Source organism: Zootoca vivipara, chromosome 8, assembly GCF_963506605.1.
Source record: "Zootoca vivipara chromosome 8, rZooViv1.1, whole genome shotgun sequence".
In the NCBI taxonomy this organism is placed as follows: domain Eukaryota; kingdom Metazoa; phylum Chordata; class Lepidosauria; order Squamata; family Lacertidae; genus Zootoca; species Zootoca vivipara.
In genome coordinates this window covers 27,173,792-27,384,582 of record NC_083283.1, presented here as the reverse complement: position 1 = coordinate 27,384,582, position 210,791 = coordinate 27,173,792, and the positions used below count along the sequence as shown (strand labels likewise).

Here is a 210,791-nt window from a genome sequence, read left to right as displayed (position 1 = left end):
ATGTTACAGAATAGCTTGTCTTGCTGAAATAAAATCTATTTCTGGCCTATGCATGTATAACGATTCAAGTTTGCTTTGCTTTACAGGAAGGACGGAAGAAGGGGAGCAAGGTGTCTGCTTTTAACATCTTCCATCGTGTTTTGCTAAGCAAACGTAAAGGATTTTCTTTAATAACATTCTTCTCATAAAGAGTAAATGAATGGGTTTGAGAAAAGCAACAAACAAAATTACCTGTATGAAAAACTCAAATCCATATTATCTGAATAAACCAGTGTTGCGCCTGCAAACATTTTGTAGCAGGGAACCTTAGGCCCTCTAAAATCTGTAGATATTATTAGACTCCAACTTTTGTATGCCCTAGCGAGCATTACCTATGGCAGGATGATGAGTGGTGTAGTCAATGACACAAAGAAGGCCACATGTTATGGTGTTTAGGTAGTGCCATCGGTGTACATATATCAAAATTATGAGCAGGATAGAACTCTTAGGAAAGCAAATGAGTCATTTTGGATGTTTGTAGGAGATCCGTAAGAATGACCTTGCCAGAACTGACCAATGTCTGTTCGCTCATCATTCTTTTTTGCTCATAGCAGCCAATCAGATGCTGCTTCTACAAGCTCACAAGCCATTCATGAAGATGATGAGCCTTTCTTGTGTTTGCCTTCAGAATCCGGCATTCAAAGGTATATTGTCTTTGTATCTGGCAACAGCTTTCCCCATCCCAATGGAAATGGCAATTAATTATCTGTAGCAGTTTACTGGTGAGCTGAAAAAGAACTTCACAGAGATCTTCAAGCACACACATGCACATAAACGGTAACTGCCTCCTTGCGACATTGTCTCACGCAGCTGTGATCTATGAATATTGCAGTCATATGAGTGGAGATTATTACTTGGCTGTTCTTTCACCCAGTTGACACGCTGCCAGGAAGAAACAAAGAAGGAAGTAATGTTGCTCACCACAAAAACAAGAGAGAAAACAACAGATTTTCTCAAATTTTGTTGGTGCATGACATGTTTTGGAAAGAAGATTCCCTCCCCTTAAGTTCTCAAGCAGACTTTTAGGGCAAATCCCCTATCCACATTTGAATGGCAAACATGTATTCCACTCATTAGGAATGAGAATAAAATGGCTGTTATACCTTTGTCACTGGACCGACTTACTGAAGACTCATTGGGCTCCACAACACAAGGTGAATTTAACAAAAACTTTATAAGGTAAAAACGAAACACTCCCAAATCTTGATAATGCTAGTCCTCAATAGACTTCTTCACTCAGGGTCGAAATGCAAATGTATTCCCAAGCCATCCCTGAAAACAAAAGATCAAGAAGGAAAGACCCATGAAATCAAGCCTGAAATATTGTCGCACACACATCACAGCCACGTGGAATTGTTCCACATAGGGCTGGTCCAAATGTTTCATGGTCTTAGGTCAGTGGTGTCCAAACTTTTTTTTCCTAAGAGGGCCAGATTTGATGAAGTGAAAGGCAGTGGGGAGGCGACCAAAGGTCCAACCAAAGTTGTTGACCTTTTTTAAGTTGTTGAGGATTTTTAAAAGATTTTACCCCAGGAAATGAACTACCACAGGGGCCGGGTTGAACCGGCCGGCGGGCCGGATTGGGGCCCCGATACAGACTTTGGACATGCCTGCCTTAGGTGAAGGACAAGGTGGTGCTTCCTCCCATTCCATGTACAAAGTTGACCAAACTGGCAGCTGAAACCAACTGCAATGCTAACAGTGGGGCAGCATCTTCCATTATGCCTTAAGCCAGGAAGCTAACTTGAGGAAGAACAGACCCCGTGGCACACACACAGCTCTGTCCTCCAACACCTTGACGCTCCTCCCTGCCCTTAACAACTGCTACCTGAGGCAGCTGCCTCCCTCACACACCCTAATATTAGGGCTGGCTCTGATACCACACAGAAGTAACTGCCATGCGCTTCAGTATGCATAAATACCTCCCCCCTGTGGTTAGATAGGGCTGATTTGGGTTTTGACTACATGAGCAATGGCACTCACAGCCCAAACATCGGAAATAGAAGGGAATGATGTTACCATATGCCACTGACAGAGGGGGATGTTTTCCTAAACTCAGCTCAGCACATGACTCATTATATGGGCAGGTGTGCCAGGCAGATCACTCTGTCTAGCATACCAGCATGTCATGAAGCTTTGAGCAGCTGGCCAGGGAGCATAGTGGGTTTTGTGTGTGTGTGTGTGTGTGTGTGTGTGTGTGTGTGTGTGTGTGTGTGTATTGGAGGCTGGTGCTATCAAGTTCTTCTCATGCAGCCTTCAAGTGCACTTATGGTGAGAAGTATCTGTAACTAGGCAAAAGCTGCTGGTGTTATGCAAGACTTTAAGTCTTGAAGGTTGAACTTTATTGAGGAAAGCTGCTTGACGATCCCTGACAATCACCACAAAATTCTTTTGCTATTTTTCTGGTGCTCTTCGCTCCAAGTAAGTTCTCAATGTGATCACTTCGGTTAAGTAAATGCAATTTCAAAGAATCCCCTGCTGCAAAGAGAAGGAATCCAAACAATGTTAAGGCTCTGTACTTTGTGGATTTCTCTTACCACATAAATACAGAGAAATGACTAAACCAAGTTAGAGACAACTTTCCTTCCAGGCCTTTTTCTAAAACTGTAACACACTCCAGTTGCTGCAAATGGATAATACCCATTTTTCTGTCTAGTAAAGTAGGTTAACCTTTGCACCTACTTGTTGGAGAACTCTGAAATGCTCTTGATTATTTGTATAGTAGCTAAAAGATTATATGGCCCTTCTCAGATAATTTGTTTAAGCACAACAGCAGTGGGCCAATTGCTCCGTTGTGCCACAGACAGGATCCAGATGTCCCCCCCCCCCGCCAGCCGGGTACAGTTCTGTTGCAGGAATATTTTGTACAACCTTTGCCATTGTGATTGCAGCATAGAATGTGGTTGCATGAGTCCCAAAAACAAACACCTATGGAATATTGTAGACACAGGGACTCTTTGACCTTCCTAATGATGTTGGACTCTAACCCCCATGAGCCCAAGCCAGTATGACCAAAAGTAAGGGATGATGGGACTTGTAGTCCAATGTCAATCACAAGTGATGGAGCTCGCTTCATTCAGCGAAGGCTGATCCAACCGCAGTCCATCTGCCTTCTTGCTTACAACCAGTCCTGGCTGCCTGCTTCATTCTCCTTAATCTCACTATCGCCATTGTAGAACTCAGTAGGGAGGAAGAGGATGGGAGATAATACTAGGATTGATTGGCTCTGTCTGTCAGCGGCTCTGGCTACTGTTGACATCCTGGCTTTCTGTCCTACCTTGACCCAATGGGCACCAGCCACCACTATCTCCACCCCATCATGTGCTCATAGTTTCCCCCCTTTGATTATTATTCTATATTCTCGAGATACTTAATGCCTCAATGCAGCCTCTAGTCAGGGTCTCTTCTCAAACTTGTCACTTGCTGATTCTTCACACACACAGCTGCCCTCTCCCCAGTTGGAGGGAGGCTTCTTTCCCCCCCACTGCTGGCTATTTCATTCAAAAGCAGAGCAACCATTTGCAACAGGTTCCTAATCATTACCTCCCATCAGCCAACTGTTTTGGGGCTGTTAACCAGCAATCTGCCTAACAAATGAATGGTCAGCCAGAAGCTGTTTTAACCAGCAACTTGCATGGCATTAAAAGGGAGTTGAGACACATTGACCCCATTTGCTGTGTCAAGTACTTGGTTTGGGGGTGGTAACGGCACGAAACGAGGGGTTCGTGGCACAAAACAAGCATTAAACTTTGGCACCAGTCTGGGGAGGGATCCGCTGGGTAAAAGGGGTTATCAGTGTCTACTAAGCATGATGGTGCTCTACCTTCCCTGTTTGGGACAGTGTTTCTGCTTGCTGCTGACCACTCTGAAAACAAGAGGCTGGACTAGATGGGCCTTTGGCCTGATCCAGCAGGGCTCCTCTTATGCTCTTACTTTTTTTTATAAGCCATAACAATACAATACGATTGTTTTACAAAGCCACCTTCCAAGGTCCAAAGTGTTAGAACAATTATGTTATAACATTTGGCACTTACAAGGCATTTAGCAGAGCTCACGCCCTTGACTTTAATAGCTTAATGTTTATAATTTTAACTCTGCACACTTCTACCATTATTTGCATAGCTGATCTATTGATTTCAGCATCTAACACAGCAATGAGCAATTAGTTCCCCATCACCGTGTATTCCTTTTAGTGCAAAACGCTAACTCCACCACCCCGGCTTTATAGCCATGCTTGATAAACACACACGTGTATGTTTTGAACCCTAAAAGGAGGCATGGCAGGAAATTCATATTTGCTAGAGTCAGCCAGGCAAGAGGCTATTTTCAAGCCAGTGATGCAGTAAATACAGGCTATTTTCTGCATCAGTAGAAACTGCTGTACCCCCCCAATGAAGTGTATCATTTCCAAAGAGATCTCAATCTCAAACACATCTAGAAGCCAGTGCTGCCCCCTAATCCTAAACAAGCAAGGATGGGGTTAGTTTACTTAATAGTGAGAAAGACACTGGGTGGTATTAGACTAGATCTGAAATCAATGGACTCAAGTTAGTTGTGCTCTGGCAAATACAACCCACTCTGCACATGTTCAGAGACCCTTAAATATTTAGAGACAGCCACTCTAGATATTTTGGGAATCTGCTGAAGCACTGAAAATAGATTATTGGTCTAAACCTGGCACAAATTAAGCTCTTCCCAAGCAAGAATTAAAAGTTTGCAGTTTGCACAACTACCAGCGTGTGGGAGTGGGGAGAAAATTATTCCTCACACTGATGATTCTCTGCAGAATACTAATCCATTTCTATATCTTCCTCAGACTATTAAGGGGGTGTAGTCTCATGTATTATTCAAACTGTGTTTTTCAGGAGACCAAAACATTGGAAAGATCAGACTACTGTGCAAGCGCCTTTCTTGCAAAGTTGAAGAACATTTTGAGGGGAAGCAATGACAAGATCACAATATCCTTGCAAGTGGATCCTTCCACCTGCCGCAAACAAATCTGCCTGATTGGAATCCAAATCGAATACACAAAGCAAATATGTGGTAACAGTCTGAATTGATAGCAACTCCATCAGTTTGCTTGCAATGCTCCAGGCTTTTTAAAAATAATAATTTGGCAATGTATAAAATACATCTTCTTGACACTTGCTTTACCATTACATAACACTGTAATGTAGATGGACCCATAGTCAGCATCAGAGCACTATTAGGAGCCTTCTGAGGCCCATACACCTGCAGGGCCTGGTGAAAGTGTGAAAAGCAGTGATAAAAGGGAGGTGATGGCAGGGATGTAGCAATGGGGGAGGGGCCCTGCCAGGGCATTCACCCCGGGCACATTTTTCAGGGGCGTGGGCTGCTCATGCGGCCCCCCTGTGCTAGCCCTTTGCCGCTTTGGAGGGAAACCAGTTGGATATAACCCAATAGAAGTGTGTGTGTGTGTGTGTGGGGGGGTGTATGATGAGAAGAGAGGTATTTGCAGCTCAGAGCACTAGCTTCACGCTTTTCTTATTTCTTATGTTGCTTTTGCCACAGTCTCCCTGGCTAGTTTATTTCTTCTGTGCATGCTTAATTAAAGCCAATTGTTGAACTGTATGTGTACACATGCACACGCACACACATACACCATAACCAGTACTCTATTGTCTGCAGAGATGAACAGCTCTAGTGCACCCCTCGCCTCCTCACATGATGAAAAATGATTCACCGTATCTGCAGCATCTGTTAGGTTCTGGCGGAGCGCTGAGAAGTTAGCTGGAAGTGATGTTAGGAAGGGGCATCTTAGGTGTTACTCCACTCTTGTCTTTCAGTTGTTGTTGTCTCCAATGCAGTTTATATATAGAAATATTTATATACCAATCCATACAATATAACGTGCCAGTGTGCAACAGTATATACAATAAAATATAAAACACCATAAACACCATAAAAACATTAAAAAGGAAGAAAAGTTATATAGGCATGTCTACATACAAAAGGTCTGGAAGTCAAAAGTGAGACTGCCTGTTAGAATCATAGAGTTGGAAGAGACCACAAGGGCCATCCAGTCCAACCCCCTGCCAAGCAGGAAACACCATCAAAGCATTCTTGACATATGCCTGTCAAGCCTCTGCTTAAAGACCTCCAAAGAAGGAGACTCCACCACACTCCTTGGTAGCAAATTCCACTGCCGAACAGCTCTTACTGTTGGATAAGTGTTCCACAGAATAGGATTGGTGACACTACATGCCCGATTTCTAGAGAACACCAGTCAGTTCTTTGTAACCCTGCGGAAAACTAGTAATATTTCTCCGAGTGACCTCATGCTGGACCTCATCATTGTCCTTCCAGATAGCAATCTTACAGTTCCAATTCTGCTTAGTTTCATGATTCACACTTGGAAAGAACTCTAAGTCACCACAGTTACCTAAACTGCACCAGCTCAGAGTTCCAGTACTTCTTTTTCTAAGCTCATCACATCCAATTGATGCAAAGGTCAAGTGAGGGTCAAGTAGTTGGCTAATACTGATAGGTAGGCCTACCTACAGCCTTCTATGGAACCAGAGATGGGTTTGATGGCCAAAAATATAAAGGGAACTGTCTTAATGTGGAATGCTGGTGGTTTAACCTTTAACCTTTGACTCTGTGGCTTTCACCAATATAGAGGGACAAAGAACCAGCTAGCAGTGGATATGTTTGCATACTGGGTTAATAAATCACACTGTATACAAGTTGCAAGCTAGAGCATGCAGCCTGATCAATCCTGCTTCCCTTCTCCCCCAGAATGAGTAGGCAAAAGATAGCTTAGCTTTATGCCATAGCACAGTCCAATGTCATAACTCATTGGCAATCTAGCAACAAACATGGTTTCGGGCTGGGTAGTGATTGTTGCCTGTGAGGGCAGAACAAACCATGATCCTCAGTGTGGATGTAAAACTAATGCAATTTGTTGTTATATAGCCACTGCCGCACCAGTGGTACATGCTCTAGTTATCTCCTGCTTGGACTACTGCAATGCGCTCTACACGGGGCTACCTTTGGAGGAGACTTGGAATCCAGAAAGTGGCTGCTAGACTGGTGACTGGGAGCCACCACCAGAACCATGTAAAACCAGTTCTAAAAGACCCACATTGGCTACCAGTACGTTTCCAAGCACAATTCAAAGTGTTGGCTTTGCCATTTAAAGCCCTAAATGGCTTCAGCCCTGTATACCTGAAGGAGCAGCTCCACCCTCGTTCTTCAGACCAGACATTGAGATCTAGCTCCGGGGGCCTTCTGGCAGTTCCCTCATTGCGAGAAGTGAAGTTACAGGCAGAGGACCTTCTCACCCACCCTGTGGAACGCCCTCCTGTCAGATGTCAAATAAATAATTATATGACCTTCTGTAGACATCTGAAGGCAGCCTTAAATCTGGACGCTTTTAATGTGTGATGTTCTGTTGTGTTGTTGTTTCCGTAAATTATGTTGGGAAGCCGCCCAGAGTGGCTGGGGCAACCCAGTCAGATGGGCAGGGTAAAAAATAAATAATTATTAGCCCAAAGCATCCAAAATGTACCAGATTGGTGAAGGCTACCGTAACACACACTGCATATCATGCTCTTTTAAATTTGGGAGTTGCCTTTAGGTTAATCTGTTTAGGACCCTGCTATAGTGCAAATGCACTACAGGAAGAATTGTCTTAATGCAACATTGTGATACTGCATGGGCAGAAACTGGTTCCCCCCCCCACCGCAAAAAAGAATTGTACACAGTTTTGTATACACAGCTGCACACAGTACACTTTGTACACAGCATTGTTGAAGCAGATGACCTTTCTCTTTTGGCACTGAAAGCCAAATCCATCAGTCCAGCCAGGTGCAGTCAGGGAGGGAAGAACCTGCTCATCATCAATAGATGCTGGCAACTGTTTTCCAGTTCCCCAAGCCTTGGGGGCAAAGTTTTGTTTTGGTATCATGAAATTAGATCTCTAAGCGATACCCACATTTAGCACATTCTTCAGGTGAGGCTGTCACTTAATCTCCACTACAGAAAAGCAGGCCTGCTTTTTTTTTTTTTACCAACTATCAGCTATTTTTAGGCAAAGGAACCCACTTAAAATGTGCATGAATTTAAATGAATTTAGATGGGTAAATGAAAAAGTGCTGTTTGCTTATTAAATTTGTTCCCAGTTAGGCAGCTTAAATGACTTGGCACATCAGTGGATGTGAAATTTTTGAAACAAGGTGCACCATGCAGAAAAGAGTAAAAGTACAGCATAAAGTAGGCTAAAAAGAAAATAATTTGCATGTAACTGAAATCTGGTGGGTCATGAAGGTGCACTAGGCATGTGACCCCCCAGGTTGAGTCATGAAGGGTACTGATTCTAGCATACTTAATAGTGAATTGTGTGTCAAATCCCAATAGCATATTTCCAAAAAAACTAGGCATGATCCTGACAAAAGAACAAAAGTATGTGCTTAGCTCCCCCATATTAAAATCAAGATGGCTTAAAAGGTACTTTTATGTTTCATGAATGTTTAAATTTTAATGTATTAATGGGATTGTTTTATTGTGTTTATTTTGGAAGTTTATCATTTGTGATGAAACTTTTTAGTGTTTTGTAAGCTGCTTATAAGCATATTTTTGCATTAATAATAATACTGTAATAATAATATTTGGCATATACCTGTATAAAAATTATTGTTGTTGCTATGGTTTTGCTGTTGTTGGTTATTGCTTACCTTTATCTTGATCATGTCCCAAATGCTTTATCAGCAGAGCGCCATCAGTTGTAACTCTCTCTGTCCCCCCTTTTCTCCATTTCCTCCTCCTTACCCCTAAAGTTTGTACTGTAGTAATATTCCAAAGGCATCTTTGGGAAAACTCTAAAACTTTATTTGGTGAAAAGGATTCATAGTTGTGAGCACATGCTCGGTTGAATGAAAGTGAGTCCAAGACACTGGGCCATTTTGTAACCTTTTGACCTTCCAGGTTTCTACCTTCCAAGCACATGTCTATAGATAAGACTGTAATGTTTCCCATATGAAAATTCTGGGGGTTGCAGAAAACAGGAAATGATTAGTCATTTTAGTATTCCACACTTCAGCATTTTCCTTCTCCTGTTTTTTGTTGATCTGTAGGCTCGGCACACTTCCTCTTTGGGTGTACTGTACTTTTTCGGTGTAATAAAACAAATGTAATCATCAGTGAAGACACCCTTCTTCGAAAAACATAACATGAAACCTAGCTTGTGGCAGTCCTCTTCTTCCCTAATTGTCTTCCATTTCAAATAACTACTGAAGTGAGTGGATTTTGCCAAAAAATCAAAAAGAAAAAAGATGCTGATGAAAGGCATTGATCTTGAGAAACATAATTTGAATCAATGTATTTTTGATGCCATAGAAGAGGTAAAACCAGATCTTGACAACCTGTACAGTTACTGACAGCACACGCCTATGCATGTCTACTTAGAAATGAGCCCCACTGAGGTCAACAAGACCTATTCCCAGGTAAGTGTGTATGGGACTGTAGTCTACAAAGCAAAAACTTAAGCCTCCTAACATTTTATCAACTGCATTTATGTAAGATTTATTCTTTCAAATAAAGCAGATGTCAAGGAATACTTGGGGATGTTAAAGCACATATCAGAATTTCACTTAGCTCCTGCCTGCAGGCTTCCCACAGGCATGTGGTAGGTCACTATGAGAAGTAGATGGGCCTTTGATCCAAGGAGCCTCTTTTTATGTCCTTAACATAAATTTCAATGCGGTTTGGGGTTTTCTTAGGTACGAGAGATTTATACCACTGTGACAATATTCCAGATATCTGTGAGTCTGTGTATTCATTTCTTCTCCTTCTGCTGGCAGCACTTATCATTAGAAAGCTGAGAGGGAGAGGGTACTAGACTCTGCTTGAGCAACCTGTGATTCTTCTACCTGGAAGAAAATCGTAAGACCATGACATCCTACTTTCTAGAAGCAGTAAGGAAAAGCCTCTCTCAGTGTGCCGTTAAAGGCTACTGTGACATCAGCAGGCAACAAATCCCCTTTAGTTTATTCTGCTCTCTATTTTGTATGCTTGAAAATTAGAAGTTCTGAGTGGCAAGCTGCGCCATGCAGCAGATTTTAAAACATTTGATTAGCACAGCTACTGCCTTGGACAATTTTGGTACAAGCTATATTTTGTGGATGCAAGTTTACACTTCTCCCCTCCTGTGCATATTAAGAAAAGTCCTACAGTATCTACCCCAATTCAATTTTAAATGTCTGTCCGTCCTACCACTTAATTGGCATCTTGCTAGCCCTTAAAAAGACTACTGTACAGAGAAACAAGTACTTGAATGAAAACAAGGATTTTTGAGCAGGAACTCCTGGGCTACATCCACACTAAACATTTAAAGCACCTGACTTCTCCCAAGGAATCCTGGGAGCTGTAGTTTGTTAAGGGTGCTGGAAATTATTGCTCTGTGAGGGTGCCCAGGGTTCTTTGGGGAAGGAAAGCCGTGTGCTTTAAATGTATGGTGCAGATGTGACTGTGCTGGTTCCTTTATTCCAGGCATCCCCAAACTGCGGCCCTCCAGATGTTTTGGCCTACAACTCCCATGATCCCTAGCTAACTGGACCAGTGGTCAGGGATGGTGAGAATTGTAGTCCAAAACATCTGGAGGGCCGAAGTTTGGGGATGCCTGCTTTATTCCCTCTCCATATAGGTCTTTCATCATAACAGCAGCAAAAGAGAGGGCAAACAAAAGGGACATTTTATCACCTGGACCAAAGGAACATTTGACCTGCGGCATCAGATTAATCTGTGGTTAGAAATTGCCAACTGCAATTTGGCTACTGCTCATTGAAACTGTAGGTTAGAGAGCATAAGGTTCCTGACCCAAGCCTCCCAATCTTCACACAAACAGACATACAGTGACACAGATTCAAGCAGAGACAAGGAGTCCTGCTGCGGAAGAGCATATTAGAGAACTGACACTCTTAGAACGAGCAACTGAAAGATGCAGTTATAACGACAGCCTCAACAAATTGAGATGTACAGTTTCAAACTGTCCCTATTTATACACTTACAGAGAGCTGCTGCTCTATACAGCAGAACTCAGGGGTGTCTTCTGAAGGATAGATAATGATGTCTCCACCCTGCCAAGGGGTCCATGTTAGGAAACTAGAACTGCATGTGCAAACCATGATAATCTGAAGGAGGGGTTGTGTGTGTGGCTATGTGAGCCAGCCTCTGCTGGAAAGTTTCATCTTTTAAAGCCAACACACACAGTTGTGCTCCCCAACCCACCCATTGGCCAGCACGTTTACTGAATCATTCATTGGGATCCAGTTTGCTCTGGCCCAGGGGTGGGGAACCTCTGTGATGCTGGTAGTGGAGTTCATTTGGGCTGGCCCTCTAAGGGTCACATGCCAGCTAGCCCTAGAAACACCATTGATTCTATGACACTGCCTGCCACAAGTAATTTAATCTATGGGTCATGACAAAATGGCATAACTAAGGCTGAAATGTGATTTGTCAGTTCGCTCTGAAGGTAAGGAAAGAGAGGGAGAGAAGGAAATGGGAGGTGCTAGGAAAGTGGGACTAGCTGAGACCTGATAAAAGAATCCCGGTAAGAGGGGTGGGGAAAAGAAAGGAGAAATGCAGAGTAGGAGTAGAGACAAGATTCATCTACTACATATCAGAGTTGTCGCAATACTATAGAACAGATGTATGAAGACAGTAGCTTGCTATATGGAAACACTCATGGATAGAAATGCCTTGTAATAATAATAGCTTGATCAGGCCAACGTATGTCTTGAAGTTGGACAATGGCAAGTCAAAATCTGCAGCAGAGATGAAATTTTACAAAAGGTTAAAACTGAAAAGAAAATGTTGAAAAGTAGCCTCAGAGGCCTACCAAAGTTTGTGGAACAATTACATTGGGATCAGAACATGTCTATGGCACTGCTTCAAACCTTTTCTTTTGCTATTAATTTACTATGTATATTTTACCGTACATGTTTGTATGAAAATTTAAACTATGAAACTTTTTAAAGCATTCTATATGATAGCTAGATCACTCAAGTCTATGAGTGATACTGCTGATCATAATGTTCTATAAAAGAACATTACCACTGTAGCTACATTTGTCTATGATTTATTGCTTATTGTAGGCGGGGTAATATGGCTGAATGCCCAGGGAGGCACTTGGCCATAAATCTAACCTTTTAAAAATCTTAAGACTGGGCTAAAAATCTGAACATCCTCAGTAACATGATAGACCATTCAGAAATCAGTGCTCAGCTCATGGTGTAGCCAAAATTGAGCACTTTTGCATTTCACTGATTTCCACTGGGATAGTTAAGGATATGCACAACTGTTTTCTATTGAAATCAATGGACCTAAAAGTAATTAACTTTGTCATGTTGTACATGCATAACACTTGAGTTGCACAAGACATTTTGCAATCTTCTAAACGGCACTTTCTCCATAATAGGTATTTCTAACATACAGTAAAGAGGAACTGATTTTGAGTTTTACTAGGCTCTGATCAGATGTTGGGAGTAGAACATGCTGACTGGACTTCCACTGTTTCTCTAAAGAGCTGCTAATTGCATTCATTTTGTTTCAACCATAAGTCGGACTAGACTTTTAAAACCACCATTGATCTATTTAGTATGGATTCTCCTTTCCCAGTTCCCAGTTTGTAATGTTAGAGCAAAGATGAATCTTTGTTTGATGTAATAAAAAATTGTAAATCATAGAAATAATAGAATTGTAGAGTTGGAAGGGACCCTGTGGATCATCTAGTCCAATGTGACGAAAGTTACATATTCCAAACAATCAAGCAGCGGCTCTATGACCACAAAAGACAGTGCTTGTTACCTCATACTCCAAGATCCTGTTCTCTGGAGGCCTTAGGTATTACAACACCCTACGGAACCTGTGCCAAATATCTAAAGGATCTACTACTCCCTTCCCATTGAAGAGCCTTTATGCTCGCAATATTAAATGCCTTCCCCTCTGCAGTGACCAAAGGTAGATTCTCACATACTCCATAGCAAGCCCATCTGTGTGCCTGCAACCAAGTAGTACCTGATTCAATAGGACCACATTCTCTTAGATTGCTCTTTACACAGTAGACCATGCCAACTGATGCTGAGCAAAATGTTGGACCTCCAGCTACAACTCCGAGAAAGTCAAATGAGGTTTCTGCTGGCAGATTGGGACAGAGATATCACTGTTTTAGTAGCTTCCTTTTTAGCCACAATTTTACCTGAAAGGGTTCACAACGAACCATCCTTTGGCATAGCTGCCAAGTTTTCCCTTTTCTCGCGAGGAAGCCTATTCAGCATAAGGGAAAATCCCTGTAAAAAAGGGATAACTTGGCAGCTATGCCTTTGGGGGGACAGGGTGAAGCATAATATCTAAGTGCACACAATCACAGTGTGACCTGATGACCCCCAACAGCTTCACCCTTGTCCTTTTAATTATCCCAGAGACCTGAAATGTTTTATACTGTGATGCCAATAAAGGTATTTGATTTGCAATGCAGCTGTCCCATACGGGGATCAAACATGCAACCTCAGCATTATCAGCACGATGCTCTAATCAACTGAGCTACCCAGGCTTTTTGTGATGCTGCCAGTTGCCCCATGCTGGAATTTGTGCCATTAGAGTACATTATCAAATAAGAGTTACTTGAGGGCTTGCAAATGTTGGGATACTAGATAATAGCCTTGGAGGACTGACATTTACAGGAGCATATTCAGAGGCACATAGTTTCCCTTTTGTAAGGGGTAGTTTGCTGAAAGCATATTTCACCTGTGTTCCATTATTTGCCCTGACTCTGAATTAGTCCCAGGTTCAAGTCTTCTATGTACATCTGAGAGACAGTGAATAGCTCAAAGTAACTTGGTATGTTTCATGGCTAAATAGTTGAATACTCGTACCAAAACCCCACAATGGCATAACACACAATTGTGCCAGAATCGGTGTTATACGATCTTCCGGTTATGTACCCTCTGAACAGCATTATTAATCATTATTGTTTGCATTTATGCCTCACCATATGGGCAAAGCAGTTCACAAGGCAAAATTCTGTATACAAAACAACTTCGTGCTGGAGCTGTGTGGAAAGGGAGAGGCTAAATATTTGATTCAGGATAACTGAGCTCTCATTCTGTTCTGCTGTTCTGTTGTAGTATAAGCAAACAATGGCCAATTCAGGGTAGAGCGATGAGATAACTTTACTATGGGCAATAGAATCAAAAACATCTCTAAGAGGCATTTATTAAGGCATTTATTTTCTAGAAAATACTTTTGGACAAAACAGGATCTTATTTCTATGTAAATCTGATGCCGGGAAGAGAAAGACTGACAATGTAAAGAGAACTGACAACAGTAATTTTGTAGCAGGAGAGGACTGGAAATACCAGGGCTGATCTACCTCTCTGTCATGTGAGAATCTTAAGTTTTTTTATCCACTGATCTTTCTTCTTGTTCACCTTACAAAGCTAGAAGTTGAAGGTAACTAGGTTGGTTTATGGGGGCAGGCGTGGGGATCCAAAGGCAACACTAGCATAGCATGAGGACTAATTAGAAAACACCATAAAGAAGCAGGGGGACTGTACAGAAGACTGGCCTCTACGAAGGACTGTCTGGTATAAGCCTGGTTTAAAAAATAAGAACCAAGGGAAGCAGGGGCTTTGAAGTTGCCCCTTAGCAGTCGGCAACAGGACAGCAGACTGAGCAGTCCCAGGCATCACTAGGTCAGTTTTTCCCATGATGGTGAGATGCATTTAAATTATAGAGATTCTTTCAAATTTTATATCTATACATTAGCATAGGCACATTTTGTGCAAATCTGCTTCCTCTTTTTTTGGTGTTGTGTAGGTGCCCATGATATAATGTAGCGAGAAAGCTGTTGAGCTCACCAGAATTCTCTTCTCCAGGCTGGGTCTTCTGCCAAAAGAAAAAAGAAAAGAAAAGAAAAGAAGTGGTGGTGGTTGGTTGTGGCAGAAACAGAAAGAATATTTGTGGGCATGATGGAAAAGGCAAATCTGCAAATTGCAACAGTGTCAAGCCATAGCTATGGGTAGACATGTTGATCTAGTTGCTTACAAAGCAGGTAAGTATTTATTGCTGTTTCCTAAACAAGAGACAGTAAACAGAAACTAGATCAGCATGGAAGAGCTGAGTTGCTAAAAGAAACCACAGCTCTTTGCATGTTAATTAAGGTAAACTTGGGAATATGACAGTAATTTACTTTTATTTAGGCATGTTAGGGCTGTATGTGCAGCTGATACAGATGTGCATCAGTATGGTCATCTAGTTCTACTGAACTACACAGATGTGCCTGAGTATGCTCATCCCATAGGAGCATAATCACACATGCATCAAAATATTATTAGATATGGATCAGGACCACAATGTGCAAGGAAAACAGAACACTAATCTGAATACTGTTTAGCCTTTGGGACAGTGTATATGATCAATTTATAACCATAAATGCATGCCGCTTTATTCTGCTGTTATTCTGCTTGTTTTCTTTCTCTTTTTAAAAAATACCTGCTTGCTTTAATTATTTGCAATTTATCTTGATGCTGTTTTAATATTTGTTCTTATGCTATTTGGAGATTAATTGGTCAAAAGGCTGAGCATGTGTATGACATGACTAGGTGCTTTCCCATCATTTCTGTTTTCACATTAATTGGAAAAATGTAGTCTAAACAGATGCATTTGTTAACATGCCTGACATAGTTTTGGTTGGTTTGCTTTAAGCATGGATCAGGTGATCCACGAGTCTAAGAAAGGGAAAGGACCTTAATCTGCCTTATCAGATGACATGAACTGCAATTATGCCATAATAAATGTCTTATAACTTATTTTAAGTGCCACAAATCTCTTTGTTGTTTTTGCTGCAACAAAATAGCAGGCTGCCTCTCTGGAAATCTAGTTCAAGAAATATTTTAATCAGAGGCACCTTTTTAACTGATTCATCCAACTGATATAGCTTGCAGCCCTACTCTAGTGTAAACAGTGGGGTCAAAAGATCATGAAATGAAAAGAGTAGTATTGGCTTATCTGAAACTTGTAGGGCATTACCACTACTACTAACTTTTCTTCTTTTCTTTTGGGTGCATGCATATACACATATTGTTTGTGCCTTATGTAAAGGTAAAGGTAAAGGTAAAGGTAAAGGCCATTAGGTCCAGTTGCAGACAACTCTGGTGTTGCGGCGCTCATCTCGCTTTACTGGCCGAGGGAGCCGGCGTACAGCTTCCGGGTCATGTGGCCAGCATGACTAAGCCGCTTCTGGGGAACCAGAGCAGCACACAGAAACACTATTTACTTTCCCGCTGGAGCAGTACCTATTTATCTACTTGCACTTTGACATTCTTTCGAACTGCTAGGTTGGCAGGAGCAGGAACTGAGCAACGGGAGCTCACTCCGTTTCTCTTAACTTAAAAAAAGTTGGGCTAAGGTTAAGCTTCTCCATGCCATTTTCTTATGCTTCATGTAAAAAATAAAAATCTGTTGAAAACTACTTTTCAGAGAACTTAATATGCTATATTTTATCCTGTGTGTTGTTCAGAATTCTGAAATACACATAGGCCCTGCTATCCAAATGCTTGTTATACAAAAAAATCACTTATCCAAACACAAGGAATTAGTACCTCAACCTTGCTATACACACTGCAGATTCATATATCCAAACAGCCAGAGCTGCATGCAGTACTGTAAAATCAAATAAGTGCTGGTGGTGCCATACTGGAGAGCTGTATGAGTCTAGGGTTGCCATACGTCCGGAATTTTCTGGACATAGCCAGGAAATGTATCTGGATTTTAACCTTTTGAAATATGACAACCCTCTATGAGTCATACACTATGCCCACTAAGCCAGACTGCTACTCTCAGGTGTGATGGAAGTCACTGTCCCTTTGCCAGTGCTGAAGTAAAATCCAGCTGCCCTTCCAGCCAACTCCTGCCTCGGGCAGCAAATTGTCTCGGGGCAGGCCTTGTGCACCCCCCCCCCCAAGTTGGATGATGCCTTAGTATGTTTAACATTGCAGACTTGATATGCTATACAATTAAAATTGGTTTTGCCTTGCCTCAGCAGCAAACAAGGAAACAAACCGGAGGCCTCCCTTTTCCCTCCTGCATGCCCGCCAGCTGTGCCCCGTCAACCATATGGCTGGCGGGCATGCAGCTTGCCTCCCAAGCCTCCGCAGCAGGAGAGCGATCCCCACAGAGTCTTAGGATGGAAGCTGCGCCCCGCCAACTATATGGCTGACAGATGTACAGCTTCCTTCCCAAGCCCCCACGGGAGGAGAGCAATCCTCGCAGAGGATTGGGAAAAGGTCGAAAACTCTGGGGAATGGGGTGCCGGAGGGATCTTTGCACCACGGCGCCGGATATGCTTAAGATGGGCCTGCTCTCAGGTAAGTGAACATGGGCATGAACAAGGCCGGCCCACCCATGAGGGAAGGTGTGACAACTGCCTCAGGCGGCAAGACCCACAATCCTCAGGCGGCAAGACCCACAATCCTCAGGCGGCAGGACCCACAATCCTGCTGTATATTTTTACAACCCCCTTGTTTCTGATGCAGATCTTCACTTCTACCCGTTTTGCCTCATTGGCTGATAAGCCACAAACTTGCTCAGGTTACTCCATTCACGGCACAGAGAGGCTTGTTGAACAGGCGAGCCCTAGAAGCTTATATATATATATATGCACAAAACTGCACACATATATATATATATATATATATTATTTTTCTATTTTTCTATCTAAAAACTTAGTCGTGTCCTCTTGAGCAACTCTAAAAAAAACCCACTCGCCCAGCTTTTCCAGTTAATTCGGTATAATACTCCCCCTCCCACCCGTCTTGTTTTCTCTCCCACTTGGTTCAGCCCGGGCTAACGGCGCGCCTCTATGAAGACATTCGTCCTCAGTTCCCACCCCCTTACTTTTCTCAGCCAGTGGTTCAGCCCGGGACCTCCGCTCGCCGGCGGAGACCGGTACTACCGTAAATCAAACTGCTGCTCTTTGCTCCGACAAGTTCCATCTCCTCAGCTCCTTTGCGTAGTAGGGCTTGAAGCGCGATGTGCGCGCGTGCGCAGGGCGCCCCGCCCCGCCCCCTTCTCCTCACGCCGCTTCAGTCGCGTTTGGGTTGCCTCGCGCCGGATCCTCCTCCTCCCTCCCTCCCTCCCTCCCTCCCTCTCCACCTCGACGGTTGGGGCGCGCGCCGCCAGTGGCAGGCGGGAGACGGCGCGCGCGCGCGATCTCTCTGTCTGTTTTCTGTGAGCAGGAGGAGGAGAGCCTCCAATGCCGCTGCTGTGAGATGGCATCGTTTTGTTGCGCTGTGGCGGCAGCGGCGTTAGTGGCAGCGGCGTTTGGGAGCGGTGCCGAGGGCTGAGGCGGCGGCTGGCGTGGACGGGGAAGGACCACCCTCGGCCACAGCGAGGCGGCGGCGGCGGCACCACAACGCAGCTGGGCTCAGAGCCACGGTAAGGCAGGCACCGAAAAGCAGCCAGCTTGACTGGACTGACAAATACTGTAAACAGGCTGCGCAGCCAACGCCAGCTCTTCTCGGTCGGTTCCTGGCGGTGGTGGCCTGACGGAGACTCTAAGCGTCGTGGGGCCCCTGCGAGTTGGGGGGGTGCATTTCTCGCCCCCTTTGGGGGAGGGGGGGCTCGCTTTAGTGGGTGGGAGGAAAGGGTGCGAAACAGAGTCTCTTCCCCCCCCCCGTCGCACGCACCCACCCACCCCTTCTCTCTCTCTCTGCCGGGCCCTCCTGCTGGTTCGGGGGGTGGGGGCAACGTGGAAGGCGAAGGGTGCCCCGTGTCTTCTTGCTTTGCCTGCCTCCCCCTTCCAACCCTTTTGCTACTCTTGCCCTGGTGTCACCTTGTTTATTCATTTCATGGATCTTTAACTGCCTGGCAGGGGCGGGGTAAGGCAGGCCGTGGGAGATGGGCCAGCTTGAGCCTTGAACCCTGTTAGCAGCGCTGAGTGGATTGGCAGAGCCGTCAGCGCCCTGGGAAGCAGTCCCGGCAGGGCGGCCCCCTGTCTCTCGATCCAAAGGGGGAGGAGAATATTAGTTACATTTTGATTGCTGTTTACCTTCGTTCTTGGAAAGGGGGTAGAGGAAGAAGGAAGAGGCACTCTCACTTTGGGATGACCTACTGTGACTCTGCAGCCTGTCATTTTTTCTCTCTCCCCCCCCCAAACCAGCTTCGTCCTATCACCCTCCCCCTTCTTGCCCAAAATACTGCACAACATTGCTTTTCTCTAATGCTGCAAAGGGGATGGAAGGCCTGCGACGGTTGATCATACCTTCCTACCAGAATACTGCATATTCCACCACGTATCTGAAATAATATTGTTTGCAGCTGGATTCTGTGCTTGCTTGGTTGAAAGTTAAGTTGCACTGAATCTGATGTGACTTGCTTCCAAGTAAGTGAGTATATGATGTAGCCTTAAAGAATGCTAATAATAAAAAGATAGTGTTATGCAATAGGACGGTAATGGGACTCTTCAGAAACTCGATCAGAACAAGGAAGGTCCTGCATAATAGAGGCTTACAATACTTCAGTGTTGAGGTGATGTGACAGTGTCTACTCTAAGTGTTATGCAACTGAACGCTCCCAAAATGTTAACAACTCTACTAGTTGTTGCAACTGCGGGAGGCAGTGCAAGACAGGAGTGCCTGGCGTGCTCTGGTCCATGGGGTCACGAAGAGTCGGACACGACTAAACGACTAAACAACAACAGTTGTTACAATTAGTGCTCAAGTACTGTGTGTTTGTAAATCTACATGGCTGAATGCGCACTGTTGAGTATTTTATTTTTAAGTTTCTAGTATGAATCAAAGATATCCTGTTTTTCTATTACGAACTCAAGGGTTTCTAGGGTATTCATGAGACACCAGCCATACTCAGACATGTTTTTAGTACAGTTGCTGCACTACCGGTATGTGCCTTAGCAGGGCTGTCTCAAGCAGGTCGGGCGCGGTGGTGCAGAGATCGCTCCGGCGCCCCCGCCCTGGTGGACAGGTGCAGTGCGCAGCATGGCTTCCGTGCGGCTTTGCCGCGCAGCACCCGCCTGCCAGCCCAGCCCCCTGGCGCCTCATGCCACCGAGACTACCCCTGGAGCCGGGCCTGTGCCTTAGATCATGGCTTGAGACCCAAATACATGTTCAGATGTTGCTTTTTTGACATGCTGGTGTTCTACAGCAGTAGCTTTCTTCAGATTCAGCACCCATCTTTAACCCCAACATGCAATATGGAATCATTTTTTATTTGGACTTTCTAGGACATATTCACACACCACACTAAACAAAGGTTTTGCACAACACATGAGCCACAGTGAACCTCAGATTTGAGTGCTCCCCTATTTTCTTCCCACATGGCCAGGAGAATTTGGGAAGCTTTTCCTTTTGGTTTCCTTTAACTATTACTTTACATTTTGTCTAAATGGTTGTCGTTTAGTAGTGTCCGACTCTTCGTGACCCCATGGACCAGAGCACGCCTGTTTTCCACTGCCTCCCGCAGTTTGGTCAAACTCATGTTGGTAGCTTCAAAAACACTGTCCATCTCTAAATGGTAGATCATAGTTTGACACTAACAGTGGTCAGTTTAAATAAGAATAATTATTTCCAGTTCTGGCAAAATAAGAAGTCACATTTGTAGGAAACAGGAAATAAGTTTCCCTAGTCTTTCTATTCCATCTGTGTGGGAGGAGGAAATGGAAGAAGGGGAGTGGGAGCCCAAGGTTTGCTTCTTTTTGTGCATGTCATTCTAAACCATGGTTTAGCACAGGATGGGAAGCCTTTTTATTTCCTGCCACATTCCTTTGGAAATGCTAGAGACAAAAGTGTTCAAGATTGAGTGATCCAGAAAAAAGACTGCCCTGCTTCATTTTTCAGGCCTCTTCAGGTCTACTCAGAAGTAAGCCTCATTGGATTTGATTGGTTGATCTCAAGTATACTGTATAGAGGTTTTTTAAACATACAACAAACTAATAAAGCACTGTTCTGGATACTAATTTCTCTCCAATTTTAGTATGCCCCCCACCCATTCACAAGTTTGGCAGAAGCTTACTATTTTTTCCTCAAACAGCTGGGGAAAAAAAACTTAATTTCTCCAAACCATATAATCAGAAAGAAGAGGTGAGGGAGAACATCAATCATTTTTTCTCAAGTAAAATACTCCCCTTCCACTTGCTCAGGAGCTACATGGAAAGATCAGGAAAATGCTTCTTTAAACACCCAGGAAAATTAAGGAGTAGATAAGAAGGAAGCAACTCTTTGGGGATGGAAGAATAGAGTATTTGGGTCAGGGATTACATGTCTGGGTCCAGGACAGAAAATGCCTCTGTGAATGACTTGTGCTGGAGAATGGGCATGGGGGGAGCACAATCTCCTTAGTTCTGGACCTCTCAGTGGCTTTTTATATGATTGACCATAGTATCCTTTTGAGCTGTCTATCTCAGATGTCACTTGAGGACACTGTTCCTGTGTGGGGGTTACATTTCAGAAGATGGTGCTGGAGGACTTCTGTTCCACTTATTGTCCTTTATTCCTCATGGTCCTTTTTTATTTCCCATACTTTTTAACGTACATGAAACTACTAGTGAGGTCATGTAGCTCCATCTCTCTTTTCCACATTCTTATCCTAAGGAAACCCTGAACACATATCTGGGGGCAGTGTTTGGGTAGATGAGGTTAAACGACAAGACAAAAGCGCTGTGAGTTGGGGAAAATTACACATCCAGTTGGCGTTCTATTTCCCCTAAGGGGCCAAGTGAACATTTTGGGAGTGCTCCTGGACTTGGTGCTATCTGTGGAGGCACATGTAACATTGGTGGCCCATGTGTTTTAACTAGTTTGAGCTGTTTTGTCTTATCCAGAGGAGGCAGATCTTGCCTCAGTGACATTTGTGTTGGTTACATTCAGGTTGGATTACTTGAATGCACTCTGCATGGAGCTTCTCTTAAAGATGATACAGTAGTTTCAATTACTGCAGCACTATGTGGTAGCAAGAACACTTCTAGGAGTCAAGCGTTCTTATCTTATTACAGCGATAGTTACACTACCTGCCTGTTCACTTCTGGGCCCAATTTAAGGTGATGGTGTTTAAAATAGTAAAGACTTTGGGTTTAGGCTGTCAGAAGGACTGCCTACATTAATACGTACCTGCTAGAAACCTGAGATTGACATCCGAGGCCCTTCTCTGTGGTCCACTGATAAAAATGGTCAGGTTGTTGAGTACAAACCCCATATTTCTGAAATGCCGTTTCTGAGGGAATTCATATGGCTCCATCTCTGCTGATCTTCAGGGAAACCCTTGGTTGTTTTTGTTTTAATTTGGTCAGTATTTGGATGATTTTAGGGTTTTATCCAATGCTGTTACCGTATTTTTGTGTTAATTGGTTTTACTGCTACTTTAAATGTTGGATTTTTAATGAATAGCATTGATTTGTTGGGAAAGTATACACACTAAAAGATGAAGTAGAAACATGCTGTAGCAGTCACAATGCCTTCTTCCACATGACTAATAGAGTTCCTTTACATTTGGTCTCTTCATATCTGCTTTTTCTGTTAAAGCTAACCCCTAAAAATAAATGGTGGTGGCATGATTACTTTTGGATTACAACACTTTGGGTTATAACACAAGGAACTGAAGACCAATGTTCTGCAATAGGGAACTGGATCTGAATCCTTATGTCTTCTAACCGTGCCCCCCAGCCAAATGCAACAGGTGGATGGGGCTGTCCTCTGCCAATCACCTGACTTCACAATGACATTGGGTGACAATGACAATGGCTTTGAAAAGGCAGGTATGCTTCAGATGCCAGGTGTGCAGATGATTGATGGGGCTTAAAAACTCATTTTGGCCCATCTACCTTTTTATCAGCTCACACCTGACATCATATAGGACATCATGTGATTGGCAGGTGAGCATGGCTTAGCCAAAGTGGCCCAGAGGTTTCTTTAGCCATGTTCTACAATGTGTGTAACATGCAATATTCCTTTTAGGCACGGTCTAGCCAAAGTTAAGCACCTAAGATTGCAGTATTATGCATACTTTGGAGTTTTAAGCATAATTTGATTTACTTCCATAGCATGCATAGGAGCAGATTGTAAGTCACATTGATTTAAACAAAAGAGATTTAAGTATGCTCAGACCCGTGGGATTTGTAGCCCCTGTCTTCACTTGAGTAACAGCATAAACTTGGTGCTTAAGATGATCCTCTAAATAAAGTGGTTAAAGTGTTAATCTTTCAGTTTCTGCTTAAAAAATGAGAAAGAGCTGAGTGTGTACACAGGTAGGGGACAGTTAGAACAGGGCTACCGGTAGGCAACCTCAGGCTCAGGCCAAACATTGCCTTCCAGACTTGTTGCAGGCCACACCCCATCTCCCCACACCACACCTTTTGCTTTACCATATTGCTTTATATTTGAGTGTTTTACCATATTGCTTTATATTTGAGTGTTTTTGCCTTGCTGAAATGTGTCCTTTGCCTCTGATAATGACTCTTGCTTGCCTGGATAGAGAATAGAGAGGGGTATGTAAATGTGCATGGAAATAATCCTATCATACAAAGGTGAAATGTTCACTGCTTTTGCATGCCCAGAAGGGAGTGAGGTCCTCTGCCTGAAAAAGGTACCATCCATCCCTGAGTTAGTGGTTAAGTGAGTTCTCATGTTATTGCTGTTTAGGTGTAATGGAGAAGTGGAAACTGTGAGTAAGGTAATGCGATGTGTCCTGTGGGTTCATCTTATAGCATGGTGGATAAAAATCAATGTTTGATATACTTGGGTTTTAAAAGTCATTTATTAAGAATTTCTGTTAAAATAAATTGGTTAAAATGAAACCTTCCAAGTTAAACTCCACTATTCTTAACTAGTAGCAGCTGGTGGAGTGGGACAGTTTAGCTTGCTTACCTGGAGGTTGCTTCTGAGCACCAACAGGAGGGATGAGGCAGTGGGCACAGTGAAGGTGAGGCAAATTAACTCTGCTGCTGCATCCACATCATACCCACCTTCCTGCTCCTTACTTTGTGTTAGGAAGTCAGGTAAGCAATGCCACTCTATTCCACTGCTGCTGCTGCTTCTCAAATTTGAATTGGTTAGCTGCCTGGTTCATTCACATGTAATAATGGTTTAGTGCTCTGTGGATGAGTCTCCAAAAGATCGCGTGAAGTATAGGACTCATGCTCCACATTCCTTCTCCTGTGGTACGGCTAGGAGGAAGACTTCTGCTCTGTTCAGTTATGCTTTCAATGGCTAAGTGTTGCATATAAAACAGGGTTCGTGGCTTAAAACAAAGGACAGTTAAAACAAGTCAATTTCATAACTCATAATTAGCTGAATTTAACTAATGAATTTATTTGATTATGTTTGGTTATTTAAAAATTCTGGAGAGCAATCTTGGTTTTTAAAAAATCGCAGGATAACAGATCATTGTGATCCAAAGAAAATATTACTAGCTTATTTAAAGTAATATGTTGAGAAAGATGATTTAGATATACTGCTGAGGAGGGTCCTATTTGGAACTGATCCTCCATCCTGGGATGGAGCTGAGAAAGCTGATGAAAATTTAAGTGGACAAGACATAGCATTAGTGGGACATGGTTATCTCTGGCTGAATATAAACTGTATAAAAGGGACAGGGAATGACATACTGGAGGTGGTGTCACTCTGGACATCAAAGAGGACATTCAGTCCAGCAAGCTAGAAATCCCTGAAGGGGCAGACCCTTCCACAGAACTCTTGTGGTTGGTGATACTGGGCCACTTAGTAATTTAGTACAAAACATACTACTGTATTACTCCCCTGATCAAAATGCTTCAGGATATATTGAGATGAAGAATAAAATCAAGGAAGCATCCTAAGGATTCAGATGTTGTAGTGATGAGTGACATATATTACCCATAGACTGGCTCTGTATGTGTTCCAGTCATGACTAAGAGGTAAAATTTCTATATAGAGGCAGCCCCCTGTTTATGCAAATTCTAAACGTGCATGACTGCATATTGCGCCAAATCCAGAAATACTTTAGTAACTGAAGTATAGGGGAACTGTTGGGCCCTTGGATGAATAGGGAGTCAAAGGTATACTAAAGAAGGATAAGGAGATTCTAGAGAAGCTGAATTACTTCTTTGCATCTGTCAGTGGAAGATAAAGGGTAGATCCTAGTGCAGGGGTCTTCAAACTAAGGCCTGCAGGCCAGATCCTGTCCACCAGCCTCCTAAACTCGGCCCGCCCAAGATGCATGAGTACTGGCAAGGAGAATGTCCAGATATTACTGACGAAAAAAAGAGGAGGCAACACGTCGACCAATTCCACGGGTGAAATATATCTGTTTTTATCTTTGCAAAATATAACAACATGCGAGACAGTGATCCAAGGTAATCATACTGTTTCGGTTTTGGTCTTCTTCAGTTTTTTAACTTAGCGTTTGTATGCAATCTGCGGAACAGCGGTCATACACATATGTAACCCCTGCTCTTCATTAGCACAGATATTACTGACGGCACGGCTGTGCTGATACTAAGCTTTGGCAGCGCTTTAGTGCCCTTGCGCATGCAGAAAGCGAGGAAAAGCCGCGAGACAAAACAAGCACAGTGGGCAAAAGTAGAGCTGAGCCTTTGTGGTGGGAGGAGGATAATATGGTGGCCTGGTTGGTCCTTTCGGCATTTGCGCACTGTAGTGTTTGTGTATTCTGGCTGTGCGGTGGCGTCAGCGGCTCCGGGGGAGGAGGGGAAGATGGTGTCCTCCTCGTTGGAGCAGAAACTGTCCTGCTTGGAGGCCAAGCTGAAGCAGAAGAACAAGGAAGCCTGGATGTGCATCGACCTCAACTTGGAGATCAGTCTGACCCGGGCTTGGCCTAGTAAGGGAGGCTTGAGGGGAGAAACGGTGGGGTAGTGGCAGCGGCGGTGGCAGCAGCAGCACAGGAGGCTCTGTGGAAGGGCGCCCCCTGCTTGGGTGACAGACATGGGCTTGCCTGGCACGAGATGTGCCTGCCAGGTCCCCCTGCCCGGAGGGAGGTGCGCATGTGCTTGGAGAGGTGGAGGCGAAGGCAGGGCTCCAGCTCCACTCTGCCCAGCCGGGCTGCTCCTGCTTTTCCTGGGGACCACCACCACTGCCTGGCCGCCACCGCCGTGTCTTCCCCTCTGAAGCACCTAAAGTTTCTTCTCCCCAGCGGAACCGCCAGGGGACTCGGCCATGGTGGGAAGCCTTGCCACACGTGGCAAGGCACCCTCGCCGTCCTCTGCCGGGCTGTGTGGCCAGCGGTGCCCTCTCCTCTCCAGAGCCCACATGCCTTCATCCAGCATGGTGGCTCATCCATGGCTCCGGACACTGCTGCCTAGGGCTGGCCGTTCCTCTGGCTGCTTCTAGTCACAGCTGCCGCCTTATCGTTGGCCAAGCCCCGCTCGCGAAGTTGCTCTGAAGTCAAGAAGCTCAGTGTGGCCAAATGTTTCAGACAGAGCGAGACTCCCAGTCACGAAATCAACGGTGAGGGGCGGCAGGGAGTTAGGGGGTGGAGTAGCTATGGGGTACCACCTTTGGGTCACTTTCTGCGGGGTGGGGGGGAAGTAGAAGCCTTCTTTGTCGTCAGTTCTGGAGAGCTCAGGGTTTAATTTTATTATATTTCACGACTCTCACTCTACCAAGACTTTTTCGGGGGGGGGGGGAAGCTGTTGCTTTTCTCTCTCTTCTCTCTGAGGTTTTGCTAAGAGCTTTTAGCTGGCAACTGGTGTCCTTGGACACCCCAGGGGCTTTACTTGCCTCCTTCTCTCTCTCGGACCTCAAACTCGCATGGCAGCCTCCTGGAGCTCAGGAGGTGCTTGTATCACCAACGATAGAATTGGGGAATGGTGATTTGTGTACAGGAGAAAGATTTGTCCCCAGTTCTCTCTCATTCTTTCTCAAGTTGTTGCTTGTGTGAGGCGGGTGGTGTGTGGCAATGGCCATGGGGGGAGAGCTGGGGGGAAATCTCCTGTGAACAAATTGGCAAAAAGCTGTAGCCTTTTATTGCAACCCCCAACACACACACACACACACACACACACACACACACACACACACACACACACTTTAATTGTAGTTGATTTGCAGGGAACCTGGGTTCCTGAGTTTTCCAAACACACTTTTCAAAAGAGTCCTGGATTCCAGACATCTCATTCTTTCTTTAAACAACTTTAGTTTCGGCACAGTTGAAAAGTTTATGTTGATTAAAATCGTTCTTCATTTTTAACATTGTATTGTTTTTCCTGTTTTTTGTGCACTACAAATAAAATCTATGCAGTGTGCATAGGAATTTGTTCATATTTTTTTCAAACTATAGTCCGGCCCCCCAACAGTGTCTGAGGGACAGTGAACTGGCCCCCTGTTTTAAAAGTTTGAGGACCTCTGTCCTAGTGCCTGAACTAACACTTACAGGAAGGGAGTATGAGGAACTGAGGCTGATAGTGGTGATGAGAGATGACGTTCTGCACAAAATAAAAAGTCGTGTAAATCATTTAAAGATGCATTTAAATGCATTTAAATGTAAATCATGCAATGCAGGAATCTTTCACCCAACATGGAGCTCGAGCCCACAACCCAGAGATTAAGAGGCTTATGCTCTACTGACTGAGCTATCCCAGGGTTTCATCTGACAACCAAGAATATAAGAGCTTGCTGGTCCATCTATTACAGCATCCTGTTCTCTTTCAGAAACATTACTACTTCCAACTGTGGAGTCATAGTATCGCCATCATGGCTAGTAACCATTGATAGTCCTTTCCTCCATGAACTTGTCTTTTAAAACCATCACTGCCTCCTGTGGGAGTGAGTTCCATAGTTTAACTGTGCTCTACATTAATAAGTAATTCCCTTTATCTGTTCTGTATCTTCCAACAGTGAGCTTCATTGGATGTTCACAAATTCTAGTGAGAATTCACAAATTATGAGAGAGGGAGAAAAAACTAATTTATTTTCAATTTCTCCATGCCATGCATAACTTAATGAACTTCTATCACCCCAAAAATAAAATGTCCCAAATGCTGCAACCTTTCTTCATAGGGGAGTTGTTCCACTCTCTTGATCATTTTGGTTGGTACTTTTCTTAACTTTCCCCATATCTATAATATTCTTTTTAGGTGTGGAAACCAAAACTGTATACACTATTACAGATGCAGTTGCACCATAGATTTGTATAACTGCATTATGATATCATCAGTTTTATTTTCCTAATGAATCCCTAGCATGGAATTTGACCTTTTCACTGCTTCTGCACACTGGGTCTACCTCTTCATCAAACTGTCTACTGGGACCATAAGGTCTTGTTTCTGGTCCGTCATGACCTGTCACAGACCCCATGAGTATGTATGTGAAATTAAGATTTTTTGCTCCAACATGCATGTGTTACATAAAGCATTAAACTTGCAATTCAGTCAGTTTGGAGAGGTATTTTTGGAGCTCTTTGCAATCTCTTCTTTGCTTTAATAACCCTGAACAATTTAGTTCATTAGAAAACTTGTCCACCTTCCCACTCAGTCCTAACTCTACATCATCATCACCATCACCATCACCATCACCATCACCACTTTTGATACCTTTTTCATGATCAAACTGAACATCTTCCCCTTTTGCATTTATGAGTGCCAACTGTTTATCTTTCCTTGATTCACTGTTGCTCTATTATTTAGGTACCCATACATTTTAGGCAATCTTTAAATCATTAACTTACCATACCATTTACCTTAGTTTCTGTGTTTTGTAATTACATTTAGTTTTGTATTTATTTAAAACATTCCTTGCCCACTCTTCATTGCCAAAGCCTTTCTGTATAATTCTAGTAACTAGACATAAGTGCCCAAAACATTGCTATTTGTCTGCTTTTAATTTTATTTAGATGCATGTGGTTATAGAAAGATGGTAAATTCTCACTGTTTTTAATTGGGATAGATTGTCAAGCATAGATTTAGCATAGTCTTTTTTTAGAATATGGCCCAGCAACTGGAGAAGGTCAAGGGCAGAGAGCAGGGTAGTGAACAGTCTTGGGAAGCCACCAGGTGAATTTTGGAAAATATTGGGAGGGTGAAGTTGAAATAGGTCTGTTAAGCAACTGTGGTTAATTGCTCAGATATTGTAGTAAAAAAAACAACCCTAAGGCTTATATAGATGGAGGGGTGGGGTGATTTCTGAAGTGGTTGGTTATAATTAGATAAACCAACTGCAATTGCAAATGGTTGGGATGGGGTAACTGCAGTTTCTTGTCTGGCCTGGCTCCACAGGTTTTGTTTTGTTTTAAAATTTCTTTGGTGGTAGACAGTGTAGAACTTTAAAGGGCTCTCTAAAACCCATCATTCTTGATACTCAGTTATTAGAAAGACTTGCTCTCATGGTTATCACCAAAAATTAGATGTCTGGGAAAGCTAGTTTCACAAAATCCTGTTTGTGTCTGTGGTGATATATTTATAAATGATCTGCACCAAATTTTCTTTCAGAAATGGGGAAGACTTTGTGCAGAATGTATACATGTTACAATGTAGATGTATATATTTATACTTGGCCATATTTTGAGGATCTCTTCTGATAAGCATGTGTACTGGCCATTTGTTTAATCCTATCAGTTACTGTATATCACTGCTGTGTTTATACAGCATTGTGCTGCTTAGCACATTCTTTTACTTTTTTTGGGGGGGGGTGTACAGTTGTCCCTTATTCTTCTCATATCCTGTTATGTGTGTTTTCTGCAGTCCTCAACCTACCAAAATTACCTGAATTGAACATAGTATCTGGAATCAAAAGTACTGTATGTGTAGAACCTAAGGGGCACTACAGGCCTCAGTACTGCTTCTACCTGCTGAAAATCTGTTCCTGAAAGTTTTATGTAGTGTGGGGTTGTGCAAGTGTTTGGCTCTTGTGTTTGTTTTTAATATTAGACTGTCAGATGCTCCTGGAAAGTTCAGAAGCAGGGCATGGGGGATATAGGAGGAACTCTTGAAAATGTGGTAAGATTTACTGTAAAACAAGGGTATATATTTGTATTAATAATTTGTGACATGGATATATGTGGGCAGGTGAGTTGATACACTTTTTGACAATTTGCAATTTTTTGGACAGATTTGAAAGACTGACTAAATTTAAAGTAAAATTTTGCCTTTTTATTTTAAAAGAGTTTAGTATATATTAAAGTGGCCAATGCCATTGAAACTGGTGGCTGGTGCATGTAGTCAAGATTTCTTTCTTACTTTTTTAATAGGCTGAAGTTGTACCCTCTGACATGGCAGCAGCCTCTCCAAGATCTGGAAGCAGTAATAACTATCATGGAAGACTACAAATGCAAGTAACTAGTAAGTAAAAAAATTGCAAATCATAAACCTGATCCTTTAAATGCCCTCTTGTTAGCATAGACGTGTAATTTGCCATTATTCACCTTAGGTGAGCAGAAATTGCTTCAAGGTGACCAGTCAGTGCTGATCCAGTCCTTCTAGTTTTCTCTGTCTCTTTAAATGGAAGGTATAATTTGCACAGTGAAGTGTATTGCCATAGTTTTTCTTTGTGTCTCTGTTCCTCTCCCACTGGGAAGGGTGGGTCAAAAAATTGTATAGCTTCCCATAGTTGTTCTGTTGTGTACATACAGATTTTCAGTCTTGTACCCTGTTTCTCATATTTTAAGACATACCCATAAAATAAGCCATAGCAGGATTTTTAAGCATTCAAGGAATATAAGCCATACCCCTTGAAAATAAGCCATAGTGTGTTTTTTTTTTTTTGAGGAAAAAATAAATATAAGAGAAACACGGTAATACTAAACAAGGATGTTGGTATTTTCCATTAATGGTCTTCTGGGTTCTAAGAACAGACTTCCTTGTTACACTTATGGATATTAGTAGTAACTAACAGTACAGTGGAGTGCTCCCGTTCAGATTTCTTGCCATTCCATTTCTCTATCCTTTCTGGTTTTCTGTCTCATCCCAAGCCCCAAACGATTACATGTTCACTGAGCTTGCTCAGTCCTGTGTTTGTGGGCCACTCCCTTTATTTTTTGCACTTCTGCAAGGCTTCAGGTTCTTCCAAGTCTGCTGATGCCTCCCTCTTGTTTGTGGATGGTGTCATTTTGACTACGTAAGAAGTGGCAAACATAGAATAGGGTTACCCATTAGTATACATTTGATTGTTTAGCCACTGATTACAACAAACATATAGAACTATAAATCACAAATTTATTATACATTTGGAAAACCTAACAGAAGCATGCAAAGTCATTTTATATTAATTACCTGTGTGGTCTAAAATAATTTAAAATTATCTTCCTTAGAAAGGACAGACTTGATTCCGTAAAAAGCTTGATGAGTGTGCATTGCAGAAATGGCAGATGGAGCAATCTTTGTTTTTTCCCAGTCCATTTATGTTGTGGCTTACGTACAATGCAATTTTTCACTGAGTACGCTAGTTTTGAATTTTCAGTAAAATGGATCCCAACTGTTTCCCTCTTGCAGTACTATATAGAGAGCTTGTCTGTAAATTGTGGGGTGGATTGCCACTGTCATAAACACAAACATCTTGTGTATAGGAGTGAAGCAATTTTTCATCCAGCACTGTTGTCTGTTTATATTGAAATAATAAAATTACAGCAATAATACAATGTTTTGGTTACAGGTAGGTAGCCGTGTTGGTCTGGATCGAAGTAAAATAAAAAAATTCCTTCAGTAGCACCTTAAAGACCAACTAAGTTTTTATTTTGGTATGAGCTTTCGTGTGCATGCACACTTCTTCAGATACAGTGAAATGGAAGTTTCCAGGCACTTATGTAGAGAAGGGGTGGGGAGGGGTGGGGATGGGGAGGGGGGATCACTCAGAAGGGTGGTGGAAATGGGTGATAGCTGTCTATGTTTAATAGCTGTCTATTGGCTATACCTGTTACTGCTGAAGAAACTGCAGATCTCTCATGAGTCTTACAATTTTCATGAGAAACCAGGAAAGTATAGCTTATTTAGATGGTTCAGTGGTCAGCCTTTAAACCTGAGGTTACTGGAAGATAGATCTCTTAATTAATGTAAGTGTAATAAGTGAACTTGGTATTACTTTTGTATATTTCTTTGAGAGCTTATTTAGCTGAAAAATGGCAAATATTTGTATAGCATTTTAGAATCATCCGAGAACTTCATATATATTATCTCAATAGACGCAAATGCTTTAAGTTATATTTCTGAGCTTCAAATCCAATAAGTAATTCTGCAAAGCCTCAATAGTTATTTAAAACTCTGAAACAGTAACAGTCTGAGGTGTCATTTTACCTGGCAGTGTCAGCCTACATTTATTTAGCTCTTTGGTCTCCTGAGAAGCCAAGAACAAAGCAACTTCTGAAAGGCCCAATTGGCTTGGGGCCAAATACCTTTAACTCCTTTGAGCCTTTGACTGGTAACTAACTCGATGTCATTGAAGTTCACAAATGATGTAACAAGGTATGCATGGATGGGCAGAAAATCTGGTTACATTTCCCCCCTAGTTTTAGAGATGTCCAATAATCCTTCTGCCTTCTTCCTCCCTGCCAATTTCTGCTGAATGACCCTGCATTTGAAATTTTCCATTTAAAAAAAAGCAATCTAAATTGATACAGAACAGTGGCTGAGATTATAGTTGCTTTCAGGGTTCACCAGTAGTGTAATCCTGCTGTATTTAACTCCAGCGCTGTGGGTTAAACCACAGAGTCTTGGGCTTGCCGATCAGAAGGTCGGCGGTTCGAATCCCTGCAATGGGGTGAACTCTCGTTGCTCGGTCCCAGCTCTTGCATGTTATTGGTTGCTGCGTCAATGGCTGGTGTTGATTGGCTGACGCTGTGGCAATTGGGCGGGTGATTGGCAGTTTGTTCTGGTGATGGGACAGACGAGAGGCGGATTTTTGGACGTGTGTGGATTTTCGGCAATCCCCCCTAAACAAAGCTCAACAACTCTGGGCAATCCTCCGCAAAAAACCTCAACAACTCTGTGCCATCTCCCACATTTTCTTAAATTTGAGTCCCCCCAAATAGGGGGCATTTTACACATGAGGGTGGTACGTTACTGAAGTACCGGGGTGAACATAAATACACTGTAGATACAGCATGCACATGCCCCTTAATCTATGCTAAATCAATACAGTACTAATGTTATGAATGCAGCCTTTTTTTTTTAAAAAAAAAAGGAGCCTGCAACACCTATTAGCTTGCTTCTCTAGATAGCATCCATGGTATATTTTATTATTGTATGTAGATTGGTTCTTCACAAACAGTGCTGTTATGTTTCTGTACTGCACTTAACTGTTTCAGTCAAGACTGAAGAAGGCAAAGCAATTTAAGCACACTTTAGAGGGAATATTGTTTGCTTAAGGCTTTATGTGAATAACAATGGTCTTCACATTTTCTGGTGTGGAAGACTGCCAAACTCTGTTGCCAATTCATTGCCATTTCTTCCGTTTATCTTTTCCGTCACCTGAATAATAAATTATGTGAAATATAGGGTAGTTTGTGTTTCTTTTTTCATCTGTACTTTCACTTATTCCATATTCTGCTCACCTTGGGCAAAGGATGAAGTACAGTATTGAGTGGATAGGAGATAGTGAATTAGATCACAGAAATTCATCTAGGAAAAGAATAAAAAGAAACTTTTCAAAAAAGAATTTTTAAATGGCATATATGATTTCAAAACTCAGGTTTTTATTCAGTTTTCTTATTTTCCTAATATAACAAAAATAGCTCAGTACGTAGTGTACAATTCAACATGATTTGGCACTATGAGAACAAGCCTAGAAGGAGCCTTGGATGTGTATATTCCTTCCTTCCCTTATGTGCTCAAAATACTTAGTCACTTCCTGATTTTTGGCAAACCAAAGTTTGTTTATATCAAAACTGGCAAACTGTAATTTGTGCTTGCTCTGCAAACCAGGATCACAGTCTGTGTTTTAATCCTGGTTTGCATGGCAAGTACAAATAATAGTTTGTCAGTCACTCCCTAGTAACAAACTTCAGATAAAGAGTGGTGACAGAAAAGAAGCAATACAAGGCCACTGAGAAACAAGAGGGAGATGAACTTTATTTCCTTAAGAACATGAGCAACTCATGTATAACTTAATTAGATCTTAGCTGGAGTTTACTTTGAAACTGAACAGCTATTGTTTAGACTAGAAGTGTATTTAAGTTTATTATCAGTTTTGACACAGTGATGCCCAGTTGATGGTGTCATGCTCAAAAATAGGTCTGGGGGAATCAAATACTACATGTTAATCCCTGTTATGTTAGTACTGAAATGGTCCATATGGGTATTGGATTCATAATAGTTTACTGAATCATTATTTTTAAAATGTCGAGTTATATAGTGCCTCTGAAGGATACAGTGGCCCTTTCCTGTTGGTTTGTTTGTATACATATCATCAGTGCTCCCCCCCCTGGGGGCACACAGGGGTACGCATCCCTAAACATTTTGTGAATCTTTGTACTTTTGTCCATTTACTGTATTTATTTCCCCCAATTTAACTATAAAATGGTGATTTTCTTGAGTCAAAATGAGAGTACTCCTAAGCATTTTTTAAAGAAAAACACACTGCATATCATAGGTATATATACCGACATTTTAAATGGGTTATGCTGAATATTAAGCCAAAGCTCTTGAGGGCCAGAAGTAGTATTCCCTGGCCTATAGCCATAAGCTAACACTTAAAATATATGCACTTTTTGCTATTCCACACCATCCCCTCTTGCCCCTGGCAGTGTTTTTGCCCTAAGATGAAAGATGAAATGTGTTCTGCTTGATTTTTTTTAACTGCCAGAAATAGGGTACTTTAACATTAGATACTTCATCTGAGGCCCTTCTCTCTATGTGTCCCCTCCAAGGAGCGGTGTGGGGGCGCCGGAGCGATCTCCGCACCACGGCGCCCGACGTGCTTGAGATGGCCCTGATTGGGGGTTGAGCTGTATGGCTATGACTCTTCACTTGTCATTGAGTACAGATTGAGTTGAACTGCTACATTTTTCAGCAGAAGCTGAGAAAGCAAACATTGTTTTTTCAATTTATTATTGAATAGATATGTTTGTCATTTTACAATATGGAATGTTTTCCAGTGGTTATAAGCAATGTTTTTGTTAGTTTCTAGTGCCAAACTGAAAAGAAAAAAGAACTGGTTTGGTGGAACTGCCATCTATACAGAACTAGTAGCGGATAGTGAAGTTAAGAAAACGTCTAAATCTAACAGTTCCTCAAATCCAAAATGGGATGAACAGTTGACTGTGTAAGTAGATCTTTTTTTCTAACTTTTATTGTGAACAACTTCCTTGCTGTGGAATAATGATTCGCTGAGATGCATTTATTATTTTACAAGATGTATATGGAGGTAACTTGCATCTTACACTTATTTCGCTTGGCACACTTGGCGAGGAAATAATTAATTAAATAGAAAGTGGGTGGGACAGGCCAAAAGAACTCCTCTGTTGTGGGCAGCAACAACTCCTCTTTGCCCCCATTCTCTTCCTTTCCATGGAGCAGCTAGAAAAAGATTGAGGAAGGTCGAAGTGAGGATGGGATGTGAAGCTGCAGGGGGAGTGCATGAGTACAAGCTGCCATATCATAGCTTTTCCTTGATTTTGCTTTTGTACATGATGGCCAGAAATGTAATCTCCATGTAAGATGTAAGTTACCTGTACCTCTTTTTAAAAACATATATTAAGTGCTTTACTTTAAGTGCTATAATATGAAATACTGTTAAATAATATAAAATACTACGGTATATTATTCAGCACCAGCAGGTGTAGTGTTTAGGACTGCTCCAAGTCTCTTGCTCTTCTTGAAAGATCTGTTTACACACAAAAATATGAGAGCCTTCACTCTGGTAAGTATTTTAGATGTTCGTATCAGAAATGAAACATTAACAGGGGAAAGAACTTACGGATAAGCAGGGCTTCCATTTTTTGACACCCCTGCCTACCCAGTATGGAATAACTAGTTATGCAAGGAATGATGTGGTCAGAGAACATTGGGTATATTCCTCCAGTTCACAGTGGCTACATAGAGATCCAAGAATAATCTATAGGTAACAAAATGTGTGGTTCCAAGAAAGATTAGGTGAGGCTATGTAGCCCAAATCAGTATGAAATTGATGATTTATGACATCAATGCCTAAGTATAAAAATCTACAGCTTGTTAAAGAACAACTTTATCTTCCTTCCCATTATGTTTCTTATTTCTTTTCTGTTTGTTTTATTATTTTTATTTGAGTTTCAAATGTTTTTGTAATTACTTTTATGTACTGTAAATGTATTTTAACACACTTAACAACAACAACAACAACAACAACTATATATAAATAACAACAACAAATTTATTATTTATACTACTACAGTGTTACTATGTATACCCTGCCTATCTGGCTGGGTTACCCAGGCACAATAAATGTAGGCTCATTCAGGTTTTTTTCTGTCCTTTCCTTTCCATAAATACAGGACTCAGTAGGCTTCTATCCATTTGCTTGTAAAAAAGTAGGCTTGCTTTCAGGATTCTGGTCTGGGAAATAAGTAGTTTGACTGTTTCACAAGCACTTGGCCCTTCTAAATATTCTTTTCACAGTGGCAATTTTCTTCACATGAATCGCTCTAGGTGCAAACTAAGCATAACTTGAAGCTGGGATATTGCATGTCTCTTCCACCTGTGTTTTCTACTATGGGATTCCAACCTGATGCAAACTGTGCCAAAACAAAATTTGTAGCTGCTGTACTGTGTAATATCCTGACTCTTGCATTTATCTGGAACTTAATTAGACTTGGGTGCCTAGGCTGGTGAGAGGTCTTCAGAGCAGTGTACAGTACTTGAATTTTTCAGTGGACGACAGTGGGGGATGGGGGGAAGAGATTCAACATTGACAAATTTGACTGTTATTAAACACAGCTGTTTAACTTCATAATGCAGATTTATGTCAAAACTCTATTTAGGCCTAGCTGTTGTTTCTATGTTGAATATGATGAAACTGATAGACTGCAATGTGCCATGATGAAAAAGGAAATGAAACTTGTTTGTTGTTTATAGGAATGTGACTCCGCAGACCACTTTGGAATTTAAAGTTTGGAGCCATCATACTTTAAAAGCTGATGCTTTGTTAGGAAAAGCCACTGTAGATCTTAGACAAGCTTTGGAAATGCATGATAGAAGATGTAAGTTTCCAATTTATTTAAATTTCATTAGTTACCCAAATCTTTATACGAAAATGTGTCTTGGTTTTTGTAATATATATGTTTAACTGCAGATGATGTTCCAATTGTTACATATATTGTAGCTATATATAAAGGCTTAAGGTTTACTTGATCTTGCATAATTTCTCCCACCCCACATAAACTGACCTTGCTGGTGACTATAGGAATGTTATGATTGATAAAACATAACCCACAAAGCAAATAGGAATGTGTATGAGCAAATCTGTGAAGGTTCATTTTAGTAGGCTGATGCGTCTTGCATGAGCAGGAACCCCATGCTAACAAGCTGTCCCCAACCACATTTTCAGAGATTTCCCATTTATAGTACAACCAGTGCTTTTTCTGGGGGGATGCAGGGGGACCCATACCCATAAACACTTTGTAAATGTTTGGCCTCATTAAGGGGCAGTATTTCAATATGAGTAGGAAAATGAGAGTGGCCCAAAATATTTTTTAAGGAAAAAAAGCACTGAGTACAACCCCACATGAAGCATCCAATATTTTACAAAAAGGTTCTGCAACTCCAAGGAGAGACTTTGCCTTCTGTTTGTAGAACTTTTGAATCCAGCCTATAACTGATTAGGCAGGTGTATATGTTTGTTTGTTGTAAGTGTACACACACACACACACACACACACACACACACCCCTTTCGGTGGGTGGGTGCTTATATCTACATATTGATGATGTGTAGGCACAAATAGATCCACAACTGTTAAGGAATCTGTGTGGCATAGTTTAGGATGAACTGTTCAAGGCACAGTTGTATAGTCCCTGGAAATACGTCCCAGGTGATGTAGAATGGAAAGTCTGACTTTGTGCGCTCTTCATGCCTATGGAAACCTCAGGAGTGACTCCTGCCATTTCTCCTTGGCTGGCGCACCATGAGCAAGGGAGAAATAAGGGCATGCTGGGCTGGATTGAGGGGGGTATTTGATCTATAGGGTCCAAGGATGCCCCCTATAGCTCTAGCACACCCCTACAACAGGAAGAAAACTATGTTAGCCTTGGAGTTGATGAAATGAGTTTATCTCCTATAGCAACTAATGAGAGAGAAATTGAAAAAGGTAACCCCCCCACCACCCCAAATAACTTTAGAATTATTTAGATAAATTGCTCCTGCCACTGTCCAACTCCTGCTGTGGCTGGCAAGGCTTAGATATGACAGTACCCTGCCATAGATTCTTCCTTATGCTCTACAGTAGCATTCTTTGTTAAGCATTTATATAATGTGGAAAACCATGCTGTAGCAGTGTAATCTTAATATTTGAATCAATCATTCCAAAGAATTAAAATGAAAAGTTAAGTATTAATGCAAGCCTACTTAAAATATATATATATAGCAATTATTTTTCTATTGACTGGTTCATTGAAATATATTTTTTTTCTTATAGTAGAAAGAGTCAAAGAACAGTTGAAACTCTCACTGGAGAACAAGAGTGGCTTGGTGCAAACAGGAGAACTAATAATTGTGCTTGATGGTTTGGTGCTTGAACCAGAATCTCTCACAAACCACAGTTCACTAGTAACCAGTAAGTTAAACTGGGGAAAAGAAGATTAACCTTAATATCCCATGGTATAAGAAAGAAAATATCTAATTTTGTTTCTTATTGTTTAGTAGAAGTCCAGCAAAATGGTGATGCTTTACATGAAAACAGAGAAACATCCGCAAGAACCACTTCCAGGTCAGAGTTTTCTTTAAAGAAAACTATTTATGGTAACAGTATAATCACCTTACTAAAATGTCATAAAACTGAATTTGTATTGCAGAATATCAGGTTGCATTTCAGAGTTCAGCTGGGATGTTTTGCAGTAAGTGTAAGAGAGGAAGTGCATTATTGAGAAATAAATCTGCTTTAGAATATGCATTTTCTTTGGGGATGGGCATTTACTTTGACTCATTCTACTACGAGAAAGAGATTTTATTTATTCATTCATTTGCTTATTTTGAATGCATCCGATAATATGCTCTGTAGAGAAGGGATCTCCAACCTTTTTGGACCCATGGGCACATTTGGAGTTGGTTCGTTGTTGAACAGCTCTTACTGTCAGAAGGTTTTTCCTGATGTCGGAATCTCTTTTCTTGTAACTTGAATCCATTGGTTTGGGTTTTAGCCTCAGGAGCAAGAGAAAACAAGCTTGTTTCATCCTCCACGTGACAGCCCTTTAGATATTTAAAGATGGCTATCACATCTTCTTTCAGTCTCCTCTTATCTAGGCTAAACATACCCAACTTGCTCAACTATTTCCTACAAGGCTTGGTTTCTGACCCCTGATCATTGCCCTCCTTTGCACACTTTCCAGCTTGTCAATATCCTTCTTAAATTGTGGTGCCCAGAGATGAACACAGTATTTCAGGTGTGGTCTAACCATGGTAGAATAGAGTGGTACTATTACTTCCCTTGATCAGGACACTAGACTTCTGTTGATGCAGCCTAGAATAGCATAAACTTTTTTTGCTGCAGCATCACACTGTTGACTCTACTAAGATCCCTAGATCCTTTTCACATGTACTGCTAGTAAGCCAGATGTCCCCTATCATATATTTGTGCACCTGTGTCTTCCTATAAAGTGTATTTGCCCTTGGCTAGTATTAAATCAGAACACAATGATTAAAGTGTCCATCTGTAACGCATATCTCATTATTATTTCAACTTCCCTTATTTCTGTCCATAATTTTTTAATTTGGGGCATGCCCAAAAGGTATGCTGCATCCCAGCACTGGTTGCCTTGCATCTCCAACATGAATTAATTCATTGTGCTATAAATACATTTAGACAAAGTGGCCTCAGGTACCATAGAAAGATAAACTTATAAAAGTTTTTATTAAGATTCTTGCTAATTGCCTGGGGAACATTTGCCATATCCCTTTTCACCAATTTAAGAGGATTTCTTATCCCAATCTTTCTGTCAATTACTTTGATAAGAATAGGTTGTGAAATCCATATTTCAGGATTCATATAACTAACTTAGTTTTGTGGAGTTCCATCTTAGCCATAATATCTCAACTTCCATCAGCTCCGAGATGTCCACATCCGCTCCGAGATGTCCAAGTTTTGTAACTAAAGTCTAAGCAGTGTTTCTAAACTGTAAATATTGAAAAAAAACTACAGTCAGTTTTGTTACATTTCATTAATTGTCTCAAACCACTCATCTTGGCATTGTGGTGTGTATATATGAAAAATAAAAAGTAATATCACAGAAGGCAAACATTTCTTTCTCTGCTAGCCAACCCACTCCTGCTTTCTCTGCATGATTTACTGTGGGATGTATGTTTATGCACACCCAGCAGGAAAGTAATCAAGTATCAGATTCTTGCAGCCACCTGTTCTGGCTGCAGATCAGTGATTCTGCTGTGGTGTGAGCTACTTGAACATAAACACTTTTGCTGGCTAGAAATACTATGTTCTTTTTCTGTGCTGGAGCTGTGGGAAGGAACATCACCCCCTGTGCATCCAGCTCAGAAATGCCGTGGGCTGGTAATAGACAGATTGGTTTCTGTGCTGACAAGGAAGTAAGAGGTTTGTCTTTCCTCTGCCAAACTATTCACTCACCAAGATGGAATTCCATGCAATCATTTGTATGGAATCCCCAGTCTCCGATGGCAACCAGGTGAGTAGTTAAATACAAGCCTGAATTTGCCACTAAAATGACAAATATTGGAACTTTCTCAATTCAGTCTAATCAGCTACTATCCAACATTGTTATTGATAATGTTAGCTGTTAAATTGAAGTTAATTACAGACAAAGCCACTTTGAATGCCCAGTTGGTTAGAAACTTTATTTTCAAATAGCATTTGATAGTTTTATCAGTCAGTGATCTACATTAGGAAAACTAAATTATAATGTCACTGTGAGTGGATGAAAAAGAGATGGAATCCATTTAATGACTTTCCAAATATCACTTGCAATCAATGCAACAGAATTGATTGGTATCATATTGCACAATACTTTTATTTATAAAGTGTATCTATGAACATGGTGTTTTGCAAAGAATAGATATGAGAGGCTCTTATGTAAAGAGCTTGCGATCTGAAATAGAGATTGTGAAACAGCCCTTTTAAGGGTTGAAGACAGGGTACTCATGGAATAATATGTGACTATGTCCATTTCTTTTGCTTTGGCTTAATTACAAAAAGAAATTGGGACTGGGATAGTTTTCAAATGCTTCCTGCCTGGAAAAGGTGAGTTTTGTGGGGGAACTTGAAGGGAGGTGGTCAAATGAAGACCACCTGAGAGGCATGTGTGATGTTGTCTAGAATTATAAAATGAATACTGTTCTCATCCTAACTAAATTGATGCAAGTTTTATTCAGGTCCATTAATATTTTTTGTAGGTTTGGAACAAATATGTGTAACAAATATAAAAATACTTATTTTGACAATATTTCTCTGCTGTTTCCAACAGAATAGACAATCAAACACCATCAAGCTCTGTAGTACAGAACTCATTCCCTACCCATGCAGTTAATGGAGACAGTGGAGACAGCACACCATCTTCTCCTCATATTGCAAGCAGACCCAAAAATACACCAGCACCAAAACCACTTACAAGCCAGTCTGATGACGTTGGTAAGAATACAGCCTATTCGACTACTTTATTGTTATCTTTTTTCAGGGAACTCCGTATTAATTATAGGAAGTAGTGTGCTAGCTAGTCTGGACTATGGCAGCGTTGTCATGTATGAAGTCAGATGTAGTGCGGGTAAAAACTTCACTAAAATAATAATTAGTCTTATAGTGTGCTCCCAACTGTTCTTTGGCATGCCAGGACTTGCATTCGGTACCTTTCAAATTCTGCATCAAATGCTTGCACTTGTGATTGGTTCCACTCATGAGCTCCCAGCCAGAGTAAATCTGTGCTGAAAGTGGGGTTTGTACTCTCTGCAGATCAGTGGATTTGCACTGACTACGAGCGTCTTTCAGCAGGGAACTTCATTTTCAGTTTTCAGCAGAAAATAATAATTAAACAATCAGCACACTTTAGAGTGCACTCCTGAGTCTTTCCTTTGAATTTGGGTCACCTAACATCATAACATCAGTGGACTATGGTGGTTAGGGGAGCTAAGGATCTGTACTGCTACCTCTGACTTACATGTATGTGGTGTTCCAGTTCCCCCCTTCGTGCTGCTTCAGATACTGTTCTGAAGAATCTCTTGGCCATTTGAAGCAGCTTTTGGGGAGGAAGAGCTGTTGTGGAATGTGTGCTGAAAGTGAAAGTATGATGTTTGATTTATTTCTTTACCTACTTTAAATTATTAATCATAAGCAATCCGTTTCTAAGAGAGAGTAAATTATAAAACAAGGCTGTGATCTCCAGTGTTGCCTATCAGTTGACAGAGGGAAATTGGTCAGTGGAATGTGCAGGGAGGCAATTTTGACTGCCCCCCTGTATCACCCACCCAAAAAAACCCCTAAACTGCTTTGGAGGGTCCCTCAAGCTTATGAAACAGATGTAGAGGATGCACAGTATGTACAGGGAGGAAAAAGATTTACATTTGAAAGATTCCCTTCTGTCAGTGAACAGACACTCCTGGATACTACCCTGTTTATTTAAATTGTGACTTAACCAAGAAAGGCAAACTTAAACTGCTTGCTTAATACAAACATTCAGATCAAAACAATAATATTTGAAACACCATACATATGTTATCTTTTTTTTAATGAATAGAAAGAAACAGTTTTACCTTTCTAAATTCAGAGAAAGCATTCAACAGTGTAGACTTCATATTGCTTTGAAGTCTTTTGAAGGGTTGAACCCAGAAAAAGCCCACAGAAGGGGGCTGGCCGAAACTGGATTGCCACCCGTCGTTTCCTGGCAGGCCCCTGAGCTGTTGCTTGGGTGGCTAAAGAGAAAGTAGGTTGTTATCTCCAAGAAAACAAGATTCATTATTAGAAATAGTCATCTTTTGCATTGGATAATTAAACAACTTCTTGGCAAACCGATAGCAGTGAAAAGGACATTAATGCCAATGCTAAATTACTTGTTTAAACCTTCACCTAACAAGTGGTTTCTAAAAAAAAAGCTCAACAACGTTGAGGGGGTGGATTTCAGGAATTTTACTTTTTGAAATATGAGAGCCCTAGTACAAGCTGAAAATAAAATAAAAGGTCTTTCCATCTCAATTTTAAAAATGTATGGCCATGATTAATTGTACACTGAGGTCCAGCGCCGAGGGCCTTCTGGCGGTTCCCTCGCTACGAGAAGCCAAGTTACAGGGAACCAGGCAGAGGGCCTTCTCGGTAGTGGCACCCACCCTGTGGAATGCACGCCTACCAGAGGTCAAAGAGAATAACAATTACCAGACCTTTAGAAGCAGCTTTGTCATGCTGGCCACATGACCCGGAAGCTGTCCGCGGACAAACGCCGGCTCCCTCGGCCTATAGAGCGAGATGAGCGCCGCAACCCCAGAGTCGGACACGACTGGACCTGATGGTCAGGGGCCGCGTTACCTTTACCTTTTAGAAGGCATCTTAAGGCAGCCCTGTTTAGGGAAGCTTTTAATGTTTGATGGATTTCTGTATTTTAATATTTTGTTGGAAGCCGCCCAGAGTGGCTGGGGGAACCCGACCAGATGGGCAGGGTATAAATAAATTATTATTATTATTATTATTATTATTATTATTATTATTATTAACTGGATTAAAAATCAGTAATTACCAGTGATTTCATTTAAAGAAGTGCCTATTGGCAATTATTATTATTATTATTATTATTATTATTATTATTATTATTACTTCAGTACTATGGGACACAGGTGGCGCTGTGGTTTAAACCACTGAGCCTCTTGAGCTTGCAGATCATAAGGTCAGCAGTTAAAATCCTCATGATGGGGTGAGCTCCCATTGCTTTGTCCCAGCTCCTGCCAACCTAGCAGTTCAAAAGTGTAGCAGTGTGAGTAGATACCGTGTTTCCCCTTTTTTAATACGTAGTCAGAGAGTAAGCCATGGCAGCATTTTTTAGCATTAGTGAAACATAAGACACCCCCCGAAAATAAGGCATACCTCCATGCCGTGTAGAACGAGACCGTCGAGCGCCCCAGCCAGCCAGCGGGACCCAGCCAGCCAGAGGGGCCTGGAACCGGCTGCTGCTGCAGCAGCGAACACCTGGAGCGCCCGCGCCAGCAGCCTGGCCTCTCTTTTTTTTGCCTGCCCGAGGCAGCCTGCCGCCCCGCCACCGGAACCGGCGGCTGCAGAGCAGAGCGCTCAGCAGCGCCGGGCAGAGCGCAGCGGCCTGGCCTCTTTATTATTATTTATTTGCCGGCCGCCCCGCCACCGGAACCGGCGGCTGCAGAGCGGAGCGCGGCCAGCGGGGAGGGCTGCGCGTTCCCGTGCGGTGATGGCAGTGCGTGGACGCGCGGCGGTGGTAGCAGCAGCAGCAATGGCTGCTGTGGATCGGCGGCTGCCGAATCTCGATGACTTCGCGGGGCAGAGCTGGAGCGCCTGGGTGGAGAGGGCCGGGCCGACCGCAGCCGAGACAGGTGAGCGCGCCCGCCCTGCCCGCGGGCCCGGAGGTGGCGGCAGGCGGCGGCGGGAAGCAGGGGACCCTCCGTCGCCGTTTCTGCTGCCGCCGCCGCCGCCATCGAGCTTCCTCCCTCCCTCCCTCGCCTCCCCTCCTCCTCCCTCGCCCCCTCCCTCACCCCACCCGCCCCAAACAAAGGAGCCGCCGGGTCCTAGCGCCGCCTCACTTCCCGCCCGATGGATCCTGCCTTCCTTTTCCTGCCGCTTCGATCGGGTTCCCTAGGATCTCTCGATCCTCCTGATGGGATCCCCTCTCCCCCAGCCTGATTTCACCGGGGGGATGCTGTGATCAAGTCAGGATCTTTGTCCCACGCGTTTTCCAGCTCCTTATGTGCTTCTCGTTCCTACTTTGATCCCTTATTACAGGAGCATGGGTTTTTTTTTACAGGAGCACAGCGGCCTGGCCTCTTTAATTTTTTTTTTTTGCCGGCCGCCCCGCCACCGGAACCGGCGGCTGCAGAGCGGAGCGCTCCGCAGCGCCGAGCGCTCGAAACGCCCAGCAGCACCAGGCGGAGCACTGAGCCAGCAGCCTGCTGCCTTGGTGCTTGGAACCGGCTGCTGCAGCAGCACCGCACAGAGCGCCCAGCAGCACCCCGAGCCAGCTGCCTGGCCCCTCTGAGGAGGCCTTAAGGTACAAGACACCCCCTGAAAATAAGACACCGTGGGTTTTTTTGAGTAAAAAAAAGAATAAGACGGTGTCTTAAAAAGGGGGAAACACGGTAGATAGGTACCGCTGCTGCGGGAAGGTAAACAGCATTTCCATGCGCCAGAGCGGTTTAGTCATGCTGGCCACATGACCTGGAAAGCTGTCCACAGACAAACACCGGCTCCCTCCGCCTGAAAATGGAGATGAGTGCCACATCCCATAGTTAAATTTGACTGGACTTAACCATCCAGGGGCCCTTTACCTTTACCTACTACTGGTACTGCAATCTTGTGTATGCTAGGTGCAATTCCCTTGCCCCTCCCTTTCTCATAATACTAGAACTTGGAACTATAAATGGAGCAGAATGTTGGAAGAATCAGGACAAAGGAAAGTACTTATTCGCACAGCACATAGTTAAACTGTAGAATTTGCTCTCATGAGAGGTAGTGAAGGTCAGCAGTTTGGATAGCTTTAAAAGAGGATTAAACAAATTCATGGTGGTTATGTTCTGCCTCTACCATTGAAGGCACTATGCCTCTGACTCAGTTGCTGGGAACTGCAGGTGGGAAGCATGTGGTTGTGCTCAGGTTCTGCTTGCACGCTTCCCATGGGTTGGCTATCTGGTTGGCTACTTGAGACCAGGATGCAGCAGACTCTTCTTAAGTTTGTATGTAAAGAATAGCAGTGGCTGCCAATTTGCTCCCACACTAAGTGCATGTTGAAACTGATGCATAAAGCCATATACAGTGGTCGAATACTCCCATCTCATCCCTTATACCACACTAACCACTATGCTTTGCAGGAGAAGGCATCCTGCAGATACTATCTTGTCAGGAAGTCCATTTGGAACTTCCCATTGTATATCAGACAAGTGCTGTCTATAGTGGGTTTTTTGTCCCCTGTTAAAGTCTTTTCTCTTTTAACAAGCCATTTAAGTAGAAACGTTTATCCCAGTTGGGGGTCTGTATTGGATGGGAAATAGTTTTAGCATATGTAATTATTTTATATATGTTTTTATTGTATTGTGGAAATGCTTTGAGATACAGTTGTACCTTGGTTCTCAAACAGAATCCATTTGGAAGTCCGTTCGACTTTCGAAAACCAAGGCGTGGCTTCTGATTGGCTGCAGAAGCTTCTTCCACTCAATTGGAAGCTGCAGAAATCACGTCACATGTTCGGCTTCCCAATTTTTTTTTTTGCAAATCAGAACACTCACTTCTGGGGTTGCGGTGTTCAGGAGCCAAAATGTTCAAGGCATTAGAAAACCAAGGTACAACTGTAGTTAATAGGAAGCAATTCATAAATGAATGAACTAAATAATAAACTTCTACTACTTGGTTTTGAGTGAAGTAAAAACACTGTTTGTGGAGCCTGAGGAGGAAAGAAGAATCTGACTAATACATTTATGGGTCTCATCTTTTTTGCACCGGGCATCTAAATGTTGCCTTTTTATTTTTTAAATATTTTTATTGTTTTATTATGACATCAATTTTCCTTTAATTATCTTTTAAAATTCAGGATATAACTTTATGTACAATATGTTCTCTTTTTCTGCATCCCAGTTATTTGTGAGTCAACTATGATGGAGACTGATAATCATTCTGCCTCTGAAACTCTTATGGATTCTGGCGAGGCCTCTTCTACATCTGTAGACTGTACTCCAGCTACTGTAGAACCTTCTTTAGCAACAGAAGTTACTAGCAACTCTGAAAGCAACACATCTACAACTGCTCCCAGTGTATCTGTTGGGCTTGATGCTGTTGCTCCCACAGATATTGTATCTTCTAGTACAAGAAGTAATGTAACTACAGAAGCAGCAAAACCAAGAGACTCTTCAACTGTGTCTGGGGAACCTGTAAGGCAACAGCCTGGTAGCAACAGCATAGAACCTTTGCCCCCAGGGTATGTGGGTTTTGATTTCATTAATAATATAATAATGCTTAGAGCAGAAAAGTTATGCTTAGATATAGAAATGTTACTAATTTCCTTAGTAGTCTATTGGACAGGTTCAGGTAACTAAAGAGTCTGGTGAACCATTAAAGACTAACCAATTTATTATGGCATAAACCTTAATGGATTGCTGTCCGTTTCATCATATAGATCATGAACACTGAAGTCAGAGGAAAATGAAATTTAGAAAGTACAGATAGTGTATTAGTTATGTAACCAAGAGCAGTAATTCACAAAACAATTGTTGATAATACAGACATCCTGGTATTCATAAGCCACTTGAAACATATAGTGTTATTAAAATCCATCATCCAAGTTCAATCCACAAATGACTGCATTGATCCTCTTGATGTATTGTAAGTCAGTGGTTTTATGTTTAAGTTCCTTTGTTCAAATATTGCCACTTTAAGGTTAATTACCAGGATGGTTAAAGAGTTGTCTCACTAGTTTTAACTAGTTTTTAAGATTCATGCCCATTTATTGTTTTGCATAGGGTCTAGCATGCTTTTCCTTTGTAGAATGCAGAAGAGCATTGCTGACAAATGATGACACATATCAGGTTGCAATGAATGTTCTAGATAACATTATTCAGTCTTGAAGTAATGTTGCAGAGCAGACATATGGACAGAGTTGGCATCTGAGTCTGATACATAGTGGTCCTTATTTTCCTGTTTCTTATTGAATTAGATTTAGTTAGTTTAATTCCCATTAAAATCAATGTGATTTAAGTCATGTCTAACGTGACCTAAGTTCAGCCAATTTTGTCTGGATCTAACCTATTGTATATAAAAAGCATGACCAGAAGACGGTCAGTGCTTGCAGATGAGTAGAGCAGTGATTGGGAACTGATTTTCGCCATTGGGCTGCATCCTTAAATCCCCTGCCACTTGTGGGCTGACTTTGATAATTGTGCACAACCACCCACCTGCTAGCCACCTAACGTCATAATGACACTAGGTGATTGACAGCTGTCAAAGCTCAAAAGAGGCCACTAACCTCCAGTCAGCTGACTAGTGATTACAGCAACCTCCTTTGAAGGTGGACTGTTTGGCAGTGGAAAACACACTTTCAAAGAGGCCTACTGAAACTGATTCATGGTTACAGCAAGCCCATTTGAAAGCCACTTGAACAAAGTAGTTTGGATCCAATCCTCCAAATTGACTTCAAAAGGGCTCGATGCAGAGGGGAAATGCTCTATTTGGAGGAAATGATTTGAATGGAAGCTGCTTCCTGAAAATGAAGAAAGTGAGCCCCCTTAACTGCATTGGAGCATTCCTGAAAGGAAAGATTCATTAAGTGAATCTTTCAGAAAGTGACAACACTATTTTCTGTTGATGGTGTTTTACCTCTTTTGTATTTTTATAGATGGGAACAGAGAAAGGATCCTCATGGTAGAACCTATTACGTTGATCACAACACAAGAACAACAACCTGGGAAAGACCGCAGCCTTTGCCACCAGGGTAATAGATAAGTTGTATGTTGACTTGCTGTGTGTCATTGCAGACTTTTACAATAGTTTTACTTACTAAATACACAAATTGAAATATATATTTTAGAGGATTGTGTTAGTTATGGAATTCCTTAATAAAATTAATGCTTGTATATAATAGTTTTCCTTAGAATTAGAGATGCAAAAAAATTGGTCACCCATGTATCTTTATTTTTTTAAGACCCATAAACGTAGCTCCTAAGGTACACTAACTTAAAGACATTCACAGAAGGCAAGTTCCCCTTTCTTGTTCTTTCTCCCTCGGTCATCCATGCACTCTGAAGGGTGAGGGACCCTCCTAAACAATTGGATGTGATACAGGATACAGGGGTGGGGAAGTCACCCAAAATTAGATGGAGGTCTACAGAAGGGAGAGGTGACGGGAGTTGTTTGAACATTATTAATTTAATACTTTAGGATCCAAACTATAGTAAATGAATTTTTCTGTAGTTTTCTTTGCATGTAATACTGGGATGTGGGTGACGCTGTGGGTTAAACCACAGAGCCTAGGGCTTGCCGATCTGAAGGTCGGCGGTTTGAATCCTCGTGACGGGATGAGCTCCTATTGTTTGGCCCCTGCTCCTGCCAACCTAGCAGTTCGAAAGCACGTCAAAGTGCAAGTAGATAAATAGGTACCGCTCCGGCGGGAAGGTAAACAGCATTTCCATGCCCTGTTCTGGTTCGCCAGAAGCAGCTTAGTCATGCTGGCCACATGACCCGGAAGCTGTACACAGTCTCCCTTGGCCAGTAAAGCAAGATGAGCGCCGCAACCCCAGAGTCATGCACGACTGGACCTAACGGTCAGGGGTCCCTTTACCTTTACTGTAACACTACTGTCCTCTAAAAGCTTTGGTATGCAAGTAACTGAGTTTTGTCATCTGCTGGTAGTGATATCGGGAAGCTGGAGAAAAATGCTGAAATTGCTTTTTATCTATTTGTTCTGTTCATTTTTTATAGAAAAATTCAGATTGCTCTGAATTAGGCCATACTGCCAGATCTCTGTATTCAAATTAGTTAGTTTTTTGTTTTGGGGGGATGACTTTCAGTGAGTCTCACCAGCAGCTTTCTCCTAAGTGGAGGGATGAGTAGCCCGTGTATCCAAAGCTTCAAATGGCTCTCATTTAGAACCCATGTAACTATTGATAGTATAGCTCTAACAGCGGGTTTCATGCTTTACAAAATAGAGGAAGATAAATCCATGCCCCAAGGAGCATACAATCTACAATTTGCTAAGGAGGTGGGGATGAATGTGAAGAATATGCATTTCAATTACATGTTTTTAAGCTTACAATGGAATGTCTTGACTTAGTTTTCAAATGCTTTGATTACAAGATTGAGAACTGACGGGTTCCGGTGAAGGTGCGCCAGAAGCAGGCTGCGTTTAAGACGCTCCGCTCAACTTGGAGCGTTAAATTCGATAGCGTTTGTCTTCGAGGGGGGGGAGTGGCGCTAAACACCCCCCCGAAAAAAGCGGGAGTACGGGTCTCCCGCTAATATAGTGAAAAAGCGGCGCGAAACGGCGGAACTGCGTAGCGGCACCGCTTTGAATGGTGGAGCTACGGAGAGGAGCCAGCGCAAAATAAAGAACAGACGACGCTGCAGCGGCGCCCTAGACCCTGCCTGGCGAGCACCAGAGCTCTTCGGCTTGGAGATTAAACAAGAGCTACCGACCCGTGAGTGTTGAGATTGCTTTTATTGGACTTTTAAAACAGACTCCGGGCGGGCGGTTAAGCCGAAGGAACGCCTAATATACCGCTGATAGACTTGCTTTGAAAGCCCTGCGTGTGGGGAGAAATTTTGAGAAGGGAGGCAATCACCAAGACAGCGTGGTGGAATATTAGTGAGAGAAAATTAAAATAGACGCTGCAAGGACAGATAAGAATTGTCATTAAAGATGGAGACTTGCCAGTAGCTGACTCATGTCGGTGTGTTCCTTTCCGGCGTCATTGCGGAAGTGAAGATAAAGGAACAGCAGCAATAGAAGCGGTGAGAGGAGAGACCAGCAGAGTTAATCTCTGAAAGATACACAGCGACACCCAGTGGATTGAAGTGGTAACTGAGGCTCTTTCTTTCTTCTTTGCTGCTCTCATTTAAAGACATTTTGCAAACTGTGTATGAGACAGCTATAAGACAAATACCCACTCAAATTTTATTTCCTTTATTTTAAAAAAAAAAAGAGAGAGAGAGAGATGAGACCCATTTAAGGAAGAACATAAGGGAACTCCCAATTAAAAGGGGAAACAAGGTATCCGGATTGAAGAAATTAAAGAGAATTAAAGAGAATTGAAACACAAAGAGAACATATAAAGTGAAAATGGCAGGCAGACGACAGAATACAACAAACTCAACAGTGACAGCAGGTAACCAACCAAGAAGACAATCAATGAATAATGAAAATGATGCTCTGGCTGACTTAAAAGAGCTGATAACTGAAATGAACAAAGCATTAAATGAGAAGTTGGATACAGTGGACTCAAAAATTGAAAAATTGGACTCAAAGATTGAAGGAAATTCTAAAATGATTGCTGATTTGACAGGACAAATAAAAGATCTACATTGTAAAAACAAAGAACTTGAGAAATCGGTTAAAGATCTAAATGCCAAAGTAATTAAGCAAGAAGAAGTAATTAAGAAAATGACAGTGGAAAATAGAGAATTAAGGAGGACAAAGGAGAAAGAAGAGGAGGAAAATAAAAAAATAAAGAAAGCACAAGAAGACCTAGCAGACCAACTTTCATTACTTGAGATGAAACAGAAGTCCACGATTCTACGGATGAGGGGCATTCCTGAGTCAGCAAATGAGCAAATAGAAGAAAAAATAATTAAGGAATTGTCAAAATGGTTGAGCGTCAATGAGGAGGAGTTATTGATGGATGTGGATAAGATCTACCGAATCAGATTAGACCGGTCAAAGAACATCAGAGGCCCCGGGGATTGCATGGTTTTTTTTAACTCAATGTTACTCAGAGACAAAATACTGCAAAAGAAAAAACAAGAAAGTCTGATAATAGACGGGAAAATCATCTCTATATATAAAGAAATTCCCAAGAGGATTCGGCAGAAAAGACAGAATTATAAAGTATTGACGGATGCCCTATCGAAGCAGAACATGTGGTATGTCTGGGAGTTCCCAGAAGGGCTCACGTTTACATTCAAAGGTAAAAGGAAAACGATCAGATCGGCGGAAGAAGCGGAAAGATTCTATAACAGACAAAAGAAAGAACTGTTTGGGGAAGAAGAAGAGAATTAAGACGAACTGACTCTAATTTACAAAGGCGGATAATTTAGTTACCAACTTTTGATTTATTTCTCGTGTACATGATGGAATTGTAAACAATAGTTGCCCACCCTTATTGCTTCCCCCCCACACATAATTTCTCCCCTTCCCCTTTTTATCTTTAATCCCTCCCTTCCCCCTTTCCCTTCCCCCCTCTTCTCTTCACCCTCCCTTTCCCTCCCCCCTCCCCCCTTTTTCTTCTTCTTCTTCTTCCTTCCTCCCCCCTTTTGGTTGCTCCTATCCCTCTCTCCCCCCTTCCCCCCTTTCTTTCTTTTTTTTCTTCTCCTTTTCTTATCCTTAAGAGTTTTTTTTAAAATCAAGCCGGCATTGATAGCCTACAACTGGAGTGACATAATAAAGTTATGAATTTAAAAATTATTTCATGGAATATTAATGGACTAAATGATAAAATTAAAAGAAATAAGACGGAGCATATATTGAAAAAAGATTCCTGGGACATTATATGTCTTCAGGAAACGCATGTATCCAAAGATCATGAAAGGGTATTAATTAATAAGAGGTTAGGTACAGAATTTATATCATCCGACGTGAAAAAGAAAAGGGGGGTGGTTACGTATGTGAAATCTAGTATAAAGGCCGAAAAGATATTCCAGGATAAGGAGGGAAGGATGTTGGGAGTGCGCTTGACGTTGCCGACAGGGAATGTGACAATAATTAATATTTATGTACCAAATGGATGTAAATTGGATTTTTTCAAGAAATTAGGGAAGAAGATGGAAGAATATATAGATGAGGAAGAGGTAATCTTACTAGGGGATTTTAATGGAGTTGTATTACCGCAACTGGATAGAACAAAAGGAAAAGGGAAAAATAGAGGTAAATTACCGGACGTTTTTTTCAATATAATAAGTAATTATGAATTAAAGGATGGATGGAGAGTAAGAAATCCCGAAGAAGAGAAATTTACATATTATTCTGGGGCTAAGAAGTCGGCGTCAAGGATTGACATGATCTGGGTGTCATCTAAATTAATGTCTAAGGTAATAAAATGTGAAATACTAGCAAAATCTATAACGGACCACAACCCGGTTATGGTGAGAATAAGAGAATATAACAGATTGATTAGAAGATGGCGATTGGATGAGAGAATTTTAAATGATGAAGTATTTGTTGAAAAGGTTAAAGGTTTGTTGAAAGAATTCTTTAAAAATAATATTTCAGAAGAAATAGATTTGACAACAACATGGGATGCAAGCAAAGCCTTTATTCGGGGCATATATCTTCAACAAAAAAATAGGGTTAAAAGAGAGAGAGAGAAAAATATGGAAGATGTTAGGAGAGAAATGGAGGAGAAGGAAAAGGAGTTAGCTAAAAAACCAGACGATAGGAATTTGGTAATGCAGATTAGACTCCTACAAAATAAATTATCCACATTGACGAGCCACGAAATTGAGAACAAAATAAAATGGATGAAACAGAAGACATTCGAACATGGGGGGAAAGCAGGAAGGCTTCTAGCATGGCAGATACGTAAGAGGCAGAGTGAAAGAATGATTACAAGTATAGTAGATAAAGGGAAAAGGTTGAATAATAGAGAGGATATACAGAAATGTTTTGTCAAATTCTATAAAAATCTGTATAAAAAAGAGAATATTGATGGAGAAAAATTGGGAAACTATTTTACCAAATGTGATATAGGTCAAATTAATGAAGAAGAAAAGGAGTTACTTAACAAACCGATATCAAGACAAGAAATGTATGAGGCTGTTAATAGATTGAAATTGGGTAAGTCACCCGGAACAGATGGTCTATCAAGCCGGCATTATAAATTGTTTTGGGAGGAGATAGGTGGTGTGTACCAATTGTTAGTGAACGAAATTTTAGAAAAGGGAGTGTTTCCAAAATCATGGCGAGAAACATTTATAACATTAATACCAAAGAAGGAGGGAGAGAACGACCAGGTGGGATCCTTCAGGCCGATCTCTCTACTTAATGTCGACTATAAAATCTTCAGTGATATCCTAGCCGGAAGATTAAAAAAGATACTAAACAGGATCATTGGGCATGACCAACAAGGCTTTTTACCAGGGAGAAAAATGTCAAATAATATGAGAATTTTCCTAGATTTAATTGAATATCTAGATTGGATGCCTAGCAAAAAAGCAGCTTTTATCTTCTTGGATGCCGAAAAAGCCTTCGATAACTTGACATGGGAATTTATGAAAAAATCATTGGGGAAAATTGGAATAGGGGGCAAATTTATAGAGGGGATAAACGCAATTTACAGCGAACAGAAGGCAAGATTGATATTAAATGGAGAAATAATGGAAGAATTTGAAATCCAAAAGGGTACCCGTCAGGGATGCCCTTTATCTCCTTTGTTATTCATTTTGTCAATTGAATTTCTGTTAAAAGACATCCAAGGAGACAAAAACATCAAGGGGATAACATTGGGGAAGAATATTTATAAAATTAAAGCCTTTGCTGACGACGTGATCTTAATGTTGGAAGAACCATTGGATTCGATAATTAATTTAAAGGAGAAATTGCAAAAATATGGGGAAGTGTCAGGCTTTAGAGTTAATATGGGAAAGACCAAGATGATAGTCAAAAATATAGGGAAGAAAGAAATAATGGATTTGGAGAAGATTACAAATTGGGAAATAGTTAATAAAATTAGATATTTAGGAATTGTTGTTACCCCCAATAATATAAATTTGTATGAGAACAATTATCTTAGAGTATGGAGGGAGATTAAAAAAGATTTGGACCGTTGGAAAGAATTAAACTTGTCCCTATCAGGAAGGATAGCAGTGATCAAAATGTCAGTGTTGCCGAAGATCCTGTTTTTGTTTCAAATGTTACCTATCATAGGAAAGAAAGAAATTTTTGATTCGTGGAGAAAAGACCTAAGCAAGTTCATCTGGCTAGGGAAAAAAGCGAGAATACAATATAAATTATTAACAGACAGCAAGGAGAGAGGTGGCTGGGGGGTCCCGGATCTCAGACTATATTATGCCTCCGCATGTTTTTGCTGGATGAGGGAATGGATAGTACTAGAAAATTGTGAACTCTTGGAATTGGAAGGGTTTAGGAATAATAAAGGATGGCACGCGTACCTATTGCAAGAAAACAAAGGAAAAGATAAAAGTTTTATAGATCATATAATTAAAAAATCGGTATTTAAAATCTGGGAGGAATATAAAAACCTATTAGAAGCAAAGACGCCCTGGTGGGCGTCACCATTAGAAATGACAACGATGAGTGGCCGAGGTAAAAATAGAAAATGGCCAACCTACCAGGAATTAACAGTAAAAGAAGGGGATCAACTTATATTAAAGCCATATGAAGAAATTAAACATCATTGTACAAGTTGGCTACATTATTTACAAATACAAAGCTTATTTAAAAAACATAAAGAAATAGGATTCAATGAGGGCAAATCTAAATTACAGGAAATTTTGATTGATAATACGGCTAAACCACTGTCTAAGATGTATAAATTTTTATTAGAGTGGGAATTAAAAGATGAGGAGATAAAATCTGTAATGATAAAATGGGCTCAGGATGTAGGAAGACCAATCTATAAAGTGCAATGGGATAAATTGTGGAGATCGACAATGAGATTTACAGCGTGTTCAGGAATTAAAGAAAATATGATGAAGCTCGTATATAGATGGCACCTGACGCCAGAAAGGCTAGCTAAAATCTATAAGACAGAAACAAAAGAATGCTGGAAGTGCCAGGAAAAAACTGGTACGTATTTTCACTGTTGGTGGGAATGTAAGAAAATATATAAATTCTGGAGTGAGATATATGAAAAAATGAAGAAAATGATAAAAATTACGTTTGAAAAGAAACCTGAATATTTTCTATTAAGTTTAATCCCAGAAAGTATACCTAAAGATAGAATTAATATTTTCTTATATGCGTGTGCCGCGGCGAGATTAGTACTAGCTCAGAAATGGAAAGGAACAGAAACGCCAACAATCCAAGAGTGGCAAATTAAAGTAGTAGAGTTTATGAACTTAGCAAGAATGACGGCGGCAATTAGGAATATACCAAAACAGAGAATAATAACAGAATGGAGATACGTAGAAGAGTTTTTCAAAAAAGAAAATATCAAAACAGAGCTAGTGATTTGTCTGGAATAGAGAAAACATGTAGGAAAAACTTAGTTGGATTTAACAAGAGGGAAAGCAAACTAAAAAGGGAAATAATAGCAAGAGAAGCGATATGTTGGCGATTGGAAGCCAATTTTAATTTAAAATGAATGGATTTGATGGAGATAGGCCCATGTGTTAAGATCTAAGCTGGGGCTAATTTTCCTTCTTTTTTTTTTTCTTCTTTCTTTTTTCTTTTTTCCTTTTCCTTTTTTTTTCTTTCCCTTTTCGTTATGTTATGTTATGTTATATTATTATGTTATGTTATGTTATGTTATGTTATGTTATGTTATGTTATGCTATGTTATGTTATGTTATATTATGATAGGTTTGCCTAAGTTGATTTTGTATATTATTTGTAGTCTGATGGATTTAATTTATTTAGACCAACCTTGATTTGTTTACTTATGTTGATTAAGTTACGTTGGGTGGCTTAAATATGTAGTTATGTTATTTATATTACTTGATATACTATAGTATTTAAGTTGCCAAGTTATTTTATGTTATTAAGTTACTTTAAATTTTTTTTTTTTTTTTTGGTGTCTGTACATCTTTTAAAATTTTCTAATAAAGTCTATTTTAAAATTTAAAAAAAAAAAAAAAAAAAAAAAAAAAGATTGAGAACTGACTTTGCAGCAGATTTCTCACTTTAGAATTCTGTCATAGACCTTTATTTTGCGGTTTTTTTTCTTTGCTTGTTAACCAATTTTGTTCGTGCTTATTTTGCATTCTAATGCCTTCCTTTCTTGAGAGAAGAAAATTGCATATTTTTCCTGCGTGCATGTTTCAGAACTTGCACTGATACCAAAAGAAGCAAAATTCAGCTGTGTTGCTACTGCAGGAGTCAGTACAACTAAGATTTGGCATTCACTATTCTGTCACTTAAACTTTTCAAAAAATGACTGAGCTGTTTAACACTGGCAGAAACTCTAAGGCAGGTATTTAGGTCTGTGTTTGTTTTCTGATCCCACACTTTATTTTATAATAATGTAATTTAGAAAGAAGAACATTTGAAAGGCTTAGATTTATAAGGCAAAATTACGAAGAAAATGTAGTAAATTATTTTTGCATTTTGACTGGAAAGAAAATAGCTTCCAATGTTTCTTAGGTGGGAAAGAAGGGTGGATGATCGTGGCAGAGTTTATTATGTGGACCATAATACAAGAACAACCACATGGCAACGACCTACGATGGAATCTGTCAGAAACTTTGAACAATGGCAGTCCCAGCGAAATCAACTACAGGGAGCTATGCAACAGTTTAACCAACGATACCTCTATTCGGTAAATTTACAAAGTTATGAAACGTTCTGAGTTCTTGTTTTTCTCTTTGCCTTCCCTTAGATTTTTTGATGCATGCTACATACTGAGACCATGTTATATATCATGGTTGGGTTCAGATGTATTACAAAGCTATGGTTTCTTGATTGGCTTGTTTGGACATTTGTCCATAGCTTCATAAACCACCGAGTTCCGACTTATTATCTCCATTTGTTAATAATTGTTATTCCAGATTCCTCTGGTTTAGGTGTAATGAAAAACTCTGGCTTAATGCTGGGGAACTTTGCACCGAAGCTGGTGTTCAAGGGGAAGGGGAAGATGAAGAAGCAGTGCACATTCATGACTCTTATCATAAACCATGCAGCCGTTGTCTTTCACTGAGTGGCCATGGACCAAAGTTTGTTCGGGGCTAGAGCTTTGAAACTTGTGTTGTTTTTTCATTTGTGTCTTCAGAAGTAGCAAGCTGGTTCTAGTCATAAGTTAGTTTCACATAGATTGTACTGACATTAATGTGAAAAGTCAGCTTCATTTATTTGAACGTGAACAAAGTGCAATTAAACTTAGTCTTGTCCCATTCCTTTTGCAAGTTGATTATGTTATGAATCTATCCGAAGAAGATTAATAACCAATAACAGAACTGTAGCCAATGTGCCAACTTTTCACTGAAATTCACAGTGAAGAATCTCTGTGGAGATCACTGTGCTTTATGGACAATTCTGAACTGTTTTTATTTAAATCTGAATTTTTTGAGACAACTCTGTTACTGAGATGGTATTGAGATTCCAAATTCTTTAAACTAGGTGTATACCTGTCTGAGATGCATTCCTTCCCCGTGTGCAGTTAACCATGTGGGTTTAGAAGAGTAGAGGGTGATTGATCATACAAACTTGAGTATAAATATTGTTCTATGGTGGGTACCCACAACACTTTACAAAAAGTGGAAAAGCCAGCTGATCACCTTCTTGTTGAAATGCAGTCTTAGTCTACTTGTGTTGACCTCAAATATGGGGAGTGTTCTACCTAGTTAGAAGCAAAGTTATCAACAGGGCAGCTGGAATAAAAAAAAAGAGAGATGAATTACAATAGGCAAGGAGATGACCCCTTCTTTCTATATCACCTCTGTGAAGAAAGCTTGCAAAGCTTATATAAGATGGAATGACAAAAGTATGAAAAGGGTATATTGGCGAATGTGAAAATGCTTGAATAATACTGGACCTATGATCTAATATATAAAGAATGTTAAATTGCGTAGTGTAAAGTATGACTTTAAAAATAAGCAGAAGAAGGTAGAGTGGAAGTCAATTTTTTTGTCTTATGGGTTTTCCTTTTTTCCTTTTTTCTTTATTTGGATGGAAATTTATGTATATACAAAGTCAAGACAAATGTTAAGTGTATGAGTAACAAATATGGATATGGAAAAACTTAATAAAAATTATTGGGGGGGGGGGGAGAAGAAAGCTTCCAAAGTGAATAGTGCTACCTGTCATACAGCACATGTTCAGCCTGTCTGTTGTGGAGGAAAAAAGAAAGAAAACCACCTGGAAATCTGAAGCTGGAAATGGTAGGAAAGAAAGGATGTCAGAAAAATAAAATAAATCATTTAAATTTAGTTGTGAAGAGAAGCTTGTTAAATATAGAACTAGTGCTTTTTATATTTATTTATTTTTTAAATTGTATATTTATTTTGTCTTATGTCTTCACTAGGCTTCAATGCTGACTGCAGAAAATGATCCACTTGGTCCTTTACCACCAGGCTGGGGTAAGAAATGTAGATACCTTTGTGAAATAGACACCTATTTATAGTTAACTTTGCTTTAAATGGTGCATTTCTATTGCAGAAAGGAGAGTTGATTCAAATGATAGAGTGTATTTTGTAAATCACAACACAAAGACAACACAGTGGGAAGATCCACGGACTCAAGGGTATGTTTATGTGTGTTTTCTATTCATAAAATGAGGCTAAAGTAGGTGTAAAGTGATTGGGGTTTTAAAAATATATATTACGTTTATATTTTCAGCTTACAAAATGAAGACCCCCTCCCTGAGGGCTGGGAAATCAGATACACGAGAGAAGGTGTAAGATACTTTGTTGATCATAATACACGAACAACTACCTTCAGTGATCCTCGTACTGGTAAATCCTCTGTGTAAGTGAGATGTTAATGGAGATTTTAAAATATTTGCATTCATAGTACATAGGAGTAATAGTTTTACTGCTTAGGTAGTAGGCAGTGGATCTCTTATAGATTTTGGTGGTGGCTAATTGATTCAATATGTACATGGTTTGTTTAAGGTGTACATGCGTTACACCTTATGAGATGTGAATTTTTAAGCATATTTTAAAACTGACCTTGAAGCATGAAGCATGCATGCTGCAACCTTTTCACTATATCTAAAGAAAATCTACAAAAGTGCTGAGGATTTGAAAGTGTTGTAAAATCTTGATTTTCTGCTTAGTAAATTTAGCTATATTTCCTTACAGAAATAAAGGTCCACAAATTGCTTACGAACGCAGCTTTAGGTGGAAGCTAGCTCATTTCCGCTACTTGTGTCAGGTAATGCTGATCAAATGGTAATGTAAACTTTAATTTGCATTTTGTATTTTTTTAATTTGCATTTTGTATTTCATGATTTTCTGTCTGTTTGTAGTCAAATGCTCTTCCAAGCCACGTGAAGATCAATGTATCCAGACAAACATTGTTTGAAGATTCCTTCCAACAGGTAAAACAATGTTTACATTATCAAACCTGGAAACTAAAGTAAAACACTGTATAGTGAATTTGCTTCATCTTAATATGGTTATATGACAAAGGAAATTTCGTATTTTAAAACTCTCATTAAAGCTGTAAAATGTTAGAAAGCTTTTAACTTTTGATAATTTGAATAGCTAGATTCTTTCCTAACAAATCTTCACTTACCTAGTGTCTAACAGGAAATAATTTGTGTAATTAGTCTGTATAGGACTGAGTCAACATGTGGGAGGGCTTTTCATTTCAAGGAAAGGATGTTCTGGTGCAGGCATCCCCAAACTGCGGCCCTCCAAATGTTTTGGCCTACAACTCCCATGATCCCTAGCTAAGAGGACCGGTGGTCAGGGATGATGGGAATTGTAGTCCAAAACATCTGGAGGGCCGAAGTTTGGGGATGCCTGTGTGACGGGTATAGGACTCCTTTGAGTTGTTTATGACTCAATTAGGAGCCACTGATTACCGCCCGGCACGCTTTCTCTAGCGCCTCTGCTCCGTAGACCCGGGCTGGAAGTAAAACACACAGCAGAGTTCTTCTTCTTCTCACACACAGCGGAAACTTGTATAGCCGTTGGATAAAAAGCCTCTTAAGAACACACAGAGTCCAAGGTGTTCTAATAACTACTGGAGTTTATTTTAAAGAGAAAATAACAAACAACCTGGTGAGAGCGCAGACATCTTGCGACCGTCTCCCAGGCAAAAACGAAACCAACTGATACACACAGAAACACTTCTAGCACATTCTGTAACATGATATCTTCCTCAGTGGTCAGGTGCTACACAGTACACAGTTAACCCCTTCGGTTACTTGTTACTCCTCACACCCCCTCTCACCTGAACACTGGGGATAGCGGGTATCCAAACTTACCCCAAAACCAACCCTTCACAGAATTCCCCATGCCGTTGGAAACTCAAGGGTTTTGTGAACCCATCTGCTAGGTTCTCTTGGCTTGGACAATACCTCAACTTTACCAAGCCTACCTGTATGCTCTGACATACGTTTCGGAAGCGGATGTCTAAGTGTTTGGTTCTGGTCTTGAACTGTCCAGACTCCGCCAGTCTCAAAGATGGTTGATTGTCGCCCCAAACAGTGATGGGCTGGCTACAATCACCCCAGATTTCCTGGACCAAACATCTGTAGTACTCCAACTCAGTGCATGTCGCAGACAACGCACAGAATTCGGCTTCCGTGGAAGACATTGCTATTAGGCTTTGCCTGCGAGACCGCCAACCAATCAGGGCATTTCCAAACTTGACTACCAAACCAGTCACTGACTTCCTGTCCTCCTGATTGGCCCAATCAGCATCTGCAAAACTTTGTGACTCTTTCACAAAGTTTGTCTCCATGGGTGTTCTGACCCCTTTACAGTCAGACATTCTGAACTTCTCAAGCAAATGTTCAATCTTGCCTTTCTGACTGAGCAAAAAACTTCCATCCTCAGTTCTGTCTATCTGCACACCTAGATAAACATTCACTGCACCTAGATTCTTGAGTTTGAACCTCTTGCCTAGCTCCTTTGCAAACTTCTGCACTTGCATCTGGCTCTTTGCTAAGTAGATCAGGTCATCAACATAGACAAGCAACAGTTCCTGCTGTTCTCCTTCACCTCTGAGATACAGACAACTGTCAGCTAGACTCTTCCTGAAATCTAGGCTCTTCAAAACAGAATCAAGACATGAATTCCAATTTTTAGCGGATTGCTTCAGACCGTAGATCGACTTGTGCAGCTTCCACACCTGACCTGGCACGTCACTCTCAAACCCTGGAGGAGGCAACATGTACAACTCCTCCTGGAGGTCAGAGTTCAAATAAGCGGTGTCCACATCAAAATGGTTGACCACTAGGCCTCTCTGCGCTGCAGTCGCTAAAAGCATCCTGAAAGATTCCGATCTCGAAGTCGGGCTAAATACATCTGTGTAGTGGATTCCTTTCTTCTGAGTAAAACCTCTAGCCACTAACCTAGCCTTGTACTGAGGCTCTCCAGTCACTGTGGGTTTCAGCCTGTAGACCCACCTACAACTGACTGCTTTCTTGCCTTCTGGCAACTGTGTTAGGCTATACACACCAAGAGATTGCATGGAGTTCAACTCTTTCTCCATTGCAACTTTCCACTTCCTAGCTTCCTCCACTGACAACTGTTGCACCTCTTTAAAGCTTTCAGGCTCACACACTGCTAGGTTCGCCCATACACTGACAGCTGAAAACCTTTCAGGTGGTTTACCTTTCGTGGTGCGTTTTGAACGCCTTGGTCCCACATCTTCCCCCTCTAAATCCGAACTGCTTGTCTCTGACTGTGGCTCTCTCGGACTAGCAGCACTGTCAAGAGACCTACTACGCTTTGCAGCCCCCTCTGGGCTTGCTCTGGGTGAAGTGGGTGACCTACCACGTTTGCTGTACTTCCCAGGCTTGACCTGGGGTGAAGTCGGTGCGCTTCTGACTACTTGCTTCACTTCCCTAGGAGCTACACCACTTGGACCAGCTGCCTGACCTGGATCTGGTCCTGCAGCACCTGGAACTCCAGCATCAGCTACCTGAGTTTCCTCTTCCTGGTCAAAACCTGAAGACCAGTCAAGAAGAACTTCGGGGTTAGCATGAATGCGTCTCCAGCCCTCTTGTTCACAGAACGTAGCACTCCTGCTAATGTGAACGCGTGTTTGGTCCCCCTCTGCTGGTACAAACCTCCAAGCCTTTGAGTTTGGTTCGTAACCACAGAAGATCATTTTCCTGGATCTTGATCCTCCCTTTCTGCGCTTCTGCTTTGGAATTAGAACCCAAGCCTCACACCCAAAAGTTCTGAAATAGTGCACCTTCGGAACTTTGCCATACAACATGTAGTAGGGTGTGTTTTCCACAACTGAATTAAAAGCGCGGTTTGAACAATAATTCACAAATTTATAACATTCCCCCCAAAACTTCTGGGGTAGTCCTGCATCAAACAACATTGCCTCTACCAGTTCAGACAGCGTCCTAAATTTTCTTTCAGCTAAACCATTTTCCTGTGGACTAAAAGGGGCGGTTTTCCTGTGCCTAATTCCCTTGCTGCGGAAAAACCCTTGTAGTTCTGCACTCAAAAACTCTCCCGCCCTGTCACTCTGAAAACACTGGACAGTGACGGAGAACTGTAGTTCTACCTCGGCTACCCACTCTTTTATCACTCTGGCAGCCTCCCCCTTCTCTTTCAGTGTTATGACCCAGGAAAAATGACTGAAATCATCCAAAAGACACAAAACATATTTTGAACCACCTAAACTTGACGTTGACATAGGCCCAGAAATATCCAAGTGCACTAACTGAAATGGCTTTGTGCTCCTCCTCTCAGATCTAGGATAAGAGCATCTCTTCGTCTTCGCTTTCGCACATGCGCGGCATTGCAGGTGTTTTTGACATGGCTTGAACCTGCAACCTTTGACAAAATCAGGGGCTTTTTTCACATAAGGAAAAGACATGTGACAAAATTTACGGTGCCAAGCATGAATACAATCCTTATGGATGGCACCCTCTGTGCCCTTTGGGGTATTGGCACTTTTAGCCTGAGCATCACCAGTGTTACTTCCACCTGCTTGCCCCCTCCCATCTAGGACAAACAGACCATCAGACCCAACAGTAACACTTACCAGCTCAGCCCCATCTCTGGCAATTTTGCAAACACCATTGGCAAAACTTATTTCAAAACCCTCACGCAATAAGCAAGACACACTTAAAAGACCATTTTCCATGCCTGGTACAACATAAACATCAAGGTTAGTGTCTAAGCATTGCATATAAAAAACACCCTTGCTTTTAATTGTTCCAGAAGAACCATCAGCAAGATGCAGGCTTTTTTCTTCTTCAAGTGGCCTGCAGTTCAGGATCTGTCCTGAAGGCGGTACAAGATGATGGGTGCTGCCTGAGTCGATAATAAAAGTGAAACTGTCCTGTCCTCTGTTTCTAACCGTTGCTAAGGCAGCAGAAAGATGGCTGACAGGCTTATCTGTAGTTTTCCCATGTCCTCTGCCTCGGCGCTGCTGGCTGGTCCCACGACTACGTCCGCTGGGTTGCCTGGCACCTGGCTGAGTGACCTTGGCTGCTTCCGGAGCTGGGCAGAATCTCGCTACGTGCCCCGGCTCCTGGCACCGAAAACAAAGCCTTGTTGCGCACGCACTCACAGTGGATTCCTCAGTGCTTTTTACTGCACCCCCACTGGCTTCTCTGCGCCCACGGCCCCCCTTCTCAGCCGATTCTTTCTGGCGTCTCTGTTCCTCATCCGCCAAACGCCCAGAAACGTAAGCAATCGTGAGTTCAGCTTCAGGCATGGCCTCAAACGTTAAACACAAATGCTCATAGGCGTTTCCCAGACTAGACAGCAAAATATAAACTTTTTCCTTCTCTTTGAACACAAGCTCATGCCGCTGCAGCTTATGGAATGCATCAATCACATTGGCAATGTGCTCCTTAATGGGTTGCCCTGGTCTCAGTCTCAACTCAAAGAGATGCCTCATAGCATGCAGCTTAGCTCCAGCTGTTTTTCTCTGATGGACCCTTTCCAAGCTGTCCCAGGCTTGCTTGGCATTTTCAGCATTTTGCACATAGGGCAGTTGCGTAGCATCACAGGTCATGGCAATGGCACATAGAGCCTTATTGTCTTTCCTGGTTTCTGCTGCAAACCTCTGTGCTTCAGCTGCTGAATTATCAGCTTCAGGGCTTGGAGGATTTAACACACAAGTCCATAAATCCTTTCCTAGCAACCACATTCTGGCCCTTTCTCTCCACTCTGCATAGTTGTCGCCATTCAACCTCTGGAACGGCACGACAAATGACTCCTGTAGCTGCTCCACCATCTTGTCCACCCCCGGGCTCCGTGTCCAGCACTGTACTCACTCAGAATAGCTGACGTTGCTCCTCCGGGTAGACTGCGGATCCCAGCCTCTAGTCCAGGGTCTTTCTGCTAGCGAGTGCATCTATTAATTGCCGACTGCAAAAAAAACAGGTTTCTCCCAGCTAGCTCTTTACACCGGCTTTCTCCAAGGCTTTTACAGCTGCAATCACCTTTTATTGCTTTGGTGATTGATTAGGTTCAGGACCTCTTATCTCCCAGAGCCTGTCACCCAGAACTTGTGACAGGTGGCCCATGACCTGTGATCCATAACCTGTGACGGGTATAGGACTCCTTTGAGTTGTTTATGACTCAATTAGGAGCCACTGATTACCGCCCGGCACGCTTTCTCTAGCGCCTCTGCTCCGTAGACCCGGGCTGGAAGTAAAACACACAGCAGAGTTCTTCTTCTTCTCACACACAGCGGAAACTTGTATAGCCGTTGGATAAAAAGCCTCTTAAGAACACACAGAGTCCAAGGTGTTCTAATAACTACTGGAGTTTATTTTAAAGAGAAAATAACAAACAACCTGGTGAGAGCGCAGACATCTTGCGACTGTCTCCCAGGCAAAAACGAAACCAACTGATACACACAGAAACACTTCTAGCACATTCTGTAACATGATATCTTCCTCAGTGGTCAGGTGCTACACAGTACACAGTTAACCCCTTCGGTTACTTGTTACTCCTCACAGCCTGTTCTGGGGCTACATAAACTGAGGGAAAATATTTGCCTGTCTGTCATGTGGAGGTAGAAGGAAGGAACAATTTCCACATTGTCTAAAGGTAAAGGGACCCCTGCCCGTTAGGTCCAGTTGCGAACGGCTTTGGGGTTGTGGCGTTCATCTCGCTTTACTGGCCGAGGGAGCTGGCGTACAGCTTCCGGGTCATGTGGCCAGTATGACTAAGCCGCTTCTGGCAAACCAGAGCAGCACACGGAAACGCCATTTACCTTCCCGCCAGAGTGGTACCTATTTATCTACTTGCACTATGATGTGCTTTCGAACTGCTAGGTGGGCAGGAGCTGGGACCGAGCAACGGGAGCTCACCCCGTCGCGGGGATTCAAACCGCTGACCTTCTGATTGGCAAGCCCTAGGCTCTGTGGTTTAACCCACAGCGCCACCCGCGTCCTTCCACATTGTCTAGGCAGTACTGTATTTTGAGGAAATGTGGAGCATTACTCAGTTACCTGAAAGTGATACAAACAAACCCATCTTCATAACCAAGTGTGTGGAGCATTACCCAGTTATCTTGGGAATATAGATGTTTCCTCCCACTTCACGAATGCAGTGCTGCCCCATTTTCCTTCAGAGATGATGCTATATAGCCATCATTGACAAATATATCATTTCATGGACTGCATGATCCATAACTGTCTGGGACCATGTAGTAAGGGAGAAGAAACTGACATCTGAAAAACTGTAGAGAGGGAACAAAGGATCTGCAAATTAGAAGAAGCAGAAAAAAGTTATGTTGGGGGAGTTAAACACCCCTTACATTTTTAATAGATACCCTGTTTCTCATATTTTAAGACATACCCATAAAATAAGCCATAGCAGGATTTTTAAGCATTCAAGGAATATAAGCCATACCCCGAAAATAAGACATAGTGATAGGCACAGCAGCAATGCCGGCTGCGGCAGGAGGAGGAGGAAAAAAATAAGACATCCCTTGAAAATAAGCCATAGTATGTTTTTTTTAGGAAAAAATAAATATAAGACATGTCTTATAATATGAGAAACACGGTAATTTTGTTTAATTCTATATAAAACCACACCAAATTGTATAAAAAATCATGTGTAATACATTCTACAAAGTTGTTTACTATTTTGCCTTGTATTGTTCAACATTACTTTCATTTGCATTCACCAATTTGTATGCAGATCATGGCTTTAAAACCCTATGACTTGAGAAGACGATTGTACGTTATATTCAGAGGAGAAGAAGGATTGGATTATGGTGGCTTAGCTAGGTAAATTATTAAGAATTTCTCTTGAAATATTTATTGTATGTATTTATTGACTAGAAACCTACCTTTCTCCATAACTTTATGGAGTATCTGGAGAAAAAAAAAGAGGTGGGTTATTGAAGTTGCCTGCATGATAAACAACTAAACTAGAGACTGTGTTGGTAAGAGACTACTTTAACAGTTTCCTTATGAGAATATACTTGCTTATAGAGGTTTTAAGTGTGGTCCGAAAAAAAATAATCATAGGGGAAAGTGGAGAGGCTTGACAGTTAAAATGTAATGAACATGCTGGGAGAAAAGGATTGGGGAAATTGAGATGGTTCAGCATTCCTTTTTCTGTGATCAAAACAACTTGGAGCTTTCCCCAAGCGAGTCTCTCCTCTCATAATCTTTGGCAGCAAAGGGGCTTTCTAGGTTTAGGATGCGGTGGCTGAGAGGAAATACACTGAGTTCAAGTCTCCTTTTTGAAATCTTCTCAGTGGCAAATATTTTCTCGAAGCCCAGTCCTCAGCATACTAGGTTTATTCAGAGCAGTTTTATGGAATAGCAAGGGGCTCTTCCTCTGCAAGGGTAGGAGGTATATACCATGGGGAGAGACTCTTAACTGAGCAGTTGGGCAGCTTCCGAGACTTTCAGCATCTACACATCACACACACACACACACACACACACACACACACACACACACACACACACAAACTTTGGTAAATAAGATTAATAAATTATGGCTTGAAGTTGGGTTGTTTCAATTAACTGTGACTGCTATTAGAGTGAAGCAGCATCAGTCACTTCCATGCTTCTCCCAGCTGTGCTGATAGGAAGAGTGTGAGAGTCCAAGGTTCATTTTGGCCCGTTCCCATAACAATAAGCCATGCTTTATTGTTGTGTCCAAATGAGGCCTGTGCATTTTCTGTGCGTAAAGGCGAATCTCTCCTGTGAGCATGCAGCACACACTTGAAGTGGGGAAATGGCTTTTAATTGAATCAGAATTGGGAAATTCTGGCAACAGCCAATGGATGATAACTCCAGATTATAAATACTTCCTAGAAAAAAGTATAAAAAACTGTTATTGGGCGATTTGCCATTTTCCATATGTTAGTAACTTGGGGGATCAGATTAAGGTTGCAAATATTGAAACGTTGGGCCACATGACTTCAGGGCTTTTTGCTTGTGTGTATTATATAATACTGCCAAATCAAATATTCATGTAGTACTAGACAGTTGAATGCCAGGATGGGAAAGAAACATAAGAAGTACTTTGAAAGCTCTTCCTGCAGGCTTTCACCCAACAGTGGGAAACTACTTTTTTCAGTTTAAACCCATATTGTCTGTTCAGCTGGGTGATTGCCTGCAGTAATTTTTTTTCAAAGCATTCTTTATTACCTTTGACATAAGGCTTTATCTTCTATATTTAATGTCAATTTTTATGAATGCTTGGAGACACCAGTGTTAGATTTTTGTGTTTTATTTATTGTAAATTTCTGTAGAGAATGGTTCTTCTTGCTTTCCCATGAAGTGCTGAACCCTATGTACTGTCTATTTGAATATGCTGGAAAAAGCAACTACTGCCTACAGATAAATCCAGCATCAACAATAAATCCAGATCATCTTTCATATTTCTGTTTCATTGGACGGTTTATTGCCATGGTGAGTTTGATCATTTTTTGTTTCAAGCTGTATGTTTTTCTTTCTGGAGTGTTTCGTATTTGAGTACACATGGCTGTCTGTCATACTTGGATTTCATTCACCAGCAATTCAATCAAGTATTCCTCTGAATGGTTATAACAAGCATGTGAAGAAGAGATTGGTACATTTTCTATAATTGTCCTAGACTCTAGGACCCAGAGGTTGAGTTGGTTTGGTTTTTTTTTAATATGTTTTGCTTATTTCAAAAAACGTATACACCTCTTGATTGTAAAAAAAAATCTCAAAGTGGTTTACAAAAATAAAATAAAAATAATACTACCACTAAAAATAATTAACAACAGTTTACAACATTCAGAAAATTAAAATCAGCAATAAACTAAAAGCATAATTAAAACACACATCAACATTCTAGGGATAAGGATAGACTTTTCTAAACAAAAATGTCTTTAGCATCGAAAAAAAGCACAGTGAAGGTGCCTGCCTGATATCAACAGGCAGGGAGCTACAAAGTGTTGGTGCTACCACACTAAAATATTGATTTCTTACAAATGTGGAATGGGTATTATGTGGCATGTGTAACAGTAGTTCCGCAGGTTGAAGCAGTCAAGTAAGCGTTTATGGGGTAAGGAGATCTCACAGTAAACTGGTTCCAGACCTTTGGAACAAAGGCTTTTTAGAGAAGTTAAAGAACCACATACCTTGCTCTGGGCATGATTCATTATAATTTAATATTGATAAAGACCCAGCATTATACTAGATGCAGTGGTGCATTTGAATTTAAACGGTACTCCCCAAAGTGAGTGAAGGGATAATGGAATGACAAAGGAGATTCAATGAAAGTGAAAAGCAGTGCATATTGTATTTTTTGGCAGAAGAGATCAAATATATTTACTGAGGCTTCTAAATTAAATTCTAAATTAATTGTAATTACCTAGCAATGAAATATTGGGGTCAGAATTGAAAACTTGCTGAAAATATCAGCCCAGTATGCCACATCAGCAAAACAGGAATCCATAGTGCATTCCTATTCCTGTCTCCTCAGATAAGTGTATGTAGGATTGCAGCTTCAGTGTAAGGAGGTACAGTCGTACCTTGGTTGACAAATGCCTTGCGATTTGAACGTTTTGGCTCCTGAACACCGCAAACTTGGAAGTGAGTGTTCCAGTTTGCGAACGTTCTTTGGAACCCAAATGCCCAATGCTGCTTCTGATTGGCTGCAGGAGCTTCCTGCAGCCAATTGGAAGCTGCGCCTTGGTTTCCAAACGTTATGGATTCCGTTCGACTTCCGGGGTACCACTGTATAAGGAAAAGGCTGAAAATAAAAGAGCAAATATGTTACAGTTACGCAGCTCTTTAGTGCACCCATATTAACAAAACTACTCTTGAGTATCTGATGTCAGAGTCACTCAAAATTAACATGTGTTTAAGGTAACTTAAGCAATTTCAACTTTATGCAGTTGGAAGGCTGGCCAGTTGATATCACACAAATTAAATGCATGGAAGGCGGAGAGCTTAAAAGCTCTTTTTGTGCAGGGTTTTCCTGTCGTGGAAAGAACTCTTTTAAGCTCTCTGCCTTGCTTACCAGGCTCTGGGAGGCTCTCATGAGATCTCAGATGGGCCCAGCAGAGCCTAGTAAGCAAGTCTGAAAGCTTAAAAGCTCTCTGCCTTCTTGTTCCAAGAAGTTGTTTTGACTATACATGATTTCAGCTTTACTTGCTATCCCCAGAACGTAACTCCCACATAAGATGCAAGTGATCTGTACAGAAAATGGAAATAAAGGAACCAGAGGGATTAAGGAAGTGGACATTTAGCTTAGGAACATGGAAGCATGGGGCAAATCCCATAGAGCAGGGGCGAATAACCTGTGGCTTTACAAAAGTTGTTTACCATCTATTGCCTTTGGCCATGTGAGGGCTTTTGGGAATTATGAGTCCAACAATATCCAGAAGGCCAGTGTTTCCCTGCTCCTACTACATTTTTACATACTTAGGAATAATATGCAAATTGAAAAAAGCAAATTCATAATTGTACTATGGAAACAAGAAATCACACAATACTGTATAGAAAATGTGTTTTGTAGCATTCCTTTGTTCTAATCTACTTAAAAGATTTGACTAGGAAAGAATCTTTGATAATTTCTCCTTAGCTTTTTAGGACAATCTGAAAGCCCCCTGGTGGCAACATGTTGAATTTGCATTATGTAATCTTTCTCTCTACATTTGGCAGCTATTTGGCAGCTAATCACATTTATGTTCCTATGCACATTTTTATAACAGAACTCTTTCATTTTAAAAGTTATCACTGTATTTATTTTTCATCTCATTCATTCTCTTCAGGTTAGACACCTCAATGTATTGTATATCCTTAATTGGCTAAATTTTATACTGACCAGTAGACCCATCTAAATAATTCATGTCTCTCTCTTTGGCGATCACTCGTAGCCAAGTGAGATTGTCTTCCATAAACAGTTTTAACAATGAGTCCGTAAGTGACTGTGGAGGCCAATTCTGAATCCACGCGTCCTTTCACAGTGGGGACATTGGTTTCCAGGCGGGAGTTGATCACGGTGTGGATTTTCCAAGCATGTCTGCCTCTTAGCACGTTTCTCCCTTGCGTCCTGAGTTCATGTAATGAGAATCTGGCTGCAAGACTTTGATATGCTCTGCTAGTTTAGTCTGCATTTGAAGGGATATTACTCTGATAATGAGAATCATGTTATCTTCTGGTTTATTGATTTAGAGTGTTTATTTCATTGGTATTAGTTTCCCCTAAGATTACTATTTTCTATTAACAGTCACCACTTTTCAGAGTAATGCACCTGAAGTTTAAATACTGAATTGTTGTTGTTGTTACTTAAATCCTCAACAGGCATTGTTTCATGGCAAATTCATTGATACTGGGTTTTCCCTGCCATTCTACAAGCGCATGTTAAATAAGAAACTCACAATAAAGGATTTGGAATCTATTGATACTGAATTTTATAATTCCTTAATTTGGATAAGGTTTGTAAATCTTTTTGGAAGTTCACTATTTTTTCTGTCATATTAGTAAAGTGATTATATTTCATTTATCTTTGGTTAATTTTCCTCTTTAGGGACAACAACATTGAAGAGTGCAACTTAGAAATGTACTTCTGTGTTGACATGGAGCTTCTAGGAAAAGTTACCTCGCATGAGCTGAAATTAGGAGGCTCAAACTTACTTGTAACCGAAGAGAACAAAGAAGAATACATTGGGTATGGTGCACATATATATATTTATTTAAAAATACTGCCAAACATTTTTCTTGTAACTTTTTCATCACTATCAATGCAGAAATTCACATTCTGTCAGCAGGGAGAAGCTTTCCCCCTCCATAACCTTCTGTGCACGGGTTGGGGGGGGTACTTCTGTAGGGTTGGAATACTCCGTCAAGCAGAATGGGATGGGCTGTGGGGCCCAGAAGAAATTGCCCAAAGTTTGACAGCAGTATATCTGAGCAGAGCAAGTATTGCTATTTAATAGGTGTGTGGAAGATACAACATCAGCTAGTGTTAGTCTTTAATTAGTATTAGTACTTTCTTGATTTTCAAAGTGAAAGAAATGTGGGTGAATAAACAAATACATGCTACTATAAAAGTACACTAAATGTTTTCACAGAGTTTTTCATAACTTTGTGCCAAGCATATACATACATACATACATACATACATACATACATACATACATATGTGTCTGCATAAACACATAACTGCATGTATACATAAATAAATTTGTGGGGTTTTTTTTGTGTGTGTGTGTATGTGTGTGGAGAGAGAGGGAGAGGAGAGGGGATATCTTGTATTAGATAAGCCTGCTTTTGAGATGCCTTAATGTGCATTTTCTCACAGCTTTCATAGTGAGAGTCCAGCCCATAAACTTCCAATACATACAATAAATTTGGATAGATGTCCATCTAGGATTAAAGTATTGGTAAGAGGATACATGGAGGGATGTGGGTGGTGCTGTGGGTTAATCAGAAGGTCGGCGGTTCATATCCCCACGATGGGGTGAGCTCCCGTTGCTCAGTTCCAGCTCCTGCCAACCTAGCAGTTTGAAAGCACGTCAAAGTGCAAGTAAATAAATCGGTACCGCTCCGGCAGGAAGGTAAACGGCATTTCTGTGCACTGCTTTGGTTCGCCAGAAGTGGCTTAGTCATGCTGGCCACATGACCTGGAAGCTGTATGCTGGCTCCCTTGGCCAATAAAGCGAGATGAGCACCGCAACCCCAGAGTCGGTCACAACTGGACCTATTGGTCAGGGGTCCCTTTACCTTTATCTTTAAGAGGATATATGAGACTGCTCTAGTTGCAATGCTAAAATAAATAAATCTGGAGTTTCTGGAGCTTATACAAATGTGGAATTAGTGTAGCAGAGTATAATGTCTGCAGCTTGTTTTTAAATAAAGGATTCCACTTTTAGAACTCTAAACTTTTTGACTGTTTCAGCCTGATGGCAGAGTGGCGGTTTTCACGAGGAGTACAAGAACAAACCAAAGCTTTCCTTGATGGGTTTAATGAAGTTGTTCCCCTTCAGTGGCTGCAGTATTTTGATGAAAAAGAGTTGGAGGTAATTTTGATTCAAATTTATTTATTTTTTAACAAAAAATTTGTGGTGCAGCGGTTTAGCTGGGCAGGAATCATTGATACTAACATAATAAGAGGGAAAATAGTACAGTGGTGCCTCGCAAGACGAATTTAATTCGTTCCACCGGTCAATTCGTTTTACAAAAAAATAGTCTTGCGAAGCACCGTTTCCCATAGGAACGCATTGAAACTTAATTAATGCATTCCTATGGGCTCCGGGGGACTGGTGGTGGTGGCGCTTGCTCACTTGGCTCGGGGAAGCCAGGTGGCGGCAGCGCTGAGGCGGCCAATCTCGGCCCGAGGGTGAGTGCAGCGCGCGGGGCGAGCAGGAGAAAGTGTGCGGCGGCTGCAGTGCTAAGAGGGCCGATCCGGGGCGGCGTGAGGGCGAGCGCCGCACGCTTTCTCCCGCTCGGGAGCAGGAGAAAGCGTGTGGCACTCGCCCTCCAGCCGGCCCGGATCGGCCCCCTCAGCGCCACCACCGCAGGCTTCCTCCTGCTCGCCCCCCGCGCGCTGCGCTCGGCCTTGGGCCGGCCCGGGATTGGCTGCTTGAGCGCCGCCGTGAGCGGGAGAAAGCGGGGCTGCCGCCTCCTGTCTTCCCCTTGGCTTGTGGAAGACAGGTGGGGGCAGCCCCTGCACCGCCGCGTTTCGGCTCCGTACCCCCCCTGGCAAGCACCGGGAAACCAGCTGTAGCACGGGAAGAAGGCAAAGGAAGATCAGCTGCCAGCTTCCCGTACTGACAGCTGATCTTCCTTTGCCGCCTTCCCGCGCTACAAGACGAAGCGGCAGCCATAGAAAACCTCATCATCTTGTGAGTTCCTCGCGCAACGCAAAACTCTTTCGTCTTGCGAGTTTTTCGTTGCGCGAGGCATTCGTCTTGCGAGGTATCACTGTACAAGCAAATTGTTATGTCCGTGTTTGACTAAGGCACAAATAAACAGGCATGCCTCAAAGTGCTGTGAACATTAGAAAACTTTTAGCTTTCATATTCAGTATGTTCACATAATTAAAGAAGAATCATAATTAAAACAAAATAATAAAAAATAACCTCAGATGAGGAAAATGTAGAGAAATATATAGAGTTAATTACAGGTATCTCAGGTATTGCTCTTTGAAATGTACCTACAGTGTATGGTTGTACATTCTCTTCCATTTTGTGACACCAGTACATCTCAAAGCTGCTACACTTTTCAGTAAGCAGGTTATACAGTTTCTACCTACCTTCACTCATATAACATCCCTTAGCTTGACCATAAGGGATTCTTGCTGTGGGAGTAGCACACACACACACACAGAGAAAGAGCATATTGCTAAGCAGCTAGCTCTTAACCAGTTCCTTAACAACTAATAAGACCAGTCTTTTAATATATCCTAAAAATATATAATGACTGTATTTGTTAGCGAATCATATTTTGTTGAAAGCTTCATCTCACTTTTCCAGAATCTTTATTTGGGGCAAGACAAGAAAAGATCAAGCATGTCAGTATCTGCTGTTATGCTTCAGGATCTTATGCTACTAAAGTGCTAAATCATGTGGTCTTTTTATAGGTCATGCTTTGTGGCATGCAAGAAGTTGATTTGGCAGATTGGCAAAGGAACACTGTTTATCGTCATTATACAAGAAACAGCAAGCAAATAATGTGGTTCTGGCAGGTATAATATATTCTTGTTGAAAAAGCAGGTGTGAAATTATTACACATTGGTAAGGTTTTTATTTTAGAAATAAAGCCAGTTTCTTCTTGGGCTTCCGTGTAGCTTCCTCCTGGAAATTAGTACAGTACAGTGGTAGCTTGGTTTGCAACTGCTTTGGATTACAACCGTTTTGGATTAAAATCACGTCAAACCCAGAATTGCGTGTCCCTTTTTTAAGATTACAACCCATTTTTTTTATTACAACCCATTTTGGGGGGGAGGCTCTATTGGCGAAAGCACACCTTGGGTTACAACCTGTTTTGGTTTACAACCAGACCTCCGGAACGGATTATGGTTGTAAACAAAGGTACCACTGTATATGGGTTTAGCATTACAGCCTGGCTTAATTAGCTCTTAGCATTTTCTGGATCCAGGCAGTAGAAGTGTCTGGCACACAGTTTAACTCCCCAAGCCTTGATTAAACTCTAACACTTATTGGATCCAGGAATTTAGAGAGGTCCAGCACTCCTGAACTCATAACACTAATTATATAAACACATATTTGATGTATTTATTCTTATGTGCTTTGGGATGTTTCATGGGAAGCAATTCAGAAATGAAATGAAATGAAATGAGGAAACCAGTTTTAAAATGTAATGCAAAGCTCTAAAACTATGGGAGTTTGCTTGGTTTAGGAAAGTTGGGATCATTCATATGTGTAAGTGAAATGTAATTTTTAATAGAATTACTTCTGATAGTGGTAGACAAGCACAAAATTAGCTCTTAACCAATTGACATTTCAAAGTAATAAAATAAACTTTAAATTTCTGTTAGTTTATAAAAGAAGCTGACAATGAAGTTCGCATGCGACTGATGCAGTTTGTCACTGGTACTTGCCGATTACCACTGGGTGGATTTGCTGAGCTCATGGGTAAGAAAACGTTGTAATACATTGCAAAGTATGTGTAATATATGGTAACATTCCCTGGTCCTTTTAACCTGCATTTTCTCCCAATTATTGGAATATGGTATCATTAATATCTACCCTACTGTTAACAAAAATGCCCTTTTAACCTTTAATTTTATTTTTTATTACTCAGGAAGTAACGGTCCTCAGAAATTCTGCATTGAAAAAGTTGGCAAGGAAACCTGGTTACCAAGAAGTCACACATGGTGAGTTGTTGTAACAGAGAGTGAGTTCCTTGTTATCTTACATTTTGCTCTATAGCAGGCATCCCCAAACTGCGGCCCTCCAGATGTTTTGGCCTAGCGAAGGCCCTAGCTAAGAGAACCAGTGGTCAGGGATGATGGGAATTGTAGTCCAAAACATCTGGAGGGCCGAAGTTTGGGGATGCCTGCTCTATAGTATGCTTCTTTAACACCAGCCATTCTTCGCAGGGGTTTCTTACCTTTTGGGACTCAGGTACATATTGGGAATTTCAAAGTGCTGTGGGCCCCATTTCTCAGGTTACTTCTTTCCCCTCTTCTACAGATCACACTCCTTACCCCAGGCATCCCCAAACTTCAGCCCTCCAGATGTTTTGGACTACAATTCTCATCATCCCTGACCACTGGTCCAGTTAGCTAGGGATCATGGGAGTTGTAGGCCAAAACATCTGGAGGGCCACAGTTTGGGGATGCCTGCCTTACCCCAACAGTAAGCAAGTGTGCACACACACATTCTCTACTTTTCTATAGGGTCTCAGTGAGAATTGGACCCAGTAGAGTTAAAAAGAGTTACCTTTCATTTGCATGATTTTTACATGCAAAAAACCTACCATCAGATTGAAATTTACATTGGGTAGATTGCATAATAAAAATCACAGATGATGATGATGATTATTTAGCTTTTTATACCGCACTTCATCAAAAGTTCTCAGGGCAGTTCACAAGATAAAAGCACAAATAAATAAATAGATCCAATGGTTATCAACACAAACACACAGATAGCAAAGATAATAACAAACCCGCCAACATATGACAACAAATATGTAAATATTTGGGCATATTTGTATCCTCTCTTATGTTTCCCTCTTCGGCCAAGGACAGTTGACCAGATGTTTCCCTCTTGTTCATTTCTTACACTGCAAAACTCAAGGGCAATATCAGCCTATGGACAATCAATCTGAATCTGCAAATTTGACTATTTTAATCTAAGTAGCCATATTAAAAATGGTCTGCAAACTGCCTATTTATTTTCAGCTTAACATGGGTATTTACCTCCTCCCCGCCCTTTCCCTACATAAGCGTCTGGGGACTTCTGCTTCAGTGTATCTGAAGAAGTGTGCATGCACACGAAAGCTCATACCAAAATAAAAACTTAGTTGGTCTTTAAGGTGCTGCTGGAAGGAAATTTTTTATTTTGTTTTGACTACGTCAGACCAACACGGCTACCTACCTGTAACTAGAAGTATGGGTATTTATGAATCTTCATGAGTTACTTAGTACTGAAGAGGTAAAAATTTCTTGCTTATACTGTAATCAAACAGCTGTGATTGATGTGGTCCTGTGAAAGATATTTTAAATGGGATGTAGAGTCTCTGATTCCCCCCCTCTTCTCTCCTAGTTTTAATCGTTTGGATTTACCGCCTTATAAAAGCTATGAACAGCTAAAAGAGAAGCTGCTTTTTGCAATTGAAGAGACAGAAGGATTTGGACAAGAATAAAAAACAAGTTCAAGGCAAAGTGAAGTTTTGTTTTAGCAGGCTGGAGCAACAAAATTTCACAGTTAGTGGTATATAAGCTGTTTCTTCTGTACAGTGATTTTTCTGGAACTCTAAAAAATGTTCTCCGTTCTTCCACAAAGATATGCAAAACAGTTTTACCTTCTCTACTTTATTTATTTTCCCCTCAAAGACTGGCCAGAATAAAATTGAACATGAAAGACTTTATTTAAAAAAATGTGTATATAAATACACAGTAATGAGCTCTAGTTTTATAGAGCTGTAAACTTATTAAACATCACAGCCATTCAGAAGAGTCAGGAGTATCTTTCTTGGTTTTGTTCAGAAAATGTGCAGACTGCTCTGTATTCTTCTCACTTATGCAACATCTCTAAGGGTTATTTCTATTGCATGGCTGTTTTAAAGGTGTTAAAAGGCTTAGGCCCAACACATCCTTGCTATGTAGAAAAATGCTGCTGGCTTTTCGAAATGATAGAATGTAATATTCTGTCAGCTGAATTAAAAAATAATAATTGTAATAGCTGATAACCCAACTTCTGTGTAGCTGAGGTCATGAGTAAATCCTTTATTACTTGCACAAGAGTAATGTACAATAAGATGAATGTGATTGTTAAGACATTGGTGCCACTGTTCTGACTTTTACTGTAGGAGCTGAACAGACTATTATAACTCATTGAGCAGCATTGAAAATTGTTTACATATTACCTTGGGTTATTTCCAAGAGAACAGTAGGTAATCTTCAAGGAAAAAATAAAAAGATTCCTACATATTCTGTCCCAGTCTGGTATCTTACAGGCTTTAAAAAAAGGATATTAGTGATATGTTTCAATTTCATTTGATAAACTAATTAATTTAGGAGGATATGAAAAAGTAATGTGAATTGTTCTCATTTTTTTGATCATGAATCTAGAAAATCCAAATGGAAGTAGTTACATATGCTTTGCACAACTGAACTAATTTTCTATTAGTCTTCAATACTCTCATCCCTTCAAGAAAAAAAATCCAGATGTTCCTAATTAAGCAACTCTAAATTTTGTTTTTATATAGGCCAAGGCTTATTTGTCATAAGTGCACAATGTATATAAAAAATTAAATTGTGTTTGCAGTATTGAGGGGCATTTGCTAAACTGCAAATATGTGTAATAAATTCTACAACTTACTGATGTGAATTATTAAATGCTACTTTTAGCAAATTGTGCTTCCTTATTAGAGTAACATTTTAAATTGCCATTTGTATCATGCTTTCAATATTCACTGTAAATTCCATTAAATTTAACTTATACAGTTTTGTACACACATGAAACAGATTTCCTAGAATTAACATTTCTGTAACATATCAAACTGCAAAAAACCTGTAAATGCAGTGACTCTGCTATATTTGCTCTCATTTTCTCAATATAGCAGTTTAATTCTGCCAAAATCTTATTTTTCTACATATTGTTACACTTTATTATTCATGACTATTAACCTGTGAATGCTTGATAAAAGCACTGCATTGATTAACAGACCTCCTGTCTATCTTGTGTTAGTTACCCTACACACACATATGTATGATTACACCAAAATATCATCTTGATTTTTCTACCCTGATTGGAACCTTAGTCTTTTAGGTTGCCCTGCCCCTACCACCATTCACATGAGCAACGTAAAAAAAAAAAAAAGTTCCTAAGATAATGCAGAAAATGAATTAATGAAGTTTGACTTCTCCAGTGGGCATTCCCTCCCCAAGTGGGAACTGATCTTCCTATTGCTACCTAGTAGAAATAAAATTCAAACCGGGGTTTTTTTTTTGCTTACCTGCACCAGCTCCTAACTACGCTAGCAATGTATTCTCTGAAAGTCATATAGGAAATATACTGGACATGGATCTTCATTTATGCCCACATCTAGCTAGTGCTGCTATATGGCTGGAAAATAAACACTACATCTGTAGCTGGATGAGGAAAGGTGAGCAAAAATGAGTACGGCACTGCACATTCCTCTCTCTCTGCTGCTTAATCTCAGGATTCAGTGCTTACACTTCTTAAACTGCTGGTCCGTTTTGATTTGCCTTATTTGAAGAAACACATTCACACAGGCCCAGCTACAACCCATATAAGGATGGGTCATAGCATTAGTTGTTTGCTTGTTTCAGAAAAATGTAGTGAGGTCTAATTCCTGTTTGAAGCAGTGGAATTTCAATTTAATCTTAACTCTCCTGCTTTAGATACGACTCACATAGCATTGATTAAAAAAATTCCTTCAGTAGCACCTTAAAGACCAACTAAGTTTTTATTTTGGTATGAGCTTTCGTGTGCATGCACACTTCTTCAGATACACTTGAAAGAGAACACCTTCTGTTTCAAGTGTATCTGAAGAAGTGTGCATGCACATGAAAGCTCATACCAAAATAAAAACTTAGTTGGTCTTTAAGGTGCTGAAGGATTTTTTTTATTTTGCTTCGACTCAGACTAACACGGCTACCTACCTGTAAATAGCATTGATTAGTCATATTTCAGTAGAACAGGGCAGGCATGCTTATCCTCAAGCTTTAAGGAAAAATCTTTCAACAGCCATCAGTGTGACGATTCACGCATAGGAAAGTAGTAATTTTCTTCTCGAGTCTCAGATGACAGATAACAATCTAGATTTGCCAGTTTTAAGATGACTGAACTTCATTTTCCTGTACCCATAGTGGGTCATGTATGTGTGAACAGACTTCTCTAATGTGTTGCAATGAGAGAATCAACGTTGGAGGAGGTCTGTACATAATTTTGCCTAACCTGCTATTTGACAACAGAAACCTAGGGGTAGATCGTGTAGGACACGAGCTCCCTCCAGTGCTTAAAGGTGGGATTGCAGCTGATTTGATCACATCCAATCAGCCCCTACTCCTGCCTTCATGCTGCTCAGCTTTGTGCTTTTGTGTTATTCATTTGTCTTGGTTCTTGATATGTTCTTTATCAGCATATGGGGGATTTTTGCTACTGTTTGCATGATTTTTGTGTATGTTGGGCAACTTGCTTTGTGTTCTAGTTAGGCTCCTTTCAGTGCTCTTTTTCTTTTTCTAGACTGTTTCACCCCTTCACTTTTGTTTTTAATATCCTAAAGCCCATTTTTCCTTTAGATTTTTTTTTGCATTACCAATCGTCCAACCTCTGCTTTGAAGACCTCCAGTGAGTGACAGCCCACCACTTGTAGAGATCCTTTGTTCCGTTGTCCAACTGCTTGTACCTCCAAGAGGTTTCTCCTAATCTAGTCCGCTATAACTTAAATGATTATTAGCCAAGCCTAGGCAAACTCGGCCCTCCAGATGTTTTGAGACTACAATTCCCATCATCCCTGACCACTGGTCCTGTTAGCTAGGGATGATGGGAGTTGTAGTCCCAAAACATCTGAAGGCCAAGTTTGCCTATGCCTGTTATTAGCTCTACACTTGTGGTTAGCTAGTAGAGCACAAGTTTTTGCCATCTTCCACATGAGATGGCTTCAGGTATTTCAAGAGTACTATTATGTGCTATACCACCCTCTCCAGGCTATACATTCCCTTCAACTTCAAAGGACTTTTCCTCCATACTTGTTGTCCTTGCTGAAACTTGTTCCTATTTGTCTATACAGTGGTACCTCGGGCTGCAGACGCTTGAGGTTACAAACTCCGCTAACCCAGAAATAGTATCTCAGGTTAAGAACTTTGCTTCAGGATGAGAACAGAAATTGTGCGGCGGCAGTAGGAGGCCCCATTAGCTCAGTGTTTCTCAACCTTTTTTGGACCAAGGCACACTTGTTCCATGAAAAAAATCACGAGGCACACCACCATTAAAAAAGTTAAAAAAATTAACTCTATGCCGCCCTATATTGACTATATAATTATGACTGTAAGAAATACTTGCCAATTGCTGTGTTGGTTGCAATCTCCTGTAATAAGGCTTCACAAGCCGCTGATTTATCTGCCAGCACAATCCTTTGCTCAGCAAGTTTCAGGTTGAGCTCATCCAGCCAGCTTCTTTAAGTTTGTCTAAAACCACCCTCCCGTGGTGGTGGCTGTTGAGAGCTGCGCTCGCCCCGCGTCGTGACCCGGCCGGCTTCCTTTCCGGCGGGTCAGTGTAGTTTATTGGCGGCCGCCAGGCACGTGACAATGCAAATCGCCCTTCTCGTCGCCGCACGTCGCGGCACACCAGCCAGTGTCTCGCGGCACACTAGTGTGCCGCGGAACAGTGGTTGAGAAACGCTGCATTAGCTGAAGTGGTACCTCAGGTTAAGAACAGTTTCAGGTTAAGAACAGACCTCCAGAACAAATTAAGTTCTTAACCCGAGGTACCACTGTATCCTTCTTAAAATGTGCCCAGAACTGAACACACAAGACGTTAGACTATTTTACTTCCTTGTTCAAATACATCCGGGAAGGGGAAACTGGCCTCTAGATGGCTTGATTCCAAATTTTGTCAGCCTTAGTGAGTAAAGCCACAGGTCAGGGAGATGTTGTAGCTCCTTACTTCAGGCACAGCACTACTTGGGAAGATTTAGGGGGTGGGGGTGGGGAATTGTGATCAGGCCAGGTTTCCCTGTTACACATACAGCACCGATTTCTATGGTAGCAATCCTTAGTGTTTCCCTGCAACAATTAAAATAGGTAGAGCTGGCTTGACAGGTTTACAGAAAGGGTGAGCAGTTTACACTATCTCAGGTGTCTGTTTTTGTAGAGGAACGTGTTTCGATAACCTTAACACTGCAGGCAATGGAAGATCATACAATTGTAGAAAGGAAATTTGGGTTAAAAGCATAGCCAGCAGCAAGGGGGGGGCATGACCTGACAAGGGACCACAGTGCCCTGGGATAGATAATGTGTTGGCACCAGCCCACCACCAGTAACCATAGCTGCCAAGTTATCCCTTTTTTTAAGGGATTTTCCATTATGCTGAATAGGCTTCCTCGCGAGAAAAGGGAAAACTTGGCAGCTATGCCAGTAACTGGTAACCCTCCTCCCCACACAGACATGAGCAGCAAGACGACGAAGGGAGGGGTGATGGAGCAGCAGGGTGGGGCAAGAGAAGAGAGACAGGCCCCTACCTGCAGGTCTTGTCAGCCAGCTGCCCGCTGCTGGCAATGACTTGCTTCACCCTGTAAAGGGCCTTTCCCGCTTGTCAGTGAAGGAAGAAGTTACAGTACTCCAGTCTTTGTTGTTTCCCACAAGACACATGGGTTTCTCCCAATTGTTGGGCAGGTGCGGTGGGGAGTTTAGTAATCAGCTGCTATTGCTACAAACGTCGGTCACATCCTCCCCGTTTGCTTGCAACCATTGGGTTAGCCAGTTGCAGGATTTTCAAGGTCCAAAAGTTACAGTAAGGAGGGAGCTATGTTACTGTTTCACTGGACCCTGTTTGCAGCCAGTACCTTGCTCTGGGCATCTGAAGTTTCATGCTTTCACGTCTGCAAGAGGAATCTGTATATCCCAGGCAGATTTCAGCATTTAATCTGGATGCTTTTAACTGTCAGCCACCAGACAATTTAGTAAATAGGGATCAGCTGTACAACAGGCTGGCTTGATTTACCTGTGACATTTCTACACCACCCCACTACCAGAGTTCTCTAGAAAGCTAACTGTCTTCAAGGGAGAGAAACAGACACCCCACAAAACTGAAAAGAGGCAGGACAATAAGGTGCTCCATATTGTGTTTAATGGCAAATGTTCCTTAAGTGTTTGCTGCATCTTTAGAGCCTGTTGAAAGGCTCTGAAAGAGGTCTTTATTATATAAGAAGCCACAGTAGGAAAACACAGTTCACACTTTTAGGGAACCAGTTTATTTACTGCATTGATACAATGCCTTCCTGCCAAGGCACCCATGGTGTTTTACAATTTAATACTAAAATAACTGATAAAAAAATGAAGTTGGTGAAGGGGAAGGGAGAAATCCACTGGAGCGGGATCTGATGTTATCTCTGCCTGCTTCCCTCATTCTCTTGATTAAGGTACCTCCTCTCTGACAACAAGGAAGCAGTAGCTCATTCTGCCAAACCCCAAAAGGTTCAACAAGTGTTACGGAGTCTATCAAAATTAACCCCAAAGAGCGTATACTTGCTCCCCAAGGGTAAAGAATACCCTTAGAAATTGCCATGGGCATGTATTTCTCAACATACATCACTCCAGGAGTTCCTAGTGTTGCACCCATGGGTACAGTTTCACCCTTGAGGTCTTCCCCAGCGCTCATGAAGCCTCTGTCCATCTCACACCCTCAGTGATGAGGGTAGTTTCCTTTTTTCCCATTTGAAAAGTAGAAAGAGCAGCAGGAGGAAGGTAGAAGCATGACATTCTTATGCACTTTCTCCTTACGTTCTATTAAAGGCTCACATTAATTTTACTGGATCTGATACCCATATCCCTTCGAAAACATGCTTTCTGTCTCTTTCCAGGGTAGTGAGTGATAGAAGTGATCCATGGTACTTACTCAAAAGCCACAATATGTCCATGGGTCTTAAAAAATTGACAGGCCCAACATTATTCTTTATATTAGGATTTTTAAAGGTGGTGTTGGGGCTCTGAAGAAGATAATGATAATTAGGCTGTTCTTTTCCCAAGATACTAGCTACCGAGAGTTCAGCTCCAGCAAGTGAAAAACGGATTTAGAAGCAAAGTATAAACAATTCTTCTAAGAAAATTTTATAACTGTTTTTGATTGGAACAGTATATTTTATACATATCCCTTCCATCTCCTGCAATATATATTTCACACAATAGTCAATACATTATAGAATGTCCTCCAGTTAAAGATGTGGCCATTTCCATAGCACCAGGCCTGTTTTATGTGTTTGATTAGTAAATAATAATAATAATTTGTACCCCACCCATCTGACAGGGTTGCCCCAGCCCAGTAAGTAGATCATAGCAACACACAATATTTCAATGATCTTGTCACAGAGAATTTAGCAATTCCACAGCTTCTTTATGTACCTGAAATGAAAAAGAGATGAAAAGTTCAATAGTGTCTTCCCACCAAGACGCAGCCATGCCCACAATAGTGTCTCGGTTAGGGATGGATTTCATCTGCCCTCTGGGAAGCAGCAAAGCAGGAAAAGAGAGTTGTGGGGCAAGTGTGTGATTGAATTGCCTTTCTCAGTAAGGACATCAAAAGAGAGGGGGAAAGGTCTCAGCAGAGAGGTATTGAAAATATGCCAATAGTTGTCAATGCATTTTCCAACTGTACTCATGCAATTCATGGGGTACTGTTGCATTTTGAAGCTGGAGGCTCTGAAGGGGCACTTTGCCATTCAGTTGTGCACAGGCATTATTGCATTCTTCTTTTAAAACAGGGATCTTTCTACCTTCTGCACAGATAAAAGGTGTGGGAGAATTCCCCCACCCCCACCCTGCTGGAGACATTTCCCCCCACAAAGTCTCTGGAGAAAATGGAAGGTGAAACCTAAGAGGAGTTGCTAAGAATTAAATATATACTCCTCTCTCCATGGCAAGTAATTCTTACATATCTTTGATTGTGTGCGATTGTGAAATCTGACTGCCCAGACAGCTTTCCACTGGTGTAATGCTTGGCTCAAAAAAGGAACCCCATCCCTTCCTTTAGACTAGAGCCTAACGTTTGACATTAGTTGGAATTCTGCAACTATATTTTTATAATTGAGCAAATGAATGCCAAATACATCTTGCTGAAGCCCTACAAGTGAAGATCTGCATTTTGTGTGTATGTGGAAATTGAGTGCAAAAATACTAACAGCTACAATAGTGATTAGTGAGAGCTCCAGATGACAGAGTTGCCTTCCCTTAGCCTGTGAATCTGTTCCCTCTGCAATGCTGTTCTTTTCTTTTTTGGGGTGCTACCCATTTCAGCTTAGTAAGCTTATGCAAAATACATTAGATCTGCCCACTTTCCTCCAATCACTATTGCTCATCAAGGGCACTGGATTGAAGAGCCAGAGTAGCTGAGCAACCATTTGTCATCTTTATTTCTATGAACAGAAGATCCTGCCTTAATTTGTAAGGGAACCACTGAGGTAAAGTAGACTGCACTGGCTGATGAAGACCTGGGTTTAAATCTCCGCTTCTCTATGAAACAGAGCAACCTAGGTCAGTAAACATTTCTTAGTGTAACCTCACAGAATTGGAAGAAATCTTAATCTGTTCTCTCCTGAGCTCCGGGGAGGAATGACTATACAGTATACCACTGTGATGAGAATAATAACTAAACTGTAAGATTTATGGCTTTCTAATCAATTCAAGCTCCCTCCCGTGAAAAAAGAAATTTCATCCTCGTAGTTTTAAATTCAGCTTCTTGGCAGGAACACTTGAAAATTTACTTAAAACTATACGAACATTGGGACCCAGGTGGCGATGTGGTTAAACCACTGAGCCTAGGGCTTGCTGATCAGAAGGTCGGCGGTTTGAATCCCTGTGATGGGGTGAGCTCCCGTTGCTTGGTCCCAGCTCCTGCCAACCTAGCAGTTCGAAAGCACGTCAAAATGCAAGTAGATAAATAGGAACCGCTACAGCGGGAAGGTAAACGGCGTTTCCATGTGCTGCTCTGGTTTGCCAGAAGCGGCTTTGTCATGCTGGCCACATGACCTGGAAGCTATACGCCGGCTCCCTCGGCCAATAATGCGAGATGAGCGCGCAACCCCAGAGTCGGACACGACTGGACCTAATGGTCAGGGGTTCCTTTACCTTTACCTTATACGAACATTAGGTCAGTTTAAAAACACTGCTAATACTCCCCTAATATACTTTGATGAATTGTTAGCACACCAAAGGCAAACAATTTGATGACATGTTTATATAGCTTTTTCATTTGGAACACTTTATTTCTAAGCACATTCTGAATATTCTGCCCTTTGAGCATAATGGGAGTAGGTTCAGAGTATGCTGTGACTCACTCTGCAAAAATAGGAGTTTCTTTAGCCAACAGTGACAATGGCCACAATGCTTACCTGCTTATCCTCCTCTGTGTGTGACAGCCGTTCTTTGGCCTTTGTTAACCACAAAAGGGCCATTTTCCTGTTGTTCAACTTCATGTATGTCTTTCCCAAGAAGAGTAAGTTCTTACTATAGAAATTTGGCTCAACTGCACAAAACAGAAAGATTTTTATATAATATAATATATAATATTTTAGTCAACAACATATTTGAGAACACCGCAGTGATTTCTGCATATGCACTTCAGGCAATACTAACATGGCCAATAAGGTTTTTGCTTGGCTGGCTATTGCATATAAGCTGCATCAGTTAACCAAAATGTGCTAAGAAATTTTGCAGGTGGTTGGAATAGATGATCCCCGGGGTCCCTTCCGACTCTAAAATTATATGATTCTATTATTCTGGGAAAGGAAACAACTTTCCTCCTGCTTTAAGCTAGAAACAGTCAATTTCTACTTTCTTTCAAAACTAAAAATTGACTCGGATTCAATACAGCACTAAGCAACTGTCCTGTGGGCACAAGGATTTAAACTTGATCAATGGTACTTCTCCCAAATCTGTTCCGGAGGGTTGGTTTAATGTCTCAAATATTTCTGAGGTTCATTATGAATAGTAAAGCCTTTCACACTTGTTCCTGACAAGGTTCTACTTTGGTTTTTAATTTTAACGGTCCATGCACAAAGGATACCATGTACTCTACAGTGCTACGTAACTTACCATCTTCAGCCTTCTGGAAGTAACGTAAGGCCTGCAAAATATTGGTATTAAAGTTAAGAGTATGGCTGAAAAATAACCTGAAATAATCAAAATCCCTCTAGCAGTGGGCTAAAATATTTTAGGGAATAACCCACTGTACAAGGTAATTGCTATGTTTACGAATCCATTCTGTGAAATGGGTGTGCGCTTCAAGTCCTGCCCCCCATTATACATTTTTAGAAGAACATAATTATTTACAAAATGCAGTTTTAACCAGATGTAGGGAACCTGTGGCCTCCACATGATGCTGGACTCTGGCTCCCACTGGCCCCAGAGTCAGCAAGCTCTCAGGGATTAAGAGAACTGTAGTTCAACAACACATGGAGGACAGCAGATGTCCTATCCCATGATTTAAACCCAATTTGTTTTGTTAAACAGCTGTCATGAATATAGCTACGTTTATTTTTCAAAATCTCAGGTTCTGTGATACTGAGATCAGTATGTTCATGTTTACTGCACGACAACCTTACAGTTTAAGATGAGTGTCACCTTCCTCGTTCAGTGCTTTAATTATAATACAGTAACCAAGAAAAACCCATTCATAGGCTGTTGGGGTACCATACCTCTTCATAGGTGGAGCTGGGTGGCGTAGAAAATAAAGCTGCAGCTATTTTGCTCTGATACCATGGCATGTCAGCAAACGTATAACACCTGCAAGAAATGCAAAAGGATGTTGTGTACTTTACACTTTGACATTCTGTATGCATGTTTGGAGAGGAGTATATATTAATCTCCAAAGCCCACATTATTATTACACACACACACACACACACACAATATCTCTCTCTCTCTCTCTCTCTCTCTCTCTCTCTCTCTCTCTCTCTCTCTCTCTCTTCTCTCTCTCTCTTTCTCTCTCTCTCTCTCTGTTTTCATTCACTTTTAGGTCAACAGAACTATACAACCAACAAAGAACATCACAACACATTGGTTGACTCAACCTCCTACAAGAATAAAAGTTATAAATTATCTCAAATGTCCGTATTGGTTCACTTCAGTAGATCATTCCACGAGTTCAAATGACCAATAGTTCAAAATTTGACTACAACTCTGCCACATATGAAAATAAGACCCTTGAATAAGACATTATTAGTCATGCAGGACAATCTTAAAGGTGTGAGATACCATCTATGAGGAAGCTTTAATGAGGTTCCCCTCATTTTAGACAACACCGTTTTTAAAGGTAGTTTTCCATAGAACAATCCATTGCTCTTTAGCACACACAAGATGTTCAGTTTCTATCGGATTTATACATTACCGAAACTATACTTTTAGATGACAGGGGAACACAAACAATAGTATTTTTTAAAACGGTGGGAGTTCTACATGTCTGAGCAATCACCTCTGGCTTCAACGCAAAGCCCATATTATTGTCTACCTGAAATCACATGAGGCCAAACACTCTACTAGGCTAACCCTCCAAGGTTGCATCCCAAACAGATTAATTCAGTGTAGCACAGTGTGTCACAAAAACAGAAAGAACGTAGCGGGCAGCTGCAACCAACTCAAACAAATAAAGGCTACCCCACCTATTTTCTACAAGGGAAGTTTCAAAGTCCAGTGTCAGTAATCAGCCTGACCTAAGCAAAAATTATTTCTCAAACCCCCAAAATAAAAAGAACACAGGCATCTCCCCCTCATAAGGCTAGCAACTGGCTCAGGGGGATATTTAGAGCAGGAAAACGGGGCAGGAAAACACCTCCAGATTAAACAACAACTCGTATGCCTACTTTTCAATTAAAGGCAAAGAAGTCCAGGAGAGTCAGGCAGATATCTCCATCATGTGCAGGCATCCTTTCCAGGCTACAAGGAGGGTCTCCTCACAAGTTGGAGGCACAGAGGGAATTTGTTGAGGCTCTTCAGGTCTCTCACCCCCCTCCCACTCATATGTGCGGTCGCAAGTGATCTGAACGCACCTAAGTTTGGGGGGGGGGGAGTGCCTGTAATTCTCGGTCAGGCTGCTTCAAAATGTTTCTGGACATCCATGCCTTCTCAGCAAGCATCAGAAGAAAAAAGAATAAAGACAAAAGCTCCCAATCTTGCCCCCCTTTCAAGGATTTGATCAAAATTGCCACATGGCCATATTAATGTCTTTCAGGGCAACAATTTGCAGGGCTTGTTGAGGGCCAAACAGGGAAGTGAATGCTAATGAGTTTTCAATTTCTTACGCTAATGAACAGAAATATTGAGCCACTTATAACCATTAAGCAGACCAGGAAGGAGGTAATTCTCCTAAGAGGATGACCAGAAACATGGGAAATCGCTAAAAGCAATTTAGGTCTCTCAACAGGATTAGGCAGCGTGTGGCAAAAAAATGTGAGGGGAAAAAAAAAGAGTTTTGTATGCAGTCTGACCAAAAAAAGCAATCCACGAAAGAAGCAGAACACAGCACGTTTCCTGACACTCCAGAATGGGAATGTTGCTCTTTTGAAAGTGGAAACTGAGCTGTGTTTGAAATGGTGCCCAAAACGTTTTGAAAAATGTTTTGGTTGCTGTTACTGTAATTTTCCCATAGTATTTATCTGTGTATTATTTTGAATACACTATTAAGTTTTCTATTTTCATTCTATTTTCATTCTAAACTATCTAGCTACAGAATTCCACAGGGGCCCAAATGGTAATGATGGGTGGAAATAAGACTTTTGTTTCCATCTAGAATAGTAATACAGCCATACCTTGGGTTACAGACGATTCAGGTTGTGTGTTTTCGGGTTGCACACTACGCTGAACCTGGAAGTACCGGAACGGGTTACTTCCGGGTTTTGGCAGTTGCGCTTTGTGCATGCGCAGAAGCGCCAAATCGCAACCTGCGTGTGCGCAGACACTGTGCTGTGGGTTGCAAACGTGCCTCCCACATGGATCACTTTCGCAACCAGAGTGTCCACTGTAATGCTTTGCAATGCCTTCTTGCAAATTTGTCTATATCGGCACGGTTGCTAATACAAACTTGTTTAATGGTAAGAGGGTGTTTTATAATGCTGTTAATAAGCCAGTGCCAAGAGAATCAGGTGGAATTTGCAAAGTTTATGTCCAAACATTTTGTATTTCATTAACAGCGGTGGCACAAGTATGATTTTGCTTAAAAATCTTACCAAATGCCCATAAGATGAAGTGATGTAGCATCCTTTGGATTCAGTTCTATCGCTTTCTGTCAAGGAAAGGCAACAAATGAAAGCCTATCAGGTATTTTTTTAAAACACTAACCCCATAGCCTCTATTGCTCCCACAATCACCCTTCCAACCTGTAGCAATGCCTAGATGATATTCCTGTACCTTTTGCCTGCCTGAAGAAAACACTGCATTTTACATTTAGGTTTCTGGTGAAATGAAATACTGTATCCTATTTGTTCAATAGGAACAGGTTTAAGGATTTGGATTTGGTGGACAGAGTGCCTGAAGAACTATGGATGGAGGCTCGTAATATTATACAGGAAGCAGCAACGAAAACCATCCCAAGGAAAAGGAAATGCAAGAAAGCAAAATGGCTGTCCAACGAGGCCTTACAAATAGTGGGGGAGAGGAGGCAAGCAAAATGCGAGGGAGATAGTGGAAGATACAGGAAACTGAATGAAGATTTTCAAAAAATAGCAAGGAGAGACAAGAGGGCCTTCTTAAACAAGCAATGCAAAGAAATAGAGGAAAACAATAGAATGGGGAAAACCAGAGATCTGTTCAAGAAAATTGGAGATATGAAAGGAACATTTCGTGTGGTTGATGGCCAGACATCTTGGAGAGTGAAATCAAATGCGCCTTAAAAAGCACTGCTAATAACAAGGCCAGTGGAAGTAATGATATTCCAGCTGAACTATTAAAAATTTTAAACGACGGTGCTTTTAAGGTGCTACACTCAATATGCCAGCAAGTTTCGAAAACTCAGCAATGGCCAGAGGATTGGAGAAGATCAGTCTGCATCCCAATCCCAAAGAAGGGAAGCGCCAAAGAATGCTTCAGCTACTGCACAATTGCACTCATTTCACACGCTAGCAAGGTTACACTCAAAATTCTACAAGGCAGGCTTCAGCAGTATGTGGACCGAGAACTCCCAGAAGCACAAGCTGGATTTTGAAGGGGCAGAGGAACCAAAGACCAAATAGCAAACATGCGCTGGATTATGGAGAAAGCTAGAGAGTTCCAGAAAGACATCTACTTCTGCTTCATTGACTATGCAAAAGCATTTGACTGTGTTGACCACAGCAAACTATGGCAAGTTCTTAAAAAATGGGAGTGCTTGATCACCTCATCTCTATGTGGGACAAGAAGCTACACTTAGAACTGGATATGGAACAACGGACTGGTTCAAAATTGGGAAAGGAGTACGACAAGGTTGTATATTGTCTCCCTGCTTATTTAACTTATATGCAGAATTCATCATGCGAAAGGCTGGACTAGATGAATCCCAAGCCGGAATTAAGATTGCCGGAAGAAATATCAACAACCTCAGGTATGCAGATGACACAACCTTGATGGCAGAAAGTGAGGAGGAATTAAAGAACCTTTTAATGAGGGTGAAAGAGGAGAGTGCAAAATATGGTCTGAAGCTCAACATCAAAAAAACCAAGATCATGGCCACTGGTTCCATCACCTCCTGGCAAATAGAAGGGGAAGAAATGGAGGCAGTGAGAGATTTTACTTTCCTGGGCTCCTTGATCACTGCAGATGGTGACAGCAGTCACGAAATTAAAAGACGCCTGCTTCTTGGGATAAAAGCAATGACAAACCTAGACAACATCTTAAAAAGCAGAGACATCACCTTGCCAACAAAGGTCCGTATAGTTAAAGCTATGGTTTTCCCAGTAGTGATGTATGGAAGTGAGAGCTGGACCATAAAGAAGGCTGATTGCCGAAGAATTTAGAATCGTTTTTGAATTATGGTGCTGGAGGAGACTCTTGAGAGTCCCATGGACTGCAAGAAGATCAAACCTATCCATTCTGAAGGAAATCAGCCCTGAGTGCTCCCTGGAAGGACAGATCCTGAAGCTGAGGCTCCAATACTTTGGCCACTTCATGAAAAGAGAAGACTCCCTGGAAAAGACCCTGATGTTGGGAAAGATGGAGGGCACAAGGAGAAGGGGACGACAGAGGACGAGATGGTTGGACAGTGTTCTTGAAGCTACAAACATGAGTTTGACCAAACTGCGGGAGGCAGTGGAAGACAGGAGTGCCTGGCGTGCTATGGTCCATGGGGTCACAAAGAGTCGGACACAACTAAACGACTAAACAACAACAATTTGTTCAATAATATTTAGCCTATTACACCTTTGCGGTAGATCAATTATTAAATTAAGACTGCTTTGAGTTAGGCTTATTATTATTCCTCCACCAAACACTGCTCGTTAAAGGGGCACTGTTCACATTATGGTTTAAAGGTTAAATTTAAGTCCATTTGCTGTAGTAATCCTGAGGAATATATGGCCTCAAACACATTCACATCCTTTTCAAAAGAGCATTCCAGATGCTCAGTCTCTTTCTCGCACATTTACTTAAGTTTAAAGGTCTTTGTTTATACTGAGACCACCTGAAAGTTTAAAATGGCTTGTATGCCTGGTCCTTAAATTCACTTTTGTAAAATGTGTCGAACTAGTTCCCTGTGTTAGAGCAAATAACAATTTCTCCTTTGTGCTGTGTTTAAGTCCGGAAACATTTCTGTGATATGCAAAACACTGAGCAAACAGACACAAGACAGGAAATTTAATTTTACATACCTGGAAGTGTTCCTTGATAACAAAAGCATTGGCAATTTTTTTCTTTATTCCTTCATAATCTCCCACATCACTGAGGCAGATTGCATACCACTAAATATAAAGGAGAGGTACATAACTGAACTGCTATTATTCTGCATGTTAGGAAATACAAACTCTGTATCTGTTTTTAAAATAATATATGAAAATATTTAGTTCAGTAATTCTGCTACGATTTAAATCACCAGTCACAGTTATTTTCAAGAGGATGAGTTTTCCCACTGTTACTGCTGTTGGGTTTCTAGAAATTTAATCCTAACGAAGTTCAAATTAACTGAAATAGGCCCATTACCATTACTTATAATTTTATTTATTTTGAAAAATCTACAGAAATTGTAGCCATCCCCTTTCTATTACTATATGGCTGGGAGTAAATACTTATTAAATTGTTCTGTCTAGTTTACTATCAAGGAACAATTGGGAGGGATCTCATCTGGGGAGGACTGGGAACTTGGAGAAAACCTCAATATACCCGAAGAGCCGTTAAGCAGCCAATTCACCCCACCACATTACTCTAGATCAGGCACCCCCAAACTCGGCCCTCCAGCTGTTTTGGGACTACAATTCCCATCATCCCTGACCACTGGTCCTGTTAGCTAGGGATGATGGGAGATGTAGTCCAACAACAGCTGGAGGGCCGAGTTTGGGGATGCCTGCTCTAGATCCACTTACACACACACACACACAGAGAGAGAGAGAGAGAGAGAGAGAGAGAGAGAGAGAGAGAGAGAGAGAGAGAGAGAGAGAGAGAGAGACCCTATGGGAGATACTGAACTGGCAAAGGAGCACTCGTCTGGCTGAAAACAAACTTAAGAACCAGAGGACCATTCAGAAAGAGGGGTCTACCGTGTTTCTCATATTTTAAGGCATCCCTACAAAATAAGGCATGGCAGGATTTTCCTGAGGTGGAAAAATATAAGGCATACCTCGAAAATAAGCCGTACCGGGTGGTGGAAGAAGGTCTGTGGCAAAGAAGGGTTGCTGCTGCCGCGTTAACCCCCGAGACCTGGCTGCAGCCTCAGCGCGCAGAGCGTGCAGCCCCAGAACCCGGCTGTAGCCTTTGCGCACCGCGCACGGACACCCGGGACCTGGCTGTAGCCTCAGCGCGCAGCCCCAGGACCCGGCTGCAGCCTTTGCGCGCGGACACCCGGGACCCGGCTGCAGCCTCAGCGCGCAGCCCCAAGACCCGGCTACAGCCTTTGCGCACCGCGCGCGGACACCCGGGACCCGGCTGCAGCCTCAGCGCGTAGCGCGCGCAGCCCCAGGACCCAGCTGCAGCCTCTGCCTGCCACGCGCGCAGCCCCAGGACCCGGCTGCAGCCTTTGCCTGCCGCGCGCGCAGCCCCAGGACCCGGCTGCAGCCTTTGCCTGCCGCGCGCGAAGACCCGGTGGGAGCAGGTCTGTGGTCTGTACAGATACCGGTACCGGTACTTAATTAAAAAATAAGACATCCCTTGAAAATAAGCCATGCTGTGTTTTTTTCAGGAAAAAATTAATATAAGACGTGTCTTATAATATGAGAAACACGGTACTAAAGAGGAAGAGCCACCAGATGTATCCTGTAGCTGTAGATGTATCCTCTAGTAACAATCAAATTGGCTGTTTTAGCAAAAACAACAAGAAAAAACACACAACCCTCTCAGTCTCTGCCAGGCCTTTGTGAGAAAAACAACTGCCTCACCAGAGCTGCCCTATTTCCAGTTCTTATCTATGTTTTCTTGGACTCTGCTATAATAGCTATTGCATTTGATCCTGAGTGGATCCACCTCCGGTCAGGGGTTGCTTTTGCAGGATCTACACCCTCGCTTTAGTCTTGCAGCCCAGTAAATGGAGTGGAGCCACACTTACCTTGTGCACATTGAAACACGATTTCTCTTTCTCGAGTGCTTTTGTGGCGTAACCAAGGGCCTCATAGATCAGCTGCTTCTTTTTCTCTGCCGAAGTTTGACTAAGCTGAGCCACGTCCCGCGATGCTCGTGCCAAGCGCCACAACAGTTGTGCATTCTCACTAGTTATAAGGAAACACAATAGGATGCTTTGATAATTACCAGGCGAGAGTTAATAACCAGCGAAGAAACATATCTATAGTTAGATCAGGGATGCTGTGGGCTCATAAGCTATTTCCCCTCCTGTGTGAATATGTGGTAGGTAATTGTAAATTAAAGTTTTTCAAGTTGTATAGCAACACCTTCCTTTTCCTCTCTTTATTTTCTGACGCAAAGACTGGAGGCCAAGGACAAGAATGAACTTTACACAAGTAATTTATGACACAACTTGGTGAGCATTTCTAAAAGCTATTAAAACAAGCAGCTTCGTTGTCAGGGGGCCTGATATGGCTACTCTAGAGTAACGACTCCAGCATGGTCTTTTTAGGCTTTTATTAAGTGCTGATTATTTACAGTGTTCAGAGCGGTAAATATGCATCCTTAAGGTGAGGTGTCAGAACCTCCGAATGGCGATTGGCTCGTTTTCTTCCAGCACAGAAGCTTTGGGAGACCCAACCTCTTCCCCCTACGTTTGCGTCGCAATTCGGGAGTTGGGGGGATTGGCCTTCCCCCCGGGCCCCCCACTTCCTGTCCCACCTGGTGCATGGGCTCCGCAACCTTGCCTGAGCCTCGGACCCCACTTCCTGACTCTCCGCTAGAGGCAGAGCTCTCCCTACTCTCTCCAGCGCTTGGGGATGGGCTGGAACTTAAGATGGGAGGGACTTCCCTGTATCCCTTGTCCCTCACATCCGTAATAGCAAATTTCTCCCTGAAAAGAACTGCAATAATTCCTCAAATGCTTTCATCTGCTGCGAAAGAGGCTTTGATCTCTCTGCTTCTTTCTCACAGCACTTTAGAGTTTTGCTGGGGAATTTTTACCTTATTGTTACGAGGTTGTGTTCAGTGGGTTTTTCCTCTCCCATGAAACATTTCTCAACTGATCTTCGACCTCTACAACTGCCTACACTTCCTGATATGAAAAAGCCCTGAGCTAAAATCAAAGCATGGGAAATTAGGGAGGCTGGCTACCAAACACATAAAAACACTGTGAATTGCTGATTTTGTCTTTAAGTGAAATTCTACCTTAAATAAAAAATAAACACCCCATACAGATTCTTTTAACAGTAAGAAAAGTCTTCAAAGTAAGCACAAAAGGCAACAATAAGCACCCCCTCTATGTTTACAGGAAAGTTCAAATGAAGATGTGTGGGTTTTTTCCAGGAAATGTGGATACCCAGGAAGACTGCAGAGAGCAGACAACTGAAAGATGATTTGAGAAATGAAAGAAAGGACTACCTTGGCCACATTGAAAGTAAGATAAATACAGCAAAAACCTTGCACCCCACAATATTATTTTTTCTAAAATTTTCTCTTTTTTCGCAATTTTAATGCAATATATTTTCTCATTAATTGATAAAAGAATGGTTGAGACAGCACTACTTTTCTCAGCCCAGTCCTAAATACCATCTGCAACGAGGATGTTCTTGCCCTCTATTAAAGAGTTGTTGGAAGAATAACTAAGAATTTGTGCAGCATTTTGAATACCTTTGACATGCTGACTGTTAAGTCTTACATCACAATGGCTTGGTATTCTTGTCTTTGTATAGGAGATGAGACTGCATGTGTTGGGGAGTGGAAATTTCATGTCACAGAGGGGAAGTGGGAGAATTGAATTTCTCCCCGCCAGATGCAGTGATGGTCAACATTTTGGATGGCTTAATGAGATTATTAAGACACGTTCACAGAAGACAAGGTGATCAATGGCTACTAGCCATGATTGCTGTTTTCTACTTCCACTGCCAGAGGCAATATGCCTCTGAATACCAGTTGTTAGGAATTACAAATGGAGAAAGTGCTGCTTCCATACACATCTGACTAGCTATTGTGAGAACAGGATGTTGGAGTATGATTAGATTCTTAAAGAAAATGATATCGATGGCTGCCCTAAATTCGACCAGTCAAGTATATCCTTTAGGAATTATCTCCCCTGTCCCATCATGTTCTGCCCCGCAGAGATGGCTGTCCTCATAACAAGTGGCAGGTGCCCTGCTTCTATGCTCTGACCCTTCTTGCGACCAGAGTACAGAGGGAGTCTGCTACAATAACGTACCTGTTTTTGTATTCTTCCAGCAACTGATAGAGCTTTTCGGTTTCCCCACTCCCATATAGGTAGTCTGCTTGATCTAGGACTTCATTAACTTAAGGTTGGTTAAAAAAGGGAAAAAAAGTGTGAATATGCTATTCTATCTTGCGTGTATAAATAGCTCTAAGAGGAGAACAATTCAGCTAAAGTTAAATAGCACTATGTCTATTTCTTGCACAGTGAAGAACTATTACTAAGTGCCACATTAACTATGTTATCATAGCTGCCAAGTTTTCCCTTTTCTCGCGAGGAAGCCTATTCAGCATAAGGGAAAATCCCTTAAAAAAAGGGATAACTTGGCAGCTATGTGTTATGCAAATAATATTGGTTTATTTCCAGTAACAAACTGACAGGAACAAGATTTGCATATCAACAGGGAGTTGCCTGTTTTATTTACTTGTTTTTGTAAAGGTGAGAGGGCATCTTGTCTATCTCTTTTTTGAATGGGTTTTCTTTTGGAATGCTACCTAGTTTTTTGTATTGCTTGTTTTGTATTATTTGTGTGGGTTTTTATCAGTATGTGTGCGCAAAGCACGCCTACTTGTGTTACTAGAGTTTTGTTTGTTTGTTTTGGGTGTGTCTGTGGATGTTTTTATCTGTTGGGGGGTTATTTCTGAGCAACACCAGTTTTTCTTCTTTGAAATTGTCATTTTAGGGTGCTTACAATAGTATAGGACTTCTGCATACTGCTAAACATTATTTGCTGGCACAAAAGCCAGGGGAGTTGGCAAGGACAAAAGCAACTGAGATATTGTTATTATTTAGTCCATTTGTTTGTCACTTTTTATGAAAATAATACAACAAATACATACAAATACACTTCATGACAAATATGTCCATTATACCGAAAAGATCCAGTAAAAGTACGGATTCAAAATAATCATCATAGAGAGTGTATGAAAGATCAAGAGTGAGCAAAGTGTACCAGAGAAGAAGTATGACAGATGTCTAAATAGCAAGGTATTTAATGAATTAAACTGTATTCATAAATGTACAATAATATGGAACAAACTGTATGTAAAGACAAATGCAATATACACTGAGTTAGATCCGGAGAACATGAAGAAAGGGGGCGGGTAAAAGTTGACTTTCCTACCTCTTCCCTCCTCATGGAAAGTGCCTCTGCCCTTCCCCCTCAATGCCCCCCAACATAGCCCAACCCATTCAGAAGAGGTCCCTAAGCTTTTTCAGGGGCTGCCAGGAGGAGGAGGTGGGGTGAAAAGTCAATTGCTGCCAGCAGCCTTCTGCAGGTCTCTCTCTGGATAATATTCATAGGTTTTCCATTTTTTAAAAAAATAAAGCATTGCAAGTTATATCACTGTTATTACAGAACACCCTGTTATCTAAATATACAAAAAAGCAATGCCTGCAGCAATGGAGATAATTCTGCTAAACAAGACCTTCTGGCTGAGCTTACAGATCATCATCATCATCTTGCTATCTAAAGCTCCTTTTGCTAACTTCATTTAAGTCTGTAATTACCTGACTTCTTTGGACTGTTAAGTTTTTGAGAGCTTTCAGAGGGTTAGAAAGCACACTGCAACCATAATGGCATAAATACCTGCTAGCTTAATTTCCATTTTGCTAAAGCAACTGATCAGTCTTCATTATATTTCACTTATAGCTTTCGAAAAAACAAATAAGAGTCATACCTCATGTTGCGTCCGCTGCGGGTTGCGTTTTTCCGTGATATGAATGCGGAGGACTTGGAAGTGTTTACTTCCGGGTTGGGCCACGCGCACATGCGCAGTGTTCTATGCGCTTTCGCGCATGCGCAAAAGTGCTCTATTGCGATGCGCGAAAGCGCCGTTCGGGTTGCGAACGGCACCCTGGAACGGATCGGGTCCGCAACCTGAGGCATAGCTGCCAAGTTTTCCCTTTTCTCGCAAGGAAGCCTATTCAGCATAAGGGAATTTCCCTTAAAAAAAGGGAGAACTTGGCAGCTATGACCTGAGGTACCACTGTACAAGACAGGAGTTTAGGAAAAGGATCCTCTGGTAACTAGTTTTACAACTGCACAGCACGATGCACATGCAACACTAAGCCAAACTATGGCTAAGCATGAGCATGCAAGGATGTGTATACCCACAGTAAAAAATGGTACTTCACTCCACTGCAGGTCAGGCTGCTGCTGCACTACCCAGAGCTAAGCCATGGTCTGGTATAGCATCATGTTTGAAGCCGTGTCATTTTTCTTGCTCCATGAGCTGTAGGCATGGTTTGTTCTTGGCTTACCACTTGCAATCTGGTGGGGGAGGGGACACAAATCAGAAGCTCAGGCTCAGACATAACATTAAGCCAAACAGGTCTTAGCTCTGGGTAGCATAGCAAATGCAGGACTTGGGAAGGAAGATCTTCATATTTAGCAATGACTTGCTTTAGTGTTTTGTAAAATCCAGGCCTCTGAATTCCTCCGCTTACCTTTGACATCAGCATGAACCACACTAGAGTGAGAGATTAGTATGTATGCTTCGTAACCCAGGTAGGACAGTGCTGAGAATGCAACTCCTCTTCTGAAAAATCTGGACTGTTCAGCCAACTAACAAGAGACAAAGCGTACAATCCTAACCATATTTAGTTGCAACTTGAAAAGAAACATTGCATCTACTCGAGTAAACACAAGTTAGACTGGGCTGTATGCATACAAATGAAGTCCTGCAAGTTCAGAAGGCACTCTCTTTTTACAAAGCTTTCAATTATGCTTATTACCCAGTACAGTACTAAAAGATGGCTGTGAAGCTACTTCTGTGAGTCCAAGGATATATGTGCAGTGTAATCTTAGGCATGCTTACTCAGAAGTACCACTGTGCTCATTCCCAGGGAAGTGTGAACACGTTTAGGCTTAATCTTGATATAACAAAAAAACTATGATTTTTTTGTACATCTGAATCTAACCATGCATTAATCATAATCAGAAACATTATTTGAAGTTGAATTTTGTATTTTGTATTGTGCTACTACTTGATGTCCAAACTTGGTGTCCTTGTTTACTCGTACTTGTTGCGTCCCCACTATCACAGCCTACCTGGTTACAGAGACACGAGGGATGATGCTCCCAAAATTTAACCACTTGGGTGTCTAAGACACTCTTGTTGGCCCTTTCTCATACCTCTCCCAATTTTCTGTCTACCTGGCAACAGGCTCCTTTACCTGCCCACCTGTTGGCTAACAAGCCCTCCCTCTCTAGTTCAGCCAACTACATCCACAACAGTATTGCAAGGAGGGAAAATTAAAAGCAGCATGGATAAGATAACTCAACATATGAGTATGTTTAAAGCAAACCTGTGATCAGCTAAGTGCAATAGGTTTAACAGATTTAACTGGGGAATCTGCCATGCTGCGACCGGCCTGTTTCCTTTTCATATTCAAAAGAACTGTTTTAAGGTGCTGTTCTTCAGCTTCTTCACCATTAAAGTGAACATTACGAACTCCACACGTCTCTAGTGCTCTTACCCGGAAGAAACCAAACTCAGCTTGCGCAGCCGCTGGAATCGGAGAATTGTAGCTGTGGAAGGGACCCAGAGGGTCAAGCTAATCCAACCCCCCCCCCCTTTGCAGGAATCTCAACTAAAGCATCCAGACTTCCCTAGCCGAGGAGAGCTCAACTCTAGTTGTCACAGCCTGGGGGGGGGGAGTAAAAAGGGAGGAAATAAGGCGCGGGGGAGGGGGGTCTTCACTCTAAAGCCGAGATTTCCACCGACAAGTTTGGTTTTTTTTGCAAGGTCGCCGTCCCAGAACACACTTTAAAGCTGACATGGGGGGGGAGCAGGGAGAGAAAGCTAAGGATGAGCGCACGTCGGAGCGCAACCGCACCTCGCTTCCCCCGCCTCTTCGCCCCGAAGCGACTTGGCGCCGCCAGCCGAGTCTCGCCTTCGGAGCCCCGCAGAGGAGCCGCGTCCTCACCGGGCAGCCTCCTCGGCGCAAAAGCCGCGCTGCAGACGCCATAGCGGAAGCCTCTTCCCGTACTCCCCCCCCCTCCGACTTCCACCCGCCCCTCCGCGCCGGAAACGCTCTCTTTCCCGGCCCCCCGACACGCCGGAAGTAGCGCGTGGCCGCCTCCTAGAGCAGCCGGGTTTGGGCAGAAAACTGAGGTTTCCTTGGCCCCATCCCCCCGTTCCGCCCCTCGTGGCGGACCTTCAGCGATTCGTCTACGGTTTTGGATTTCCCGCGCACGAGGACCCTCCGCTCTCCGCGCCGACGTCACGAGGTCTTCTCACGTGACTCTCGTGGTGCTGGGAGAGGGGCGGGGGTTAGAAGGATTGGCTTTATTTACTTTTTTCCCCCTTGGGTCCTCTGAGGTGGTCGACGCATGCGCACGGCCCGCTTCGCCCGCAGCTCCTTGAGTTACACAAGTTCTGAGGTGAGGCTGGCCGTTGGAGCCACCACCCCAGATTCACGTATCTGGGCAGGGCTTCGTCGGTCCTATTATTATTATTATTATTATTATTATTATTATTATTATTATTATTATTATTATTATTATTATTATTATTACGGTCCTTCCAAGGCCCTGCAGGGAAGAGGCGCCGCTGCTCAGGGCGGGGCTGCTGCACCTTTTCGGACGTTTGTGGAGCGCCTGGGAAGAGGAAGCCTGAGGTGTGTAAAGGAGCGAGCGAGGGAGCAACCTGTCTGGGTCGCTTGTGGGAATTGCGGCCCGATGAGGCGCCTCGGAGAGGAATGGTGGAAATGGGAACCGAGGGGGGACGGGACTTGGGGTCATGCCATTCATTTAAGATGTTTTCTAGCATTTGGAGCCTGCCTGTTTGTTCCCCATCCCACCCTTTTTCTCGGGCTCAAAAGGAGAGGGAGGGAGGCGGGCGAAGTTAACTGAAGCACAAGTTCTTAAACCGAACAGGTAACAGTGAAGCCTGGAAAGTTTCCAGAATATATAATGAACGTCGGATCTCATCTATGTTCGCATTGCTCAGGGATACTACACACACACACACGTGTTACTGTAGCCGAGACGATTTTCCAGTTTAAATTAGCAGCGATCCCTAGGTTGATGTTTGTTTTGACCAGTGTTTATTTTCTTGGAGGTTACTCAAGGGTATGCAGTACTGGCACCTTTTAACCCCCCCCCCAAAAAAAATGTTAAATGTGTGGCACTCACAGTAACAACTTAATGGTGAGTACCTACACACACACACACACACACACACACACACACACACACACACACATATATATATATATATAGCACTGGCTTTGTCTCTTCTTAAGAAGACTGAGGAATATCCTTGACTTGCTTTCACACACACACACACACACACACACACACACACAGTTGGGTTGAAGTGTGAGGGTTTGTTTGAAGATGGTATACCTGCTTTGAGCTCCGTATCTAGAATGAAAGTCCAAATTGAGGTGTAGCCTGTTGGGTAAATGTTGACCGATGAATGCAGGTTCTGCACTGGGTGTGGCTCCTATGCTAGGATGGCAGTGGTGAACTGAAGGCTATGAGGTCTGTTTTATGTTTTCTTTGCAGAGATCACCAAGTCTCTTTAGGTATTGTCACAGAAAATCTCTTTGCGTGGCGCAATATACTGGTTCTGCACTAGTCTTTCCTGCTGTATCGTGTATATTTAAAAAAGAATAATATGAGTTATTACCCATCCTGCACCTCTAGGTCCTAGAGTGGGCAATGTTTAAAATACAGTATTAAAAACTTTTTAAAAAAATTAGAATCAAATATGCAAATTGTGAAGGACAGATAAGTGTCAGACACATTAAGCTGTGGCCAAATATCCTGTATTTTGATCCTGTGAATGACCCTGAGAGATTCAGATGAAGGATGGTATTTACATTTGATTAATAATAATAATAATAATAATAACAACAACAACTATAACTCCCCAAGTCTTTGGTAATATGTTCCTTCCCTTAATATGTTTTACATTTCTGCTATGAGAAACACTACATTTCTGCTATGAGAAACAATTGCCACACAAAGTAGTTACTTTATAGGATTATCATGTGTAATTCCCTACACATTTGGGGAGCATATTCCGAGGGAAGCCTGAGGATCAGTATAGCAAATCATTCACATCTTGAGCATATGCTTGAGTTGAAATGGATGGGCGTGTAGTTATTGTGTGACAACTAGCATATAGATGAAAAATGTAAGAGGTCTGCTGAATTAAACAGAAGCATCAGCATCCTGTGACCCAGACAAAAGCTTCTAGGAGGTCCACAAGTAGAGACTGTAGAAGGCAAAATCTTCCAAGTAACCACTGGCTGTGTTCAGATTTAATGCAAAATTGTATTATGTGCTAGAATCATAGAATCATAGAGTTGGAAGAGACCACAAGGGCCATCCAGTCCAACCTCCTGCCGAGCAGGAAACACCATCAAAGCATTCTTGACATATGCCTGTCAAGCCTCTGCTTAAAGACCTCCAAAGAAGGAGACTCCACCACACTCCTTGGTAGCAAATTCCACTGCCGAACAGCTCTTACTGTCAGGAAGTTCTTCCTAATGTTTAGGTGGAATCTTCTTTCCTGTAGTTTGAATCCATTGCTCCGTGTCCGCTTCTCTGGAGCAGCAGAAAACAACCTTTCTCCCTCCTCTATATGACATCCTTTTATATATTTGAACATGGCTATCATATCACCCCTTAACCTTCTCTTCTCCAGGCTAAACATACCCAGCTCCCTAAGCCATTCCTCATAAGGCATCGTTTACAGGCCTTTGACCATTTTGGTTGCCCTCTTCTGGACACGTTCCAGCTTGTCAGTATCCTTCTTGAACTGTGGTGCCCAGAACTGGACACAGTACTCCAGGTCTGACCAGAGCAGAATACAGTGGTACTATTACTTCCCTTGATCTAGATGCTATACTCCTATTGATGCAGCCCAGAATTGCATTGGCTTTTTTAGCTACTGCATCACACTGCTGACTCATGTCAAGTTTGTGGTCTACCAAGACTCCTAGATCCTTTTCACATGTACTGCTCTCAAGCCAGGTGTCACCCATCCTGTATTTGTTCCTTTCATTTTTTTTTTGCCCAAGTGTAGTACTTTACATTTCTCCTTGTTAAAATTCATCTTGTTTGCTTTGGCCCAGTTGTCCAATCTGTTAAGGTCATTTTGAAGTGTGATCCTGTCCTCTGGGGTATTAGCCACCCATCCCAATTTGGTGTCATCTGCAAACTTGCTCAGGATGCTCAACAATGCTAACCATTGTTAAGGCACTACACTAAAGTTGGAGCTTCCAGGCCTTTAGTGGCTGTGCCCAGGCTCTGGAACTTCCTTTTCAGGGAGACCTGTTTAGCTTTTTCATTACGGGTTTCCAGCAAAGATTGTCCTGTTCATGTAGGTGTTTAGCTTGCCAGTTTGATTACTTTGCTGTCCTACATTACTGATGTTTTATCTTAACAACTTTGAGTTTTAGATGGCTGCTGTTTTTTATCTTTTTCCATGAGGTGGTTTTGTTGTATATTATAGTGATATATTAGCTTTCCTAAATATTAGATAGGGAAAGGCTGAATTTTTGTTATAATACGTTTATCTGATAAACCATGGTTTTGACCCACTTGTCTGGTTGTGTTTTGCATCTTCTCAGTGCTTAGCTCTGCTCAGTGCTTAGCTTAGTAACTGCTATCCATAGTTCTTCGGCCTCTTGAGGTATAGTTTCCATCACTGAGATGGAGCATTGTGGGTTTGACAGTTGTCTGTGAATTCAGACATAACAGCAAACCATAGCACAGGCTCTGTTTTCAGTGCCTAGTTTCTTGGCCCTCAAACAGTGGATTGTGAGCTCTATTCTCTTGTAGTTCCATTTTCTAGACAAATGTGATGGTGTGTGTGTTTACTGCATTTGTTTATTTAAGAAACAATTGCTTGTGCAGAAGTAATAATAGTATTGTTTGGAGTACACTGTATGACTGTACCCTAGCATCCACCAGGTCCTGTTTCTGAGCATTCTTGAGACATCTAGTTGGCTTCAAAGGAATTCTGGTTCAACTCAGCATGGTTGTGTTTATGTTCGTATTGTAAATAAGGGTGCCATTAGCATCTGGAATGGACTGGAGTCCCAAGTTCTGATTCAGTTGTTCAGGTCTACTAGACTTCTTATTGACTTTAGAAAATAAATTGTGTGGGTTTGCAGATCTAAACACATAGGTCTTCCAAGTTCCATGAACGAGGATGTTGGTTTTTTTCTCACAAGATTGCAGCTTTACTAAAATGAAATATTACAGAGCCTTTAGCAGGAGCAGTACATGTGTTCTTTCTTGTTTCACTATACAGGGGGAAAGAAGAGATCTGAGATAACAAGGTCCCTACTTTAAAACTTTTTTTAACACTGAGCAAAAATTAAATTTTGAATGAAAGGCCATCTTTGATATGAAATACAATTTTCTAAGATTTCAACCCCTCCCCTCTTTTACATTTAGCATAAGCCGTACTATTTATTTCCTATTTTGCTGAAAGCACATGCTCAACTTTAAACCTGTACAGGTAAGGGGCACATTGACATTTGCTAGCAAGTCAATGGAAACATCAAAGAATCTTGAACACCTTAAGGACAAATAACTTTATTGTGGTATAAACTTTCATGGGCTGGAGCCCATGGTTGTTACTGGCACCAAGTCAATACATATCTGTTTACCCAGGCATTTTAAATTGCTCTGACTGCCTTCCTTGCTTTTATAGTTATTGTTGCCTCTCAGTTTTATGGTTAGTAACAATGTGTGATGTTTTATAATATTGTGCTGGTTGTTGTGGATTGCCTTGAAATCCATCAAGCTGAAGGGCTGTTTAAATTTTGTAAAAAAAATATATCATTATCCTGGCAATCAAAAAATGTTTGTCTCAACTTTAGTTCAGTCCTAAAGGTAAAGGACCCCTGACCATTAGGTCCAGTCGTGACCGACTCTGGGGTTGCGCGCTCATCTCGCATTATTGGCCGAGGGAGCCGGCGTATAGCTTCCATGTGGCCAGCATGACAAAGCCGCTTCTGGCAAACCAGAGCGGCACATGGAAACGCCGTTTACCTTCTCGCTGTAGTGGTTCCTATTTATCTACTTGCATTTTGACGTGCTTTCGAACTGCTAGGTTGGCAGGAGCTGGGACCAAGCAACGGGAGCTCACCCCGTCACAGGGATTCGAACCGCCGACCTTCTGATCAGCAAGCCCTAGGCTCAGTGGTTTAACCCACAGCGCCACCTGGGTCCCAGTTCAGTCCTACTATGTCTAAAAGAGCTTGAATGCATGGTTTAGTGTGCCCCATTATAAAGTCTGAGAATCCTTGGAATGACAAACTATTTAAAAAAGAGGCTTTTGGCCTACACCCAGACGTGTGATTTATCACATCACTCTTCGACAGTGTTGCTGTGAAGTACCAGAGTTTAGGTAACTTTATGTGTCTACAGTATAAGATAAGTGTCTTAAATATATTGATGCAATTGTATATATACACTTACCTGGAAATGTCACATTGAAGTCAGTGGGACTTACTTCTGAGTAGTACCTGCAGACTGCACTGCTGTGGCATCAACTTTTGTAAACGAGCTCATTTCACTAAATGCATGATGTTTTATCCTTGGTTGGTAGGTGTATATGTACATGTACAGCTGATTGGTACACCTATTGAGCAAGTTAAATGTGTGCACTTACCTAGTTATTATTTTTGCTTTGTGAGCGTGACTGCAATCCATCTTGCACATGAATGCTTTTTATGTACATGGTAGTTTATCTGTGAATGATTAAGCTGCTGCTTAGTTCTGCTATTGACTTGCCAGTAGAGAAACCTTATTCTTTTCTGCTCTGGAAGGTGCATGTCTACCCAAGATACCCATAGTCATGATTTATTGAATACTGTTGGGCCACAATCCTGCTTCCGTGGGCTGTGCTTAAATCTCTGTTGGATTTGGACCGTGAGCTGTTAAAATGACCCCAGTGTTAAGTAAACTTGTTGCTTGCTTCCCATCCAGTGAGGCAGATGGCAGCGCAATGTGTAACAAAGGTGGAGCTAACCATCTCTTGTAGCAACCTCCTGGATAAAGATGTCGGCTCCAAGTCAGACCCATTGTGTGTGCTGCTTCAGCACACCAGTGGACAACAGTGGTATGAGGTATGTTGATACTTAATTAAATATTTCTAATAAAGTTTCTTTTCTGGCTACTAGCTCTTTGTTTTAATTTGTTCTTTAGAAACATCAAATTATGGGATGTAAAAGTGAGTTTTATTTCTTTGAAACATCATGTGCTGAACTCACACACACACACACCCCAATGTCTTATATGCAGGTTGATCGCACAGAAAGAATCAAGAACTGTTTGGACCCCAAGTTTTCCAAGAGATTCCTAATTGATTACTATTTTGAGCTGGTGCAGAAACTCAAATTTGGGATTTTTGACATTGACAATACAACTGTTGATCTGAGTGATGATGACTTCTTAGGAGAAATTGAATGCACACTGGGGCAGGTAGGTGTAAATAACTCATGGATAATCTATCACTTTCAGAGAGTTTTCTTGGTTGCTTCATTTACAGTTCATTTGGTTCTGTCCTGGGAAATGCCATTTGACCTGAAACCTCATTCCTTCTGGTATAGTTCCTTCACCTAGCAAAACCAGGAAAAGGTCAAAGCCAGAACAATAGCATGTTGCAGGTTCTCATTTTGTAAGTTCTGCTTTTCAATAAGAATTGAAATAGTAAATTGTCTTCCTTTTATAGGCAGTTTATCTAATGTTATGTCAAATGCTATTGTTACAAGAACTACCATAATCTCTGTGGTTTATCATTCCTTGTTGCCACATTCCTATGGATAACTGATTCCCTGAACATAAAATCAGATTTGTGTAAACCACTTTCCTGTTACAGGTAAATTGGGAAACCAGTCAGATTCTGGCTACTTAACCAAGATCCTCCATTTTCTAGTTACGATGTAACTGGTAACTGGTTTAAACAAACCATGATAGAAGTAACAAAGGGGAGGAGTGACTGTGTGAGCAATTTGTAGCTTAAGAGTCCATATGTATAAAATTATTATATGTGCAAAAGCAGTAAAAAAATGGTTAAAAACAAACTGTTTCCTTATGCTCTGCCTTGATTGCTGAGATCTGTTGAAGGGGCACCTTTGGTGGTTCCCAGACATTCAGCTGGCCTTTACCAGGGGCTAAACCTTTAGCTCAGGCATAGGCCCTCCAGATGTTTTTGGCCTACAACTCCCATGATCCCTAGCTAAAAAGACCAGTGGTCAGGGATGATGAGAATTGTAGTCCCAAAACATCTGGAGCGCCGAATTTGCCTATGCCTGCTTTAGTTTGACAAGCCCTGCCCCGTGAAGTCCTTCTCAACAGAGGTTCAAAATGAGCCATTCCTACTTATTTTTAAATGTCCTCTATTCTTATTATTGAGACAGACTTTTTAACCCTGAGACTCTTCACCAACCAGATCTTAATAATGTGTTTTGTGTTTTTATTGAAATACTGTACTTTTAGTTTATACTATGCTTTTTGATATTTTATATGAACTTGTGGTTTATAAAAATATGTAAAAATAAAAATTAATGCATGGGTCGATGCCAATTCTCAGTTAAATAAACCATAGCATATTACTCAAATAATTGCATCTGAACTGGCCTGTTGTGTTACTGTTTTTCTAGTCATCTGCTAACAGCTTTGAATAGGTCATCATTTATGGAATTGTGTAGACAAGGTAAATTCTTAATCTGTTGAGTTTCTGGATGTTTCTGTATTTTTACAGATTGTTTCTAGCAAAACACTCACCCGGCCACTACTGTTGAAAAATGGCAGACCTGCAGGAAAAGGAAAAATAACGGTATGAAAACACAATTGGTTTTTTTCCTTCTGGTATTTCTCTGTGGATGAAGATTTTGATGACCCAGGAAAACATGAATTTAGTCAAAACAAAATTTAAGTGTGCTGAAATTCTGTGAAAATTAATGAGATGCAGGTTGGGATCCTATGCACTTTCTAGGAAATAAGTGAATTGATTAAGACCTGTTTTAATTGTTTTAGTTTTTTCTGGATTATTTATACATTTTTCACTTTAATTTTCATTGCTGGAAGGCAGGGGCTAGTTTTAATTTACAAACCAATTACATGCCTAGTTCTGCATCTTTTTGATTTTGTATCTCAAACAGCAGCTTCACATGCCACCTGGAGAAATTGAAAGCTGACTGGAATTTTTCAAGGCAGGTTGTTCATGGCATTATGAGTCTGTTGTGGCCAACCCTTTAATGTTCTAAAATGGGAGAAAGGAACATCTTCTTATTGCTGTAAAACTGTATTCTTTTTTTAGAGCTGTGAACATGTTCTTACTGCTTTTGAAAATAATAGAAATATAATAGAAATATAAATTTTACTTCTCACAAAACACACTCCATTTGTCATATGTTTCATTCTACTGTCCATAAAAGAACTCTGACATACTTTAGAATGCAGTATCTTATCATGGTGAATGTTGTCTTTGTGTGCTTACTTAGATTACTGCTGAAGAAGTAAAGGATAATCGGGTGGTCATGTTTGAAGTTGAAGCAAGGAAATTGGACAACAAGGTACTTCAAGGTTGCAATTCTATACACGTTTATCTGGGGCTAAATCATATTTAGCAATGGGTAAAATCCAACTTTGTCCTCCTACGAAGTGGAATTGACTTGTTTGTGCAACAGGATTTGCCGTTTCTCTACTTTTTCCTGCAACCCCTGAGCACCCCCCCCCCCAAACCTGCACTGGATGGTTTCATGACCCTGGAGAGCAGATGGGGGGGGGGTACAGGGGAGAGGAAAGGGATGTTGGATGTTGCCCCATGGGATTGACTTGTAAGCAGACCAACATAGAATTTAGCTCACAGTGTTTGTTTCTTTAATTCACAGCTAATGAAGAACTTTTTAGTTTTATGCTGGAACACTTGAGAAATGTATGGAAATATTAAAAGATGACCTTTGGATTTGGGCAATTTTGTAGTGACACGGAATAACTTAAAAAGTTTAATCTGTTGAACAAATGAACCCAGTGGTTCCCTTATGTGCTCTGCTTTAATGAGTCCCCTTTGTGAAAACCACTGCAGCTTAAACTGGCAAGCTATATTTTTCATGAGCACTCACAATCAGAATTGTAAAGCTGGATGCGACTGGCTTTGTAGGCCTGATTTTAGTTGGCTTGTGCAAACTGTAACCTGCTGGTTCACAAGTCAGGGCAAACTGTGGTTTCCATGCAAACAGAATTAAAATAGAGTGTGTGAGGAAGGGAAGAAAGAGCACACAAGCATGCTACATCATGATTCAGCTGTGATGTGAACCAACCAAAAGAGGAGTTCAGGTTGTGCTGTTGTGCTGTGGTATCTGGCTTGAACTTCATAAAAACTGAAATATACCTTCAGATTTGGAGACGAAGCACTTGCATTTTATGTGGTTCCCATTGATATTTAAATAAACAACTTTGCATTTAGTCCACTTTGTCATAGATTGCTGAACTTTCTGTCTTTGGTAGTATGCTAGCAAGATGAAACCACAAATTTCTAAACTGTGTGTTTCATAGTATTTTACATTGAACAAATAGTTTGCAGCACCCGGCATCTGAAAAAAATGTAACTGAAATATTTGTGCAGTTAATGTAGTTGATACACCATACACACAGCTTTGCTATATGTGGCTTCATTTTGCTCTTCCACACTTCTATTTCCAGACTTGTATTACTTAATGCTTTTGCTTCTCTCCTTGTTGCCATTTCTGGTGATTATGGCTATTTTTGTGAGAGGGAGAACGAGAGAGAGAGAACTTCTCCAGAAATATTAACCACTACCATTGTTCTGACTGGAGTTGCAAAGACTTGCATTCACTGAATTTTCCAAGGAAGGATTGATAATCTGAATGCAACCATGCATGAGCTATGTTTGCAGCGCTGGTGGAAAAGAGGAGGAAGTGAACTGCATTTTTGTACTTGGCATATAGGTGGTGTCTGTTTTGAACAGGAAGTAATGTAGTATGAAGTTTATTTAATGGACTTTTGCCCCATTATTTAGCTGAAAAAACTCCAAAGCAGCTTATGAATGTTAGTAGTAAAATAGTCCAGGCGCTCAGTTTTACAAAAGTCTTGACTTACAAGGAAAAAGGGAGGAAGAAAAAACAAGTTGAGGCATCAGTTATTAAAGTTACTGTTTTTATAATGACCAGCCAGGATGGCAGCAATTCAGTTAGCTTAATGGAATGGTTTCTGTTAGGTGACAGTTGAAGGCAGCGCCAGGGGCAGGTGCACTCTCTACAAAACCAATGGAATTAGTTTTCTACTTTCTGCTCTGCAGCTTGATGTTTGCAAAACAACAACAACAACAACAACAACTCTAAAGACAATTTTGAAGCAATAGCCTGTGTTTTAATTGCAGGATTTCTTTGGAAAATCTGATCCTTATTTGGAGTTCCACAAGCAGACTTCTGACGGAAGCTGGGTGATGGTGCACAGAACAGAAGTAAGGTGGTTCTCATTCTTTTACAAAGTGGGCTGATTTGACTCATTGCCTATTTTAATACCTTTAGTTCTGTTTTTGTGAGGTACTACTGGTTTCTATAACTATAGCACTTTCAGAATGAAATTTGCATCCTACATATGGGAGGCTCCAAGGATAGGATTAGGGATAGTTGTTTGAACAGCCAAAGTTATAAAAAGATGGTTAATACAAAAAACCACAACCGTAATAATATTTTTAACCATTATTATTTTGTACTTATTTAGGTTATTAAGAATAACTTGAATCCCGTCTGGAGGCCATTTAAAATCTCTCTCAACTCTTTGTGTTACGGAGATATGGATAAAACGATCAAGGTAATGTATAAAGGATGAGGAGGTAGAATGAGTATTTAAAAACTAAATGCGAGGCCTGGTTCACATGACACACTTTAGCCCAAACATTGTATATTCTTGGCTACAGTCCATGGTTAGTGAGGAGACTGCTTAAACTCAAGTCTTGGTTCAGATAACATGGCAAGTCTAACCTTGCCTTAGCTCAGTCCCAGCAAAAAAAGTTTGGAGAGGAGCAGAGCAGCTATGGGCATTCTTGCTAAGTCAACATTTGGCTTAGCATGTCATGTGAACAGACTCAAAAACTATTTGTTAAAAATCTATTCAGGGCCGGATTCAGCTACCCAGTCCCTCCAGTGGAAGATAGCACAATGACTTCTGATAGAACAACAGAGCCTTTTCCACCCTCTCTTCTCTTGCTGTGCCCCCAGGCCTCTCCCAAATCTGCTCTGGAGGGTCAGGAAAAAAACCCAGAACAGGATACAGGGAGAGGAGAGGGAAAACCATTCTGTCAGGCAAGCAGAAATACTTGTGCTGATAGAATGATTCCCCATGTTGAATTCCACCCTCAGTATTTGCAATTACAGTTTTGTGGGTTATATGGGCTACAAGTGAGCTGTTGGTGTTGAATAGGATAAGCAATACGATCCTTTTCTGAAAGTGTAGAGGTTTGTTGGCAGTAGCAGAAATAGCAGCTACTGGGTGTTTGAATACCGTGATGTGGAGAGAATATACTTGAGCTGTTAAATGGGACTTCCTTTTTTTAGTTTTATACACTTTGTATACAGTTAACATGCTTCTCTATAAAGAAGAAATATCTTACTGGACTACAGAATTCTATAGGATGGGTGTGGCGCCTGTAAAGTAAATTGTGTAACTAAGCTTTTAACTAAGCTTTAACTACGTAATTGTTTAACCAAGCTCACACAGGAGAGCCAGTGTGGTATAGTGGTTGAGAGCTGTAGACTCGTAATCTGGTGAACCGGGTTCACGTCTCCCCTCCTCCACATGCAGCTGCTGGGTGACTTTGGGCTAGTCACACTTCTCTGAAGTCTCTCAGCCCCACTCACCTCACAGAGCGTTTGTTGTGGGGGAGGAAGGGAAAGGAGAATGTTAGCCGCTTTGAGACTCCTTCGGGCAGTGATAAAGCGGGATATCAAATCCAAACTCTTCTTCGCTTCTTTAAGAAGCATTCTTAAAGCTGTGTTTTACCCAGCGTTCATAGCGTCAGGAAATCTAGTGTTAGGGCTGTGCTTGTAACCCAAAAGTCGCCTAATAATACTTTAAGCTGTAGTTTGTCCTTGTTTGTTTGCCTTTATTATGATAATCTTTTCCTCTCTTTAACTTGAATTGATGAAGGGTGTTTTCTTCAGCTCATTAATGCTCATTTGATCATGACTTAGTAGCTAGCCCCACAGCAATCCTGTAGAGTCACCTGATCTCAAGCCCTGCTGGTCTTCTAAAAGGTGTGCATGTCTGGAGTGTAGCTGATGCACTTTGCCCCCTACCCCACCTCCACCCCGCCTTCCACTTGCCATCCTGGGTGCATATCAGGGACATAGAAAGACTTTGGATCCAAAGCCACATACAGAACCCCTTTTAATTCACCTTATCTGCTGCCATCAGTCTTTTCCACGTCACCTTGCAAAGTTACGCTTTTGGTCTCTATGCGCATAGAGAGGGTGATCTGTAAAACCCACTGGCCTCTTGGAACCCCCCCCCCCTCCAATCATTGTCATAATGATAAAAACTGCTAGTTTGTTTCTGTATGCTTCTATATGTAATTATTATGTTTTGTATTCTAATTCTGTAGCGAAGTAAATTTCAATCCCTGCTGGTTTATTTTTGCCCCTTCATGAGCTAAAATGTAGTTTTCTAATAAACTGTTTTAACTTTTTTGGTGCAAACGGAATACAGAAAAACCTCATATGCATGCAGGTCTGTGACATTGTAATCAAAATCTGGCCTGCCATGTTACATCTTCCTGAGGAAATAGAAAAAGTTGAAATAGAGTCTTGCAACCTTTTGGAAAGCAGTTTAAAATGAAATTACTTTGCTGTAATGAATAAGGGAAAACATTTTATACTGTAATGACTGATTAAACAATGCTTTAATACTTTATGCACACAGTGTCTTATGTAACTGGCTATTTCATTGTAGTAAGTAAAATCATTTTTCAAGCTCTACCCATCATAAATGCCTTTCTCTGTGTTAAAATGGCTGTTTGTGTATTCAGTTATAATACACAAACAACTTGCTTTGATATCTCATTACTTTCCCCCCTGAAGTGTGTGTGTTGAAGTGAGTCATTGAAGGCTTCTCTTACTAGGAGCAGGCATGTAGTCATTCATTAGTTCTGTTTTGGATGGGAAATGTGAATATCTCACAAAAACAAGAGCAAGTTTGAGACGGCTGAATCAACTGTTAGTATATTGGGTTAAACATCAACTTCTTAATAAGATGAAATATAGCTATGGTAATGCAAAATTTGGCAATGTTCTTAAGAGTTCATACTAAAAGATAAGTTTTTTGTCTTATTCCTACGCTTTAATTCAGCTTTACTAATTCTCTGTGCTGTCATTACATGAAAATCTGTTTCCACAAATTCTCCTTGGTCATAGTAGTGTTTGCATGCTGTTTGCACTGATGGAGAGTGCATGTGCATGTGTGTAAACCTAATACGGCGATGCTCTTGCCATACTTGAGTAGGAGTGGCAATAGGCCCAAGGAACATCAGTGTGAGGTATAATTAAAAGTAACTAGAATTGTTTAAAATAAATGTGAAATACACATTGTACACATAAGTGGCATTTGAAGTTGGAGCCATAAAACAATTACAGTATTATGCATGCTTCGTATTTTCAGTGAAACTACAGTTATGTCTCTGTAGGTCACTGTTGCTGCATTTTAGCCTTGCCTGCCTAATTACCTTGGGACTGATATTCAGAAGTGGCAAAAGCCTGAAGCACATGATTTCTTCTCTTTTGCTCTGTTAAATTACATGGTGTCAGTGCTGTAACCACAATATACTGGGTTAACAAAGAATGCTTCCTTTTTAGGTTGAGTGCTATGATTATGACAGTGATGGGTCCCATGATCTCATAGGGATCTTTCAGACCACACTATCAAAACTGAAGGAAGCATCACGACATTCACCAGTAAGTTCTTTTACTTTCTCCCCTACCTCACTGGTATCCTTAGGTAAGCCACTTTCTCTTCTATACAGGCCCTTCCTTATTTATTACAGAGTTTTAATGCCTGGCCTTCCTTCAGATCTGAGTACTGTATTAGACGGATTACAGCAAAACATACAGCTTTAATAATATATGTAAAAGGTCCATATTTGTGACTGATGACTTTTCTCCGAAACCGCTTGACCAATTGCGTTCAAATTTGGACACAACGTTCCAGTCCAATATGTGAGTGTTTGCATAAACAGTTGTGACACCTGTCACAGGTAAAAATATCATTTTGTGAAAAAATAATAGCGTCCTCCAGTGGACATCAAAGGGACAGACTCCACACACCCTTCCTCCTCCTCCACCTTGCCTCGCCACGCCCCCTACTACTACTACTACTCCTACCTCACCAGGCCGGACCCCTCCACCACCGCCGATGCCGCCTCCACAGCCAGGCCGCGCCTTGAGAACCAGGCCATACCCCGAAGCCACCTCTGCTACCTCCCCGAAAACCAGCCCAGACCCCAAAGCTGCCTCTGCCGACTCCTCTGTCAGCACGAGAGGCAGACAGGCTGGGCCCTGCCGCCGCCCATGCCACCTCGAGAGCCAGGCCGGGCCTCAAGAGCCATCCCACGCTCCAAAGCCGCTTCTGCCGACGGCACGAAAGGCAGTCCGGACCCCTCCACCACCGCCACCACTGCCAACTCCGCCTCGACAGCCAGGCCGGGCCTCGAAAGCCACTCCAGGCCCCCAACCCACCTCCACCACCTCCTCCAATGGCACGAGAGACAGCCCGGGCCCCGCAGCTCCCACACCATCACCGCAAACACCGCGAGAGGAAGGGCAGGCCTCTCCTCTCCTCACCTCCCACCACCCACAGTCTCCACAACTGTGCCACCTCTCCCCTCCTGCTTGGCAGGGGGTTGGACTGGATGGCCCTCGTGGTCTCTTCCAACTCTATGATTCTCCCCAACTGGGATCCGCCGCGGGAACCACACATAGCCTCCCCAAACTCTGGATACGGTATTTGAGGGGGAATCAGAGAGGGGTCGGGGCGGAGGGTCGCATCTTCCCCCTGTCCTGGGAAACGGGGGCCCTGACTGAGCCACAGCAACGCGTGGCTGGGTACACCTTGTTGTTGTTTAGTCGTTTAGTCGTGTCCGACTCTTTGTGACCCATGGAACCAGAGCACGCCAGGCACTCCTGTCTTGCACTGCCTCCCGCAGTTTGGTCAAACTCATGTTCGTAGCTTCGAGAACACTGTCCAACCATCTTGTCCTCTGTCGTCCCCTTCTCCTAGTGCCCTCAATCTTTCCCAACATCAGGGTCTTTTCCAGGGAGTCTTCTCTTCTCATGAGGTGGCCAAAGTATTGGAGCCTCAGCTTCACGATCTGTCCTTCCAGTGAGCACTCAGGGCTGATTTCCTTCAGAATGGAAAAAAACAACAATACTAGGTCTCAACTCCAAACTCCAATCTGTACCATCAGGTTTCACAGTCCTACCTGCTACACAAGGTGGCAGGACCATGAACAAGGACTCTCTTCAGTTGATCTTAAAGTTTAGGGTGGCAGCTATTGGGAAAGGTGTTCCATAAAATTTCTGTGCTCCAGGTTTAGTGTTTCATTGTAGTGCCTTCAGAATCATAGCGACATGATCCTATATGGTTGTATCTGATAACAACCAGGCTGCAGCAGTTGCAGCTTCTGAACAACTTTTAAGGGAAACTGCAAATCCACATTGCAGGAGTCTATATGGGAGATTAAGAGGGTGCATAATCCTAGGTCAAGCTATCTTCTGCATTATTACTGAAAGCACATGAAGTGCTTTGGGGATTTGGCAGATAGCCCTGTACAAAATGAAGAATTATCTAAGGTTTCTACTACTAATACATATGCTCTGTGCTTATGTTTTTTTAAGAAACAAATGTGATACTGAGCTGCAGTTACCATTGTTTCTTTTGATGAGCAACTCTTCCAGGGTGTGTTGTCTTGCTGACATAATTATTGGGTTTGGTATTTAGTAATACATGCACAGTTCCCTTCCCCTCTCTTTTAGCACAGCTTTAGGGAAGGAAACACAAGTTTTGGTTTGTTTTGAACTAACCACATAATTGTTATTAATGTCTGAACCTGAACAAACTATAGATCAACTATGTATTGAAGTTGACTTGCTTTCCTAAAGCATACTTAAGAATAAACATGGGTTGACACAGCAACAAACTCTGACTGGTAGACAAGAAGCTTCTGCTTACTTCCTTGCAGCTCTGCTGGAGAGAAAGTGGGGAGCTCACAAGCTGTTTTTTCGTAACACTAAGCCATTCCTTGCTGCAAATAGACCAAATCTAGAAGTGACATAATGTAATATTGCTAAAGGGTCCCAGCCTACTTCAAGTTCTGTAAGCTTTGAACTAAGTATGCTTAGGATATCACTCTTAATATGTGCAATTTTTGCCCTGCTGCTGTTTTGTAGGCTGAATTTGAATGCATCAATGAGAAGAAGAGGCAAAAGAAGAAAAGCTACAGAAATTCAGGGATTGTGAGCGTTAAACATTGTGAGGTTAGCATCAAATGTTTTCTAATTCAATTAAGTTTACAGCAGTAATAATCACATTTGACATTGTATCATCCCAGCAGACAAGAATTTTCAGTGTGTGAAATACTTTTATTGCATTGTGCTTTGTATTGTGAACAACTGTGGTATCATTTAGAGGAAGAGCTGTGTATATATATATTTTTAAATGAAACCACTTGAGAAGTGTTTATCAGCATGCTCACACAAAAGCACACAGCCACTTCCTTTAGTGTGCTCAGTACTGGGCCAGTATCATATGCCCACCTATTCCCTCCCTCTTCACTCAGTCAAGAAATACAAGCTCTGAGTGCACTGTATGTGTGAGTATACACTCTCTGTAATGCTCTGTAGTGCTGAACCAAACAAATTAATTGCCTTATCCTAATAGGTGTATGTTCCTGAGTGCATCACTGAGAACTTTAATGATTTTTTTGCAGATTATAATGGAGTGTACTTTCCTTGACTACATCATGGGAGGGTGCCAGCTGAATTTTACTGTAAGTAAGCTGTAGCCCAGCTCTTTTAAGTGAAGAAAGGGGACCAAATTCACTTGAGAATAATCTTGTGGGGTTGTCACACCAGAACCAAAGACTGGATTATAATAAAGATCCTAACCAGAACTAGCTGTGATTCGAACCGTTGGCCTGAAAGCTACTAAGCACTGTGGGTAAGGAAGCATATATAATGTGCATGGTGTGGAATATGTTGGTGCTTCCCTCCTAATGGGGGAGGGAAGTTGAGGGATAGGAGGCTTGCAGTCAAGGAGGATCTGTACTTTAGAAAAGTAAAAAAAGAATACCTGATTTGTGTGAAAACTATTGGTTAGGATCAGGAGTTGCTGTAAATCCCCGCAGGAGCTAGAGCAGGAGTGAGCAACTCTTGTTGTTGTTTAGTTGTGTCCGATTCCTCGTGACTCCATGGACCAGAGCACACCAGGCACTCCTGTCTTCCACTGCCTCCCACAGTTTGGTCAAACTCATGTTGGTAGCTTTGGGAACACTGTCCAGCTCTCATCCCCCCTTTCCTATTTTATCATCACAACAACTTTGTGAGAAAGATTAGCCTAGGAAGGTGCTCCCAGTAATTCAGGTTTAGAAGAGTGGCTGGAGGGAAGACTTACCCAGTCAATTGAGTAATCGAGATTTGTGCCATAGTAATCATGCTTCACCCAGCTTGGTCCATTCTATGCTTGTTTTGTTAGTTCAACAGCAAAACTAAAACTAAGTAAATTGCATGCTTCCTCAGCCTTGATGTCTCTTAGGTTCTCCCTGCACAACCCAGTTTTTCAAGGAGTTGTTGTTAAGATTATGAATATTATTTTGCCCTTCACCCTGAAGTCCCAGGGCAGGTTACAACAGTTTAAAATACAACATTAAATACAATTTTAAACAACTTAGGATCAGAAAAATTGGGCGGGTCCTAAAAATACAGCAGTGCTAGTACAATTCTGAGCAGAAAGTAATATTCACATCAGTGATGTCTGTACCTTTTGACAGGTTGGCATTGACTTTACTGGCTCAAATGGAGATCCTCGCTCTCCAGATTCCCTACATTACATCAGCCCTAATGGTGTGAATGAATACCTGAATGCCATTTGGTCTGTTGGGATGGTCATTCAGGACTACGATACGTAAGTTTCTCTGCTAGTCTTGTTCTCAATATGCTTTTGTATATTAAAATTAAAGCACACACATTTAGAATACTGTAACTCAGAACTTGTGAGACCATACTCACACACATACACACACACACCGCCTCCCCCCCCCCCAAAAAAAAAATCTGCTAATTTTTCTCCCCAACTTGTCTAATCCAGAAAGGTGGAGTTCTGTTTTCTTTTTGTCCTGACTTTGTTAAGCAATGTAGATGTGTTAGAACAGAATGTGTCTCATTAGTATATTCTCCTGGTGAAGGGAAGTGCAAATTTTGTCTAGACTTAGCAGTTCAGTTCTAGCATCTAATGAATTAGTATAGCACTAGATTAATTATGTTGACAACATATGAAGATTGTACTACAGGTCCTGCTCTGAATGGATTGTGTTTTATTTTGCAGATAGTTGATGGTACTGTTTCATCACATTTTATAAATCACCAGTGTAGCTGGCTGATTTATTTGGTTTCATCTTTCAGCTCACCTAGAAAGCCTTTCCAGAGGGTCAGGGGATCCCTCCTGGAAAAAGGGGGTCTGCTGGGAAGAGATGGGGATGGGAAATTTTCCCTCAGTGAACTTGTGTTCATGAAAGTGGCATTAGCATTTAATAGCAGTGCAAGCAAGAGATTGATGCTTTTATTTTGTGAAAGAATGTAGAACAGTGACTTGTTTATAATGGTTTGCTCTTAATTGCTTTTATAGAGATAAGATGTTCCCAGCTTTTGGGTTTGGAGCTCAGATTCCTCCCTCTTACCAGGTAAGGTGAAACAATTTTGTAAACTAACAAACAAACAAAACCTGCCTGATTAGATATGGACCTATAAAATAATTGGAACATCTTCCATATATTCACAGGTGTCACATGAGTTTCCATTAAGCTTTAACTCATCAAACCCATTCTGCAGTGGTAAGTTTGAAAAAATTTAAGTTAACGAATGTTAAAGAATGTCCTGGCATTTCTAGGTTTATTGTGGGTCATAGCAAGGTGACAATAGCTCAGTTTGTAGGTTTTTGAACTAGCACCATTATTTTTTAAAATTTGCTATCCTATATAATAATGTCCAAGATGTCCCTGCGTCCAAGCTGTCCCGTGTGTCCCTGGGTCACTGCGCATGTGCCCCAGGGATACAGGGATTGGACAGCAGAGACTGCGCGCGCGCGCACTCTCCCCCCACTCTGCCTCCTCCAACCGCCGCTCCCGCCGGACACCGCCTCACTGCAGGGCACGTCAGGAAAGCGAGGGTGGAGGCCGGCGAAGGCCTCCTCACAACCCTCCCTGGCCGTGAGGAGCGGCGGTTGGAGGAGGCGGGGGGGGAGAGTGCGCGCGTCCTTCCTGTCGGCGGCTGCGGGAGAGAAACGGAGGAGGAGAAAGCAGCGCTTTCTCCTCCTCCGTTCCTGTCCCCCTGCCGCCGACAGCAAGGACAGGTCCCAGGGTTCGGAGAAGCGCTGCGCAAGCGCTTCTCCGAACCCTGGGATGTCTGCTTCCTGTCGGCGGCTGCGGGAGAGGAACGGAGGAGGAGAAAGCAGCGCTTTCTCCTCCTCCGTTCCTGTCCCCTGCCGCCGACAGCAAGGACAGGTCCCAGGGTTCGGAGAAGCGCTGCGCAAGCGCTTCTCCGAACCCTGGGATGTCTGCTTCCTGTCGGCGGCTGCGGGAGAGGAACGGAGGAGGAGAAAGCAGCGCTTTCTCCTCCTCCGTTCCTGTCCCCCTGCCGCCGACAGCAAGGACAGGTCCCAGGGTTCGGAGAAGCGCTGCGCAAGCGCTTCTCCGAACCCTGGGATGTCTGCTTCCTGTCGGCGGCTGCGGGAGAGGAACGGAGGAGGAGAAAGCAGCGCTTTCTCCTCCTCCGTTCCTGTCCCCTGCCGCCGACAGCAAGGACAGGTCCCAGGGTTCGGAGAAGCGCTGCGCAAGCGCTTCTCCGAACCCTGGGATGTCTGCTTCCTGTCGGCGGCTGCGGGAGAGAAACGGAGGAGGAGAAAGCAGCGCTTTCTCCTCCTCCGTTCCTGTCCCCCTGCCGCCGACAGCAAGGACAGGTCCCAGGGTTCGGAGAAGCGCTGCGCAAGCGCTTCTCCGAACCCTGGGATGTCTGCTTCCTGTCGGCGGCTGCGGGAGAGGAACGGAGGAGGAGAAAGCAGCGCTTTCTCCTCCTCCGTTCCTGTCCCCTGCCGCCGACAGCAAGGACAGGTCCCAGGGTTCGGAGAAGCGCTGCGCAAGCGCTTCTCCGAACCCTGGGATGTCTGCTTCCTGTCGGCGGCTGCGGGAGAGAAACGGAGGAGGAGAAAGCAGCGCTTTCTCCTCCTCCGTTCCTGTCCCCCTGCCGCCGACAGCAAGGACAGGTCCCAGGGTTCGGAGAAGCGCTGCGCAAGCGCTTCTCCGAACCCTGGGATGTCTGCTTCCTGTCGGCGGCTGCGGGAGAGGAACGGAGGAGGAGAAAGCAGCGCTTTCTCCTCCTCCGTTCCTGTCCCCCTGCCGCCGACAGCAAGGACAGGTCCCAGGGTTCGGAGAAGCGCTGCGCAAGCGCTTCTCCGAACCCTGGGATGTCTGCTTCCTGTCGGCGGCTGCGGGAGAGAAACGGAGGAGGAGAAAGCAGCGCTTTCTCCTCCTCCGTTCCTGTCCCCCTGCCGTCGACAGCAAGGACAGGTCCCAGGGTTCGGAGAAGCGCTGCGCAAGCGCTTCTCTGAACCCTGGGATGTCTGCTTCCTGTCGGCGGCTGCGGGAGAGGAACGGAGCAGGAGAAAGCAGCGCTTTCTCCTCCTCCGTTCCTGTCCCCCTGCCATCGACAGCAAGGACAGGTCCCAGGGTTCGGAGAAGCGCTGCGCAAGCGCTTCTCTGAACCCTGGGATGTCTGCTTCCTGTCGGCGGCTGCGGGAGAGGAACGGAGGAGGAGAAAGCAGCGCTTTCTCCTCCTCCGTTCCTGTCCCCCTGCCACCGACAGCAAGGACAGGTCCCAGGGTTCGGAGACGCGCTGCGCAAGCGCTTCTCCGAACCCCAGGATTCTAGCGCCCGTTATTGAACGGGCTGAAAACCACTAGTATTTATATAAGACTCTCAGGGGCACACAATCATTAAATGCTAAAGTATAATATCCTAAAATGACAATATCACAAGTAACAACTTGTGGCCTAAAAATTCCCAGCAGAGAGAATAAAATCAGGTAACAAAAAAGTTACACAGCGCATAAACAGTAAACACATAAATGAGAGGCCTGGGTAGGTTACAATTTCTTCCCAAGTTTCATTCTGTCTAATTAGTACTTTTGGAAGAAAGAATTGAAATGAGAGTCTGTGTTTACTACCCACTGCAAGAACTTGAAGTTAATAGTAACGATATTCTCTCTGTGCTGCTATGTTTGAGGCCATACTTGCTAATCTGAAAGGAACCTCCTCTAAGAGAGGTACTGTCAGTTTAGTCTCAGAGACCCCAAAATCTTAATTACTGTCCTGTAAACCTCAGCATCCCCCACCCCCTGCCCCATCATCGCACTGTTGGAATCTTAAGTTTTATATGCTATTCTGCTAGCTAGGCCAATTACCCTTACATGCCTGAGATAAGCAGCAGTATGGGGCTGTGAATCTGACAAATCCTTCCATAAGGACACCCTTTTATTTATGTATCTACATATGCTTACTGAAGCTTCAGTACACTAGAGTGTCATTAAAGCTGTGGAAGAGATGCTAATATTGAAATGTAGTGAAGAATGTTTACTTCACTTCCCCAGGAATCCAAGGCATTGTGGATGCATACCGGGCCTGTCTTCCTCAAGTAAGATTGTATGGGCCCACCAACTTTTCTCCAATAATAAATCACGTGGCTAGGTTTGCTGCTGCAGCTACACAGCAAAAAACAGCTTCTGTAAGTCCTTCATAATTTCTAAATGGGCATGCTCTTACTCATCATTTATTGGAGGGCAATCCAACCCTGCTCCCCAGACATTGATGGTGGGGGAGATACCATGTAGTTGCCTACCTGCTCAGAGAGAGGAGCACTACTAATGTGGAGGTGGGGAGGGCAGCAAGCCCTGAAAAGGGGTGTTTGGGAGTGGTGCACCAGTGGCTTTGGAGCTAGTGGGTCCAAGCCCTGAGGATTCCCTAAGGGGCCAGACCCTTCATGCAGGGAGGGGAGGCTATATTGCCAAGCCTGATGCCAAGTGTGGTGTTGGCAGCAAGGATCTACTTTTGCACTCCTGGGTGACAAGCACAAAACTTGGCCATTTAACATGCGGGGACCCCTATGGAGGAAACTTAATTAAATGTTTTGTTGTGGAACTGAAGCTTCAACTTTAAGAGAGCTTCAGTTGTAGGCACTGGTTGGTGGGGTCAGATAATTATCTCCTGAGAGTTGATACACCCATAGAATTGGCCTGGGATTGTGTAAGAATTGTTCCCCTGATGAAGACTTTGAGCCCTGAATGAATCTCATTCTGCACCAACCTTTTCCTTTGACAAAAGGGTGCCTCTATATCAGTGCCACCTGCTACTGTATTTCAGGAGTTTATTTTTGGTCTCTGTTTAAACAAGATGTCCATTTGTTCAACAGCAATATTTTGTGCTCCTGATCATCACTGATGGGGTGATAACAGACCTTGATGAGACCAGATCTGCCATTGTGAACGCAGCCAAGCTTCCCATGTCCATTATAATTGTTGGTGTCGGAGGAGCTGATTTCAGTGCCATGGAATTCCTTGACAGTGACAGTGGGGCTCTGAGGTCTCTTTCAGGAGAGGCTGCTATTAGAGACATTGTTCAATTTGTGCCATTTCGACAGTTCCAGAATGTAAGTACTGTTTCTAATGACACCCTTAATGCTTGTTATAGCAGAATGATTCAGCCAAAATCTTGGAGTTCTGATGTGAGATCCAATAGCTTTGGCATTTTTAGTTTACAACGTTAACAAAAGATCCGTGTGACTGCAGTTCAAGAAGAGCTATGGAAATCTCCCAGAAAGCCAGTTGCTGCTAGTAAATACATGTGGATTATCTAAATCAGGCATCCCCAAACTTCAGCCCTCCAGATGTTTTGGACTACAATTCCTATCATCCCTGACCACTGGTCCTGTTAGCTAGGGATCATGGGAGTTGTAGGCCAAAACATCTGGAGGGCCGCAGTTTGGGGATGCCTGATCTAAATTATCTAAATACATGTGAATTATCTTATATACACACACAAACAAGTAGGGTCTGAAGCTTTGTGCATGATGAGATATAATGAGGAACAGGGAAGTAGAGGGGTTTTTTTATGACAGTGCTCTGGTAAAAAATGTCTACCACTTATAAACCAGTACAAAGTGCTCTGCTTGAGCATCTTGGACTGTGAGTTGGTTGAGAGGGAAAGAGGATGAGGAGGGGAAAGACGCTTCATGAACCAGTGTGGTGGCAGCTTTACATGTTCCTTCTTAGGTGGGACTGCACTGAGAGATTTATCAATGACCATTTCCTATGGCAGTGTGAAAGTGAAGAAACCTGAGGCCAGAGGGCCTCCTGGGTTGTGCTGTGATCTTCAGCTGATGGTTTGATTCAGATGTTTAGGAGACACCCAACTGCTGTATGTAGCCTGCATATGAACCAGATTGTTGCAGGACTGGCTGTGCAGCCTAGCAAGCTTTGCATAAAGACTTGGGACTTTCTGTATCTGTTGCCCCTCCTGTGAGCAAAATATTGAAAAACAAAAACAGGATGAGGGATTGTAATTCTGGTCTCAGTGAATGATTGTTTGGTCTAAACATGATACTGTTAGTAACAGTGGCTGAGAATCTACCCTATTACAGAAGAATTGAGTCATTTGGCTAGTGCATTTCATGGATAAAAGAATATTGTGTCCCAAAAGGAAGGGTATTTTCCATTTTTTAAATGTAAGAAAGGCTCCTATTACAATCAAATGATATGGAAGGCAAAGCTCATCAGTTACCCCAGAGTGAAATAAAAAGCATACATTTCCTCTTCCTATTCAGACACTGAGTCTATTGTGTAAATGTCATTTCACTTATAGCAATTTTATTTGTAGAGTAAAATTGGAAAGCAAAAATGCCTTTGCTTTCCAGAGAGCCCTTTTCTAAAGACCTGTTTGTGTGTGAAATCTCATAATAGGTTTTCTGCACATTTTATGCTCCATTTCCACTCCCTGCTGAAAAGCTGAAATTAGGGCATCAATGTTCCTTACTTTTCATTATTTGTTTAGGCAAACTGCCGTAGGGCAAGGAAGGGGGGGTGCCATACATTCTAATGTGCTGCCACTGTGGGTTGTACTTTAACTTGGTAGTTAATAGTTTGCCTCTATCTCTCTGCATATAACAGGATTCACTTACTATAAACAGGCTCCGTTTTTCCTAGTATCTCATGCTTGGAACTTGAGATGTCCTTGGAGGAGACGTTCAGGTTAAGTAATGCTTCAGGGAAAAGTTGGGGCTATATAGACTGGAAGAAATTACAGTCATTAACCAACCTCAGCAGCTTATTTTTTATGTCATGTTAACTGTCCTGGCTAGTGGCAGTTTTTATGGGCATTGTTGTTGTTGTTGTTTAGTCGTTTAGTCGTGTCCGACTCTTCGTGACCCCATGGGCATTACATAACGGTTATTCTCTCTGGATATTCTTATCTCAAGTTGATCTGATAACCATCTTGTAGATTATGAAAATTACATTAAGCCAGCCAGTTTTTATAGGTACGAGCTAGTCAAGTGGCTTAGGGGTTTCATAGTAAATGTTAATGAAATAATTAAATCCAGCATGTCGCTGGAAAGTAAACTTTCAGCTGACATTGTGTGGTGTGTGTTCAAGGAAATGGCTTTAAGTTGATCTTCCCAAATCAGCAGGGACTAGATTGTGTGCTTTCTTTGCTTGACTTCCGACATTCACTCTGTTTCTCCTTTGAATAAGGCTCCCAAAGAAGCGCTTGCTCAGAGTGTCCTGGCAGAGGTGCCTCAGCAAGTGGTGAACTACTTCAGCACATTCAAGCTCCAGCCTCCAAACAACCCTGCAGCAAAGCAAGATGGGAGCTGAGCAGGTGACCCTGAGTATCCAGTTCCTTATATGGGGAATGTCTTCACCACCTTCCTCTGCAGTGCCAACAGGCCAGGGTGGATAACAGGACCTTTTGATACAGCACATAAAATGTATAAACTGTTTAAGATACTCCTTTCTTTCTTTTTTTGTTTTGGCTCTCCAAAGATGCCATTTTGCTTTAACAATCAATTGCAAGTGAGACTGAAAACTTTATTTAGACTTAACAAAACTCTCAAACTATGTACATCTTCAGGAAGAACACGCCAGTTTGCTTTTTTGCAATGCCATCACCCCTTTGGCTGCTTATAGTGCCCAGGACAAAACACAGTGCACCTCCAGCTGCGGTTAGGTACAGGGCTTTAGTGCGCCTTTGAAAGCAGTGTGTTGTACCCATCTTGACTTCCTCCTTTAAGAGAGCCTTGGCTGCTCAAAGCTTGCATAAGCTTAATATAAAATGTTCAACCATTTGCAGAGAAGCATCAAGACCACGGCAGAGTGTAAAAATTCTGTCTTCACCCCCCCCCCAAATGACTAGTATGTTGTCTTTCTTGGCCATTTATGAACATTTGTATCATTATGAAATGGTGAAAAGTGAGTATAGAGTGGTACCTTGAAATGAGCTATAGTAAGACTTTCAGATGTAAATCATGTTGGTTGTTTTTCTAATCAAGCATCTCATGTTTATGCAATGTTGCCATCAGTTAGATATCTATGCAACACAGAGGATATAAATTTAACAAGGATTTCATTGACTGTATATCATATTACGAAGCTAGTTGACTTTTAGAGAATCTGACTAGAAAGTAATAGCATGTGACTTGTTGTGGACTAGGAAGCCCAGTATGTGCCAGTGAGGAAGGACTCTTCCTTGATAAAGTAATTTTCTCAATTTTATAGTTGTCTACAGAGAGAGGTGTATATGCTACTGAACCTGTATTCTTTTTTCACTTTAATTTTTTACGCTGTCTTGGTTTAGCTAGTTCTAGAATGCCTCTCACTTGTGCTAGATCACAGTTGGCCCAAAATGATTGAATTTGTGTTGCTGTTTTTCCCTTTTGCACAAGAATTAATTAGATTATTCTGTTCCGTCTTCAGGGCCCACTATTGCCTTTGGGGGATCACTTACTTTTTTACTAACTGCTAGAACAGGGGTCAGCAACCTAAGGCCGGAAGCGTCCGCGGAGGTCGTTTGACCAGCCCCTGAGCCTCCCCCGAACTGAGTTGCCCACTTGCACACTGCGCTAAACCAGTGCAGCACGGCACAAGAACTTGCTTCCGCTGTGCCAAAGATCGCGTCTGTGCAGACAGAGACACCGAAAATCACAGGCACAGGCACGATCTTACCCACAGAGGGATCTCCATGGGACCAATCCGGCCCAGGCAAGATAAACCTTGCTGACCCCTGTGCTAGTGTGAAATGGATTGGACTGAGGTGTCTGAAAATGATTGTGAATTGTGTAGTAAGAAAAAATGTGGGTCAGATCCACATCCTGTAAATGATTGCTCAGGGTCTAGATGCATATTATTCCTCTGAGGCTGCAACCATAAGCCTTCAGTCTCCATGTTTTGCCTTGTGATCATATTAAAACTCAAAGGTGCCAGGCTGATGTTTATTACTGGTATGTTCAATCAAATGTATCTACTCTGTGGATAATCAAAAGTAGTGGTGTAGTTGGAATTATCAGCTGTTGCTCTGATTGAATGTTTTATTCCTATAGAGGATAGACTACATTGAACTATCTCTTTTTCTCAGACCATTGATAACTTTTACTTTTTGTTATGTCGCCTTTTGCAAGTTTTTATATACTGTACATCATGGTTTGTCATGTACTGGATAGCAAAGCAAAACTGGATTCAGGGTTGTTTTGAAATTATTATTTAGTGGATTATAGCCAACCTTGTAGTGCCATTTTTAAAGTTCAGAAGTTTTGAGGATCACAGAATTGAAATACAGTTATTCTTCTTTCTCTATGTGAATCAAATGTCCACATAGCTGCAGCAAAGTCTGGAAAAACATCCCTGTCTACTTTCATCAATGGTTCACACATCTAATTTCAAAGTGAATGAGAAAACAGCATCTTATATGGGTGCCATTTCCCACATGCATTCCAGTTCATTCAGTGTCTGTTCTGTACTGTGTATTTCTCATCTCATAACAGCCTATCTTTAATAGCTACAGTGTGGCTTGAATCTGCCACGTTTATAATGGACTTCTGGACCTACTGAATTGTTCATCTTTTAATCAATAAATGGGGTGGGCCAGAACTCAGCATATATATTTAAAAAAATTCCAAAAGCAGCAACCCCAGAAATATTAACAATAGTTCCTTAATGTCACAGTTTATTTTTATCTCCTCCATTTGTCTCTTCAGCATGAGTTACGCATTGGCACCACCTTGTGGTGGAAGTTGATCATTAGCTGCTTTTGTAACAAAAGGAACCTACTTTTTTCCTGTATATTTTCAAAGCAAAATATAGCTTTATGAAGAAAGTATCTTACGGTGTATGGTATTTCTATGCACAACACTATTCCGTGTGTAATACAGGTTCTTGTATTTGAAGTTAGCTTCAGGTGTAACGTTATCTTAATGCCATATAACATAGTATATTAAACTCCATCTATGCCCCTCAGCAGTTCTAATGTCTTTTGTCATTTTTTAAAGCTCTGAATGTGCATTTGCTGATTATTGTGGCTTTCACAGAAAATAGAAACAATGTCCCTGCTTTGTACTTTTAAGAAATTAGCTAGTATGTACAGTGGTACCTCGGTTTATGAACACAATTGGTTCCGGAAGTCTGTTCATAAACTGAAGCGAACTTTCCCATTGAAAGTAATGGAAAGTGGATTAATCCGTTCCAGACGGGTCCGCGGAGTACTTAAACTGAAAGTACTCAAACCGAGGTATGACTGTATTCTAACTTTCCTTCTGAAACAGAACAAGAGCCTTCTCTCATTCCCTTTCTCTGAAGCCTCCTGCCACCCCTTGAAAATCTGCTCCTGGGTGTTGGGGGACCCTTGCAATGGGGCAGAATATGATGCAAGAGGCTGTTGGGGCAGAAGGGGGGAACTGGTTAGAAATCTACCATTCTTGAAGGAGCAGCAGCTTGGAATCCAAGCCTTTGAGGGATTTTTAATCATATACATTACAAATGTTCGTGACATAACAAAGTACAAATTGGTGGTAGAGAAAACTGGAATGAAGGGAGGGAAACAAGCAGACAACTATGAAGTTTAGCCATAGCATTTCATAATGAACAGTCCTGTGTTCCTGTAGATAAGTAATTTTCAAACTTGTGGTCTGCCAGTAAACTGACAATTTCTTTTTTTCTCTTGACAAAGATTTGGGGATCTTTATGCTAACTTTGGTTTCTTCAGAATGAAAGAAGAGAGGTTGACATAGAAGCCCAATAGGGGGTGGGGCTGTCAGCAGCGGAGCAAGCTGATTGGGCGCCTGGGGTGGCGCATGTGCCCTGCACCCAGGGGCAGGGCAGGACGCTCCATGGGGCCTCCAAGGAGTCTGCCTGCATCCTCCCCTCAGCGCCCTACAGCTGAGGGGGAGTTGGCAGGCAGACCGTTTGGGGCAGCGCAGAGCCTGCGTGCGCCCAAGCCACCGCATCACTCCAAGTCACAACTTTCTTGTGCTAAGTGCAGGGTAAAAATGCTATGGGGGAAAAAACTTTGGTCCTGGAGAGCCAGCTTCAGTCAGAACAAATAGAAGACATCTACTTTAATGTAAATCAGGATGAACATGGAGTGGGTACCCAGATTTTTTTGTCTGGCTAAAGCCCACTCTATGACTGTTCCTCAACCATGTTTTACTTTCTTTATACACAAATTTCATTTGGAGTAGCTGCAAGCACGGTTGTCTTAAAAATGTTCTTTACTTCTTAGCCTAGTTCCAGAAATAATTACCCCCCAAAGGCATGGGTTACTTCTCTCTGGAGAACAGAACCACAGGGTCCTAATGATAAGGGGAGAGAAATCAAAATTTGCTAATATGCTAATATCTCTGCAGCAACCTTTTCTGAATTTTTGATCTGCCACAGATGTTTTAATACTCTGGTACAAATGTGAAGCGCAAGGGTTAACTGGGCTCTTGTCCTCTTGCTGGGCTCCTTTCCCTAATCTGATGACATTAGAACAGAAAAAGGCTCATAAAGCAGCAGATTGGGTTTAAAACAGCTCAGTTAGGTAGGAGCTGACCTTTCTGCCAACAGTGGTTTATTAGCCGAGGAGAGGAAGAAATGGGGCTGTTACTCTGGAGGCTTGCTGCTCTAAATGAAATAGTGAAACAGGATGGAGGGCCATAAGGAAAGAACTCTACTGAGGAGAACCTATTATGAGCTCTCATACCCATCTTGTTGCTCTCCAAGGGCTATGTAATACTCCACAAAGCAGAGCTGCTTCTTAGGATGTAGGAGACAATTTCAATAGCAGCGAACCAGCCAGAGAGAGCTTTTTCCTCTACTGTCAAGCAAACCTGTTGCTCATCAAACTTGTCTCAGCCAGGGGCAGAGGGGGGATAATTTGGCCCAAGATGGCAGTCCCAATGAAGAAAGGCCTTCCAAAAGGCCATTTTCTCCAGCTGAGGTGCAGAAGGGAGAGGCCCTATATTTTTTTTTTACTGAGATAGGTGTGAGGAACCTGTATAGATGTAAACTTAGAGGGTGGGGGAACTGACAAATTTCAATAGAAACACGTATCTAAAAATAAGCAGATTTAGTTCTGTAAAATTGAATTAGGCACCCACTCGGCACAGAACTGGGTACAATGCACAGCAAGAGGATCCACCAGTTATGCTTGATCCCTCACTTTGACTTCAACAGTAAGAATATCTCCTTCTCCTGGGGTGCTGGAAGGAGTCATGGTAATGATAAGGGACTGGTTAGTGGTTCCTCTGAGCAAACTTGGTTTAGGAGGAGGCGGTGGTGTTGGCTGGCTGCTGGGAGCTGGTTCTTCCTTATGGGCAGACTGTTCCACTTGCATCTGTGGCTCTTTGGCCTCTGGAGACTGTGTTGGGTTTATTTCTGTAGGTTTGGTTTCAAGCTTGGCTTTTTCTTCTTTGTCTCTTTCTGCCTTTCGTTCCATTTCTTTCTTTGCTTGTTCCTCCTTTTCTTTCCTTGCTTTTTCCTCCTTTTCTTTCCTTGCTTGTTCTTCCTTTTCTTTCTTTGCTTGTTCCTCCTTTCCTTTCCTTTCTTGTTCTTCCCTTTCTTTTTCCTCCTGAAACAAAAACAGTTAAATATTAACTTCTCTTTTCCTTTGCCGCCTTTTCTCGTTCTTCTTTCTCTTTCCTTTCTTGTTCTTCCCTTTCTTTTTCCTCCTGTAACAAAAAACAATTAAATGTTGTTAAAGAAGGATGCTTGACAGGAAATTAAGATCACACCTAAGACCTCTCTGCCTAGTAGGTGAGTACAATCCATCAAGCACAGCTAAAGGGATACCCACATTCATTTCAGAGTGGCTTGACATTGTCTTTGAAGCTTTGAAGCTCAGTTCTACTGAGATTATTGATTCTGCATCAGTCATGATGCAGCGATGCAAGGCAGGGCCTTCTTTTTGATGGCACCTCAACTGTTGAGCTCCCTCCCTTCTGGAATTCAACATGTGCCTGCCCTTTTTTCATTTAGACACCAGCTTAGAACCTTGCACTTTCACCTAGGCATTAGGAAGATGTTCAGCTGGAATTTGTAGTTTTGTTTTTTTCAGTGGACTTTTATTTTTTAAACTTTTATTTTTTTACTGTTACTGCCTTGAGAGATCTTTCGATACTATATAGATATTTGAAATACTGTAAATTTAAATATTTTAAATACTAAATAAGCAAGCTCAAAACTCTCCGGAGGTAAATTTCTTCAAAAAAAAAATGCCTCCCATGTGAAAAAAGCAGGCATGATCATATCCTGAAAAATATTTTTGAGTGCAGTTGGAGGAGAAAGGTCGCCAAATGGTAACTTGCCCAGCAAAAAATAGCCATGGGCCTTGGCTCACTATGAGAATGCAAAGGTGTTGTCTTAGGCTTTTTTGTGTGAGTGATATTAGGCTTACATGTCTATATTTTAACTGATGTTATTTTTAATGGTTAGTGCTTGTGGTCGTGCATTTTATTATTGTTTTGTTACAAGCTATCTTAGGAAGAACTACCGTATCTTAAACTTGGGTTATAAATGATTAAATTAAACAAACTCTGGTTGAAGTCCTGTTGGACAGGCTCAGCTCAGACAATCAATCCACGTTTCATGGTTTATGAAGCTAGAAATGAAAGCCGGCACCAAGCGCTTCTCCTTTGCTCCCCACCCTTTATTTCCCTGTTTATGTCAGTGCCAACAGGTCACTCTGGCTTAGCCTTTGTGATGGGAGGGGAGGTTGTTGCCTCCGCCAGCCCCTCCTCGATAAGGGTATCCTGTTAAAAGGATCCGGGGGGTTTGGATCCTGTCCAAAGCCTGGTCGTGGGCCAGGACCATGCCACGACACTTCAGGGGCACTGGGGGCCCCCTGATTTGACGTATGTCATAGAGCTCCCCCACTGGTGATTTACCCTTAGTGTGACTCCCTACAGACGGGCAGGAGTCGGGATATACTCTGGTTTCACCCAATGCCTAAACCAGGCATGCCGAAACTGCGGCCCTCCAGATGTTTTGGCCTACAACTCCCATGATCCCTAGCTTACAGGACCAGTGGTCAGGGATGATGGGAATTGTAGGCCAAAGTTTGGGGATGCCTGGCCTAAACCAAACCGCTCACATCTGTAATCACAATAAAGTTGTGACCTATTTTAGCCCATTAACCTAAAATATCTGTGTCCGTGTGTGTTTATTATATAAGGGAACTACGGGGCCCAGGGCCCTGTCACGCAACTAATGTATAAAGTACAGCTTTCTTCCGTCCGCCCCGGATCTACTGACAATAAACTTCATTGTGCTGTTCCAAATGCCAGTATTACGAGGAAGAAGCAGTTTGTCTCTAATTCACTTTCTTCATACTGCGAATAATCTTATGAATTTATTTATTTATTTATTTAAATTCAGCTAATTGGGAAGATCCTTGAGAATATGGCGGAAGGAAAGGGGATCTCTCCATCTGTGCTGATCACTGCTATCTGCTTCAGAAAGAAAATAGCTACATTAATGGGGATGAACTGAAACACACCGTCATTGTTACCTTCATCAGGATGGATTTATAAAACTTGCATCCCCTTTTGAAGACTCTGCTCAGCAAATTTCCCACTACTTATAAATCTGGTGGGAGGATATGCGCCTTCTCAGACATTTCCGAGTGCGATGGCATGGTAATGCCTGCCATCTCCTTGTGCTTGGATGTTTAATGAGGACTAGATTCCTTGCTCCCGGTAGTTCCTCTAACCTGACCTCCACCCCACCCTGAGTAGGTATTCTCCCTGCTTATCTCTTCCACAATCCAGGCTCCCCATTGCACTTGCGGCATTTGTGAGTACCTGTTCCTCCATCTGTCTCTTCAGCTTGATAACAGCCGCCATGCCGCCACCTTTTCCACCCAGCAGCGCTTGGAACATCTTGGGTGGTTCTACTTTCTGTGCTAACAGGGACAAGCCTTTGGCAGGTGCTGTTGGCGCCCCGACAGGCTTGCCTGCCTTCTTTATGAGCACTCTGGATCATAGGAAAAGTGAGAGGGAAGGGGGAGAAAGAGAGAGAGAGAGCATGTGAAATAGTATTTAAACAGCCACCTCTCTTTTTAGTAGTTTTGCAATCCCTGTTAATATTCCTGATCCTGGATTCCCAGTCGGGCAGCAAAATACACACAGTTCGTCCATCAGTTTTATTGGAGACGAGGGCCTTGTGCGACGCCTGACCTCCAATTTCCAGTTCCATTATTTGTATTTCTTTTGTTTCCTTCAAAGCGCTCAGGGCTTTGAATACCATTCGCTCCTCCCATCCACCTCCTCCCATGTTTCTTTAGGGATTAAATAATTCTGCCTTGTTTGTGTACCGATTTGCCTTCCCACCCAAGGCAATCGAGCTGCAACGTATAAAAGCACAGACCCATGCACCCAGGGGGACTTTCTTTTAAGTTTCAGTTCTAAGCAACAGCCATCTCACGCCAATCTGCATACTATCGGCTGCTTAAAAATTCCAGGAAATCCAGCGATTCCTCGCAGAAACGGATTAGTCCATTCTGGAAATAATATGGAAAAGCTGAACTGATTTATTTTGTATCGGCAAGATACATGAAAAAAATTAATGCAGACTCCAGATTAGGTCTGATCTGTAATTGCCTTCTGGGCAAGGGCAAAAAATAGATAAGAGTGAGTGTCCTAGCCACCAGTAGGCATATGAACATTAAAATCCCTGCTGGATCAGGGTTTTTAGGGTTAGAGTTAGACTCTATTTAATCTAGCATCCCATTTATCATAGTAGTGAACCAAATGTTTTTAGGTAGCCAACAAGCAAGTGCATGAAGGCAACAGTTGTCTCTTCTTGTTGCTCCTCATGAGCTGGTACTCAAAGCATACAACTTTTAAACTTGGTGGTTGTATACAACCATTACGATGAGTAGTCACTGGCTGGCTACCCATGATCTCCAATGAAACTGCATGGACAAATGTTCTTTTGATAATATGTCTGCATTTCTTACTGAAGGCTAGAACTCAAAGGAGTTACGTTAACTTTTGAAAGATAAACACTTAATGTATTCTCAAGAGGTCAATAGCAGAAAAATCTTACAACAGTAGTGTAATCTCTCTTTACTGTAAAGCTGCATTTTAAAAGAACACATTCCTTTATACGTACATCAGAAATATGGTCATCTAAGTAATGGAATTACATGGAATTAAATAAAAAATCATAATAGATAACTGTACTATTGGCACACAATATTGGCTTTCACTTGTTTGGGTCTGTAGCTTCTGCAGGCGCATTGTTAAAAGATGACCCAGGAGATCCCTGGCCATTTGTGTTGGATCTCCTGCCATTCACCCCTTCCTTTATTTTTAAAATATTTGGTGTGTTTTTTCTTGCTGCACATGGTGCAGAGTACATTATTGGTGACACCCTAAACACCTGCCGCCTTTAATTTGTCCATAAGCGCTACATATGTTTGTGGAAATTTGTGTCGTGGGCCTGTCTGCTGGGTCTTTTAAATAACTTGCAATGTCCCTGATCTTCTGGCATTATTAGTCCCAAGTAATCCTTCCTCCAACATTTGCAGCCATGTCCAGCAAGAATATGTCTATGAAGCAAATACTCTTCCACACAAAGAGAGGAAAAGAGATTCCAGTTCTGCATTTTAAAGCAAATGGTCTACAGATTTGTGGGAAGACTCACTTTCCCTTCTTCCTCAGGAGCTTTTCAGAATCGGGGTAGTGCACCAAGATTTCATTGAGGGTCTTCTTGTCAAGAATGAAGAGGTTGGCAAATCCATGGGCCACCACATTTGCAGTCCGCCGATTTCCCCCGCTTGCAGCTAATAGGCTGAAAGGACAGAGAGAACATTTATAAAAAACATTTAACACCATATCATTTAAAACATCAAAGCAGCTTACCATTTTATACATATCATCAGAGACCATCAACTAACTTATGGAAAGTATTTTCTTAATTGCCTGCGTAATGCTAATGGCATAGAAAAGTTTTCAGCAGGCATTTAAATGTTGAAACAGAAGGTTCCTGCTGAGTATTGACAGAGCATTCCACCAGACACTGCTGCTCACACAAAAGGCTCTGTTTTGTGCTTATGTCAAATGAGCCTTGCCTCGCTAGCTCCTGGAGATGATCTCTGTGATTGAGCTAGGATTGGAAAGATTTTGGTGGTCCCTAAGGTACCCTTGGACCTACATTGTTCAGGGCTTTGCAGATTCATACAAGAACCTTTAACTGGGCAGCCAGTGATGTTTCAACAATGCTGTCACATGCTCTCAGCCAGATACCCCCACCTGCAGTCTGGCCATTGCAATCTGAACGTACCTGGAGCTTCCAAGCGAAGCCCAAGGGCAGCCCCAAATAGAGCACATTGCAGTAGCCTAGCTTGGAGTTTACTGATGCATAGACTACAGTGGGCAGGCTATCCCTGTCCAGGAATGGCTGCAGCTAGAGAAGCAGACAAACACAGAAGCAGAATTTTAAACGGAAAAAAGAAGAAGAAGCAGAACACCTGTATAGGGCTTATCTCCATATATAAGTACAATATTTAGCATAGTTTTCAGGCGGCTGAAATCAATGCCACTGCATGCGATAAAAGTGGAGGCTAGTGCCGTTTCAGCTGCCATCCTGCTATTGTTAATCTTCTGCAGACAGCTCTAAACTGCTTTTGGAAAACAGCAGCGGGCCAGGTTTAAATTTATCCACTGCTTACAGCACCCCTCGTGGCAGTGAAAATGTGCCAATTGTAATTTAACAAAAGGCTAACTGCTCCTGCTAAATCTGCAGAGAGGCAGCTCACAGACACCTGATCTAAACTTCTCCAGAGGGTTCAGTCTCTCAGCCAACCTTTTTGGACCAGTGGGCATAAGTATTTTGAATTTTGAGAGAGTGGTGGTGGTGTCCGTCGCAAAATGACCACCATGGAGGTGGCATGACATAACCCCAAATTAGAGAGACAACCTTATTGCTTACCATGGGAGACACTTTCTCAAACACACATTGGTGCTGCTTCTGTCTAATAACAATTTGTGATGACACATGGGTATGTCATTATTTTATTTACTTATTGCATTCACACCCCACCTTTTCTCCAAGTTGCTCACGGTGACACACATGGTTTCTCTTCCTCCCCATTTTATCCTCACTACAACCCTGTGAGGTAGGTTGGGCTGAGAGCGAGTGACTGGCTTGAGGTGACCCAGCGAGGTTCAGGACTGAGTGGGGATTTGAATCCTGGTCTCTGGGGTCTTGGTCCAACACTGACTACTAGACCACATGGGCTCTACAGAGTAGTTTAACAGAAGAGACATTATTAGGATAATTTATTATGGTGATATATATTTGGTCAACCCTATGGAACAGCAAAGGCAAAAACATTCCTCTTCAACCAGGCCTTTCAAATGTGCTGGGAGGAGGGGAGTTTATTGGTTTGTGGTGTTTTCTTTTTTTGTACTTGTTTTTAATTATTATTTTGTTTTTATCTTGTATTTTTATGTGGTGAACCGCCCGAGATCTACAGGTGAAAGGTGATATGCAAATTTAATAAACAAACATTACCTGATCTCTCCAAATACAGCTCCTGCTCTCAAGGTGACCAGGACCTTGGTGCCATCAGGACCTCCAAGCACTTGAACCTCTCCTTGTTTGATGATGTACATTTCTCTACCAATTTCTCCCTAGGTACAAACACGCAGAAGGAAATATTCTCAGTCAATGGTAGCTCAGTGATGATAATGACACGCAATTGCAGAAGGAATAATTCTTTAAAGAGTAACGGCCCATTTCCGCAGCTGGTGAACTTGCCACAAACTGAATCTCCACTTTGTAACACTGGAGTAATGAAGCAGCTTCTTAAACTCTGCGGTAAAATCACTATGCCCTGTTTTGAAAGGTTTTCCTATTGTAGGTACAGTAATGATGAATAATTAGATATCTCCTCCATCCTCCAAGGAGGTCAGGGTGGCCAAGATGGGGGTTGCTCCATTTTTATCCTCCGAGTGACTTTGCCAAGATGAGTTAGGCTGAGAGAGAGATACTATTCTAGGTAGGCTTGCACTCCTCATGAAGGAAAAAGTTTGCTGTTTGGGCTCCTATGTGTCACCAGAGTCTCATGTAGCTTTGGTGGCTAGGCGTGCTTATGCCCAGCTTAGGCTGATTCACCAGCTATGGGTATTTCTGGACCAGGGTAGCCTGGCCTCGGTTGCCCATGCTCTGGTGGCCTCCTACAATGGGGGGAAATGACCTAGAAGACGGCTTGGAGGTTACAGCTAGTGTAGAAGGCAGCTGCTAGGCTGGTAAGTGGGGCAACCCAATGAGACCAGGAGTTCTGAAAGCACTGCACTGGCTGCCAATTAAGTTTAGTACTATCATACAAAGCGCTAAGTGCCTAAAAGAATGAATGGTGCCTAAAAGACCCTGTAATTGGCCGGTGGAGCCTTGGTGGCGGCCCAGTGCTGCCACAGGGGGCTGCCTGTGTTGGCTCTGACCTGTGACAGGGCCTTCTCAGTGGTGTTCCCTCTTTGTGGAAGGCCTGCCCTAGTGACGTGTGTCTGTTTCCCTCATGACTGACATATCGTCTAGCTTCTGTACAAGGAACTGAGGGGGAAATTCCTCCTCGTCCTTTGATTCAGGTAGCAAAATCCCTTGGGCTGGTCCATGGATAGGGAATGATTTTAACCTTCACAGAGTTGAAAAATCTATCCCTAGATGTGGCTCTAGTTCAAAGTATCTCTCTATCTCACCTTGCCTTTCCCATTCTCCGAGACAAGCATAGCAACAGGAGCCCAAACAAATGAAACACTGCACATTCCAAAGCAAATCAGCATTTTAATTATTTTTCCTAATGATCATTTGCATAATTTCAAAGAGAAAATCAAGAATAATCAACCAACCAAAGCATCTGCTGTTTCTTGCATATTTACCAGCTCATTTGTGAGCTGATTAGCATCCAAATGAAGCCAATTATACCTGGACAAACAGGACTGAAATGTCTGCGCTTATGATATATGTACTCCAATCAATGTAATCTAGTATACTATAAAAGAAAGGGTAGCACAAAACTGGGGTGTATCCATCATTTATATAGTCAGTGCGGTCCAGTGTTTTCGAGCATTATTTTTTTAAAATAATAGATCTGGATTTGAACAAAACTTCAGTCATACATAGGTAAAGATTTAAATCGCTTGTCAACTTCAGGGCCAAAGTAGATGTGACATTAAATGCATGTAAGAATTTAACATGCTTGATTTATTTCCTTTAAATAGTAGCTACGGTATGTGTGTGAGAGAGTGAGCAGGGAGGCAATCAAGACTGAGACTGCAGTATTTGGGGAGGGGGGGCGTTAACCCTTTCCCACCATGCTGTGATCTTGAAAAAAAGTTACTCTTGCAAAAGTTACTATTTGCTCCAGGATGGAAGCTCCTGTAGGTACCAAGCTTCATTTAAATGCCAGACAACATCTTCCAGATGTGGCAGGGCAGTGGAATTTTCATCACCACCTTCGTGCAGGAGGAAAAGGTTAAAATGAAGTTTTAGGCTTATGCTGAAGTCCTAATCCTGATTTCTGGCTTCTCCCCAGAAGACATAGCATTAGTTTGGCCCACACTTAGAAAACTGCTGTACTTTATCGTCTAGTCATTACAGCAAGCATGGCTATATCGAGACTGATCGTTACTGGCAAAGTGCAGAACATGTATGTGTCTCAGATTCTTTTTTCAGATGGCAAATCACGGAATTTTACAGTTCAGTCTCAGGCATCTCTCTTTACACTTTTATCTAGTTTTGTGTCTGCAACATTTCAGTTAAATAATGAAGTCTAATAATGTATGCCAATAGATAACTCATATTTAAATTCCAGTTGCTCTTACTCTATTTTTTAAAAAAGAAACAACCCCCCCACATATATATAAGTAATAAAATCCATATTGTCTGGGCCAAGTTTGAAATTTGAGAGTACATTCTTATTATTGCAAATTTCACTCTAATTAGTTTTCATGCAATGTAATTCACCCAAGATTAATTTTGTTCAAATTTTATTCTTGACCCATAGCTGAACTCCTTTTTCTAATGCTCTCATTATTCTTGCATTTGTAATATAAATTGTCAAGATCACCTTTTTGCAGACAAAGTCACCAGGTAAATACACAATGGATTTCAGTCTCAGCAGCATGTCACAGATCATTTGGTTATCACATCCCTGTTTAAAAAAGGGGGGGGGGAATAATCAGAATCATATTGTATGTGAAATGCATACAGGTAATGTTACGCAGAACTGGCAGAAGGTCAAAATACAAAAGAAGAAAAAGAAGATTAAATCTAATCTTTATTTGTGGATCGTAGAAGTTCATTCTAAGATTAGCTAGGTTGCAGGCAGCATGCCTATGCTCACCCATTTAATGATTTAGTTCTGTTCCAACAGAGAATTCTTGTTTGGGGATTGTGGCTCCATGTGATAAATGTTTTTTAATTATTGCTTTTTTTTCTACATTTTTAGTGATTCTTGTTTTTATCTGTAAGCTGCCTTGAATCCCATCAGGGGGAAAGACAGGGTATAAATAAAAATATAATAATGCAATGCAATACAATACAGTGGTACCTCTACTTACGAATTTAATGCGTTCCGAACGCACATTCGTAAGTCGAAAAAAATTGTAAGTTGAATCCCATAGGAATGCGTTGGGAGAAAAAATTGTAAGTCGTAGCAACCCAATCTAAAAATTCGTTAAGTAGAAAAAATCCTATCTAAACAGCATCCAAGATGGCAGACAGAGCTCCATTCATAAGTAGAAACATTCGTAAGTCAAGTCATTCGTAAGTAGAGGTACCACTGTGCAATACAATACAATACAATGACACTCGCTCCAGCCATTTAGGTATAGAATCTGAAGCCATCCTTGTGAATCTGTAAGTGACTGTAAATTCAACCCCAGTAATCACACAGCAACAGCAGTCTGGCTGTGCCACTGTTGGGAACAAAGACTAGGATGGCTAGGATGCAGCAAAGACCCTGAATTGGAAGCATTGGGTAATTGTCTCCTTTAAGGCAGCAACTTGTATAAGCATCCTTCATGGCTCTGTCAAAGCTTATGAACCTGTGTGGCTCCTGGTGGCTGGTTCAGTCCCACCCACTATTAGCCACTAGTAACTGCATGGACCTCCCTCCCGTGCGCTTCTGCCTTCACAGGGCCACCATACTTGGTCCTAGTTGGGGACCATTGGCATTAAAGCAACTGTGTAACTTTGCTTTTATCTATTGCACTTAATTTACAGTACTGGAATAGTTTTGCTTGTTTGTTTTGCAATCTGGATTACTGCAAGCAAGCAAACATCTTTCCAATCCTGATGTTAGATTACATGGAAAGCCACTTACTTTGAACAAGTCAACTTTACTGACAATGGCAAAGTTCACATCGATTGCAATGGCTAGCTGCATCTTCCCTGGCATCTGCTCCAGTAATTCAGATTCATCTGCAAGGCAGGATTACTGAACAGGTGAGGGGGAGGCAAAAACAACTACAAAACTAAAATGATTAGCAGGGAAGGGCTGTCAGGAATACTTGATAAAAGCTTGCAAAAGTGTTGTCGAAGTTTAGGCAGCCTTTCTGATCAGTTTCAATTGAGTATATGGATTCATTAAAAGAATATATTTTTATAAAGCACAAAATTATTTGATGGGTTGATTCAATGAAATCAAGTAGCTAATAACCACTGCTGATTCCCAGTTCAAAGAAACTAAATTATATTGATATTCCAAAGGAAAGTGGGGAGGGTGGGCTGCAAGTTTCTTTTGAATTATTCTGAATTTTACCCAGCATTCCTTGCGAATCCCACGTATACTCATACCAAGTTCGAACACGATTCTGAACAATTCTTGGAATTGTGTTGACGTTCATGTAAGATACGGTATTATCCATACAGGCACGGTAGTAGTTCTGCCCTGCTGTCGCTGCGCCAATTACATCTCGCATCTGCAAATATCAACCAGCATCGTTAGAAGGCTATTATAACAGTCTGTTGACGTTTTAGTCACTTTTAGATGACATCTCCTGCATTTATATTGTTTTGTTTTGATTCACTGGCTGAGGTTGGCTCTTAATGTTATTGACCTTCCAGTATGTTATGAGCTGATTTGTTAATAATAATAATAATAATAATAATAATAATAATAATAATAATATATTATTTATACCCCACCCATCTGGCTGGGTTTCCCCAGCCACTCTGGGTGGCTTCCAACAGAAGTATTAAAATACAATAATTTATTAAACATTTAAAGCTTCCCTAAACAGGGCTGCCTTCAGATGTCCTCTAAAAGTCTGGTAGTTGTTTTTTCTCTTTGACATCTGGTGGGAGGGCATTCCACAGAGTGGGTGATAGTGATAGTGGTCAGGAAGGATGCACAACCTTATATACTTATACTATACTATGTAATTGTTCAGCCCAGTTTTGTAAAGAAGTGTTTGATTTGTTGCCCAAGACCACTATTTAGTCGTTACTAATTTTTTTGCAGTCTTCCTCTGTGGTGGCTTCTGAGTGTCCGCTCTGATGTGAAAAGGGCATATGCCAACATCCAAACCAAATATTTTTATGAGAAAAAGTATAACAGACTAGAAGCACCCTGATGTCAAGGACTGGATGAGAAAGAGTGGCGCGTGCCACCAGCCCAAGAGCCCCTCAGGGACATAGGTGCCAACTCCCAGATTGAAAAATCTGGGATCGGCAGCAGCACGGCACCGGAAGTCGCGCTGCGGCCATTTTGGAACTGGGCAGAGCAGCACCGGGAGTTGCTTCTACGCATGCTCTGCCCATTTCCAAAATGGCCGCAGCGCTGGAAGTCGTGCTGCGGCCGTTTTGGAACTGGGCAGAGCAGCACTGGAAGTCGCTTCTACGCATGCTCTGCCCATTTCCAAAATGGCCGCAGTGCCAGAAATCGCTTCTGCGCATGTCCAGAGACTCCAGACATGCGCAGAAGGAGCCTCCCTGGGCCGGTAAGAATCCGGGGGATTTACGTTTTTTTTTTAGAAAAATCCGGGCTGCCAGCGGGAAACGGCTGGAAAAACGGGGGTTTCCTGGGGAATACGGGAGACTTGGCAGCTATGCTCAGGGACAACACAGAGGAAGAAGACTTAGACCCAGAACAGTGTGTGGGGGGGACACAGGTTCAGTCTGCGGAAGGGATGAGCAGGGAGGTGCTATAAGTGGGAGGTTTGAGTGAACAGGGGGGGGGGCAGAAGAAGGAAGCCATTCCAGGACAGGACCGGGTGTCGGGAATCTCAGTGTGAGCGCAGACTCTGACAGAGAAGAGGCAGAAGCTGCTTCTGCTACTCAGCATCTTGATAGTCCTATTCCTACTGGCTCTCCTCCTCCACTGACACTCAGAACACAAAAAGTCCTTCACACTGCTGAGCAACAGGCCAGACAGGCCCAGAGAGGAAACTCTCCCTGTTGCTGTGGTCTACAGATGTTTGGGAGGAATCAAGACTAAGGGGACCAGAGAGGGAAGGAAGGGCCAGACCAGAGAGGGAAGGGAGGGCCAGCAATGTCTTCAACTAGGGGATACTAGCCCAGATGTGTTTTCACTTTTGTGAATAAAAGCTAACTGCATTTCATGTCTCATGTCTTTTTCCTGACCTGTGGGTGACCTGCATTCTCCTGTCAGCCCCTGGACACCTAAGAATCATTGACTTTATTCTGGAATGATACTACTATAAAGAAGCACAGGAGGATTGGCCTGAAATTTTATTTGCCTGATTACACAAGACCAATTAGTAAGCTCTCCAAATAAACAAGACCTTCCAGAATCATACCTTTGTGCTTGCCGTCTGTCGTGAAACATAAGACTAGCTGCCAAGCACAGAGTGAAATTGGCAGTCATATTGACAGAGTCTAAAACTGTAATCCCATTTCCACTTACCTGAATTCTATAGGATTTACTTCAGAGTAGACATATATAGGATTGCACTGCAAATGGAGTTTGTGCACTGATTGAAATGCTGACAAGCTGTTTCCTGACTCTCGATAGCAATCAACTCAGCAACTAAGCTAATTTGTAGAAAGACCCATTGGATAAACAACAAATTAGCCTTTGTAGAGGACAAACCAGACCTGACTGTTTTTTTTATTACTCCAGGATAATATTTACTTCCCTTTTCCCCAATAAAGAGATTGGGAGCTGGGTTGGAGTGATTTTTCTAAAATGTTGATTTTAAAATAACATGATTCAAAAAGGCCAAGACAATTTTGGCCCCCAACAAGATAATAAGCAGTAAAGGTGAGGACAATGAGGAAATCAAGAGTTTCACAAATTTGTTATGGGTCATCTAAGTCAATAACAGCATTAAAACCATCTTCAACAATACATTTTCTTTCTTTTGGCATCATGAAACTCATATCAGATATTACTATGAGAAGAATGGTGTCAACCCTTCCTAAATGTTTTGGTCACATTACAGAGCATCAGTGAGTTTTCTGGAAGTTAAACAGGATTTTCTCCCTGGTATATCTATATGGAAAACCACCATAGAATGTGTGTTGGATGGTGAATGAATGAATCTTTATTTGTGTCAGCCATTGGCCATAGCAATAAAACAGCAATACGATATACAAAAAATAATAAAAAGTCAATTGTATAAAATACATTTTAGGTTTTGAATCAATAGTCAAATAGTGGATCTTATTCTAATTGCCCCAGCTAAAAACCTTGCAACCTTTGCTGTCTCCTGCTCATCTTGATCTGCCAAGAGAAAGGACACTGTGGCAGTGGCTGGGCAATCCAGAATGGACAATAAAAGAGGGGTGATAACCTCATTCCTCAAGTCTTTATAAAGAGTCCAAGCCAAAAGGGCATGTTGGATGGCGTGTTCTGAGATGATCTGGGAGCTTCTGGTGTACATACTTTCCACCTTTGCTTCAGTAATGTCAGAAGCTCCAGGTTATGCAGAGGAGCCAGTGATGCAATATCTTCCCATGCCAGGGAGTGTGTACATGGTTCTCTTCCTCCACATTTTATCCTCACAACAACTGTGAGGTCGGTTTGACATGACTAGCCCAAGGCCAGTCAGTGAGTTTCATGGCTGAGCTAGGTCCTAGTCCAACACACATGCCAGTGTGCCATACCAGCTGCTGGGTACAAGGGCTGGGAGGGACCTCTGCTTGAGACCATGAAGAGCAATTTCTAGTGGGCTTTATATATGGGAGCCTCATATACAATTCCCAAGGAGCCCTGAGTGATTCACCCAGAAAAACAAGGGCATATAAATACTGCTTCTGTAAGTATCTTATGTTATTATATTTGAACATCAACATTCAGAGCATACCATAGAATTTTGCCATTTGTGGTTCTAGAAGTCTATCTTTTCAACAGACTTCACTGAGGGGGAGATCTATACAGGTGAATATCTAAAAATTCCTTCCAGTAGCACCTTAGAGACCAACTAAGTTTGTCATTGGTATGAGCTTTCGTATGCATGCGCACTTCTTCAGATACTAGACAACTTTGTACCTGTCTCTCTCTAGTAAAAACTCATATTTTGATGTGAAGAATAAATGTTAATTACACAGATTGTTGGAAACCTCTTAAACTCAAGGGTCAGTTTAACCACTAATGCCTTTGCTTACCTGACCAATCAAGCTGGAAAATACGAAGACCCCTGAGAAGAAATTCAGAAGTTGAAAGATGATTTCAAACATGGTTACTGGTTCTGGAAGCCCACCGATAGTGATTAAAGTGCGAACTGCCCAATAGTAACACCTTAGATACCTGTAGATAGAATACAATTTTTGATATCATTATTTTTCTACATAGGTTTCCAATGCAGAAATACTATTCTGTATTATTCTGAATTTCAGAATCAGGAAATATGTCCTCCCTCCACCTCCTCACTGCAACTGGTCCTGATAATTAATGAACTAAAAAAAAATGTATTGCTTCATGGTTTTATGTAGAACAAGGATGGGAATCCTGTGGTCTTCCAGATGTTGCTGGATCCCAACTCCTATTCATTCCAGCTAGCATGGACAATGGTAAGGGATGATGGGAGTTGTAGTTCAACAACTTCTAGAGCAGGCACCCCCAAACTTCGGCCCTCCAGATGTTTTGGACTACAATTCCCATCATCCCTGACCACTGGTCCTCTTAGCTAGGGATCATGGGAGATGTAGGCCAAAACATCTGGAGGGCCGCAGTTTGGGGATGCCTGTTCTTGAGGGTCACAGGTTCCCCACAAGCTAGCTAAGTAGGTAGGTATACACACACACACACACACACACACACACCCACACACACACACGAGCTTCCTCAACCTCGGCCCTCCATATGTTTTTGGCCTTCAACTCCCATGATCCCTAGCTAGCAGGACCAGTGGTCAGGGATGGTAAGAATTGTGGTCTCAAAACATCTGGAGGGCCGAGGTTGAAGAAGCCTGTGTGTGTGTGTCATTATTAAGTACTGATGGTGTCTGTAGAGACACAGTCTTCACAGTTGTGTTGGCTTCATTGTTGTGTTGTGTTGTAGAGATTTTTTGAAATGGGGGCAAACAGTGAGCCATGTAAAATCAGTGCTTCTTGGTTTACCACCCCACCTCCCCAATTATAGTGTCTCTCAAAATCAGACCATGGAAGGTTATTTCTGTACAAGCAGAGTGAGCACATTGCCTGTCGTTTCATGACTCAATAATAATGGAAAGTATGTTGGACCCTCTGGCGGTCATATCTTCAGATTTTCTCACTTGAAATGTGTCAGACATATAAAGCTGTTCCTGAACACATCAGGGGAGATTATTGATCACTCTATTGAATTCCAAAGGAAATAATTCTCGTTCTAAAAAGTTCATTCTCGAGACAGCAGCAGATTGGCTACGTGGCTCTCATTTTAACAGTCAGAAAATGTGTGGTGTTTGGTCTTTCTGCTCCGTAACACTTCAATCTGGCAACACCAGGTGTTTCAATGCATTGTTGCTAGGGTGACAACCACAAGGCTGTTGTCTACTAGTAGGGATGGGAGAAAATTTTTATTCAGTTCACATTTAAATGCAAACCTACCTACTTCACCCATTCCAAAACAATACAAGAACCAAAGCACAGCCATCTGTCAAAAGCTACACTTCTCCAATTTTTTTCAGTGCAGTTACTCCAAAAAGGTAATGTATACAAAAAGGCATATACTAGGGTAAAATGTACATACAAATGCATATATTAGTGAAAATAACATTCGAAAATGCATTTTGTTTGGGGAAATTGCTTCGCAAAAATGTCAATAGTAGGAAAATTACACGTAAAAATGTCTGTATTAGGAGAAATTGGTGCTAAAATGCTGGTGAATTTTCATGTGTACCTTGTTTTTAAATCACAAACTGATGTGGAAATGTGGATAACTGATATGCAGAGAGCTGCAACAATGAGAAACTGATATAAACCAAAATTGATGGAGTCACCCATTGCTATACTAGGCACCTGGACAGGCTGCTTCAGGTCAAGCAAACCCTCCAGTATAACCAATCAATCTTTGTTATTATAACCACTAAGTTACAGTCAGACAAATATGATTTGCGATTTGCAATTTACAGGCCAGTAGAAGACTACTGACAGCACACCAAAGGGCTAGGATATATGTGTGAGTTCTTGCACATTTACAATCATACTTAGAATGGATTGCTGAGTGCTAATATGGTTGGTAAGGATATTTAATCATCCAGTCCCTAGCAATAACACACTGGTGTAATTTTCCAGTATAAACAACAAAGCATTGCAGCCCTTGGTGGAAGACTTGGCCAGTTGTAACCCAGGGACTGATGCTATACCTTTAAAGCTCAATTGTGTGGAATATTCAAGAGCCATAGATTCTCCTGTTTGTCTCCCTGGTCCCTTTGGCCACCACTCCTTGCTTGCTGTGCAAGACACTTGAACAACATATCAGGTGGTCTACCCTTTAAAGCAAGTGGCAGGCAAGAGGATCAATGAGGAACCCTATAGCTGCAAATAGTGAGCCTGCTGTTTCATTGGGAAATTTAAATGAGTGATACAGCCTCTCCATGGTTGGCATCCCGTGCTAACAGGAGTGATGACTTTCAGTTAATCTAACACAAAGCGTAACCAGACATGTCTGAGGGGGAAAGGTGTTCTGTATCAGATTATTTTAACGCTCAGCTACTTTGAACATGATAGAGTCCCCATCCTCCTCTTGCCCTGGCTCCTGCCTTGCAGGTAGCACCAAACTCCATAAATCACTGACCCCCTCTCCTGGGTCACTCTCCTCGCCCCTTCCTCCACCACAAACTCTAAAGAGCCCCGCCAGTACCTAACATGCCAGAGAGCCCCACGTTTTAAATCTAGGTACCCAGCCAATTCTTTTGCCATTTACACCCCACACCAGGATCACCTGGATTCATATTTTCCTCCTACATTGCCATCATGTCTGCATTGCCATCATGTCTGCAAAAGCTGCACTCACTACATTTCTGCATGCATTGCATGTCTTATATATACTGCCTGCTGTTGCCTCCCCTACTTCGTTCCATATTTTTCTTTTGTTGAATTGATAGCTATTGACTTGGCACCTCTTCCCCAGCTGCACTGCGCAGTGTCATCTCCCACTGGAGAGTTTCTCTCTTTCCAACATGTTTACATGTATCCTTTGAGGAAATGACAGAACATGACCCCGTGAAGCCTCTTAAAGGAGCAAAATGTCCGGTTGCAATCGGAAGGTTTGCATAGCATGTGTTTTAATTGTACTCCATTGAACTTTCCAAGTAGCTGTTTTCTTACGTATGTAATGCTTCTTCTGCTCACACCTAATCGGTAAGTTTAATTTACGACCCTTGTGCTTTCTAAATGTTTAATTAAGTTAGTGATTAGAGCTGACTCATAAACCCATAAAAACCCAAAACCGTAAACTAATCACTCACTACACCTGCCTTCCATATAATTAGCATTGTTCATTACTTCTAATCAGCAGCAATGCTACTAAAAAGTTAGCAGTGCAAGCAAGTTCTGAAGGTTTTGCTTGCAAGCAAGATGGGAAGGTGGGCAGACTGGGGAAACGCCACGCAGGGCAAGGAACTTACATGTTTCCTTTGCCATCGTATACCCATTTAGTGCTGCCAAGTCCTTCGTAGGCTGAACCCCAGTAATACAGGCATGCATTTACATGCAAGATAAACAGCAGGTACCCAGTAGTTCGAACGACCCTGTAAAAACATAAACAACAGTTGATGTCATTCCTACGGGACACACATTCCTGTGCCTGTTTTCCTTTTGGAGACCTGGGTTTTGATCAATAGCATTACTAACACCTGCTGTGACTTACAACTATGGCCAGAATTGACAGAGTGGAAAAATCAGGTGGTGCTCAACTCTCTTCCCCTTCTGCAATTGCCAAATGAATCACTGGCATTAATAACAGGTACAGGGGCACTAGTAAAGTATGCTTCCCATAGGACCCTGTGGCTTGCTTATTCAATCAGCTAGTAATATTTATAGAAAGGTACAACTGTGTTCATGAAACAATGTTTGCTAGCTGTTGCTCACAAATGCAGGCACTGTTGCATCACACCAGGAACCTGTGCCTTGGACGTTAACATTTTCTGTTCATTTAGATCCTAGCCTTCCTCTAAGCAGTTAACAACACAGGCCTGGCTCCAGCACCCTCACAGGACCCTGCCAAGTTATGCCTGTGGAAAATCCCCATTTTATGTCCCCATTTTACAGACGGAATCTGAGGCTGTAAAAAAAGCTGTGCCATCCAATAGGAGAGACTGAAAATGCTGAAATATGTCGACACTCTACAACGTGATACCGGAGCATATCTAGCACATACCTGTAAATGTATGCTCTTTCCATGATCGCCTCCAGTCGGTCATTGAATTCAAAGAACGTCATATGCTGAATGCAAATCAAGAGAGGAAACGCAACTGTATATGGTAATTATATAATCTCACATGGATTTTGCAACATAAAACTGCCCATTTCTGGCAATCTTAAAATTTTGGTTTAAAAATGATCATACTGCTAAACTAGCAAAAACTAGAAACAACTTGACATTTTAAATATCACTTTTTCCAGGAGCTTGGCTATGGAGGATACTTTTCCATTTAGCAGATCAGTGGTCTTGATGAATTATGATGACAGTGATATTTTACCTAGTCAACCGAAGTTTCTTTCTCATAGATAGAGTACATTCTTTTGGTGCTCCCCATTTATTATTTCCTTTCTTCTATATGGCTGGCTTTTTGAAAGAGAGGTGGCAGTCTGGATAATTACCTTTCTAGATTTTACAAATGAAGCGGGCTTGTTTAGATCATTAATTTGAAGTCAATTTAGATAAACTGACATGGGAGCCAGAAAAAAAGAGAAAGATGTGTTTCTAGAAATGGTACCCATCCGAAGGAAACAGTAATTGCCCTTCATCCAAGTTTTTCACATGCTCAAAGGTTGGGCTTTTTTAAAAACAGCATTTTGTAACAATTTTACAGATGTACAAGGCAATCTTATGCATGCTTGCTCAGAAGTAAGTCCTACTCTTCTCAGTGTGACTTACTCCCACACAAGGATTGCATCCTCAATGTGTGAACTACTAACTCCATCCAGTTATGCTCAGACTAGGGCAGAGGAAATCCAGGTTCAAAGCCCATTAGCTGTGAAGCTCAGTGGGTGACCTTGAGCTGCTCACTGTCTCCCAGCCTAATCAATAGTGCCGGGTTGATGCAAGGAGAAAATATCTGGTGGTGGTGGTGGGGAGATGGGACATATATGTTCCTGCCTTGAGCTCCTTCGAAGAAAGGCAGGACACAAATGTGATTAATTCATGGAGGATGGAGGATCTGGAATTGTATGAAGAACTATGCAAACAGATGCTGTGAGCCCACAGTACCTGTAGCTCTGCCTTCCGCAACCTGGTGCCTTCCAGATATTTGGGACTACAACACCCATCATTCCTGACCATTAGTCACCTTGGGTCAGGGCTGATGGGAGTTGTAGTCCAAAATATCAGGGGAACACGGAGTTGGGGTGGGCTGCTATAGCTAAAAAACTGAAATCATCAGGTGTGACTGTGTGTATGTTGCCTTCATCAGATAACGATGATGATGGCTTTCTATGTTGCCCTTCGAGAGTGGCTCATACAATAAAAGCTATAGAAAATAGTAAAACAACAGTACACAGACTAACAATCAATATTCTAAACAATATCAGAGAGAGTTGTGTTCCCTGTCTTTGTTTCCCAAGCAAGAGACTGAACGATCTGAAGGAGGGATGGATCCATCATTAGCTTCATACAGACTAACAGTACTGTACAACAATCCATTTTGCAGTGTTTATAGATGGATTGAGTGGGTGAGCATCCACGTCAGCTCCTCACACGAATCTTTCTTGCTATGTTAGAATGAAAATGTCTTAAATTACTCATTTGGTGGTATATAAATATGGAAAGGTAAGTTCTGTTATCAGTGTTTGTTCATATAATGCCTTCTGGGAACCTGGCTGACATTCGGAACGACATGTTTTTCAGCTCAAAAACCACTTATTTAGAATTGGAATGACCCAAAGGACTTCAAAATAACCAATTTGTGTTGTGCAGCTGGAAGACGTTTGATACCATCCTGTGCCGTGTATATTCGGAAATCTCCCCTGACCACTGCGAATGAGCAACAGTATGTATTTACAAGTAGGGTTCCATGTCCCTGGACTGGGGGTAACAGTAGATAATCTCCTCTTACCTTCAGCACCTTGTTTGCTCTAAATATTGCATGAAATCCAAATACAACGTACAAGACGTCAAACGGTATTACGGAAAACAAATCAAGCTGTTGAAGAAAAAAGTTCAGTTACAATGTTAAATTAATTCTCATGTAGTTAAAAACTGTAATGGAATGATCAGGTTCTACCTTTCTAGTACATGGAACACATTTTCTATATGCAGAAAATTGTTGTTACCTTCTTCTTTTCTCTGAACCACTTTGAGCACTCCAGAAAATGCATGCAGTATATAAATGAACTGAGCCCAGATGATGGTATTGTAAGGCTGGATTTAGCCAATGGATCCCTAGTTACTGACTGGATTCATCATCTAGGTTGTTGGCAAGAGATTGAACAAGGTGCTAAAGTGAAATGTCCATCTTTGGGAGATTTCAAGGAAAGTTCAGAACTGCATATGTAATCAAAAACCGAATAAGTGGTATTAAAATATTGACAAAGGTCAAGCAAAAGTCAGTATATTCCATTTCAGGGCAAGTGTAGCAGCAGACCATATTGTGTTCCTGTCCACCTCACATTTCTTTGGTCCTTAGCAGACAAATTTTGCCTTGAAATATTGTGAGTTTCAAATATCTATTCCAGATTTCAAGATGGGCATGGCTCATCTGAGCTAAGAGAGGATTCCTTCTCAATGCCAAATCTCTCGAGGCTTCTTTCCACATTATAGTTTTCATTCACAAGATGATTTAATGAATGCAGTAATGTAGAAAGGACTTCAAGTGCTGCTCAAATACGATACATCGCCAACAGGCCCATCAGAAAGTAGGCAAAGATGGGTTTCCAAGGGTGGCTGCAATAGGAGAATCAGGAGCTGAATCTTTGATGCTCCATCAAAGAAAAGGCCTAAGGCAAACCTCTCATTTCTTTAATGCAAGGGTGAGGGGCCTGGGGCTACAGTTCCCACCAGCCCTGGCTATTGGTCATGCTCATTGGGGCTGGTGAGTGTTCCAGTTCAGCAATGTCCGAAGGGCCAAAGGTTCACCACCCTTTGGGATGGGACCATAGATTGCAATGGGACCCATTATCTAATGGGATGGGACCATAAGTTTTTGATCAGGTATCAATTTCAATTTCAACATCTGAAATGTACATCACTACTGATTTTCTGCCTGATTTCCACCTTGAAGACTACCTTGGTGGGGAGAGGGAAGCTGTAGAATAGCCATGTCCAAGCGGATATATACTGTAATTAGAATAACTGCTTTATTCCCTTAGCAAGCGTGCCTTATTTACTTACCCGAAATTTTAATGTGCTCCGGTAGTATTTCTTCATTTCTACTTTATCTGACTATAATTAGAAACAGAAAAACATGCAGTTAGGTAAAGCTCAGTATAAAAACAAAGAACCATTTCAGGATGGCATCTGACTAAGTTAGTAGGGTTGCCAGTTCAATAGAGGACAGGACTTCTGTGCCTTTAATTGCCCTGCTCTCTTTTGAGTCTGGAAACCTTAAAGAGAAACCAGCAGACCCTTTGCTTGGAAATTAAACAAAGGGTCTGCTGGTTTCTCTCTAAGGTTTCCAGACTCAAAAGAGAGCAGGGCAATTAAAGGCACAGAAGTCCTGTCCTCTATTGAGTCTGGCAACCCTATAAGTTAGACATGATTAGCTTAAATCCATTAGCACTTGTGGACTGAGGTCTCAAAGTACAAGCCTTTGTTTTAGGCAAGTTTTCATGCATGCATCCAAAACCTTATCCTTGGCTATCCAGCTAATGTGAGTTGTAACTAGCCTAAGCTTTACTGAAAGCAATGAGACTTCAGTTAGGCACAGCCGACTCATTCAATTGGATTTGGATTTAGTTACAGCTAACTTTTAAAATTTAATGTACTGTATATCCTCTGGAACTCAAGGCAGCCTATATTGGGGTCTCAAGCAATCTCTGACACAATCTTGTTTTGCTGAGCTTGAGCAAGGGGTCATGTGCATTGACACCAAACCCTGGGATATTAGGTTGGATCGGGATTTGTATGTTTGTAGGGAGATAACCTCATTCCAAGGAACAGTTTCCTTTTTTGCAACTTTGTTTGGGACTGAGCAAATGGCTTAGAAAATCCAAGCAAACATGGAGATTAACACTTGGTTATTTCTTTCAAATAAACAATATGCATTAGGAAACAAGACTGAGAAGAAGCCTGTGCAGGTAGGTCAAGAATGCCATATGTCAAGAAAGCTTTGATGGTGTTTCCTGCTTGGCGGGGGGTTGGACTGGATGGCCCTTGTGGTCTCTTCCAACTCTATGATTCTATGATTCTAGGTAGGTAGACACCCCTTGTGGAATATTTAGGGGTGATTAAGATTTCATGATTCTGCATCAGGGAAATCTCCAGTCTTTCTTTAAATATCATTTTTGAAAATAATTAGAGATATAGAGGAAGGATAGAGGGAGGTATTGTTAGAATAAAAATCTCAGAGCAGTCAGATTAGGGATATGGGTTCATAGGCTGTAAAATACACATACACGAAGCTGGATGAACGTGCTCTCATTAGCATTAGAACTGTCAACAGTGCATATATTAAGAATGATTAGATGTTTATTTTTAAATTACTGTCTGTGGGTAGGTGGGCCTTGTTCCTTAGGATACACTATTGGTTTATCTAACCCACTATGGTCTACATTGATTGGCAGCAGCACTCCTAGGTTTCAGACAGGCTTTCTTCCCAGCCCTACCTTGAGATGATGATGATGATGATGATTTATTTATTTAATTTATATACCACCCTAGGTCTCAGGCGGTTCACATAAAAATATCACAGTATATGAAATTAAAATAAAAGCAATAACCCAATAATACACCCCCCCCAAAAGAGCCACATTTTAAAAGGGTATGGGATGTTGATCAGGGATTGAAACTGGGACCTTCTGCATGCAAAGCAGGAGCTCTACCTCTAAGCTACAGCCTTTCCCATTGTGTTTAATCAGAACTGTACACCTGAGCATTATTCTTATCTCATCCTTATTAGTGATGACAAAGACTTTGCGCTGGCCACCAGGCAATGGTTTTTTCCACCTGGCTTGCTCCACCTTCTTCCACAGGTATTATGTTTATGTGCTGTTTAATGAACTGAACATAGTGGAAGGTTATGTATGAGTCAAGGGGGGTGGGGAGAGTGTGTGTATGAATTCTTCAGTGCTTAGTTTGTTTTTTTAAATATTGGTTTATAGATTACGAATGCTGTAGTACTTTGTGGAACCTATAATATGCCTTTTGTTGAAATTGTGCTGTTTAGCTTATTTTTCTAGTTGCTTTGTTAATAGTGTTTTATTGATTGTGTTTTGTTAATTATTCAATATGATTTATGTCATATTTGTGATGTTCTATTATGTTATTTATTGTTTGCAAGCCGCTTGGTGATTCAGTTGAATGAAAAGTGGCGTAGAAATGTAATAAATCAAATCAAAGGAAAATAATTCCTCTGCATAAAAAATGGATAAAAGTTAATCCCTCTATTTTCCTTAATTCTTATCATACAGTCTTTTATGGTAACTAGATATCTCCCTGTTCAGCTAGCTGAACTACTTTTCCATAGTAAAAACTGGAAAAGAAAGATGCATCAAGAAAGCAGGAAAAATTGCATTTTTAAAAGTAGTTCTCAAACTCTATATCACATAGATTTGAAAATCATCTGCTGCAACATATATATCTTTTTTAAAAAAAATGCATACTATTAAAGACTCATGTGTTCTACTGCACAGATGGAGGAACTCATGGGCCTCCAGACATTGTTGCTAACTCACCTGTCACATCCAGTATGACATACAGTCATACCTCGGGTTAAGTACACTTCAGGTTGAGTACTTTCAGGTTAAATACTCCGCGAACCCAGAAGTGTTTTCTTCCAGGTTCCGCTGCGTGCGCATGCGCAAAAGTGTTCTGCACGCTTCGCACATGCGCAGAAGCATTCCATCGGCAATTTGCGCTCAAGCACTATCGCCGCTCGGGTTAAGTACTTTTTGGGGTGCGAATGGCACCCCGGAACCAATTAAGTACTTAACCCGAGGTACAACTGTAAATGTTAGTTTTTTTCATCTACAATGCTTCTTATTTATTTTATAGTACAGTACATTGATTATTGCCTTCATTTTATGGATCAATGGCCTCGTTAGACAGTAAAATTTGTGTTAAATTGCTGTTTTAGGGGGTGTTTTCCATAGTCTGGAACGGATTAATCCACTTTCCATTACTTTCAATGGGAAAGTTCGCTTCAGGTTGAGTACACTTCAGGTTAAGTACGGACTTCCGGAACCAATTAAGTACTTAACCTGAGGTACCACTGTATGGTCAGGTATTATAGGAATAGTCACATGAATTTAGACTAGAGAGGCCCATGCTCATGGCTGAGTGGGGATTTGAACATGGGGCCCTCTGGTCAAAATCCAACATTACCTGCTACACTACGGGGTCTACTTATTGTGTGATTCTTCTGTGTGTTACCTCCCTGCCCACCTTTACTTACTATTATATCTCCACCTCTCACGAATTGTACTCGGGGTTGAAATATCAGCAGATCACAGACGTAGCAGATATCACATAAGATGTCTATTACAATCCAGTATATCATGTTGTTTGGTGTCTGAAACGGGAATACTAATCGCAGTGGGATGAACCAGCAGTTCCAGTTATAAGCAACGGTAACCAAAAACAGCCATCCTATATAGCGACGGTCTAGAAAAAAACCCTGAAAATTACTCATCCTCTTCTCAGCATGAGAATACATCGCCTTCAATATATAAATAAAATGCCCAATGATATATCAAGTTTAATTACAACTCAAAAACCCAACCACATATTACGCCAACACGTAAGCTAAGCTGTGTACCAAACATTGACTGAGCAGGCCAGTTTCTTGTAGAAGGTCCTCAAATTAGTAGTGGGTCACAAGTTTCAGGTTAGCTAAAGGTAAGTCCAAGGCTGAAAAAATTGAGATGAACTGGGCTGGGCTTTTGGATTGAATTGGCAAGGCAGATTCTTAATTTCACCAGTGAAAACAATAAATGACTAGTGCCAACCCGCCTACTTGTCTGTGTAACAGAACAGTAATATTTCTGCAGGGTTGCCATACATCTGGAATTTGCCTGACATGCACAGGATTGAAGTGGAGAAATCTGCTTCCGGGCTGGGGTGAATTTTGAAAAATTGGAAAAATGTCCAGGTTTTTGCCAACAGAACGAGGAAGTGAGTGTTTCAGTGTCACTCTTTGCCCATGCTTTTGGGTGATTCCCCCTCAAAAAAGCTCAACAACTTTCGTGTCAGGATTTTTTACTTCTTGAAATATGGCAACCCTAACTTATGTCAACAGAGGCCTTTATAATTAGTATGAGCTACCAGTAATTTTAGGACGCGGGTGGCGCTGTGGTCTACACCACAGAGCCTTGGGCTTGCCGATCTGAAGGTCGGCGGTTCAAAACCCCGTGATGGGGTGAGCTCCCGTTACTCGGTCCCTGCTCCTGCCAACCTAGCAGTTCTAAAGCACATCAAAGTGCAAGTAGATAAATAGGTATTGCTCCGGCGGGAAGGTAAATGGCGTTTCCATGCACTGCTCCGGTTCGCCAGAAGCAGCTTAGTTATCCTGGCCACATGACCCAGAAGCTGTCTGCAGACAAACGCCAGCTCCCTTGGCCTATAGAGTGAGATGAGCGCCGCAACCTCGGAGTCGTCCGTGACTAGACCTAACGGTCAGGGGTACCTTTACCAGTAATTTTATCGTATTTACAGCTGCCAGCACCTCTTTCCTGTAAGAAGGCATTCAGCTTACCTGTGTATGCATCTATACTTTCTGGTAGCTTCATTTTCCTCAAGTATTCTTTCATGGGCGGCCTCTTGAATTTGCAGCACAGCATATCACAGTAATGCTCCTCTGGTTTTGCTTCTTCTGGCTTCTTCTCCTCTTCCTTTTTCTCCTCTTTTTTCTCCTCCTTTTTCTCCTCTTTTGGTGGAGGGGGTGGCACTGTCTTTTTGGGTGCTAGAGAAGTTTCCAAAGAGGCAGCATTGCACACAAGTTTCTCAAATGCACAAAGATATCTGAAGCTACAGAGAGTTATATACTAGAATACCCTCCAACATTTCTCCGATGAAAATAGGGAGGTCCCATTCCATATTGATATTTCTACTATTTATACCCCACACATCTTACTAGGTTTCCCCAGTCACTCTGGGCACCTTCCAACATATATAAAAAACGTAATAAAACATTAAACATGAAGGGAAAAAAACCTTCCCTATACAGAACAGAACTTCCCTTCAGATAGCTCGGGGGCGGGCGGATAAATCTATACCCTCCAATATCTCTCCAATGAAAATAGGGACTTCCTAAGGAAAAGTGGGACATTCTGGGATCAAGTCAGAAACTGGGATAGCTTCTCTAAATCAGGGACATCCCTGGGAAACAGGGACACTTTGAGGGTCTGCACTAGGAAAATGCACTCTGTGAACAACAAAATCCACTCTGCCTCTGGAACGTGTTTGGCGGGGTGAGGATTAAAACTAACATAGTTATTAGTGTTAATCTTTCCCTGTACATCTCCCTACACCATGATGATATGAGTCCTAGGTGTGAAAGATGAAATGCATTTAAATGTATTTTTTAATCATTTCCTTTCAGCAAGATGCATGATAACCATACATTCAGCCATAGCTTCTTTTCAGCCAGAACTCAGTTCCGGCACCTCTCAGGTGGGCACCATTGCCATTATAAGAGAAAAAGGGAAGAGTTCATGGTGAGTTCTGGCACCTCTTTTCCTAGAAAAAAAATAGCACTGCATTCTGTACAGGGTTGCCAGTTTGAATAAGACATGAGGCTAGAAAGTAGGTTCCCTCCTGGAATTCATTCTTCAAATCAACGGCTTTGTGTTCATTTATGGTAAGACCAGCTCTGGATATAAAAAGTTACAAAACATTTGGCATCTGATTGTTAATCGGGGTGTGAAGAGTATGCCAGACCTAATCACATGATTGGCTATTGTGTGCTGATTCAAAACATGTTGATGAAAATAAGCCAGCACCCCTCGCCCCCAGGAAAAGCATCAAATGAATTGGGCATTAAACTCATCATGTGAATTGTAGATGTCTAGGCTCCCCCTTAAGACCTTTGTCAAATGTGCAGAGGTCCAAGGGATGGAGTTGGTTCATATTGGGGGTGGGGCCAGGCCAGCAAGGTAGACTCCCTCCTGCTCTATTAACTTAATAAACACAAGGTATCTTAATTTCTGCTGTAGGTGTCCCTGAAAGGAAGAGAGACAGAAATCAAGTGAGGCAGCATGATGCATGGCTGCTGCTTACTAGGAGGTGTGGGGGGGATGACAACGGGGAGGTTCACACAATGCAAGTGCACCAATAGTACCATCTAGTGCACCTGCTGGCGCATTTGCACTGTGCTAACCTTGCTGCTGCTTCCCCCTCTACTGACTGGTGATTAGGCAAATGCTGCTGCCCCACCACACGGTCTGCTACTGCCAAATCTAGGGAAGAAAAAAAGTGTGTAAGAGTACTGTTGCAGGAACAAAAAGCTGAAATATCGATATTTCATCTCTCTGATTTCTACTTTTCTTGGCAAGCATAAGGAAATGGATAAGCTTCTGTTATCTCAGTCACCCCACTGCATTTGTCCAGTTTATTGCATTCAGCTTAAGAGCAGACAGCAGTCTCAATGAACTGCAGAATGTGCCAACTATACACTTCCTTCTGTCTATTGTGCTTAGTAAGAAATACAGATTTCTTCTGACAGTTGTTAAATACAGTGGTTAATTGATTTCAGGTGAGATGTGTATCTTGCTGTGGCTTACTGTATTACAGCCAATGTCAGTATCTCTTAAAAATAAAATTGGAAGATAATGTTTAAGCCCCAAATGTTGTGTAATTTACTCACTCAGGAATCTCCAGTTTTTGATTTCTTCTTGGAGTTGCAAAAACAGAGCAGGTGTCAAGCACTGGTTAGTTTTCAAAACATGGGTTTCTGGACTTAATGTTTGGTTTCCTGGTTCACACACTGTCTAGGGCTGACCCATACAGCTTAGGAAGCATAAACCAGTGTCATGATTTGAATGACAGTGCCAGTTTATTACATTCAAGAATAATTCAAGCACATGTAGGTGTGGTACAGGGCTTATCCACCTTTCCTTTTGCCCCACTGCTTTCCCACGGGGAAACACAATCTTTGACACTGAATCGGAACAAATGGGAATTGAATTTTCTGCAGATTGCTGTTTGTTCCACTTTAGCACTAAAGATCAGGTTTTCCAGGGGAAAGTGATGGGGCAAAGGAAAAAACCACTCAGACCTGTGCCTTCTAGGCAAAGGACAAGTGGAAGTGTTGGCAAGGCTGCAGTTTGTTTCCACGAACTTAGAGAGATAATTACAGGGGTCAGCAAACCTTTTCAGCAGGGGGCCGGTCCACTGTCCCTCAGACCTTGTGGGTGGCCGGACTATATTTTGGAAAAAAATATGAACGAATTCCTATGCCCCACAAATAACCCAGAGATGCATTTTAAATAAAAGGACACATTTTACTCATGTAAAAACATGCTGATTCCCAGACAGTCCGTGGGCCGGATTTAGAAGGTGATTGGGCCGTATCCGGCCCCCGGGCCTTAGTTTGGGGACCCCGGATAAAATCTTTATTTGCATCAGCCACAAGCCATAGCAAAGGAACAAAATACAATCAAATACAGATATAGGTAGAAGGTTGATTATACAAAATACGTTCTGAAAGTTTGCAACTATACAAATGAACTTACTTGCTGTTGGACTGGGCTCAGGAGAGGAGATAACTGGGTCACTCAGTTTTTCTTTATATGTGGCTGTCCTTTCTCGCATCTGCTTGATGATTTCTTGCAGCTGAGTTTGAGCATATTCATTTATGGGGGTTCCTGGTCGCTTATCCTCTGTCCTGTTTATGTGGGAAGAGAGAGAAGAAGAACAGTGCTTTGAAAAGTAAAAACAGTTAAAGGCAAGTAATAATAAGACAGATGAACTTCACCCCAACTCAGTCTTGAGTAGTGGAGCCATTGTCTTGACCCACCAGTGGTCCGGTGGGTCTGGCATGCACAACATCCATATATTGTGGCCTACCAGATGCTGGAAAATTCCAGTCTTTGCAACTTTGGGGCCACATTTGATGTGATGGTGGGGGATATCATTCACATGCTCATCCTGTTCACATATAAGGCACAGATTGTGTGTTTCTGTGCATGCCTTGCTTTTAATAGTAAAAGGAGCCCATTCCAGCTATGATCAGACAGCCCCACTCCTAAACTTTCACTGCTTTTCTCTTGTTATGTACTGAGCTGAATCATAGAACAATAGGATCCAGAATCAGCAGTCTGATTGGTCTGCAGGAGCCACCCAATCCAACTCTAGGTGGAAGTGAATCCGCAACCTGATTGGCCTGCAGAAGCAGCCAATCAGGCTGCTGGCAGAAGTCAATCCACAAACTGATTGGCCTGCAGGAGCAGCCAATCAGGCTGCTGGCAGAAGTCAATCCACAAACTGGTTGGCCCACAGGTGTAGCCCTGAAGTAGCCAATCATGCAAGCCATATTGTGTAAATAATGTATATAAGCAGATGGTTTTGGGAAAAGGGCCATTCTTCTCTTCTTCTCCTTGATGACTATGAGCTGAATAAAGAGCATGAAATTCACTCTCGACTCTGAGTATATTTCATCTCCCTTCCTGACTCTGTAACTAAACATTCAACAAGTGTACAAGTGTCTACATTGCTATTCTGGAAAAGCTCGCCCACCACTTGAAATTATTAAGTTGAAACACAGAACACTGAGGATTTCGCAGCTGTTTGGTGGACTGTTTATGACATATATGAACAATTGTTCCCATTTGAGCATTGTCTCTTCCAAATATGACTTTATATGGAACTATTCATGACATCTACATATGCTTTTAATGTACAGATAGCTCTTCCCACCCCTGTCCAGCTGCCCCATTTCCCCCTCCTGCTTATTTATTCTTTTCACCCCTTCTTCATGTGTCAGTGGAAGGGCTGGTAGTGTGCCATCAATGTTTCATGTTGAGCGTTAAATGTTAATTTTGATTAATTTTTTTAAAGCCAAACAAACAAGCACACCGTCTTGTGTACCTGTGTGCACAATAAATAAACTGTATAAAACTACATGTGTAATCTATTTCACACAGCTATTTTTACCTGTGTAGAGACGGCTTGTACCTGTGTACAGTGGATTGTGTGAACGAGCGTTAAGTGAGATGGAAATGGAGGCAAGTACCTGGAGCAACTGAGAGGAGGCAAGGTAAAGGGATGAATTTGGATCCAGGAATGTGCAGCACGGAATTAAGATTGGCGTAATGCACAACTTTAATCTGCAAAGGTAGCCAACAACTTGTAGAACAGTCTTAGGACTCAGGAAACAATACTATGGTGAGTGGAGAGCTGACATTTAGAGTGGGAGGTGGGGTGGGAGCAGGTCTCCCAGGGCAGAGTTAGAAGAACCCTGGTGGTCTTTGCAGTTAGAGAATCAGTACCTCTCTACTGTATTTATTTCAGATATTTATTCTACTGTATTTATTTCGCATATGATGAAAATGTTTGCCTCCCACCCTACCACACAATTCACCTTGACCCTTCTGTGTCCACAACAATTGGCCTGATGTGTAAAAGAGACAGGTTGGAGAGGAGGAAATGTGTGTGCTTGCACACACGCACACGCACGCATGCACGCACACACACACACACACCCCTCTTTCACAAATAAACACATAAGCTTAACTTTTCCCATAACTGAGAGGTGCTGGTTTGATAGTCCAGTTCTGGCACTACCATGATTGTTAGGGGTGTGTCTTGGATGAGGAGAAACACAACCCTTCTGTAAAAGAAAACACCAAAAAAACCAATCCTTTCTCTGTGAAACTGACTTCAGAGTTATATGGAATATTCAGATTGACTGGATATATGAGTTTGTGCTCAGCTTGCACTGAAGCTGCACCTCTTCCTAACCCCCATTCTCTAATGATGTGAAAGGAATTCCACCGGGGCAACTGCAAAACAGGGCTGAGACTCAGCTGTGAAAGGCAGCCTGTGTTTAATTTAAATATTTGTAAAGCATGTTAATGTAGTTTTAAGAGAAGACAGAAAATACACGTAATGTGAAAATGGGTGGATTCATAAACACATGATAGATTGGCGTTAGTTTGGATGAGTAACTAAATATTTAGAATAGAAAATCTCTAGGGTCCACAGAACCAAACTCAAAAAGGAGTAAAAGAGTTTGAGAGATCAGCTGGGGAATAAATGCTATTCTGGCGTTTGAAATTCTTAGGAAAATATATACTTCCCTACCATAAATGTTGAACTAAAGGTGACTGTGTTCATTATTACATGAAAGCTATGGAAGGGCACCAGGCTTAGTCTTCTCTACCAGATTGTCCTTCCCAAAGCTTATGCAGATAATTGTTTACCTGGCTATTTCTCTACTTGCTTTTATGGGTCTTGTCTGAAGGGGAAAGATGCCCATAACCAGTGCTTTTTTTCTGGGGGGGACGCAGGGGTATACATACCCCTAAACAATTTGTGAATCTTTGTACTTTTGTCAATTTACTGTATTTGTTTTTCCCAATTTGAACTATAAAATGGTGATTTTCTTGAGTCAAAATGAGAGTACCCCTAAACATGTTTTAAGTGGGGGGGGGAGTGCTGCCCATAACGCCTACAGAATGCACATCTTCCCGCCCACAAATTTCCAGAAGGGGAAAACATTCAACCTTCCTCTCTCTCACCTACATCTTCAGAAGATGCAGAATAGATCTTGAGCTCCTTCCACACTAACCACATAATCCAAACCCAAGACCTGCCTGGATGAGAGAGCTTGGATTTGATGGATCTTGGGCTTCCATGTATGGTTACACTTGCCCTTCCCTGTCTAAGTGGGTGCTCAATCCAAAAAAGGGGCATTCTGGGGAGTAGCTGGGTCAAGGTAAGGAGAGATCTACAGGTATTACAAACCCCTTTCAGCTTGGTCACATGACCCAGCAGAACCCAGATGCCAAAAAGGGTGGTATATAAGTCAAATTCCTTCTGATCAGAGTTGGGAACAGGGGTAACTTCTGCTGGCTGGCTTAGGTTAGGGTTTTCAGTAGTCAGTGGGAAGCCAAATAAAAAAGTGCAATATTGTGCTGTAGCAATGCCCTTCCCTGTGCCAGGTTTCGTCCGTAATGCTTACTCACAAACAAGTTCTTCCCATCAAAGGTCCTTGCAATATTACTTAAAAGCATCGTTATAGCTTTTGTCTCTTTTACTGGTTCCTGTACAATGTGATCGGGGAATTATTGATGAGTTTCCTCTTAATCTACCCCTTAACTAATGAGCTTGACAGAAAAGAGTTTAATTACTGTTTTCTTTCCTCATTATTTTCCTTGTCTTTCTTTTATATTGAAATAGCAGGACAACAAGCTGGCTTCTCTGCCCTTTGTGCCATGGATAAGCTGAGTCTATGTGTACTTCCTAGCACGGTGTTACCGATGGGCGAGTCATGCGACTTGCCTGAAGCTCCTGCTCCTAAAAGATGCAGTTATTAATTATATGGTTTAATGAAACAATTATATAAGACTAATGACTTAATTAACAAAGTTTAAATGGGAAACATTAACCTTTTGTACACATTTCTATCCTGATCCAAAGGCACTGAAGTTGGCAGCCCGAACATTGCCATTTTTAGTTGGATGTGAGCCCTATTGACATCCAATAGGACTTCCTTTAGGACTGTCAGCTGGGGTGGTCCTGTTTGTTTGCTTTCAGGCCTGCTGCTGAGAAAACAAGGAGAAAAGCCATCCCTGCCGCTAAACTATTTATTCCCTTCAGCATTTCCCTAGTATTCTGTACATTATAGGAGAAGTAACACCTAAAATGGTAAGCTCTCCCCTTTGGATCCACTCCCTCCTAGACTTGCTCTGGAGACCAAATACCTGACCCCAGCCATGTACCAGAATTTTTTTATTTCAAGAGCTGGCAATGCTGATTTTATTTCCAAATAGGATTTTATTTCCTTGCAATATGGCATTTGGAAAATTTATTTTTTGTTATGAATTTGTATGTTTCTAAGTACCTTCATTTATTTAAATAATTACTCTCTTGGGGCACAGTATAATTACTCTCTTGGGGCACAGTAGCAGGTCTCTTGAATCACACTAATGGGCTCCGAGGACACAATTGGGGGGGGGCAGCAGGCTTAGTAAGAACAGTCACTCCTGACTCACATTTTGAGAACTGCGAGTCTAAAATGGTGTGTCCACTTCCCCCTTCCTTTTCTCAAAGTGAAGGAATCGTATTCTCATTAAGGCAGTATATCATGATGGATTTTCTGGCTGTTGTTCAAGTGTAAACAAACATCATATTTTCCGTTTTGATTGTTGATTTGTAATAAATTGAGGCTATCCAATATTGAATGCCAAAGGGCCTCCTTAATGAGTCATGGATCAGGATGAGTGTATCGCAATAACGTACATTTGTGTAATATTTTTTCTCTAATCCATAATCCTTCCAAAAGAAATGTGAGATTTCTGGGCTCAACCAGTTTTAGCTCGGGCGTGCAGTTCATAACATAAACTCTGTCACTATTTGGCAGAAAAGGTTTCTCAGTCTCGGCCAGGCCGGGGAAGGATGATGGTAATGTTATTCTATACATGTGTATAGTTACATCATCCCATGCTTATTGGGTTACTGACCTCTACTCTCGCACTTCTGTGTCTTTCCATTGCCTATCTCTCCCTTCTTTTGTCATCTCCTAATAAGATGCACGTGTTAGCATCTTCTGGCACTAAGCAAAATGATGTGCACCTTGTGTGGGGAGCAGCTCGTGAACAAAACTTAGAAATGCATGTTTACACTGCTGGGCCAGTTTCAATGTTCTTGTATTAATTTACAAGGCTTTTGATGACTTAGGTCCAGGACAGCTAAAGCACATCCTGATCCCTTATATCTCTGCTTGTTTACGGCGGTCTTTGGGGAAGTCCCTGCTAGTGATTATAAAGGAGGTTGAGCATTGTACATCTTTCCTACACTTGTCAGGCATCATGTCTTACTATATCCACCGAAGTAAAGGTAAAGGTAAAGGGACCCTGACCATTAGGTCCAGATGTGACCGACTCTGGGGTTGCGGCGCTCATCTCGCATTATTGGCCAAGGGAGCCGGCGTACAGCTTCCAGGTCATGTGGCCAGCATGACAAAGCCACTTCTGGTGAACCAGAGCAGCACACAGAAATGCCGTTTACCTTCCCACTGTAGCGGCACCTATTTATCTACTTGCACTTTGACGTGCTTTCGAACTGCTAGGTTGGCTGGAGCAGGGACCAAGCACTGGGAGCTCACCCCGTCATGGGGATTCGAACCGCCAACCTTCTGATCGACAAGCCCTAGGCTCTGTGGTTTAACCCACAGTGCCACCCGCGTCCCTATCCACTAAAGTAGACAATCCAAAAGCAGAAGTATTAGAAGTGTCTTTTAATTATATATCTTGAGAAAAAAGTGGCGAATCCGGGTTTCTGCCTTAAGACTTGAACTCTGAACAGTCTGAGTTTGCAGGTTGAACCAGAGTGTGAACAAACTTTTCAAACTGGGGGAACCCGGCCAGATGGGCGGGGTATAAATAATAAATTATTATTATTATTATTATTATAAAGTAGGAAGAGGGGAGTACTTTGGAGAACAAATTAATGGGTTCCAGAACACAGTGCTAAATGGAAACAGAGGGTATAGAAACTGTATCAAATATGGCTGTGAGCAATGCCTGCATGTAATACTATCTGGGGACACTATGAATGCCACCTTGAGCTACATCATAGAACCAATGTGAGTACTCTCTGTATACTTGTGGAATAAGGCTGGAAGTATTTGCACTAGGATGGATCCAGATGGTAGTGAGACAAAAGGTGTGTTCAGGAGTTTGTCTGAATGCTCAAAGTGTGGGTGATGAACAGGGGACACATGCAAGCCCCAGCCCCAAGGGGGCGGGGCTGGCGCACATTCCGGGGGTGTGGCGCACTGCCCACAGTGCCGTGGCATGCGGCCTGGGGGCGTGGCACCCCACGCAGGCTGGGGGCAGCCGCGATGGCACACCCACCCCACTGGGATCGCGCTGCCGGGGGCGGTGCGCTCCCCCCACACTCCTCTTCCTCTGCCGCTTCCCCCATCCACACTTAGAGCATGTATGTGAACATCCCTATAGTTTGTTTGAATACAGGCCCACAAAGTGGTGGTAGCATGTTCATTTTTCCTTTCTCTCTCCCTCCCTTTTTGAAGCATCACAAAATTAATATGGTATCTTGAAACTTGTTTCATGCTCCAGCAGGTAGGCTGAATTTAGATGGATGTGACTTTCATTTTACCAGGCAATTCCTCTGAGCTATAATTAATGCAAGCACAGTGATTAATAGCATAATTAATTGCTGGTTTAGTCGCTCCGATTATGAGCCTAAACAACATCATAGATACTCTTGAGCATAAGTAGATTGCAGGCATGCTAAATCAGACTATACATCACCATTTAGATCTTCACATTATTTCCAAGCCATTGTCTAAATCAATAGGAGTCTCCTAATACAGGTCTGTACAACTTGTGACCACCAAGATGAATGCAGCACTTCAGCCATGTATTATGGTTGTCTTGCTCCCCTCTTTTTGGCAAACAGGTTGGTGGGAAACCTAGAAGGTTTATGAAGTTGCTGGTGAGCCACATCCTTCAAGCTCTGATCACAGATTGTCCATTAACTCAAAGAGGTTAGAGACAGGGCAGGTGGTTGGATGAGCAAAGACAGCAGTTTCATAGAACCAGGTGGAAGCCTATCAGCCCCTTGTGTCAGCTGATCCCTGCTATGCTAACAGTAGCACAGCCACCTCTCATTCATCTGTGGTGGTGATGCCACAGAGCAGCAGAGATGAGGTTAGACGGTCCTTCCACTAGCAAGCTGAACAAGTAGAACAAGATGACTGGGTTCTACTGCTAGAGTTCCAGGTTTGAGACACCTGGTGCCTTGTGGGAAAAAGTACAGGCAGGAGACGAGCATTATCCAAATATAGTATCAGGTATACATTCCTGAGACTCATACATTCCTGAGACTCGGTCAGTTGCCCCAAACAACAGAGTCTGGCAGTGCTTTTTAAATCTGAACAAACTGATTGTGGTATAAGGGGTGTAGCAGCATCACACCCCCTTTCATCAGATGCATATACCATTAATATCTACAGAGAAGCAAACCCTTTCTTCCTTCCACACTGCTTTCTTGATCAAAACTGCCCTTAAGCCAATACTGCTATTTACTACATAGCACATAAGAAGTAATAATACAGTATTGGACATGGGTGGCCAAGACACAGTTGATCAGGCATGGGGGCCTTAATGTGACACCCCCAAGCCTCTCTAGCAGGGCTTCAGGACTTTTCCAAAGCCACACCCCTCACCAGCTCTGCATCGTCCTTACATGTTTTTGCATACCTGCCAAGTGCCCTGGGAAAACAGGACACCTCGTTTTTTCACGTGAGATCACGGAGGCCATTTTGGGTGCTGTGATCTTGCATGCTCTCACGCTGCGCTCTTGCCCCCTGAAAAAGTGCTCTTTGGGGAGTGAGAGCAAGGTGTGGGTCCTATGACTTTCTCGGGAGCATGGGTCTGAAAAAGTCGGACGGTATGGTTTTTGCCTGACTAGGATGTGTTCTTCAACTCTGGCGCTTCTTGCGTGCCTGAGTGGAGTGAATGATGTATGAGTATGATTTGATTTAATCTTGTAGTAATTGCACAGAAATGCAGAACAGCTGCTATCAGTTCCATTGTTTAGCTCTTTGACCTGCTTTTTGGAGGGCAGGGGGAAGAACCCATCTGTCTGCTTGTCTTTTGGAATTTATACCTACCTACTATTCACCCCCATCGTTCTGCCCAGACGCTGAGGTCCAGCTCCAAGGGTCTTCTGGCGGTTCCCTCATTCCGAGAAGTGAGGTTACAGGGAACCAGGCAGAGGGCCTTCTCGGTGGTGGCGCCTGCCCTGTGGTACGCCCTCCCATCAGATGTCAAGGAAATAAACAACTATCTGACTTTTAGAAGAGACCTGAAGGCAGCCCTGTTTAGGGAAGTTTTAAATGTTTGATGTTTTATCGTGTTTTTTAATATTCTGTTGGGAGCTGCCCAAAGTGGCTGGGGAGACCCAGCCAGATGGACGGGCTATAAATAAATTATTATTATTATTATTATTATTATTAATTTAGGTGATCAATTGCTTCACACACCAGACAAAGTGTGTGACTATGAAAGCATATGCCACAAATAAATTAAGTGTGATAGTCTTTAAGGTGCCACAAGACTATTGAATGGACTCTGCCAGCTTTTAGCCATAGTTCAAGTCCGCTGAATGCATGTATTCAGCCAGATATTTCTTCTGCTGCACCAAAAGGTTTGTCATGGAGATTTTCTTCCTGGTTGTCTTAGTTAGGCTGTCACAACAGATTGAGAATCTTTTAATCTTCATTATAGAGCTAAGGAATGAAAGCAACTCCATGGCTATGCAATGCATACACTTCTGCAACTCAGGTATCCAATTAAACTCTGAATAATATTTTATTTTAATTACTAGTTTTGTGACATGAACAAGGTATGAGAAAGTGTGAAGAACATATACCCAATCAATTAAACTTTTATTTAACAGAAATCCAGAGGAGCTATGTCACATGGTTTTTTTTCTATTAATGGATGATTAACCTTGTTCAGTCTGAAACACCTTTAATGAGCCTTTCAGGAATAATTAGTAGAGGCAGCTTATTGCTTCACATGCTTGGAAGGTCCTAATAATTCAAAGAGAGATAACGGCAGCTTCCAGACAAAAAATCTTAAACCAAATTGTAGGGTTCTGGGCTGAAAAGAGTTGGTTGTTATTATAATTTTATCTATGCCCTATGTATTTAAAAAATATGATGACCTGAAATGTTGTTGTTGTTGTTTTGGAAAAAAGGAAATAAAAAAGCATCCAAAAACCCTGATTCCTGTAATATGAAAAATTGTGGAATACTGAAGGTTTAACATTTTCAAGACTGCCCCCCCCAAATTCTCTCACCTCTTCACTTGGTAATTTGGCTTGCATGGGTGATACTAATTTTGGCTCAGATATACAGAAAATCTGTGTGGGGTGAAGAATCTGAAATCCTCTATCTCGTTAAGGGTGTAACTCCGTAAAGACAAATACTATTTTTTTCCATGAAGAAATGAACATTACCAAAAAAATAAAAAATGTCCACCAATTGTGGAATTTGAAAGCTCTCGGGCCAAAGGCTGTGTTAATAAGAGACAGTACACAGCTGAAAAAGAGAAGTAATGATGCATGTAAAGTTTTTATGCCTGTTCCATTTATGCTATATAATTCCTCTGTGATTGAATAAGTCAGGACATATGGTCAGCTTGTGTAGGCTGTTCAACCTCTTCCTTGCTGAGGTAATAGCTGGCTATGCCATCACTCTAGCTAATCCCGCAGATGGATTTTAAAATTACCTCACTGATGTGGTGACTTTCTTCCTCTCCCATGCTTTGTATACTTTGAAACAGATTCAAAAACTATCTCCTCCTCCTACTCTGCTTTCAGCATATTTCGATAGTGGACAGCAATGGACTAATGCATTAGTGGACTAATGCAGGCATCCCCAAACTGCGGCCCTCCAGATGTTTTGGCCTACAACTCCCATGATCCCTAGCTAACAGGACCAGTGGTCGGGGAAGATGGGAATTGTAGCCCAAAACATCTGGAGGGCCGAAGTTTGGGGATGCCTGGACTAATGGCTCCTATCCCAAAATAACTGCCATTGTTCCTTATCTATGATGTATTTGCCTTCAGCGTTGTTCGCTAAAGTAGTTAGACCACCAACTTGGCATGGTGTCCAATGAAACTAGGGACGTCCTATATAATAATACTAATACTAATAATAATATTTATGCCCCACACATCTGACTGGGTTGGCCCAGACACTTTGGGCAGCTTCCAACATATATAAAAGCACGATAAAACATTGAACTTTAAAAAAGTCCCTATACAGGGCGATCTTCCAATGTCTTCTAAAGGTTATATAGTTACTTATCTCCTTGGCTCGGGGGTCGCATAACTCCATACCCTCCAATGAATACAGGGACATCCTAACATAATCTCCAACATATCTCCAATGGAAATAAGGACATCCTAAGGAAAAGCCCAGGTGGCGCTGTGGACTAAACCACTGAGCCTAGGGCTTGCTGATTAGAAGGTCGGCGGTTCGAATCCCTGTGACAGGGTGAGCTCCCGTTCCTCGGTCCCAGCTCCTGCCAACCTAGCAGTTCGAAAGCACATCAAAATGCAAGTAGATAAATAGGAACCGCTATAGCGGGAAGGTAAACGGCGTTTCCATGTGCTGCTCTGGTTTGCCAGAAGCGGCTTAGTCATGCTGGCCACATGACCTGGAAGCTATACGCCGGCTCCCTCGGCCAATAATGCGAGATGAGCGCACAACCCCAGAGTCGGTCACGACTGGACCTAATGGTCAGGGGTCCCTTTACATTTTTAAGGAAAAGCAGGGCATTCTGGGATCAAATCAGAAACTGGGATGGCTTCTGGAAAATGGGGACCCTTGAAAGGTGTGAGCTGCGTGCTGCCCACCATGTATGTATTATGGCCTGCTGGTTGCCTGTGTGATCCATGGTCCACACTTCTCACACGTATATACACACAGGCAGCTCCTAGGGATATATATCATTGCTTCTACTGCAAGTGGAATTGCCCGTAAAGGGTGCTCCCAGATAGGGGTTAAGGAAGTCATCCAGATAGCGCAAATGGGTTGCTGCCAACAGGTTTTCATTGCTCTGACTTAAAGGGATATTTTCCTGAAGTAGGTAAATCTGGATTCAGTGTGTTTGTGTGCGAGGGCAGGGGAGAGGAGCGGGGAGGCTGGCATTTTAAGTTTGTTGAAAAAAGTGTGCCGAGCTGCCCACGAAATCCTGACATTTTAGAAAGATGGAAGAGCAGCAGCATGGCTGTCAATACAGGCAGAGATTGTAGCAATTCTCTGTTCTTCTAAAAAAAGAGAGGGAAAAGGTCAGACTGAGAAAAGACAGAAGAAACACAGGGGAAATACAGGAGGACAATGGTTCGAGGACAGCGACGGGTCTCTGTCTGACTTTTTTCTATATTCACTGTGTAGCAGAGACAAGGAACTTATTTTAATAGGCTATTTATGTGCTTCATTGCGGGGGCGGGGCGGGTTTTTTCGCTCAGTAGTGAGGACTCTGCTTTACATGCAAACGGTCCCAAGTTCAACACCTGACATCTCCAGGTAGGGATAGGAATAACCCCTGTCTGAAACCTTGAGAGCTGCTGTCAGTCAGTGTCATAGCTGCCAAGTCTCCCACTGAAAAATGCGGGATCAGCAGTGGTGCGGCACCGGCAGTCGCTTCCACGCATGTCCGGACATGCATAGAAGCGACTTCCGGTGCCGCGCTACCCATGTCTGGGCACCGGAAATCGGGTGGCGCCAGGGCCCAAAATTGAGCCTCCCACAGGTAGGAAATCCGGGGGATTTACGGGATTTTTCCGAATCTGGGCTGCTAGCGGGAAATGGTTTAAAATACGGGGGTTTCCCGTGAAAAACGGGAGACTTGGCAGCTATGGTCAGTGTAGACAGCAGTGGGCTAAATGGGCCAATAGTCTGTCTCGATGCAATGCAGCTTCCCGTGTTTCCATGTTCCTACCTAGCTGATCAATTCTGAGTTTCTTCTATGCATCCATACATTTTCTGGGTGACCTCAAGACACAGCCTCTTTCAGCCTACACTGCCTCACAGGGTTATTGGAAGGGTAAAATGGGTTCTGGGGGACTCTGTGTGCCATCCTGAACTTCTTTGAGGAAGAACAGGATATAAATACAATAACAATAATAAAGTATAACGATACTATAAAGGGGACATTCCAAATAAATATAGATGTCTGCAAACATCTTTATTTACCCAACAAGGGGATTTGGGTTTACAATATTATTTATTTACAATAAAGAACCAACCGCATTTCTGCTCCACAACACTTCTGTGGTCTACTTTCTGCATGCATTAAAGAGAAAACAACACTCGTGAGTTGTAAATCTGAGTTCTCTTGCCGTTTCACTTCAGATATTTACAACATACAGATAAAGTAGCAGAAGACCCATTGCACAGATGGCCACAATCAATAAGTCTACACCAATTGTCGTTAAATGAGAATGTCAGCTCTGAGTTTTGTAGCTCAACATTGGAATCTATCGATGTTTGCTTGCTTGTATTGTATTTTTCTATTCCTTATGTGCTAGTATGAATTCATATCAGGAAAAGTGAATGAATCATCAAATTAAATTATTAATAAGTGAAGGCTTTGTTTTCCTGAATTAAGCAAGGAAACAAGCAAAATGACAGGGGTTTCCTCCCCCACCAATGATGGAATTCTACACCATGTTTACGTGCATTTCTCTTATTTATTTATTTCCCAAAAGCTTAAACATTTGTCAGTGAACGTGCCCAAGATAGGGCTGTAACCTCAGAGCAATCTTGAAAACCGTTACAATAGAGATGGTTATATTTTTCTTGATCCCCTGTTATTAAGGATTCACATTCCTGTATATATAGATATGCTGATCTTACTGTTCCTACTCTGAAGAGATTCCATATATGACACCCTCATCTCATCACACGCAGGATGCCAAAGACAAAATTATTACTGTCCTGCAAAGCTACTAATCGGAATAGCCATTGCACTGTTATTAAAGGAAGAAGCAGAGATGAGGAAGAACATACTGATAGACAGGCGAGACTCAAAAGTGAATCCTGATTCAAATCATTAGGAAGCTGGCATTAAAGGATTTATGCTGCTCGATCATCATTCAGTTATTCGGCATCATCAGCCATTCATATATGCCCACTGCTTTTAGACATGACAGTTAGATGTGGCCAGACAAACGGGGGCTATGCCTCTCTACCATTGCTAATATCAATCACAATGTATTTTGTATATTTAAACATGAGAAAGTACTGAGATGGAAAGCCCCCCAAAATGGGTAATTTCTCTTGCTAATGGACTGTGAGGAATATTCTGGGGTGAGCACCCTGTCTGTCAGAAGCTAAGTGAGTCATTTGACAGGATAACAAATTGGCTTCTCCATCCAGAGGTGATACACTAGAAAACGAAAAAAAGAGCAAATCTCTCCATAATGGACCTTCTGGAAAGTGATGCATTATGAATGGCAAGCAGGGAACCAAAACACATTTGGGTAGCTATTGGATTTGTGGCAGCAGGAGCAGAAGCAACAACAGCATCTGAGGCCTGGAGAGCGGACTTTTCAAATCACCCACCCATCCGCTCTCAAACTTCCATTCATTTGGCAGTGACTTTAAAAAAACAACAACCACATTGTGTATACTTGCTTACTGGCAGCCACCTTGGAGGCCTGCTATCATGCCAGGCAAAGAGGTGGGATATAAATGAAGCAACTCCCTGGTCCAAACCCATCTTTTATAACTAAGCCTAGGTACATATCGGGACCCAGGTGGCGCTGTGGTTAAACCACTGAGCCTAGGGCTTGCTGATCAGAAGGTCGGCGGTTCGAATCCCTGTGACGGGGTGAGCTCCCGTTGCTTGGTCCCAGCTCCTGCCAACCTAGCAGTTCGAAAGCACGTCAAAATGCAAGTAGATAAATAGGAACCACTACAGCGGGAAGGTAAACGGCGTTTCCATGTGCTGCTCTGATTTGCCAGAAGCGGCTTTGTCATGCTGGCCACATGACCTGGAAGCTATACGCCGGCTCCCTCGGCCAATAATGCGAGATGAGCGCGCAACCCCAGAGTCGGTCACGACTGGACCTGATGGTCAGGGGTCCCTTTACCTTTACCTAGGTACATATAACTGGCATAGAGTACAACCAGGGCTTTCCCCCCCAGCCAGAACTCATAGAATCATAGAGTTGGAAGGGACCCAAGGGTCATCTAGTCCAACCCCCTGCAATGCAGGAATCTCAGCTAAAGCAGACATGACAGATGGCCATCCAACCTCTGTTAAAAAAAACACCTTCAATCAAAGAGAGTCTTCCACCTCTCGTGGGAGTCTGTCCCACGGCCGAACAGCTCTTACTGTCAGAAAGGCCCCCCCCAAAAAAACACGTTTAGTCGGAATCTCCTTTCTCATAACTTGAAGCCACTGGTTTGAGTCCTACCCTCCAGAGCAGGAGAAAACAGGCATGCTCCTTCTTCCATGTGACAGCCTTTAAGATATTTGAAGGTGGCTATCATGTCTCCTCTTTTCCAGGCTAAACATACCCAACTCCTTCAAGCACTCATTGTAAGACTTAGTTTCCAGACCCTTGATCATCTTGGTCACCCTCCTCTGCACACATTCCAGCTGCTCAACATCCTTCTTAAATTGTGGTCCCCAGAATTGGACACAGTACTCACTTCGGGCTCCAGAACTCACTTCTGGCTCCTCTCAGGTGGACACCATTATAAGAGAATAAAGGAGAATCCTGCTAGATCAGACTAAACATTCATCTATTCCATCATTCTGTTTTCACAGAATAAATATCACAGAAAGGCACTTTTATTGGACAAAGAAATCTGCTGTAGACCAGGGATGGGGAACCTGTGGCTCATTGGATGTTGTTGGACTAACTCCCATCATTCTCACCATGACCAATGGGCAGGGATGAAGGGAATTGTTGTCCCAAAACATCTGGAGGGCCACAATTACCAGACCTTTAGAAGGCATCTCAAGGCAGTCCTGTTTAGGGAAGCTTTTAATGTGTGATGGATTTCTGTATTTTAATGTTTGATGGATTTCTGTATTTTAGAATTTCTGTTTTGTTGGAAGCCGCCCAGAGTGGCTGGGGGAACCCGGCCAGATGGGCAGGGTATAAATAATATATTATTATTATTATTATTATTATTATTATTATTATTATTATTATTATTATTATTCACACGTTTCCCATCCCTGCTGTAGATGGAAATGACTGTGCTTGCTGCTTATGACATCTTCATTGCACTGCCCAAGATGAACCAATGAATCTGGTGAAAAACTACGCTAGTAGTGGGTTGCATATTTTGTCTCTGTTACTGGGACTATACAGATATATTATAAACTTCTCAATGTAGAATGCCCACCATGTGGCACAGGTTGATCACATGGCAAGACAAAGACCTAATGGTAGTGCTGGCCTGGCAAAGGACCCAACCAGTCCCCCTAGTTTTTGCAAAGCAGAACGGCTCACAGGCAATGCATTCCCTGGGAAACAAGAGGAACAAAAGCAGCAAGACCCTCATTTCTGCAAGAATTAATCACATAGTTCACGGACAGCCCTTTCTCAAATGACTAAACCAACAGTGATCTTGTGATACTTCCTTTTTTAATGGCAACCCCCCCCCACAAAAATAAGCAAAGGGTTAAAATATATCCATTATCCTCAGAATGTTTAGCACATGCTGTCATTTCTTCTGGGAATCAGTTCTAGCGAATCCTTGTTTGTGGAGCTGCATGGCCTGATCCTCACATCTTTGCATATTGTTAGCGCCAGTGATTTATTATGAATGGCAACTACCAGTTTCTTAGGATTGTTACTCACGTGGCTGTCTCTTCTTTCTCCTTGACCAGCTGTGCCTCTTCCTGTTGTGTTGCCTCAGCAGGTTTGTCAGCTGGAGGGGGCTCGGGTTCTTTTTCTGGAGGCCCTGCTGCATCTAAAACCAGATGGTTGATAATAACCGTTAAGGCATTTATTACAGAAAGCCGATGTCAGAAAAGCTTATGATGGTTGTTGGCACACAGGTTGAAGCAAGGCCAGAAACTGAGTACCAGGTAGGTGAAACAAAGTAGGCACTCCAAGAAGGGAGTGATAGGAAAGTGATGGAAAATATCATAGCTGGGACTGTACAGGTACTGAGGAATCAAAGGAGGTATATCAGAGAGGAGCTGGATGCTAGCAGACCTGTTCCAGGCCAGGCCCTTGGAACAAGACCGTCAGATTGGAAAGTGGCAGAGATCTGGTACAAAAAGGGGGAAGTAGCTTTCAATTGCTGATCGTGGTACACCTGATGATAGATTCTATCTCTGCTTTCCAGAAATACAATTTATAGATGTAGTGAAGTACCTGCAATTTGCTCATTGTGAAAGCACAGTGAGTGTATAGGCTAGGCTAGAATGCTAATACAGTGGTACCTCTGGTTGCAGACGGGATCCGTTCCGGAGGTCTGGTTGGATCCCGAGGTTTCCGCAACCTGAGGACCACTTCTGTGCATGCACGCGAGGCGAAACCTGGTAAAATACTTCCAGGTATGCTGCGCACGCATCCCAAAGTTTACAGAACCAGAGGGTTACGTAAATGGAGGTTCGACTGTAAAGGGCAGTGCTCTCTTGGAAGGAACCCTCTGTTGGAAACAATCAAATCCCAAGCCAGGTTTAAAGATAATGAGTGACCAGAAGGTGGAGAGCAAGCAATATAGTGAGCAGGGGCCTAAAAGTTGCCCATCTGGACTTCAGATTGAGCAGGCCACCTGATCGCAATCTGTTAAGGGTGCTGGGAATGGCAGCTCTGGGGGGATAAGCTTCAGTTCCAAGGATTCTTTGGGAGAAGTCATGTACTTTAAATGTGTGGTGAAGCTGATGACTGACTAGGAATTTGAACCTGGCTATATTTGGTCCTAATTAAACATTCTAGCTACTTTAATTACAGGCATAACTGGAAAACCAATAGGATGTGGCCCTTCAACTGCACCAACTCTTATTTTTATTAAAAAGTTGAACTCATTCTGGTGTATTTATTAGTCACTTTTCTTTTTTTGAAAATAAAATGACATTTCTCCCAGAAACCTGGTGTTGGGCTAGTTCAGGAACTTTTGAATTTTCAAATAGTTTTGGTTTAAAAGATTGAAGAGATAAGATTGGAAATCGTGGGCTCAAAGAGCCTGGAGAGGTTCCCCCCCCCCGCTTTCCAAATGAATGTTCATAGGAGATGGTGAAATTGAGAATATCACCCACAGGTATATCATGACTTAGTCATACTGACAGAGTGATGTTTATAAGAAATGATTATTGTCACACTAATAATTGCTGTTGCATTTCATTGCTTTTCTTGGATTTGTGTTTCCACAAAAAGCATGTAGAGCAGCCTTAAACAAAACAGTTGTTAATATAGGTATGAAATGCAAATTTGAGGGTGTGTGTAAATGAGTCACTGAGAAAGTGTCCTTTAAGATGACATTTAGCTATCTTGAGATGATTAATTTCTATAATTAATTTTCATTGGTATTTTAATTTTAATTTTTTAAAATAAATACCGGTAGGTACCATCGTCATTGTGATACCATTGTGATACTTTGCCTAAAGCGCAATGTGGCAGAATAGTGCCTGATGATTATTCCGGTTCATCATGGGTTAACCTATCACTCCCATGATAGGCAGGTGTTCCCTGGGAGGCGGGGCTAGACGGCGTTCTATAAGGAGGGGGAACAACAGTTGAAAGGCAGTTGGGGGGGTTCCGGTTTCCGCCTGCAGGAATGGCGGACCTGTTTTCCATCTCTCTGACCTTCGTAAGGAATTTGGCGGTTGCTAGGGGAGTAAATGGCAACCCCCTACCCTCTCCGGGGGTTACGGAGAGGGGCCGCTGGCCCGCGATGCCCCCAGACCCACTCCGACTGTTTTTGGAGTGGGGGGAGCTTGGGCTGAGCACTTACGAGGGCCAGGACTCCCGGACGCTAATCTGCATGGCGGGGATTTCCATGGTTAAAGAAGATAATTAGGCTTAAATCTATGGACATACTTCAGAAGGAGGGGAAGAAGCGCTGTTTACTGCTGAGAAATTTATGCTGCTGAGGGAGAGGAGTCAAAGACTGTACTGCATCTGGAAGAAGGATTGATGGGGACGGAGCGATAAGGGAAGTGAGTTTTTATTTTTTTTCTTCATATATGTTGCCTCGTACCTTCCCGGACGCGATGTCCTGGTTTGTTTGGAGTGAAAGAGAAGCAAAAGACTGTGTGAGTTGAACTTTATAACTGTTGTTACTGAGCATATTTTTTAAAGATGTGGAGTTGCCGATGAGAAAAGCCCCCCCCCTAGTCGGACGGAAGGAGTTCTGGACGCGTTCGGAGGATTTATGAGCTGTGACGCACTTTAAATTGGAGCAGCGACCTGAAGCTAAGTTCAGCTATAGGGCAAGGAGATCCATTAATTTACCAAGAGTTTATGGTTTGATGTTTGGGTCTCCTGCCTGGAAAAGCTGTAAATTTTATAAAGATCGTAAATCTTCATGGCTATGAGAGAAAACGAAAGTGATTTGAGCTTTTTAAGATGGCGCTGCTTCGAGCTGCTTCGACGCAACAGGGAGCTCCACTAAGAAGATTTATGGGGAGGCTGGACTGATTAACTCACACAGGAGAAAGAACATCTGTGAAACTTTGTTTGATATTTATCTCAGCAGCTGGGAAACAATCGGATGAAAGTGGAAAACATCTATGTGACTGTAAGGGGAAGATCTGGATTATTATGAACTTGGAGGACGATTTGAACTTTAGAAAAAAGACGGCAGTGGACGGTTGCGAGGAATTCCCAATTTCTTGAAGCATGGGAACCCAAATAAAAAATTTTTTAGATGATTTGGCATAACATTCGGTTTGATTGATATATATATGTGTATAATTTGAAATATTGAATGTGATATAATTGGTTTTAATTGGAAAATTAATAAAAATATTTTTTTTAAAAAAAATGAAAGGCAGTTGGGGGTTGGCAGTTGGGGAGTGGAGGGTTGGAGAGGGAGCAGGAGGTTAGGTTTGGGTGGATGGGAAGAAAGGTTATAACTGTTATTATCACGATGCAGGAGATGTATTAACATGTCTGTATTATATGAAAAGAAGATATGCACTTTTAAGAACCAGAGAAATCCATGTTTTCAAGTTAAATAATAAAGTTAAATGTGCCTAAAACGTTTGTGTACTCGGGCAGTGTCTCAGTACCTTCAGAGGTGTGACTAAGAGGCGAGAACAAAGCTTTCCTGTGGAAGAGGAAACTGTTTGCTTTTTCTCCTGTCATACAAAGGGCTGGTTAGTGAAGCCAAGGGAGCCACATAGTTGCCTAAGGGAGAGGCAAATTGTAGCAGTAGGGATCCATGGGAGGGAGACCCCACTGGTGGCAATAGGTTTTGAATGCAGAGCCCTGAGGTACCCTGGAGACAAGTCCAATTTGGACACTGGAGGTTTATTCCCGTTTGTATGGAAGCACAGGGAGAGCCTCTGTTGTTAAGGCAGTGAGGGATGGGAAACGGGGAATCCCTCACATTGGCATATTCTTAAGAAGTGCCAAGAGTTTGTCACTGTCAGTCAAAAAGTCTTGATGACAATTACTATTATTCACACCTAAAGAGTTTGCTTGCCAAGTCAAAATAGTTGTTTGAAACAAAAAAAACTCTTGGGGGGAAAACATAGTCCATAAGTAACAAGTCAATATTGGTTTACAACCTTGAATTCCAGTGATTGAATGATATCTAAAGGAGCATATGAAAGGCTTCTCAGCACTTCCCACAATTATTCACAATGCAGCCTGAGAAACCCCTCCTCAAACTCAATGAAACTGTCAGAACCACATAATCTAATGCACTCTTTGCTTGGAAGGAAGTCCCATTACGTTCTTAATCCTTTCTGGAAAAGTGGGTGGAGGATTATAGCTTTAGAGGCACTTGGATGCTAGTCAATGTCACTATTTGTGTGCCAGTTTGGGTACAATATGCTTTGTTTGTGGCAAAGTTCTTAGAATAATTCCTGTGGGCTCCTATGAAGGGGGTGTGGTACAGTGAGTAGAGTGCCAGATTTCGACGTGGAAAATGGTCCAGGTATGAAGCTCCTCTTTGGCAAGTCTATTCTGTCACAGCCTAGCCTATTTCATAGGTGGGTTGTGAAGCAAAAAATGTTCCTCTGAGTCCCTTGGAAAAAAGACAGGCTATAACTGTAGCAATAATTTAAAAAATAAATAAACCTAGAAGGTATAAATTTGTTCCTATATCTCAACATTACACATACTTCTGTTTAGGAATTCAAGCAATCTGAAACTACCAAACCTCTTCATTTTACCAATCAGTTCTAATGTTAATTGCTGACATTAATGCTGATGAAATGTATTAAGGAATATTTTATTGTGTTCTTTCACAGCAAATGGAGAAAATGGTGATTAAATCAGATTGAATTGTCTTTAGAAGATTCTTGAGTATTATGGAAACAATAAAGAGAATCAGCTAAGTGTATTCAGTGCAAAGTATCAATATATTAAGTATGCACCTAGTGTTATTTGAAGCAGGGAGCATACCCTCCAACATTTCTCTGATGAAAATAAGGACGTCCCATTCCATAATTACTATTTATACCCCACATATCCTACGGGGTTGCCCCAGCCACTCTGGGCAGCTTCCAACATATATAAAACATTAAAAAATTTTTAAAACTTCCCTATACAGGGCGGCTCAGTGGTCAGATAACTCCATACCCTCCAACATTTCTCCAATGAAAAAAGGGACATCCTAAGGAAAAGTGGGACATTCCAGGATCAAATCAGAAACCGGGACGTCTTCTCTAAATTAGAGATGTCCCTGAAAAACAGGGGCACTTGGAGGGCCCGAGGGAGGAGGAAATCTGTCATCCATGAAAAATCACATTATATTTCTAGTTGCTGCTTGTTAAATATAGTAATTTAATTCACTGAATTTGTAAATGCTTCTATGCACTGCTTTGTCTTTAAAGTTGATTGGTTGGTAACTGAATTATAGAGTGCTCTAGTAGTTCTCATATGATTGGCTAACATTGGTCACCAGAGATGTAGCTAGCAAAGGAGAGACTCCATTTTGTGTGAAGCAAGATGACTATGTTTTAGAATCCACTGTGAACACTGCTAAGTTGAATAGAGTGTTGGAGTACTTCTTCTCTGCTTGAAAGAGAGCAAAGCTGCAGGAGAAGGTAAAAGTGGAAATCTGTCATAGGAGCTGTAAGGCATGGCCTAACTGAGATACAGAAGGCTGACCTCTGGAAAGAGAGGAAAATACAGTTGTTTGGAAGTTAGAAGAAAAGACTGTGAGCCTGTGCTTGGAGAAGCATGTGACTGTAAATATTATGTTCCTCATTTCTGGTTTATTAAGTCTGACTTCACAGTCATTGCTCTTATGGGAGAAGGAGGAGACAAGGAGCTACCTATTACTATGAGAATGGTGTCTTCTACGCTTTCTGCTTTCCTTCAGTCTCTGGCTGTTTGTGGAGGATGATAGAATACAAATGCAGCTGTATTGCTCTCATAGGTGCTGAAAGCAGGAGAGGATGCAGGATCCATCCTTTTCTCCTTCCATCTGCTGCTGTTTGGATTGTAATCTAATATTCCCTTTCATGGGTTAGAAAGACCAAAGAAGATTTATGGACAGCAGGGGAAATCACATATACATATAGAACAGAATTTCCATGTCAACAATTAGAAATGAGGATTAGCTTCCCACATTTTAGCCTTTTGAAGCTAAAGAAGATTTATCAGGAAGCAAGTTTATCAAATCAAGCCAAGCTCTGACTAATATTTAATGACAATGTATATGTTTCTCTGAGACTAGAAGTCTGCATAGTGGCTGGTTGAAAGAATGGGGAGTAAATGATGAGTGTCCAGGGCAAGGTGGTGAGGAATTAAAGTTGATACTCAAAGGACTCTTTTCATTGACTGACATTGCTCTCTGAGCTGTAACACTGAAATACTCGCTCTGCTGAGCATTCATTAGACTATCTGCTATCTCTAAAATCCTTCAACTTCCATATTTTTGAGACTTCTTTGCTTCAGTCTTCTCTCTCTCTCTCTCTCTCTCTCTCTCTCTCTCTCTCTCTCTCTCTCTCTCTCTCACACACACACACACACACACACACACACACACCAAGCTGGGTGGAAACCACTCTGCCGCAGTCAAAGCATTCACAGTGGATTTTTTTTTATTTGCTTCCAGGAATATGTTGCAGGCTTTGTCTTGTTCTAGATGCTTACAGGTCTCTAAGTGACCGTGTGCACATAGGGTTGCCATATGTCATCTTTTTCCAGGACATGTCCTCTTTTTTTCATGGGTAGAGTCATCATAGAGACCCATAGTTAAAAGTAGAAGTCAGCATATGTGTCCTCCTTTTTGCTCTTTAAAATATGGCAACCCTAACATTGCAGGGGGTTGGAACAGATGACCCCTGGTGTCCCTTCCAACTCTACAATTCTATAGTTCTATGACATTTTGGTACATACTTGCAGCTATAGGCCTCTGTGCAGACTGTGGTCTGGGCTCTCTAGTCTCCCTTAACCACCCAATCCGCACTGACGGCTTTTATGCTTGCTTGGTGTGTTCATGGTTATGGTGGTGGAACAAAAATGGTTGCCTGATAGTGGTCCATATTGACTATTCACAGTCTGGATCCAATATAGATGTATATAAGCTGGATCCAATTTATGTATATAGGTATGTACAGCTGGACCCGGTCAACTGTGAATTGCTACAAAAAATTGTGAGCCAATTTTGAGGTATTTGTTTGGGGTGCCAAATATAGCACACAGTGCGTCTGAAAAGCAAATACAACCACATATATATTTTCTTTTGTAAGCTGTTTGGAGGAGGGTCCTGCCTTTTAATAATAATTAATAACTCAACTGCGCAAATCACCAGTGTAAATAAAAGCGAACTGGTGAATTTGACCCTGACAAACACTTTAAAGACCTACATGCAGGAGAATACAAGGAGAAAACTACAGCAATACAGGACTGGACCAGGTGTTCCTGAAGTAGGTGCCAGCAGCCAGGTAATAATTTGCACTTGCCTTTAGATTCCCATCTGTTCCTATAAGCATTTCCCAATATGCCTTGAATCACAAACCAGGGGAGAACAGGGGAGGCGGTAGTAGTGGGTAGTGGCAGCATATGCTTCTCATAGATCTCTGCCGCATTTTTAGAACACATGCAGATTGGTGTGTTTAAAATATTGGAACTCTACCACATAGGGTTTGTTGCCAGCAATTCTCTTATTCTGGATATCCCAATTCTTGATCGTTTGCTTTCTGCTTAACTCTGACTTTCTATTTTCTGTTGAGCTGAGTAGGCTCGGTTCCTGCCATGAGGCTCATAACTCTCTGACAAGTAATTACGTAATTGGTAGAAACACAGGCTAAGTGCATCTAAATAATCAGTACAGACAAGTGCTAAGCGCCAGATTTCTATTCTCTTGACTGTTTGTTCCCCAAATTTCTCAACTGTCTTCTTTCCTGACAGCTGTCCTGGACTGAAATAAATGCTGGAATCAAGAAGAGTTTTCAACTGACTGCACCAGTACGATTGCACACTCTATAAAACATTTACTGCCGTGTGTCTCAGACTTTATAAAATTATAATCTTCTGCTAAACTTATTAGCTCTTCTGTGTTACCCACTTCCAACCTAGAACACATACAAGTATATTTACTTCATGGCTACTGTCTTGACCCATGGTTACGTTCACCACTAAGGGGGGGGATGATGACCCAATAGGGCGGAAATCAGCAGGCCTATAACAGCAGGTAAGGCAAGGCAGGGAGAGGTCAGGACCTTGGACAGGGACCAAGGAAGTTGTCTGGGATCACAGCATCCCTCCAGTTGAGGCAGAAAATTATTTCATCAGTATGTTTGAGCAACTGGAAGAACTTCATGGTGTGGTCTAGGTGGTCAAGTTAGTGGCTTCACCCACAAAGCACTTCATCTGGTGAGCCAATGGGCCAGTGTCTGCTCCTGCACTCTTTCCAAGCAGTGGTGTTTTGAGCTGTTGGGACTGCCTTGGAGAAAAATGTCCTTCTTGATTCCCCAAGGTGTTGGTGGTCCAGTTACTGGAATGTGGTGGCAGAGGTATCTTCAGGGGGTTCAGCAGATGAGATGTAGGTGCCAGCAGATCCACATAGGAAGGACTAGGGAGTGGCTCTGTCTCCTTCTTGGGGCTGCTGTTGTAGGATGACTCTCCATGTGAGTATTCCTGGTCTAGGACCATGCCAGCTTACACCTGCTAAACAATTTCTTCTCAGTCCCACCCAAACCCATATTTAGTCATAGCATATACACTTGGAATAGAACCCAGTAGAAAGTCAAAAACAAAGTTAGTTACTTACATTTTAGGCAGGCTTACTTTGTGAGTAAATTTAATTATGAACTGGGTTCCTCAACAAATTTTATTTATACTACTACTACTACTTTTCAGTACCAGACTGAATCCCGTAAGACACTGATGATTTAATTTCATTTGTTTCAAGTATTCAAGTCATGTATTTAATGGAAAAAAATGAGATTGCTCATTAGTCCCTTTTGTGTACAAAATTGTGCTCTGTGTATCAAATTGCCTATGCACCCCCACTGATTGTAAAGTGATAAGAAAACATATCTGAGAAAATATGCATTGCATAAGAACATATTTCATAACTATTTCCTCCTCCTTTTTATAAGAGACACCTACAAAAATTAAATCAGCTTTCAAAAAAGCAAAGGAAGATTGCTTTTGGATATGTATCATTTTATTGGCAAGATGTTATGCAGTGCTTCTGAAGAGGGACACAGCATCCAGGATACATTATGCAATTGATCATCCATTGCCACAGTTAGTTAATTCCATATTTTGTCTCATAATTGATTACTCATACAAGGAATAATTGATGGCTTATACAAGCATTTTATTTACAAGAAAACTGTAGCAAAATGAATGGCTCAAATAGTTTTATGAAAGTTTCCTGGGGGAAAAGGGACTAATACAATGTGTCTAGTGTCACATGTCACTAAAGCAATGAGCAACCATGCAGAGTTTCCTTTAAGTCATGGTACTGCTGGGAATTCCAGTCCTGGACACTTTTGACTGCAGGTAGACAGCAAACATAAAATCATATAATAGCTTCAAGGCTGGCCTGCGTGTAATAAAAAGGAATGTTTGTTTGGAATGCTGCTGCTTCCCAAAGCTCATGTGCACTCAGTTTGTGTAATGAGGCCAACATTTAAATAAATACCATTCAGTAATATTAAGATCTATTGGAATTCAGCTGTGGGTCTACTGCAATTTTTTTTGAAAACCTATATTGGAGTGCACTGCTGCACTATTGGTTTCATAGGACCCCAGAGGGAATGAAACTTCTGCCACTAAAGAATTGCTAAGGTCAAGAGTGAACTGAAATTTAATGGGTGTAATTATAAAGTGTCCTTAGCAGGCAGTTAAATGGGATGAGGCTGTGCCTTGGGCCCCTGAAACTGGCCCAGTAATTAGGCATTTTTGTAAGCCATCGCTGGGCAGACTTCAAACTTTTAGAATCTACTGCTACTACTATTGCTATTACTGTTGTTGTTGTTTAGTTGTTTAGTCGTGTCCGACTCTTCGTGACCCCATGGACCATAGCACGCCAGGCACTCCTGTCTTGCACTGCCTCCCGCAGTTTGGTCAAACTCATGTTCGTAGCTTCGAGAACACTGTCCAACCATCTTGTCCTCTGTCGTCCCCTTCTCCTAGTGCCCTCAATCTTTCCCAACATCAGGGTCTTTTCCAAGGATTCTTCTCTTCTCATGAGGTGGCCAAAGTATTGGAGCCTCAGCTTCACGATCTGTCCTTCCAGTGAGCACTCAGGGCTGATTTCCTTAAGAATGGATAGGTTTGATCTTCTTGCAGTCCATGGGACTCTCAAGAGTCTCCTCCAGCACCATAATTCAAAAGCATCAATTCTTCGGCGATCAGCCTTCTTTATGGTCCAGCTCTCACTTCCATACATCGCTACTGGGAAAACCATAGCTTTAACTATACGGACCTTTGTCGGCAAGGTGATGTCTCTGCTTTTTAAGATGCTGTCTAGGTTTGTCATTGCTTTTCTCCCAAGAAGCAGGCGTCTTTTAATTTCGTGACTGCTGTCGCCATCTGCAGTGATCAAGGAGCCCAAGAAAGTAAAATCTCTTACTGCCTCCATTTCTTCCCCTTCTATTTGCCAGGAGGTGATGGGACCAGTGGCCATGATCTTGGTTTTTTTGATGTTGAGCTTCAGACCATATTTTGCGCTCTCCTCTTTCACCCTCATTAAAAGGTTCTTTAATTCCTCCTCGCTTTCTGCCATCAAGGTTGTGTCATCTGCATATCTGAGGTTGTTGATATTTCTTCCGGCAATCTTAATTCCGTCTTGGGATTCATCTAGTCCGGCCTTTCGCATGATGAATTCTGCATATAAGTTAAATAAGCAGGGAGACAATATACAACCTTGTCGTACTCCTTTCCCAATTTTGAACCAATCAGTTGTTCCATATCCAGTTCTAACTGTAGCTTCTTGTCCCACATAGAGATTTCTCAGGAGACAGATGAGGTGATCAGGCACTCCCATTTCTTTAAGAACTTGCCAAAGTTTGCTGTGGTCGACACAGTCAAAGGCTTTTGCATAGTCAATGAAGCAGAAGTAGACGTTTTTCTGGAACTCTCTAGCTTTCTCCATAATCCAGCGCATGTTTGCTATTTGGTCTCTGGTTCCTCTGCCCCTTCGAAATCTAGCTTGCACTTCTGGGAGTTCTCGGTCCACATACTGCCTAAGCCTGCCTTGTAGAATTTTAAGCATAACCTTGCTAGCGTGTGAAATGAGCGCAATTGTGCGGTAGTTGGAGCATTCTTTGGCACTGCCCTTCTTTGGAATTGGGATGTAGACTGATCTTCTCCAATCCTCTGGCCATTGCTGAGTTTTCCAAACTTGCTGGCATATTGGGTGTAGCACCTTAACAGCATCATCTTTTAAAATTTTAAATAGTTCAGCTGGAATATCATCACTTCCACTGGCCTTGTTATTAGCAGTGCTTTCTAAGGCCCATTTGACTTCACTCTCCAAGATGTCTGGCTCAAGGTCAGCAACCACCCTACCTGGGGTGTACGAGACCTCCATATCTTTCTGGTATAATTCCTCTGTGTATTCTTGCCACCTCTTCTTGATGTCTTCTGCTTCTGTTAGGTCCTTACCACTTTTGTCCTTGCCACTTTTGTCCTTGATTATGGTAATCATTAGTAATTGCTATTACTAGAACACCAAAATTCATCAGCTGGAGCATTGTGCTGAAAGCTCATACTTAGTATTAGAGAATTTGTTTTGAATACCAGTACTGAATGGAGCTCACAGTCCTTCCACACAAAAATTCACTTCTGGTTACCCCCAAACTTCCTTCATTTCAGCAGCATAATCTAGGGTGGCAGGGGACTGCCATTTTGCTATTGTTAAACAAGTGGGAGTCAAAATTCCTTGCTGATATCCTGCAGATCACTCAGAAGTCTACCAGTAGATCTGGTAGTAGCTGCCTGTCTCAACGAGACTCCAAAGTTATGGGGGTTTGATGAGCCTAAAGGTAAAGATAAAGGACCCCTGACAGTTAAGTCCAGTCCCAAACAACTCTGAGCCGAGGGAGCCAACATTTGTCTGCAGACAGTTTTTCCAGGTCATGTGGCCAGCATGACTAAGCCGCTTCTGGCGCAACGGAACACTGAAACCAGAGCAGTGCACGGAAAACACCATTTACCTTCCCGCTGGAGGGGTACCTATTTATCTGCTTGCACTTTGATGTGCTTTCGAACTGCTAGGTTGGCAGGAGCTGGGACAGAGCAACGGGAGCTCACCCCGTTGCGGGGAGTCGAACCGCCGACCTTCCGATTGGCAAGCCCTAGGGCTCAGTGGTTTAGACCACAGCACCACCCGCTGTAAATTTGGACTTCCTCTCATCCAATGGTTAATGATTCTGCTTGATGGCTGGTTACTCTCTGATCCTTCCCTTGGGTTAACCACCTATTCTTAGGCTGCCAACAAACTAGAATAATAATAAAAAAGCCCAGTCTGTTCCTATAACCTTTAAAGCAATGCTCTACACAGGAACCAAAAGGTTAATCTATCAATGACTGCTAGTCATGATGGCTGTGTTCTGCTTCCACTGTTAGAAGTTGCTTGGAATTGCAGGTGTGAAGAGTGCCGTTGTGCTCAGGTTCTGCTTTCAGGCATCTCATAGGTATCTGTTTGGCCACCATGAGAAGAGGATGCAGGACTAGATGGACCATTGGTCTGATCCAGCAGGGTTTTCAAGGTATGGAGACAAGCATCAGCACAGACAATAATTTGCATGTAAAGCTGCTTAAAGGCACAAGCTAGTAACAAAGGTTGGCAGCCATACCTGACTTTACCCCACCTTCTCCTGATTTTTCTGCTTTCCTTCAATGCCTGGCCTTTTCATGAACTCCATTGCAGGAAAGGGAGCAACTGTGTCAGTGGTTCACTCTAGAACCCTGAACCATATTGATGGCCAGGACAAAATTTACGTGGTGGGGGAATCCATCAAAAACAGCAGAGGTAGATTTAGGGTACCACGACCAGTTTTGACACACTGGTCGCCCAGGCTTCGGGGTGCCACTGGTTGTTGCAGCTGTGATGTAGTGAGCTGAGCAGAATGGAAGGGGAGAGGTGTGGGGGAAAACAAATTTTGGTCTCACACAGGGTACCACTGAAATTTGAAAGACCACAGTCTACCCCTGGAAATGGTGACAGGCGGCCATAGTGCTCAAAGTAATGCTGGGCAGTCCAGTCCATGTTTTACATGTGTACCAGTTCAGGGTCTGGAGTACTTCCAGTCCAGGTCTTGCAGGTAGATTTCTGGTGGGCTTTTCTCAAGCCTAATGATGGTTTGGATTTGTTCTAAATAAAGCATTTTTGGCATCGTCCTTGGTGCTCAACACTTTGAGCAAAAAGTATGCTGGAGCAGGCAGTAGCAATGCACCCAGGAAGATTTTCATGCCACACATTGAATAAAGGCAGTAAACAAGGAAAGAAGATAAAGTTTGTGTTCTGCTCACCAAAAGCATTATATTTTTAGAAGCTGAATAAGAGCTGAAGTGGAACAACCCAGACACTGGTTTACAGCCTCATCTGGTGTTTGTGTGGATGAGGCCAGAACAATGACAGAATTGCATTTAATGTTAGCCAAATAGTTTTTGCAGGGCGACTTCCAAATGCTTATGAATGTAAAAAGGTAATGAATGACACCTTGCTATTGCTCAATATATTATAAGGTTTGTCTTAGATAGATGGATTAGATATTACTGACCTTGTTGTTTAGGGTCTGGCTCTGCAGTGTTTTCTGTATTTTTTTTCAGAGCATCATTCGTGTTTTTACTTTCTTCTTTTTCTTTCTTATCTTCCTCCTTTAGGGAGAGCAGAAGAAATACTTAAAGTGTGTCTACAGTCTGCAACATGTTTCTTGCATTTAGGTACATAGATACATACTTTTGCTGTACCCTCAGTTACTAGAAAGTATGTAAAGATGCTGCTTATAAGTTGTTAAATACTTCTTTGTTGTTTATTCAAGGCTACACTGCTGAAGCATACTCAGAATTTCCGATTGTAGTGGGAACCTGTTCTGGTCCAAATGAAGGTGAGTCACTTAAATGGCTTTGCAAGTTTTCCAGGAAATGAAAAAGAAAATTATCGCTTGCACCATTTGCAGACCTTAATTTCTGGAAAGTGATACATCAGTGTTCAAGTGTGCCAGGAGATCACACCTTAGGACCTGAAATCCCATCTTCTTACTCCCAGATGTGTTGGAGCCAGTCACTAAGAACCTAAGAAAAGCCTTCTTGGAACAGATCAAAGGTCCATCTACTGTGGCTTAACCTGGGTGGAAGGAGAACTCCCAAGCCCTGGAAGGCAGATTTAGGAATCAAATGTGAATATTCATAGAAGCCAGCTCTAGGGAAGGAGACGGTGCTCAGCAGCAGAGCACACTCTTTTTCTGCAGAAGGTCTTAAATTTAATCTGTAGCATGTCCAGTTAAAAGGACCAGGTAGCAGGTGATGTGAAAGGCTTCTGCCTAATACCCTGGAGAGCCACTGCCAGTCAGAGGAATAGATAATCTGGGGCTGGAGGGACAAAAGTTCTGACCTGCGAAAAATGTAGCCTCTATCTTCCCAGAGAGTAATGGCTAAGTGAAATATGGAACTCAAGAAAGGACCCCAGAGTGCAACATTATCAGAGACTGCTATCTCAATCCACAACTTTGAAATTTGAAAGCGATAGACGGGGCTTGACTCCTATTGCTGGCATCCACCTGTCTCTAGAGACAAGGGAGTATAATGCCTCTGGGGGTAAAGTCAAACAGCTGGATAAGCACTCTGTGATTCTTGACCATTGGACTCACTACTGGCCTCATCTGCTTAATCTGCCAGAACCAGTCTTCTCATGCAGGGGAAGTCCCTAACTGACCAAGGGTTTGAGACCCATTGGTTACCCTCACCAGGTTTAATGCCTGGTCAGTTGAAGCCCTTGCCTGTGGTGTGGCCACTATCAAAAGCTGACGGCTTCTAGGAGCCACAGGTGAGAGCTGAGTGCAAGGTGGGGACCAAAGGTGGACAAACACCCCCAGAAGGAGCACCACATGTCCCCCACCAGTGTACTACCCCTCCCCTAACATCCCATACACCCCTGAAGTCTATTAAGACATTTAAAACCATGCAGTTGACAAAATGTGGGGCGAGTGACTGAGGACATACCTGCTGGCCTCACTCCCACCATTGCATCCCCACCAGCCTTGATTCCATCCATGCATTGGGTTGAAGAGGAAGAGCCTACTGGACTCTGCCGCCACACCCATGATTTTGGATCGTTCCTGAGTAGGGTTTTAAACCACAGGTGGAATGGTGACATTTTTCTCAGCTGTCAGAAAAGCTTCAGCTGGTTCCTTCCTGTAACCATTATTATGTATTACATTTTTCCAGATAAATAAATACATTTAAATACATCCGCACAGTTCAAAAATGAATACTTGCATGAAGAGCAACTTCAGTGCTTTCCCCATAGAGGTATAAGATAAAGGTAAAGGACCCTTGGACGGTTAAGTCCAGTCAAAGGCGACTTTGGGGTTGCGGCGCTCATCTTGCTTTCAGAACCAAGGGAGCCGGCGTTTGTTCACAGACAGCTTTCCAGGTCATGTGGCCAGCATGACTGAACCGCTTCTGGCACAACAGAAAACTGTGATGGAAACCAGAGCGCACAGAAACGCTGTTTACCTTCCCACCGCAACTGACATGCTTTCGAACTGCTAGGTGGGCAGGAGCTGGGACAGAGCAACAGGAGCTCACCCTGTTGCGAGGATTCGAACCGCCAACCTTCTGATTGGCAAGAACAAGAGGCTCAGTGGTTTAGATCACAGTGCCACACACCCCATAAAAACAAACTCTTGCCTTGATAAAAGTACCGCTAGGTGCAAGCACAAGATGGCTACTGATGGCAGCAAAACAAAAGGCGGCAGTACTCCAGGGAGTATTGTTACCAAAAATGCACTGGGCTTATCCACAATGACAGCAGAAAATGACCACCTTTTTAGTCCTGGCTTTGCCATGAGGTCTTCTTGCCACAACTGTGTATTGGGTGTGCTTGTCTGCAAAGAAATTCAAACATGTGTAAGATGTGCTCTTTACACAAAGGATGGTAACAAAGACACTTTTTTAAGGGCAAACAGAGCACACCTTAAGCATGAGAAACTTCCACACAGTGCTTGTTTGTATGAATTTCTCTGCAGACAACCACATCCAACACACAGCTGTTGCAGAAAGAAAACTCAATGATAGGCTCAGGGCTAAAAGCCTTATAAATAACAGATGACAAGGGTTTGTATGCTTGCCTAACGTGAAAGACACAGGAGCAACACCAGTAAAAAGAAAGAAGGAAGAAGAAGAAGCTTGCAACCCCAAGAAAGGGCAACTCGGAAAGCAAAAGTAAGGCTGACTCTGAAAAATAAGGACAAATTAAATAGCCGAAAATTACCTGAATATCATCAGTTCTACTCATTCTAGATAAATGACAGTTGCAATTTGGAAGGCTGCAGCTACAAGTATAGTGTGAAATGTTTTGAGGTGGAGGGAAGATGAAGGGAGAGCTAAAACTAGGACACACCGAGGCGTATGAATAAAATCACAAAATTATCCTGCTAGCTAAACCTTCCCACACAAACTAGGTCTAGCTTACCCTGAGGTCTTGATTATACCGTATCTCCTATTTCAGGTGCAAAACAGATGTACAGCTATTTATTACATTATAATCCTGTGGGCCTAGAGTTTGGATAATCAGCTATAGTGCATCTGTCAAACCTCAAACAATATGTCTCTTTGTGTACCTCAGATGGCTAGATGAGGCCCATGTTTGAGCAGCAAGTGGAAAGAGAGCACTGGGCCCCATTTCTTTGATTTCCAACGTAATTTTTACAGTGTCTTTATCTTCCTTCATACATTATAAAAGTCTTAACCATGTCGAAGGTGTGGGGTCATGCTGAGCATGCTTAATAAGCCTCTCCAAAATCAGGAATCCTTCAAGATCAGTCCAACCGCCAGCCAACAGACACACTGGCTCACACCGCCTCACGCAAGGAGTGTTCACATGTTACATTCAACAAGTGTACAGTCTGTGTAACCTGTGAACACAATAGCTGAGCTGTACACTTATTCACGTGTAATGTTCAATAAGGGCAGAATGATTGTTTATACAGTAGTTAAGCTATTCAAATCCACAAGGGCATATCATACACCCTAAAATATGTCTACACAGGGCTGGCCCACCCATGAGGCCACTCTAGGAATTGCACCCTTAAGAATCTGTGGTTACCAGATTTCTTGGGGGGGAAGCCAAGCTTGTTTAAAGTGGTATGATATTGTTTTAAATGTATAGTGTAGTAGCGCCTCAGCTGTGGAGTACCCTCCCCAAAAAGCTCCCCTTCTTTAATATATTTCTGGTACTAGGAAAGTACAGGTGGGTTTTTTTTTGGGGGGGGTTTATCTGAGCCTCCCAATGAAGTTATGATTTTATATCATTTTAACTCAGTGGACTTTATTCATACATCTTCCATTTTAAATTTATTTGTTGCTGCAAAGCTTCTTTTCCTCTCTCCTCTGTCTTTAAGCAATTTGTGATTTTTATAATGGTGTTGTGTGGATTGTACTGTGGGTTTTTTTTAATAATTGTCATTTTGTTTGTTTAAATTCTTGTAAGCTGCCCAGAGAATTTCATTTATAGGGTGGCTTATAAAATAAATAAAAAAAAATGTACATGCCCCATCATGCATTTCAGTCCTCATGTAAGCTTACTGGGTACGTCTTATTTGTAAGAGGTAACCAAGGTCCCTTCATTAGTCACAGGCTTTCACATATATTTACATTCTGCTCCTAAGCACATTTGTTTGGAAGTAAGTACCGTTGTTTTCTGTGGAAATTACCCTACTCATAAAGTGCGCTCAGGATCACAGTCTTAATTAAATCACTTCATCCAACAGAAGGAGAGTTCCCTTTGTTCACAAAGAAGCAATTAAGATGAATGGCTCAGAGCTAACTGAAAATAATTTGTATGTGGATTTTTTTTAATGTTTTACTTAGCCACAGCCTGGTGATATGGTTAATCAAACTACTTTATTGCTGGTTTGATCTGTAAAGTTGTGTGTTTATGCAGATTTACAGCAAGCCCAAACAATTACTTACTGTCATAAGTTATTATTTAAAGAACATTAAGTGATTTATAAGTGTGTCTTAACTAACATGAGCAAGAATGATCCTTTTATACTAGTCCAATATTAATTAATTAATTAAATTTAAATGTTAATTTAAATATTAATTTAAAAACAATCAGAAAGAAGGCCTCCACATAAACTTTTAAAATGTAAACATAGAGATGCATCAAATTCTGCTGCCAGGATCAGGCCTAGTGAAGCCTTTTGTACCTCTGACCGAATCACACCAGTGTGGTGCTGCCAGTAATATCCTCCATTCTTTCAGCACCACGTGGTTATGGTAATATCTGGATTTAGCATCCCACTTGGGTCACGAGAGGTAGAGACCCATGCAGGGACTGACAGCAAGCAAGGTGATGTTGTGCTGGTTTCAGTAGTTGCCTAGCAACATGGCTGACTCATGCAGAAAGTGGGTCCAGAAGTTATTGTAATCCCTTGAAACCCACCCAGGTAGAACCTTTTCTTTTAAGCAGCACTATAGTAATATTTGGAAGCATTCTAATAGCTGCATGCAAAGCAGGAGGGATTTTGCCAGGTGCTACGGTTACAGTGACAGCCATAATATTTTGAGAGAAGTCTCACCAGGCTGAATACGCTTCTTTATACACCTTTTAAGGGCATAAAGTTTTGACTTGGTGAGAATAGAGGCAAATTATGTCAGTTTACAGAAAAGACAAAATGGAAGTTGCCCATACGATCTCCATTAAGCTCAGATAAAATACAGTAAGAGTCAGCTCAATTGAACTTTGTGAGTCTTACAGACAAATGAGACACAACATCCTTATGTGTCACACACACACACACACACACACACTTTACCCATATGTTTCTGTGTGTCTACAAGTTGTACTTAGTTGCCTTATCAATAAATTGGGAACATCTGACACAATCGTGGCGGCAGCCATAAGGGCCAGAAATGGCTTGCTTCCTATTCCCTGTGAAATGGGGGTGCTGAACCTTCCTGAGGAAGGGGCACGTTAAAAATGTGGGCATCCAGGATCTCCAGGGAGGAATAAGTTCAATCCAGCTCCAAATGTTGACCAAACAAGCCAAGAGCAACCACTCAACGGTTTATTGAGTTTCTATAGCAGATAAAGGATCAGGCAGTCCCAACTCCCAAATCTGCCCTTGAAGTACAATTGGTGCTTCCCAATTGGTGTGTCTCAATAGCCTCTTCTCCAAGGCACCAGTGTTTTTGGGAGTGACAGGTCCAAGAGCTCTGAAGCTGGCCCTTTCTCAAGATGCCCTGGGGTCCTTTCAAATCCTAGTCCAATGGGGTTGGGGAAACTTCTCTCAGGGCTGCTTCTGCCTCCCTGCAAATAATGGAAGGGACTGTAGCGCAGCCAGGAAAATATGGCCTGTGTTCTGAATTGAGGCTCCTTCAAAAGGAAAATCACAGCAAAAGCTGCTGTACCCAAGCAATTTGTGACAGATCTTCACAGTGCGCTTCTCTATTGCTTCTCTCCAGCATTCCCTCGGTTCATTGGGTTCTCTGACAGGAAGTAAACCGTTAAGGAAGAGAAATGGCTGGGGAGAAAAATGTGGGTTGAGGTTGGAAGATTCTAACATCTTCCTCTTCCTCACTCGTGCTATGCTTTAAATTCCCCTCATCCCCCATTATAACTGGCATGACCCTGGTTGGGTCATCATACCACCTCCATCTTTACTTGTATCTTTACTTCTAAATAAGGATTGCAGCTGCTTGCAATATTTGGGCTGAAGGCCACTATGGGGCCTTTTGTGGCTTTGAAATTGCTCTGAAAAATGTCATATGGAAGAAGAAGAAAACAGAAACTAAAAATCACATCAAACTTTGGCTATCACTGAGCAGAAGCACCCATGTTTTAGTATAAATAAGCATTTTTTTTTAAAAAAAAGGTTGCTGTTCCTGCATTCGGTCAAGTCAATAATATTTAGACACAGAGATCATTTCAGTAAATAGGATCAGTTATGAAGGCCTACCTGTTGAGGTGGTGGCTGAGGCGATGGTTTCGGAGGGTCTGGAACATCTTGCATGTTTTTCTCTGCTGGACCTGGAAGCACTTTGGTGAATTTTGCTTTCAGTGAACTAAACATTTTTGCCCACAAAGTAGTTCTGAAACCTCTGGTCTCCTACAGCTAAGAGCTAAAGGCAGTTGGCTTGCTTTGCCATTACTATTCAAGCCAATTAGAGGTTTAATCAGGGCTTAGCTCTGCTTAATACATAGTAACCTCTTGCAAAGACAGGCTGTTCTTGTGACTGGTTTCCTTGCCATTTCTTCCTTTCTAGATTGCAGCATGAAATTACTGGTAATTTTATGCTTTAAATGTGCTTTGAGAAGTCAGATTTCAAATATCAGCAAATGAATAGAACGGCCAATTATTTCTTGTGTCTACTGGCTGGGGTATAACTACTGCAAATTTCCATTTCAGGCAAAGTCTCAGTCTTAAGAGGACCTTAAGAGGTTACATGGGAAATGGAAAGGTCGATTGACCAATAAGCTGGCTCTCAGCTGGGTACTCAAGATTTAATTCTTCCTTATTGCAATCCTGATATATTAATCTCAAAACAAGGGGAAAAATAACATTCCCACTGCAGATTTATGGCTTCAGTATTTCAGATTAAAGAGGGGGAAGTAAAATACTTCAATGTGAACATGGTGAGCCATAAGAGATAACCTACTAATAATCTAGATTTCTGCTCCCCCCCCCATGGAAAACTGCTCTTTGGCACTCAATCAGAGCAAACAGCAATTCGGGTTTGCTCCCAACTGATGTTTGCTCTGATTTAGCACTGCAAAGCGGGTTTTCCCTGGGAAAGGAGTGGGGCAAAGGGAAAACTGCTAGGACCCATGCTTTCCTGGCACAGACAATAATCCCTCCATTAATGCCCCAACTGAGACGGCTCATCGCCATTAAGCCTTTTGGCATGCAAGCCTGGCTTTAGCAGAGAGGCATGTCAAGAGTTTGCAGAGCATGTTGCTGATAACCCCAAGGGTGCAGCAACTTCCTGCATTGTGGGGAGTTGGACCTGATGATCCTCAGGGTCCCTTCCAACTCTACAGTTATATGATTATATTTGACAAGTGGAAGTGCGGAGAAGCCCTTACCTGAATAGCACTGGTGCAGGGTAGAGCAGAAGCAAGGTTGAGGCTGCACAGATGCACTAGTGGACCAACTCCAGTGTTTTGCTTCATGTGTACCCACATAGCCCTGACGCTGTCAATGCCCTGCCCCACCCCCGTGTCACCCAGGTGGGCTGCAGTGTCAGGGAGGTGACTCCTCAGTGCTTCCCCCAAACACTAGCCATGCGGCAGAGAGACCTCTCTTTCCTGGTCAGAGAAAGCTGTGGTGGGTTAGACAGACAGGACTGATTCAGTATTATGACAATTCTTCCTAAGATTTCCTCTCTCTATATATTAGAGCTGCTATGGCTGGAAAAGAAATAACTGGATACATGAAAGAGTCTTTTAGATAAATACCTTTTCAGGAACATGGATTCCTTGTTTAGCAGGATATATTTCTTTCCTTTCCTTTTTCTTGTTTTCAGTATTGATTACTGTTCCTTCTTGCTTCCTTCAAAAGAGCAGAGAATTCCCTCAGTGAGCTGCACAGCCATTTCACATTGGTCTTAGCATATGGAACACTGCGATCCATAGTAGTAAACAGCATTTTCATTAGATTAAATATATAATCTGATCTGCAATGTTCTTCTTTCTGAATTCTCATTTCATAGGATCACAGGATAATTTTAGATTTTCCAACAATAAAGAAGAAGAATTATATGCAATGAAAACAGATTGTGCATTTGTTTAAATTTCTGTTCTCTTGCTGAAACACGGCAGGGAGTTCTTACATAGAGCTCATACCGAAGATCTAATTATGTTGCAAAATTCATCATATCTTGTTTTTTAATATGGAAACTACATATAATATAAATGTAATGCATTCTTTTTATGAAGAACTCATGTAATCACTTTACCATGCAACACATTGGCTTGATTTTTATGTAATATTACCTCTGCAACAACTGGGACGCTGGTGGCGCTGTGGGTTAAACCACAGAGCCTAGGGCTTGCCGATCAGATGATCGGCAGTTCAAATCCCCACGACGGGGTGAGCTCTCATTGCTCGGTCCCAGCTCCTGCCAACATAGCAGTTCAAAAGCACGTCAAAGTGCAAGTACTGTAGATAAATAGGTACCGCTACAGCGGGGAGGTAAACGGTGTTTCCGTGTGCTGCTCTGGTTCGCCAGAAGCGGCTTTGTCATGCTGGCCACATGACCTGGAAGCTGTACACCAGCTCCCTTGGCCAATAATGCGAGATGAGTGCCGCAACCCCATCTCACATTATTGGACCTAATGGTCAGGGGTCCCTTTGCCTTTACCTCTGCAACATAACAGAATTCAACTGTGTTGCAAAAGAGGCACTCTCTGTGCGGAGTTTCAGTGGGCTCAAATGAAGTTATTAGGAAACACCTCTCTGTTGCCACTAAAGTTCCAGCTTTCTTCCATTATAATACTTTGTGCTTGTTTTTTTTAAAAAATGTAGAATGCATAATGTAAAATTAAAATGCATGAAAAATAAATGTAATAGATATTAACGGGGAAATGCCTTCGGGAACTTGTTAATAACTGCTGACATCTGTGACTAATGAATGTTATATTGGTTTAGGCTATGACTAATGAAATAAATGTTTTGAAAAACCCTCTAAGTTACCATTTCATAAACAGTAATCAGGTCATGATGAACCTGATAGACTCGTACAAATGGAACTTCTTACTCCCTCACCTCTTCGCTCATACTTTCCAGCCAATCTCTTTGTAGAGGTGATTAACCTGCCTCACTATTTGGTTGTCTTTTATGTACAATAGCTATTTAGTTATATTTCTCATCTAGTGAACACACTAAAAGCACTTCAGTTAATTGAACATCATGACCTGCTATTAAGTAAGAAGATTAATGTTGCAGGAAGAAAGGCGGATGGTCTGTATCCAATTAGCTTCTTAGCGATGCTGGCTCTGACCAATATTTACTACTAGCTAAAAGCTCTTCAAGTCTGACAGGCACAGGAGGAGGCGAGTGACGGAATCCCCGCCCCTTCCCACCAGATTCACCTCACACCCTCAGTCCCCAAACAGAGAAGCTGGTCTGCATGGACCATTCACAACTATGAGCAACGGCCTTGGTGATGAAAGGGAATGTGGAGAAGTGGGGCTGTAGAGTTCTTCTTATCCATTCCCCATCTTTCTGTCCCTTATTAAGACCATTTCCACAGATGCAGCAAGTGATAGCATTAGGCTAAGCCACCTCAGGCGGCAGATATGGGGAGTTGGAGAACAGCTGGGAGATGTTGAAGGACAGCACTTTGCATCCCATGCAGCCTACCCTTTGCCTCCCAGAGTGGGCCCGCAGTGTCTCGTTTCAAGTGCTGAAGTCAGTAGGGATGGGGATGGGATATTCTTTTTTTTTATAATAAGTTTTATTAGAGTTTTTCACAATACAACAAAAAAGGCACAAAAACAAAACAAAACAAAACACAACAATGTTCAGTTCACATTTAAAGGCAAGCCTACTGAAACTGGAGCACAGCCATCCTTTAAAATTTGCACTGCTCTGAATTCCGACTGCTTAATCATGCACTTGGTTCATGAATGAACAACTATTTATCAGATCATTATGAACAGAAAGGTGCCTTATACAGTAAAAGCTCGGTTCCCCTATGGCTCTGTTTTGGAACGTTTTGGCTCCTGAACTCCGAAAACCCGTAAGCAAATGCTCCAGTTTTCAAACGTTTTTTTCGGAAGCTGAACATCCAAAGTGGCTTCCGCTCGAGTGCAGGAAGCTCTTGCAGCCAATTGGAAGCTGCATCTTGGTTGTTGAACATTTTGGAAGCCGCACGGGCTTTTGGAACGGATTATGTTCGACAACCAAGGTTTGACTGTACCAAGTCAGATCAATCAGTCCATCTATCTCAGTATTGCCAGCTGTCCCTGGTGGTGCAGTAACAAAACTGCTAGCACAATAGCCAAGCTAAGCGGCACAAGCAAGGTTTCAAGTTGGATGGAAGACAAGCAGCAATTTTCCAGGATTTCAGGCAGGGGTCTCTCACAGCCCTAGCTGCAGATGTTGGGGCTTTCTGCTCTACACTGAGCCCCAAGTTATTGATTTGATTATTTAATTTCAGTACAACTTAATATATGTAAAATTTCTCTAAGCGGTGTACAAAAAAACTTAAGCAACAACAGAAAACTTAAAATATGACAAAAGTACAGAGTTACATAGGAAAATGTTACATAAATACAAAGTTACTAATATATCAAAATCGGTACCAGTTCATTTTCCTTCTGACTGTCATGAGCTGGCAGGACAGGAGAGAGGAGGAAGCGGGTTCTGGTGAGGGGTGTAGCCAGGGCTGGGACACACCGGGGCAAGCTGAGAATGGGGAAGGAGAGGTCGGTGTAGGAAGTATTCACAGGGTGACAGAGGATGACAAGGGATTACTGCAGAGTCAGTGCACAGAAACTGGAGCAGCACCATCACCAGAGCCAGAGGAACCGTCTCCACAAACATGGAAGGCTCTGAGGCATAAGGAGCAGCAGGCAGGTGCTCTAGGACAGGCACAGGCAAACTCAGCCCTCCAGATGTTTTGGGACTACAACTCCCACCATCCCTAGCCAACAGGAACAGTGGTCAGGGATGATGGGAGTTGTAGTTCCAAAACATCGGGAGGGCTGATTTTACCTCTGCCTGCTCTAGGAGTCTGAGGCAGGCAAGGGCCCGCAGCCCAGCTCACTAGCTGGTCAGCTGAGGCTTGCTAACTCTGGGAGGGAGTGTGTGATTCCTCAGCTGGAGTAGGTTTAGAGCAGGCGAGGGTCACCTGCCTCGTCAAGGCCAGATGCTGCAACCAGCAGGCAAAGTATAAAAGGGAAGCACACCTGAGGTGTTGTGTCTGCTCAACTGCCCATGTTGGTGGCCTTCAGCTTGGATGCTCCAGGATCTCTGTGGGACTGTGCTTCAGTTTGGACTTTGGACATGTGGACTGACCATGGACTGGGGACTTGACATACTGACTTGCCACCAGGTAGGCCAGTGGTTCAGGACACTGACACTCCCTCCCTTTCAGCCTCAGGGTTCTCACCCAGGGTCTAAACAAACTCAGTTCACCCACAAAGATCTCACAATGAGAAGAGATCCTGGAAACAGCAGACATCACTCTAGTCTCTCTCTCTAGACTTGCTTTTTATGGGCAGGCCCAAGGTGGCTGATACTTCTTCAAGCTTCCCACAGATGTGCCCCATTCAGCTGCACACTCCATACCCAGTTCAAGGTGAAGCAGGTTTGTTAAGTTCCCCAGGGATCCAAAAAATGCTAAATTCCTTTGGATGTACATCCAAGTGATGTAATGAATTTGTTTTGAACTGCAAGTTGGGAGTATGTGCTGAAGCAGTCGCACACTCATCAGCATGCAAGAGATACATAATGGACATACTAGATTTAAATAATCCACAATCACAACATGCCAATTGGGTTGTGTGGACTTTCCATTGGCTCAGGAAACAAAAAGGGTGGCACAGACTGATACAAAAGTTTGAACCACACTCCAACACCACAATATATCGTAAGTTGAATATCATTAGCACAGCACTATGAGGATTAGAAAGCTACTATATGTGTTACCAAGGGGTGCGAGGGGCGCTGTGGTCTAAACCACTGAGCCTCTTGGGCTTGCCAATCAGAAGGTCGGCGGTTCGAATCCCTGCAACAGAGTGAGCTCCTGTTGCTCTGTCCCAGCTCCTGCCAACCTAGCAGTTCGAAAACACACCAGTGCAAGTAGATAAATAGGTACTGCTGCGGCGGGAAGATAAATTGTGTTTCTGTGCACTCTGGTTTCTGTCATGGTGTTCCGTTGTGCCAGAAGCAGTTTAGTCATGCTGGCCACATGATCCAGAAAGCTGTCTGTGGACAAACGCTGGCTCCCTCAGCCTGAAAGCGAGATGAGCGCCACAACCCCAAAGTCGCCTTTGACTGGTCTTAACCGTCCAAGGGTCCTTTACCTTTGTGTGTGTGTTCCCTATCACATTTTAGTATGTGATTTTAGTATGCTGAATTTCTATACCTGACTGAGTATATGGCTTTGTAGAAGTGTAATCACTGCACTTTTGATTTTAAGAACAAACTGGCTTCTCTCTTCAGATACTTTGTGCCACATGGCTGGCTGGAGATGGAAAAGAAAGAAATAGGGAAGGGGGGAATCTAGGCCTTTAGGAAGCTGATTAAACACCGAATGTTCTAGATTTGCAGGATGTGTTGCTTTTCAGAACAGTTCTGATCACAGTATATAAACTTTGCACACATTGGCCACTGTGAGGAGCTATTACTGGCCAGTGTTTTGGTTATAGTGCCTAGGATAACTGTAATGCAAATAAAAATAAAATACATGTTAACATCTGGCTTCTATTTGGAACTTTAGAGCTCTAATAAATGTTCATCCATTGTTGGATCGTTCTGGAGGCCAATGAACAAAAAAGGTTCCTGATAATCATGCTGCACCATACTCAATAACCTATAATTCTCATGTCTGTAGCACAATTACAGCCTCTACCTGTCATTTATAAAGCTCTTAGAAATGGGACCTTACTATGAACTTCATCCAAATCCACTCAAAAGCGGTTTAGCTAGCTCTATGCTGTGCACTTAAGAGATGGATGCTTGAAAACAAACCTATCCTTCTGCAGGGATTTGTAAAGAGGCCGAATTTCAGCTGCAGCCTTTACATGTCATTAATCTGAACACTTCCCAGTGGCATTGATTTATGTTGTTAACCGTTCCAGCAGCATTGGGTAAGAATGAAACCACTCTCATATGGGCAGCAGAAAACGGCTTCAAAAAACACCTGGAGCTGATGTAGTCAATGCTGCTGTAAAGTTGTAATCTTGCGTGCAGTTATGTGCTCATGTGTTCCATAGGAAAGTGGATGCATAAAAGTGCTTTAAAGGTTATAGCATTAAAGGCAGAAGAATGGGGCCCATTGAGTTCTGCGAGAGAAAGCAAAGAGGTTGTGATGGGGTACAAAGTTCAAGTGCGATACTGGAGTCAGAGGGAACTGTCTGAAGAAACCGAGTCATATTTTTTTGCTCCCTCTAGCTCAGCACCCCGACCATAGCTGTCAACTTTCGGATTTGAAAATAAGGGATCAGCAGCCTCACCTGTCCCAGGGACAGTCTACGGTATATCTAACAATCCAGGAATGCAGTGGGAAACAGTGCTGGAATAAGGAAATTTCCAGCAAAAAAAGGGAAAGTTGACAGCCGTGGCTTGGAATAAGGGAGTTTCCCACAAAAAAGGGAGGGTTGAGAGCTATGACCCCGACTGGCTGTGGCTCTCAAAGGTCTCAAGTCAGGGTCCTTCCAACCGTGCACATGGAATCCTTCCAATTGGCTGGATGCTGGAACCTTTGAATGCATAGCATGTACTCTGCTGTTGAGCTATGGTGTTTTCCCAGGGACAGCTACAAGTGCATCATGTTACTTTCTGGTACAACCCCCTGTTTTAGGTGTGACCCATATGTGTCCAATTGCACACGTGCATATGGTGCTGTAAATGGAAGTGGTCTGTATACATCATAAAGGAACGACTAAAAGGATGGGGCAGAGGGTGGGGTGGGGTGTTTGCAGGCTTTGGCAAGCTGTTTCAATTGCGCACGATTTCATGGAAGTGCGCGATGACCCGGAATGCAACCCCTGCACAAATCAGGGGGTGCCTGTATAATTAAAAAGCTGGTGATCTCACTAGCATGGAGGGGAAGTCACATGCTGTAGTAGCAGCACAGTTGTGATGGCAGCAGCTGCCTTTCTTCACTGACTCTGACACTGGCATCCAATGTCGGCCACTGATGAGATATATACATGATAAACACAATCTTTTGGATACAGGTAGGTAGCTGTGTTGGTCTGCCGTAGTCAAAACAAAACAAAAGAATTCCTTCCAGTAGCACCTTAGAGACCAACTAAGTTTGTCATTGGTATGAGCTTTCGTGTGCATGCAACATCTGTTTCAGTGTATCTGAAGTGTGCATGCACACGAAAGCTCATACCTATGACAAACTTAATTGGTCTTTAAGGTGCTACTGGAAGGAATTTTATTTGGTTTCGACAATCTTTTGGAATTCACTTTATTTTGTTTCGACAATCTTTCGGAATTCACTTCTATATACAAAAGGGGGAGGACGTCTAAAGGTTTATTATCTCTGAAATCAGTGGTTGTTGAGAGGTTTGGGAAGCCAGTTTGGGCTCTCTGTGCTGGGAGGCTGGGTGGCAAATGAGAACTCGGCTTGATGTTGATATATAACCCTACTTACATACCTATTCAGCTGTATATTTTAATACACAGATTGTTGCAAAGGTGCTGTGCTTTGTGTAGCCCTCTCTCCCACCCTTCTTCAGGAAACTGACCCAGTACAAGCTATCCTGAGCATTCTTTTGACCAGGGAAGAGGTCCTGGAATGTTGTTGTTGTTTAGTCGTTTAGTCGTGTCCGGCTCTTCGTGACCCCATGGACCAGAGCACGCCAGGCACTCCTGTCTTGCACTGCCCCCCACAGTTTGGTCAAACTCATCTTGGTAGCTTCGAGAACACTACCCAACCATCTCGTCCTCTGTCGTCCCCTTCTCCTAGTGCCCTCCATCTTTCCCAACATCAGGGTCTTTTCCAGGGAGTCTTCTCTTCTCATGAAGAGAATACAATAATACAATAATACCTGGAATACAATAATATAATAGCAGTATATATTTGTACAGTAATTGATTCAAAATATCACATTGCCCTATCTGTACAGGGAAGGAATAACTGAATAATTTCTATTCGTCATAGATTAAAAAATGATTTACTTCCAGAACAATTTTTTCTCTCCACAATCTTCCAGGCTTCAAGCTGTTTCTGAAACAAAGCGAATTTTATCAATGTAGAGGGAAAGGTTTATTTAGTGTATAAAATCTCAGCTAGGGTTGCAAAAGCTGGAAAGATGCCTTTGCCTTCTGGTGCAGGCTAGACTTGGCAGCAGCGCTGAGTGCTACATAATTGCCTTTGCTGCTTGTGATATTAAAAAACTTGCTTTTTTGTCCCATAAACTCGTTAATCAGGAACATTACTAAATTCCTGATCAAGCAGTTCATGAACAAAATCAAGTTTTATCATAGAAGAGAAAAGATGTGCATGCATACTCTCCAGCACAGTGGTTGTTCCAAGGTTGTAAAAAGCTGGAGATGAGCTATTTTCTTTTAGATTTTTTTTTGGGGGGTAAACATTTAGCTGTACTTTGTAACACACAACTATATGAATCTGATCTGTTGCATGTACATTTGGATTTGGAAGGGTGTGGGGTTGTGAACATACTGATGCTGAATCCCAGCTACTTTTAATTTTTCAGTTTATTTCTGTGGATGGCTGTCACTGTGAAAGTCCCTATACTTAATGCAGAACGATGGTTCTTGTAAGCATGCAGCACATTAAACATATTCTAGATGATCTTTCATTGTGATATAGTAACAAAACTAGTAAAATTGGCCCATTTGTTTTCAGAAATGCAGGCCTTTTTTTCATCAAATATTCTCCTGAGGAGTTTTCTCCAGAGGTTCATTCTAATGTGAACAAAAGCAGGCAAAATTAGATGCAGTGAACTGGATCTCTCCACTGCATACATCATCTGGGGGACACCAGGTCGAGTAGATACAACCAGGTTAGATAGCCAAATCCTGTGCCCTCGCGTAAGGCAGCTTCCTAAGGGCTGAATTTGGCATGACTGATCACAAGTGGTTCAGGCCTCCTGCATGAAATACCATCCCTTGCCCAGGTTTTCTCCTCTTACAGAAAGCAGAGGAAGCCTGTGAACTCTTTCTTGTCATGGCTTGCATTCATCAGATTTTCACAGAAACAAGGCATGCTGAATTGCCTCCTTCGCTCTTGTGGCTTATGGTACCTACCACATCAGTTTTCGCTGGCTGTAAATAACAGTACCTATACTAGCTCTGACCATTTGTGCCAGTTAACCCACAGAACCATACATTTCCTTCTCCTGCACTGTGCTGTTTTAGTGAGTGCCACCACTTCCTGGTCACATCAACTTATCAGATGTCAGCTTGACACAGACAGGTCAAGCTTAGCTAGTTTTGCACACAATAGATGTCTCTGCACCAGCGATTACTGTCAGTGCTTGAGTCTAGCAGGGTCTGACACATCTGCAGCTCAGTGTGGTTGCAGAGGATTCCTTTCCAGTCTTTCTCCTCAAGTGGTGCTTTAGGAGTTATATGCTGGAGCAAATGAAAATCAAGGCTGCAATCCTAAACACGCCAACATCAATGAGTAAACATACTACTGATTTGTCTGCAAGAGCTTTAAAGTATTCTCCACCTTTAACTTTTTTTCTTTGGCTTGGAAGAGAATGAACTAGTCACAATCACTAACTTTAATCAACACTCTTTATATGATATACCTAATTTCCTTTGTTGACAAGTTAAATAACGCCTGAAATACAGTTTTGCGATGCAAAGTTCTGTTGCTCAGATTTAAGAAAATCTTTAGCTTGTGAACCCTTTGAAAAATATTATGAATGAGGCCCTAAAAACAGGGGAGATCCCAGAAACATGGAAAGAGGCCTATATAACTTTGATACCAAAACAAGATTCAGATGTAACATTGGTAAAAAAATTATAGGTCTATATCACAGAGTCCAGGGCTTGCTGATCAGAAGGTCGGCGGTTCGAATCCCTGCAACGGGGTGAGCTCCCGTTGCTTGGTCCCAGCTCCTGCCCACATAGCAGTTCGAAAGCACATCAAAGTGCAAGTAGATAAATAGGGACCGCTCCGGCAGGAAGGTAAACGGCGTTTCCGTGTGCTGCTCTGGTTCGCCAGAAGCAGCTTTGTCATGCTGGCCACATGACCTGGAAGCTGTCTGTGGACAAACGCCAGCTCCCTCGGCCTATAGAGCGAGATGAGCGCCACAACCTCAGAGTCAGACATGACTGGACCTGATGGTCAGGGGCGCCTTTACCTTTACCTATCATTATTAAATAACGATTACAAATTGTTTGCATTTGTTTTGGCAAACAGATTGAAGAAAATATTAAAAGATTTTATTCATTGTGACCAATCTGGATTCCTTCCAGGTGGACAAATTAAAGACAATATTAGAAATGTATTGAATATTATAGAATACCAGGATGTGAGAAATGAGAAAAAAGCAGCATTGATGTTTATAGATGCAGAAAAAGCATTTGACAATGTTTCTTGGAGTTTCATGAGTAAAGTGATGGAAGAAATGGGATTTGGACCAAATTTTAATAGGGGGATACAAGCTGTCTACTCAGAACAGAATGCAAAAATAATTGTAAATCGGGTGATAACAGATAAATGTAATATTCAAAAAGGAACAAGACAAGGATGCCCATTGTCACCGCTGTTGTTCATTCTGGTACTGGAAGTTTTGACTAGAAGGGTAAGAGAAGATAGAGAAGTGTCAGGAATAAAAGTAAAGAAAAATGAAAACAAACTGAAAGCATTTGCAGATGATTTGGTAATAACCGTGGAAGAGCCAAAAAAATTCTCTTCCAAAAGTAATGAATATAATACAAGAGTTTGGTCGAGTGGCAGGATTTAAATTAAATAAAAGTAAAAGTAAATTGTTACTAAAAAATCTTAAAGAATCTGAAAGGAAAGAAATAATAGAAATGACAGGGATAGAAGTACATAAAAAGTAAAGTATTTGGGTGTATGGATAACAGCAAAAAATATAAACATTTTAAAAGATAATTATGAAAAAAATGGTATGAATTTAAAAGAAATTTGGAAATATGGAATACGATGAATCTCTCTTTATTGGGAAGAACTGCAACTATAAAAATGAATTTACTTCCAAGGATGTTATTTCTCTTCCAAACCATTCCAGTAATAACAGGGAATACATGCTTCAAAGAATGGCAAAGAGAGATTTCAAGATTTGTCTGGAATGGGAAAAAACCAAGGATAAGAAATAAGATATTAACAGATGTGAAGGAAAGAGGCAGATTCTCACTTCCAGACTTAAAATTGTACTATGAAGCTGCATCCCTAATATGGATCCGGGATTGGATCAAATTAGATAGGGAGGAAATAACAGAATTGGAAGGACATGACATTGTGTTGCATGAGAATTGAACAAACTCCATGATATTGATTAACCATGTTTTTTACATAGTTTATTTATTTTCAGATATAACAGAACTTTGAACAACAACATTATTCTCAACCCCTCCCTCTCTCCCTGAAGTACAGAGACAGTGTTAAACATGTTAATAGGTTACTTGTAAAAAGAAACCTTGGAGGGTGCTGTTATTGTAAAATCTCACCTTTAAACTATGGAAATTAGGCTGCTCCTTACGTTTTTTTGTAATGGAAATTTTCCTAAATGGAAGGCAAAACAATAAAAAAATATTCTGAGAAACTTAGTTATATGTAACAAACATTTTCAGTAGAGTGTCAGCCTGATAATATGGGAATATTAAATTTTCAATTGAGTGGCAAGGTGTGAGTACAGATAAGCAGGAGGTCTATAGACTTTGGAGAATTCGTGCAATTCATAAACAATTGGAGGGCTTCCTGAAACACAATATGCCTCCAGCCCATAAATTGCTTCCAAGACCTGATATTGTTGCCAGGTGCCTCCAGTGCAAAATCATATACATTTTTTCCTCTTAAGTTAATTAGCTGAGGGCTTATTTTGTCCTTTTCCCCAACCATTTATTCCTCTGCAGTGCACGCTCATTAACCTTTAGGGTAGGATTACTCCACAAGATAATCTTCATACGGACAGGGCTGAAATACGAACTGCGGTTGGTTTCCTGCTTTCTGCTAGATTTGCCTTGCAGACCAAATTGTAAGGGAGGGAATGGGGCGTGTTTTTAAATAAGCAGTAAAGATGATAGGTGCAGAATTTTGAAATGGGGAGGGTTTGGAAACAAACTTGCCCAGCACAGTCCAGGAAGAATTAAAACACTCGATCCCAGGATTCCCAGAGGCAATGAAGAGTTCCATGTTTGCTTGCAAGCTTTCATTTCCCCTTCCCAAGTCTCACTGTTTTCAATAGAGTTTACTCTCAGGTAAGTGTGTATAGGATTGCAAGCATAGATATGTGTTTTCATATGTTACAATTGCCAAGAATTCCATCACAAATTTTGAAGAAATGTAAAATATGTTGGATAGGGAAGCTACAATCCACACATTAATAAATATGCAAATCAAAAAGGGATTTGCAAAGATCAAGCATCTCTATGTGTTACCTGGCCTTCTCTCCCCTGCATTTCAACTTTCTGCATTCCAAGCACCTGTTTCTTCCACTGAGAGGAATACTGCAGGGAATTGCTGCTATGGTGATGCTTTCCCCTCCTTGCAGTCGACATATTCCCAGCTTTAAATGCAGCTAGGTGATTCTTTCTCTTAATTCAGGTCAAAGAAGCAACAGGATAGATACAGGAAAGTTATGGACTTTCCAAACCAGCAACGGGAGTTCACTGGATGCAGAGTAAATGGATTGTGTACATGTGTTAAGGCAGCAATGGAGAAAAGGTGGCCTCCAGATGTTTCTGGACTCCAACTCCCAGCAGCCACAGCAAGCACAGTGAATAATTGTGGATGATGGGCATTGTAGTTAGGGAGGGGAGCATCTATCAATTGTGGTTCTCTCGGTTTTTCATTTTTCCAATCTTAAATGCAGTTCTCATTTTGCAGCAATTTGTGATTTAGAAAAAAATGAAAATTCAGTGGACATGTACACATGTCCTGCCAGCATTCCCCCTTAATATACAGCAATTTTATGTTATTTTCACGAATATTCTTCCCTTTTATGCATACTTTCCCCAATATACAGATTTTTGTAAACGTTTCAAGAACTATATTGCAAAATTCAGATGAATGTGAATTTTGAAGGATAGGTGTTTCAGTTTGCATATTGTTTCTGAAAGTGTAGATTTGACAATCTGGGATTTTAACACAAACTGAATTGAATTTTTCCCTCCATCTCTAGTTGTAGTCCAGCAACATCTAGAGGACTACAGAGTCCTCATTCACTCTGGGAATTCTCAAGTAAGTAAAATTTAAACCCAGATTTAAGCCCAGGGAGTAGAGCATGCATAAGAAGAGTACGTAATCAAGCAAAGAAAACAAATTACTTTAAGAAGTGTCCTTATTTTGCAGAACAGGTTCATAATTACAGTCACAGGTAAATCTAAGGTTTTTTTCTCATTATATTTGTAAATCGTTCCCACCCCCTCTTGTAGCACCTTCACTTCTCTTCGGATTGCTAAAGTTACAGAGATTTGATCTGAAAGCAATTAAAATCAGCTTTTAAGATCTGAAGCACTGAAAGTATATGCTAATTTATTTGAAAATAGGCTGTAGCAGAACACTTGGAAAAGTTTAAATACTATGTGTTGGTAAAAAATTATTCATTTATTATACATATATCCCATTTTCCAGCTCCCATCCTCACACTGACCTGGTTGAGTTGGGGTAAACAATATAACACCATAATGTACCTCGAACTGGTTGTTAAGTTGCTAATGTCTTCCCATAGGAATTATAGTTGAAAGTATAGCATA

The 210,791-nt window shown here is 42.1% G+C and overlaps 4 protein-coding genes and 1 long non-coding RNA gene across 7 annotated transcripts; 2 read left to right on the top strand and 3 right to left on the bottom strand.

Annotated features, from left to right (window-relative positions):
• Positions 1–5,917: 5,917 nt before the first annotated feature.
• Positions 5,918–18,142, bottom strand: LOC118089830 (uncharacterized). Its single transcript, XR_004693189.2, has 3 exons — positions 17,953–18,142; positions 14,916–14,943; positions 5,918–9,929 (listed from the first exon to the last, which is right to left on the bottom strand). It is a non-coding gene; the product is annotated as an uncharacterized LOC118089830 (long non-coding RNA).
• Positions 18,143–18,220: 78 nt separating this feature from the next.
• WWP1 (WW domain containing E3 ubiquitin protein ligase 1) lies at positions 18,221–79,335 on the top strand. Of its 2 annotated transcripts, none has more exons than XM_035124822.2 (24): positions 18,221–18,492; positions 30,241–30,331; positions 35,102–35,243; positions 37,031–37,155; positions 38,588–38,725; positions 38,815–38,878; positions 41,601–41,764; positions 46,922–47,261; positions 48,675–48,770; positions 57,309–57,483; positions 59,185–59,239; positions 59,319–59,403; positions 59,499–59,627; positions 59,963–60,035; positions 60,130–60,201; positions 66,965–67,053; positions 68,538–68,697; positions 71,566–71,699; positions 71,792–71,932; positions 73,163–73,283; positions 74,846–74,950; positions 75,764–75,860; positions 76,030–76,102; positions 77,496–79,335. In XM_035124822.2, the coding sequence occupies exons 2-24, from the start codon at positions 30,262–30,264 to the stop codon at positions 77,593–77,595; spliced, it is 2,748 nt and encodes a 915-aa protein (XP_034980713.1). In that variant the 5' UTR covers positions 18,221–18,492; positions 30,241–30,261; the 3' UTR covers positions 77,596–79,335. The 2 variants fall into 2 exon arrangements, with proteins under 2 accessions (XP_034980713.1, XP_034980712.1); XM_035124821.2 differs by having other exon boundaries at positions 38,812–38,878.
• Positions 79,336–79,986: 651 nt separating this feature from the next.
• On the bottom strand, positions 79,987–101,118 carry RMDN1 (regulator of microtubule dynamics 1). The gene is made up of 10 exons (XM_060277719.1): positions 100,941–101,118; positions 99,549–99,666; positions 97,095–97,182; positions 94,848–95,007; positions 92,965–93,054; positions 90,355–90,410; positions 87,829–87,916; positions 87,227–87,257; positions 86,524–86,657; positions 79,987–84,538 (listed from the first exon to the last, which is right to left on the bottom strand). The coding sequence occupies exons 1-10, from the start codon at positions 101,070–101,072 to the stop codon at positions 84,500–84,502; spliced, it is 936 nt and encodes a 311-aa protein (XP_060133702.1). The 5' UTR covers positions 101,073–101,118; the 3' UTR covers positions 79,987–84,499.
• A 37-nt stretch (positions 101,119–101,155) lies between these two features.
• On the top strand, positions 101,156–128,915 carry CPNE3 (copine 3). Of its 2 annotated transcripts, XM_060277718.1 has the most exons (17): positions 101,156–101,487; positions 101,635–101,723; positions 107,062–107,201; positions 107,377–107,556; positions 108,839–108,913; positions 109,581–109,652; positions 111,479–111,562; positions 111,826–111,915; positions 114,951–115,049; positions 117,540–117,626; positions 118,079–118,138; positions 119,138–119,271; positions 119,992–120,046; positions 120,145–120,196; positions 123,006–123,139; positions 123,824–124,060; positions 126,159–128,915. In XM_060277718.1, exons 3-17 carry the CDS (start codon positions 107,070–107,072, stop codon positions 126,279–126,281), a joined length of 1,614 nt encoding a protein of 537 aa, XP_060133701.1. In that variant the 5' UTR covers positions 101,156–101,487; positions 101,635–101,723; positions 107,062–107,069; the 3' UTR covers positions 126,282–128,915. The 2 variants fall into 2 exon arrangements, with proteins under 2 accessions (XP_060133701.1, XP_034980440.1); XM_035124549.2 differs by lacking the exon at positions 101,635–101,723.
• A 2,164-nt stretch (positions 128,916–131,079) lies between these two features.
• Positions 131,080–196,262, bottom strand: CNGB3 (cyclic nucleotide gated channel subunit beta 3). The gene is made up of 21 exons (XM_060278193.1): positions 196,149–196,262; positions 195,839–195,943; positions 191,964–192,071; positions 189,744–189,840; positions 176,230–176,341; positions 160,374–160,525; positions 157,397–157,603; positions 156,098–156,306; positions 152,878–152,928; positions 151,604–151,690; positions 149,707–149,771; positions 148,955–149,077; positions 145,512–145,653; positions 141,703–141,862; positions 141,265–141,362; positions 140,008–140,091; positions 137,454–137,572; positions 135,582–135,728; positions 133,736–133,907; positions 131,533–131,605; positions 131,080–131,312 (listed from the first exon to the last, which is right to left on the bottom strand). The coding sequence occupies exons 1-21, from the start codon at positions 196,260–196,262 to the stop codon at positions 131,080–131,082; spliced, it is 2,658 nt and encodes an 885-aa protein (XP_060134176.1).
• Between the last annotated feature and the right edge of the window lie 14,529 nt (positions 196,263–210,791).

What these genes read in the sequence shown, in the direction of transcription:
- CNGB3 (XM_060278193.1), bottom strand. Translation starts at nt 196,262, where the DNA reads ATGTTTAGTTCACTGAAAGCAAAATTCACCAAAGTGCTTCCAGGTCCA. An exon ending in CTCCTGAGGAAGAAGGGAAA is followed by an intron (nt 133,908 to 135,581) that starts GTGAGTCTTCCC and finishes CCTATGATCCAG; the next exon opens with AGTGCTCATAAAGAAGGCAG. An exon ending in AGAGACAGATGGAGGAACAG is followed by an intron (nt 131,606 to 133,735) that starts GTACTCACAAAT and finishes TTTTTGTTACAG; the next exon opens with GAGGAAAAAGAAAGGGAAGA.
- CPNE3 (XM_035124549.2), top strand. Translation starts at nt 107,070, where the DNA reads ATGGCAGCGCAATGTGTAACAAAGGTGGAGCTAACCATCTCTTGTAGC. An exon ending in GGTGCCAGCTGAATTTTACT is followed by an intron (nt 118,139 to 119,137) that starts GTAAGTAAGCTG and finishes ACCTTTTGACAG; the next exon opens with GTTGGCATTGACTTTACTGG. An exon ending in CACAGCAAAAAACAGCTTCT is followed by an intron (nt 123,140 to 123,823) that starts GTAAGTCCTTCA and finishes TTTGTTCAACAG; the next exon opens with CAATATTTTGTGCTCCTGAT.
- WWP1 (XM_035124821.2), top strand. Translation starts at nt 30,262, where the DNA reads ATGGCAGCAGCCTCTCCAAGATCTGGAAGCAGTAATAACTATCATGGA. An exon ending in ACTACAAATGCAAGTAACTA is followed by an intron (nt 30,332 to 35,101) that starts GTAAGTAAAAAA and finishes TGTTTTTGTTAG; the next exon opens with TTTCTAGTGCCAAACTGAAA. An exon ending in GAAGATCCACGGACTCAAGG is followed by an intron (nt 59,404 to 59,498) that starts GTATGTTTATGT and finishes TTATATTTTCAG; the next exon opens with CTTACAAAATGAAGACCCCC.
- RMDN1 (XM_060277719.1), bottom strand. Translation starts at nt 101,072, where the DNA reads ATGGCGTCTGCAGCGCGGCTTTTGCGCCGAGGAGGCTGCCCGGTGAGG. An exon ending in CTGGAAGAATACAAAAACAG is followed by an intron (nt 95,008 to 97,094) that starts GTACGTTATTGT and finishes CCTTATAACTAG; the next exon opens with TGAGAATGCACAACTGTTGT. An exon ending in CCAGCTCCACCTATGAAGAG is followed by an intron (nt 87,258 to 87,828) that starts GTATGGTACCCC and finishes AATATTTTGCAG; the next exon opens with GCCTTACGTTACTTCCAGAA.